General features: G+C 35.3%; 2 protein-coding genes across 7 annotated transcripts; both read left to right on the top strand.

Annotated features, from left to right (window-relative positions):
• Positions 1-30,264: 30,264 nt before the first annotated feature.
• On the top strand, positions 30,265-213,073 carry LOC128982858 (carboxypeptidase M). Of its 6 annotated transcripts, none has more exons than XM_054401898.1 (16): positions 30,265-30,314; positions 117,041-117,143; positions 117,955-118,128; positions 118,633-118,736; positions 131,571-131,725; positions 136,598-136,731; positions 137,072-137,183; positions 150,036-150,115; positions 153,103-153,235; positions 154,108-154,137; positions 159,416-159,592; positions 162,300-162,418; positions 179,009-179,185; positions 179,516-179,608; positions 201,642-201,840; positions 212,297-212,529. In XM_054401898.1, exons 2-15 carry the CDS (start codon positions 117,054-117,056, stop codon positions 201,834-201,836), a joined length of 1,773 nt encoding a protein of 590 aa, XP_054257873.1. In that variant the 5' UTR covers positions 30,265-30,314; positions 117,041-117,053; the 3' UTR covers positions 201,837-201,840; positions 212,297-212,529. The 6 variants fall into 6 exon arrangements, with proteins under 6 accessions (XP_054257873.1, XP_054257872.1, XP_054257876.1 ...); XM_054401897.1 differs by lacking the exon at positions 30,265-30,314 and adding an exon at positions 36,109-36,214; XM_054401901.1 differs by lacking the exons at positions 30,265-30,314; positions 201,642-201,840 and adding an exon at positions 36,109-36,214 and having other exon boundaries at positions 212,297-213,073.
• Positions 126,303-128,494, top strand: LOC128982857 (uncharacterized protein K02A2.6-like). The gene has a single exon (XM_054401895.1). It carries the CDS (start codon positions 126,562-126,564, stop codon positions 128,485-128,487), a length of 1,926 nt encoding a protein of 641 aa, XP_054257870.1. The 5' UTR covers positions 126,303-126,561; the 3' UTR covers positions 128,488-128,494.
• Positions 213,074-218,626: the final 5,553 nt, after the last annotated feature.

The following is a 218,626-nucleotide window of genomic DNA, read 5'->3' as shown; positions in this document are numbered from 1 at the left end:
AAAAACAAACAAGTCTTTTCTACAATTTATTGTTCCAATACATATATGTTAAACTGGTTCAATCTGTCGAGGAATTTGGATCATTTGTCAGATTAATTGGATCATTTGGATCAGTTGGTATTTAAACCAGTTAATTTTTGATCAGGGATACAAAGGCATAAATTAACCAAAGATATGTTCAATCCCCTTTAGCTTTGGGGTAAACATTTCCTTTTTGAATTGCCTCGTATTTGCATGGAAAATTAGCAGTACTTGAACAGCTTCATTTTGATAATGGGATTCAGATGGCGAAACTAAAGCTAGGCGCCCACCGGGCAACTCAGCGGGTGACGCGGCGCGGCGCGGCGCGGCGCGACGCCGTGGAAAAAAGTTGCCACGTATCCGTGCCATGTTATCTTATGGACTGACGCCCACCTAGCAACCCAGCGGGTGGCGCAACGCGGCGCGGAAAAAAAACTTCTTCTCGAATCCGGCAGTGAGAATTCGGTGGAGAATTTCTTCCTCTCGTGTTGCGGCGCCTCCGTTGAGTTGCCTGGTGGGCGCGGGGTAGAGGAACGGAAACGGCGTCTGCCCCTCGTCTGCCGCTCATTCGGGTGTTTTCGGAAAGTATCGTGAGCCCTTCGGGAGTGTTCGGGTCCGAATCGAAGTGCACTGTGCATCCCCTCCAAAAGAATAATTCTCAGCGCTGCCCCGCGCTTCCGCCAGAGTTGCTTGGTGGGCGCGAACCCTGGAGAAGCGGACGGAAGTTTTTCTCCGCGTCGCGCCGTGCCGCGCCGCGCCGCGTCACCCGCTGAGTTGCCCGGTGGGCGCCTAGCTTTACAAACAAACATTATACATTGCTAGTGCACCTGTTGCTCAGACTCGAACAATTGCAAAGTATTACAGGCGTTATTTCAAAACGAATAACATTCATAATTTCTGAGGACTTAAAAAAGTCAACTCAAAGAAAATATAATAAATCACACCTCGTTTGTAAAAATCTATCCATTATTAACGAAGGAGTTTTGTTTCGTCGAAATCGCCTTTACGTATATATAAGGATAATTTCAAATAAGAATTCGTAAAGTAGGCTATTACGCAGAATTGTTTGTACCTTTTTTTGTTCAATCCAGGTCTACATCACAGAATATGAAGCCATTGTCTATAATTTTTATTTAAAAAAGACTCAAAACCTACCATTTTATTTTATGTCATACTACATGTTTATTTTTTTAAACAAAAATGAAAAATGTATAAGAACCCATCTAGGCAACATAATGTCGGTACGAAAGACCAGTAAGACTATTACAATACTCTGACTACTTCAAGGATGCCGTCTCCCGAGCGCCGAGTCTCCCGAGCGCCGCCGCGTCTCCCCAGCGCCGAGCAGGCTATCTGGCATAATCTGACAGTTTTAATAGCCGAATTGGAATTCACAAAAGCAACGAACTGCGGTAAAGGCGTGTGCCCAATTGAGCATTGTAGACAATCAGCACTGGAATGACGTTAATTGGTTAATTTTACATACATTTCATTGCAGACATGATACGTTTCGAATTCTAAATTAAAGTTTAATGAATATTTTTGATTCAGCTTAGGCCTACCGACTCTCGTACTTAATCTAGAATGACCTAACCTAACTTAACCTAACTTTTACTGCTTCACGGTTTAAACTCATTGATACAATTTTAAAATAGAAGGTATTAACCCTCGTCACTTCTGAATCACTGAGCAGAACCTTTGGTAATTTATGGCCTCGGCGCTGGGGATACTCATTTGCCCTCGGCGCTCGGGAGACGCAACTGGACGCAACGTACTTCAACAACCCCATTGTGTAAATCTAGTCTACTGGACTGGCACCAGGAACGCTAGTAATCGATAAGTCGGCAATGCAGATCAGCGTGCCGAGTCCCGAGAGTGAATGGCTATAATAAACATTTTGTTACCGCACTTCACTTGTATAATATCACAGATGAATGAAATATTTCGCAAATAACTGTTAATTTTTATCACAAATTTCAAGTAAAAATATCAAATATTAGTAATTTTTAACCACCCTTTAACATACCAAAACTTCCCTATACAACAATGTGCAAATGAAATGACTACCTACGTATTGGATGGTATCGAGGCAAATGTGTGTGATGTCATTCATATGATTTGTAGGCCCATGAGATTCTGCCACTTTGACTGAGGAAACCATAAACCATGTTTTTAATCAATTGTTTAAGTATATATTTAACAGATTCACTATTGAGAATAGAATTCAAGTTAACATGGAATTTGATGTGTGTGGAACTAGACCAGATGATATTTATTACTAGGTGAAACCCGTCGAAATCGACGGTTACTTTCAAGGCGTAAGCTAATTATTCATCTGCTGCGATAAATTGAGTGAAATTATACATATTTTGAGCATTTAGCATTGTTTAAAGATTAATAAGTGTAAAAACAATAATGATATCAATTGCCTAAGTTACCAAAATATGGTTGATCATTCAATGAATAAAATATTCCCCATACTGTACGTCATCGGAGTTATTATATTGGTATGTTATCTGGTATCTCTTCCTTTGGAAGAACCATTAAACAGTATTCAAATCGTATTGGTGGATCTTTTGAAGTTAAACACTTCCGTGATTCCATCAGTGCAGATTAATCTGAGATTTTATTTGACTAAAATATCAGTTTGTTGGGAAGACACGTTATAACTTCAAACGGAGGTATATCCGTTACAGTGTAAGTTTGAGTTTTCCTTCGTCACGTGGTCACTTCATTTCATATCATACTTCTGTGCCAATGAATAACCCTCTAGCAATGTTTTGAGAAATTTGTTGTGGGGTTACTGTTAAAGCTGGAATTCCTTGACATGGGGGATGTCAGTTAAGTCATAAGTCATAAGTCGTTTATTCAGCAAAATTAACATAAAATGCATTAGCTACGTCAGTTAGTTGTCTCAGCCCTATCAATTACATAAATTTGTCAATATAATCTCTCTACAGAATGTTAGGTGTAGTGGAATATACTTGAAGTGAAGTTGGATTTTATTCTTGAACTGTAAGGGGCCTCCTCATTTATATGGTCGTGCGGCTTCATTGGCAACAAATAATGCAAATGACATGATACTGAAGAAAATCAATTTTAAAATCAGAAAATGACATTAAAAATACTTCTTTTGGACAATTCTAACTTCCAATAAATGTGTGTTGTTTAAAATATAATTTTAAAATTAACAGCTGTTTCATTAAAAAGTATTATCCACATGGCCAAAACGAAAACAAATCTGTGGATGGACCTTTAAAGGCTTCTGGAGCAGAGCCCTAAGCGAGTTTACTTCGTTTTTCTTTTGATAACTCATCTACAGACCAAGACCTTTCTTTGGACACCTCTACCAAGTTTCTACGCCCAGTCGTTCTCTCAAATGAGTGGAGACAAAGTTTCCAATTAAATATTCAGATTCCCCCATGTTAATCTTATGGGAGAAAACCCAACTTTTATGGAAGATCCTGCCCAAACTAATAAAGATATCAAAAAACTAAAAACACTTTGCAAAACTACAGATCAGGGCCATTTGTTTGACACTTTAATCATCAAAATCGGTCCAAAAATGAGGGAGGAGTTCTGTTTACAAAAATCGGCTTAGCGTATTATATATACAGGGTGTTTTTTTTAAAACTTGCATCTTTATTTATGTAAAAACCGCAATAGATAGAAATATGCAGTTTGCGGGAATCATCTATTGACGTAGGGGGACCAATTGTTTTGAATTCAACGTTACATTCACATTCCCCCCCTTTCCCCCCTGCCCCCAACTTAATTTTTTTAAATAGCAAGGTACCCCTTGTGACATATCAAATAAAAGAGCATGAAAAAATAAAATCTTTGATGAAAAAAAATTGAAAATCGGTTCATAAATTTGTGAGATATTTCCCCCCTCACCCCCCCCGGAACTTAATTTTTTTTTTAATAGCAAAGTACCCCTTGTGACATATGAAATGAAAGAGCATGAAAAAAGAAAAATTTTGGCGAAATTTATTTTTCATTTGATATGTCACATGGGCGGGTACCTTGCTATTATAAAACAAGTTATGGGTAGGGGAAAAGGGGGGGTGATTATCTCACAAATTCATGAGCCGATTTTAAATTTTTTTCACAAAAAATTTTCTTTTTTCATGCTCTTTCATTTGATATGTCACAAGGGGTACTTTGCTATGAAAAAAAAATTAAGTTCCGGGGGGTGAGGGGGGAATATCTCACAAATTTGTGAACCGATTTTCAATTTTTTTTTCATCAAACATTTTCTTTTTTTATGCTCTTTTATTTGATATGTCACAAGGGGTACCTTGCTATTTAAAAAAATTAAGTTGGGGGCAGGGGGGAAAAGGGGGGGAATGTGAATGTAACGTTGAATTCAAAACAATTGGCCCCCCTACGTCAATAGATGATTCCCGCAAACTGCATATTTCTATCTATTGCGGTTTTTACATAAATAAAGATGCAAGTTTTTAAAAAAACACCCTGTATAGATTGGACTTTTCAGTGACCTTCACAAAACAATCAACTGGTTTAATCATTATCGAAGCACGCGAATCTTCCTATAACTCACCCCACATCGACATCCTTATCATTGATATACATACTCCCTTAGTAGATTTATCATCCTTATGGAACAGGTCATGCCAATTAGCGAATTTACCCTATAGGGAATAAGCTGTTATCGTAGTACTCATAGTACTCATGGTAAAACCTGGACCCAGGACCGATTTACTATTTCGTTTTGAGGTCCATAAAGGCCAAAAACACCATCCGTTCAAATTCATATATATGTGTATACAGTGTGTAAATTAAGTATTGAAACAAAACTGAATTTTTAAAACCGAAATAGATAGAAATATTCTGTTTGTGGCAATAATTGTTAACAAAGGTTCCCCCGAAACCTACAAAAACAACACTAGGGTTCGTAATGTATGACCACTTTTCTCCATTTAAACAATGCAAAACAACGTAAAAGGAGTATTAGCATTGTTTAAATGGAGAAAAGTGGTCATACATTACGAAAACAACACGTTTCTCTGTTATTATTTATCCAATCTTAACAAATAAGGTATCATTAAAAACTACATAAAATTTACAAACTTTTTTTGTCTCTTGCAATTTTTTGTAAAGTTAACGGTTTTTGTGAAATTTGGCATCAAATATTTTAAATGGCCGCCATTTTGAAACGGTTAATGAGTTTTTAGTATAATTTCTAACAATAATGGGTCTTAATAAGATTAACATTTTTGCAAAATATCAAAGCTGTATCTTAAACCGTTTAGGATTTATTAATGTTTATGTAAAAAATACATAAATGCCGACAGTCGGTAAACTAGACACCACAGACCCATGTTCCTATGGTGAAATGTGTTTGTCTTGACCTAAGGAATAACGCTATGTACAAGTGTCCAGAGAGTTACGGTTACCTGTATATTTATATATGTGTCCGTTAGCGCGATAACTCGAGCAAAAATCATCCGATTTTGATGAAATTTGCTATAAACGTGTAAACCTACGTTTATTCGAACGAGTTCGCGAACCAGCATGATCGGACTATGGGAACACGGGTTTATGGGGTAAAAATTGGGTTTTCCCATTTTTGACCCTAAAATCTGAAAATTTAAAATTTTCTTTCCAAACTATTTTGTAGAGCCTAAAAAAACAAATAATTTGGTATGTTGAAGCGTAGTTATGCGCCTACGGAGAAAATTAAAAAAAACTGTAAATTTAAAATTCCCATGTTTTTCTTATGGAGAATAAGTAAACTGTTGTAGTTTTCTTATTATGAACATATTTTGATCAAATTTGGAAAGTGCATTCATTTCATACTAAACTATTGACATTTTGCAAAAAAACACCCCTTTTTACCCTCCCTGTTGCAGCAAACCTAAGTACTCATTAAACTAATCTTATATATTAAAACGTGACAGGGGTTTTTTCACGATTCTAAATCAACCACTTGACGGATTTTCATGATTTTGTGTTGAAAGAAACATAATTTTAAGAACTAGGGAATGTCGAAGCCATAATTTTAGTTTAGGGTTTCAGTTTTTTAGAAAATAAGTTTAAAATTTTAAAAAGTCTAGCAGCTGACTAGCATTTTTACCTGCTGACTAGTCATTCTACACTAGCTTTTGGTATAATGCCATTTGCTTAACGTAACAGCTGTAAACATTTAGCGTGTGTGACACAAATTCAGTATTTGGATAATAATGACATGCATAGTGTTGACTTATTTATACTATGTGTAATGCTATACTCATTGATACGTTCATTTATTTCGTAAGAGGATGACAGACTATTTTAATATAGCCCACATAGTAAAATGCTAGATGTTCTAATTTATTTTTTAAAGCAGTCTTTAACATTTTTAGTTTGTTATAGTACAATAAAATTTGTTTTAACTAACACCTGCTTGAATATAAAAATAGTCTATAGAACTATCAGGTTAGTTTATTATTCTGTGATTTTGCCATTGATTATAGGAAATAACGAAATAAGCAAGATTCTTTACAATAAATGTTTTTGTTTAAAATAAATGTTTAACCGCTTAAACTTTCCTTGGATTAGAAATGGAAATATGGACATAGCTTCAGTTTTAGTTGACTACTTAATTCCCGTACGTAGGGTGGGCCAACAGCTCGTGTTATTTAAATAGGGAATAGATGTGATATTTTTAAGGAAACATTTTAGTGTAAATCCAATCAGGCAAATGGAAATTCGCTTAGTCTGCAGGTTTGCTGCGGTGGGGGTATTTTATGGTTAGTTTTGTCCAGTGCACTGTAGGGATCATCTTTTATTTACGATTTGTTGTTTGTTATTTCAGTCATTTAAAACCTCGTTTTAACCAAAGAAAACGATCAAATCATAAACAATAACTCGTCCCCTAGTTATATATTTTCTTATAGAACACTCTGTATTTTATTATCTATTCCGGTAGAAAATATAATTCGAAGACGATTTTATTCTTGTAATTTTGTTCATTAACCTAACCATTTCAAAGATAATAATAGTTTAAGTTGTGAAATTTACAATGGGATGAGAAAGTATACTTTTGTTGATCCTCATCTACATTAAAATTCAGTGTAAAATACATAACCACATGATGCTGATTTTCTTTAATTTGAAACACTAATATACATAAGACCTGCTTTATGCACTACTAGCAACAGAGACCGTTGTGGTTAAATACAACGGTATCTGGAAAAATAATAGTTATGAAAGCCATACACCAGTATACTCACTAATAATTATTGGTACAGATTAAGAACATAACTTTAGATAATAGAAACGCACTTTATTTAGCCACAAAATGCAAATTGCGAACAACATCATGTAAACTACGAAAAATAATTGAAATGACAATGCAAAGATCAGCTGTTAAATTATTAACACACTAGCAACATAGTAAAATAATGGTTATGAAATCCATACACCACTTTACTCACTAATATTAATGGCACAGATTATACACATAACATTAGAATCACACACTTAACATTAGGAACACACTTTAAACACAAATGCAAATTGTTGACAACAACATTTAATCAAAGAAAAATCAATTAAATAACAATATAATAATAAGCTGTTAAATTACTAACACGTGTTTCATAAATTATTAGATTATGCATACTGGTAATCCAATTATTACCAATTATTACTTGTACCTACGACTACTTGTACCTACGACTAGTTGTACCTACGCCTACTTGTACCTACGTCTAGTTGTACCTGCGGCTAGTTGTATCTCCCCTTCAACTTGTCACCAGTTTAAGGGATTTATTTAATTTCTTTAAAAATCATACAATCTTACAACAATTTATTATAAACAACTTGCTACAAAAGCCAGGAAAATTTGGCTTGTCTGCAGCTCATTGAGAAACCCCTGTTCTTGACAACAACGTACTTGTGTCCCTTGGTCAGTCCTTATCCATATTACACTTTGGTTTTCCTTATTTCTTGTCAAGATCTGCTATCATTGTTTTTTCCACTTAAACTCTACCTTTCTATAGACAACTAACATTAACTAGCTTAAACAACAACTTTAAACAATTATCTTAAATAAATAAATTCAGAGTTTACAAAAACAAGTAATTGAGTATAATGAAGTGTTTTTGTACGGTATTAGTCACGGAGAATATTACAACAAGTTCAAATTAAAAATGTATATGTTATTCTTATGGATATTACGTAAACTGGCGTAGTTTGGTAGTTGATGCATACTTTGACAAATTAGTTTATTTCACACTTAACTACTAACTTTTCTCAAAAAAACATCTTAATTACCTTCTACGCAAACGTAATTAAAGCTCAGTATTGAAATACCATTGAAAAAATAACCCAGATATGACTTTTTTGCGCGCGCTTATTAGTTCTTAGTAAAACTAATCTTGGTTTAGTTGCAGACTACATAGCCAGTGTACACATACCTAGCTCAGTATAAAATTTAGTTGATATACCTCCCTTTGAATATGTCTTCCCAAAAAAAGTTTTCTTTTCAAATAAAATCATATTACGGAAGTGCTTAACTACAAAAGATCGACCAATACGATTTTAATACTATTTAAAGGTTCTTCCAATGGAAGAGATACCAGATAACATACTAATAATAACTCCGATGACGTACGGTAAGGGGAATATTTTATTCATTGAATGATCAACCGAATTTGGTGACTAACGCAATTAATATCAATATTGTTTTTACACTTATTATTCTTTAAACAATGCTAAATGCTCAAAATATCTAGCCTATATTTCATCCAATTTATCGCAGTTAGGTGAATTAACGTACTCCTTGAAAGTAACCGTCGATTTCGACGGGTTTCACCTAGTTACTATTAAATAGTATTAGTTAATATAGCGATGTTCACATGACCGGATGAGTCATCAGCTCTATCCCTAGTCCGTCGGTCTTTACCCCTCGAGGCACCGGCCGATGGACCAGGGAACAGCTATGATTTACACTATCACCCTCTACTACGACATTTTTTTTAGGTAAACATTCCAACGCTCATGATGACATCGAACACTCATGCATATTTGTATATAGGCCTAGCCAGTCCAAAACCTGAATACACTGTAGGTATGAATCAGACCGCTTATATCATAAACAACTAAATATTAAGGCTAGTTTCCTAACCAGAGAACACACAAGAATGGCACTTTACAAGACTTTTTATACCAAGCCTTCATAAACTAAGAGTATTTCATAAGTTACGTTGCCTGTGTAGATTTAGACTTAAAATCAGTATAAAATCAGTAATGGATTGAAAATCTAAGTGTTATTTACGTTTTGTTTGCATTATAATGTAGTGTACCTGTTTCTCGAAATCGACTAATTTTTAAGCTATGTGTATTACCAGGAATTATTTCAAAACTAATAAATAAATAACGTCTTTGTTGGGCAGCGTACATCAGATTATAGATCTGTTTTACATTAAAACTTTTGTCATTCAAGGAGTTTAAAATACTCAACTAAAAGCTTATGTTATTAATAAAAAAATCACACTGTTCATAACAGTTTGATATAATCAACATTTTTTTGAAAATGTTTAATACTGTGAGTGAAAGAGTTTTTTTTTTTTAGCAACTACCACAGTACTACGTAAAATCAAAACAATATTTAGGTTGATTGGAGGTCAATCACTTTCTCGCAACTACGCGATGGGGGCTGACCCAACACCCCAATAACTGGAATGGATTGTTGTGAAAGGAAACTCTAAGAATTTGCAAATGAAGTCCATTCTGAGTAACGTGTGGGGATTAACGGGACATTCTGTACGCTGTTTACAAAATATTTCCTTTGCCTTTCCAAGTACTGAATCTATATGGTTTTGCTTATATTAAACAATAAGTCAAATACGTTGTAGCAGATGTCTTTAGCTGCATTTTACAACAGGTATTTCGTTAACCTTTCTCAGAAATAGATGTTCATCGTGTAGCAGATGTGTTTAGCTGCATTTTACAACAGGTATTTCGTTCACCTTTCTCAGAAATAGCTGTTCATGGCGTGTTCCTCCTGAATCAACAATATGGTATATTGTGTTATTGTCCTAATAACTACATGAGACATTCGCCTATCTTTATGCTCGTATTATACAGGGTGTCCCGGAACTCTCTACCAATATTTTAGGGCATTGCTCCTGGGTAAGAAACATACCTAAATATCATATTTAAATTGTCCGGAAGTCCTTAGTTACTCACACAGCCGCCATTTTGTTTTTTTTCAGTTATTAAATTTTTTCTAAAGAATGGTTAAACATACGAAATGGAAACTTTGCACAAACATTAATGACAACTAGACAAAGCTACAAAAAAATTATGACGATTTTTCAAATTCATAAAACAAAATGGCGGTCATTTAAAATTTTTATAAAATCAACGGTTTTTGAGCTATTTAAGAAACAACCAGCTATTTAAATGGTCGCCATTTAGTTTTATGAATTTGAAAAATCTTCATAATTTTTTTGTAGCTTTGTCTAGTTGTCATTAATGTTTGTGCAAAGTTTCCATTTCGTATGTTTAACCATTCTTTAGAAAAAAATTAATAACTGGAAAAAACAAAATGGCGGCTGTGTGAGTAACTAAGGACTTCCGGACAGTTTAAATATGATATTTAGGTATGTTTCTTACCCAGGAGCAACGTCCTAAAATATTGGTAGGGAGTTCTGGGACACCCTGTATAAATAACATTGAACTGATTAATTTAACAAATGATCATTGTTAATTTATTGTAACAATTAGGCTATTTATGTACTGTACATTTATGTTTTATGTTTTACATTTATGTTTTATATGTTTGTTTTGTGCTGTATTTGTGTTTTAGTATATATATATACTGTTTAAATATTTATTTATTCAATCAATATCCTGACTAATCAATACACAACCTAAACGATATTAACTAGAGATTTGATCATATTGTCATAGCATCTCTTTATAAGAAATCTGTCCAGAGTATGTGCAATTTTGGTTTATTAAACTTATTGGTAAATTGGTGTAAGATTGTTTTATGTTTATTCGTAATCCGGACGCATAATATCTACACGAAGTTGAAGCTTTTGCTTTGGTATTAACAGTCAAGTAAAATAAATAAATAATTAAAATAAATAAATAATAAATAATCTTATAAATTTAAGAAAATGGGTTATTCGTTTGGCTCTGCTACCCGACCATTTTTATTATTGAGGTCTCAAATTAAAGGTATGCACGCACAAATTTGCCATCAAGCATCGGCGAATATTTTTTTATTATCTCACTCGGCTTATACGTAAACGAAATTGCTCCCCATGTTTTTCTTATGGGAGTTAAATTTGGTTTTCATGATTTTCTTCGTTAGGCTAAACAAATCATGTTAACAATTTAATTTTTGAGTTGTTCTAATTCTTATAACGTAGTTTTCTAAAGTTATCTGTTGTGGCTGCCTAGAAATAATCGGACGTTTGTTTCTCCTTAGAAAATGTATTGATAATTATAATAGTGGTAGTTAATTATGTTACAAGACTATGACAAATTGCCAATTATTGAGTCAACTTGGTCCCCACGCACAGGCTTCGCATATGTGGGCCCTGTCGATTTTTAGAAATTACGTTCATTCTGTTTCTATTATTCTTTTGTTATGAATTGCTTTTGATTTTATTTATTTGATTTAATTTTACTATGGTATTTTTCCGGACAAACTCCATTATACATATAGCACGGGTCGATGTTAATTTAACAACCTAAAACTAATTCATTCAACAATAGTTTGCCTGAAAACTATTTTACTAATATTTGTTTAAAGTTTTACAGAATACACTTACACATTATGCTATTGTATGTTTTTATTTATACACTAGCTGGCCCGACAGACGTAGTCCTGTCCTATTGTGGTTTTATGTCACATGCTCGTACATTTACAAGATGAGCTCGTTCGCATGGCTTAATCACGTCCTGGTTGAAGTTCGTTCGCTACGATAGTTTAAGAGTATATTTCGTACCAAGGGCCGAAAATGACTTTTTTCAGCTCGGGATCATTTTTCAGTTCGAGACGAAGATGAAATCGGTCCGTGGTACGATTGCTGTTTTTCACCAAACTATACAAAACTGAGAACATATATCAATAATGTAGGCAAGCATGTTTCTTTACAACCTTTTTATCAGCTCGTGAACATCACAGAGAAAATATCCGCATATCGGTGGAAATGTATTTTCCTGTCGATCTACAGAATGCCTTTATAAATTAAAATAGGCTAAAAAGACATAAAAAAAGAATTACAAATGTTTAAAACTAACATGGGTTTAACGGGTTGCTATGCTGGTGACGAAATAACAACTAATTATGAAAATAAAATCAAAACAAATGGAACATATTCCAATCACATTTATTATTTACAGCGTATGTTAAATGGAGAAGTATGTGTAGTATATTGCATAGTTTTTGTCGAGTTTTCAACCGCTGGACCTCAACTTCATTGTACACTTCATTGTTCATTGATCACTGGGAAATCCATTGTAAACTTTAAGATATGCACACTAATCAATGCAAATACTTTAAGGTTATGTGAAAAAATATTTAAATGAATCAGCAAAAATAGTAATACATAATTGCTGGGCAGCGGTCTATTGCAATTCATTAGGGATATACTGCTTGTATATTTAATGATATATATAAATGTTTTAATTAAATAAGCGATTTTCGGTACTAGGGCTGGAAAATTTTAATCACAACTATAGCTGCCATTTCGACCCTGGACAGCAATGCGTAGCTTTCAGCCTCCAATTAACGTCTGTAAAACTACTAAAACATCGTAGTGCGGGGGAAAATATTTGCCAATCATACTCAATCGACTCGGAACACTGCAGTTCCTGATTTAATTAAGGGTATTATTAAAAAGTACTCGTGCAGTAATCAATTAAACAGGGTAACGAATTGAAGGGTAGATACAACTAGACTATAAGGACGCAAAATACGCGTAGGTACAACTAGACGTAGGGACTACTAGACGGAGGGACCACTAGTCGTAGGGACTACTAGTCGTAGGGACAACTGGTCGCATCCGTACAAGCTAGGTGATACTACTTGTCGGTGGGATACACGTCTAGTTGTACCTACGTCTACTTGTACCTACGTCTAGTTGTACCTCCTAAAAATCTGCAGGTACAACTAGTCGGGTGAGCCACCGTCTACTTGTACCTACGTCTAGTTGTACCTACGACTAGTTGTCCCTAGGCCTCGAGGTACAAGTAGACGGAGGGACAACGAGACGGAGGGACAACGAGACGCGGTCCCCCTGGGGGGATGCAGTAGTAGACATACGTAAAAAGGTGTTTGCATCAATCTACTCACTGAAGAAGTTACAGAATTATTTACCTTTACACATAAAGTTACACCTAGTAAAATCAATTGTCTTCCCTCACTTCACTTACTGTAACTCTGTGATCAATGACATGACTGTAAATCTCGCTGATGCTCTCCAACGCACTCAGAACTACTGTTTAAGATTTGTTTATGATCTGAGACGTAATGAGCGCATCACTCCTTTTTATGTTGATTCTAAATTACTAAAACTATGTGACCTAAGATCAATAAAAATTCTTATGATAACCTACTCAATATTAAAAACAAATTTTCCAAAATATTTTTTAAACGACTTCAAATTTGTAGCTGAAGAAAGTGTAAGAAACTCACGTTCTGCTTCAGTAACTTTGCGTATGCCTCATCATAGAACGGCAGTTTATGACAGAGCGTTTGTTGTTTCTGCTTGTCGCCTTTGGAATGATCTCCCTCTAGCCATAAAAACCCTTGATAGCCGTCCCCGGTTTGTGACAGCACTAAAAAATCTGTTTTCTGGACGTATGGCCATGGTTGGTATGTCCTAGGCGTTCGCTTGGTTGTAACTGACAGGTGTGCGTGTGTGTGTGCTAGTTCTTGCAAGTGTGTGTTGTGTGTGTGCGTGTACGTGTGTGGATGGGTGTGTGTTTGTATTCACCGAATAGTGGCATCCTTCACAGGCACACGGCCGTGCTGTGGCACCTTCAAAAATTGTGGCACCTTTTTCAGGGTGCCACAGCTAATTCGATCATTTTTTAGGTTTTCCAGCATTATTACGTCGTTTAAACATCACATGCCACAATTGAGTATTTTTGAACTCGTTGATGTGAGTTTAAGTAGCGCAGGTACACACCGAATTGTGGAACACGAAACCATACAGGTAGCTAGCGCGCCTCGCGCCGTCCGCCGGAACTATAACTTTCCTAATGCTATGTTGCCAATTCTCGCGCCAGCCTACACTCGAAATAGTGGCACCATGCCACAATTCAGTATATATCAACAGTGTGTGGACAGGATGCCACTATTAATGAGTTGTAGAGCTTGAGCAGTGTGTAGAACAGTGCAACAAGCAACTAATAAACTAATAATACTATACTGCCACGTACTATAAAACAATTTAAGTACCATAAATAATATACTTTTGCTCCGAGTGGTGAACAATGTTTTACATTACAAATAATTTGTGTAGTAAATAATAATTTAAATTAATTTTACGCAACCATTAAAAAATTGATTTTTGTTTACAAACATAAATTGGTAACGTAGTTATTTTGTATCAGTTGAATTTGTACACTGAAACAATAACAATGTTTGAGGTTAGAACGCTATATAAGTTGTCCTAGACTGCTTTTTTTTATCTTACAAACTATTTCGTGCTGATACATCTATTTTTTTTTTTACATTTTAGTCATGTTGACAAAATATTTTGCAATTACATTTCTGAAATCAGTCAGTAAAGGTAGATTTCGATGCATCATTGCTGAAAGTTATGTTTTGCTTCTCACTCTCAGAGTATTCCAAAGACATCTAATGTTTCAATCCATGTTCAAATGTTATATGAGCTAAACATATAACCGAATCAATTAAAGAACTTAAATTAAAATACATATTATTATCAACACGCATAATCTAGTTCAGATTATAATATCATCTCACAATCATATTTGTAAAACCTACTGTGGTGTTTTAACCAGTCCCCACTAACAAAAGCATAAAATTAAAGGTCCTAAAGAGGTTAACATTGAGTCATAACAAAAGTAGTTTAAAAGTTGTAACCGTGATACAGTAAATAATTTGATATTGTTAGATATTATACGATCATTTTACAATTTTGTCAATCTATCTGTTACTTTCATACAAATGTATTTTTATTATTCAATGTTTTGTTTTGTAGAACCTTTAGTATTCTCAACTGTATTAATAACTAGTAGAATACCCGTCCTTCGTACGGGGTTGGCATATAAGTAGAACATGATCATTGCAGTGATGGGAGAGGAAACGGTTTAAGAAAATATGGTCTTTTAATTTATACGGTATCCTATAGTGTAGCACACATATACCTATAATAAAAGAAGGTGTTTAATGGTTTGCACTGTAAACGAAAACCTATCACAATAGTTCCAAACATGTTAATTGGGCAATTTTCTAACATATTTTAGTGAAATTATAATCAGGCAAACGGGAATTCGCTTAGTCTATAGGTTGGCTGGGGCAGGGGGATTATATTACTGTTTACAAACAAATAAATCAAAAGAATATACCTCATAACTCAGGATAAGGGCCTAGGTTGATAAGGCAATATAGAATGTAGATTATTTCCTATATCCATCGAATGATTTCTTTTACAATGAATTATTATAAAAATAAATAAATATTATTACAACATTTCACAAAATTAAGTATATTTAAGTATAATTAACAAACAGACTCAGTATAGTTAGATCATAAACAAATGAAGTACTGTTACCGAAACAATCCTATAATAATGAAATTACATTTACATATGGTTTGGCAGCTTCTTTAGGTAATGTTAAATAATGTTTACATTCAGGCTAGTGACATCATTATTTTAAATTTATAATCCTTACCCTCTCTGTTCTAATATTCGTGCAGTATTTAATAAGGTTTGAACCAGCTGTGTTGAATTGTGAAATCAAAATCAACTAGTGTACCTGTTGCTCGAATTCGAGCAATTGCGAAGCATTACAGGCGACTCAAAGATTATGGAAATACTCACGATCTACACAACAGTTAGATATAATCAAAATCTTTTGTAAATATCTTATCTTTTTTCAAAAAGCCGATCTTGTTTTTTAGTGTAAAAAAAACATTATTTCTATTTCTTCTACTTGGTTGTGTTCTATACCTTTCTCTATGCTTCCATTGTTTGCAAATCGGTTATTTCAATGATTGCTCAAGAAATGTAGCACAGTGTTAGTTCAGTTTTATTTTTAGCCTATATCAAACTGTCCAGGATTTCTCGCTCTTTTCCATTGTAATAATTACACCAACCCAAGTTTCGTCTACAGATGCAATATGCCAAAAAATATCACCTACATACAATCTCCAAAAAGTGGTAAAAAAGGCAGAAACCAACCCATACAATAGATATAAGTTAACTCCATAAGAAATAATTTTAAGAGTTACTGTGATATTAGGATTTTCCACTGATTAGGCAATAGAACATTATATTGCAAAACATGACACGATGCAGAAGAAAATCAATTTTAAAATCAGAAAAGTCCATTGCAAATACTGTACTTCATTTTGACAAATTCAATAAATCACAATTTAAATATTAACAGCTGTTGCATTAAAAAGTAGTGTAGATTATTATTTATTTTGAAAACTGAGTTTATTAATAAACTTTGCCTATTAGACACAGTAAAAAAAACTTAAATTTACGATATAAATAACATGTAACATAGATTAATAACGTTGTCCATATAAATGATTTTGAATGATTTTACATGATTCTTTTAACACTTTTATGACTATTTCATTTTTTAATTTTGATGGAAGATTATATTTTTTTAAAAATTCGTCAAAAAATTTTGTAATAGTCCCTCTTGCACCAATCATTATGCCAATTACTGATATAGAATTTAGATTATATTTGTTTCTTAAATAAGTTTCACATTTACTATAAATTTTCCTCTTTTCTTCATCTACTTCTAGGGGTTGATTTGTTGATGTTTCGAACCTTATTGTTGGATCAATTACAATTCCACTTTTAGATTTTGTATCATAAATTAAAATGTCCAATCTTCTGTTCGATCCACCATCTTCAGTGCAATGTATTTCTTCTACTACTTGCCAGCCTTTTTTTCGTAGTTCTTCTGCAATCATTGCTCTTACAGCATGGTGTCTTGCATTACGCAGTAAGGCACCAAAGGGACAAGAGCCAAGGACATGCGGAAGGGTTTCAGGCTCCTTGCAATGTCTGCAAAGGGTTCCGTCCTGGCTTCGCCCTGGTACGCTGCGTACTGGTACAACACCAGATATCATTTTTAATGAAGTGATCCATTCTCCTGTAGTAAGGCCATTTTTTAAATATATCCATGCGTTGCTACTAGGCACTTCTTTGAATAATTCTATTCCTCTACCTTTACATGGTAATTTAGACCAAAGTTCAAATTCTTTCAACTGTAATTTTGATCTCAAATTTAAACCAATTCTTTTTTTCTCTTTAAATTCAAAATCATGTGTAAAAATATCATCAATTTCTATTTGAAGTTTTTGAAGTGACATGGTAATTCTTTGGGGGATGTTTATTAGCTCGTTTACATGGCTATTTTGTACGTTTTTTAGAATTACACACATATTTATATGCTGTATAGAACTTTCCCATTTTGCTCGAATTATTCCCAGACCTTTGAATCTTTTAGGGGAATATAAGAAAGAATTGGGTGTGTCACTTGGTAGAGTGAGAATTTCTTTTACTGCACTTCTAATAATTTTATCGATGTCCTCAAGAAATGTAATACTTATTAATTCGTTTGGTGTTACTTGCAAAATATATGTTAGTCTAGGCCAGAGGTACTGATTTATGATATTCAATTTCTGATTTGGTCCTAAAACACTAGTTCCAACTAATCTTTCTAACATGATTCTTTTAACACTTTTATGACTATTTCATTTTTTAATTTTGATGGAAGATTATATTTTTTTAAAAATTCGTCAAAAAATTTTGTAATAGTCCCTCTTGCACCAATCATTATGCCAATTACTGATATAGAATTTAGATTATATTTGTTTCTTAAATAAGTTTCACATTTACTATAAATTTTCCTCTTTTCTTCATCTACTTCTAGGGGTTGATTTGTTGATGTTTCGAACCTTATTGTTGGATCAATTACAATTGAAGTTTTTGAAGTGACATGGTAATTCTTTGGGGGATGTTATATGACTGTATAATTAAAAGACATTCAATTCATACCAATATGCACATGGTATTTCATTTGTATAAGGCAAAAAGTTCAAATCATATCAACTTATGATTGCCAATAGATTTTGGGTTTCCTTAAAACAATTATATAAAACTGTCTGCAAATGTCAATAAAACTAAATTTATAAGAAATCTGCATACGAGAGGTCGTCCAGTGGTCGAAACTCGACCAAAAATATGTAATGTACTCACTTCTCTATTTTCACCCCACGCTGTAAATAAAACATGTGATTGGAGTTTCTTCCATTTGTTTTGATTTTCTGTTTATATTTCGTTGTTATTTCGTCACCAGCATGGCAACGCATAATATCCATGTTAATTTTTTCAAATTTTTAAACTCATTTTTTGTGCTTATCTTTGAGCCTATTTAAATTTATAAAGGGATTCTGCACACCTACAGGAAAATTGCTTTCTAACGGTATGCGCAGATTTGCCCCACGATGCACACAAGCTGAGAAAAAAGGTTTTAAAGAAACATGCTTGCCTATTAATATATAGATAGATGGTCGAAATGTAAACAAATCTGAAGAGGCAACTTTAAAGGCTTCTGGGACAGAGCCCCAGGGGAATTTACTTCTTTCCTCTTTTGATGGCTCATCTACAGACCAAGACCTTTCTTTAGAGACCCCTACCAAGTTTCTACGCCCAGCCGTTCTCTCAAATTAGCTGGGACAAAACCCCAGTTTTTCCTCCATAAGAATAACATGGGATGGGAATTCAAAGGCCACTGGGGCAGAGCCCCAAGGGAATTTACCACGTTTCTCTTTTGATGGCTCATCTACAGACCAAGACCTTTCTTTAGACACCTCTACCGAGTTTCTACGCCCAACCGTTCTCTCAATTTAGCTATGACAAAGAAAAACAGTTTCAAATTAATATATAGATTTGACAGTTAGTTAGTTCTGCTTGTTTACATTTTTAAACTTACTAGGTTTGTTCTTTGTTACCATGGATACCATCAATCAATATTTACTTTTAAATCTCTCATCTCAGATTTTTGAAAGCCCACGGGGCAAAGCCCTAGGTGAATATCGAAGCGGCAATAGTTCTATATTATGTATCCTCGGAGCTGTAGCTTCATTTGTGTGCAATTTAAGCATAGTCGGAGCAGTATTTTTTTTAGATTGGCTCATACAAACACACACACAGACACCCCCTCTTCTTTATAATAGTGTAGAATATAGAATAGAATAGATAGATAGATAAACCTATTTCAACGTACAATATCAGTTTTAGGAAATTCCTAGTAAGGTTGATAGAAGTATATTGGCATCCGTGAAGTTTGTGTAATGTTTTTTAAAATCACTGTGGGACATATTTAACTTCACTTATTATTTATTTAATATGTTTCTACTTCTTGAAATTCTAAGTTAACTGGGAGGCGGAGCAAACAGTTTGTTCTAAAATGAACTTGAAAATTTTAAAGAATCTTTTTCTGTTGGTTTACTTAAAGTATATAATGTTCTACTATGAATGCAAATCTTTAATATAGTCTAAATTTCCAGTCCCACCCTCAAAAACTATGATATTTAACAGTTGAATCTTTATAACGTATAAACACATTATTTTTAATCGGTCATCAAACTGATTCTTGAATTAGTAGTTGCAAGAGTACACAAAACTGCAGAGAGTCCTTGAAAATGCTTGTGCAATGGTGTAGTTTTAAATTATAAAAGAAACCCTTCAAAAAATTGTATTAACAGGACCAGAGGACCAATATGCACATGGTATTTCATTTGTATAAGGCAAAAAGTTCAAATCATATCAACTTATGATTGCCAATAGATTTTGGGTTTCCTTAAAACAATTATATAAAACTGTCTGCAAATGTCAATAAAACTAATTTTATAAGAAATTGTAGATTCTTCTGTTGCTCTGTAGGCGACCATTTTGGTCACACAAGGAAGTCCAAACTTATATCTTAGTTTGAACAACGTCATCTTGATTTTACATTGCTCAAGATACATAATCGACACATAGGCTTTCAAAAAAAATAAGTAAAGAAAGTAACTAGTGATGGACCGTGCAGACATAGGAACAGTCTAGACTTGCCTCTTACTGACGTTTTCCAAACGAATATAGAAGTTAGATCTACATTCTTCATTTTAGGCTTGAAATAAATTTGTTTGTGGGTAAGAGCGAATGAGTAAGCATGAACAATAATTTTACCCTTCTCCCCGACACGCCACCATACCACAGCATCTTACTAGCAGAGCTCAAGGTCATTGACGTAATTGTAATGAACTAAATTTAGACTTCCACCCCCAAAGTCACCAATGGGCCCTAAAGGTTGGTATGTAACAATTCATGACGGTTGAACAATGGCCTTTAAAATACGCTTTTAATTTGTTTTCTAGCGTTTACCGTATCTTAGAAAAAGTTAGTTTACAATAATTACAAAAACTTGTTGGGCGAAAGAAAAATTCTAAAAAGCTACAAATTAATTAATAATATATGTATCTATATCGTATTAAAGTGTGTTAAAGGTTTAGCGTTTGGTTTACAATGTAAAAATTTTCAAAGTCACAAGATGGTTTCTGAAACTCTTTATACAACTCTCCTTTATAAAAATTAAAAAAAAATATTATCCAAGATATTGAGCTCTTAAGCCACAAAATCCACCGTTTTTTTTCTTACCTGAAGAAGAAATAAAAACAGTAGCAGCCGACGAACTTTGTTATGTCATATTTAAAAACTCATTTAAAAGTACCGACTTTATTTCAAGATTTAAAATAGAAAATATAAACTTTTGAGCTTTTAATTAGAACCAATAGTGTCCTAGACTAATTGACATCTTTCACACGAAGTGTCAACGATTTACCTTTAGTCTAAATGTCAAGTTATTCTGAAGCTGGACATTGAGTTTTGGTGCCGTTTTCATTGGCATCTACCACTTCTAACCTGCACTAAGATGGCGGACCTGAACTGCTTGTATGTTAGTTATATAGATGTGCTCCATCTATTGGTCTTATGTGATCGTTGATTTAAACTAACGGAATTCTGATGAAAATTTGATCATGAATTATTAGCAGTTTTGCAGGGATGATTAACAATAGTTTTTTGTAATTTAAATTGCTTGTTAGTTGGCAACAAATCTTAGAGATGTGTATACATTTTTAGGACAAAATTGAATTGGCAGATGCCATGGTAAAGAAGCGTACTAGAAAAAGTTACTGTCGCCTCATCCAATTTTTACAGCAGTCAGCTGTTGACATGATAGGCGAGCAACCGCGACAGTGAAGACGGGGAACAGCTGATTTCATGTACTAGTTGGCAAATGTTCCTAGTTGGCAAATTGTCTGCTAGCTACTAAGGGCCGGCGCGCACTATCCCGACCACGACCACGACCACGACTCCGACTGGTCGGACACGACCAGTTTTATAATAGGAATAAATGGAACAGCGCGCACTGGTCGACTGGTCGGACCCTGGTCGGGCCCTGGTCGCACGACCAAAATTTTTCAGTTTGGTCGGGCCCGACCCGCTGGTCGTTGCAGCCAAAAATAGCACACAATGTAATGGGACGACGCGCACTACCCCCGACTTGCCTCCGACCCGACCAGTACACCACTCAACCCCCAGTATTCCTTGACCAATCAAACGGTGAGCACTAGTTTTTTTGCGCCGGTCTGTGAAGTGACCCATTAGGTAAAATGTTGCAGGATTTTGACACTTTTGAAACCTGTCTTCATATTGACGTAGATCTTCATAAAATGTTGTAAAATGCCCTTTCAGACCTGACAGTTAACATTGGATATACCCAGTATAGTTTCTTCTTCCGCTTAACGTACTTACAATACAAATGCACCATAACAACTAACTTACTTCTTCAACAATCATCTTGACACTGAAGTTTGTAAATCATTCGTTGCCTTGGTCGGGTCGTGGTCGGGTCGTGCTCTGGTCGCATGGTGAATGACAACCACTGGTCGGGCGTTTGGTCGTGGTCGTGGTCGTGGTCGGGATAGTGCGCGCCCGGCCTAACGTACACATGCATAAGCCATCAGCGGTAGCACCAGTAGCCTCAATGAATATATAAACACTTGTGTTAAGGTTTAAATACAGTAGTCAATGTTATTACTGAATTTGATACTATATATTGTTACTAATATATGAAATGGAGAAAAACGTTACCTTAAAAATACAAAATTTCCCAATTTATATCCAGACCTTTTTAAATAGCTTAGAAAACAAATAATTTAGTATATCAAAGTGTTTTTGTACGGTTATTGGTAACAGGACAAATTCAAAAATTGTAAATTTAAAATTCCCTTGTTATTCATATAAAGAATATTGTAAAATGTTGTAGTTTGCTTGTTTATGGATATATTTTGATCAAACTTGGCAAATTTATTCAAACAATTACAAAACTATTTGGATCATGAACGGTACTCTAGTTTTCCCAAGGTAGGACACGTGAATTGGAATTTTGGCGTTACAGGCACAATGACAGTAACAATCAAACAAACGTACAGATATTGACACAAGATTCGTTTCGGCTATCTTATTATATACAACGTAGAAATAACCAAACACTTCATGAGTCTACGCAATGTACAGACAAAACAGTAAAGACTTCATAATCTTATAACTAACTATCTGCCCATGCTTCGCAACGGGGTGAGAATCTTTGGGTCTCTAAATCCACCGTAAAAAACATTATATTTCATACCTAGGGCCTACAGTGAGGGTTTGCCGACTCGATATCGGGTTTTAAGTTCGGGACGAAGTCGAGTACGTGAAACGATCGAGAGCTGCAAACCCATTTTGGCTCGTGGTACGAGCGCTATTTTTCACCCAAGTATGTTTTGCAATATAACGTCCCTCTTATTTATGTGAAATATTTTGAGGGATCAGCAAAATCAAAAATAACAATAAATAGTTGTCTAGGCAGCTGTGACAAAAAACAAGTCTATTGCAATGCCATGGATACAGCTTGTGCATTTAATATACATTAATGTTTTAAGTAAATAGGCGAACAAGTGATTTTGCGGCCCTAGGGATGTAAACCCCTGCTCGGTCCCCATATGACGATGACAGCTGGCATGGCCAGCAAAACGTAACTTTCAGCCACCAATATAAACCAGCTAAATGTATGTAAAACAGCTAAAAACATCATAGTGAGGTGAAAAATTCGTTACGCATACTTTTACATTACCATGAATTAATTATATGCATACAGAAAAAACGGAGTCATACTTATTGCGTATTTTAATGTAAACTAGTGGCTTGTAGGGACATGGTCCCTAAAAAGCTACGGAAAAGGAATTATTGTTGGAATATTTAAACAAACTCAGAATCAAATTATCTATATGTCAGGATAGGCCTAGATATCCCACTACAACATATCTTTTGTGCAAAAAAAAAAACAAACACAAAACAGTTTGTTGTTTGTCTTTGTTTGCTTTTGTTGATAACGTTATGTTCAACCAGAGGTTTAACTGCTAAAGGCAGCAAACATGTTTATGAATAAATATTGGTTTATTAAGGTAGCTTTGGTTTTTTGGTTAATGCTGATAACAAGGCTTCCCCGATTGAAATACAGTATTGGAAATTGACTTCGTCAAATAAGAAAAGGCAAAAAATGGTGTGTTGAGATACCCTACCCAGTTATTATTTCTAAGTCTATGCTCATTTTGTAAAGGTTTAACAAAATTATTCTTAAGTAAAGGCATCCCATTGACTGAACTTGGACCTAAATTTGTTTGTGATCAACATTAAAAAACCACTATTAGCCTAGTGTAAGTATGTGGTGTTAATCCTCCTAAAGGTGCGATTGATTTACATACTACCAAAAAAGGGCCTAGTCAACGTCTAATTACTAACTATTTTGCGGCTAGTTAGGGTTCCATTACCCAGTTATTGAAACTAATCTCGACATAAATATTTTTGGTTCGTTTAAATACCTGTACGAACCTACTTCATCTCTATTCCCAAATTGTTTTCTAAGAGTAACCGTTGAGGTTATTCCACTTCATACAAAATATTGATTAAGCACTACAATAAATTTCAAATATAAATGTTAGTAAATTAAAAAAAGGGAATAAATCTTTTACATATGTTTTGAAATAAAAACAAAGAAGATCTTCTTTTAATCTTGAATCGTTTCTTAAATCTTGAAAACAATTTATTTCAACTTTGACATAACTAAAAAGTCTTGATTATTAAAGGTAACGTTATCCCTTTACATAGTTGGTTTTATATAGTATACATTACGTTGCAGAATTGACTGGTAAATGAGTAATCCAAATGTAAGCTTACTTGCTAATGATAAAATCACGATCAGCTAGATTGAAGTAAACAAAAATCAGCAGTAAATGCCTTCTAATGCTATTCTTATGGAGAACATTGTACGTTATATCTAATTTTGTGTTAAGATTTTGGGAATTTCACTATTTTTCCCGCCGTCACGGGATAAAGACCTTTAATTTGAGCCCTCTCACGTCGTTCTACGACTTCCCAGTCGCCCACAATTTTGACGCAAAGAATCGGCTTACGTAATTAATATATAGATAGAATAAATTTCTTGTATATTCCCATGAAACTGATAATTTACCCAGCACATTAAGGCCTTTATTCCTAGTATCTCAGTTCGTAAACCATACATACAATGTGACGATAAAATATCAACAAAATAGCATGTAGTTTTATGTAATCCTCACGACATTTCATTTGGTCCATTGACTTTAAATCCATTAATTGTAAAAATTATTGGAGCTTTGAAAAAAACTTCATATAAAATCCTTACACTAATAAAAGACGACGTCATGAGCGCGGGAAATGAGCTACAGTGGCTAGGGCATAGCCCCATGAATACAGAACGGAATGAAGGAACTAGAACGGAGAACTGGCAACAGCGCACGCGAGAAGTAGGGGGGGCGCACACACCGCTCAAGCACTACAACGCATTAGTGGCATCCTGTCCACACACTGTTGATATATACCGATTTGTGGCATGGTGCCACAATTTAAAAACTGGAATGTTAGATGTTAAAATGGAGTGTTCATTAAAAATATCGATGCAGACATGTTTCTACCACCTTCCTTCATCCACTGGTGGCCGCAGGTTGAAAGATGCCACAATTAGGTGTTTGCGAGTATTCGGTAAAACCCCGTAGGTGTGTGTGTGTGGGTGTTTATGTAAGGTGGTATGTTTTAAAAGTGTATTGTTTCTTTTTACATTAAATATTGTAAATAGATTATAGTATTTTATTTGTATTGTACATAGTTTTGTTTATTTGTATGTTTAGATTTGTATAAACAGGTTAAGTGTAAGAGAGGGCCATGTGGCCCTAACTTTGCCTGACTAAATAAATCATTTTTCATTTCATTTTCATTTCATTTCAAGCATCGGCGTTGATTTTGACGTATATTTTGATTTATGCACAAAATGCGTCCCTGTACATTTCTCATGGGAGTTAAATTTGGTGTTTTTCAAGTTTGTTTGGCTCTTCTATCCACCCGATTATCATAATTTTTGTCTTAAAATAAAGCTATGCAAGCACATATTTGTCATCAAGCATCGTCATTCTTTAATGTAAAATTTAACGAAAAAATATAAATTTGTGTTTTTTTTACTTTAATTAAAGATGTATTCCAGCAGTTCTAATTACATTACCCTACATGTTTTGGCCTAAAAACCTTTAGTGAAATACCAGCTTACATTTGAGCTATTGATTATTAATATTCCGATCTTAATAATCCTACCTAAAGCACACTGCTGAATCACGAATCAACAATAATTATAATCGTTTTAGTACTTATCTGCAATCAATAATACGTAACTCTATTTTTATTTAAGTTATTATATGTCTTGATCTTAAAATACTTCTAAGGCTTTCACTTGAGATATTGATAGTTTTAATCAGTTAAGTCAGTTTTACTCAGTTTAGTTAATAAAAACTTGAAAACCCCGTTTTAGCTAATTTCCCATATAGGGAATAAGCTATTACCGTAGGTCTCATGGTAATACCTGGACCGTTTTACTTTTTCGTTTTGATGTCCCCAGATCCAAACACACCATCCGTTCAAATTCATATATATATATATATCTATCTATATATATAATTCTGTAAGACAAAATTTTTACCAGAAAATTGTGGATGTCTGGTAAGTCGCAGAAAAGTGGGAGAGGTCTTAAATTAAAGGTCTTGACCCCAGGGACTCGGGAAAAATAGCAGAATTCCCATAAAGTTACCAGAAAACGAGATATAACGTAAAATATCCACCATAAGAAATGCATGGGGACTGAAAAACGTCTGCAGTCTATCAGCTGTTACTTATTTATTTGCAATGTTGACATTTATTCCGAAAGTCAATGTTGGTAAATAATGTTCCAAAATGAATTGTATTTGTTTATTTTTTTGTTTTCCGTTTTTATAATGAGTGAAGTAAATAGACAGGGTAGGGGAAGACTTGCAAGACGTGGAAGAGTGTCCAGGAATTCAACAGATTTAAGAAATGCTGAAAGAGAATGTCATGTAGGGCCTAACCGTGAAAGAAATCCAGAAGCTTTTTTACAACCTGTCTTTAGAAGAACGCTGGAAAATGAGTTGAGTGTTGTTACTCACAATCTAGGTCCTCTTCAGCACTTGCATGTATTGTGGCGCATTTCACTTCGCAGAGGAGGCCACAAATAGACATTTCAACGCATGTTGCCACAATGGACATGCCACAACCACAAGTAAATGACGAACTAAAAGAACCGTTTTTACATGATTCGAACTTCATAAAAAACATAAGACAATACAACAGTGCAATGGCTTTTGCATTGCTTTCCGCAACGCAAATTATGAAAATTTGTTTAAAATTAAGGTACAAATTCATAGATATATTTCTGAGTTAGTTAATAATTAATAATAATTTTAACCTTTACATTTGGTTCTCAAAATGGAAACTATAGCAGAATTCGTAAGATTACAAAACAAATCTTCAAATTTAAACTAGAAAAGATGTGCTGTATGATTTCAGCTCTGATTCGTCGTTCTCCGGGCTCAGGCCAAACCGTGATGTGCACGTTTCCATTTGTTAATATGTTTTTATATATGGTTTTTATTTTAGTCTAAATTAGGGGCTATGGCCCCTACAGGCCACTAGTATATATATATACCGGTATATAATAAATATGATTGTGATTAGGGCTACAACTATGTAAATAAAAAACATTATAACATTATAACGAAAACATTATAAAAACATGAGTACCCTTTTAAATTCATTTTAATTAACAAACGACATGTTTCAACACTGAGGTCATGTTTACATTTATACAAATACAATAACAAAAATAATGAAAGGGATAAATATAGTCATATGTTAAGCTAACTTAGAATTTTTTTTACCTTTATTTTATTTACAATCTGTTCAAGTTGAACAATAAGCAAATGATATAAATACTGATACAACATTTATTGACCACTGTCAACACTAGCTAACAAAGAGAATTTTGATAACACTTGGCCGAATCTGAATGGTAGGTCCAATATCGTATGTCGCTTCAGTCTGTAAATGGTGTTGTGATTGTCCAATAAATTAAGTGCAAGATGATTTGAATGATTTTCCAATTTGATAATGCATTTTTCACTTGATTTTGTAATTTCTTCTTTGACTGTTCGAATTTGAAGATCATTATGGAGTGTTCTGTTGGTAACAAACCAAGGTGCGTTGACAATTTTACGTAATAATTTTGATTGGTAACGTTGAATAATTTCAATGTTTGAGGTACTTGCTGATCCCCAAAGCTGAATACCATAAGTCCAAATTGGTTTTAGAACTGTTTTGTACAGTAACTTAGAGGATCTTGATTTATTCTTTGTTTAATTTTGCGTATATTATATAATGTTTCTGTTTTATTGCAACTGTAGGATTTTTTTCAAATTTTGGATTTTTTTGTTGATGTTCATGGTATTCAGTAAATTTTGAGGAAATCTTTTGTAATTTGTGTATATATGAAAATCTTCTTTGACATTTTATTTTATTTTATTTCTTCCATATTCTAGAATTTCTTAATTTTCATTTATATTTTTGTATTCATGTCGAGTTTCGATTAGGTGCTCTGCAAAATTTGGTTTCATTGTCGTTTTGTTACCTGATTTTAACGCTTGTATATGTTCCTGGAACCTTTTCTTAAAGCTACGACTTGTTTGGCCAATGTAGGATTTATTACAGTCTGAACATTTAATTTGATAAATGCCAGATTTGTTTATATCTTTAACTTAGTTGTTATGTGCTTCATTAGAAATTTTGTTTTTTTATCATCTGAAAGGCATTATTTTTAGTTCTGTAACTTATTTTCAAATTTGAATTTTGGAAGGTTTTTCTTGTGGGTCGCCGGAATTTTATCCCCCTGGAATTTTTCCCCCTGGGCAAAGCTGACGTCACTATGACGTAGTAACCTGAGTGGCCAAACGTTTGTTCGCGGCCGGAATTTCACCCCCGCGGATTTGGAAGTCTAATGAAAATAGACAGAGCGTGATTAATTAGATTAGCAATAAAAGCAGGAATTTTACCCCCTGTCCATATAACTAGCGTTTAGACAGCTGAAGATGTACGGGCCGGATTTTTACCCCCGGAATTTCACCCCCGGATTTTTACCGCCCGGAATTTTACCCCCTGGCCCATTTTAGAAATTGAATGTTTGATTTTCTTATTTCTGTTTTTAATTAATTGTAAACATTTCATTATTTTTAGTAGCCTATCTTTATTTATTTATTTTGTAAAGAAATGATCGAAACAATTATCATTCAGTTGATTGTTTATACGTCATATTAACCAACTGTTAGCTTCAAAGATCGAATCCTAATCCTAGAATCTCAAAATTAAAATTAAAAACCTGTTCGGTTGGTTAATGTTACAAATAAATTAATATAGGCTACTTAATAATAAAATGTTTACTATTAAATTAAAACAGAATGAAGATAATTAATCATTCTCACTAAGTTATATATCTGGCCAGGGGGTAAAATTCCAGGGGTAAAAATCTGGGGGGTAAAAATCCGGGGGGTAAAATTCCGGGGGTAAAATTCCGGGGGTAAAAATCCGGGCCGTACACTCTAGGTTTTTATAATTTGATGTGTTCTGACCGTGAAAATATATGTTTAATTCCGCGTTTAATCCATCAAGCTGATGTCGCGAAACTCAAAAGATCGCGGCCGGAATTTTACCCCCTGGTTCGTGACGTCACGTTTGCCCAGGGGGTAAAATTCCAGGGGGATAAAAATCCGCTACCCCTTTCTTGTTGCTTTGTTTATTTTTGTACTATGGGATATGTAAATATATTCTTTTCTATTGTTTTCTTCAATTGAACTTTGTGTTTCAAATTTCTTCTTAATTTTCTTTTGAATCATTTTTTCAATTATAGAATATTTGTACCAATTTTTCAAGGCTAAATATAGGATGATGTTTTTCTCTTTTTCAAAATCTTTGCTTGCCATTGGTATATTTACTAATCCATGTGTCATTGAATGAAAAGTTGACAACTTGTGCTGCCACGGGTGGTTTGAATTTGATGGTATGATTATGTCTGTTATAGTTGATTTTCGGTATATTTTAAACTTATGCAAGTGGCTTTCTTTCGAAATTGTTATGTCTAGACAGTTGATTTGTGAATTTTGTATTTCTTTAGAGAATTTAATTTGCGATGAAAAAGAATTTATTTACAAATATTTTTAAACTGGATTATTATATACAGTATGTAGATTAGTTTTGTCTTGGTTCTAGCCTAACCTAGCATAGCCTTTACAGTTTTTGCAAATAGTTAATAGCATTTTTACAAGAGAAAAGTAGCAGTAGTTAATTAACGTTAAAATTGTTAAATATTACAATGTATTTCCTTCCAGGGCTATCACTCAGCATTTTAAAATTATCATCCTACGTAGTCTTTATAAAACATCCAGAAGGGAATTTAGTGCTGGAGGGAAGGGGTGTTGGCAGCACTGAGGGGTGCGGTGGGCGGTGGGTGAGAGATCAGTATCTCCTGGACCACTGAGGTGGCGACTTCGTCCACGGAGAGAGATGCCACCCCAGTCATACTCTGAGGTGAGAACTACAACCACTAGTCTCTAGTATCATTTTGTGTACCATTCAATTATCACCGAACTGCAAACTAATGTGAGAAATACATCCCAGTGATCCCAATACATTACGTTTTGTTTATTTGCCCTTCAACTCTTATTAGAACAAATAACTGTATTTTATTATTATTCGTATAAAAACTAGTAGTTTTACACACTATCGAGTTAAAAATATTTTATGGTCTAAAATGCTTGATAGTCTGAAGACAATGTTGCATATTAATGATACTACTTATTAATATGTTTCTGTTAAACCAAACCGAAATGAGACAAAAAGTGATCTTTTTTTCTAATCGACACTTCCAAAATCTATGTAAGCTCGTTTAATTATAAAGGTTATCATTAAAAGGTTTAGATTTGAAAATTTATACCTTAAGTACCTTTAACTTGCAATTTTTTTGATCACCATAAGAATCAACCCTTGACGGATTAACTGGGGATAATTTCGTATATCTCCAGAACATGTAATATGCAATACCATATGTAGGGTAGGCAATGCAACGTGCAATCACTACATGTTCTCATGATGCTCACTTGTGATAAGTTCGTATATATCCAGAACATGTAATATGCAATACTATATGTAGGGTAGGTAATGCAACGTGCAATCACTACATGTTCTCATGATGCTCACTTGTGATAAGTTCGTATATATCCAGAACATGTAATATGCAATACTATATGTAGGGCAGGCAATGCAACGTCCAATCACTACATGTTCTCATGATGCTCACTTGTGATAAGTTCGTATATATCCAGAACATGTAATATGCAATACTATATGTAGGGCAGGCAATGCAACGTCCAATCACTACATGTTCTCATGATGCTCACTTGTGATAAGTTCGTATATATCCAGAACATGTAATATGCAATACTATATGTAGGGTAGGCAATGCAACGTGCAATCACTACATTTTCTCATGATGCTCACTTGTGATAAGTTCGTATATCTCCAGAACATTTAATATGCAATACTATATGTAGTCTCGCATTAGCGTATTATATACAGGGTGTCCATAAAAAACGTTTCAGGACTTTGGGAAATGAATCCCCATACTAAAAGGAAGAAAAAAGTTAATGGGAAGGTATGTCGGAAAATGCATATTTACCCAGATATCCGCCATTTTGTTTTTTATACAAAAATATTTTTATCTGTGAAGTTTTTTATTCGATGATTGTGAAATTTGGTAAACATCTTAACATAGGTACACAAAACCTATAATAGAAATAAATAATAAAGTTGTTCCGATTGTAAATTTCAAAATTGCGGCCGTTTGAGTTTTTCTAGCTTAAATAACTCAAAACCGGCTAATACAATAAAAAAATGTCAAGTATACTTTTTTTAGCATTTTTAATTTCAAAAGACAAAAGATAACTAAAATATAAGGTTGTTTGTGTAAAAATAAGGCAAAAAAAAGGGTTCCCCGACAAACTTTGACTTATTTTTACACAAACAACGTTATATTTCAGTTATGTTTTGTCCGATCTTTTTGATCTTGGTATCGTTTGATAGGAAATTAAAAATGAAAAAAGTATCTTAGACATTGTTTCATAGAATTAGCCGTTTTTGAGTTATTTCAGTTGGAAAAATTCAAACGGCCGCAATTTTGAAATTATATTATATTACAAGTTTACTTGGGGTAAACTTAATTACAGATACCTTTTGCACACAACTTTCACTAAATGGGTTCTTGTTAATGAGTGCAGTTAATAAAAAAAAAAATTTATTTTATGTTTAACGCAATATATTTATCCCCTTAGGCTGACATTGCATGTCACATATTACATATAATTTTAAAGCTTAAAATGTGGAGATGTTTTTTATATTATTTGACATTTTTTAACACAACTTGAAAAAAAAATTCTTAAGGGAGTTGTAGCGCCCTTTTTAACGATTTTTAATCATTTGTTATTTAATTTGAATTTACAAACTTTTGAATGGGTTAAGCTGTACCATATTATATGTGTTCTGATAAAGAAAATTAATGAAGATTCTAAAAATGCAATTAAAAATATCATTATGTAGGCTAAAAGTTGAGAAATAAGAGATTTTATTAGGCAATGTCAAGAAATTTGGAAAAATGGCTGTTGCTGGAAGTAGGAGTGAGATATAACTATCCAAGTTGCGTATTTTTATCTCAATTTGCGTGCATAATAATGCCTTAAAATATTTAACACTGACTACCAAACACCCTGTATAATATAGATAATATAGATGTGCACCCGTTGTATAAACTATAAATACCTAATTGTTTATTTATAATTTCTTGCTTTATAGAATAATAATTGATGATATTACTCTATTTTACTGCTATAAATACAGTAATAATTTTGCAGTACTACATTGAAATTAATCGTAGCATATGAATATTCCTAATCCAAACATCGAATGATTAACAACACTACATACCTTTACGCTAAAGATAGATTGCAGTTCCTTCTAGCCAGATCATGTTGACACGACAACACTTCTATACAGACAATTAAGTCATCTAAATAAATTCTTTGCTATGAGATATTTTCATAGGGTTTTGATCATGACTCCAAGATTATCAGATAAAACGTTGATGTAATGCTATGATGTAATCAAGACTAATAAGATGTCAGCTTTAAGGCTTCCCCGAATCTTGAAAACTCAAGGCGTCTTAGCATTAAGCTTCGTGAGTCTAATAGCATTTTGTTTAAAACTGTTATCACGGTTTTTTTTATTAAAACTAAAAATTTTTGTCTTTCGTCAGTACATGGACGAAGTGATATTGGTAAGTTTAAATGTTGCAGATAATGTGGTTTGGCTGTTGTTGGTAAGTCAAGTTTTTAACGTCCAAATTATTTTACGAATATTACTCGTTTTAAATGTAAAATATGAGTTAACGTTGGTGCTATTGTTTAGTTTTACTGGTCCACAAAGCACTTCAATTCTGACTTTGAACTTTAATTTCTCTTTATTTGTCCATCAAAAAGAGTGAAACTCTTGTTGTTTAGAACATAAAAATGCGTATCTTCAGTAGCTCGGTGGAGTACACTACTATCGAACAATCGAACCATTTCACAACACCACGAAATAATAAGTGAAAAGGTTTTACTACAAATGACTTGATGTAGAAATTAGTTGACATATTTCCTAAGAATAGCCTATATCTTTTCGGTCCTGACGGATTTTGATTTTTGTGGGTTTTGATTGTTCAAACACGTATCCAGATTTCCGTTAAGAATTTAGTTAATGATTATACACCCTGTGATAACGACGGGGTACAGACGTTCCAATCTACAACGAAAAAATCTGTTGTTAACTCGAATTAAAATTGTCTAAGCCCGTTTTTGTGGCTATGGAATACAACTCAGATTAGATAGAACCTGTAAAACAATAGCAGTGTTGGTTTATTGTCTTGATCAAGTATGCGATGTAAATCTATTATAAGTATATGGAGTTGAACAATGATTATTTTCTGAATTAAAGTCGATCTCGATAACAGTTAAATCGGACACTTCAAATTACATTAAGAAGCAAACCCTTTAAATTCCAAATTCGCTGCTAAATCCCGTATGTTTTCTTAATGTTGATTCGATTTAGATAATGTAATTTGCAAAATCAAAATGATGTTTCCTATATTAACGTGTAGGGTTTAATTCTATATATACTGTATTCCGAAAATTATACATTATTAGAAATACAGTAATGCCTATACCTACTTGAAATTCATTAATATAACTGAAACTTGCAATTTCTCTTATAGGACATAAAAAAGTAAAGTGAATAATAAAGGTACGGTATACCGTATGAGAACCAACCACGGTCGAGTTAATTTCTAATCATGCTTCACTTCTCTAATTCGATCTTTTACAATTGAGATTCTATAAACCAGTTTGATATCAAGTGTTTTTATGTAGGATGCATTTTTACAAGAATTTGTCTCAAGGTTGCTGATGTAATTGTAGTAATCAAGTGAGAATCGCACGACAATTGAGGAAAATTGCTTGTTTAGGCGTTTAGTTAGTCGTTACTTCTCCGTCTAGAAATGGTCGTTATTGAACTATGAAAATATTTTCCAGTATAAAGCGTGGTCCATAAATAACGGATATTTTTACTTGTAAGATTTAAAACGAAAAACGTGGGGTGCATGCAATAGATAATATAAAATTACCTTCACCTATTGAAATAATGTATTATTATCAATTGCATGCACCCCACGTTTTTAGTTTTAAATCTTACAAGTATTTATACTCTCCACATATTTATAAATTATTTTCTACTTTTTAGTGCGTTTAAAAATGTTTTGTTTTAAAAAAGTGTTTTTATTTATCAATTATTTTCTACTTTTTATGTATTCGATTGAATGTATGGCCTACCTACTAACTATATATATATCAATCTATTTAATTTATTGTTTACTTTATAGAATACTAAATAAATAACAATTGACATTATTAACAAACACCTTTATATCTGCAATCAGATTGTTTATCTTTATTTTGAAATGTTTGTTCGTATAAAGAATCTCTTGGGAGCATAACCTGTACCTCTTAACCTCTGCTCTTCAAACTATCAAATTTGAGTATTTACAGCTGACTTCAATTAATTGATATATTTACATTCTTTCAAAATGTAAACCATGAAAATTGGGAAGCCCATGGTACGTAGCCCATGGGAATTATGAAAATTAAATGATATAATATTGCATTGTCATCCATTTGTGAGCTATGTTTCAAATTTCAAGTCTCTAACTCATCGGGAACTTCGATTAAAATTGATATCAAAATTTGTAGGAAAGCGAGCTAATAAAAACAAGCCCATGGGGCGTAGCCCAAGGGGAATATGAAAATTAAATTCATAATTTTGCATTGTCATCCATTTGTGAGCTATGTTTCAAGTTTCAAGTCTCTAGCTCATCGGAAAGTTAGTATAAAATTTATTGTAAAATTTGTACCGGACAAGAAAGCGACCTAATAAAAACGTTTTAAAATAGGTGATGAAAATCAGTTGCTATAACCAACTTGCAATAAGGTTTGATCATTGAAATTGAAAAATTCGAAAGATTGAGTAGCTTAAAATCGTATAGATGTATCACTTTGAAGACTACATCAATTTTAATTATGTATCAAGTTACATACTGTTTAGTAACAATTTTGTTGATGTTATTAATAAAAAGAACAACGTTACGTACAATAAAATCGTGACACTAAACTGGCAGAATTGTATAATAATGTAAATAAAAATGACACGCAATAATATAATCATTAGGCGATTTTTATACTAAATAACTACCCAAATTTAATGGCTACTTTAAAATATAAGAATGGTGACGATAGTTTACAGAAAAAATTTAGAGAAATCTCTCCACTTAAAACGTTTCCTTTTCTTCCAGATCCAGTAATAAACACTTAAAACCTAAATACAAAACACGACCTGTATGAGCCCCAACAGAATAGTTGTGATAATAGAGCAAAAGTTTGAGACATCATTTTAAAATGTCCATCTCCAAGATCCATGGCTAGAGGTTTCCAGTAGCCAACGAGACATATAAAAACAAAACAATACATCAAAAACCTCTCTTGAAAAATCGATGTCATGTTGATTTTGGAGCACAAAACAGCTTTTGAGACGTCGGGGCTAGGCTGGGTAGATAGTGATAGTGAGGGCCAGATTTCGGAGGTGGTGAGATTGAGAACCGTTAGAAGTTCACGGCCTCTTTTGAGGGGGAGGGAGGGAGGAAGGGGAAAAGAGGTGCAAAACGCTCGACCGACCACAATACACTATACTGTACTACACACAGTACAGTCACAGTCTGAGAGAGTCTACAGTCGGTGCTGCGCCTCTGTCCCGGGTACACTGTCAAGGACTGCTCTCTAGAGGTGTCGAACAAGGTACGATCTCTTTCATTTATTTATAACGTCTTGTTAAAAAATTTTTGTTTGTTCTCTGAACCTGTATTTGTTTATTGTTTTTTTACTGATAGATGATAAACATATTGACAATTATCGCCTTTAAGTTGCTGATCTTTATCAGATAACTATCGGTGGTTAACGAAGTTTGCATCTTACGTTCATACATCGTTTTGGTCATTTCCATTTGCTAAGTTATTGAAATGCAGTTAATTTTATTCTAAAATCGTGCCACACCAAGCCAATATTCTGCCTAGCTATTTGTCGAATAAGCTAGTCTGTAAATACAATTAAATCCGGTGCACATATTATTTTATACGGGGGTCACAAAAGAGTTTATTTTCTGTATTCATTACTCATTGATAAATTATAGGCAAATTAGTAATAATTATCATCTGAATGTTGCTGGTTTTAATCTATCAATTTGTCAAACAAAGAGTACGTTTACTAGCTATTGGAGTTAGTAGCTATATATTTCTAACACAAATATTAGAACGTGATTTAAATAAGCTTTTATATATTCCAATATTCAAACAATTATTTTAGACATTTTATAAACTATTAAATTCTATCATACAAGTTGGCCATACCAAACTAACTGTTGGCATTAGTATTTGTTGAACAAGTAGGTCCGTATACACATTTAAATCTGGGGCACATAATAATATGTAGGGCATACGAATACGACTTAAATTGTGTAAACATAACGGCTTCCTCCAACTAGTTTTTTAAATTTACTTAGATAAACGAAGAAAAGTTTCTGAATACATTAGACAAAAATAATTTTACAAAAGCAAATATAATATGGATGCAAGAATAGTGGGTGAAATAAAGTTTACAAATTTACGAACAGATACCACATTTTATACATAACCCTAGCAGAATCTTTTGATCCCTCGCGGACTTGTTGCTATGTGCTACTGTATGTGTAACCAACTTGACTGCGGATAATTTATCATTTAACATTTCGTTTTCATCGATATTGTAATATATAATGAGTTAACTTGTTTAACATTCAATGGCTACACTATTGAGCTGTTTTGTCCTCGTGGAAACGAATGTAAATATGACCTTGATTGATACTTATCTTTTCCCCACACAGGGAAGAACCTCCGGTATCTGTGTTACTTGTATATTCGTTATTTACGTTGTTCAGGTCTACATACCAACGCATTTTGTTGGTTGAAATTTTGACCGGAAAAATTAGTTTGCTATATTATTGTAAACATTTTTTAGCTACGTTAGACCTTATTCTTATAAAACTAACGCCATTACCAAAATAAGCGAATACAATCTGAATATAGCAATATTTCCTCTAGCATTAAGTAAACGTTTTAGTTTATGTTTATCAAGATATCGACGTATAAGAAACAAATCAGTAGCCTAAAACCCATCATAAAATATCAAAGTGTGACTTTAAATATCAGTTACTTTTCCTCCTTATATAAGTTAAAGTAAGTCATGTCTGACCGGAAAAATTAGTTTGCTATATTATTGTAAACATTTTTTAGCTACGTTAGACCTTATTCTTATAAAACTAACGCCATTACCAAAATAAGCGAATACAATCTGAATATAGCAATATTTCCTCTAGCATTAAGTAAACGTTTTAGTTTATGTTTATCAAGATATCGACGTATAAGAAACAAATCAGTAGCCTAAAACCCATCATAAAATATCAAAGTGTGACTTTAAATATCAGTTACTTTTCCTCCTTATATAAGTTAAAGTAAGTCATGTCAAATCCAAAGATATAAGTGGCTTACCTACTGTACTGTAACTGTATTGATGCTACATGATAGTGGCACTGAAGTCCATAAAAATTAATTACCATTTAAAAGTATTAACAAAATGAACTGAAAAATTGCATAAGAATGTTCACACATTTTATTAAAACGTTTTTATTAGCTCGCTTTCTTGTCCGGTACAAATTTTGAAATCAATTTTATACTAACTTCCCGATGAGCTAGAGACTTGAAACTTGAAACATGGCTCACAAATGGAAGACATTGCTATATTATATAATTTAATTTTCATATTTCCCTTGAGCTACGCCCCATGGGCTTGTTTTTATTAGCTCGATTTCCTACAAATTTTGATATCAATTTTAAACGAAGTTTCCGATGAGCTAGAGACTTGAAACTTGAAACATAGCTCACAAATGGATGACAATGCAATATTATATAATTTAATTTTCATATTTCCCTTGGGCTACGCCCCTTTGGCTTCCAAATTTTCCATGTTTACATTTTAAAAGAATGTAAACATATAAATTAATTTAAGTCAGCTGTAAATACTTAAGTTTGACAGTTCGAAGAGCAGAGGTTAAGAGGTACAGGTTCTGCTCCCGAGATATTCTAAAAATATAAAACAATCATTTCAAAGTAAAGATAAAACATCTGATTACAGATAATAAGGTTTTGGTTATGCATTAAGAGGCTATATAAAATATATTTAACATATTTACACATTAAAGACTAAAAACTAGATAGTTATTTATAAATAAAAATACTTAAAAAACACGTTTTTAAACGCACTAAAAAGTATAAAATAATTTATAAAATGTTGAGAGAATAAATACTTGTAAGATTTAAAACGAAAAACGTGGGGCGCATGCAATATATCATAATAGTTCAATAGGTGAAGTTAATTGTAAATCAGCATGCGCCCCACGTTTTTCGTTCTAAATCTTGCAAGTATTTATTCTCTCAACATTTTATAAATTATTTTATACTTTTTAGTGCGTTTAAAAACGTGTTTTTTTTAGTATTTTTATTTATAAATAATTTACAAGCTAACAGAAACGGTCTGCCGGATCCCATTGCACCTATCGACCTACCAGAAGAAACCACTGAATGTTCAATCTCCAAGTGTCAAATATTTAGAGCCTAGCTATGGAAGACGTTTTGTATATTATACACTACTGTATTTACGCGAGAAGCCACTTCGATCCGTTGTATACTTTGGCTTGTATAGCGAAACTTTTGTATCGTTGCAGATTCTATTACGATCTGTAATGTTCCACTAAAACAATATTAAAAAATATTATTAGTTTCGAATTAAATTTTACCTCAATAAATCTAAAGCATTTGTATCTTTGAAACATTAAACTGCATTACTTGTATAACATGCAATGTACAGAGCTTCCAGCGTGATTTCAAACACTACGAGACCTCCCTAGACAATGGTATTTCACGTTTATAACTAACTCGTCAACTTGCCAAGTGTTAGATAGCGTTATCTACAGTAAGACTGTTCGTCTATAAATAATAAGTTCCGCTAATTCGCAAGGTTCCTCTTGGGCTTCCCGTTACAATAACTAGGCCAATCTTGTCGTTGCTTTCTATCAACTTCGACCACGCTATAGAGATACAGGTCTGCAGTTGTAAAAATTACGTTTAGATTTGGTTTGTTCTTTTATAAATTGTGTATAAATGAAAGATAGCTATGAGATTGATCTACTTAGTTAGACGTGAAATATATTTTATACAAAAACAAGAAACAAAACAAAACAGGCAACTGATTATAGTCGCAGATACAACTTTAAACAAAATTATAAAAAGTGTTAGTTCTACAACGAGAGGCAACGAAGAGAGTCATGAATGCGTTGGTAATACACTACTGTAGTAGCCAACAGGCTATGTAGGCCTAATCAATGGTTTTGTTTAGCAGTAGGCCAGTAGGAGAGGCAACGAAGAGAGTCATGAATGCGTTGGTAATACACTACTGTAGTAGCCAACAGGCTATGTAGGCCCAATCAATGGTTTTGTTTAGCAGTAGGCCAGTAGGAGAGGCAACGAAGAGAGTCATGAATGCGTTGGTAATACACTACTGTAGTAGCCAACAGGCTATGTAAGCCTAATCAATGGTTTTGTTTAGCAGTAGTAGGCCAGTAGGAGAGGCAACGAAGAGAGCCATGAATGCGTTGGTAATACACTACTGTAGTAGCCAACAGGCTATGTAAGCCTAATCAATGGTTTTGTTTAGCAGTAGTAGGCCAGTAGGAGAGGCAACGAAGAGAGTCATGAATGCGTTGGTAATACACTACTGTAGTAGCCAACAGGCTATGTAAGCCTAATCAATGGTTTTGTTTAGCAGTAGTAGGCCAGTAGGAGAGGCAACGAAGAGAGTCATGAATGCGTTGGTAATACACTACTGTAGTAGCCAACAGGCTATGTAAGCCCAATCAATGGTTTTGTTTAGCAGTAGTAGGCCAGTAGGAGAGACAACGAAGAGAGTCATGAATGCGTTGGTAATACACTACTGTAGTAGCCAACAGGCTATGTAAGCCTAATCAATGGTTTTGTTTAGCAGTAGTAGGCCAGTAGGAGAGGCAACGAAGAGAGTCATGAATGCGTTGGTAATACACTACTGTAGTAGCCAACAGGCTATGTAAGCCTAATCAATGGTTTTGTTTAGCAGTAGTAGGCCAGTAGGAGAGGCAACGAAGAGAGTCATGAATGCGTTGGTAATACACTACTGTAGTAGCCAACAGGCTATGTAAGCCCAATCAATGGTTTTGTTTAGCAGTAGTAGGCCAGTAGGAGAGGCAACGAAGAGAGTCATGAATGCGTTGGTAATACACTACTGTAGTAGCCAACAGGCTATGTAAGCCTAATCAATGGTTTTGTTTAGCAGTAGTAGGCCAGTAGGAGAGGCAACGAAGAGAGTCATGAATGCGTTGGTAATACACTACTGTAGTAGCCAACAGGCTATGTAAGCCCAATCAATGGTTTTGTTTAGCAGTAGTAGGCCAGTAGGAGAGGCAACGAAGAGAGTCATGAATGCGTTGGTAATACACTACTGTAGTAGCCAACAGGCTATGTAAGCCCAATCAATGGTTTTGTTTAGCAGTAGTAGGCCAGTAGGAGAGGCAACGAAGAGAGTCATGAATGCGTTGGTAATACACTACTGTAGTAGCCAACAGGCTATGTAAGCCCAATCAATGGTTTTGTTTAGCAGTAGTAGGCCAGTAGGAGAGGCAACGAAGAGAGTCATGAATGCGTTGGTAATACACTACTGTAGTAGCCAACAGGCTATGTAAGCCTAATCAATGGTTTTGTTTAGCAGTAGTAGGCCAGTAGGAGAGGCAACGAAGAGAGTCATGAATGCGTTGGTAATACACTACTGTAGTAGCCAACAGGCTATGTAAGCCCAATCAATGGTTTTGTTTAGCAGTAGTAGGCCAGTAGGAGAGGCAACGAAGAGAGTCATGAATGCGTTGGTAATACACTACTGTAGTAGCCAACAGGCTATGTAAGCCTAATCAATGGTTTTGTTTAGCAGTAGTAGGCCAGTAGGAGAGGCAACGAAGAGAGTCATGAATGCGTTGGTAATACACTACTGTAGTAGCCAACAGGCTATGTAAGCCTAATCAATGGTTTTGTTTAGCAGTAGTAGGCCAGTAGGAGAGGCAACGAAGAGAGTCATGAATGCGTTGGTAATACACTACTGTAGTAGCCAACAGGCTATGTAGGCCCAATCAATGGTTTTGTTTAGCAGTAGGCCAGTAGGAGAGGCAACGAAGATAGTCATGAATGCGTTGGTAATACACTACTGTAGTAGCCAACAGGCTATGTAGGACTAATCAATGGTATTGTTTAGCAGTTGGCCAGTAGGTTTTTCGATTAGAAATGCAGGGGAAATTACTACTTTACTAGACGCTTGAGCAAATGCATGCGTTAAAAACTTTCTTTTAAAATGCGCTGTTTTTCATCCTCTACTCACTTCAAACTCTGCCCTAATGAATGTTTTTGTTGGTTCCCTTAATACATTTACCGTACCTCATCCTCCGAGTTGCATCTCTGATAGATACTCCACTTATTTAAATATACAAGCATTAGGTTATTTGAATAATTAACCTCTTACATATAGATGATAATACGCGTACTTCTCAACTTGGACTCCTCTGTATACCTGGACTGGACCACACATTTTATATGCACGTTGTATAATTATATCAATTATTATATTGTAAGTCGTTTATGTGACATTAAAATATGTTGCAGTTTACAATAATTTGACCTAGGCCTATGTTTAAAGTGGTTAAAACAATAAATGTATTCGGTAGAAATTACATCAGTGAAATCTGTTGGTGGCTCCAGATTCAACTACGTTGATTAGTAGCTACAGCTTAGCCTTCAAAATGGGCATGGAATGTCAGTCGAAGGTTTGACTTATTACTTGAACACTGGCTAGACTATTGTAAAGTGTGTTATGCAACGTTCACGACCTAATGTCTGCGGAAGTGACACGATGTAGCGGTACTGAGGTTGGTCGGTCACCCATCGTCAGTCGCCACCTCGCACCTACACATCGACACATCCTCCATACAATAAACCCCGCGTATCGAGTTTATCTTTTTATATAAAAAAAAATTGTTTTTTCTTTTCCGAGTTCGTTTGGCTCTTCTACCCGACCGATTTTCATGATTGAGGTCTCAAATTTAAGGCATGCACGCAAAGATTTCACATCAAGCATTGGCATATATTTATCTATACCGTACATAAAAATACCACTACATAGTTTAAGATACAAAAAGTATGCATTGAGTAATAGGTATTACTCCACGAAAAACATAATTTGATTAATTTTCAAATGCTTACTTCATTTTCAGATGTACCTATATAACCAGTTATAATTACATATTCCTATATATTTTTGTATAAGAACCTTCAGTGAATAGCGGCTTTCATTTAAGCTATTAGTTATTCAAATCGGTCCTTTTTTTAATAAGGTTATTGTATGATTAAAAATCTCTAGTATTGTTTATATTTTTTATATGATTTAGTCTCAAAATAACCAGTAAATTATTGGTTTTAATTTGAGCTATTGATCGTTTGAATAAGTTAAGCTCAAGATACTGGATTACTCGATCAAAAATCATAAATTTGATTATTTTTCGGATACTATATTTATTTTAACGCTGCGGAGCAGCATTGGTCCTCTAGTTTGTTATTATTTGTATTTACGCCACTAGCATATGTTTCCGGTCCAGCCCTGATATTTGAACTTCGGTTAGATAGTGTCATATTGGGAGTTCAATGACAAATGCATGTAGGTCCGTAATCGATATCACTTTGGATCGAGCCAGCGACCTGTAGATTGAAGGTCCAATCTACCTGTAGCCAATAGAACCACCGAGTGCCAACTATAGAGCAGCTTGGTGACGGTAATTATTAAGATGTGTTACATTGATTCTATTATGTGTTTCATATTGTCATTCGGTTATTTTATTATATAGTTTTCAATTAATTAATGAAAGAACATTTCCCTTCTCTACTACATTGGATAGTGAACAAAAACTCCCTGTTTAATATAGTATTGCAGAGGAATTAAAGATACAGTATGTTTTTGTCTTTAATCTGTATACTGAAAATATTGAAAAAATTTGCCAGTTAAATTAGTCTCTTTGTTGTCAAAGTGATACAGTCTAAGTTACAATGTGAATTATAAGGCTAAAGGCATTTAATCTATGAGTATTCCAATACAACTGAGAAATGCAGAAACTGTCGAAAGCACAAACCGGGGAAACAAAGAGAGTTATGAAAACTTGATCATCCTAAGTAGGAGTGAGGAGAGAATGTGTGCGGGGGATGTGCCTGTAGCATCACGATTTCATGGCCACGAGCTGGGATAAGAGGTGATTCGTCGAGCAGTTTACATTTATTTCAATATGTATCTCGTTCAAATAAAGGATAAAAAGTATCCACTTTAATTGTTGAGCATTACAATGTTTACGCTTTTTAATTCCTTTTCTTTTAAACACTTGAAAAGGAAACTAAACGCCTCAAAACTAAGTTTAACAGAAAACCTTTCAAAGTATAAATATGAAAAAAAACTTTAGAAAGTGTGGGAATTTTGTTGTTGCTTGAACAGATTAAACCAATAAGTAAACAGATTTTTGTCAACCACTGAAATTCAAATCATGTTTAGTTAGTTTATTCGCCCAAAATTGTTAATTTACCTTTAAAACAAGCCCAATTCATAGAAACGATGTTGATATCTAAATATATTCTAAGGCACGTTTAAGTGCGATTTAGTTTTTGCTGCAACACGGGACACATCCCTTGAACACAAACCCCCTCGTCCTCAATCGACCATTACATTTCATGTTCCGCCCAATGAATGTCATTCTAAATCAAATCTCTCTCCCAATGTGTACACTCGGCTTTTACAATAAACAACCAACCAATATTGCGTGTTACACTCTTCATCTTCAGAAAAAATAGTTACACACTACAAAAAACTGAACACTACTTAGATTAACAACTACACTCTAAGGTTGAAATTCACTGATACATACATTTTGCATACCTATAAAATTTGGTAAATTAACTTAAGTCGGCAGTGCTTTTAATACCAATATATACAAATGACGCAAGATCCAAGAAAGTAGGAAAAAAGGTATAATCATGATAGCCCCTCAAAACATATTATTATTCATACATATTGACGTATATATTATTCTTAAAATTAATTACTAAGCATATTCCTTTGACATATTTATCTTTTACAATTCACTTACAAAGAACGTTGTACTCTGGAATGTACATTCTGGAAGTACCAATCAACAATTAATTGGTATTAACAACGTAATTTTGAAATTAAATTAATGTATTTGTTCACAGTTGACTTCCCTGTTTCACTCGTAACTCTCTTATGTACACTCATTAAATCACAGTTACTATTCTACAAACTTTCTAATTTCTCTGACCCTCGTTCTCGTAAGGAAATCCGAATTTGGTTTCACAACTGCAAAATGATAAACTTTCTCCATCGGTTTATCCAGGTACTCGGTAACCACGTGATCATTGTTATTGGTACCCAACCTGATTGTCGATGCAACTAAGTGAAACTGTACAGATGTGTGAGCGATGTACAGCATAGTGAAACTTACAAGCGGTAATTTAATGTTTCTACACCAATAACAGCCACGGATCCGGTACGTTGGTAATCAACCGAAAAGCAAATAACATAACCTTAAAAAAAGTTAACATAACCTATGTTACATACAGGTTGTCCCACGAAGATATTTAAACGTTTTATTTAATATTTCTTGCCCATTTATGAACCGAATAATTGTATACTTTTCAATATGCCACTATTGTAATTTTGTTTCTTCAAGGCTTAGAAGGTCCTGAAATATTCCTAGAATATTTGTAAAACCAACCTAGTTTATAAATTGTGTAATGTTTCAAAATGTTCGGTGCATAAATGGGTAAGGAATATACTGTAAAATCAAACCTCTTTAAACCTCGTCGAGGGACACCCTGTACATCTATGAAAATTTAATCTGTGTGTAAAGCCGTAAAGTAACTGGTTTTGGACGTGTGGGAAATTGCTAATACCAGCGACCAAGGTCGTTCGGCGTCAGCACGCAACTGGAACTGACCTCTTCCTGAACCCAACCCATCAACACTATCCATCTTTACCCAGCTGAAGCAGTAACTGTAGCAAGATACGTTGCTGAAACTACGGCTTCTTGATCAGTTGTAATATAATATTCTACAAACAGCTAAAGGTGCATTGTTGTCTACTACAAGTCTATGTAATTTAAACTACTGTACTAGGATTCCGAGAAGTCAGAAACCTTTTGATGGTTCGGAACTGGGCCCAGCTGTCCTTGGTCGTTAGGTGCCTTATAAATTGTAACCGGCTAAGACAGTAACAAATCTATCCTTCAATTATATTATGATTAAAATACATCCAGTTGCGACCATATCTCAATTGTAATGAATACCGAATGATGCATGTAATGTATGAATGTATGTAATGCATGAAATGTAATGATACATTGCAGTTAAGTAGTTAGCACAGAGAAGTAAGAAAGTTATAGCGTTATAGGCACTGTACTCGTGTACTTGCATCTGCAAAGAGTAGCGACTTCTTGCAATCAATGAATCATAAGTATTGTAACAGTCATGATGAGTAAATCATTAAGCCATACATGCTTGTCATTGAGACCATACTGTCGATCATTTAAGATAGGATTTTCGCTGAATTTGTTTAGGCTACATGGCTTTTTGTCAGAATTCTGTGAACAAGTTATGGATTTATAAAGGGAAACTGAACTCAAACCCAGGCGCATCGTTGTACTGCTAAAAACCTTGTACTTTCCTAAACCGGTCTTTTATTTTCCATATCTTAATTGTACAAATATATCTTTGGATTTGTTATCCCAGATGTTGTAAGTAGTGTTGGTAACTCTTGGTATTAGGTTGATGAGATATTCAAACTGATGCAGCATAATTTGCCAGGAAATTAATTTACTTCTGTAAGTCGTCCTAATCCTAAATGTGATAAGGAAGGAACAAAATACTGTTCACATAGAACGGACTCTTTATGATGCCGATAGGGAAAGATTTCACAAAATTTTAATTCCTAGTTTTAAAAGTTTAACAACACTTGCTGTTTCGATACTATAATATACCTTCATTTACTTAAACGCACGCGTTATTACTGCTAGTGCTACTATTAAACTTCGTAAACGAGTCAGCTTTGAAGTATGCACCCACTCGCACTTCAAAAACCATCCTTGTTTATGAATTCAATTTTTGTTGTTAGCTTGGTAATTCAACAATTTACACTTAAGAGTAATTAATTGTAGACACTATTAGTTAGTATTTGGAATAGTATATTTCATTACAAGATTAGAAAGTGAGTCATTACATAGTTGAGACCATGTTTGAAGTGGGAGATTTTGCGAGCACTATAAATATAGTCTAGAATATGTAGCCTGATGATCCACTTTCACTCATGTTATGAACGTTATTTTACAGTTAGGAACATTTCAAAACTAATAGAATTTTTTAGGTTAGGCCTAATTTATTTATTTATTCCAACGGTTTCTCCATGAATACAATTTTGTCTACAACTAGATTTACAAGATGACAGAGGCTGAAAGTTGTAAATAAGTAATTAATGTCAATTGGAACTATGAACTATAACTAAATAAATAAGTAGTAAATAATCAGTTTATGTCAGTGGAAACAGAAATCGTGCAATAATAATAAAACAATGAAGCTGACAATAAATATAGAATGGGACCTAAGCACTACAATAAATAACAACAAAGTAGACTATGCCTACTAATAATGGTAACAAGTACCAAGCAGTAATGATGGTAACTTAACAACAAGAAATAATAACAATAAAATAAGACCAACAAAAATAGACTACGGTAACAATGATAACAAATTATAACCTGTGTAAAAAATAATAAGAGACATCAAAAGATTAACAAGAGTATTACCTACCAAAAGTATGATCAGAAATTTGTAGGAGTGTGTGTGTGCATGCATGACATGGAAAGGACACTGTGGTAACACCATACACCATGCTAAAGCACAAACTTTCACGAGGCCTTCTATTAAAAGTTTAAATTTACATTGATTTTACAGTTTCGACTGTCGCAAATTGAAACAGTTGCTGAAACAATAACAAATGTTTGTTTGTTTACGTCAGCAAAATCCAAAAAGATAGTAAACATTAATTTCCCACAGCCACCTGACAAAGTAGTCTTCCTTGCACTGATTATAGCGCAGAAAGTTGCTAACTGCTGCATCTACTTACTTTTGCCTTACACTTTTTACTTAGCCGCACAGTTTTTTTTTACCGCACAACAAAATTCCAACCAAACAACATTAGGCACGTAATACGCGTATACTTGAAAATAAGTTAGCAAAAATTAAAGATATTATGACTACGATCAGCTGGTGCAGTGTTTCCCATTATTTCTTCAGTGTTTGAATTTAACCTAACCTAAAAACGTATTGTACAGTGTTTGAAAGACTAATAATTTATATGCTTTATAGTAACTGTAGGAAAAATATAATGTGTATCGCTAGTGCAAACTGACTTTGCTGCACTCGAAAAACTTTCCACACTCGCCTACGGCTCGTGCGCAAACATTTCTCTCTAGTGCAGCGCCCACTAGTTACACAAATAACTAATCACATCATAAACATTTTTTTGCGTAGTGAACAATGTAATGATGAATTTTCGCAGGTGATAAACATATAACGAACGGTTGATTCCACAGTAGTGAAGCGAAAAGGATAGTTTCATTTCATATAGGTTAAGATTTCGAACTCCATCAAACCCCTTTTCCCATCAAGTCTCGTTGTTCTCGTTCCATGGTGGAAGGAAATAACATAGGTGTGATATTCCCGTCATTTTTCATGCTGACGTCACCCAGATTGCAAACATAAAATCACCTGATTGTAATTGTCACAGAGGCATATATTAGTTTTGATTTAATTTTTATCATTTTTATTATTTTTTTTAAATAGTGAAATGGTCTCATAACTTCACTCTCTCAGTTGGTGTGATAAGGTATGTCAATTCTTTGTTTGATCAAGCAGATGCACTGTACAATAGCTTAGATTAATAATATATGACAATAGTATGCATGTTGATCATGTTGATGCTCGGCCCCCTGCTCAGCCCGCTACACTTCACACTTTACTGAGCGCTTCAGAGCATTCATAAAAGCGTAACATCGACATCCGCTACTGTGGCTGTGGCCGAGAGTGAAAATATTGATGGAAGATGGAAAATAGTTACCTATTTGTGTAACTAGTGCGGAATAGTTTATCGAGTGGTGCAAAGACGCTTTACGCACGAGTTGCTCAATAAATGTTTCCTACAGTTTACATATTCTAGTAGTTTTTTTTTATCTTTCTCAATCAAGATGAACCTTGCGTTGGTTTCATATTTATTTTGGATGACGTTTTGACGTGTGAGTTCTTGTATATTCCTTACAGATCTTTTTTTGTATAAATATAATTTGTTGGTAGTTATTACCATTTGCTTATATTTTCTGAAATATAAAAATCTCTCGGCCACTCAACGAGTAAATAATGGATTATAGTTATTACTAGGGGACCTCTGCGATTCCCGACTGGGAAGTTTTAGGACAAACTCAGTGATACCTCGACGTTGAAACCCCAATTGAATATAACCGAGCTATGACATTTTTGTGGTGCTCGCCTATCAGTGTATTCCATGCTCGCTGCCTCTCGTCTGCAACAATGTAACAATCACTGGATAAACACTAACAAGTGTGCACTACAAAAAATTATACCACTCTTGACTGATGTGAAACAATGTGTTCTCGGTTGTTTTTGGTGCATTTTCATTGTTGAGGTGTCATTGCGTAATTTGCGTTTGTCTTAGAAATAAAATATCCAATAAAATAGTATTCATGTGTTTTTTTATAAGATTCATAGTTTGCGGTTTTATAGTTATTCTTGTTAAAAAAAATTTAAATGGACACCATTTTTAATTTTTACATTGGACAATTTAATATTTGGATATTTGTCATACGGTCATGGTGAGAGTGGTATTAAGATACGTGCAACATTTCAAAGATCTAAGTATCACCATTGACTATACACCTAGGTAAGCAAAAAGTCTATTGAGCAAAAAAGAATTTGTTCGAAAATACAAAATGGCGGCTATGTGAGTAACTATTGAATAACAGACGATTTAAATGTGATATTTATATTTTTAATGAGCTTATAAATAATATCTTTAAAGGTTAGTAGAAGGTGACGAAACCCCCTGGATAAGTGAAACTCCAACTAGGTAAATGGAATTCGCTTAGTCAGAAATTTTGCTGCGGCGGGTGTATTTTTATGCTACCTCTGTTTTTAATAGGTTGAACATCTTGAGTGCGGCAAAGTGGAAGAGTGCAGGGTACAGCTATTTTATTTTTCTTGTTTTAATAAGTGCAAAATAGTTATTTGTGTAACTAGTGGTGAAAGTGGCACTTTGCTGCACACGAGAGCAATGTTTACGCACGAGCCGCAGGCGAGTGTGGAATGATCTCGAGTGCAGCAAAGGCCTTTTTCACTCGTGTTACACATTATATTTTTCCTACAGTCACTATAAAGCATATAAATAATTAGTCTTTCAAACACTATGCAACACGTTTTTAGGTTCAGCTGGCAACACAAATGGTGCCTTAGAGAAAGTAGTACCCGCGGTCCATATCACTCCGCTATTTTTCCTCGGCAAGAAATGTGCTCCGCGTTTTGAGAATATAGTTCCGTATGTTTTTGTAATTTGAAGTGGTTTCCGCGCCTAAAAAAAATGCTTAAAAGGTATTTTCTTGTTTATTAAGATCGTAGGAAGGTTTTAAAAACGTTTAAAAGAAAAGTCCAGAAAGTTCAGAAATACCGAAACTATAAACACGAAATGACAGGTTAAATCGTAGTTATAATAGTCAATCAGCTGCTCATAGTATAATTATCTTTAAGTGTTGCCAACCTATTTCCAAGCGTACACGGATTACGTGCATAATGGAACCACGCTGTTTTGTGTTGTTTCGTTGGAATCCTGATGTGCGGCAAAGTATAAACCGTACGGCAAAGTATAAACCGTACGGCAAAGTATAAACCGTACGGCAAAGTATAAATATGCAGCAATTAGCAGCTTTCTGTACTATAAACAGTACAAGGAAGCCAACTTTGTCGGGTGACTGTAGGAAAAGGCAGTTTTTAAAGTAACTGTAAGAAAGGAAATATTTGCTTTTAGAAGCTATTGTGGGAACTGAAAACAGTACGTGACTGTTGGCATTGTACACATTATAGTCAATGCTGCATTGCTGCCTGCCGACGATTTGACTGTACAGTATATGATTTACTTGATATGTCAATGTCCTCGTCAACATTTAGGTAGTCCATGGCTCTTGCGGGTGTGTAAGTAGTCTATGTAACTATTCAAGTTTTTATTCCATCCCAGCCATTAAGTGTAACCTTTGAATTGGGTATGTAAAAAAAATTGTACATAAAGCTTTTAACATTTATTTAAGTATTTGATATCGAGCAAAATATACCTTATTAAACCAAATAATGAATTTATTATAACAATGTTAACTTACAAGTTGACTTTCTTGTTTCAACCTAGGACTTGACCATTAAGATGACTCGGTATAAAGGGCTTGGTGTTACTGGGTGTTTAACATTTCATTAGCCTCAACCCTGGGAGGTCACTAAATGTCAAACTCCCCTCAACCTCCTGCTCTTCATCCCACAACAAAGTATCGGCTTATCCCGATCACGCTCAAAACATCCTTCTGTATCTGATTCTCTTATAATACCTACGTTCTACTCTTACTGTTTTGTTAAAACGTTAAATACAGTACCGTGATGTGTCTAGTTGGTAATATTATATTACTTAAAAAAAAATTTTTAATATAATGGGATTCAAATTAATGAATTGGGTTTGGTTCAACGCCAAAAAACCTATTTTGCTCGCATGATGTTTTAAATGATTTGTCATGAAATTGCATATATTGTGGACCAGCAACCAGCAGAAATTAAAACAACAGGCGTTCCAGGTTAAGATAATTCAATGTTTTAGAAAGAAATCCTTACAATGTAATTAATTACAAGTAATTAACAATGTATTAACAATGTAATGCATTAACAATGTGGCTTTGGTGAAAAGGTGATCCTGTGCTTAATTTTTGGTGGATTAAATTTAATCTTTCCTTGTTAGTGTTTCCTTTTAGCCGGAAAAGTCTTAGCCCTTATCATGATGACTTTGTATTTTCAAATAAAACATGGATGTTTGTATACGCTATAACTAATTGCGTGTGCTCTTTCATGATTCTTGGGGAAAATTAACCATTTTAATGGTGGTTGTGTTGTTCTACCATATTCACTATATTCACTTCTCCAAACCTCCATGATTGTACTGTTTTCACATCCTGTCGAAAGCAGCGGAAGGTTACGTTTACATACGCTTGTCCGGCGTCGTATCTTCTTTGTGTCGTGCGATGAAAGCGAAATTTCTCCCTGAAACACGATTTGATCATTTAACCGATAATCTGCTGTGGAAAGCTGTAGTTGTTGAGAGACAGTTCCTCCCTTCGTACTTTCCATATACAGAACGTAGTACACTAGAACGAAACATATACTCGCTTAGTAAGAAAGTACCTGGGGACCAAGCCATGGCTCGGTGTAGTTTATTTCGATTTTAAAAGCAATATAAAGGAAACGCACGATTATTTACAACTAATTTTGGCTTTTATAATTTAAGTTTCAGTGGAATTTCAATTTTTTATTTAGGAAATTTCAACCTGGCAATATACGACACATTAATTTATTTTACAGTCGATGAAAGATCGCCTTTGCTTTGCATAAACATTGTATTGATATTTTGCTTAAATTAAAACAGCTGATTACTTTGCGGATTAACTTTTGGTAGGAGAGAGCCAAATTAAATAATCAGTATTTCATCGGAACTATTTTTACTTATATTGAGTTATCTTCAGTGTTTGCTCAATAGTAACAACTGATGTTTTTCCCTTTCTACCGTATTTTGTCATTTGCTAGTAGACTGTGGACGGTTTGTTATAAGCACATGTTACAAGTCGTTTGTTTACTTTTCCTTGTTATTTTGTTCAGCCAACATGGCAACATGGTTACATGGCAACCAAAATAAGCCAATGTTGATTCTTTTTTACTTTCAATTTCATTTTTTTACGTAATTAGATTTGTTGCAAGTTTGTTGGCAGTTTTAACTGCATTAAACACGTGTTTAGGCCAGAAATAAACAATCAACAACATTTGAAGGAAATCGTCAAAGCCGTTCTCGAAATCTTTGTGCAAGCAGGCAAGCAGGCATTAAAGCATGCATACTGTTGCGAGCTTAACGGGTTCTTTACAATAAAAACTTGGCGATTTTATAATAGCTATTTTATTTACACTAATTGCTCTCTATTTACAGATATTAGAATTACCTAACACCTAACTAACCCTATCTAAACCTAGCTAAAGCCTATTATAATTTACAATGTTTCTACTTACAGCTAGCCTCTACAGGATTTATCACTTCTGTTACAACACTGTCACTACACTGTCACTAGAGTCACTACACTGTTACTCTCACTGTCACTACACTGTCACTGCCACTAGCACTAGCACTGGTCACTAACACCGACGGGAACCTGCTGTGACGATTCTCGGAAGACTCAACTCAACTGAACTGCCGTGTGCCGTAAGACGGTCCCTTATATAAGTTTTGCCGTAGAACATTCTAGAGTGGAGAGGTCGAGTATCCGTTGTTTACAAACCGGCGTAGAACTGTAGAAGGTTCTGGAGGGCCTATTCACGTAGTCCGTTGACATAGGTCTATTGTCTATCACTGGTGCGTTCGGAGAAATCCCGTTTTGACAAACTACCCTTTTGAGACGGCGCCTGGCTATTGTTGTGCGGGGCTCCTGACTTGTAACACTACCCCCTCCTTAAGACTGTTCTGCCCCAGAACAGATTTCTCTTGAAGCTTGAGATCTTCTGGACCAATAATGTCTCCGGTTCCCCACGGGTTGTATACACAGACCACAATGTCGATGCCAGTGTCCTCAAAAAGTTCCTGCACCATATTCCTCACGATCCTCCACTCCAATCCGTCATAACCACATCCCAGCCTGGGAATAGCAAGCTTTTTTATTCCAATCCGAAGGAGCTTGTCACGTAGGTCTTGCAGGCTTTTCTTCAACGATTCGTAGGAAGGCTTATTGTTTGACGTTTCCTTTGTTACGAGGTAGAACAAATGCTGTCCGTTGCGCTTCAGGTGAAGGGTCGTGCCAATGGTGGGGCTCTGACGCTCAAGATCTTCGGTCCCTCCAAACTTTTTTCTGAAGACTGTGGCTATACCTCGCGACGCTCTCAGGTCTTCTGCTACGCAGTGTGCCAAGGCATATTCCACTGGCAAGGTGAAGAGGTCCTTGTATAACAGCCTCGGTCCTTCGTTCCCACGTCTCTCAGGCACGGCGTATTTTGGCTCGGTCGACAGGTTCCGAACTTGTTGTTCCTCTCGTTGGCCATGATCACCTTTGTAGCGTGCAAGCCTGTTGAAATGGACTATCTTGGGTTTGCCGTTTGGTTGCCTCTTAATCCGGTAGATGACGTCATTTAAACGGGAAATAACTTCGTAGGGTCCTTCCCACGAGTTCTGGAGTTTTGGCGAATATCCACGACGCCTTCTGGGATTGTGTAGCCACACGAGGTCTCCAGGTGTGAACCCTCCTTTCTCGGCCTTCACGTCGTACCTCTCCTTCATCCTGTCGCTTGCTCCAGATATGTTGCGACGGACTTTCTCGTGTATCTCGTCCATTCTCTTCCGAAGATTGGATACGTAATCCTCACCGACGACACATTCATCTGGTTTCAAACCATACTGCAGGTCACACGGAAGACGGAGCTCTCGGCCGAAAACTACGTTGGCTGGAGTCTGGCTGGTGGTTTCGTTAACCGAACTCCTATACGCAAGTAGGAACAGGTGCAGGTATTGGTCCCAGTCCCGCTGATGTTCGGAGACAACTTTTGACAGATATCTTCCCATCGTCCTGTTCATGCGTTCAACCATGCCATCTGACTGTGGATGAAGAGGTGTTGTTCGAGTCTTCCGGATACCAAGAACTTCACACATTCTAGAAAATACCGCTGACTCAAAATTTCTTCCTTGGTCAGAATGAAGTTCGAGCGGGACTCCAAATCTGCTCACCAATTCTTTGATTAATATATCTGCAACAGTTACCGCTTCCTGGTTAGGCAGTGCATAGGCCTCTACCCATTTGCTGAAGTAGTCCATTGCAACCAAAATAAATCTATTTCCAGCATCGGACATGGGGAACGGTCCTGCTATGTCAATGGCGATGCGCTCAAACGGGGCACCTACGTTGTATTTCCTCATTTTGGCTTTTCGTTTGTTGACAGGGCCATTTGATGCTGCGCAGGTCGCACACCTTCTGCACCAGTCTATGACGTCATCTTTTTGATTAGCCCAGTAGAAGCGCTCCCTTACTTTCACCAGTGTACGATGTACCCCTAGATGGCCTCCAGAAATTCCATCGTGCACTTCCATTAACACTTCAGGAACCCTCTTCCTTGGGATTATTAGTTGGAGTTTTCGGTGCCCCCCTTCCTCCGATTCGACGACTCGCTTCAAAACTCCTTCTTCCATTAAAATCGAGTTCCACTGCGCCCAGTAGGTCTTCACGTTCTTAGACAATGGTGCAACATCCTGCCACGATGGTCTTCCTTTATTGTCACTCTTCCACTGCATAACGTGCATTAGGTCTGGGTCTTCTTTCTGGTCCTCTGACAGCTTCTTCTTGTCCCATTCATCGTCAACGGCGGTCACGCGATGAACCGATGCACTCTTGTCTTCCTTGCGTGTGCAGTGCATGCAGGTGTCTCCACACGGCCTTCTTGATAGTGCATCTGCATTCCTGTGGCTCGGCCCTGCACGATGTATTGATTCGAAGTCGTACTCCTGTAACCTTTCTAACCATCTCGCAACCTGTCCTTCAGGAGACTTGAATCTTAGCAACCACATCAGTGCGGCATGGTCCGTTCTCAAGAGAAACCTTCTTCCATACAGATACTTATGAAAGTGTTCTATTGACTTAACCACTGCGAGAAGCTCCCTCCTGGTGACACAGTAATTACGCTCAGGCACTGACAAGACCTTACTGAAGTATCCGATCACATGTTCTTCTCCATCCTGAAGCTGAGATAGGACTCCTCCGATGGCTGTATTGCTAGCGTCCGTGTCAAGTATGAACTTTCCATCTGATCGTGGGTAGCTCAATATGGGTGCGCTGCACAATTTGGTCTTCAGCTCTTCAAAAGCTTTCTCGCAGTCGTTATCCCAAACAAAGGTCCTCTTGTCTTCGGTCAACTTGGTTAGTGGTTTTGCAATATTAGCAAATCCCTTAACAAATTTCCTGTAGTAAGCGCACAGCCCAAGGAAGCTTCTAACCTGGTGCTTATCCTGAGGTATTGGCCAATCGGTGATAGCTCTGATCTTCTCCGGATCCACAGACACTCCTTTGTCTGATACGACATGGCCGAGGTAATTGACCTGTTTGCGGAACAAGTTGCACTTCTTGGGGTTCAACTTCAGATTAGCCATCCGCAGTCGCATGAAGACATTCTCCAGGTTCTTCAGGTGGTCGTCGAAGGATTTGCCTAGGACGATAATGTCATCCAAGTAAACCAGGCATGTCTCCCATGACAATCCCCTGAGGACGTTCTCCATAAGCCTTTCAAAAGTAGCAGGGGCATTACAAAGTCCAAAAGGCAGCACGGTGAATTGTCAAAGTCCTGTCCCAATAGAGAACGCCGTCTTCTCCTTGTCTTCAGAAGCAAGCCCGACCTGCCAGTAGCCACTTCTAAGATCTAAAGTAGAGAATATTTGACATCCTCCCAGAGTGTCGAGTGTGTCATCAATCCTGGGGAGAGGGTAACTGTCTTTCTTGGTGACATTGTTGAGTAGGCGGTAGTCTACGCAAAATCTGGTTGAGCCGTCCTTCTTCTTCACTAGTACCACAGGTGACACCCAAGGGCTGCTAGAAGGCTCGATGACACCATCCGCTTCCATCTCCTTTATGATTTTCTCGGCTTCGTCACGTTTGGCCAGTGGGAGTCGTCTAGGGGCCTGACGTATGGGTTTTGCATCTCCAGTGTCTATTTTGTGTTGTACTATATTCGTTCTTCCTCTAGGGCCACTTCCGTACTCAAAGACATCTTGCCATCTGGTAATAAAGTCCTTTATTTTTGCACTTTGTTGATGCGTCAGCTCCTGACAGGTGCTCTCCACGAAATCTTCCAGCTCCTTCGGCAATCCATCTGGGGATGGCGGACATGATTTTAGTTGACGTACCACCGAATTAACAGCCACGCAAGTTCCGATTGTTACTCCTCTTTTTATTGTCACAGGAAAACCATTCAGGTTCATCAGTCGCACCGGATTTTCGTGTCCTAGGTTAAATAAGGATCTGGCGACAACGACACCACGTCCAAGCTGGGATTCACTGTCACTTCCTGGCTCCAGAAGAACACTTTGCCCACTAGTCCAATCTCCTTCAACAGTAGTTCGAACGATGACTTGGCTGCGTGCTGGTAGCGTTGTGTCTTCCAGTAGAAGGACGCGTGCGGAGATATCCTTTCCGCGCCGAAGTATGACATCTTCATCTCCGAGAGTTACTAATCCTCTTGACATGTCCAACTTCAATCCGAACTTCACCATTATATCGGTTCCCAAAATCACGTCCTCATCTATGTCGGCAACTAGTGCGCAGTGTTGGAATACGCAGCCGCCAATGTGGAAGGTAGCAACCGTCTGCCCATAGACCTGAGCCAGCTGACCTGTAGCTGTACGTAGGGACCATGATGATGGTGAAATATCTTCAGTTGACACAGTGTTTGGATTCAGGATTGTCATAGTCGCCCCAGTGTCCAGAAGACAACTTTGGAGACGCCCGTTCACCTTTCCGTCGACGTAGAAACTGCTCGACTGACTTCCCAGTGAAGCAACTTTAACACTTTTCCTCGGGGCTTTCCAATCACGGGCTGACGGTTGCCCCTTTCCATCAACCCTCCTCAGTTTTCCTGCTTCTGTTCTGATGTGGTCGAAGGGCATTTACTTCGGGGATGTCCCATCTGTCCGCAGCTCCAACAGCGTATCTGCCGGCGACGAGTTTTTAGTGCCTCCAGCACTCTCTTCACTAGCTCCTCGATGTCCAGTGGAGTTGTAGGTTCTGCGTCTGCCACGCGGACTCGAGCCTGGCCCCTCACCGACTGTCGCACAGCCTCGAACTCCAGTGCCTGTGTCAGTGCGTCACTCAGGGTCTTTGGTCTGGCGAGCTTCACTGCCTGTTGAGTCTCAGGTTCACGTAGACCGTCTAGGAATTTATCCACCGCCAAACTCTCGTAGACATCATCCGTGACCGATGGATAGGCGTTTCTCACCAGGCGAGCAATGTCGGCTTCAAACTCCTGGAGTGACTCACTGGACTTCTGGATCCGGTTCCGCAGCTGTGATCGGTAGAGCTGGTCCATGTGTCGATGCCCAAAGCGCATGTCCAATCTCCTCACTAGTTCTGGGAAATTCTTCCGCTCCGCCATTGGCATAGCATGCAGAACAGCTAATGCATCGCCCCGTAGTGCAAGGCACAGTGCTGAAGCCTTTGTCTCCTCGGTCCACCCATGGACCATAGCCGCTGTCTCGAAGAGAAGCATGTAGTCCTCCCAGGGGGTTTTGCCATCGAAGTGAGGAACGATGTTCTGAGGGGCAACGGCAGCAATGGTGGGCGCTGGCTTGGAGATCGTATCTAGGGCGTTATCCTGCTGAAGTTCGCCAGTGCTAGCCGATGACGCAGGTGTGAAGCTCCCCGATGCAGCCATCTTCTGCCTAAGCTTATCAACTAACCTATCTTCTAGATTCTTTTCTATACAGTTAACTTTCTCATCGATTTCATTTATTCTACTTTCTAAACTATCAACTTTGCTAGAATATTCACCTAATTTGTTCAGCATTTTTGATTCTACATTTGACATTTTTGTCTCAATGCTAGCTTCTAAGTTTTTGTTATTTTCTGACATTTTTGACTCAATACTAGCTTCTAAGTTTTTGTTATTTTCTGACATTTTTGACTCAATGCTAGCTTCCAGGTTTTTGCTATTTTCTGACATTTTAGACTCGATATTAGCTTCTAGGTTTTCTAACGTTTTACTAGTTTCCGACATTTTTGACTCTAGGTTTTTAAGCATTTTATTCATATCAGATGTTTCAAATAAAAAGTTATCTGGATCTTCACCTGCATCAGTCAAAGCTTGTTTAAGGCGTGCCTGAAGGGCTGATTTAGTTCCATTGGTATCTAGATCACGTTCTTCTAATTCTCTTCTAAGATCAGCTACTTTTAATTCATCAAGTTTTACACCTTTAAAAGCCATTTTTCTACCAAACAATTACAATTATTTTTACAATAAATTGTTATTTTTCAGATGGTACAAGTTCAACAATAGAAATAGATTAATTTTTCTGTACACAAATTTACGACACAAACTACTAATATGTAAAAAAAATACCCTGATTCTTTACTAATATCTAATACAACTAAAATAAAACCGAATATTTGACAATTAAAATCGCCAAAATAATGCCGCTTTCTGACACCAATTGTTGCGAGCTTAACGGGTTCTTTACAATAAAAACTTGGCGATTTTATAATAGCTATTTTATTTACACTAATTGCTCTCTATTTACAGATATTAGAATTACCTAACACCTAACTAACCCTATCTAAACCTAGCTAAAGCCTATTATAATTTACAATGTTTCTACTTACAGCTAGCCTCTACAGGATTTATCACTTCTGTTACAACACTGTCACTACACTGTCACTAGAGTCACTACACTGTTACTCTCACTGTCACTACACTGTCACTGCCACTAGCACTAGCACTGGTCACTAACACCGACGGGAACCTGCTGTGACGATTCTCGGAAGACTCAACTCAACTGAACTGCCGTGTGCCGTAAGACGGTCCCTTATATAAGTTTTGCCGTAGAACATTCTAGAGTGGAGAGGTCGAGTATCCGTTGTTTACAAACCGGCGTAGAACTGTAGAAGGTTCTGGAGGGCCTATTCACGTAGTCCGTTGACATAGGTCTATTGTCTATCACTGGTGCGTTCGGAGAAATCCCGTTTTGACAAACTACCCTTTTGAGACGGCGCCTGGCTATTGTTGTGCGGGGCTCCTGACTTGTAACAATACATACAAGCAAACATTGCTCATATAAGAGTATAGGAAATAGTTCTATTGCAGATTGTGTTGGTGGATTTTAAAGGTAAAGAGACTGAAATTTTCATTGAGGTTTCTTTACTCCTGCAAAGCTAGACCTAAGTAATTTTTTGTTTTGATATTTAAAATTGTTTGCATTTCACTAACGGCATTGGAGTGACTTGCTGTGTTCATGACAATAATTCCTCTTTGATTTTAGCCAAAGGTGAACAATGCTCCGCCAGCTGATAAGACATGTACATCAACATACATCGAATTGTTTATGGCCTAGGATGTTAATACAGTACTTTAGTAGGGTTGAACATTTTTGGCACCTGAGACGCAATACGCGATTTTAAGTCTTTAAATCACGTTCCGAATACTACACATCTGATTAAGATTAAATCACTTTCTAAACACATTATACCTGAATACCTGCTAAAGCATGTAATGATATTATCAATTATCAACCATTGAGTTGGGGACGCCACCTAGGTGCGTACTTTAACCCAAATATGAGTGAAGGATGAGTGTAGAATGGTGTGTGATGATCTGTGTAGCTTTGTTACTGACTAAGATTAGCGGTTTCATTAAACATTAACCAACATAATTATTATGGAGGACATGAGACATGATATTCTGCATGAAGTCTTCTTCCTGACAAAATGTTTGTTATAAGTATTATTTAATGTTGTCTATTAACCTATGTACAAGTTCCATTCTATGAAGGATCAAGGTATACACAATACGCTTACTGCATCAAATCAAGAGAGTTAATCAAATAATGTGAATTAAAAACTCTATCACATGAAATGTTAATGACAGTTAAAGTAACAATTTTGTTATCTTTTACAGGTACGTTACTTGTATTGGCCACTTTACTTCTTCCGATTTGATTGTGAGTATTTAATAATTACTTTGTAACACTTTTGAGGTGGACAGTAAATAATTTAGTCTAATGAAAGCTGTGCACTTCTGTAAAATTCATATTTAATTAGTTAGGATTTACTTTAGGGAAAGTACTATCTCAATACCCGGTATTACTTAGGTTTGTTTTAATTACTAGACAAGTAAAAAAACATCAAAATTACTTAGGTAGTTAACAAGACAAATGTATAAATATAATCGCAAAGTAGCACCTATATTATCACTATCAGGCATTCTATAGAAAAGCTAGGCGTTCTATACATTGCCTGAATAGAATCAGGCAAAGTATAAAATAAAGCTCACTACTGTACATACTTTGCATAGTCATTTTGTAGAATGTCCGTTCGCTCTACAGGTAAAGTATAAACTACGCTGCTGTTGGGACTTTTTCGACTTTTGTTTCATTGTTTGGCATTAACTGAAAAAATAAATAAAAAATAGAATATAAATTAAAATGTGAAAATATAAATGAAAAACTCAGCTAACTAACCATATGTACAAAATATCTCATTACCGTACTCCAGAGTCCAAAGGTTTTTGACTTATGATTCCTTTTTTGCATCAGGCAATCTAATGTAAAACAAACTAACCTAACCAAATCAAAATCAAATCAAATCAAATGACCCTTTATTCATTTAGTACACAATATACATGAATAGCGTCCATACAATAATCGTGATAAAACAAATATCTTAAAACTAATGTACATGAGTCAGTGGGGAAAAATCTGTTACCTTATAACAGCATTTATTACATAAAAACTTAAATAACTGCTTTTTAAAATACTTAAGGGAAGCTGCAAATTTAATCGAATCAGGCAGGTTATTATAAAACATAACACCAGAGTAGAGGGGAGAAGATTCTAAAGTGTAGGATTTGTGTTTAGGGTATAAAAGGCAGCTTTTGTGTATGGTATAATAATTATGATTGTCGAATTAACAGAAAATTTAGAAATATTTTGTTTCATAAAAATTAATAAATTGTAGATATACAGACTGGGAAAAGTAAGAATATTATTGCTTTTAAATGTATTTTTACAAGAACCCCTAGCTAGCTTTGATAGAATAAACTGTTCTAATTATTCTTTTTTGCAATTTAAAAACTTTTTTCTTTTTGTCGGAATTTCCCCAAAAAATAATTCCGTAATTGAGAATAGGATAAACATATCCATAGTATACCATCATAAGAGTGGAAATATCAACTGATCTAGAAAGAATGAGAGTTACAAAACATGCTTTATTTAACTTTTTGATGACGTCTGTTATATGAGTTTTCCAGGTTAATTTATGATCTACTGTTATTCCTAAAACTTTGGTGGAGTTAGCACGGTTGCAAGATAGAGTGGTGTTTTCGTGCGAAAATTTGTTATTAAAATATTTTTTTTTAAAGTTCATTAAAAGAGACTTGGATTGATTTAATAAAAGTCCATTAGCCTGAAACCAACTTTCCAGCTTTTGGAAATCTTGTTTTATAAGCTGTGGAAACATTGATTTATGTGGATGGGTGAAGATAGCAGAAGTATCGTCAGCAAACATAACCAATTTAGAATTTAAGGTCATGGGCAAGTCATTGACATAAACCAGGAAGAGTAAGGGTCCATGAATAGACCCTTGAGGTACACCATCTGTGATTAATCTATAATCAGATTTAATTCCCAGTGACTGCAAATTTATACACTGTTTTCTGTTGGATAGAAATTAAACCAACCATTTAATGGTCCTGCCCGATATACCATAAAACAGCAACTTCCGAATCAGTATATTATGGTTTACACAGTCGAACGCTCTTGAAAGGTCACAGAAGAGACCAGATACATTCTGCGACCTGTCAAGAGCATCCGCAACCTCAGATACAAAGCTGAATATGGCATCTACAGTGCTTTTACCCCTTCTAAACCCATACTGATTCATGTTGAAGAGTTGACATTTATCAAGGTCATACAACCTAATCATACAACCTATTAAAAATAATCTTTTCAAAAGTTTTAGAGAATGTCGGCAGTAATGAAATGGGCCTATAATTAGTTAGTTCTTTTGGATTGCCTTTTTTTATAACTGGTATCACGTTTGAGAGCTTTATTACATCCGGAAACACACCTGTATAAAGTGAAGTGTTGATTAAATGCGCAAGTGGGATTGAAATAAAAGATGAACATTGTTTTAAGATGAAGGGTTATATTTCATCCCATCCATGCGATTTGGAAGGTTTTAATTCGTTAATTATTTGCTTAATTTCTTGAGGATCTGTAGTTTTGAAAGATATTAACATGGAATTAGGTCGGACCCCTTGTTGTAAAAAATTTATTGAGCTTTCAGGATCAGAATTTACATTTAGAAGTTTGCAAGTGTCTGTAAAGAATTTGTTAACATAATTTAACTGATTTTTCATGTTTACGGATTTGGATAAAACTGGAAATTTATCTATTTTACTGGCAGAAGTATTTGTTTCTGTTTTTACAATTTGCCAAGCAGTTTTAGTCTTGTTGAACGATTGTTTAATTTTATTTTTATTATGTAATATTTTAGCAGTTCTTATACATTTACTGAGCACTGTGCTGTACTTTTTAACATAGTTTTAAAAATGCAGATTTGTGGATTGTTTGCTGAGCTCAAAAAGTTTCCATTTATGTTTTCTAGATCATTTTATCCCACTGGTAAGCCAACCTTTAACTTCCGGTTAAGACTATTTTTAGCCTTAACTAATGGAAAAGACGCATTAAAGTGTAGTTTGAAAACATGTTAAAACACCTATAAATAGTATTTAAATCAGATGTTACATTCAATTTCTGAAAGAAGTAAGACCAATCCCTTGATTTTAAAGAATTGACAAAATTGGAAATATTAACCTTAGAAAAATGTCTTACGTATATTGTTTTTTTGTTAACCACAGGTTCTATATGTTTCTTAGTAATAGAATCACAATTCACTTGAAGATATTGAGTTAAGTGATCAGATAAACCATTTTGTACAACAGAAGGCAAACATAAATTAGGTTTTAAATTAGTTATAATATTATCGATACATGTACTAGAAACATTTGAAACCCGAGTGGGTACCTTTATAGTTGTAAAAAGATTGAAAGAATTTAATATTGAAAGAAACTCTTCAGATTGGAACTATTTTTCAAAATATTAATGTTAAAATCTCCTGTAAGTATAAAAAGGATTTAGGATTCTTAAGAATAGAATATTGTAAAAGAGAACACAAGCTAGAAAACAATTTATCACATGCAATTTTGGTATACACGGTAGGTCTGTAGACACAAAGCACAATTAAATCAAGAGGGTGCGTGATCTGAGCACCACAACACTCAAAATAAGAGTCAACCGTAAAGTTTCCAAGATCCGGTCTTAGTTTAATACTGTAATTATTATTAACCAATACACAAACCCCACCTCTTTTTTGTTTCTCTCTGCAATATGAACCGGCTAATTGATACCCATCGAATTGAAAAAGTGGAATTTGGCATGTAGATGGAACCCAGTGTTCAGAGAAAGAAACAATATCAGGTTTTGTTCTAAATGAATCTATGTAAAGATTTATTTCATCGATTTTATTGCCCTGGGTTATCCCTTGAATATTGCAATGTAAAATGCTTAGTAATTTAAGTGCTTGTGTGTCAGCAGTGCCCCCATTAGAGGAATTGGTCTTAGATTGTAGTCTTATGCTTTCTTTTGCATGACCTTTCTGTTCCTTAACAAATATTTCACGTTAGTCTGCCTAGTATTTATATCAGTAAAACTGTTATCAATTATAATTTCTTCACTTTCTACAGAAATCAAACTCTTGGGTATTTCAGCTTCTTTTTGATTTGGTGTGTTGAAGAATATTTAAATTTTTGTGTACCATACACAAACATTTAAATATTCTTAAGTGAATAGTTTTTTTAACAAATATATCTTTATTTTTTTATTCATCCTAACACGCCTGAAGGCATTCTATAACATTTCTAGGCACTATACAAAACGACTAGTAAACTCTATTGGTCATTACTGTACTGAACCTGGTTTCATACATTGCCTTAAGTGTTCAGGCAATGTATGCTTGCATTATCTACCTTGTCGGTAACATGATATAAAATATCGTATTGCCTATATGGGAAAATCGCACAAAAATGTGCCTCTCAAAATGTCGATTTAACCTCATAAATTCTAGTCCTACATGTCTGAGGTCTAACACAAATCATACAAACGGTATTACACTAACTATCCGGGATTCATAGAAACACTACAAAATTAGTCCCCAATCCTGGAGCCCCGGGCGTCTAGCACGTGTTTAGCCTCTGGACCAAGACGAAGGATAGGAGGATGGAAGAGGAAGGATAAAGGAGAAGGAATGCCGGTACCGTTGAAGACGTAACGGCACGGTGTGCGACACCTACCGGCGCCGTGCCTAACAAACTAACCTACTTCCGCGCCTTTCTCCTTCCAAGGTCGTGGCTTCCGGCACAGATACACAGAGTTATCAATTTGGCGAGCTGAGTGTGTGATACATAGGTTATTATACAACTCGCCACCACACGAAGCAGCCTCAACAATGCGGTAAACGGCAAACATGTTGCTCAGAAGACTGGTCAACTACAGCCTGTAAGGTCTAACGCGTGTAAATGCCGGCACATCAATGACATAAGCAAGAACCATCGTCAGGCATAACCTCTTGTCATCGCAACCAATTGAGTGATTAGTCTTAGAGGTGTAAATATGCCAGCGCTTCAATGACATAAGCAAGGAACCACCGTGAGGTATACCCTCTCGTCATTGCAACCAATTGGGTGATCAGTCTTAGAGGTGTAAATATGCCAGCGCTTCAATGACATAAGCAAAAACCACCGTGAGGTATACCCTCTCGTCATTGCAACCAATTGAGTGATCAATCTTAGATGTGTAAATATGCCAGCGCTTCAATGACATAAGCAAGGAACCACCGTGAGGTATACCCTCTCGTCATTGCAACCAATTGAGTGATCAGTCTTAGAGGTGTAAATATGCCAGCGCTTCAATGACATAAGCAAGGAACCACCGTGAGGTATACCCTCTCGTCATTGCAACCAATTGAGTGATCAGTCTTAGAGGTGTAAATATGCCAGCGCTTCAATGACATAAGCAAGGAACCACCGTGAGGTATACCCTCTCGTCATTGCAACCAATTGAGTGATCAGTCTTAGAGGTGTAAATATGCCAGCGCTTCAATGACATAAGCAAGGAACCACCGTGAGGTATACCCTCTCGTCATTGCAACCAATTGAGTGATCAGTCTTAGAGGTGTAAATATGCCAGCGCTTCAATGACATAAGCAAGGAACCACCGTGAGGTATACCCTCTCGTCATTGCAACCAATTGAGTGATCAGTCTTAGAGGTGTAAATATGCCAGCGCTTCAATGACATAAGCAAGGAACCACTGTGAGGTATACCCTCTCGTCATTGCAACCAATTGAGTGATCAGTCTTAGAGGGGTAAATATGCCAGCGCTTCAATGACATAAGGAAGAACCACCGTCAGGTAGACCCCTAGATTAAGGGGAAAATATCTTTTACTCTGTTGAGCATCAAGAACGTAATCATGTTAAACTAAAAGGGCATTTAAAAACAAACTATATGAAATATTCATATATCCAATTTCCATCATTCAAAGTCAATGGTTGTTTCAGAGTGAGGGTTAGGTGGAGAAATACATATGTTACCAATTTAAATATTTGCCAAATCTCTAACGGTTATTGGGAAAACTGAAATTAATATTTTAAAACCCATTAATTTGGTTTGATGTTTGTTTGAAAATTATTGAACACATTTTATGATTGAATAAATAAATAAACCATACAACTTAAAAGCTTGGGTGTTGTTTCATTAAATAGAAAATTTTAAACAGTTTTATAAATTGTATACGGTGAGGACCATTTAGCCTATATATTGGACACTTCTCAGTAGTTCAAACTGCCTTTGGCACCATTTAATAGGATTTTTACATGGAGAATTAATTACAGCCGTGTGCGTATACGGTAAGTGTTCGGAAGGCTAAACGAAGCCTTTCTTCGAAGAGTTATGACAGATTTGCTCTCCTGAAACTAAAGACTTCGCTTTTTATTGCACACTGGCAATAAGGTTTGATTCACAAAATGTCGCACACAACTGGTGTAGAAAGGTCAATTTTTGCCCAGCTGACTATTCCACAAGACAAGTCATTGAGAAAAATACCCCCGCCGCAGCAAACCTGCAGACTAAGCGAATTCTATTTACCCGGCTGTATTTCTACTAAAATATTCCCTAATTATTGTCAGATTTATTTCCTATTTAAATAACATTAATTTTAGTGAGTACTAAGGTTTGCTGCTACGAAGAAGATATTGAGGTGTGTTTTTTTTAATTTTTATTTAAATGTTGATAACTTAGTATAAACTAAACAAAATTGCCAAATTTGATTAAAATGTATCCATAAACAAGCAAACTACAAAAGTCAATTTATTCTCCAAAAGAATAACATGGTAATTGTAAATTTAGATTTTTTTTACTATCTCCGTAACCGTTGGGCATACAACTCTTCAATATACAAAATTATTTCTTTTTTAAGCTCTAAAAAAAAAAAAAAAAATTGGAAAGAAATTATGAAATTTTGTGTTTTTAGGGCCAAAAATGGGAAAAATCCAATTTTACCCCATAACCCCCCCCCCCTTATAAAGCCCCGTTCCCATAGTCCGATTATGCTGGTTTACGAACTCGTTCGGATAAACGTTGGTTTACAAGTTTGTACCAAATTTCATCAAAATCGGATCATTTTTGCTCGAGTTATCGCGCTAACGGGCATACACACACACACAAATATATATATATATATAAATTTGAACGGATAGTGTTTTTAGCCTATGGGGACCGCAAATTAAATTGAAAACAAGCTAGAAGTAGTTTTATGAGGCTATCTTATGAAAACTGTTTTAGTGTTGTAACATAGTTTGTTCAATAATTTAATTATCATTGTGCAATATGGCGAAAAATATAGTTCATCACTCGGCCAAAAAAATTTCCTTTCAAACCTTACCTTCCTTGAGCTCCGGTCGAAAAGAGTAACTTTACGCCCTAGAGATGAAAATACTTCAAAGTTTAAATGGTAATGCTTTCACAAATGATTTTATATTGAAGTTTGTTTATTGTAAGTTGCTCGAGGTCGAACTCATTTTAATGATTTTTCGTGAACGCTTCTATTTGCTCTTAGAGTAGAGATTTAATACCTTTAGTACCAGTTTTTGTAGTTTTTTTATATAAATTTACTAATAATGTTACACTTGTCAATTAATATGATTTGAACCATGCAGAAGTGTAAACAGATATTGTTAAAATATTAAATGACATTTTTTAATTACGGATTCAATGCGAAGACAGAGACCTTGGGTTGAATGGAAGCCAGACGTTTTGTGTCAGGGAGCTCATTTTGGCAGCAGACTTTTTATGCGCCATGAGCCACTTTGTTGAGTTTTAATTAAAGTTGACCCTTTAATGCAATGTTTAGGGCGGAAGATTATTTTAACCCACATGAAACTTGCATGAAAGTGTTTTTTAGGCTAAATTAAATCCGTTAGGGAATATATAAAATTTATGTAAGCATTTATTCAAATTTATTGGGGACTTATTTTATATAACTTTAAAAATACCCCCGCCGCAGCAAACCTGCCGACTAAGGGAATTTCCAATTGTCTGAATTGATTTGCAATTAAATATATTTAAATAACATTATGTTTGACGAGTACCTAGGTTTGCTGCTACAAGGAAACAGATAAAGTGTGTTTTTAGTAAGATTTTAATAGCTTAGAATAAAATAAATCAATTTGTCAAGTTTGGTCAAAATACAGGGTGGTTGGTACTCAGTGTGACAAATGTTTTTGGTGTAGTGTAAGTACAAAGTAAATGAAGTGTGTCCAGCACTGTGATAATGCATATAAGAAGTTCCAAGTCTAAAAATTGGCTTCCCAGAGAATAATTTTAAGTTTTTTTTTCAAAAGTAACAATTTTTTAACTTAATACAGTTATTTCTCAATTAACTGTAAAAGGATTTGAGTAGATAATGTCATTTTCGTGTTCTACATTAAGTTTTGAATAAGAATAATAGAAAACGATGGAGGATCAATAGTAAAAACTCCATTGTAAATAGATCCTAAGGAAAAATTAAGGTGTTTGATTAAAATTTTTTAAAAAACATTGGTCTATTTCATTTTTTAACACCCTGTATACAAGAAGGGGGCCAAATATGTAAAAAAAAAACTGCGCCATTTTATAAGCTTAACAACCATATGCTATAGTAGGCTATTGAGCTTTAGGTCTGCTAGTGTACGCTTTAGTGAAGACTACAAAACATGGTGTCTTTAACATTTAAAACATAGAAAGTCGGCATGTATTAAGCAAACTTGTATTTTTGTTTCAGTCTCAACAGTAAAAACAGTAAAAAAGTTCCCTGTTTTCTAGTATTCAAAGCAGTAAAACAAACAAAAGCATATCTAAACCTCAATAGTGTAGCATATGGTTGCAAAGCTTATAAAATGGCACAGTTTTTATAACATACATGGCCACCTTCTTGTATACAGGGTGTCGAAAAATGCAATAGCCCAATGTTTTTAAAATGTTTATCAAACACCTTAATTTTTATCTTTGAATCTATTTACAAAGGAGTTTTTACTAGGTACTGATCCTCCGTCATTTTCTATTATTCTCATTTAAAATGTAATGTAGAACACGAAAATTACATTATCCACTCAAACTCATTTACAGATTGTTATTTTTGAAAAACTTAAAGTAATTCTTTGGGAAGCTAATTTATAGACTTGGAACATCTTATATGCATAATCACACTTCATTTACTTTGTACTTACACCAAAAATGTTTGTCACACTGAGTACCAATCACCCTGTATGTACAGTATATCCATAAACAAGCAAAATACAACATTTTACAATATTCTCCATAAGAATAACATGGGAATTTTAAATTTACAATTGTTTGTATTTTCTCCGTTGATAACCGTACAAAAACACTTTGATTTACTAAATTATTTTTAGTTTTTTTAAGCCATTTAAAAAGGTCTAGAGAGAAATTGTGGAATTTTGCGTTTTGAGGGTCAAAAATGAGAAAAACCAATTCTTACCCTATAAAACCCCCCGTAAAGTCCTGTTCCTATGGTCCGATCATGCTGGTTCACGAACTCATTCAAAATTCATCCCGCCTTACACCTTTTAACTAAATTTCATCAAAATCGGACAAAAAATACTTAAGTTATCGCGTTCACGGACATATATATACATATATAAAAATTTGAACGAAAGGTGTTTCTTGGGACATCAAAACGAAAAAGTAAATCGGTTCCGGGCCTAGTTCTTACCGTGCTACTGTACCTACGGTAATAGCTACTACACTATATGGAAATTCGCTAAAACAGTCAATGGTATGAGATCTTAAAATTTAAGTTAGACGAGTTTCGAAATAATCCATATGGAGAGGAGATGCACCCCCCCCCCCCTCTCTGAACTACTACTTTATTAACTTGCCAATACGTATGGGTATCTCAATCCGGTGCATTCTCCTTACAGCTATGTCATAGCTGTACTGATATTGATAGTTTAAATCAACCCTCATGTAGCATAATTGATTCTTAAAATGTAAAATTAAAATATTTACTTACTCTGTTGTTACTATAAGGTGTGTAAACTGCTGAGAAGTAGTGGGGGGTGGTTGGGGGTGACGGTGTGGAGACTTCTTTGTTCTCATCTCTTGTGAGGAGACGAGTATAATGAGACTGCAAGTCGCGTTACTCGACCAACTCATCGCAACGTCCAACCTACAGTGGACCCGATTACATTAGGCGGGTCGCCGGAATGGTCGCCCCCGGAAACATCACCCCCCAGGCTAAACGTGACGTCATGAAACCAGACAACCAGCTGGTATAAAATCTATGTCCGCGACCGCAATCGTACCCCCCAAGGGCTTGACAAGTAATTTATCAAAGTCTAGTTGATATGAACTAATTATGTTATTAATTTTAATTCAAGCTAGTAGAAACGGATAGGTCTCCCCCGGCAAGACATCCCCTATGTACACCCCGGAATCGTCCCCCCCTGAAACGCTACCCCTAGTATGGCTGGGCTGCTCGGCAGCCTACCTGCTGCCCGTCCTCCCCAGCCCATTGTTCTGAGGGTCGGCCGCTAGTTCATTATTACTGTCGCTTGGACAACCACTTTTCCACAGAAAAAATAACAAACGTTGTGGTGGAATATCAATCAGTAGATTTAGATGTGTATAAACTTCTAAGACAACTAAATAATAAGAGCATGGTTTGACTTAAAAAAAAATTATTATTTTATACTCAATTCATAAAAAAACTACCAGCGATAATGCGTATACATTTTCTGTTGCATTAAATAGTAGTTATACTTATCAACATCAGTAAACTCACCTTACACCCTATGGTAATTGTTAAGCAACATATTTGTTTAAAATATAATAATTTCTAAATGTATTAAAAATAAATCGCATTCATTTAGGTTTGGCCACGATTTAATTAATAATTCAAAAATTAGAAACAGATTATTATATAAGAGTAAACATATTAATATCTTTTAGAGGATTAATCCCTTAAATTTAACGAAATAATTAATTGTTAGTAATTACAAATATGTAAATTATACTATTCTAAAGGTTATGCCAAAAAGTATCTTAATCCAGAAACAGCCTAGGCTAGATTCATATCACTGGAATAGAGTCAAAATATAATGAAATTATAATAAAAATATCAGAATCACTTTAAATCGAGAAGATTACTTGCAATCAGTGTTGAAATACCAATAAATTAGTTTTGTTATAAGATGTATATGTTTAGAAAACCTTTTTGCTACTGAAGTTTGCAAAATTATGTTTCATTATTACTAAGGGGAATATAGGCCTATACGTGAGTTCAAATTTTTAATATGTAACAGTGTACAGGAAGTGTCAATAATCCTTTCGTACGTTACTCCAAACTCCAATGTCCTTTTGTTTAAAGAATCTCATTCCAAAAATGGCCATTCCAGTTGTAGGTATAGAGATTTGTGAAAAAGATTAATTTTTATAAATTATATGCGTATTATATGCGTAGTAAAAAGCTTTAATATTCAATCATTCAAGGTTTTTAGTGAATTTCCCTATAGGAAAGTAGCTGTTGCCGTAGGTGGGACGGTAAGACCTAGGCCCGGGACCGATTTACTTTTTCATTTTGATGTCCCCAGAGCCCAAAAACACCATTCGTTCAAATTTTTATATATGTATATATATTCAACCAGATTTACATAATTTGATGCTTTGGTTATTTCAACAGTAATACATAAAATATTTACAAAATTCCTTATAGGCCTACTACAAGCACAACTTCACGTTACATTCTTTTCAATGACACCAAAAACATGACAATCGGTTCAGTAGTTTCGGAGGAGTAATTGTCACAAAAAATCACAATGGGACACAAAAAAGATTTTACAATTTCTTTTCACACCATTTTATAGAGCATAAAAAACAAATAATTTAGTATATTGAAGCGTTATTGTGCGCCTAATGGTTTCGGAGAAAATTCCAAAAAACTGTAAATTTAAAATCCCCATGTTATTCTTATGGAGAAAAAGTCATCTGTTGTAGTTTGCTTGTTTATGAACATATTTTGATTGAATTTGGAAAATACATTAATTTCTTACTAACCTATTAGCATATAAAATACCCCCGCCGCAGCAAACCTGCAGGCTATGCGAATTTCAACTTGTCTGATTAAATTTTTACTAAAATATTTCCATAAGACATATTTATTCTAAATTTAAATAACATTAGATTTAACGAGTACTTAGATTTGCTGCTACGGGGAAGTAAAACGTGTTTTTTTACGATACTTCAATAGTATTGGATAAAATTTGCCAAATTTTATCAACATATATCCATAAACAAGTAAATTACAACAGTTTTCATTTTCTCCATAAGAATAAAATAGGAATTAAAAAATTACACTTTTTTTTAATTTTCTCCGCGACCGTTAGGCATACAACGGTGCTTCAATATACTAAATTATTTCTTTTTTTAACCTCTACAAAATGGTTTAGGAAGAAATTGCAGAATTGTTTGTTTTTTGGGTCAAAAATGGTAAAAACCATTTTTACCCCATAAACCCCCTTACCCATGGTCCGATTATGCTGGTTTGCGAACTCGTTCGAATAAACGTAGGTTTACACGTTTGTACCAAATCTCATCAAAATCGGATCATTTTTGCTCGAGTTATCGCGCTAACGGACATATATACAGTAGACCCCCTCTTAACCGACCTCGTATTAACCGATAATCGGATTATCCGCCTTCGATCGTAAAATAATACAGTTTGTTTTAACCGACCTTGCTTTGAGAGCAGCTCGGTTTAACCGCCGCTTTCTAGGAATCTCGGCATTTCCGCTCCCACGCTGGGCGATGGGAACTGAACCATATGCTTATCTTCACAGGATATGACTAACAATAAGTTATTTTGTGTTGATCACGAAAAATATTGCATAGCCTATTGTCAGTTTGTCATCATCGTTCGTAGCTCGAGCACATCTGATCTGATTTGTTATCTGTGCGGCAAATTTATAACATCATAAAATGCGTTACGATTTAGAGAACTGATTACTGATTATCTTATCGCCGGAGTAAACAAACAACACAACTTGTAGGGAAGGCAGGGAAGGGGGGTTACTAACTCCAAGGTCAAGATAGTTTTTGTGCCTCGAGCCTCCAATGAGAGGCTATAAATAAACGTCCTGTTTTGTAACAAATGGTCGCTTGTATCTTTAATGTCGACAAAAGGTTCTGTACTGTATTACGATGTTTTTGGAAAGCATCCATTAATACATTACAGTACTAAAGTTATTTAAATAGGAATTTTATTGACTCTTGTCTAGTATTATAATATATTCCACTGAAAGTAGGCCTATTTGACTTAACCGTGTTTTGTGTTTATTTGTGAATTTTCTATAAATATGAAAAAGGAGATAAGAGTAGTTTATTTTATAAATAATACAAGTATGACTTCAAAATAATGATTATATAATTCTAAATGAATAGCGCTTCATTATGTTATGATTTTAGGGATTGCCCGTTTTATCCGACCTTTTGAGTTATCCGACCTAGGTCCGGTCCCATTAGGGTCGGATAAGAGGGGGTCTACTGTATATGAATTTGAACGGATTGTGTTTTTGACCTCTGGGGACCTCAAAACGAAAAAGAAAATCGGTCCCGGGTCCAGGTCTTACCATGAGACCTACGGTAATAGCTTATTCCCTATATGGGAAATTCGCTAAAAACACCTTTTTACCCTCCCTGTTGCAGCAAACCTAAGTACTTGTTTAACTAATTCTATTAGATTAAATAGGGAATAAAATATGATATTTTTAAGGAGGCATTTTAGTGTAAATCCTATCAGGCTAATGGAAATTCGCTTAGTCTGCAGGTTTGCTGCAGCGGGGGTATTTTCCATTGTAATATTTACGAAAACCCAAATCCAAATAGTAAACATTTCACTTCAATCAAGTCTTTTGAAACACAGTGACTTTTCCTTAAATTGCAACAAAAATATTAACAGCTTATTTAATTATTCAGCTGATCATAATGTAAACAAATATGTTCTTCATAAAAGATAACCTGGGTACTTTAAAAGCCACAGGGGCAGAGTACAAGGGACTTTTTAAAAATTAAGTTCAGTTTGCAAATCTACGCCCCTAAACAAACATTTTGGTATATAACATGGGGATTAAATCTTAAACTAAAAAGCATTATTGTTCACACATTTTCACGTAGGTAGCGTATTAATAATATAGATATATGCTATCTGACATTTGATACTATTTGATTTTTAGTGTATACTGAAAATCCTTATGTTGACCAAAGGATAATTCAAGATTCGATCCTAAACCCTCCATTTTTGGAACACCCTGTGATTGGATCTTACTTTTTACAAATTGCATTAACATTTTCAAAATCTGTTTAACTCTATGAGGGGTTCTGTTCACAAATTAACCCCTTCCAAATTAATTATGTACATAGGCTAAATAACACTGATAATTATGAATTATATGTACGAATTATAGTAAAAAGATGAAACTGACTAGCTATTGGCAAGCTACATTTTAGTTGGATTTAATATTTAGTAAATAGCCTAACTATAACTACATTTATAACTAAACTTTTCCTTAACTATGTAAACACACGTATTTGGTTCTGGTATTTTTGGGAGGGATACCTGAAGTGGGGAAGTCTAAGCTATTTTACAAAAAAAAGCGCGCGTACAGATTGGCCAATGGTTTAAGGGTCGTTTCTAACATACAGATTGACCAAAGGTCTTAATGAGCAGTGACAAAAAATGGGGGAGGAGCTTACAGCAGCGATGTCCCGTTTGGGGGAGGAGCTTGTCCATTCAAGTAAAATGTTTGTCAACATATAGCAACAATAGCGTATTCCTTCGCTCATACATTTAATTAAAACTGAACATTGTGTGCGGAATACTAAAGACAGACATTTCAAGGTAATTTTCAAACAAGGGACCTACACCTACAAACGAGAATGCGTATCCTTTGAATCTTGAAAGAAAACTCCAGGACTTTTAAATTGTAACATTATCTTAACCAGCTGTAACCCACAGCCTTCAACCCGTTTGACTTCATCTAACAGTATAACAGTATATTTAATACGCTAGGCATATTTTTGTCATAATTGTTTTGGAGCGGTGGTGCTACCGATCACCATGTCCAAGGTGTCGTTAGAAAGGTCTTAGCATGTAGTTTTGCCATCAAAAAAATTCTTTGGAATTCCATCAGGGCTCTGTCCCAGGGGCCTTCAAAGTTCCTATGTTATTCTTTTAGGGAAAATGTTTGTTTACAGTTGATCAGATGAATACTTTGAAATTGACACTAATATTTGAAACAGCTGGTTGTACTAAATTGGAGACATGTGCTATAATAATTATTAGATTAGTTGAAAAAATTAATGTTTCATTGTGTTTAAACCACTTTTTATTTGTACAAAAAAATCAGAACATAACCAAAAAACGTTCGACATAATTGGAGACTATAAGACAGTAAGTTGAGCTCGAATAAACAAAACAGAATACAGTAATATAAACAAATAATCACACCTGATTTTAATCATACAGTACTAATATTATAAATGTAAAAAGTTTGTGTGTTTGTTTGTTTATTTGTTTGTTTGTTTGTTTGTTTGTTTGTTTGTTTGTTTGAAGTTCAATCACGCATTAACTACTGGTCGGATTGTGTTGAAATTTGGTATGATGATAGCTCACATTCCCGATTAACATATAGACATATTCTTACCTCAAAAATCCTTTCGGGCTCCGCCCCAACGGCCCTAGAGTTTCCCATGTTAACCTTATGAGTATTCAAATAAAATATAATAATAATATAAAATAATATAAAAGGAATTAAATAATTTTTCCAGCTGTTTCAACTATACAATTTGTTTCTATGATATTCAATAGTACTAAAAGGTTATACGGTTTACCAACAGGGTGCAGCACCATTAGTTCTTTATACATTTATGACAACAGCTAATTTGAACCAAGCAGCAACAGAAACCTGAGTGTTGGAACTTTACTTCTTTCTATTGTTTAGGTGAAGTGGTAGAACATTATGGCTATGGTAGATGTTCTATATACTATAGTATACCGTAGATTTTAGTAAGTTAAACCAAATTTTCTCAAAACGTGTCCTCCATCATTAAAAATGCAAAGCACGAGTATTTAACTACAATAAGTATTGTATACCAACCCCGTACGAAGGACGGGTACTCAGCTAGTAAGGTAATAAATTGAAAGAGTAACATACTAATAAGTACAGCTGAGGTATTTTTAACATTAGGTATATGGAAAGTAAAGCAATTACGACCTTAAAGGGCAATTTATGAAATAATTGGATAGTTTTGCGCAAGGTTTCTCATCATGATGAACATTTTAAGTAAATGGTTTATGGGGGTGTGACTTAGCGTTTTCTCAAAAGTTCATGGATACTTTGGGCTTTATATATGGATTATTGCTATAAGTAGGTAAACAAATTAACAATTTTGTAACAAACTCAAAATACCTAAAGATGTACTTTGTGCACTTTACAAGATGTTGATGGTGAGTTTATCCGTAATTAGTTATATTTTATAACCTATTATTTGCCTCAGAATACCACACTGTTTTATTTAAGCTGTAGTCGAGTGTAAGAACCTTATTTGTTTACTAAACAGCTTATATAAAACCTAATGTTTTATAAAATTAAATGCGTCTCTTGAGTTCGGCCACCTATTTGACTGTTAAGATTAGAAAGCGTTGACAAACACTTCACGTGAATAGACAAGCTCCTCCTCCACACGGGACATCACGGCTGTAAGCTCCTCCCTCATTTTTTGTCACTGCTCATTAGGACCTTTGGTCAATCTGTATGTTAGAAACGACCCTTAAACCATTGGCCAATCTGTATGTGGCCAAAAAAAATTAATCAATACTCTGAGAATAGTGGATACTATACTTAGAATTATTATGTTCTCTTGCAAACTTTTAAGTTCTACGTATTAAATATTCTGCGAACGACAGGTAGATTTAAATGTGTAACTTTTCAAAACAATGGGTGACCTTTCATTGAATAACTGTACTACTTCAACGTCAATTTAGTTATGTAAAATCAGCAGTGTGAAATCATGAAATAAAGTGAATGTGACAATGTTGATCGTTTCCCGTCAACGCAAACGTAAACAGTGTGAACTATTTTCCGTTTATTTCTGAAGAAACTAACCAATATTTACTTTCTAAACTATTTTTACGCGAAAGAGTCATTCCCCAATATCAAATCAGGAATATTCTCGATGCGTTTATTTTATCCATAAAATCCAGATAATCTTTTTAAATGGATATTATATAGGCCTACAACATTTATTGGTCAATGTTTACAATTTAAGAATTAGGAAATGTGAAAATATGTTTGTCAAGTGTGTATTGTATTATGATGTTGCGTGGTTAAAGCATGCTCATATTATTACGAGTTGATTCCTTACTTAATAGTTTACTTATATTACTATAAACATTTGATCTCATTTCCACGTGTTTCAAATACATTTTGTACGTTGACGAAAAAAAACGATATGTAACTAGCAGAGTATCCGTCCTTCGTACGGGGTTGGCATATAAGTATAAAATGCTTATTGCAGTAAAGTAAAGTTATACTCGAGCTTGTAACAGCTGACTAAATTCTTTAATTCCCTTTAAATATGAATACTCATAAGGTTAACATGGGGAACTACAGAGCCACTGGGGCGGAGCCCGAAAGGGTTTTCGAAATAAGAATGTGCATATATGTTATTCGGGAATGTGAGCTATTATCATGTCAATTTCAGCCCAATCCGTCCAGTAGCTAATGCGTGATTGAACTTCAAACAAACAAACAAACACACAAACTTTCACATTTATAATATTAGTAAGATTTATACATTTGATGTATAAAATTAACGGGAAATGTCTAGAGAAAGCACAATATCGAAGTGTTCATTTGTATTTCTCTTAATATCGACAAAATTTGCGTAATAATACTAAATCCTTACCATTCATGCAAGTTAAAATCCTTCACATTCACGAGAGTTCAGTCGAGCGGTGGTAATATGGGACAGTCTCCACCCTTGTGAACAATAGCTGGCTCGAGTCACGAGCCCAAGCCCTACAGCAGGTATACCGGGGGTGATCATGGCAGGGGGGGACCTTTCCGGGGTGTGCATTTTGAAAACGATCGGGGGTAACGTATCCGGTTAACATAAATTGTAATTAGAAAATCTGGTAATTGTATATGGTAAGTGGATATAATTATCTAATTAATACGCAAACTCTAAAACAACTCGTCATATCGACGAGTGCATGCTGCAACTGAAATTGAGTGTCCGCGGCCGGAAACATCACCCCCCGGTCTCTGACGTCAATATGACGTAGGGGGGTGATGTTTCCGGGGGCGACCTTTCCGCGTCCCCATGTAATCATCGCCATCGTAATCCGTAATGCGAGTGTTAATACTCTAACTACATTGTACCTCTCCTCCTTAACCTCTTGTTTGTATGGAAAATAACGTGGATCTGTAACAGACTCGTTCTACGTCACACCTGCTACTTGATCAATTGTAACTTTCTCATACTACAGATAATAATCCATTATAGAGCGGAGGCTGGCGTTTACCCCCCCTCCCCCCCCGGTGGGAATTTTCGACATATACATTTTTTGGTTTGTATTGACATGTACTTTAAGGTTTTAGGGGTTTGCCACTTGTGAATTACAGCATGTTCTGGAAAACACGAAAATATCATGAATATATATATTTAAAAAAAATGGTTTTTCTTTAGCGAGTTCGTTTGGCTCTACAACCCGACCGATTTTCATGATTGAGGTCTCAAATTGAAGGTATTAACGCACAGATTTCACATCAAGCATCGGCATATAGTTGCCTACAGTCCCACTCGGCTTATACGTAAACGACATTTTCTCCTCATGTATTTCTTATGGGAGTTAAATTTGGTTTTTCTTTTCCGAGTTCGTTTGGCGCTTCTACCCACCCGATTTTCATTATTGAGGTCTCAAATTGAAGGTATGCACGCACAGATTTCAAATCAAGCATCAGTATATATTTATCGACAGTCCCACTTGGCTTATACGTAAATTAAATTTACCCCCCATGTATTTCTAAAGGGAGTTAAATTTGTTTTTTTTCTTTTCCGAGTTTCTTTGGCTCTTCTACACGTCCGATCTTCATGATTGAGGTCTTAAATTGGTAGTATGTACACATATATTTCACATCAAGCATCATCGTATATTTATCTACTTTATTACTCGACCAAAAAACATAGGTTTGATATATTTTTTAATTCGTATTTCAATTTAAATTGTACAGCATTTTACCATTTGTAATTATATAACCCTATATATTTTGGTCTTAGAACCTTCAGTGAAATATCGGCTTGCATTTAAGATATTAGTTATTCAAATCGGACGGTTTTCAAGCAAACGCAAGGTGAACATCCAACATAAAAAAAATTATAAGGTTTTTCTATGATTGAATATCAATAGCTCCAGTATTGTTTACGTTTTTTTATATGTTTTAGACTCAAAATAATCAGTCAATTATAGGCTTTAATTTGAGCTATTGGTCGTTCGAATCAGTTAAGTTTAAGATACTGTATTACACAATCAAAAATAATCAATTTGATTATTTCTCGGATATGATATTTATTTTAACGCCGCAGTGCAGCATGGGTCCTTTAGTATAGATTTTTTAGTTTGATTTGATTTGATTAGTTGATTCCTGTGCGTAGGACGGGCCCACAGCAAGTTAGAATTTTAAAATGCAAGTATGGTGAAGTCATCAGATTGTTCTCAGTGACATGCAAGCAAATGAAATGAAACGAAGCGAGCAAAGTATTTTGCAAGTACTGTACTTGATGGTTTTGAACAATGCATTATTCTGCTTGAAGTTGAAAACCGTGATCAGAATTCCTAGATGGTCTGTTTATAAGACCTGTACCCGAATCGGTGGAAGACAATTTACTCAATGTAGATAATCTAGAGAAAGCTGCATGCAAACAGATTAGTTGAGATAAGAGCAATAAGAAATATTTTTCTGGAGTTTTACTGCTGTCCTAGGAACGTGATATTAACCTTGAGAAGCTGATGACATACCCATTAGATCCAGTACCATGGGCATCAGCCACTGTCGATGGATGCCCAACCAAAACAGAAATGGCCAAACTGCTCCATGCTTTGGAGAACAAGGGTATATAGTAGGCGAACCTTCCAAGATTGAATAATGTATGTATGTAATTGACGGTATGGCTTACTTTTAGGTTCTTACTAATAAGCAAAATTTCCAGAAACCTCTGGTGAACTAGCACAGATTGCCTTCAGCCGTTTTCCGAAATTCAGCAGGATATACTTTATTACGGATACCAATTTAGATGTATCTATTAAAAACATTGAAAGAGAGAAGGGGATTTGGAGAAACGTTTTTAATGAGAGGTCCAAAATCAAGATCCCACGGGATTGGAAAAAATCCTAGCTAATGGTAAAAATAAGGAACAACGGGTTAACCTGCTAAATAATGAATGGTCTCAGCACAAATATGCATAAATTCAAACAAGCTTCAATACACGTTTCTAGGGTAATGTAAGGTTCTTTTTGGTGATATTTTGAAATTCACCCCCCACCCACAAACAGGGTTGCTAAGAGTAACTTAATTTTTTTTAAAGGCAACCCATATCAATCAGCACATTATTTTAAAGAGATTTAAACAAGAAAATTACATCGCAAATCCGATTTTGATATGAGGAAAACGAAGTTTTAGACGTTAATTTTACTGGAACCTTACATTCCAGTAAAAATTACGTCTAAAATTTCTCAATAAAATTTAATTAATTTAAATAGAATCTCTTAAAATCTCTTTCCTAGATGTACTCGTTAAATCTAATGTTATTTAAATAGATTTAATTGAAAATCAATTCAGGCCAATTTGAAATCCGCATTGCCTGCAGGTTTGCTGCAGCGGGGGTGTTTTATTAACTTTTTTTATTTTCATTTAAAGCCTTTGAATACATACTAAAGAAGTCCATAAAAAATATTGCACCAGTAATTAACGCAGGCTACCCTTTTGTAATTTAAATAAAACAGTTTTTAAATTTAACAGTTTTTAAATTTAACAGTTATTCTTTATTTTCCGGAATACACTGTAATTTAAAAGAGGCAAACAACTGAATTCTTAATCTGGTAGGTAATACCAACAAAAAAAGTATAAGTCATAAATTCCCACGGGGGGGGGGAGGGTTTCATATTGGTGGCTCATGGTCTATTATATTCGTTGGTGCCCTAGTTCAGAATATTCGATGACGACGGAAACCCAATCTGATCCTTGTGAATTGTTCTCAATTGAGGAAGCTTCCCATTCTGTAGGTGGGTCGACTCATATCTTCATTAATCTCCTGTCTGTCAACTTTGACGATTTTCCGATATACACAATACATTTTTATCCAATACACCATACAATATAATAGTGTCTCGTTATATGCATATCAAAAGTCATGTTGAGGATGTCAGTCCCCGATCTTCACTTATTGCATTGCTACGAGGCATGTTTTTTAAGTAAGTACCGATTTTAAACTTCTCCGTTCAAGCGCTGCGATTAACATTTTGGACATTTGCGCTGTATATGTGCATCTATTGGCAAGCCCTAGCCGGAAATTCGACAACAATCGGCCGTGTTCACATCCGTTATCGAGCATTCAAAATGGTGCCGCCAATTGAGACTGCCGCCGACTGTGAAGTGCGCGCTGTAATTAGATTTTTATTTCCTAAGGTGTGAAAGCCATTGAAATTTGTCAACAGCTTAGTGAGGTGTATGGCGAGAACATTTATGAGTGACGGAATGGTACACAAGTGGGTAAAGGCATCTAAAGACGGCCCCACCAACGTTCATGATGAGCAACGCACTGGGTACTGGGGACAGTGACGCTGCCCAGTGCGTTGCTCATGATGGACGTTGGTGGGGCCGTCTTTAGATGCCCTTCTGTGTTCACTGGCCCTTACCCACTTGCATACCATTCCGTCACTCATAAATGTTCTCGCCATACACCTCACTAAGCTGTTGACAAATTTCAATGGCTTTCACACCTTTAGCACTTAAAACTCTAATTACAGTGCGCACTTCACAGTCGGCGGCAGTCTCAATTGGCGGCACCATTTTGAATGCTCAATACCGGATGTAAACACGGCCGATTGTTGTCGAATTTCCGGCTAGAGCTTGCCAATAGATGCACATAATACAGCGCAAATGTCCAAAATGCCAATCGCAGCGCTGGAACGGAGAAGTTTAAAAACGGTACTTACTTAAAAAACATGCCTTATTTTGAATCTCTGCATATTCTGTGTATATTAAACAGAAAAAAATCTATTTATTTCGTTATACTGCAGCGAAAATATAATATGCTGGATTACTTGATCGTGTCATTTCTGTAGATCTCGTGTCACATGGTATATGTCATTATGTGATTCACAATTAATTAGCAAATTTTAAATGTAAACAACTTTTTAAACATGAATACAGTGTTGTGTTATAGGAGTTATGCACGTCACATCTAAATAACTGTAACCGCTAGAAGCATATAATACTTAGCAAACTAGTTTCAAATCATTTCGGGAGTCAATTCATCAAATTGAATATTGTTACGATTTGTAAATTAGTTTGCTTAAAGAATGGAACAGTATGGCGATAATTACCGGTATTTGTAGTTAATCGGTCGAGTTTATGTCCTTTCGACTCTCGATCATCTTCCGATGTCAGCTATTAGTGTCGAAAAGAGGTCCTAGGTCCTAGTGATGAAATGCACTATTTTCAGTGTACACAACACCACCAGATCGTGAGGTTTAATACTTTTCATTGAAATGGCGACCATACAAAGTACGTATTTTAAGCCAAGTTAGTCGGTGATGACTTTGTCCTCCTGCACTAAACTTTGAACTGTTGTACAGTATATGGTTGTATTCCTTCGTAGCAAGTAAATCAACATCACTGTTTCTAACGTTTAAGCACAATTAGTTGACTGACTTGGGATGAAATGTTGGTTTTCTGTAGTTGGTTGGGTGAAATTGCCACTCGGGACAATGTAGGTACTTCCAGTGCCAAGCAAGCTATACAGTGTGTGTACCGAGTTGTTTGTGTATGGTTAATGTGACAGCCGGTTTTCATTTATTTAGAATCCCACGAGGGGACCCGGTGCTGTGCGCAAATTGCGCATTTATAGAGTTTAATACTTGTTCCAGAGGCAAACCTAACAATGCATTAATGCAATACTAATACACGTTTTCCTTTCAATGATTATGTTTCTTTAGGACAGTTATTAGGTAAATAAACTACTAATTTACAATAAATTAAGTTTTTTGATTGTATATATAGTGTCATAAATACCATAAAGAGTAATTTACCTACCTCAATAATTATTTTACAGTTAGATAAAAATATAATATTTAAAAACAATTTTCATAAATTTATCGTTTTGTCTCATGATTACAATCTGACTGTGGTTAAACATTGAACTGAAAGATAGGCTGTTCGCATTTAAATGCACATTAAAGTGGTTAGTTATGATTAACTGGTAATGACTAACTGGTAAGTTAGTCAGCTTTACTGAATCTTTAGGAGCAAAAAAAAAACCAACGCTTGGGGGGCGGGAGCCTAGTAGGAAATTACTATTTTAGCGAATTTCCCTATATGGAATATACTACATTCTGCACGTCAAATACCTATACTACATTCTGGCTGTTGTAGCTATTACCGTAGGTGGTTGGTGGCAAGGTAAGACCTAGGCTTAGTCTGCAAGTTTGCTGCGGCGGGAGTATTTAGTTACATTCGTCACCGCTGGATCATAAGCTTTACAAAGACACATCATTAGTTAAAAACTGTTAAGTTTCATGGCTTAAAAAAGGATGTAAGAGAAACCCCTTATTGTACTAAGTGTATAGATGCGTGGAAATGAGAAACTAAACCGTAAACCAAAGTTTTGGTTTTACTGTACCTACTCATATTTAGTTTAAATCCTTATTTTTTTATATTTGAGTACATACATCTTATCCCATTGAGCCTACCGTGTCAAATAAACTTTGAAGTTCGGAACGTTATAGTCGCATAGAAATAAATATTTAACGAGGTAGTTTCCCTCTTCTAAATAATTTAAAAGTACAATGGTTAATTTATGAAGTTAGTAAACTCGACTTAGCGTCATTAATAACTAATTAACGAGTTCTGGCTGTTGCTCTTGATAAGATACACTATATTATTAGTAACGCCAATATCTAGTAATAACTACAATACAAGCATAACCTCACAAATCACTCGGACCATCAACCATGGCTTTTGTATTTTACTTAGTTACAAAGAGACTACACATTTTAACCTAATAAATATTTAATTATTTTATTATTTGCAATCAATAATTAATTATATTCTTAGCTTCGTAAACCACTGTAGATGAGAAGTTATTAAACAAATCATTGAAGTTTTAAGACATGGTTTAATTACAGTTCAAAGTACAAGCTGAGTAGAAGTTTGTTTCCTTGAATAATCTGATCAAACACCTTTTTCCATTACTAAGATAAAGGCATTACCTAAATCCCCCTTTCCCCCAAATCTAACTAAATATAGGTTATAAAGTATAGTGTTTGTATTTCTAATATACTTTATTAGTTTTGGACAGTTTTCGCACCATGACAATTTGTCAACGCAGTTTGCCGATCCAAGTACTGTAGAGTGATAAAGTACGATGACAAACATTACTACAACACAACTCAGTAATGTGTTACAAGCAACGTAGTTTGCCGATCCAAGTACTGTATAGTGATGGAGTACGATGACAAACATTACTACAACTCAGTAATGTGTTACAAGCAACGTAGTTTGCCGATCCAAGTACTGTATAGTGATGGAGTACGATGACAAACATTACTACAACTCAGTAATGCGTTACAAGCAACGTAGTTTGCCGATCCAAGTACTGTAGAGTGATGGAGTACGATGACAAACATTACTACAACTCAGTAATGCGTTACAAGCAACGTAGTTTGCCGATCCAAGTACTGTATAGTGATGGAGTACGATGACAAACATTACTACAACTCAGTAATGCGTTACAAGCAACGCAGTTTGCCGATCCAAGTACTGTATAGTGATGGAGTACGATGACAAACATTACTGCAACTCAGTAATGCGTTACAAGCAACGTAGTTTGCCGATCCAAGTACTGTAGAGTGATGGAGTACGATGACAAACATTACTACAACTCAGTAATGCGTTACAAGGAACGTAGTTTGCCGATCCAAGTACTGTAGAGGGATGGAGTACGATGACAAACATTACTACAACTCAGTAATGCGTTACAAGCAACGCAGTTTGCCGATCCAAGTACTGTATAGTGATGGAGTACGATGACAAACATTACTACAACTCAGTAATGCGTTACAAGCAACGTAGTTTGCCGATCCAAGTACTGTATAGTGATGGAGTACGATGACAAACATTACTACAACTCAGTAATGCGTTACAAGGAACGTAGTTTGCCGATCCAAGTACTGTAGAGTGATGGAGTACGATGACAAACATTACTACAACTCAGTAATGCGTTACAAGCAGCGTAGTTTGCCGATCCAAGTACTGTATAGTGATGGAGTACGATGACAAACATTACTGCAACTCAGTAATGTGTTACAGGCAACGTAGTTTGCCGATCCAAGTACTGTAGAGTGATGGAGTACGATGACAAACATTACTGCAACTCAGTAATGCGTTACAAGCAACGCAGTTTGCCGATCCAAGTACTTTAGAGTGATGGAGTACGATGACAAACATTACTACAACTCAGTAATGCGTTACAAGCAACGCAGTTTGCCGATCCAAGTACTTTAGAGTGGTGGAGTACGATGACAAACATTACTGCAACTCGGTAATGCGTGACAAGCAACTCAGTTTGCCGATCCAAGTACTTTAGAGTGATGGAGTACGATGACAAACATTACTGCAACTCAGTAATGCGTTACAGGCAACGCAGTTTGCCGATCCAAGTACTGTAGAGTGATGGAGTACGCTGACATTGCTGCAACTCAGTGATGTGTTACAGGCAACGCAGTTTGCCGATCCAAGTACTGTAGAGTGATGGAGTACGATGACAAACATTACTGCAACTCAGTAATGTGTTACAGGCAACGCAGTTTGCCGATCCAAGTACTGTAGAGTGATGGAGTACGTTGACATTGCTGCAACTCAGTGATGTGTTACAGGCAACGCAGTTTGCCGATCCAAGTACTGTAGAGTGATGGAGTACGATGACAAACATTACTGCAACTCAGTAATGTGTTACAGGCAACGCAGTTTGCCGATCCAAGTACTGTAGAGTGATGGAGTACGTTGACATTGCTGCAACTCGGTAATTTGTTACAAGCAACGCATTGTTAGTTGCATCTTCGTGAAGCTTAAATCAACATCTGCCAAGTTGCTCCTATGAAACCTATATCATAGCTTAAACCATCAAGGTCGATGATGATCGACGAGAGCGTTGGTATTGACTGTTAATCCCCCCCCCCTTCACAATAATTCAGGCCAACCACAAATTATCCGCTACTTGCAGTTGGGAGCTAACCCAAACTTTTTGAAATCTGATTAAATTGAGGTTTACTACATCATCGTCGAGACTTCTGCGCAGGTGCATTCAAGTTTAAGTGTGGAGAATGTGATTATTACAATAAGATACTAGTAAGTGTTTTGAAACCAGATATAAAGAGCACATAAGCGCCATAAAGAAACTAAATGTATTCATGTAATACCGTGTATACCTAGTATAAGTAAATAACCCCGCCGCAGCAAACCTGCCGACTAAGCGAATTTTCCTGGTAATTTCCCTGGCTGATTGGATTTACACTAAAATGTCTACTTAAAAAATAGAACATTTATTTCCTATTTAAATAGAATTAGTTTAACAAGTACTTAGGTTTGCTGCATCAGGGAGGATAAAAACAGTTTTTTTTTATTTTAATAGTTAGTAAGAAATAAAAACATTTTCCAAATTTGATCAAAATATGTTCATAAACAAGCAAACTACAAAAGTTTACTTGTTCTCCATAAGAATAACATGGGAGTATTAAATTTACATTTTTTAAATTTTCTCCGTAACCATTAGGCGCATAATAACGCTTCAATATACTAAATTATTTGTTTTTTCAAGCTCTACAAAATGGTTTGGAAAGAAATTGCTAAATTTTATGTTGTTTTTTTTTTGTCAAAAATGGGAAACCCCTATTTTTAACCCATAAAACCCCCGTTCCTATAGTCCGATCATGCTGGTTCGCGAACTCGTTCGAATAAATGTAGTTTTACACGTTCATACCAAATTTCATCAATATCGGATCATTTTTGCTCGAGTTATCGTGCCAATGGACACACACACACACACACATATATATAAATTTGAACGGATGGTGTTTTTGACCTCTAGGGACCTCAAAACAAAAGCAAAAATAGGTCCCGTGTCCAGGTCTTACCATGAGTACTGCGGTAATGGGCGTAGTGAAACTGCCCCGACGTTTTGGGTACTTTTGAAACGATGAAACTGCCCCGCTCATTAAAAAGGATTAGCAAGGGTCGCCTCGCAAGACTAGAAATGCTGAAATTGCCCCGAGCACCCGGCCAGGTAGTAGCTGCAGGATTGGGGATAAAAGGGAATTATTTTTGTCCCTGAGCCCTATCAGTGACTGCAGTCTTCTAAAGCTGCCGTCGACTGCTTTTCCTGCCAAGCCACAATTGTTTCTGTACCAATACCTAACCCAACCTAACCTAACCCAACCTAACCTAACCCAACCTAACCTAACCCAACCTAACCTAACCTAACCTAACCTAACCTAACCTGAAAAAAGCTAGAAATTCCTGATATTGGTGGTAGTTATTAGAAGACTGCAGTCACTGACAGAACGCAGGAACAACAATAATTCCCTCTTTTTGTTTCTGTAGTACCAATACCTAACCTAAAATAAGCTAGTAATTCCTGATATTTTGTGGTAGTTATTATAAGACTGCAGTCACTGACAGAACGCAGGGACAACAACAATTCCCTTTCCCCCAGACCCGTAGCGGCTACCTGGCCGGGCGCTCGGGGCAAATTCAGCATTTTTGGTATGGCGAGGCGACCCTTCTTGATGCTCTGTAATGAGCGGGGCAGTTTCAGCATTTAAAACTTACCTAAAATATCGGGGCAGTTCCATCGTCCCCGCGTTAATAGCTGATTCCCTATACGGGAAATTCGCTAAAAACAAAACTTTAGTTAGTTTACTACTACCATAGATATTACAATATTGTGTTGCAATATGTAGAGATCTATGACTACCAAGCACCCGACGATATAGTAATCCCCAAAATGGCCGCAGTGCTAATATGTCTGATTGCGAAGACAGTAAGGATTATATATACAATCTGCCACACCCAAGAATCATATTGTCAACTTAATAATTGAAAGGATTTATTAACTGATCGTAACTTTTTTCTGTGTCTCAAAGATCTAATGAGCACAAACGTCAACTCTGGGTACATAACTTAGGGCAGAAAGACGAGCTCGAACATTATTATCACTGGATAACATAATTATGAACGTTAGCTGAGTACCTACCTACCTAATAATTATTGTGAACACAATCGTCAAAGCCCGCTCTATTATGATTTAGTTATAGCTCAGTTTAATAATACATTATGTATTACTGTATTACTCTTAGGTTATAGTAATGAAAATCAATGTCGGTATCATAAATAACGCCCACTTGGCCACTGTCCGATGTAGTTTTCGTGCCCATCAGACGTATGAGACTTGACTAGGTCACCGACCCTCGGAGAAAGTTTTCTCCACTCTTCCGACTCTTTTCTTGGAAACTTTAGAAAACTACTCCTTTATTCTTTGAACGCATAGGCCTATGTTCCTGGAATCTATCGATGATAATTGTTTAGACCTCGGCCAGTATTATGTCTCACCACTTAGTTCAAGTTTTGTGACACTTGTCAAAACAAAATGTACATAATATATCCAAGTTCATTAAAATTGTTTATAACAGTTTTATTTATCAAATAACTTGGTTGGCGTGAACCCTAATAATTCAAGTGGTGACAGGCCCTGGATCAACTCATGTCATTTACAATCGTGGTTAAGAGGTAGGTTCCTTGAATTAGATTCAGCTTTCTGCGAAATGACCATTGTTTCTACAAACCTTCATCTGTAGGTACCGTATATTATATGTGTATATGCATATCAACAATTTTAAAATTGGCAAAACTGTCTACAAATATATTTCATTGTATAACGGGTGGTGACCCTAGTGTCTTATTTTGTCGATTTCATGTGGCGCTCAGTGGCAACACTGGTAAGCGGTAGCACTTGGACCTTACCAGCTTCATCGTCACGCGTCACAACTACATTAAAATGCAATGTCCCAAAATAAACATACAGTATTCTGAATCAAATATATCTGTCTACATAATCAGTACAGAAAGGATTTCCCTGTTCCCTTTTCCAGCCGTTCTACATAACCAATTTTCATTTCACGATTGGCGTGTTATTTTATAGCCTATGACCTTGCGCACATGCGAATGGTAGTTAAAAAGGTAATTTCCTTAAAGTGTTGCCAACTTACTTTCAAGCATACACGTATTAGTCTAATAAAAGCACACTGTTTTGTGTTGTTTGGTTGGAATACTGGAGTGCAGCAAAAAATAAGTGCGGCAAAATTGAGTGTAGGAGTTTTGCCAACGGGTATCAGGTAGCAAGGGTCCCCATGCGCGAATTCCTTATACTGCGGAGTTTTGCCAACGCTTGGAGGTTGGCGCGAGAGGGGGAGGGAGAGAGATAGAGATTACACGTGACCGTGAGGATGGCTTCCGCTAGGGGTGGACAAACCAGGCAGGATGCTGATGCTGACTGTGTTGAAAGGAATGCAGTTATGCACCTCTGACTGTGAAAGGAAATGTATTGAATTTTTAACTTAACCTAACCTATCCTAACCTAACCTAACCTAACCTAACCCACTGCGACAAGCGCATAACTCAAATCAAAAATCACTTTTTCAGCTTTATAAATACAGGAACACATTATTAGTGGTAAGAATAGTATTCCCCCGAATGGACTGCAAGTCCCTGCTCGAGGGAAGAGCTCTTAAGCAGGAAATATGTTTTGGTTATTGTCCATAGGTCAAAAAAATGTGCACGCTGTTTATAAATAATGTGTACATCTATACACAGAAAAATTACGTATCAGGAGCTCTTAAAAAAAAATATATATATATATGCTATATAAATAAATTGTATACTAGAATTATTTAACAATAACTGCAGTCAACCCCAAACGTAGACAACCCGAGACAACCCTGACAATCACTCTCTCTCTCTCCCTCCCTCACACTCTCTTTCTCCCGCCCAACCGTTGGCAAATCTCCGCACCAAGAGGTGGCCGACGGCATCCCCCCATCTACCTGACACTCGTTGGCAAAACTCCGGTTCCCGGCAAAATTAAGTAAATGCAGCGATTAGCTAATTGGCGTAGGCTACTATATCCAGTGCAAGGAAGCCCACTTTATCAGGTAACTGTAGGAAAGATGTTTTTTAAATAGTATACTTTTTTATTACTGTTGCCTAATTGAGGTAGATTAATCACTCTTTATTGATATTATACTTCAAACATAGTGTTCAGAGAGGTAAACATGTAAAAACGTAAATAACTTAACATTTTATTTTGAAAAGGTTAATTATCTTAAATGTATACCCACATCTATTCCTGAAGTAAGGACCCATAAATCAACGATGCACTGAGTGTATATTTACAGTATTAACTGATTTGAGAAGGAATCAGTGGGAATGCTTCGCACGGGTCGGCTATAATAGTAGGTAGGCTATTCGGGGTAGCGGATTTTTATCCCCGTGGAATTTTACCCCCTGGGCAAACGTGACGTCACAAACCAGGGGGTAAAATTCTGGCCGCGAACTTTTGAGTTTCGCGACATCAGCTCGATGGATTAAACACGGAATTAAACATATATTTTTACGGTTATGAATTTTATCAGAACACATCAAATTATAAAAACCTAGAATGTACGGCCCGCATTTTTACCCCCGGAATTTTTACCCCCGGATCCTTTACCCACGGAATTTTACCCCTGGCCAGATATATAAATTAGTGAGAATGATTAATTATCTTCATTCAGTTTTAATTTAATAGTAAACATTTTATTATTAAGTAGCCTATCTTAATTTATTTGTAACATCAACTAATCGAGCAGGTTTTTGATTTTAATTTTGGGATTCGAGTATCAGGATTCGCGATCTTTGAAGCCAACTGTTAGTTAATTTGATCAAAATAAAACAGCAAATTCTGTTTACTTAGTTGAGACTACAAAATAAATAAATAAAGATAGGCTACTAAATAAAAAAATGTTTACAATTAATTAAAAACAGAAATCAGAAATATGAAAGTAAATAATTCAATTTATAAAATCGGTCAGGGGGTAAAATTCCGGGGGGTAAAAATTCGAGGGTAAAATTCCGGGGGTAAAAATCCGGCCCGTACATTTTCAGTTGTCTAAACACTAGTTATATGGACAGGGGGTTATCCGGCTTTTATCGCTAATCTAATTAATCATGCTCTGAATATTTTCATTAGACTTCCAAATCCGCGGGGGTAAAATTCCGGCCGCGAACAAACTTTTGGCCACTCAGGTTACTACGTCATAGTGACGTCAGTTTTGCCCAGGGGGTAAAATTCCAGGGGGATAAAATTCCGGCGACCCGGCTATTCTATGTCCAGCAGAAGAGAAAATTTTGGTTCTCCAAATGAAATAGTTAGGTACACATCGAGGATAAACATTTGCAAAACCATAACAGAACTAAAGACATAGACCTCAATAAAAAGATAAAGTAAACAAAAATTTGGAAACTTTCAAGTATCCAGTATTTATCCAGTTGTGTCACCTGTTTTGATTTAGATTGTAATACTCTGTTACATCAATTAGATTTCTTATGCTGATCGTTATATCACCGCAGGCGAAGCCCCGGGTACAAGCTGGTATTTAAATAAATCCCAGCACAAAACACATATTTTTCTGTCGTGATGTAAACGATTTAATAATGAGGTCTTATTTGTTGTATTTGTTGTATATGATACGATTTCAGAAGTTACCCTGGAACTGCTTTATTACTTCCTGTTCTGTGTACAGTATCTCCTAAATATGTTGGAAATTCTAACAAAAAAATAAATAGTGCTGCACTAGTTTAGCGAATTTCCCATATAGGGAATAAGCTATTACCGTAGTACTCACGGTAAGACCTGGACCCGGGACCGATTTTTTTTCGTTTTGAGGTCCCTAGAGGTCAAAAACACCATCCGTTCAAATTAATATATATATATATATATATATATATATATATATATATATATATATATATATATATATATATATATATATATATATATATATATATATATATATATATATATATATATATATATTTATATATACAGGGTTAGTAAAAAGTGTGGAGACCCCCCGTTATTTTTTTTAAGGGCCATACTAGAAAAACTGAACTCGGTACACCTTTATGACATGCTATGAAGTACTTTTTGGGCATAACCGTCACTTGGTGTACATCCCCAAAATTAGGGATTTTTGGGGAAACTCAAAAATTTCAAATACAAAGACCCATCGAGTCACCCCTCATTTTGAAGGTCCTGGTAAAAGAAACCCAACAACGTAAACTAGAGGTCTTTATCTCAACCCAGTAAAAAATGGCAGCCAATTGAAATTCTCAGAAGTTGAATTTAACTTACAGCTTTCCAAGTCTGGAGACCCCCTGTAAATTTTGTAGCGGCTCACACTAGGAAAACTAAACTCTACACAACTTTTTGGCATGTTATGAAGTACTTTTTAAGCCTAATAGCCACTTGCTTACCAAACCCAAAATGGGGGATTTTGGGGAAAATTCAAAAGTTTTAAATGATAAGCCCCATCGAGTGACCCCTCATTTTGAAGGTCCTGGTAATAAAAAACTAACAACGCAAACTAGAGGTTTCTATCTTAATCCAGTAAAAAATGAAGCTAATTAAAATCCTTAGAAATCAGAAATAACTCGCAATTTTATATTCAATTGGCTGCCATATTTTACTGTGTTAAGATAAAGACCAATAGTTTGCGTTGTTAGTTTTCTTTTATTATGACCTTCAAAATGAGGGGTCACTCGATGGGGCTTATCGATTAAAATTTTTGAGTTTCCCCCAAAATCCCCGTTTTTGGGTTTGGGAACTTATGATAATTTCAATTAGCTGCCATTTTGTTCTGAACTGAGATAGAGGCCTCTAGTTTGTGTTGTTGGTTTTCTTTTACCAGTACCTTCAAAATTAGGGGTCACATGATGGGTCTTTGTATTTGAAATATTTTAGTTTCCCCCAAAATCCCCCATTTTGGGGATGAACACCAAGTGGCGGTTATGCCCAAAAAGTACTTCATAACATGCCATAATGTTGTGCCGAGTTTAGTTTTTCTAGTATGGGCCGTTAAAAAAATAACAGGGGGTCTCCACACTTTTTACTAACCCTGGATATATTTATATATATATATGTGTCCGTTAGCGCGATAACTCGAGCAAAAATGATCCGATTTTGATGAAATTTGGTACAAACGTGTAAACCTACGTTTGAACGAGTTCGCGAACCAGCATGATCGGACCATGGGAACGGGGGTTTATGGGGGCTTTTATGGGGTAAAAATGGGTTTTTCCCATTTTTGACCCAAAAAACATAAAATTTTGCAATTTCTTTCGAAACTATTTTGTAGAGCTTAAAAAAACAAATAATTTAGTATATTGAAGCATTATAATGCGCCTAATGGTTACGGAGAAAATTCCAAAAAATTGTAAATTTAAAATTCCCATGTTATTCTTATGGAGAATAAGTAAACTGTTGTAGTTTGCTTGTTTATAAACATATTTTGCCCTAATTTGGAAAATGTTTTTATTTCTTACTAACTATTAACATTTTACATAAAAAACACTTTTACCCTCCCTGTTGCAGCAAACCTAAGTATGTTTTAAACTGATTCTATTTAAATTGGGAATAAATGGGATATTTTTAAGGAGACATTTTAGTGTAAATCTATTCAGGGAAATGGAAATTCGCTTAGTCTGCAGGTTTGCTGCGGCGGGGGTATTTTTTAAACCTTGTAAACTGTTAATGGTATTGAACATCAACTCAACTTAATTGTTTAGTTGAAACAGCTGTCAAAATTCTTTGATTCTTTTTCAATATGAATACCGATACAAGGTAAACACGGGAAACTCCAGAGCCCATAAGATTTTGGAGATAAGAATAGGCCTATATGTTAATCGGAAATGGAAATGAGAGCTATAGTTCGGCCGCTTAGAAAACGACCTGCGCGCTAATGCTAAACCAATGCTGGAGGAGGTCGTTTTCTAAGCGGCCGACCTATATCATCACTCCACACCAATTTCACCTGTTAATGCGTGGTTTAGCCCCAAACAAACACACATACTTTCAGCTTTATGCTTTATTATATTAGTATGATTTTCTTATTGTTGTGTAAATAATTACGTTGTACCGGTACTTATATCGAGGGCCCTTTATACCCTCATATATACAACATAGGGAAGTTTATTTAGGAATTGTCAGATAAGCTTATGATGCTATGTGCTAAGGCGGAGTTGAAACCTCCCCTAATACAATCCTCCTAGCCTAATACAGAGTCATTTACAGTTTCACCCCTCCCCCAGCCATCACAGTAGTGCCGGAATATCGGAGAAACAGTAATGCACCCCAAGCCTTGCAGTTGAACCTCATAATACAATCCTCCTAGCCTAATACAGAGTCATTTACAGTTTCACCCCTCCCCCAGCCATCACAGTAGTGCCGGAATATCGGAGAAACAGTAATGCACCCCAAGCCTTGCAGTTGAACCTCATAATACAATCCTCCTAGCCTAATACAGAGTCATTTACAGGTTCACCCCTCCCCCAGCCATCACAGTAGTGCCGGAGTTGAAACCTCCCCTAATACAATCCTCCTAGCCTAATACAGAGTCATTTACAGGTTCACCCCTCCCCCAGCCATCACAGTAGTGCCGGAATATCGGAGAAACAGTAATGCACCCCAAGCCTTGCAGTTGAACCTCATAATACAATCCTACTAGCCTAATACAGAGTCATTTACAGTTTCACCCCTCCCCCAGCCATCACAGTAATGCCGGAATATCGGAGAAACAGTAATGCACCCCAAGCATTGCAGTTGAACCTCATAATACAATCCTACTAGCCTAATACAGAGTCATTTATAGTTTCACCCCTCCCCCAGCCATCACAGTAATGCCGGAATATCGGAGAAACAGTAATGCACCCCAAGCCTTGCAGTTGAACCTCATAATACAATCCTACTAGCCTAATACAGAGTCATTTATAGTTTCGCCCCTCCCCCAGCCATCACAGTAATGCCGGAATATCGGAGAAACAGTAATGCACCCCAAGCCTTGCAGTTGAACCTCATAATACAATCCTACTAGCCTAATACAGAGTCATTTATAGTTTCACCCCTCCCCCAGCCATCACAGTAATGCCGGAATATCGGAGAAACAGTAATGCACCCCAAGCCTTGCAGTTGAACCTCATAATACAATCCTCCTAGCCTAATACAGAGTCATTTACAGTTTCACCCCTCCCCCAGCCATCACAGTAGTGCCGGAATATCGGAGAAACAGTAATGCACCCCAAGCCTTGCAGTTGAACCTCATAAAAGTTGCAAACATCCTCCTTCGACAACATAAGTTATTTATATAATTCTATATTTTTTTCTTCGTGCAATTTTAGATTCGCATCCTCAAAAGAATTTTGTAACCGCGAAAACGATAATAGCTGTATATTGTACTAGCTGTGTGCCCGTTCTACGCACGGGGATCTTATAGTAGTCAGTTGAAACCTTCTTATATTAAGATTAAGAGCAGCAATTAGTTTGCATATTTGCAGATATGCTGGCAAAACTATTATATATAAACCTTCGCAAATACAGTATCTGACAGTTCAAGCCAAAATAAATGCTTCGCAATTAAATGTCGCCCGGATCGTGTTGGTCCATATGTCCAATGATTAAACTTAAAAATGTTTTATAGATCCATGAAGCGTAGCCCTAAAGTAGGCCTATAATTGAAAGTTACTTTCCACATCGGTTAACTTAAACGTATTTAAAGTACTACCTCAACCTCACCATTTAACACTTTATTCCGGTTGACATTTTCAGTATCAAAGGTGCTCTTGTCCATTCCGTGAAGCACTGAGAAATAAGGACATTAATGCGTTACCAACATACAACAAAACAACACAATACAACAATCCAACAAAGGCCACGAACTATTGATACATAAACAATATAAAGGCGTAAACAATTCATGATGGTTTGCCCAACAAATGTTTTACTCAAATAGGTTATCATTTTCTTAGCATACCGGGTAAGCTAAGATTTGGAATCCAGGCAGAAAAAGCAAAACTTATACAGAGTTAAGACATCACTTAAATTGAATACGGACGGCTCTAATAAATAAGGTGCAACACCAACGATATCTAATTTGTAAACTACCGGTTCTAAGGAAAAGAACCAGTACCTACGTAAGAACCTACCTAAGAATTACAGTAAATTGGACCAATTAAATACATTAATATCTAGCTTCGAGGTTATTGATCTCTTGCTTTTGGATTTTCTCGTAAAAAGTTATAGCGTAAACTTATCGGTGTCAGTTTGAAAAAAAAGCAACCTTACCCAAACAACTTTTTGTTATTTAATAGATTACGCATTCTCTAAACAATGATTAGTATATCTATTAACATTAGAAGGAAATGTGACGAAAATCACACAATGTTGGGGTTTTGGTCATTTGTAATTTTATTTTTTAAGTAGGTAGGCCATGTATTCTATGGAAAAGTACCGGTATCAAGGATCGTCGTCAAAAAGGTTGTTATGAATAAATATGTAGGCTTACGTACCCAAGATATGAGCTATGGGCCTATTGGCTGTATGGTCCAGCGATTGCATCACACGGTGAGTAGAAACAGAAAGTGACACATTGGAAAAGCGAGTTTAGCACTTCCTCTGTAAAACCTCTGTTACAATCACCCACTGCAGTTGTGATTTTTTACTTTACACTTTGCACAATCGCCATTGAAGCGCCGTCAATGAGTGGAAACCTTTTTTGTAAGCTATTGGCGACGATCATTTCAGTGTCACAGCCCTATACAACACTGATTCAAGGTCTTCTTCTTTCTGGTTGTCAAAACTCAAAAAACATTTTATACTCAAAGAATTTCTGGTTCCGATTTGGACGATGTCTAGTTATTTAATTTCATTTACGGTTACACTATTAGACTATATTATTGCACTTGCGATTAATTAAATCCGTTATGTAAGAAAAACGTTTTTAATCTCACTTGGTTGGGATTTGCTTTCAAAACGTGATTCGAAATAGTTGCGGTATTTGTAAACAGCATTTGTAAACATGTCATTGACAGCTAGAAAAAATAATCTTGATCCGAACAGCTGTTCGTTATTTCATAGACGATTCTGTGATAAAAATTGAACGAAAATTTGACAAAAATCGCACAAAACTGCATTTTTGAACGTCCGTAATTTTATTTACAAAGTAGTGAGGCTATATTTAAATCACTAAAGACACTCTCGCCAATCCAGTGAATACATTAAAATGACTTGGATCTTGATATGTACTCTGGTTTTCACGGAGAAGATTGCGTAAAATGCCATCTTGAGTGTTACAGACAAAGGGACAGACAGACAGACAGACAGACAGAAATTGAGATAAGACTCGTTTCTGCTTCTTTAATGTATAAAACGTAAAAATAACCTAAAAGTATATAATTCTGAGCAATGTACAGACAAAACTCTAATTTTATTTATATAGATAACCACAGACAATATAATACTTTAATGCGGCTTATGTTGTCTGTGGTATAACCTCTAAACAGTTAGTTGACCAAGTCTTTGTTAAAAATGCAGTTCGCATTTCCTCCTTATAAAGGTCCTGTCCTACTTATTTACTCATTTACTTACTCTCTAAGAAAGGAATCTTTGTTAATGTAACCAACATTTTGTCCTAATATTTTAATTATATTTTGTATGCAGGGTGTCCCAAGTAAGTAGAACAGGCCCATAATTATAAAATCCCTCTCTATAAAGTGCAAGAAGCATTTCATGTAACAATTGGGGAAACAGCGTTTTTAGGGTATTTCGACCCCGCTGAGTACGAATCTGCCTGTTGCCAACGCAAAATTTGAACCGGAAGTGCGGTATCCAAGATGGCGGCCAAAACTCTTTTTGCCTCTTATCTCCCTTGTTAGTTGGCCTAAAATAATGGTTTAAACTTGTATATAGGGGTTGTTCAGATGCTAAACACATTACAACACTCAAAATTTACTTAAATTAAGTTTTGATGGCATATCTTCCAAAATGGCACCTAATATGGCCACCGAAAACTCTAATTTCCGCATATCTCCCTTGTTTTTTGGCTTAAAATAATTATTTAGACGTTAGCATAGGGGTTTTCTCGGATGCCAAACACATTGCAACACCCAAAATTTACTTGCATTAAGTTTTGGGGGCATATATTTCAAGATGGCACTCGAGATGGCCGCCAAAAACTCTTATTTCCGTATATATGTATCCCTTGTTTGTTTGTTTAAATTAATTATTTAAATGTCTACAAAGGTATTTTCTAGGATGTTAATCGCATTGCAACACTCATTATTTACTTCCTTTGAGTTTAGAGGACATATGTTTTCGAGTTGGTAATAACAATTTTGTTATGCTTACGTGAGCTCCGTGCGCATTAATGCATTTAGTGTTTAAAACCAGTCAAATATCTATTAGTGGCTGAATATGTACTACTATTTTTGAAATACCAATTGAAATTTAGCAATGTTAAAGTAGAAGGCAAATTGTTTAATGTACTCTGGTGGCACCGTAGATAACGCGTAGTCCAACAGAACCTGTAAAAATTATATTTTTAGACGACACCTAAAATCCGCAAGAGGGGCGCATGTAAATTAAATTAAACAAAGGTACTTTAAAACATATCAATAAAAAATAATAACCAATTTGGTTATAATATTAACAATGATATTGTACTGTTATATTGTATTGATCTTGTGGTACCACCCATCAATGGAGGTTTGTTTACCATGAGTCTCAAAGGATAAAATATATTTTTAAAGGATTTTTTATGGCAGCATTGTGTTTGCTTCACTGATTAACATTAATCAGCTAACAACTCTTATTCTTTTTAATATCTTCTGTTGGCCAACCGTCTATAAAAGTTTGTTTATGAAGAGAAAGTAAAAAATTGTATTCATGTGTACAAACTAATTGTTAATAAGGTAGGCCTAACATCTTTTGTTTTCCAACCGACTATAAAAGTTTATGAAGATAAAGTAAACAATCGTATACATGTGTACAAAATAATTGTTAACAAGGTAATATCTTTTGTTTTCCAACCGTCTATAAAAGTTTGTTTTATGATGAGAAGGTAAACATTTGTATGCATTTCAACGAAATAATTACCAATTTGTTTATTATTATTTATTGATATGTTTTAAAGTACTTTTGTTTAATTTAATTTACATGCGCCCCTCTTGCGGATTTTAGGTGTCGTCTAAAATATAATTTTTACAGGTTCTGTTGGACTACGCGTTATCTACGGTGCCACCAGAGTACATTAAACAATTTGCCTTCTACTTTAACATTGCTAAATTTCAATTGGTATTTCAAAAATAGTAGTACATATTCAGCCACTAATAGATATTTGACTGGTTTTAAACACTAAATGCATTAATGCGCACGGAGCTCACGTAAGCATATCAAAATTGTTATTACCAACTCGGAAACATATGTCCTCTAAACTCAAAGGAAGTAAATAATGAGTGTTGCAATGCGATTAACATCCTAGAAAATACCTTTGTAGACATTTAAATAATTAAATTAAACAAACAAAACAAGGGATAAATATATACGAAAATAAGAGTTTTTGGTGGCCATCTCGGGTGCCATCTTGAAATATATGCCCCCAAAACTTAATGTAAGTAAATTTTGGGTGTTGCAATGTGTTTGGCATCCGAGAAAACCCCTATGCTGACGTCTAAATAATTATTTTAAGCCAAAAAAAAACAAGGGAGATATGCGAAAATTAGAGTTTTTGGTGGCCATCTTAGGTGCCATTTTGGAAGAAATGCCCTCAAAACTTAATTTAAGTAAATTTTGAGTGTTGTAATGTGTTTAGCATCTGAAAACCCCCTATATACACATTTAAACCATTATTTTAGGCCAACTATTATAACTATATTATTGTGAGTCGGTGGCTCAGTCGGTAGCGTCGCGGACTTCGGGCCCAAGGCAGTAGTGTCGTGGATTCGAATCCTGGTCACTGCCACTAACTTTTATCAGTACAGTTCACCTTTGTACTGTACCGGCTCACCCCTTGCTTTGCTGGATACGTTCCACGCACAGATCTGTAGTCTATGTGGACGGGCAAATGCAAGGCTAAAAGAGGCCGCCAACCTCTTAAAAAAAAAAAAAAAAACTTACAAGGGAGATATGGGGCAAAAAGAGTTTTGGCCGCCATCTTGGATACCGCACTTCCGGTTAAAATTTCGCGTTGGCAACAGGCAGATTCGTACTCAGCAGGGTTGAAATACCCTAAAAACGCTGTTTCCTCAATTGTTACATGAAATGCTTCTTGCATTGCTTTTTTTTTAAAACGGGCCTAGTCTAAAGGTGTCTTAAATGGATTACGGAAAAACGGCTTAACGTACAAGGATGAATTAAATTATTTCCCACTTAATTGACCCCAAGGAATAACTTGAAAATATTTTTAAAAACTGAGGGTTACTAGTTCGAATCTCGGAATTTTCAAATGTAAACATATGTCATGGTATACACCATTTTAAAGGAATTTAGTAGACAAACATTTTGGTGAAAAAATAAATTAATTAACTTTTCCGTTTCAAAATGGTTGCAGTTTTTTTAATTTTTTTATTTTAATCAATATTTTTGTAATAATATGTGCTTCCTATACCAATGCACTTAGCCCTTCTCCGGGTGATTTGTTTACTCGTTATGAAATTTGCTTTACTGTGATGTGCTACAAGTAACGTATTTAAAAAAAATATAAAAAAAATCTATTTAAAAAAATTGTAAATGCCCATTGTTCAAAATTTTTAAATAGCAACATATATCAAGTGACACATCATGTCTAGGATCTTTAATTCTAAACAACTTTGTAACTTACACATACTTCGTATCTCTTTTAGTTTATGTGTAAAAGACAAAAAACTTAATATTCTTATATCAAATGCATGTCATTTGGGTTTAACGCTAAATGAAATGGGCCATTGTTTTTCCGCCCATTGGAACTTGTCATAGTACTAACATAATGAACAAATACCTGTACGAACCTATTTCATATTTACTCCCAGGTTGTTGTCTAAGAGCCGTTCAGGTTATTCCACTTCATACAAAATCTATTCTATATAATTAATTAACTAGCAGAGCACCGGTCCTTCGTACAGGGTTGGCATATAAGTATAAAATGCTTATAGCAGTTATACTCAAGCTTTGCGTTTGCAATGGGGGAGGACACAGTTTGATAACATTTGGTTCAAAAATTTACGGTATGATATAGTATAACACATCTACCATTGGCATAATGTTCTACCATTGCACCTAAACAATAGAAAAAATAAATTATCAAACATTCGCACAATATCACAAATTACTCATTAAATTAAAAACTCAAACTTAACTGTAAACAATCCTACTTTGACAGTTCTCATCGTGTATCACAGCTTTTTGTTGCTGCTTAGTTCAAATTAGCTGTTGTCATAAATGCACAAAAAAAATAATAATAGTGCTGCACCCTGTTGGGAAACCTTATAACTTTTTAATGTTATTGCATATTATAGAACCAACTTGTAAAGTTGAAACAGCTGACTAAATTCTTTAATTCCCTTTATGAATACTCATAAGGTTAACATGGGTAACTACAGACCCACTGGGGTGGAGCCCGAAAGGATTTTTGAGATAAGAATATGCCTAAATGTTAATAGGGAATGTGAGCTATCATCTTGCCAAATTTCAGCCCAATCCGTCCAGTAGTTTATGCGTGATTGAGCAACACACAAACTCACAAACTTTCAGATTTATAATATTAGTAAGATACGCCAACACGACATTTGTTGGTTGAACTCCTCCGCCATTTCTTAACCGATTTTATCCATTGACGTCTCATTTGAAAGAGCGTGTCGCGTAGATTTGCAAAATTTTTTTTAAAAGTCCCTTGGGCTCTGCCCCAGTGGCTTTTAAAGTTCCCATGTTATCTCTATGAAGAACATACAGGGTGATTGGTACTCAGTGTAACAAAAACTTTTTGGTGTAAGTTCAAAGTAAATGCAGTGTGATGATGCATATAAAAGGTTCCAAGTCTAAAAATTAGCTTCCCAAAGAATTATTTTATGTTTTTCAAAAATAAATATATTTTTAAACTTAATACAACTATTTCTCAATTACCTGTAAATGGATTTGAGTAGATAATGTAATTTTCGTGTTCTACATTAAATTTTGAATAAGAATAGTGGAAAATGACGGGGATCAGTTGTAAAAACTCCATTGTAAATAGATTCAAAGATAAAAATTAAGATGTTTGATGAAATTTAAAAAAAAAAACTTTGGTCTATTGCATTTGTTCACACCCTGTATACAAGAAAGTGTCGGAATATGTTAAAAAATGCGCCGTTTTATAAGCTTTCCAACCATATGCTACACCATTGAGCTTTATGTCTGCTTATGCACGCTTTAGTGGTTTGAAGACTACAAAGCATGGTGTCTTTAACATTTAAAACATAGAAAGTCGGCATGTATTAAGCAAAAGTTGTATTTTTGTTTCAGCTTGAACAGTATAAACAGTAAAAAAGTTCCCTGTTTTCTGGTATTCAACCCACTAAAACAAAAAAAAAAATATCTAAACCTCAATAGTGTAGCATAAAAGCTTATAAAATGGCGCAGTTTTTAACATATTCCGACGCTTTCTTGTATACAGGGTGTGAAAAATTCAATAGACCATTGTTTTTTCATTTTTAACAAACATCTTAATTTTTATCTTTGAATCTATTTACAATGGAGTTTTTACAACTGATCCTCCGTCATTTTCTATGAACCTTATTCAAAATTTAATGTAGAACACGAAAATGACATTATCTACTCAAATCCATATACAGGTAATTGAGAAATCGCTGTGTTAATTTTAAAAGCATGGTTATTTTTGAAAAACATAAAATAATTTTTTGGGAAGCTAATTTTTAGACTTGGAACATTTTATATGCATCATCACACTTCATTTACTTTGTACTTACACCAACAAATTTTTGTCACACTGAGTACCAATCACCCTGTATTTGTTTACATTATGATCAGCTGGATATTTAATTGCTGTTAATATTTAAGCTGCAATTCAAAGAAATGCGTCCTACAAAAATTAAATCATCGAAAGAACCCATTTGAAAATTATGGAAACATAAAAAGTCATAGAACGCCACCGAGTAGAAGAAATAGATATACTATTTTTTTACGAATTTACTATCGTTATTAGCCTATATAATGAAGAACACCTACAAGATTCAGATTCAACGAGGAACAAACTATGAACGAGGATCTTAGCCGAAGTGCTACAATTGTTAGTAGGAAACATGAACTTAACTTTGTGATCATTGCAGAGGAAAGCCCTCTAAGGCCAAAAATATGGTAAATCAATGACATTAATCTATGTTTCCATAAAAGTCAAGTGATTTTAGAATAATAGCCTATGAAAATATCCAAGAAACCCTTACTAACCTTTTTATTGAAGGCATTTAATTATTATTCATATATAGCTAAGGGAAAGAAAAACCAACTTAACAACATCAGGGCTTTAACTCTGCATTTTCTCAGGTAAATATAATTAACGTTATTGCAACTAAACAAAAATACGCCAATTGGACAAATAAAATTGTGACAGACAACAGGAAGTCCTTAAGGTGATGAAAAAAGTGTTTATCTTTATTTAAGAATGACTGAAATTTGTAAACTTACTGCTGGCGAAAGGGTGGTACCATGCATAGGTTTATCAATAACGAAGATAAACATGGACAACCTTATGCGGCTATAAGTCAGGAAATGTTTGTAGAAAACATAAAAAAGCAATACCTGGGACCCATTTCATAATAAACTACAAGTTACAACTCTTAATTATTATAGGTAACGTTATCCCTGGTTTTATATAATATACAGTACATTGCGGAATTGACTGGCAAAAGAGTAATCCAAATGTAATATTACCTACTTGCTTAATGATAAATCACGATCAGCTGTACTGAAGTAAACAAAAATCAGCAGTAAATGGTCTACGTTATTTCTAATTTTGTGTAAAAATTTTGGGAATTTCACTATTTTTCCCACCTTCACGGGATCGAGACCTTTAATTTGAGCCCTCTCCCGTCATTCTACGACTTCCCAGTCGCCCACAATTTTGAAGCAAAGAATCGGCTTACGTAATTAATATATAGACTAGGGGCATTTAGGGACATAAGTCCCTAAAAAGCTCAAAATGTAAAACAACTTATTTTCATACTCAAACAAACCAAGAATTAAATTATTTATTTGTCAAGATGGATATGCCTGAACACTATATCTTTGTCTAAAAAAGTCTCTGCTTTGGTCGTTGTTATCTATACTTCTATGAAATCCAAAGATCGTCCTTTATGCGTTACTAAACGACCATCCGATCGTGATTGAACTTTAGGGAACTATATGATTGTACATTATGATTGTAAATAAGTACTATACAAAATGAACAGTGTTTTATTATTCACATTGAGTAATATTTTATGGTTTTAGGGTTCCATTTCCTAGTTGTCGAAGCCAATATTGACAGTTGACACGAAAAATCTTTGGTTTTGTTTTTGTATTTCAAAAAGTCTCAAATATAGATGACGTTATCCCTGTTCCGCAGAGTTAACTGGCTAAGAAGAAAACCAACTGCCCCATCGTTCTATGACTTCCCAGTCGCCCACAATTTTGACGCAAAGAATCGGCTTACGCAATTAATATATAGATGTTAACCTACTTATCTATTTATTGGATTGTTGCACTTTTCATGGAATCAGCATGTCAATATTAGTCTTTTGAGATATTTTACATTTAGGTAAACCATCTTTTTGTTTGTACTAGCGCAATTGTAGTAACTTCCTTTGCTTCATATACTACACCTTTTCCAATTTTATTTGAGAAACAGTTATGTTTTTTGAGAACATATCATTTGTATTTGATTTGAGATTAGTCTAATATATTTTAGAAAACATCAAATGAAGCTGAGAACAGTCAGTTGTATTTGAGAAGGCATCAAATTAATTTAAGAGTAATAAATTATATCATTGACTATTGTAGTCAAAGATTATATTTAAGAAATGGTTAAATTGAGAAACTCAAAATTCAGCTGATTAATAACCAACTTTTCAAATTAAAATCCCTAATTCTGAAATGAAATTAACGATTTCTCATTTCCATATAATAATTTCTCAAATACAATTGACTAATATTATCAAATACATTTGTCGTTTTATACAATTCAACTGACTAATCTCATTTACATTTGATATTTTCTCAAATACAATTAATTTATAACTTCTCAAATAAATGTGGAAAAGGTGTAGTAAATCCCATTTAATCTTACCAGCAATATATTTGTCACCATTACCTATTAAATTTAGTCATTTACCTTATAAAAGTACAAGTGCACAATAATCAAGGAGGGATGGAAAGCACGGTAGGTTTTATATTCCACTAGCTGTGTGTGTACCCATGGGCTTAGCCCCGTTTAACTTTATAAGTGAGCTCGTTCGCATGGCTCAATCACGTCCTGGTTGAAGTTCGTTCGCTACGCTCACTCACTTTTAGGTTGGAGCTCGTTCGCTGCACTCACTTGCCTTCAGGTTAGCTCTTTCGCTACGCTAACTCGCCTCCAGGTTGAAGTTCGTTCGCTGCACTCACTTGCCTTCAGGTTAGCTCTTTCGCTACGCTAACTCGCCTCCAGGTTGAAGTTCGTTCGCTACTCTCACTCAACTTTTGGTTGCAAATTAGCTGTTGTCATAAATGTAAAAGAAATAATAGTGCTGCACCCTGTTGGTAATCCTTGTAACTTTAATGCTATTGAACATCATAGAACAGATCCAACTTGTTTGATTGAAACAGCTGTTAAGATTCATTAATTCCATTTAAATATGAGTACTCAGTCTGAGACACTTATCGGTTCAGTATACAATACCTAACAATAATTATACACAAGTACACCAAACAATATTTAGCGTACATATATCAGTAACTGCAACTCCACTCACTCGACTACCTTTTATTTAGCATTAACTGTCCCTGTAGCTGTCTCATAGCTTAGTTGTAAATAGTATTTTGATTAATTTAGTTTTAATTTTTAAGAATATTTCTAATTTGTAATAGAGCTCGTCCCGCGCACAGGTCTTACACGGCCTATGCGGGACTATTGTTCGTATTTTGTATATGTATATATTGTAAAATTTTTTGGAATTAAAGCAGATTTTGATTTTGATTTTTTCATAAGGTTAACATGGGAAACTCCAGAGCCACTGGGGCGGAGCCCGAGGGGTGCCGGATTTCTACCCCCGGATATTTACCCCCATGAAAAAACGCCTACGTCATTTTGACGTCACGAGGGGTGGGGCTTATACACGGTCGTGAAACAGCCCGCGACTGGAAATCTACCCCCGGACATCTACCCCCAGATATCTACCCCCGGACATCTACCCCCGGAAATCTACCCCCCGTGGTCAGCTCTGCCGCGTATCGGCCAATATTCATTGTTGTAATTGATTTTATTAATTGCTTTATGTAAATCAACGGCTCTTCGGTCAATCATTACCCTTTAATATCTGGTATTAAGCATGTGATATGTCATTGCCTTGTTTAACATGATCTATCTTCCTAATAAAATAAGCTGTAACAGCCCTTTTTCACCCGAAATACTTCACTGATATTTATGATTGAGGTGTAATTTTAAATCTTAAGATCCAGCTCAACGCAAAATGGCATTTAAAACTATATGTTGATAAAGGGCTTCAAAAGTGTGACCCTTAAGCATTTGATTCATTTCCAGACAGTGATTTAAATGGTTGACCAACTTTCACATACAGTAACAGCTAACAACGCATGCATGAGCGCGGATCGGAAGTGTTTATCACAAAAGATTGACCAATACGATTTTAATACTATTTAAAGGTTCTTCCAAAAGAAGAGAAACCAGTTAACATTGTAATAATAATAAGAGTACGGAATGGGAAATATTTTATATATATATGTCATTTTATATGTATATATATTTTATATATATCTCAAAACACCTATATTTTCATATTTATTTGACGAAGACGATTTCTAAAATTCCAATCAGGGAAGCTTTTATTTATCCTAATTACCCATGAGAACAAAGCTACCTTAGTAAACCAGCATCACAAAAAATTATGTGTTTTCTGGTGTGATTCAAATCATTTATTGAAAATAACATCAACAAATAAATCAAACATAGACGGGCAACAAACTGTTTTTTACACAAAAGATAATGTCATTCTGAGTTTGTTCAAATACCGGAATTGCGATATGGATAATGTTAAAACAGACATCGACATATCGCATGTTTACTACTGGATATAAGAAGGTAAAGCAATTTATAAAATCAATTACAAAAATGAATATTGGCCGATACGTGGCAGAGCTGACCACGGGGGGGGGTAGATTTCCGGGGGTAGATGCCCGGGGGTAGATGTCCGGGGGTAGATGTCTGGGGGTAGATGTCCGGGGGTAGATTTCCAGTCGCGGGCTGTTTCTCGAACGTGTATAAGCCCCGCCCCTCGTGACGTCAAAATGACGTAGGCGTTTTTTCATGGGGGTAAATATCCGGGGGTAGAAATCCGCTACCCCAGCCCGAGAGTCCGATCAGAATAAAAACAGCTTAGTTTTCCTATGCCTAAAGAATCAGTGTACCAAATTTCAGCCTCCTAGGTAATTGGGAAGTAAGAGAATTAGTGATGAGTGAGTGAGTCAGTCAGTGAGGGCTTTGCCTTATATATATATATATATATATATATATATATTTTCCATAAGTCTGTTAGTAATAAAAAATCATTCATCAAGAACATAATATGTAATACTTTGAACACATGATAGAAAACATATCGCATCTTTAAATAAATAAATGTTGGCTGCAAAACGCAGTTTCGTACTGACTATTCTTGATGTCACAAACTCCGCCATATGCCTACCCTGTGTGTTGTGGGACCATGTGTGGCAACTTTCCACAGCCATTGTTCGTGTCTATCAGAGCATTGTTGCCAACCCCACAACAATGGTGACAACATTTGAACATCCTTTCCCTCTTGTCTTGTCTTCGTTTGACCCGTTCCTCGAGGCTTTCTCTTTCGCTCATCCCAGAAAGCACGACGACGACGTCTGTCGACCGCGGCACACGGGCCTGTTGCTGTACCATTACAGCGCGACGACGACGTCTGTCGATCCACGGCCCGTGGGCCTGTTGCTGTACCACTACAGCGCGACGACGACGTCTGTCGATCCGCGGCCCGCGGGCCTGTTGCTGTACCACTACAGCGCGACGACGACGTCTGTCGATCCGCGGCCCGCGGGCCTGTTGCTGTACCACTACAGCGCGACGACGACGTCTGTCGATCCGCGGCCCGTGGGTCTGTTGCTGTACCACTACAGCGAGACGACGACGTCTGTCGATCCACGGCCCGTGGGCCTGTTGCTGTACCATTACAGCGCGACGACGACGTCTGTCGATCCACGGCCCGTGGGCCTGTTGCTGTACCACTACAGCGCGACGACGACGTCTGTCGATCCACGGCCCGTGGGCCTGTTGCTGTACCACTACAGCGCGACGACGACGTCTGTCGATCCACGGCCCGTGGGCCTGTTGCTGTACCACTACAGCGCGACGACGACGTCGTCTGTCGATCCACGGCCCGTGGGCCTGTTGCTGTACCACTACAGCGCGACGACGACGTCTGTCGATCCACGGCCCGCGGGCCTGTTGCTGTACCACTACAGCGCGACGACGACGTCGTCTGTCGATCCACGGCCCGCGGGCCTGTTGCTGTACCACTACAGCGCGACGACGACGTCTGTCGATCCACGGCCCGTGGGCCTGTTGCTGTACCTCTACAGCGCGACGACGACGTCTGTCGATCCGCGGCACACGGGCCTGTTGCTGTACCACTACAGCGCGACGACGACGTCTGTCGATCCACGGCCCGCGGGCCTGTTGCTGTACCTCTACAGCGCGACGACGACGTCTGTCGATCCACGGCCCGTGGGCCTGTTGCTGTACCACTACAGCGCGACGACGACGTCTGTCGATCCACGGCCCGCGGGCCTGTTGCTGTACCACTACAGCGCGACGACGACGTCTGTCGACCGCGGCACACGGGCCTGTTGCTGTACCACTACAGCGCGACGACGACGTCTGTCGATCCGCGGCCTGTGGGCCTGTTGCTGTACCACTACAGTGCGACGACGACGTCTGTCGATCCGTTAAGATTATAAAGCATTTTATCATTATTTGGTCTGGTCATTATAATCTAGAAAACCGGCTTTTCCATTCATTGAATAATTTTATACAACTGGTGATTTTATAGAACTCTTTTATTAGAACTTTCACTGCTATTTTAATTCAATTCGTTTTGGCCATAATATTGTTTATGTCTCACTTTGGAGTCCCACGAGCCTCTCATTTACTTTACTGTCTAACACTATCTATCGACGTAACAGGAGGTTAAGGAGAAAATCGTTTAAGAATTACATGGCTCTTCCTTCAATGTGGGTTTTTGGTTAACCCTATCACTTTTAGCATAGATGAAGTAATATAAATACTTTAAATAAATACATAAGATGGTGTTTATTTATTCTATGCTTTTAGTATTGGTTAAGTAACATAACGGGAAATTCATACCAATATTTTAGAAGAATAATCCTTATATTGGGATGAAAATATTATTATGTACAAAGAGTAACTATGAAGAAAGTTGCCTTTATTAATTTCTTCCCCCTATCCAATGGCAGATGATGGACTAAAATCCTATCCTTCATCCAGATTTATAATAAATCTCATTGAAAACTGTTACCTTGGACTTGGATTTATAAGGGAATTAGTTATTTCTCTGACAATCAATTAGCTATAACAGTCTCTCTTGGGAATGAATCAGATGAATATTTCACCATTTTATACTCTTGATTTTATAATGTGATGGATCTATTTCTCGTTTGGATATTTGCCAGATATTAGTTTTGCACTTTGATACACTTCCTAGTTCCTATGCCATGTTTTAAACCCAGATAAAAACACTCAAAACACGTGCATTTGATCCAAATTTGATCAAAATATGTTCATAAACAAGCAAACTACGACAGTTTACTTGTTCTCTATTAGAATAACATGGGAATTTTAAATTTACATTTTTTGGAATTTTCTCCGTAACAATATTAGGCGCATAATAACGCTTGGTACTTACGTATTATACGGAGGCCACTTATTTTACAGCGCGCTGCGGCGGTTAGGTTAGGTTGGTCTATTATAAATATGTTTGTAGGACTTTCCTACTTTCGTTATGAATCGAACCAGACAAGTCATAAAAGCTTCATGATGACCAAACCTAACCGCCGCAGCGCGTTGTGTAAGGGTGGCCTCCGTATAATACGTAAGTACCTAACGCTTCAATATACCAAATTATTTGTTTTTTAAGCTCTACAAAATGGTTTGGAAAGAAATTGCTAAATTTTATGTTTTTTTGGGTCAAAAATGGGAAAACCCTATTTTTACCCCATAAAACCCCCGTAAACCCCCGTTACCATAGTCCGATCATTCTGGTTCGCGAACTCGTTTGAATAAATGTAGGTTTAAACGTTTATACCAAATTTCATCAAAAGCGGATCATTTTTGCTCGAGTTATTGTGCTAACAGACATATATATACATATATACATATATATACATATATACATATATATATATATATATATACATATGAATTTGAACGGATGGTGTTTTTGGCCTCTAGGGACCTCAAAAGGAAAAAAAAAATTGGTCCCGCCTCCAGGTCTTACTATGAGTACTACGGTAATAGCTTATTCCCTATATGGGATAGTTATTTCTCTGACAATCAATTAGCTATAACAGTCTCTCTTGGGAATGAATCAGATGAATATTTCACCATTTTATACTCTTGATTTTATAATGTGATGGATCTATTTCTCGTTTGGATATTTGCCAGATATTAGTTTTGCACTTTGATACACTTCCTAGTTCCTATGCCATGTTTTAAACCCAGATAAAAACACTCAAAACACGTGCAGGTCATTATGGTAAATACCGCCGCCGCAGCAAACCTGCAGACTAAGCGAATTTCCATTTGCCTGATTGGATTTACAATACAATAGTTGACTGGGACGGGTGGCGTCGTCCTGTAATCCAGCTACTAGAAGGTCACGAATTGTGAATATTTATAGGCATGCACTGTGGATGCGATACTCCCTGGTGTGGATTAACGTCCGCACGGGTGAGTACTACGACTATCCGCAGTACTATCCTGATAATTAGACCAATTCGTATATACCAAGGAAAAAAAGTGGTTCGGATTCCCCTATAAACTGTAGGTCCCTTAGTCGCCATTAGCTGTATGGGCTATTAATCAACAGTTGTGTCTAAGGAATGTCGACCTTAGTCACTAACAAGACTACAAGAGCGCGCCACTCATCATACACTCATCTCCATTCATACTTGGCTTAAAATACCTACTTTGTATGGTCGCCATTTCAAAGAAAAGTATAAAGTATACACTAAAATGTCTACTTAAAAATATAACATTTATTTCCTATTTAAATAGAATTAGTTTAACAAGTACTTAGGTTTGCTGAATCAGGGAGGGTAAAAGAGTTTTTTTTTTTTTGTAAATGTTAATATTTAGTAAGAAATAAAAACATTTTCCAAATTTGATCAAAATATGTTCATAAACAAGCAAACTACAACAGTTTACTTGTTCTCTATAAGAATAACATGGGAATTTTAAATTTACATTTTTTGGAATTTTCTCCGTAACCATTAGGCGCATAATAACGCTTCAATATACCAAATTATTTGTTTTTTAAGCTCTACAAAATGGTTTGGAAAGAAATTGCTAAATTTTATGTTTTTTTGGGTCAAAAATGGGAAAACCCTATTTTTACCCCATAAAACCCCCGTAAACCCCCGTTACCATAGTCCGATCATTCTGGTTCGCGAACTCGTTTGAATAAATGTAGGTTTAAACGTTTATACCAAATTTCATCAAAAGCGGATCATTTTTGCTCGAGTTATCGTGCTAACAGACATTTATATACATATATATATATATACATATGAATTTGAACGGATGGTGTTTTAGGCCTCTAGGGACCTCAAAACGAAAAAAAAAATTGGTCCCGCCTCCAGGTCTTACTATGAGTACTACGGTAATAGCTTATTCCCTATATGGGAAATTCGCTAAAACATGATGTGATGTTTTCTGTACACACACTGTTGTAGTTGATTTACAGTAATAGGAGGTCAAAAGTTTCCCTGTTCAGAAGAGAGGGTTTTTGGAGAACAGATGTACTGTTATGAAAACTTTACATTGTTATTTCCCATATACTGTACACAACAAACTGTACCATTATACTCTTATAACACTTTTTCTCACCTAGTTATCAATTTATGATCTCGTACCTGAGGACCGAGCTTTGGATTCAGTGTATTCTATGTTTATTTCCATTTTAAAAGCAATATGAAGGAAACTCATGTTTTAATTACAACAAATTTTGGCCTTTATAAAGCGTTTATAGCTTTTTGGCGTTAAAGCTTCAGTGGGATTTAAATTTATTATGATGGGAATTTTAACCTGGCAATTTCCTTGGTAACCTACACATTAATTTATTTTACAGTCTATGGTAAAAATCACTAGTTTATATAGCTTTAATAGGCTACCCATACTATTATATAAAAATCTAGTGGTGTCTGTCTGTATGTTTGTTACTAATAGGCGCATAAACTACTGAACTGACTGGGCTTAAATTATACAAAAATATAGCTACCATACCAAGGACCTTTATAGGGCTATTCACACTTTGATACTGACCGTGGGCTTTGCCCCTTTGGCTTAAAAAATTGTGAGGTGAGGATTTTAAAAGTAAATATTGATTGGCCTCCATGGCTGCCATGAGGACACATACAATGTTTGCTTCTCTACAATCATGTGACATGTTTATTTTATTCTTATATTTGATGGTTCATTGATTATTGATTTTACGAAATAAGTGAGATTGTGTATATGTTGCTGTATCTAACCCTAATTAATGATTTAAAATTTCGTTAATGTGAATAATTGTATTGAAAGATTTTGGTGTAAAAAGTAGTGAAATTATAAAGTTCACATTTACTTAAATCATTTTAACATTTTTGAACAATTAACATGTGTTTAGAGTAGGGCACACACCTTAAAAATTGAAACTTTTTCTCAAGGAGATAATTAGTTGTATATTTTTGCCATTTTGAGAGAAATATTGTTCACACCATTTGCCTTTTCTCAATTTTTTAAATAATAATTTAATATTACTACCCATAGATTAGTTATGATGTTTTCTAATCCAGAGGTAGCTACTACCTATCTATAGTATAACTTTTGACACTTCCTGTAGATTTCACATTCTATTCTAATAATGAATAGCTTTTTACGAGCGTTTCATGGTCATTACATGTATATTTTCAACAAAGTTCCTCTTAACTTAACCTACCCTCGACATAAAAATTGTTTGAATGACGTTAAATTTCCTAATTTTAAGCTGATATATAAATATTTCATTTTAAAAACAACAATAAAAAACTAAGTTGTATATGCACTTGCCTTTGGTGCATGAATAGTAGGAGCTATAAATAGTAGGGCTAAGTACATTTCTGTTTGTTTTAGTAGTAAGAGTGTTAATGTTTTTGTTTGTTCACATAGTATATAATGAGATATTTTTATAATCAATGCTAAGTGAGCAATGCTTTTTAGAAGCAAGATCACATGTTTCTTTTCATTCAAACCGTAATATTAACCAGATGTTGTAAATTATTGTTTGTCAATGTTTGATTTTATCATTTAAAAGTAAGTACAGTAGAACCTTGATAACAAGACTCTCATGGGGATTGTAAAATAAGACTTGTTATCAAGGTTGACTTCTTATCGAGGTTTGTTATAACATGTGATTAGGGGTTAAATAATTTTAAGGGTATTTGAAAATGAAACTTATTATCGAGGGCGACTTGTTATCGAGGGTCTTCTTATCAAGGTTCCACTGTAAAAGCTTCGAGTTTTTAGCGAATTTCCCATATAGAGAATAAGCTATTACCGTAGTACTCATGGTAAGACCTGGATGTGGGACCGATTTTTTTTTTCGTTTTGAGGTCCCTAGAGGTCAAAAACACCATCCGTTCAAATTCATATATATATATATATATATTTATATATATATGTGTGTGTGTCCGTCAGCATGATAACTCGAGCAAAAATGATCCGATTTTAATGAAATTTGGTACAAACGTGTAAACCTACGTTTATTCGAACGAGTTCGCGATCCAGCATGATCGGATCATGGGAACAGGGGTTTACGGGAGGTTTTATGGGGTAAAAATAGGTTTTTTCAATTTTTGACCCAAAAAACATAAAATTTAGCAATTTCTTTCCAAACCATTTTGTAGAGCTTAAAAAAAACAAATAATTTAGTATATTGAAGCTTTATTATGCGCCTAATGGTTACGGAGAAAATTCCAAAAAAATTGTAAATTTAAAATTCCCATGTTATTCTTATGGAGAATAAGTAGACTGTTGTAGTTTGCTTGTTTATGAACATTTTGATCAAATTTGGAAAATGTTTTTATTTCTGCGTACAGTATAAAAGTCAATGCTAAATCTAGTTCACGAAAATGGGATGTCTCCTTTAATTGCCGAATCCTAAGTCAATGGTACATATAGTTCACATAAATAATGGGATGTCTACTTACAGTATCCAAAGACAATGGTTCATAATCCTAATTGGTTATTCATGTTGTTGCAAATAATGCTCAACGGTATCAATCCGATTGTTCTTTCCTTTTGTTTTCTATTTGATAAATAGTTACAAGTTTTGTTTACCCTTTTGTTGTTATTTTCCAAATACTGTCATGGCAACCAATTAACCCATAAGGCCCACGTTAAATTTCTAAAAGTTTAAATTCGTGTAGGGAAAAGCGTTGTCTGATTTGTACCATTTTCTGATGTATACCTTCCCATGGTTAGTTACTATGTACAGTATTTACTAAATTTTGTGCTGATTACTTCAACCGTTTAGGAGGAGTATTTGTAAAACAAAAGCAGCAGTGTAGTAAAAGAGCTTCGCTCACTTTCCTCAATTATTTACAACATTTAAAGGAAATCGTCGAAGCATTTACGAGATCTTTGTGCAAGTATACATACATACCCGGATGTGCTGTACGGATATGATGAACATAGGTACAAGCAAACATTGCTCTTAAGAGTATAGGATACATAACATGATAACACACCTGTTTTCAATCATCTATTCCAAATTGTATGTGTCCAAACACTATTATACTTCATAACAAGAGTAGAAAGTGAGTCATTACATATATTTGAGACCACGGAAGTGTGACATTTATTTAGCACTTTAAATGGTGTTTTGAACGTTAATTTTCGCTAAACTACAAATACAAAGACTAATTACTTTCTTAATTTAAACAGACTTTGGATATTTCTTTATTACAGTTTGAAATTAAAAAAAAACTCATAGCATATTTTAGGTCATTCCTTCAATTTATAGTTAATATTTTTTACTTTTGTTTTTGTTGTACATTTTTGGTTGTTGAAAATTCAAACAGTTGACAAAACAATAACAAATCTTTATTTGTTTACGTCGGCAAAATCCAAAAAAGACAGTAAACATTAACTTCCCATGGTAAACATTCTTTTTCCGTAGTAAACAATGTAATAAAAAAATTTTGCAGGTGATAAATACATAGCATTGGTTCAAAGTAGTGTAGCGAAAAACTTTTTTGTGTCATACTGCAGCAAAAACAGCCGTTTCAATGCATGCATTGCGGGTCTAAAGCGTAGTAATAGAGATCGTTGGTCTAAAGTAGTATTTTTATTCTCTAGGGAGTAAAAATCATTTTTAGTCTCTAGGGAGTGAAAATCATTTTTAGTCTCTAGGGAGTGAAAATCAGCTGTTGTAAACAGTTATAAATTTATATTGTGGCAATCGTATCGACCAAAACTATTTATCGATTGATTTATTATGTAAGGTCTTAGCCTATTTGTCGATTGCTCGACATATCGATAGTATAATGTAGGCCTACTGTAACACAATCTTAATAGATGAAATTATTGAATTACTTATGAAACAGCTGCTTATTTGCATTAGCAGAATTGAAAACAACCTGGAAGTTGTTGTGTAATGTGACGTTTTGTTGTTACAGGTCAAAGGTAGCCATGAAGCCAGCCGTGTGGCGAGCTTCTGCCACGTTCATCATCATCATCTATCTCTACGTTCTGGCTGTGCAGGAGATCCTAGGAGCCGAGGTGAACATTACAATATTTTTGAAACCTTAGCTAAACCAAACCTACTGAATCTGAATCTTCTTGTATATTATACATGTTGATAAAGAAGAGTCTATATTCTGTGTATTTGTAATGCATATGAGTGTTTCAACCTATCCTTGTTACTTGTTATGTATTGCAAGCAAAGTTTTTCTAGAAAGCATTTACCATGGAGAGAGCCACCAACTTGTCTTACAAGGACATAACGTGGAGAATAACAGGATTCCATATTGCAAAGAAAACAAGTTTCCATCCTTTCTTCATCCCACAGGGCCGGTTCTAGACATTTGTCTATTGTAAGTGAAAAATACACCCGCCGCAGCAAACCTGCCGACTAAGCGAATTTACATTTGCCTGAATTGATTTTCAATTAAATATGTGTTTAATTAACATTATGTTATATGAGTACCTAGTCTTCCTGCTACAGGGAGGCTAAAAAGTGTGTTATTTAGTAAAATCTCAATAACTAGGTATAAAATAAATTAATATACCCAGTTTAATCAAAATATATCCATAAATAAGCAAACTACAACATTTGACAATATTCTCCATAAAATGATTTTTTGAACAAAAATTAAACTTTGCAAAGATCAAGATGTCTCGGGATTGTGGGACGTTCTTGATTTTGCCACGATCACGGTTAATTTGTCCTACACTGGTGTTAGTATAAGGATTTTGTCTCTGGATACATGAAAAAAATGAGTAAATAAAAATACTTAAGAACGTAAAAATGTGTGAACGTCTGCCGGACGAGTCCAAATAGATGACCCATCTACAGTCTGTCATTTTGCAGGTGGTACAGGGAACACATGTAGTGGTAGCCAGTAATCAAGACACGAGTCAACATGTAGTTTCGTCGACAATCCACCACGGCCAAGATGATTATGTCCGAACTCACCACAAGTTGGATGACAAACAAGACGAAGCTCCTCTACAGTATGTTAGAGGAACTGCCTTTGAGGCATCTGTAAGTGGAAGTCTTGATATTTGTATAAGCTTTTGGGGAGAAATGTAAATCTTTATAAATTCAAAAATTTGTTACTCATACAAATTTTTGGATGTCAACATTTTCCTTATTTTTAAAACTGGACACAAGAAATCTCTAGTAGTTTAGTCACAGAAAACAATCTATATCATGTGAAAGACTTTGAATGATACAATTTTAACAAGATGTACCACCCTAAGCGACATAGGTGTGTGTTAATCCTAAGCGAGTCCTAAGTCAACTGCAAACCAGCCATTCTCAATCCTTCTTCAGAAGTATTAGGATGGCAAAACATGTGAATGTTGTATGGTTGTATGTAGCAATTATTAATTTACACTCAACGGTTCTGACACTTAAAACTTGTTGCAACCACTCATTTTTAATCAGAAAATTTCAACACATTTTATTAACTTTGCACAAAAAAACTTAAGTTTTTTCCTCTATAATGCCTAACCACTGATAATTCAATGTTTTCATCAATTCTAGGTGGATGATCCTGATGTACCAGCCACGAGGGCTGTTGGAAGTTCAGGTTATCGTCCTGGCTACAGCGTTGACCCAAGCTATCAGAACCAGAACATCCACTATAGGTACTTTTGTAAAAACTTACCTTTACATAATATACATTAGCAGTTTGAAAAATCTATATTTCTTAATCTCTTAATAGTCTAGTAAATAGAGACAAAAATGGGGGGGGTGGGGGGTTAACTTACAAACGGTCTGGTAGTTCTGTTCTAATTTTTTTATGATTTAATTGTCTAGTATGGTAATTAGGTGTTTAAATGCAAAATACACAATTTTTCCCCCTCTGTGCCCGCCGCCATATTGGAAAAATCTGAAAAAAATCACACACACAAATACCCCCGCCGCAGCAAACCTGCAGACTAAGCGAATTTCCATTTGACTGATTGGATTTACACTGAATTATCTACTTAAAAATATAACATTTATTCTTGATTTAAATAGAATTAGTTTAACAAGTACTTAGGTTTGCTGCATCAGGGAGGGTAACACTTTTTTTTTGTAAAATGTGAATAGGTAGTGAGAAATAAAAACATTTTCCGAATTTGATCAAAATATGTTCACAAACAAGCAAACTACAACAGTTTACTTATTCTCCATAAGAATAACATGGGAATTTTAAATTTACAATTTTTTGGAATTTTCTCCGTAACTATTAGGCGCATAATAACGCTTCAATATACTAAATTATTTGTTTTTTTAAGCTCTACAAAATGGTTTGTAAAGAAATTGCTAAATTTTATGTTTTTGGGTCAAAAATAGGAAAAACCTATTTTTACCCCATAAAAACCCCCGTAAACCCCCGTTCCCATGGTCCGATCATGCTGGATCGCGAACTCGTTCGAATAAACGTACGTTTACACGTTTGTACCAAATTTCATCCAAATCGGATCATTTTTGCTCGAGTTATCGTGCTGACGGACACATATATATATATCTATAAATATATATATATATATATGAATTTGAACGGATGGTGTTTTTGGCCTCTAGGGACCTCAAAACGAAAAAAAAAATCGGTCCCGTGTCCAGGTCTTACCATGAGTACTACGGTAATAGCTTATTCCCTATATGGGAAATTTGCTAAAATGCAGTTTTGGTGCGCTTTAATGGAAAAGAAGACATAATCAATGTTGTAGACAATTAAAATTCCTATAATTACGTTTAATATTTTGTTTCTACAATTTATGGCTAAGAAAATATTCAAAAAAGGGGTAGAACAAATTTTTCAGAAATTTGCCAAAATTCTAACCTTAGATTCCTATAATTCAGCAATGGCCTATTCTAGGAAAACAAGTTGCACAATCAAATTTGTAGAGAATTTAATTACCTACAAAATGCATATATTTTTCTTTGCAAACTGTTTGAAGTGAGGCTTAAGAAATAAATAATATATAAATAAAAAAACTTTTTTAAAACAAAACGTTTTTAAACCCACTAAAAAGTAGAAAATAATTTATAAATATGTTAAGAGTATAAATACTTGTAAGATTTAAAACGAAAAACGTGGGGTGCATGCAATAGATAATTTACAATTACCTTCACCTATTAAACTAATGTATTATTATCAATTAATTGCATGCACCCAACGTTTTTCATTTTAAATCTTACAAGTATTTATACTCTTAACATATTTATAAATTATTTTCTACTTTTTAGTGCGTTTAAAAACGTTTTGTTTTTAAAAAGTTTTTTATTTATATATTATTTTCAACTTTTTAGTCTTTAATGTGTAAATATGTTAAATATATTTTTTATGGCCTGTTAATATTTTGACTATTAATACAACAAACCAAACCCTTATTATCTCTAATCAGATGTTTTATCTTTACTCTAAAATGCTTGTTTTATATTTTTAGAATATATCTGGAGCAGAACCTGTACGGAAATCCCGTGGGAAATATGAAAATTAAATGATATAATATTGCATTGTCATCCATTTGTGAGCTATGTTTCAAATTTCAAGTCTCTAGCTCATCGAGATCTTCGTTTAAGATTGATATCAAAATTTGTAGGAAAGCGACTAGCGAGCTAATAAAAACAAGCCCATGGGGCGTAGGCATAGCCCAATTAAAGGTCCTTAATTAAAGGTATGCACTCACAGATTTGCCATCATCACCATCATTCATTTATCTACTGTATTTCTCGACCAAAAAAAAATTAATTTGATTTTTTCCAGAATCCTTACTTTAATCAAAGATGTATTTCACCAGTTCTAACTACATTATCCTATGTTTTGGTTTAAGAACCGTCAGTGAAATGCCAGCTTTCATTTTAGCTGTTGATTATTAAGATCGGACGTATTATTCAGCACGCTGCTGAATCACAAACAACCCAAACTTTTCCAAAAATGGAGTTATTTATCTTCAATTGTACAACAGTAACCGTCAATTTTGACGGGTTTCACATAGTTTGATCTTATTTTGTTTAACTAAATGAATTTTTTTTTAATGTACAGGGTGGGGCAATGAAAGCGCCTCAATTTGTAAGCAGTACAAACTCGATAATATTCACGCTATGGATATAAATAGCACATCAAAACACAGCTTATCTTTTGCCATTTTAACTTAACAAAGTCATTTTTCCATTTCTTGAGAACAAAATCCTGCAAGTGACGTCCTTGTCCTACTTGACATTAGGCACTAAAAAACTCCATCAAATACTCCTCCAGCATTTCTTCAGGAATCACTTTAGTTTTTGGACAATTCTTAGCTTCGGTTCAAGCAAATCTGTGGGAGTGGGGTGACTTTGAAAAACCTTGAACTTCAAGTAACTTATTAGAAACCCCCCCTTCCAAAAAAAAGGAGCCAACGTAAAGCTTTCAACAACAACAGCTTCCTGGCAAATCTCTTTGGACTTTGAGTTACTGCGACTCGCACTCTTTCAACATTTGCTGGTGTACAGAGTTTTGCGGCACCCACCGATTATTTTTAAGGTTTAAGTGTTTATCGTAAATAATTTTACCCAGTTCACCATTGTTTTCCAATCTGGAACAGTGCCATGTTGACCAAGGATGGAATGTGGTCCAAACAATCTCTGGGTTTTTGCACAAAAACCACTATTTTAAAAATAGGTTTGCACATCAAAATCTCAGTGTTAATAGCCTCGGGCATAATATTTACTAAAATAACATAGTTTAATTGATGTTTTAAGCACAGCTGATCATTCGTTGTTGCAAAAATTAACATGTGACGGCTAAAACAAATTGTGGCGTTCTCATTTGCCCCACCCTGTACTTGCTGTGTATCAGGCCATTGCTGAATTACAGCGATCTAAAGTTAAAATTTTGGCAAATTTCGGAAAAACTGGATTTCCCCCTTCCTATTAAGTGAATAATTTCTTAGCCATAAGTCGTAGAAACAACATATTAAATGTAATTATAGGAAATTTAATTGTCTACAACATTGACTAAATCTTCTTTTTCACTAAAACGCACCAACACTGAGATATATAGGCGAAAATCTCAAGAAAGTGCCGATTTTTTGTTATTTTTCCAATGTGGTGGCAGGCGCAGAGAGGGAAAATTGTGCATTTTGCATTTTTAACTCCTACTTACCATCCTAGGCAACATATAAAAAATTTTGATCTACCGGACCGTTTGTAAGTTAACATACCTTTATTCACTGGATTATAATCTCCCTTAACACATTGAAAGCATTAAAAATATCAGTGGGTGCTTCCCCAGGGCCTGAAATTTTATTTTACATATAAGATCCTGTACCTTTTGTTCCTAGAAGTGAGGATCCACTTCAGAAATGGTGTTTTGAGCAGTTTTTCCCAATAAAAATGGTCATTGGTGACCGGCCAGCCCGCGCACTGAAGTTTGTAGCACATGAAGCAACTGAAGTTTGTTCACATGTTAATTTTTGCAACAACGAATGATCAGCTGTGCTTAACTTGAAGTTTGTAGGCACCGTGACGAAAATACTCCATTTTTGGTCTCACAAACACTGTTTTTCACACTAAAAATGTTAAAGCAAAAATGTTAGCACTATAACTAATATTTACAATTATATAAAGCCCCTTTCTCCCTCCCAACCATTGGTTTTTTCAATCACAGTGAATCTTGGAACTGCTGAAAACAATTTGGTATTGGGGAGTCCATCTTTATTTAAAGGCACATAAACTAACATAAAAATAATAAGGTACTTTCCTGTTAAAGGGAACATTCATTATTATCGAAGATTTTTTCTCGATATATCGATGTTTTTGTTTTCCGATCCATTACAAATTGACAACAAGAAATGAAACTGTTCTAAGCTAACCTAACATAACCAACCATACTTGCTGTACCATTTAAAAATCCCCTTTGGGTTTGAATATAAAAGGCAAGTTTTAAACGCGGAATTTTTAAATGTTACAGCAAGTTTGGTTAGTTATGTTAGGTTATTTATTTTAGAACAGTTTCATTTCATTAATGTTTGTTGATACTGAACAATATTTTTTGTCATTGTCAGCTGATATGTTTCAATTTGTTAATATCCATATATCGAGAAAAAAAATCATCGATAATAATGAATGTTCCCTTTAACAGGAAAGTACCAATAATAAAATATCATGTTGTGTTGTATGAAAAAAAAAACACAAAAGATATAAGTCAATAAATTGTTCAAGTGGGAATCTACTGGTCTCAGGCGAGTGGTCATTGGTGACCGGCCAGCCCGCGCACTGAAGTTTGTAGCACATGAAGCAACTGAAGTTTGTTCACATGTTAATTTTTGCAACAACGTGTTACCGGTCCGCAGGAACAACGGGCAAAACACACACAATATAGGTAATGTAACGCTACCATCGCACACCAGAGCATATTTTAAAAGGGATTTCCACTGGGCGACAGTGGCGCCGGACTTACCGGAGGGTGTGGGGGGTCCCATTAAAAAGGGGATTTCGAGGGTTCACGCCCGAACATTTTTGCATAGATTTAAGTGAAAATCACAGATTTATAAGTATCTTTTAATTAATTTTTCAATTTTATTTGTTTGTAAATAGTCCATAATCTCATTTAATTACGTATTCTAGAACGTTGTAAAAGGCCAAGGCTCCCTTTACAACCTCTTGGGCCATACAATCATAGCTCAATACTTTAAAATGTTTACATAGTGTTATTTTTTTAATTCTGATACATTTAAAATGTGAATCATCAAAAAAAAAAAAAATGCCGGCACCACCCATAGTCACTGGGCGACAAAATCACAGCGCTTTTTCTTGTCCGGTACAAATTTTGCAATAAAATTAAACTAACTTCCTGATGAGCTAGAGACTTGAAACTTAAAACATATCTCACAAATGGATGACAATACAATATTATATAATCGAATTTTCATATTTCTCTTGGGCTACCCCCATGGGCTTGTTTTTTTATTAGCTCGCTGTTATGTATCAAGAAATAAGTCCATATGTTTTATTTATAACATCTGTCAGATGACTGTTTACATTATTATGTTTTGTTTACTTTTTAGTTTAGTCTGATTTGTGAGTTCAATAAATTCGGTTGTGTTAATTATGTTTTAATTTACTAAACTGGCGACGAGGATAATTGGATAATGGATCTCAATAAGCCTGATCGTTTTGACCCCCATACAAATCCTGCAAGTGTCGCACAGCGTTGGGGTACATGGATTAAGCAATTTGAGAGGTATGCTTTAGCTGCAGACATTACCAGTGATGTAAGGAAAACTGCACTAGTACTTAATCTAGCTGGTGAGGAAGTGGCTTACATTTTTGACAGTTTACCACAACCTAATGAAATAACGTACAAAAATGTTATAAAACTATTAACTGACTATTTCGCTCCTACCAAAAATGTCCTTTTTGAAATATTTAATTTTAGGAAGTGTCATCAAGCAGAATCAGAGTCGTTTAACTCTTTCTATTCTCGACTAAGAACATTAGCTGTGAACTGTGAATTCAAAGACTTGGATAGGGAATTAATTATGCAAATTTTGATTGGATCTAGAAGTGATGAGTTAAGGAATAAAATTTTGAAAGAACCTACTATTAAACTTCAGGATGTTGTTATTGCAGCTAAGTCAAATGAATTATTTCAAACTCAAAGCAAGGAACTTTCTTTCAGTAGCTCAAGTTTTGCTAATGCACATAAAATTGACCATTCAAACAGGAAATTTGTTGCATTTAACAACAATCCAGCTCACTCTGTTACACCTAATGTTTGTCTTGGTTGTGGACTAAGACATTTTAGAAGGGATTGTCCCCATCTTCAGACTACTTGTAATATTTGCAAGAAAATTGGGCATCTAGCACGAGAGTGTAAAGGAGGGAAACCACGCCCCAAAGAATATTTTAGCCAAAAACACGGATCAAAGGGACAGCGGGCTCATGAAGTTTTGTCAGAGGAAACCAATTATGAACAAGAAGAAACTTTTCCACCTCAATCAAATAACGAAACAACTCAATACGTCCAGGAAGTTAACTGCACTAAAGTACCGGAACTGTATACCACTGTCAACATAAATAATCACAAAGTTCTAATGGAAGTTGATACTGGTGCAGGTGTTTCTATCATAGGAGGAGAACTATGGAATACAATTTCTCATAAAAACTGTAAACTACAACCTTCTCCTTGGAAACTCAAGGATTACAGTGGTAAACCTGTAAGTGTTTTAGGTCAGACTAATGTTTATGTGAAATACGGTAAGTTCAATGGTTTCCTTCCGTTAGTCATAACTGAAGGTAATAGAAATAGTTTATTGGGGCGTAATTGGCTAAAAAGTCTTAACATTGAAGTAAACGGAGTACTTTCAATCAACTGTCATGAATCTGAAGTTCTTAATAAAGCTCAGCTGGATGTTCAACATCTGAAAAGTGAATTTTCCGATGTATTTTCAAATTCTTTAGGGTGCTATAAAGGACCTCCGATCGAACTGAAAATTGACCAGAATTATAACCCAATTCACTTAAGAGCGCGCCCTTTACCTTATGCATTGCAGGCCCCAGTAGAAGAAGAGCTGAATAAGTTAGTTAATCAGGGAGTGTTAGAACCTGTTCAGGTATCGGATTGGGCCACACCAATTGTTGTTTCCGTAAAAAGCAATGGTAAAATACGAATTTGCGGTGGTTATAAGGCAACGTTAAACAAAGCTATCCAAGATCATCTGTACCCTATTCCACCAATCTCTCAGCTCTTAGCAAACTTAAACCAAGGGAAATATTTTGCTAAGTTAGATTTAGCCCAAGCTTATCAACAACTGGTTGTTGATGAGAAGTCGGCGCTAGCTCAGACACTAATTACACACAAGGGTGCTTTTAAACCAAAAAGACTACAATTCGGTATTAGCTCAGCTCCATCTATATTTCAACTTTTTATTGAGGGTTTGCTTTCGGGCTTGGACAATGTAATCCCTTACTTTGATGATATTTTGGTTAAAGCAGGAACAATACACGAATTGATTACCACATTAAGACAAGTATTCACTCGTTTTAGAGATGCAGGGATTACACTCCAAAGCGAAAAGTGTTCTTTGTTATCTACATCAGTTGACTTCTTTGGGATTTGTTGTGAGCTCTGACGGAATTCGTCCTAACCCGGACAAAGTCAAATCCATTCAAGATGCTCCTGAGCCGACTAACAAGGAACAACTGCAGGCATTTTTAGGTTTACTTAATTTCTATCACTGTTTTTTACCCAACAAAGCCAATGTTGCAGAACCTTTACATCGCTTATTGGACAAAAATGTTAAATGGCGGTGGGAGGAAAAACATAAACTTGCTTTCAATGCTTCAAAGAAGCTCCTTTCTTCCGATAGTATACTGGCTCATTACAATCCCTCCAGCCATCTTATACTAACTTGTGATGCATCTCCTTATGGTATTGGTTGTGTGCTTAGTCAGGTTCGAGGGGAAAAGGAAGTTCCAATTGCGTTTTATTCCAGGACAATGAGTCAGTCAGAACGAAGATATGCTCAAGTAGATAGGGAAGCACTTTCCATCATTGGAGGGGTTAAAAAATTCCACAATTACTTATATGGGAGGCATTTTGAAATTAGAACAGATCATAAGCCACTTCTGGGTCTTTTCACTGTGGATAAACAAACACCAAACACACTGTCACCTCGAATGATTCGCTGGAGTATCCTTTTAAATGGATATGACTTTGATCTTGTATACAAACCGGGGATTTCTATTCCGAATGCTGATGGTTTGAGTCGTCTTCCATGTTCCTCCAATGTTGTTGATCAAGAGATAAATGAAGTCTTGAATGACGTGCTATACATTGAATCCGATGAGGTTAAACCAATCACCGCTAATATAATAGCAAAAGAAACAGAAAAGGATCCACTTCTATCTAAAGTACTATTATGGACTCAACGTGGTTGGCCAACTCATAACTCAGATATCAACCTTACGCCTTTCATTTCTCGTCAAAATTCAATTTCTCAATACAAACAATGTTTACTTTGGGGAACTAGGGTGATCATTCCATCCACTCTCAGGCAACAAGCTCTGAAGCTTCTACACATGGGACATGAGGGCATTGTTCGAACAAAGGCGTTGGCTCGAAGCTATTTCTGGTGGCCAAAACTTGATCAAGACATAGAAAACATAGTGAATTCTTGTCAAGCATGTCAACAAAGTCGTCACAACCCTCCAAGAGCAACAGTTCTTCCCTGGGAGAAAACGAAACAACCCTGGTCTCGTCTCCACATAGATTTCGCTGGGCCCTTCCAAAACAAGTTGTTTTTGATTGTTGTCGATTCTTTCAGCAAATGGTTAGAAGTAGTTTTGGTGCCTTCTACAGATTCAAGATCAACTATAAAGGTCCTCAGAAGCCTTTTCGCAACACATGGTGTTCCAGACACAATAGTATCTGATAACGGGTCGGCTTTCACTTCACAAGAATTTCGATCGTTTAATGAAAGCAATGGCATCCGCCACGTCGTGGTTGCACCATACCATCCGTCATCGAATGGTCAGGCAGAAAGGATGGTCCAAACGACAAAAAATTCTTTGCGACGAATACTTCAAGGAGATTGGCAAAAAAGATTGGCTCAGTTCCTAATATCATCTCATATAACGCCAAATTGTTCTACTAATATGTCACCGAGTGAACTGCTGTTCGGAAGGCGTATTAGAACCATCTTAGACAGAGTTCACCCAGATTATTCTTCAAGTGACAAAGAAGAGAAAATCTTGGATAAAGCGCTTCACGATTACCAACAGTCACCTCAGAGGAAATTTAAAGAAAATGACTCCGTATTTGCAAGAAACTATAATCAGCGAGGACCAAAGTGGATTCCTGCTAAAGTCACTAGAATAACCGGGCCACTGAGCTACCATTTGATAACAAAAGAAGGCATTGAAATACGACGTCATATTGACCAATTGAGACCTCGCTCAGAAACATCAAAAGCATCTACTAACTCACACTTGGATAATCCTGAATCTCCAGTAAACCCACCATTCCACCCACTACTCCAGAATCCTATTCAAATGAGAACACCAGAAGCACATCATATCACTCCAGTGCAACCACCATCAATGGTTCGCAATCCTATTATGATGAGAACACCAGACGTACAACCAATGCGACCATCAGTGATGCAACAATCTCGCAATTCCTTTAGTGGTATAGAAGGTTCAATTAACCCTCATCAAGAAGATGCTGGTTTCAACGTTTCTGGTTTAATTCAAGACTCCACTAGCATGAGCACGAGTCCACAACCTGTTCGGTCACGTGTCTCTAGATCAAACTCCCAAAACACTTCAATGAGCATGAGTCCTCGACCTGTTCGTATCCGTCGACCACCGGCATATCTGAAGGACTACCTAACGGGGGGAGGAGTGTTATGTATCAAGAAATAAGTCCATATGTTTTATTTATAACATCTGTCAGATGACTGTTTACATTATTATGTTTTGTTTACTTTTTAGTTTAGTCTGATTTGTGAGTTCAATAAATTCGGTTGTGTTAATTATGTTTTAATTTACTAAACTCGCTTTCTTGCTTGGTACAAATTTGGCAATCAATTTTAAACCAACTTCCCGATGAGCTAGACACTTGAAACCTGAAACATAGCTCACAAATGGATGAAAATGCAATATTATATCATTTTATTTTCATATTTCCCTTGGGCTAAGGCCCATGGGCTTCCATATCTTTCATGTTTACATTTTGAAAAGATGTAAATATATCAATTGAAGTCAGCTGTAAATACTTAAATTTGACAGTTCGAAGAGCAGAGGTTAAGAGGTACAGGTTCTGCTCCCGAGATTTTCTAAAATATAAAACAAGCATTTAAAAGTAAAGATAAACATCTGATTACAGATAATAAGGTTTTGGTTATGTAATAACGGGCCATGTAATAGCTATTTACCTTACAAGAGGAGTAAGAGCGTTTTTACATGCAGGTGAATGTTGTGCAACGAGTGGAAGCGAGTTGCATAATTTACCTAAGTGATGTAAACACGCTCTTGCGTAACGTGTAACGTACAAGATTTTACCTGACCCGACAATATATAGGGGGTTACGTACAATATTTCTCATTATCCATTTCACTCATCTTCTAACAGTAACGTTCTATTACAAACAAAAGCTAGGTTAGGAAAATACTTCAAAGCATAACAATAAAATTCAAGCGCACAGCTGATTTCTAGCGTTGAACGTAGTTGGCTCCATAGAGGTATATTTTTTAAGTTGAGCACTCAATGTTATTTAAATGGGTTTCATTACTTCACCGAGTGAGTTTTTGAAACTTTACTTCACTTGTGAAGTAAAGAAGCTGTATACATCACGCTTGGGATAGGGAAGTTTAACATGGCGGGCTAGGTAAAATAGGTTTAAGATATTTACACATTAAAGACTAAAAAGAAGAAAATAATTTATAAATAAAAATACTTTTAAAAAATGCCACGTTTTTAAACGAACTAAAAAGTAGAAAATAATTTATAAATATGTGGAGGGAATAAATACTTGTAGGATTTAAAACGAAAAACGTGGGGCGCATGCACTGGATAATAATAGTTCAATAGGTGAAGATATAGCGCGCCCCACGTTTTTTGTTTTAAATCTTACAAGTATTTATTCCCTCCACATATTTTTAAATTATTTTCTACTTTTTAGTGCGTTTATAAACGTGGTATTTTAAAAAACCCTTCAATTTACTAATTTTACAATTAGTAAATTGTACTAAAGCTTTTCACATTTTGACGATATTCTGTGCTCTAAGGTCACCAGATTTTATCTTGTGTTAATATTTATTGGTCTTTTCCAAAAATTTTGCATCACCATTCACAAACCTCAATTTATGGTGGATCTTAAAAACACAATTGAATCCGGAATGGTAACTGGGAAATGCTGGGACGTGTAATGGAAGAATTTAAATGATTGAACGTGAATGAAAATGATTGAATCATGAATTAATGAAAGTGGACACCATTTGACTTACATTATTTTCCACAAGTAAAGAGGTCTGACAAGTGTATCCAACTGTGGTTAGTAAATAAGGAATTTCTTAAATGGCAAGAGTTTACGAAGATTTTAAAGTCATAATTGATACAAAATCAACTGAGTAATGCTTATTTTGAAAATGGTGTTTTTTTGCCTCTGGGGACTTTAAAACAAACAAAAAAACTGGTCCCGGGCCTGGGCCTTACCATGAGACCTCGGGTCTTAGCTGATATTCCTAATAGGAGAAATTCACTAATACCTACTCAGTAAAAATGTAAAAAATTACTATAATAACGATAATATAGCCAAAACAAAACTGGGGTTAGTGATGTGCACTTTTCTTAATTCAATTGATAATCTAACTTGTCTTGGAGATTGAAGTTGTATTAGGTATATAAACATCCCACACAATTTTTTATCTATACTATATGTTTTTTTTAACATGTTTAACTTCATTATTTTGAATTTTAGCCTCCTGATCGCATTTAAATACTATAAATTGGTGTAAAACACCTGCATTTATGCGATCTTGTTTGTAGCTGAGTTGCTACCGGTTTCAACTCACATTGGAGTCATCTTCAGGCAGTTATAAGATGTCTTCTCGCTTCATTCGAAGTTCGTCAATGGATAATAAATAAATAAACAAAACACAAACACGTACACGGACATAAAAAAGAACATTTAAAGCTGTAAAATACTGAAAACGGTAGGCCTACGGGACACGACACGACGTGATCGGGAGAAAGTTATGTCTAGACTCCTTCTCCGTTTTCAGTATTTTACAGCTTTAAATATTCTTTTTTATGTCCGTGTACGTGTTTGTGTTTTGTTTATTTATTTATTATCCATTGACGACCTTTGAATGAAGCGAGAAGACATCTTATAACTGCCTGAAGATGACTCCAATGTGAGTTGAAACCGGTAGCAACTCAGCTACAAACAAGATCCCATAAATGCAGGTATTTTACACCAATTTATAGTAACATGTTTAGCCTCTGAATCACGTAATTTACTAATAAAAAGGTTAAATACCTGTAGTACTTGTCCGTGATCCTGTTTTTTGGTCAGCGACCCAGGTTTCGAACCTAAAGGTTCATTTTCAAGCTGATACCATGGTTAAACTCCTTCTAAGCACACAAATCCTCTTCATAACTGTGAAGAGTCGTTGAACACACGAACACGAACACGAAAACACAAACATTAAACAAAATTGGCCAATTAATATAATACTGGTACGGTAGCGTGCGTGGTGTAGCCTGCAAAAGATGAGTGATGACTCATCATGGTATCATGATATCAGCTTGAAAATGAATCTTTACGTTCGAAACCTGGGTCGCTGACCTAAAAAACGGGATCACGGACAAGTACTACAGATATTTAACCTTTTTATTAATACTATATTATGTGTTTTAAGTTTTGATCATGTGCATTACGGTATTTTTAATGTTTTGTATGACATACAAGAATAGAAAATAAGTTTTTTTTTTGCTATTCACAGCAATGCACACAGCACTGGCACAGCACTCTTTGATGATGGCTATGGACTCGAGTTCAAATATCACAATTATGACCAGATGACTAAGTTTCTTAGAACTACTTCCTCTCGCTATCCTAACCTCACAGCTCTCTACTCTATTGGGAAGTCTGTTCAAGGTATGTATACAACTTTAAATATGATTATATCTACAAATCCTTATATCAATCAGCTATAGTTAGGAGTGCAACAAACATTATTATAACTGTTGGTATTTCTTTCTACATCATACTTCTATGACTAAACTTAAGCTCAATGAAGCACATCAATTAGAGACATATACAAGGGATGTATAAAATAATCTGGATATAGACTTGTCTCACAAGGGATTTCGTTCTGACGTTGCTAGGTGCGCGCTGATCTCGTAAATTTAAACTCAGTCGCCAGACGGTGCCCAGCGTGACAACGAGAGCATTCTCGCGCTGTCCGTTTTTTTCACAATTTAAAAATCCCGTATCAAGGAACGCTGCGTTTAAAAATCCTGCCAGTTAAGAGGTATTTATCATGATATATCTCAAAATCTAGCGGAAGGATTGATGAAATTTTGGAATTAGGGACTTATAGCCCTAAAATCCTGATTGACAACAGCCACTACCTCAGGAAAATTCACATTTCGCTACACAACTCATTTGAAAATTTAAAAATTGTAGGTTGCCAAGAAAGTAACTATGTTGATTGGAATTTTATATTGTAACATAAAATAGGATGATATTTCTGTGGATATTTCTGTAGGATGATATTTAAAGGAGAAAACACACAGGGTCTCCACCGACCAGGAAAACCAGAAAAACCGGGAATCATGCTTAATTTTTTGAAACCCGGAATTATGCGTGAATTTTATATTTTACCGGGAATATTCAATGACGTTTCCGTGATCGCGGGAGACGACGATGACGTTTCCATGACGGCGGGAGACGACAGTGACATTTCCATGATCGCTGGAGACGACGATGATGTCAAAACAGCCACGTGATTTGTTGGTGATTTTGCCGCGATCCCGCATGATGATGATGACGTAACCCGAAGAAATAATGTAAAAATATTTTCAACTTTTTTCCGATACAGTGTATGCAAAAACTGAGGGACACTATAGTTTGAATCTCGGAATTTTCAAATGCAAACATATGTCATGTTATACATCATTTAAAGGTTTTTAAAGACAAACATTTTGGCGAAAACAGAAATGAATTATCATTTTCCGTTTCAAAATGGCAGCAGTTTATTTGAAAAAAAAAACCAATATGTTTTTAATACTCTGTGTTTCCTATACCAATGCACTTAGCCCTTCTCCTGTTGAATTTTCTTACTCGTTATGAAATTAGTTTTACCGTGATATGCTAAAAGTAAAGTTTTTTTTTAATAATAAAAATTCCAAAAAAATAGATTTTTAAAAATTTGCAAATGCCCATTGCTCAAAATTTTTAATCAGCAACATATGTCAAAAGGAACATTATTTTATAGGTTTTTATTCCTTAACAACTTTGTAATTAAGACCTTATTTGCTTTTGTATCTCTTTTAGTTTTTGTGTAAATAACAAAAATTGTTATTTGTGCAACTAGTGAGCAAAGTGAGCAATTGCACTTTACACTTGAGTTGCACATTATATTTTTCCTACAGTTACCATAAAACAAATAAATGGGTAAAGAAACGTGCCTTCACGTTGCAAATCTGGAGTGAGACAATGTTAACATTAATTGTCTCACTGATGAGCGAATTGGCCACTTTGCTTTCTCAAATCAGTGAGAGAACATGTACATTGTTAGGTAACTGTAGGAAAACCTAATTTTCCTATATAAAATGCATGTTATTTGGGTTTAACCCTAAATTAAATGGGGGATTTAGTCTAAACCTTCAGTATCCAATAGTCAATGGTCTAAACCCAAATAAAATGCATTTGATATAGGAAAATTAGGTTGTTTAAACTACACAAGTTGGTTCTATGAATTCATTTGCATTAAAAGGTTATAAGGTTTACCAAAAGTGTGCAGCACTCTTTTTGCATTTATGACAACAGCTAATTTGAACCAAGCAGTAACAAAAAGCTGTGAGAACTTTACTTTTTTCTATTGTTTCGGTGCAGTGGTAGAACATTATGGCTATGGTAGATTTGCTATAGTATAGTATACAGTAGACAATATTTCATTATTTACATAATTCATGTCAACAAATTGTTGATGGTTAACTTAAAACTATTTACAACATTGTAGGGTTGAGGGGAAGATCCACTGGTGCTGTTTTTTTTTTTTCAGGAATTCGGCTTCTGTGTAAAATGGTCTGTCCTGTAGCCATGATGTCAATTTGTTCTTGAAGTGTGGCAGTGGTAGTGTCTTGAGCTGCTCAGGTAGATGGTTGTAATACAAAGCTCCTTTGTACGCTGGTTTCCTTTCAAATAGGCTGAGATGGTGTGGTGGCAAGGCAAAGTTTGAGGCATGCCTTGTGTTGAATTGGTGCATGTCCTGGTGTCTTGTTTGTTGTGAGCTTATTGCGTGCAGGATTGTTTCACGTATGTAGAGTGATATTACTGTGAGGATTTTGAATTGTTTGAAGTGTTCTCGGCAGCTTTCCTGATATTGTATGCCTGCCAGGCATCTGATTGCTCTTTTCTGTCGTTTGAGGACCCTTTCTATGTTTGTGTTGGCTGTTCCTCCCCATTTAGTTATGGTATACCTCAGATGTGATTCAAAAAGGGCAAAGTAAGCTACTTTAGCCACGTCCAGGCCACTTATTTGCTTCATTCTGCGAATCACGTAGATGCCTGAAGAAAGCTTCATGCAAAGTTGATCTACATGTGGTTTCCAAGTTAGTTTTGAATCAATCATAACACCTAGGTGCTTCGTTGTTTCTTTTAATTCTACTTGAGGCAGTGGTTTTAGTCGTGTGTTCTTGTTTTTGGTCGCAAAAGCCATTTGTACTGTTTTTGTTTCATTTAGGACTAGATAATTTTCTGAGCAGTATTGTTTAGTTTGGTTGAAATAGGTAATTGTGTTTCTTTCTAGCATTACTGCTTGTTTATCAGTAATTGTGAGGACTGTATCGTCTGCATACATGACTGTATGACAGTCGCTTTGAAGCCAGTCTGGCATGTCATTTGTGTGATGGAGGAATAATACTGGGCCGAGCACAGAGCCTTGAGGTACCCCTCTTATTACATTAGCAGTTTTTGAGTGGACTTTTTGAGTGGTGTTGTTGTTGGTGAGTTGATTTTAACAAGTTGTTTTCTATCTTTTAGATAGCTTTCAAACCAATCTGCTTCTTTTCCTGTTATGCCCAAGGTTCTTAGTTTTTGGAGTAGCTGGGCATGGTTTAGGCAGTAAAACGCCTTGCTGAAGTCTAAAAATAGACTAGTGACCATGCAGCCCTCATGTTCTATAAGTTGTATCAGGGCTGTTGCTGTTGATCTCTCTTTCAAAAATCCATGCTGTTGGTTTATAAGAAGGTTGTGGTGTTCAAGGTGGGTCAGTAGTCTCTGAAGAACAATTTTTTCAATTATTTTTGAGAATGTGGGAATGAGTAAGATTGGTCTGTAGCTTCCAGTGTCAGTTTGTGGTCCTTGTTTATACTTTGGATATATTTTAGCTATCTTCATTTTGTTGGCAAAACTCCTTGGTTCAGGGAATTGTTTTGATTTTGTTTGTGAGCGGGCTGGTAAGTGCTTCTTTACATTCTTTAGTAATTTTTGCTGATATTTCATTGATGCCTGAGGAAGTTTTTGGTTTTAAGGAGACTATAGCTTTCATTACTTCTGCATGTGTTGTTGGGTGAAACTACAGGTTGTGGTCTGTTATGGGTGGTATGACTTGGGGGATGCTGTTTGGGTTTGTGTTGTTGTTGGCTTCTTGGAGTGTCCTTTCTGCTACTGTGGCAAAGAAAGTGTTGAAGTGGTTTGCTACTTCATGAGGGTCACTTTTTTGTTCTCCATTTAATTGAAGCATTAGTTGGTTTTCTGTGCTTCTTGCTGCTTTTCTTTTATTGTATTACCTGCCACAGAGCTTTTGATTTATTTTTTGCCTGGTTGATGTGTGCTGCAGTGTTTTCTTTCTTGAGGGTTTTCAGTCCTAGGTCATATTCTTTTTTCTTGGCTGCTGTCTCTGCTTTGTCTTCCGCTTGCCCTGTACGTTGTTCTTTTTCCAAGGCATTAATGTAGTTGTTTTTTGGCCTTGTGCATTCATTGTCCCAATACTGCCTTTTTTTGTGCTGTCGCCTTCTTACAGTTCTAAGGGGGCAGGTTTCATTGAGAGCTGTTTGTATGGTGTTGTGTTAATTGTTGTAGGCTTGATTTACATCTTCTGTCAGCAGAATGTTATTCCAATTCTGTGTTATAGTCCTCGCCACCCTAAGTTGAGGCAGCCCAAGGCCGCACGGCGTATATCTAGTGCGGCCTTTGGCTGCCTCAACTTAGGGTGGCGAGGACTATAGCAGGTTTTCTTTGAGAAGTATCATCCCTCTTTTGGTGTATATTCTCTTTTTTTCATTTGTTGTGCTTTGGCCAGGCTTGGGCATGTTAATTGTAGCAAACTATGTGCTGAGTGGTCAGAGAGTCCTGACATGACAACAGAAGTTTGTATTAGCTCTGGGTTTATATTTGTAATGTTGAGGAATCTTTTGAGACTCTTGTGGGTGGTAGTATCATCCTGACTATGCCATAGCTAGTTAGAAGCTCCTCTAGTTTTGCATTATCACTATTTTCTGTTAGGTTGTCTACATTGTAGTAAGGTTGTAGTCAGGTTGTAGTAAATTATAGTAAACCAAATTTTCTTATATAACGTACATGTCCTCTCCCATTGCAAAAGCAAAGCACGAGTATGACTGCAATAAGCATTTTATACTTATACGCCAACCCCGTACGAAGGACGGGTTCTCTGATAGTGTTTAATAAATATAACTGTAGAGCTAAAAAAATGTATGTTATACACAGTTTCTGTTATAAGAGTGTTGTGTGAATTAAATGCTTATTTTCCATATAGATAATAATTTTAAATTTGACTTTCAGGAAGAGACTTATGGGTGATGGTAGTTTCTGCCTCCCCATATGAGCACATGATTGGGAAGCCTGATGTCAAGTATGTAGCTAACATGCATGGCAACGAAGCAGTGGGAAGGGAGCTCATGCTTCACTTGATACAGGTACATAGGTCAATAAATGTTTAGCAAAGATTGTATTATTCTTGAAAACCACTTTTGTTAGAGCCTTATCTTGGATTCTCTCTACAAATACGACTTTTTTTGTGACTGTAGGTATTTGATGAAAAATGGCATCTGGGTCTAGAATAGACCCTGCATGGTGTCCAACCAGCGACCATTGTATTAGAAGCCAAGGACTGTAACCACTTGGCTACCAACTAAGAGAAATAAGTTTTAGGTCTACTGCTGTGATGGACTTTTACCAATATTTTAACTTGTAAGTTATTATTGAGGGTTCAGATAGTTACCATCCTGGTAAATCTGTATGTTTCCTATGTTACAGTATTTGGTAAACAGCTACAACACTGACAACTACATTAAATGGCTACTAGACAACACTCGAATCCACATCTTACCTTCCATGAATCCTGATGGATTTGAAGTTGCTCGAGAGGGTAAGAAAAAGAGTTATAACATAAGAACTAGAAAATCTATAAATAATAGTAAAGAAAAGGTAACAAAATTATTATAGAAAATCTACCTACCTTATCTATACAAATATACATACATACATTTCATTTAACACATTAAGTGCCACACGTACTACTGTACTGTAATGAGTTTTACCGGACACCAATCAGCTGATTACACTGTATTTGGGTGACAATGAGTGGTTATAAACAAAAACATAACCTCTCTTAAAGGTTATGACTAGTGATTTTTAGTCCTTTAGTTGGTGGTAATATGTAAGGATTTGTACAGATTTAGTAGTATGGCGTAAACTATCGTACGTAACTTGTCCAAAATGTGTTAACCGGACTTGTATGGTAATCCCGTACTCGACTGTCTCGCACAGCAACGACCACACTCGTCCGGTAAACACTTATTTTCAGGACTAGTAACGTAATATACTATTACAGGATAACTTTGATATGATAAAAGCCTATTACAATGAAAAACAGGTGTAGATAGATGACAAGAGAGGAATTTTTAATTGAACACATTAAACATGAAGAAAACATGAAAACCCAAATTTATTACCTTGACAAAAAGAATACAAAATTATCAATTTTAACAGTTCAAAAGCTCTTAGCAGTTAAAAATTAATTTTCCTAGCTTTGATCTTGGCAAATTCTTTAATTGCAGAGTTGGTATCAATCTCGTTCAGAACATCAGAATGTGGTTCAGAACATGAGTCATGAAATGAAACCCACAGGCGCCGCGCTGTAGTACGCTGTCGACTGCCGAGCGTCAGAGCTCACTACAAATCGAAACTACAAATGGCATTAAGTCCTTATGAGTTGTAGTGCTGTAAAAATATACACATTTTTCATATGCTTTTGGTACAAACATAATAAATGCCTTTATTGTGGTGCTTTGAATACTTGAACTCTGAGCAAAAATAAACAAAATTACGTTGTTCACTAAAAAAAAAAATTTTCCGTTTGGCGCCAATTTTTCGTGGCGCCATATGCGGCCGCTTAGTTTGCGTATGGGTTAAACCGGCCTTGGGTATACATCAATTCACATTTTCTTGTTCTCCATTAAACTCTACAACTTTTGGTTAACTTGCAAGCCAAAAGCTTCAATGGTTACAGTACCACATGAAGAGCTGTCCAAAACAAAAAATAATTTTTAATAAAGATTTTTTTGAAAATATTTTATTTTTAAACTTATTTTTATCAGTCACAACCAACATGATTGCACAAAATAGTAATGCAATCTCTTTGAAATTTAATATTCTATCTATCAATGCAAGTTTTATCAAAATATCTTGTAAATTTTTTAATCTAGAGGGCAAAATCATAGATTAAACATACTCCCTTAGTAGATTCTCCGCGGGATAGGGGTCGGTATGTTCGAGCACTTGTACGGCGAAGTTGCGTGCTGCCCACGTAGTTCAGTACGGTCAGGCTAGGAGCGCTAGAGGTCTCGCCGTACAGCCACACACACAAACACACTCTTACCGCGTTATAGCTCTCACACGCGCGTCCACAAGCCCCGCGCGCCCCGCCGCGCGCCAGCACTGAGCACCAGCGAGCAAGGAATACCACCTTGGCACATAGGCCTACACACGACCACGACACTCACACCCAGCTTGATTCCATACAGCGTCATTTGTACGTGCAGAGCCTCGGCTAACTGTATTTCAGTATTTGTAACACTAGTGTTTTATTGCGATTGTTCTAGTTTAGTTAATGTGATGTTGATAATTAAATTAATTGTTCTTTTATTTGAATAGCCATCTATTGTATTTGTTACTTGTGAGTATTTTTAACCGAATACCCCACTACCAACAAAAGAATGAGGTTCTCAATTCGTTTGTGCCAATGTATTTTTTTCTATAGATGTTCATCAATTTCTCTGGGATTTTTATACCGATCAGCATGGTTCCACTCCCAAAATAACCATGGTTTCCCTTTGGTACCATATATAACATTATGTTTAAGTGTAGGCCTAAATATTGGTTCCAGTGAAAAAATGCTGAAAACCTTTATAACATATTTATTTTGTTAATATGTTTACAGAGAAAGCAATAAATAATAATAATATTCTCACAACTGTTAGTTGAAACGATGAAGGTACAGAGACAGATCTTCATGAAAAAGTTGCTTAATATATTTCATGCCATGGAGCCTAAATAACTGACTTTGAGTTTACTAGGCGTTTTGTTTTGGTTACTATGAAAAAGGTATTTCAACATTTGACCTGCATTTTGTATAACTCCGTTTTGAGTATTGAAATTGTATTCTGGTATCAACACCATAAAATAAACATCATAACAATAAAATTATAGTATATCATTGGAAACATTATTCCAATCAAACAATACACTTATTTCCTATTGATTTTTAAGACATAAAACTTTTAGGCTACGTCGGTTTACAAAAAACATGTTTGGCTGCAAAAGGTAGGTAATAGGGTATAGTGTGGTAAAAAATAGAGTTCGTACCACGGACCGAAATGTTTTTGCAGCTCTCGATCGATTTAATTTCTGGCAATCCCAATTCATCACCTGGTTTACCAAAATTTTTATAACCAGGAATTATGTAACCAGAACAGGTGACTCAAGCAGTTTTAAAATAATAACTGTTCAGTAACTTTCTTGATCGGTCCAAACAATTTTGCTTTTAAAAACCCTTTAAGTAATAAATATGTTACAAATTAGAATTAAGTCACTAATAAGATGAAATAATTTATCTTTGTAAAAAAACAACCGATTTCAAACCCTCTAAAATAATAAAAACAATAAAATCATAACAGGATAGGTAACATAAATATATATATATAACAAACATAAGCACTGTTTTTTATACCAAGGAAGTATTTACTTGTATTTTATATTTACTTCTGAATGAATGCAATATGCAACTATGACACACTAATTGATATGAATAAGAAACAAATTATGTTGATATTATGTTAGGGAAAAGAGGCTAGGTCAATATTAAAACGTTACTTATCCAAATTAAAAATATTTAAATGCATTATCATTAAAAGATACTAGTTAATATCACTATAGGATTACAATTTATTATCTTATAAAAAAAAACTTTAAAAAGGCATCTGCCAATGATGGGTTACAATAATAAAATAACTCCAAATGCAAATCTCTGAAAAAACATGAAGATTAACATCATTAGTTAGATAACCGCCTGCAATGTGGACATCCTCTTTAAATTTTCAGTATGTTGTGTCAAACATCATCATAGACTTCAAATACGTGAACTTGAACATTACAAAAGTTTACTTTGAAAGATTTATTTAATTATTTTTAGAGTGTTTAAAGTAGGTTAATTTTTTTTACATAACTGTTAGTTAAGGAATTTATTATTGTGATATATATAGGTCTATACAAAATTCTTAGGTTTTCTCTTCTTAGTTATACGAGTCGGTTCGGCTCTTTTAACAGACCGAATTTCATAATTTTGGTCTAAAATTCAAGGTATACACGCACAGATTTGCCATCAAGCATCGGCATTCGTTTATCTAGAGTCCAATTCAAGTTATGCACAAACGAAACTTCCTCCATGTACATTTCTTTTAGGAGTTAAATTTGGTATTTCTTTTCCGATTTTCTTCTCCTCCATGCAGGATCTCAAAACAGTCCGGACTCTCAGTGGTTAGGAAATAGTGCTCAAAAAGCGATTGTGAACTGTGATGAGTCGTGCACGGAATCAGGGAGGTTAGTTATCCTAGTCTACGCCACAAATAGGTTATACAATAACCATGTAATCAATACCCTGCAGCCCAACATGTTAAAACATTCTTGAAACTATTTCCGAACATATGCGAATTTCCCATATAGGGAATAAGCTATTACCGTAGTACTCATGGTAAAACCTGGACCCGGGGCCGATTTAATTATTTTGCTGTGAAGTCCCTAGAGGCCGCAAAACACCATCCGTTGAAATTCATCGCGCAAATCGCGTGTATATATATATGTGTGTCTGTTAGCGCGATAACTCGAGCAAAAATGGTCCGATTTTTATGAAATTTAGTACAATATTTCTATGTAAAAAACGTTATAAACTAAAGAAAACAGTGAGTGTAAATGCACGTGTTAACAATGGCAGTGTCTGGCGGTAGCTTCCGATGCAACGTCACATGGTGGCGGGGTTGGAAGGGCAGCATCAGGCGGCACGCGTTCACTTCAAAGGAGTGGGCTAACCCAAGGCCACACTATAGTGTACGCACCCGCGCACCACCGTCACCGCGGACCAGGTGAAGAATACTATTCCTAATTCGATTATTTTTTTACATTTAGTTTTGCATTGCAGTTGTTTTTTTATTATTTCAATTTAAAAATTGACAAACAACTTATTTTATTAACACTCTAAGCATTGCCTTACAATATTATATTACAAAACCGTACACCTACTTTAAACCGAACCTGCTTGAGGCTGTTTAATTGCGCGGACTGCAGGAGGGACTTGATGAAGCCACTATGGACTTCTGACACTAGCGGAGTTCAGTTTTGATGCCGTTTTAAAGAAAAGCATCCATGTTTTTATGCTCAAAAACACGGTACTGTTAAGGATGCGCTCTGCCTCAGCTCAGAAATCTCAACTCGGGCCAGTAGATATGTTGCGCCATTGAACAGCGCCACGAGAAGCGCTTGTAGACGTTTTAAGTCCTCTTAAATAACTCACTTAGCTTTTGAAATATTTTTCATCTGAAGATTGTTCCTTACTCCTTAGATTAAAATTTATGACTCTAGCTTTTTTGATTTTCTTCAAAAAATGTATTTGTATGTGTAAGATGCGTTAGAAAAACGCTTATATAGAAGTATTTATTTACCAGTTATTTCGCACTAAAAATTCTACTACAGTAGTAGCAAAAAATTAAAAAAGATCAAGCCTACAGATATAAGAAAGGAATACATTAACATAAATTTATTTTCAATTGGTTAAGTACCAAGCTGACATTAACGGAGAGCCAAAGCCATTGCATTAACGTGCGGCGGACAGGCAGAGCGGACGCCTTAACCCTAGATTTGGCGCTGCAAAGCGACGTGTTTTCCGGATGCATCCAATTTGGATGAAATGTTACACCAACTGTTACAAACACCAATACTGTATTTCATCCTGAACAAGGTTCTAGTAGCAAAAATTAAAAGAAGCCTGCAGGCTATGTCCGAGGATCTGCGTCAGCCCGGTGGTAAATATGGTGAAAAGTGGGAAAAAGTTATGAAACTAACAAAACAAGTAAATGTCAATCAATCAACCAAATCAATTCAAATTGACAGTAATTTAGAAAACTTTTAGATTAGTAAAACAGTAAACAGTAAAACGTCATCAAACACACGAATACTAAAACAGAACCAGTGTGGATTATAAAAAACACACAAACGTGTATACTGCATATGTTAAGTCTATCCTAATTAATACACTCACAGTGATTTACCTTGAGTTTTGTTTATAGTTATCGCAGATGAGACGTGCAGGAAACTGTAAACGTTTGAATTCAGAGGGAATATTGGTAGGGATCGTTAGAATATGTCATTTGGATTAAATAAACTAACCTACTACAGTATACTCCCGACTATCCGCGGGATTGACTGGCGAGAAAACTGAGTTCGTGGATAAGCCGCAAAATTGCTAGTAATGGCTAAACAAAGGTCGAAGGCACTAAAAAACAACACACAAGTGCTTTAAATAAGTTCATTATACAATGCACTCTACGAAAAATTGTACTTAAATTTTTTAGTTTATTTGTTATAAAATTGTTTAAATGTAAACAATTTGTTTTTAATTGTTGGTTATGTTATATATGGTTATGTTAGGATGCATGATATAAATATATTGCTGTGATTAAGTTGTTTGGGTGTAAGTAGATTAAGTAACCTAAAATGCTGTACGATGATTAATGTTATTAAAACATAGTATTACAATGTTATTATGTAAACATTAGAGTCAAGTGATTAAATACAAAACGTCAAATTAAATACATTAAACATTTCATAATTATTTCCTTTGGATCCTTAAATTTAAATTGTTTATAAATACTTACCTAATGTTTCGCAATTACTTTCTAATACAAATAATAATTAATTGTATTTCCAGTTCATAAAGCGTTTCAAAATTAAATTCTCAAATCACATACATTACTTTATGCATTCTTCTTATGCATTATTTTAAACAAAACTTTGCGATGTTTTTTGCCAGTAACAGTCGTACACTACTCTCGAATACGGATTTTTGAGTGTCCATGAGGATTTCATCTCCGCCCGACAAAATTAAAAGAAAAACATGTAATTTGGGAAAAGTATGAATTATGTAGGAAATAAGGGTTTATTTTTTATTATTTATTTAAAAATGATTCGTTGGTAATGACTAATGAATGAATGATCGGTTATTTATAGTAGGCCTACACTATACACCTTGTATTCCATGACTATGAGCTTCTTTTGTACTTAGTAAAAATAACAGAAAAACTATATTCGCGTATGATTGTAAAATGTAATGGATTAGCTGCTAGTGCTTCGCTGTGCTGGCTGATTAGCTGTACGGCAACAACGGCGCCGGCCGTGTGTTGGGCTCTGGCTTGGGCCATTCTCGCAGACAAATGCTGTCGTTGCGTTGTTCCTCTCATCGCCACGAGGTTGCGCCATTGCACTGATACCGCCTAGAGCGCTAGTACTAGAAATCCCGGATAGAGCGCACTGAAGTTTGCCCCGTTTTAGCCGTCCTCACCTTATAACATGCCGGCGGGGAATCTACTAAGGGAGTATGTTTAATCTATGGCAAAATGTTCTACAGATAGACTAAAAATCTAAAAAAACCAATTTGTACGTATAACTAGAAAACGAGCGAGCTTAGGACATATGCTTCAAGGACATTTTTTCAGTTTTGACCCCAGGAACCATTTCCTGAAGTTTGTCAGGGTTCCGGTGAAACAATCTGTATAATGAAATGAACTATATGAGAGGCCTCCTGCGAAAAAAGCTAAAATTAGGAATTAGTAAAGAACTAGTCTACATTGTGAACTTATTCTGTGCGTGCTATGTTAGGTTTACATACTGTATTAGAAGTATTCATGCTGTAATTTATGATTAACCTGTTTTATGACTTTTTTATTGAATTAGTCATTCATTGAATTAGTAAGAAAGAATAAAATTTCTTTTCCAGATTTTTAAAATTATTTTATAATTATTTTAATTTAACCAGCAGATCAGCAAATCAGCACACACCATCAATGGGGAACTTTCTGTATTTGCTTTTTATACCTAATAGAAGGTAACAATGGAATCAAAAATCTGGCTTTAACCCTCCGAATGTCACTCGTCGAAAAATCAAGCGCAACACACTTTGTGTAGTGTCACGCGTAGATTTTTCGACGCGCGAACATCGTTTACGGCGAAGGCTCTATGACTGACCTAATCGGATTGAACTGGATCGAGTAAGGTATCGTTCTTCTCGTTATATTCTAAGCTTTCTCCAGAGGTCTGTCTCAGCGCTGTATGTTCTCCGAGCCGATCGTAATTGTAGCAGACAGCTGACGTGCGTATTTGTAAATAGCTAGGTTACCCTCGGACCGATTACTGATGTGTTTTATTACATTTATCATTGTTTTAGTGTTAAAAATCAAAAGTAGTGATATACGTGGTGCATTATAAGAATATTTAAGTGATTTTGAAGGGCTGGTTGATGATCCTGAAGAAGTAGGTAGTGATATTGATGTAAATTATCAGCCAGATTCCTAGCTATGGTTAGGCTATGCATTCTTAGCTAAACGCTATGTACTGAAATCTGTTTTTTGCCCATAACTTATTTATTTACAAATCTACTTCCTTATATTATTATATATTTGTAATCCTCATAAAATTTAGAACAAAGTGGCTATTTGCAAATATTTATAGGCCTATAATTTATCCAATTTCATTGAGCGCGAACTTATTTATTTTTTTTTTCCAAAATATTTTTTTTTACCTAAAAAAGTTTTTTGAAACAAATGTTCCTTATGTTTTATGTATAATATTGAAGCCCATGATTTTCCAAACAAAATGGTATATAGAACAGTAGAATTAACATTGTTTTAAGCTTCTCAGATCGGTTTTAATGAAACCTTGCAAATGTGCCAAAAATAGGCGGACATTAAGGCCTAAACTATGGACACTCGGAGGGTTAATTATTTCCTAATTTGATGATATTGTTAGCTTTATTTCCTGGACTATATAAGGAGTGGGGGGAGCGATGAGTCATCCTAGTTACGCGCGTATCCTATAGTAGCCTCCGTCTAACAAAGTTTGTAACATTTTTAGGGCAGTAAAAGCAGTTTTGTGTACACACAGCTTTATGTACAGTATTTTTTTTCAAGTGTTTTGTGTTCAAACTATTATTGTCAAGACAATGTAATGTACCGTAAAAAATCTGTGTTTTTGTAATGTGTAATTGAGTTAAAAATTGTTATTTAAAAGATTTGTTGTTGTTTGAGCAAAGTAAAACTTACATAAAAGGATAAATTCGTTTTAATATCCTTATTAAAAGTTTATAAACAGGCTTCAATGCATTGTTTCATATAGAGCCGATTTGGTCGTCATTTAGTTATTAATTACACAAAATAATAATACAATTAATGTGAATAGCAATTTCATGTATACGAATGTTACCGTACTCGACTTATAATTACAATAAATATTGTGCATCAATCACTGTGTGTGTATGTGGTTGCTAGAGAGGTGTAGTCGAAAGGCAGCGGTCAAGCGTCACGTCGGCGGGACACAAATTTTGCTTCCTCTTCTACCTGATTCATTTCCAAAAGTATTCTTAAAAACAACTTTTTGTTAAATGTATATCATGATACAACTCAAGCTTTCAAACTTTGCCGCTGACAAAACTTTCCTGACCAAAAAATAAAAAAAAATCCAGATCACTTACTTTTTCATGTTCTAATTCTCAATTTTAAAATTTCTTTGAGTTTTAAAGGTTGTTAAAATTTAAAAAAAAATATTATTTTTAATTACAGCCTTACTATTAGCGAGAAGCACTAATTTATAGTAGCTGTACCAAATTTGGTAATTTTAAGTCGACTCTAAGTGTGTCAAATCATTGTACATTTGAAAAAGGTGATCTACCGCTATATGTAGCAGTTGCCGTCCCAAACTCCATTCCCGTGCCAGCAACTGTAAGACGAATATCACTCCGCTGCTAGTTTCGACCGGTAGAGTGCAGTCGGACTTGTTGATATTTTGGAGTAAGAAACTCGCTGCAACACTCTCGTTTGGCCCCAAATTTTTTTGGTTATTTTTTATCCATCCGATTTTAATATATATTTTTTTATATTAATCTTAATGAAACTTGTAATGCTTTTTGTTTTTTTTAAATTATACATAATTGCCTTAAACATTACCAAAAATATTGTAAACTTATCCATGTTTACTAGTTTATTTTTAAAAACATAAATTACTATTTCTAAAATTTGGTCCACGAGTTGCATTTAGGATTATATTACCTTTCAAACGACACCACATTTGTAATTTTACGTTGAAAAATAACGATAAAATTAGGGTATATTTGTTAGCATTGGTCTTATGGAGGATCAATCCAATATGGCCGACGGGGGAGCGTGGCTTAATAAAAACTCACTTTATTAATCTCCCTGTAGCAGCAAACCTAGGTACTCATGAAACCTAATGTTATTGAAATTGATTTAATTGAAAATTAAATCTGGGGAATAGAAACTCACTTAATCAGCAGATTTGCTGTGATGGGGGTATTTTTGCCTATTCCATGAAATGCAGAGACGGTAGTGCAATATCCTTGATTAAAAGGAAAGTGAATAGCAGGGGCGGTTCCAGGGCTGAGTTTCGGGCTATTACATTGGGGGTTACCGGGGGGTCTGGGGGGTATGGAATACCCCCTTGGCAGACAGAAATTTTGAAAATTATGTGCTGAAATTAGCGTTTTCAAAGCTATTTTGAGACCCTAGCTTTAAGATTTAAAAAAATGTAACATTTGAGGTTGTTGCCTTATTAAGAATAATTGTGGAATTTCATGAACATTTCTTCAGCAACAAAGTGCAAACAGTCAAACTCAAACCTAGTTTTAGAAGTCTAATAGTTTTATACAATGTAAAGTCGTGTAATTAATTGGTTTGTGTCATTGAGCAAATCAACGTGTTCAAGAGATTTTGGGCTTTATGAAAAACTATACAAGTTGGCCTTTATAATCTATTCCTCTTTATCTACCTCTAACTTTGCACATAGTTGTCCTAGACTAGGACGACTATGTGCGGTCCTAGTTAATTTTTTGAGGTTATGTACACAGATTTAATAGGCTACTTTTAAAATATCATTAAATGCATATGGGAGCTCAATAATTACAATTGTATTGCGTTGAAAACAAACCTCTGCAAAATGCTTGTAAGGTATCAGCTTGAAACATTTTTTTCAGGCTCGGCTAATTTAGGAAATTGAAATTGTAGGTTCAATAAGGCGCCCATGGTCCATTGAATTTACCAACAGAGACCTATAATCTATTAAAGTTGTGCTTACAATTACTGCATTATTACTACTTAAATACTGACGAAGAACGCATAAATAACCAATCACAATGCAAGGGTATAAATCAACTAGTGACAACGTAGCATAAATTCCACAGATGTTCAGTTCACTCTCACTGCTGCTCTACTCAGTGTCTACTCGCTAGTCGCAGTGTTGTAGTCGGCTGGTCGCTACTACTACAACAGCAGTGCTGCTACCACTGCACTGCGGCTATTGGCTACTCGTCACATGGCGTGATGGTGATGAGTCATCGATGTGTACTACGCGCCGGCCTAAAAACATTACCCGTTTAACTACGAGCTGGCAGCACCGCGCACCTGTGGCGAATGTGTGTGGCCCAGGCTAGTACAACTTGAGTACGACGATGACTATCGCGCTCTCACTCCCATACTATTTTCCGCGTAATCGCCAGCTCCGCCTTACCTGTGCTACCTATTCTTGTCCTAATGAATACATCTGTACTTGATAGCCTACTCACATTAAAAACTTTAAAAATAAATAAATTATTATGGTTGGAGTTTAAGTTTGTTTATCTACATTCTCTCTGGAACCGCCCTTCCTTGGTGAATTGGTTGCTGCAGATCTCTGAAGGGAGTTGAGAACACTGAAAGATTATTTTTAATTTTAGCTTTTAAGGGCTGCCATTTTTAAACGACTTGATCAAACTCGACCATTGGTATACCTAGGCTGAGATAATGTATTCAAGCACTTGTGTGCCAAATTTAATGAAAATCGGTTCAGGCATTCGGTCATTATAGCCAATTCATGGCGACCCAGCATCCTCTAACGACCGCCATCTTGATGACGTAATTACGGACGACCGAGGTCCTTAAAAATTGGGGTCTGGGCGGTTTTAGGTTCAGAAACTTGTATTCTATAACCACCTAAAATTGCAGCCTCCCCGCCAGAACTGAAATATTCTGCCACTATATGCAACTATACAACCCCACTAATTTTTTTGTATGAAAACTTTATAACTATAAGGCCCCTATTACACGAGGTAGCCTGGCGACGTCGCCAGCGACCAAACTGGCTACTCAGCTTGTCAAGGGTCATTGATTCTTATGGATGTTATTACACGAGGGTAGCCAGCGACGCAGCCACACTTTGGCGACCGACTGGCTACCGAGCCCCGTCGCCACTGTGGTAGTCACTGGCTACCCATATTGACGACGCTGCGTTGTAGCATATGGAGCTTATTACACTAGGTCGCCAGTATTACGTCGCCACTCGGTTAGTTCATATCGCGGGGGTACTTGCACACTGTTGTGTTGCGTTCTGTTGTGTTGTGAGTGTGTGAATTGTTCACTTCAGTTGATAAAATGTCTATATAATCCTTTATGACTCGAAGAAACTGGATTGTGACATACGAAAATAATTGAAACATTTTTTATTGTCCGCACAGAGCTCATCAAAAAGGGTGTAATATAACCCTTTTGATTCTCTTGCACTAAGCATTGGATGAACGTACATTTTTCTCTTCCTTTGCCTCCTTTTCTTCAGAAGTAACAGAAGGAGAAGATACTTATAATCACTCATTATTCACTGTAAACACCGCTCATAACAAGTACAAGTGCAAGACAAGCACTCACAACAACGGCGCCACGGCGGTAAAATTCTGGCTACTCAACTGGCTACTCAACTGGTTATAGGTTTGGTGGCCAGTGCGTCGCCAGCTACTGCCGCTGGCGACGTCGCCAGGCTACCTCGTGTAATAGGGGCCTAAGATAAACATGTATAATATAAAAAACATCATATGACTGAAAACAGAACTGCATTATTAAATTTCTGTTTCACACTGTGGTAATAAAACCGAAAACTGGTATGGCTTAATGTGTTAAGCTAAGATGTATTTTTAGATAATTAAGTAGAGATTTCTTTGTTGTACATTATTTCTGAAGATAAATTTCCATTGATTGTGATTTTTTGCAACAGTTAACATGCTATAGCATATTTGTGAATCCCAAAATACAAGATTGAAGTATAAGCACCAGCAGAGTGACCAGTGGGGGCCATAGCCCCTTAAAAAAAAAAAAAAAACTTAACTCGCTATCTCGACACTACATTTTATCTATCACTATCTCACTCAGTATCTCACTATACTCTGCGAATTTCTAAACAGATTGTTGAGACAAAAAAGTATGTGTTTTAAAAGATAGTTTTGGCCTTTTTGACAGCCATTAAAAGCATTTTACATCAATGGGAGGTGGGCCTATTCCTGAAACCGCAGATACGGGTACCCCAGACATTTTGAATTTTATTGATGAACATGTAGATTGTACAGTAACTCCTTTGTTTACAGGGCAGTGTGATGGAGGCCAGGGACGCTACAATGCTCGTGGCTTTGACCTCAACAGGAACTTCCCAGACTATTTCAAACAGGTATTTTATTAATGTAATAGCTTTACTCGTGCCTTTATACTGTGGAAATTACAAATCTATTAATACCTGAAGGCAATTTCTACAATAAAACACTACTCCTCCCAGGGCCGGTTCTAGGAATTTTTCAGAGTTAAGCGAACACCCGAATCAGCGCCACTTAGAATTCCCCCACCCCACCCACTACCCCCACAACCCATGAACATTACTTAACTCTATTTGTGAATTTTTTCCCAAAGATTTTGGGAAGAACTTTTTTATAAGTTTAGGTTAGAAGAATACTGCAATAAAAGACTGTTTATTATTCCCAGAAATTTAACATTTTTACACTTTTACTCATCATATAAACTTGAGCAAAACCAAGGCCACGCTAAAAAAAAAAAAACAGGCCGTCGTAATGCTCGTCAAGCATGACGTCTCGATAGAAGACGGAAATGACGTAATGTTTGCCGTTTGTGATCAGCTGCTTGTTTTAATCTTTCCTTGGAAAATAAATAAATGAATACCTACGTCATTTCCGTCTACTATCGTGACGTCATGCTTGACGAGCATTACGACGGCCTAAAGTTAACAATTTATTTCTAAATATGAAAACAGTTTTTACAGGATAACTTGGATACGATATAAGTTTTTATAAAGCCTATTAATCAAAAACAGGTGTAGGTGGATGACAAGAGAGGAATTTTTAATTGAACACATTAAACATGTAGAAAACATGAAAAACCAAATGTATTACCTTGACAAAAAGAATAAAAAATTTTCAATTTGAATAGATTTGAATCTTGGCAAATTCTTTAATTGCTGAGTCGGTATCAATCTGGTTTAGAACATCATTGTTTTATTGCCATAAGTGATAAGCCAACAAAAAAAAAAAAACATACAACTAAAAAAAACAAAAACTTAAAGAGTGCAATACAACGTAATGCTCAGCTCTAGGAGGCTAGAGTTATCAGAGGTGGAAGGGAGGAAGGGAGGGTTGTTGTGACCAGGGTTGTGACAGTGGCGCTGCGCGCTTGCTTATCTCGAGCATGAGTCATGAAATGAAACCCACAGGCGCCGCGCTGTATGCTGCCGACTGCCGAACGTCAGCTCACTACAAATCGAAACTGCAAATGGCATTAAGTCCTTGAGTTGTAGTGCTGTACAAATATAGGCCCTACGCATTTTTCAAGTGCTGTTGGTACAAACAGAATAAATGCCTTTTTTGTGGTGCTTTGAATGCTTGAACTCTGAGCAAAAATAAACAAAATTACGTTGTTCACTTTAAAAAAAAAAAATTGTTCCGTTGGCGCCACTTTTTTGTGGCGCCATATGCGGCCGCGTAGTTTGCGTATGGGTTAAACCGGCCCTGACTCCTCCGTTAATAGTGGATGGATTTTTAGAAATAACATATCAAAGTGAAGTGGTTTTATGTAGACTTCCCTTTTCACCATTTCATCTTATGAATATCTTTGGGCTTTGCCCCTCAGGCCTACAAAGTTATATTTTATTCCTGAAGCAGTGTTTACATTAAACTAGTTAGCGGGCAGGTTATCTATCTGCCTCAGGTATAACTTGAAATAAACCAGAGGCAGGTAACTTGCCCCATAATCTGCCGCCTACTGGCAAGTTCATCATAGATCAGAAATAAACCAAGACCACACAAATAGCCAAAATGACCAAATTTCTTTTGATGACACTAGACACAGGGCCGATTTACCGAATAGGCACAGTAGTGGCACGTGCCTAGGGCGTGAGGCAATTGGCTTTTTTAGGGGAGGGGGGGTGCCAAAAAATTGGAAAATAAAAAGATGTTGGTGGTTGTATTTCCATGATATCGCGGCAAACTACTGATCATCCCTCACGGCCGTGTAGAAATCGTAATCGTCTCCCGCGATTGCGGCAAAATTCTGACTGTTTCCCGTGGTTGTGTAGACATCGTCTTCCATAATCACTGCAATATCATGAACATATCTCGCGGTCGTGTGGATATAATCATCATCACCATCGTCTTGCTCGATCGCGGTAAAATTGTGATCATCTTTTGCGGTGTAGTTATCGTCTCCCGCGGTCATGTAGACATAGTAATCGTCTCCCACGAATGCGGCGAAATGGTAATCATCTCTAAGTCTTCCGGTTGGCCAACCAACCAGTTTTTAACATAGGACCAACCATCCCATGTGGCCTAAATATAAAAACACAAAATAATAAAGATTTAGTTTTAAAAGCATATTTATCATTTCAGTGTATTGATTAAATACCGGTAGTTAATAAAATCAAATTTTGAAAAAAATTAGGAAAAAAATATCTTGCCCAGATGAGTCTCAAACCTGATACCTTCGATTTATGAGCCTCTTACCTTACCTCTGAACCATTTGTAATTGTTGATATTATGTGTTTTCAAGCAGTAAAAGAGGTGACAATTGCAATGGTCGCAATACTTAAATATTTTTGATACTATGATTCTGTTTAGGCTTCAAGTAGTTGAATATTTTTTCTGGGAGTTGGAGAGGATACTGGTATTTGAATATAGATTAATTAATTACCATTAGTAATGTTATTATCATTTTATTAATTTATTGTTATAAGATTAATTAACCTTCCCCTTAAATTGTTCAACTATTAAAAATTTTCTCAAATATGTTAAAGAATATAAAATTAAAAAAATATTTGCATTATTATTATATGTTAAGCAGGTGTTCCACCACTGTATCTAGTATCGCAACTATCACAACATCATCTGATTACATTTATTATGATCCAATTTTCTCAAAAATTGTTTTATATTCTGCTGCTATAGCATTTATTTTCTTATTAAATCAATCAATTTGTTATAGAATGTTTTATACTTAAATCCAACAAATGCCCAACGATTCTTTCCTTTGTAGGGCCAACGAATACAAGTTCCTGTTGGGTCAACGTTGGCAAGGCGTTAAAATTTCCATTTCCAACGTTGTGCCAACAATTTGTGCTACTTGGGTAAGATGTTTCTAATGTGTTAATGTAATTAGAACAACAAGCGTGGGCAGCCAGAAACTGATGCTGTTAAGGAATGGACCTCCAAGATACAGTTTGTACTATCAGGAGGTCTGCATGGCGGAGCCCTCGTAGCGAGCTACCCCTTCGATAACACACCCAACTCCAGTGAGTTATACGACATCTTTCAGTCCGGTAAATCACACAAATACCAAAATCAACTTCAGCTGGAGCGTGATTTTGGATTTGGTGAAAGCTTTTTGATAATTTTTGTTGAATCTATTGATAAACAAAATGAGGCAACATTTTACTCAACTTTTTATATAGCCAAAAATAGTCAAAATATACGTAAAATAATCTCCAACTTTTAAAGAGTCATAACAAAGTAAAAACGATTAAGTATATGACTGAAAACTCAAAAACATGTATATAAAAAAAAATTTTAATGACTACTATAGGCTATACTTAGAAAATTAATAGCTATCTCATGTAAAAATGAAATTATATGAAATTTAGCATAACCTAACAGTTTGTAACATGATTTGATGTCAGGAGGCCTAACCTTTTTATTTTTAATGTTTGTATGTCTTAGAGAAGGGGGGGGGGGTTAATAAGTGTGGTCTGATCTATATTCAGGAGTCTCACACCTAATTTATTTAGGCTGGCTACCTGTGTGCGTATTTTACCTCCTCATAAAAAAATGAATAAAAAATATAGTATATTTCTGTCTACTTAAATTTATTGTTTGGAACATTTTGGACGAAATGAAGATATTCTTCTTACACGCATAATAATTAGTTAACAAACAAAACAACAAACGTAAAATCAGTTGCTTCATTGTTGTCTACTTTTGAGAAAACCATTATCCCATCTTTTTCTTAGGAATGTTATGTGGTTCTCATTTTAAACAAATTATAAAAATAACTGTTATTAAAAAGGACAATAATAATCTGCCAAAATAATTAACGTATGTACTGATTTTAATTCTAATTCAACTTTCCTTCTAATACTATTCTAAACTGTTATTTGCTGCACTAAAGGAATATGCAGATCTTCACCATTATGTTCAGGTAATGATTGAGTGTGTTGCTTTAAACTGTATTATAAATATTTGTTGATTAAATTGCTAAAGCCTTGATGGTTTAGACTTCTCAAAATAGCAAGAGTAGTTTATTGTCAGTACCTTATTGTTACTGACATTTGAAATGCTTTCTACTGTTTTTGCTTTGTAACATAGTGCTTGGACAATGAAGTGAGGTGCTTGTGTTATTTTATTTTTAAAAGAAAAAACTTTAAAATCTTCTTTGTTAATTGATTGATGTGTACATATATTTTATTTGAAACAATTCAGTTTGTCTTTAGTTTATTTTATTAACTTATACTAGGCAACACCGAGGGTTTTCTTTAAAGAAACCACATTAAGGAGGAAGGGCCGTAGGCTACCAGAAGTTCAAAAATAAATAAATAAATAAAACATTACAGATAAAAATATGTTCATTCAAGGATAGCATGTTTGATTTTTATACTGGGTTTTGTTACGTTTGATTTTACCCAACATTTTTATTTTAATAAAAATGCCAAACAAACTGTTTACACTGAGGTTATGCATGAAGTAGAAAAGCTTCTGAGAAGCGTTTGGCCCTTTAAATTATGTTATCCTACTAATATTATAAATGTGAAAGTATGGATGGTTGTATGTACTCTGAAGTTCCATCATGTGAAAACTACTGGACCGATTGAGCTGACATTTTGCAGAAAGGTACTTGATAGTCTTGAGAAACACATAGGCAAATTACAGTTGTGAAAATCCTATATGGCTATGCCCCATAGGGCTCAAAGTTACCATGTTATTCTTATGAGTATCTATCTATAATATTAAAACGAAACAGTGTTTTTTTTTATTTCACAATTCTGAATCAACCACTCGACGGATTTTCATGATTTTTGTGTTGAAAGGAAGATAATTTTGAGAACTAGGGAATGTCGAAGCCATAAATTTAGTTTAGGGTCCCAGTTTTTTAGAAATTAAGATATAATTTTTAAAAAGTCTAGCAGCCGACGCTAAGATTCTAAACTAGCTTTTGGCATAAAATAATTTGCTTAACATAACAGCTGTAAACATTCAGCTTTTGTGTCACAAATTCAGCATTTGGATAAAAATGTAAAGACATACTTAGGGTTGACTTATTTATACTATGTGTAATGCAAATCATTGATACGTTTAATTCTTCTGTAAGAGGATGACGGATTAATTAAATTATACATAGTAAAATACTAGGATGTTCAAATTATTTTTTTAAAGCAATCTTTGTAGTCTTTGATTTGTTTTAGAGCAATATAATTTGTTTTAACTAACAGCTGGTTAAATATAAACTATGGAACTATGAGGTTATTTTATTTACTCTTATTTTGTCATTGATTATAGGAAATAAGTAAGATTAGTAGAGATAATTAGACCACAGTTTAAAATAGTATAGACCAAAATTAATTAAACCACAGTACAAATCGAGGCTCTGTACACGAGTCTTAATAAGAAAGGATAAATGCAAATTATTTTACTATTCCACTTTTCGAGGAAAGAATAGAAAAGAAGAAGAATTTACATGTTTTAATTCTTCATGGTAGCTTTTTTGTTTACAATTAATGTTTGTCTGCTTTAACTTTGTTTGGATTATATTGGTCATAAAAAGAAGATCAAGAATAATCAGGAATCACGATTTTAAATTACCACCACAACCTCAGCCGAGTTTTATACAAAGATTGAACACAACGTCAACATTGACCTAGGATACTGCAATTAGACAAACCATCCTTTTATGAAATCGTGTTCAGTGTGGTTATTTTTGAAAATATCACTTTTATTTCAACTATGAATATATTGTAGTTTAAATTAACTAATATGGGAAATTACGATGTACACTTATTCAATGAGGGTGGGTAATTATTAAGGTATGGGAAATTACGATGTACACTTATTCAATGAGGGTGGGTAATTATTAAGGATAGAACTGATAACGGTATGGATAATAAACATTGACAATTACGTCATTAGCTTTACTAGCGTGTTTACTTTTTATATTCCTGCTACATGTGACCAGTTCTTTTAGTAGGTAATCGTGAGTTCTTTTTTTTTCAAATGAATGTTATTTGAACCAAACAGCTGTTTCAAAACAAACTGTTATTGTTTTTAATTTTCTTTGTTTACACTTATTTATTTAGCAATTAATGCAGTGAAATTGTTAAAAGGATATGTGGGACAATTCATGTGTACTGTGAATTTTATTGGATATTATCGTTTTATTTTAGGTCGTTTCTATTCAGACCTACTGGAAATTGTGTATAGTAGTTGTATTGTGGTGATAATAATTATGGAAGAGGCAGGTATGCTATGGAAGGTGGTATCGTTGACTATAAGTCTATACACTTCTCAATTGACTATTACCTATTACTCTCCCTACTGTAGGCTACTTATGTGCGTCTGTGCGAATCGGCTGCAAATCTCACTTCAACGCTTTTCACATCGCAAAAATTGCAGAATTGCTGTTTTATTGTAAAATTATCGGATTTAAAATGCATATCGTATAGGCCTATGATGGAATAAAAACATATTTGGTCACACAACATTTGTTTACAAGATGATTTTTCACATTAAAACTGCAAGAAACTTTGTCTTTATATGTGTATACTAGCTGATCTGAATTGTACACGGTTTTAACTGACTACTGAATTCCCGTACGTAGGACGGGCTAACACACTCGTTCATATTTAAAAGGAATTAAAGAATTTTGCCAGGTGTTCAACTAAACAAGTTGGTGCTTTGACATTTAATAGCACTAAAAAGTTACAATGTTTACCAACAGGGTGCAGCACTATTATTTTTTTTGTGCATTTATGACAACTAACAGCTTATTTAAACTAAGCAGCAAAAAAAGCTGTAATACACAATGAGAACCTGTCAAAGTAGGATTGTTTACAGTTAAGTTTATGTTGAAATAATTTGTGATATTGTACGAATGTTTGATAATTTACATTTTTCTATTGTTTAGGTGCATTGGTAGAACATTATGTCTATGGTAGATGTATTATACTATAGCATAATTTAAATTTAAAGATCCAAATTTTCTCAAGCCGTGCCCTCTCCCATTGCAAACGCAGAGCACGAGCATTACTGCAATAAGCATTTTATACTTATACGCCAACCCCGTATGAAGGATGGTACACTACGCTAGTATATACCTCTGGGAAAGCTTTTTGAGATTGGTAGGGAATGTATAGAAAATAACATCTTCATAAAAGAAGAGAGGGATCAGTTCCATTGCATCTCTACATGACTAGTCTAAACGTCTAGTTGTCAGCTTTGCAATTTGAATCCTTAGAGGACTGTTTCAGCTTTACAAGCATTAAAACTTATACTAACACTGAAGAAAGTTAAATACATACATAAGAAAAGTAAAAAAAATCAAAAACATGTGTGGAACCGCTGCTAGATTAAATGATTACTGGAGTCGATTCAAAGATTATGAAAATAGTCACGATGTACATAACAGATCAATATAATCAAAATTTCTTGTAATTATCTTATCATTTTTCAAAAGCTGATCTTGTTTTTTAGTGTTTCTACAAATATTTCCCACTCATAGCCACATTAGGTTGTCCATAATAACGATTATAAATTTTAAAAATATGTATTATTTCTATTTCTTCTACTTGGTGGTTGTTCTATGACTTTCCTATGTTTCCATAGTTTGCGAATCGGCTCTTTCAATGATTGCTCAAGAAATTCATCACAGTGTTAATTCAGTTTTCTTTTTAGTATATCAAATTGTCCAGGCTTTCTCGCTTTTTTCCATTGTAATATTTACGCCAACCCAAATTAAAATAGTAAATATTTCATTTCAAACAAGTCAGTAAATAATTGTAGCACAAGTTTCCTTAAATTGCAACTAAAATATTTACAGCAGTTAAATTATCCAGCTTATCATAATGTAAACAAATAAAATGTTCTTCACAAGGATAACATGGGAACTTTAAAAGCCACTAGGACAGAGTCCATGGGACTTTTTTAATGTAAGGTCAGTTTAAAATCTTCACACCTAGACGAACATTTTGGTATATAATATGTGGGGTTAAATCTTAAAACAAAAGAGCCTTATTTATTGTTCACAAAGATTAATGTAGCATATTAAATAATACTAGCTGTGTGGGTTCTACGCACGGGGATCTTATAGTAGTCAGTTGAATGTGACAAAAATCACACAATGTTGGGTTTTTGGACATTTATAATTTTATTTCTTAAGTAGGTAGACCATGTATTCTATGAAAAAGTACCGGTATCAAGGATCGTCGTCGAAAAGGTTGTTATGAATAAGTAGGTAGGCGTACGTACCCAAGAGATGGGCTATGGGGCTATTGGGCTATTGGCTGTATGGTCCAGCGATTGGATCACACAGTGAGTAGAAACAGAAAGTGACACATTGGAAAAGCGAGTTTAGCATCATCCGTAAACCTCTGTTACAATCACCCACTGCAGTTGTGATTTTTTTACTTTACACTTCACATAATCGCCATTGAAGCGCCGTCAATAAGTGGAAACCTTGTTTGTAATCTACTCTATTGGCGACGATCTTTAAGTGTCCCAGAGCCCTATACAACACAGATTCAAGGTATTTTTTCTGGTTATCAAAACTCAAGAACAATTTTATACACAAAGAATTTCTGGTTCCTGACCTGCATGATGCCTAGTTATTTAATTTCATTTACGGTTACACAATAATATTGCACTTGTGCGAATAATGAATTCCTTATGTAAGAAAAACATTTTTAATCTCACTTAATTGGGATTTGCTTTCAAAACGTGATCGGAAATGGTTTGTAAACAACATTTGTAAACATATCAGTGACAGCTAAAAAAAAAAATCTTGATCCGAACAGCTTTTCGTTATTTCAGAGACGATTATGTGATAAAAATTGTACAAAAATTTGACAAAAATCGCACAAAACTGCATTTTTGAACGTCCGTAATTTTATTTACAAAGTAGTGAGGCCATATTTTAATGGCTAAAGACACTCTCGCCAATCCAGTGAATACATTAAAATGACTTGGATCTTGATAGGTACCATCGTTTTCATGGAGAAGATTGCGTAAAATGCTATCTTGAGTGTTACAGACAGACAGAAATAGAGATAAGACTTGTTTCTGCTTCTTTAACGTATAAAACGTAAAAATAACCTAAAAATTTATGATTCTGAGCAATGTACAGACAAAACTCTAATTTAATTTATATATATATATATATATATATAGATATGGAAAAGGTTATTATTTATGTACCATTTTACCTTTTTCAGTGTTTCAAAGCTACGCCTCCACACCTTCTGTTACTCCTGACGACGATGTTTTCCGCCACCTCGCACTCACATACTCTCGCAACCATCCCACAATGCACCTTGGTCAGGCCTGTAAGCAAGGCATGCCATCATTCAAGAATGGAATCACCAATGGTGCTGCTTGGTACCCACTTACAGGTGAGGTTCTTAGTCTTATACAAACGGAGGTTAGGTAAAATAGAAATAACCCATTTGTTTATTAATCGAGAAAAAATGGCAAAAGCCTAAAATATCTAAATGTAGAAGAAGATTTGATTGATCTTTCCAGTATGTATGACATGAGGTGCTTTTATTTAAAAGTTAATATCAGCTTACAAAAATAGGCCTACTACTCAATTTCTGCTCAGTATTGTTGTGATGGAGGTCTCATTTTCCATTAAGTACTGTTGGTTCATCTCTACAACACAAAGTATCTACTATTGGGTGCCAAAAATAACAATATAAAAATATTAAATTAAAATTAGTTTACAAATTTACGCTTAGTGCCAATAACCAAAGCCTGGTCACATTTTGCAAGTTTTTGGTTAACTCCAAATAAATGGTTAAACACTATTGTAATATGACATTCTGTGCATTGTGGTATTTAATTGTTTAGATTGCACCACTGGTGCTGAATTTATCGGCTCTTATTTTTTTTAATATTTGTCTGACTAATTAACCTCAATCTCTGTTGACTAACAAGTCGAGTTTTGGTGTGATTTTACTTAATCAGTTTGCATCATGATTAGTAGTGGTAAATTTGTAAATGTTTAGTTTGAATATTATTTATTGTGCCTTGACTGAAATGTGACATTACTTTTAGAAACTTGAGACACTATTTTTAGTCGGTTTTGTGAACTTTATTGACTGTTTACCAACAACAAATATCGGTGGTGTGACTGTGACTTTATCACTTTGAATCATATTTATTAGTAGTAAATATGTACATATAGTTTAAACTGTTTCTTGTGCACAAAGTTACTAAATTTGAGCCCAAGAAGCACACATCGTTGGCCCAACGTTGGGAAATGGTCGGCACGGTTGGGAAATGGTTGGCAGAAATTTTAACGATTTGCCAACGTTGGCCCAACGGAAACTTGTATTCGTTGGCCCTACAAAGGAAAGAATCGTTGGGTTTAAGTATAAAACATTCTAAAACGCATTTTAACGAATTGAGTTATTTAAAAGAACATAAATGTTATGGCAGCAGAATATAGGACAAATATTGTAAAAATTTGGATCTATAATAAATGTAGTCAGATGAAGTTGTGATACTAGATACAGTGGGGAACACCTGCTTAACATATAATAATTAATTAGGCCTATAATAATTCTATTTTTTGCAATATTCTTTAACTTATTTGAGCAAATTTTTAATAGTTATAGGGGAAAGATTAATTAATTATATAACAATCAATTATAACAGTACTAATCTACTAATAGTAATTAAATAATCTATATTCAAATACTAGTATCCTCTCCAACCACCAGAAAAACAATTCAACTACTTGAGGCCTTAACAGATTAACAGAATAATATTATACTGTAGTATCAAAAAAATTTTAAGTATTGTGACCATTGCAACTGTCGGCTACTCTTTGACCACTTGAAAACACTCATAATCAACAAGCACAGATAGCTCAGAGGTAAGGAGTGAGGCTAAGGTACCGGGTTCGAGACCCATTGGGGCCAAACTATTTTATCTAGTTTTTTTTTCAAAATTAGTTTTTATGAACTATTTAATCAATTTACTCAACTCATAATTATGTTTTTCATACTAAATCTTTATTATTTTGTGTTTTTTATGTTTAGGCCCAATGGGATGGTTGGCCCTTCCGCAAAAATTGGTTGGTTGGCCAACCGTAAGACTTATCGCCAAAACATACCGTTGGCCAACGATCGACAGAAACGTTGGGCCAACGATTTTTGCTACTTGGGAGGTTTGAACTTCAATTCATTTTGAACAATTCAAGTATACGTTTTAAAAGGTTTGCTCTGTTGGTTTAGTTTATATAAATTTTTGAAAATATGACTGCAAAATCACCAAAAATTTCTTACCACTACAGAGTTTGCCCATTGCCAGTTGGAGAGTTAAAAATATAAATGTACACTGTTTGTTAAATTATATAACTTAACATGTTTGCTACCGATCGGCACATATATGCACAATCAAAATAGGATATGGGCGATCAAAATAGACCGACCCTAATATTGAATGTCACCGATAGACTGGAGGTATTAAATTGGTCAGTAGCTCAGACCGAAAATAAAAACCTGTTATAATCAATTGATATGCAATATTCTTGCTTCCAACAACTGTTACATCTACCTACTAAATTACTTTTATATCCATAGTTTTGATAAATTAAAAAAATTACGCAAATGTGAGCCGTCGGTCTATAGCCAAATGTATAATGCAATTATACTATTGACCGCTTGTCCCATATTTGCGCCGAAAACCCAAAGCCACAAAAAACCAACTGAAACACAACTGCTGAGAAAAAACATACGCACAGTATAACCTCAACTTCACTGAGAAATACGTGGTACAGCTATGATTCGAATAAGAACGTGGTAGCAAATACAATAAAAACGAAAACAGGTGTACCCCGTATATGGTGTTGTACTAAATACACCAATCGTTAAATCCAGGGACTAAAAGCATCCCATATATGTGTCATAAATCCCCAAAGACCAATATAAAATATCAAGGCATTAAAATGGACCGATACAATCTGAAACATATTTAAATAGTCGGGGACAATGGCGCACATTTGTCTGCAGATGTGCTGAGGCTGGGGTATCAAATATCTCTCATGAAACATAATGTCATTATAGTTTACTGAGTACTGTATTTGTTGAACAGGGGGTATGCAGGATTTCAACTATGTCTGGTATGGCTGCATGGAGGTGACGTTGGAGCTGTCCTGTTGCAAATACCCTCCACCCAGTGAACTGCCCAAGTTCTGGGAGGAAAACAAACTGGTAGGTACAATTATACTGTAACTTTGATGTTCCATGACCCGATCTTGCTGGTTCGCAAGCACATTCAAGTCTATCCAGCTCTACACATTCATGCCAAATTTCATCAACATCGGACTGAAATTATTTGAGTTATCTTGGTCACAGACACACACTCACACACACACACACACACACACACATATGTATATCAAACATTGAACAAATTGTGTTTTTGGCTTCTGGGGACATCAAGATGAAAAAGTAAATCGGTCCTGGGTCTAGGTCTTTCTGTGCCACCTACGGTACTAGCTTCTTTCCTATAGGGACATTCGCTAAAACAAATATTATTATTATAAAATGTTAAATAGCTGTCATAGAGTTATACCCTACCATGATTGCCAATTAGGTAGTATACTTTAATTTGAAATAAACCCTATTAAGCTGGGGGATAAAATAATATATATTATTCAAATCTCCCAAAAATGATACAAGCCCCTCTCAAGCAAAGTAAATAAGATTACTATTATTTCACTTGATTTTCTTACTAAATTAAAATTATAAATTGGTTGGATCTTACTTTAAGTTACTGGCTCAACGGGACTCTGACATAACTAGGACGTACTAGAAGGTACCAGAAGTGGTTGATATATGTCTGAAAACACCAAACAAATGCAATATTAACTATTATTGACAATTTCTAATAATTAAATGTGGATTGAAGCATTGAAGATCCTTACAATCATTTGTGGAAATGTGCTTCTCAAGAACAAAAATCTACAGGTTTGTCTGAACTTTGCAAGTTTTCTACTCTTGTTAAACAAATTAAAAATTATTTTAAAATTATACACTTCTTTACTTTACATTCAAAATATGACTCCTACAAGTACTACCTACAGTAAATTCTCTGAAATGTTACTCTAAAACAATTTAAAATTTACTTACAATTTTCTACAGCAACCACTATTTTCCAGTCCTTAATCTCTAGTGAACTTAACTGACAATCTGCTTTAAAAACTGGTTATCATCTAGGTCTACCAACCTACAAAGTAATCTACTATGTTTCTTGCTCTTACCAATGATTATTGAGCGGAGCGAGCGAAGCTCTTTTACGTTGACTCTTATGCATTTCGTAATACGCAAACTCCTCCTAGACGGCTGAATCAATCGTTTTCAAATTTTGCATGGTGATAAAGACCATATCGGTGAGTGCCAACATCTATATGGCGTTAAAAAAGTCTCTCAGGAATCTGCCCCACTGGGTCTCAAAGTTTCAATATAATCCTTATGGAAGCAGTATTTGACACATAAACAAAGACATATGATTAGCTGTTGACTTTTGAATGCAATAGATAAAGAAATAGCTGATAGGATTATTCCACAGATATTAGAACAGAAACGGTATGGATCATAAATATAATCAAATGACGACACTAGCTTGAGGTCTGTGACGTAGGAAGTGGTGAAGTAAGTAGTAAAGGTGAGCAGTCTGGAGTGTGGAAACTGTTAATGACGATTAGATTTAGGTATCTGCATTCCTAAAATTCTATGGGAAGGGAGGAAAACAGGTCCACGACGTAGGAAGTAGACAAGGCGAGCTGTCCGGAGTGTGGGAACTGTTTATGACGATTAGATTAAGGTATCTGCAACCCTAAAATGCTATTGGAAGGGAAGGAAACAGGTCCGCGGACGTAGGAAGTGGTGAAGGAAGTAGTAAATGCGAGCTGTTCGGGGTATGGGTTCTGTTTATGACCATTAGATTAAGGTATCTGCAATCCTAAAATCCTATGGGAAGGGAGGGAAACAGGTCCGCGAAGTAGGAAGTGCGGTGAAGGAAGTAGTCAAGGCGAGCTGTTCGGAGTGTGGGAACTGTTAATGACGATTAGATTAAGGTATCTGCAATCCTAAAATGCTATGGGAAGGGAGGGAAACTGGTCCACGACGTAGGGGGTGGTGAAGGAAGTAGTAAAGGTGAGCAGTGTTGAGTGTGGGAATTGATTAATGTATCTGAAATGCTAAAATGCTATGGGAAGAGACTGTAGACTGCAGGTTAAAATTATTACGAAGCACGAATCGATACATGCAATCGTTTACAATAGAAATTTACAACTGAGTTGACAACAGCTGATTTTTACTCCATAGAGGCTAAAAACGATTTTTACTCCCTAAAGAGAAAAAATGCTACTTTAGACCCGCAACGCATACATTAAAAACTACTGCTTTTACTGCAGTATGACAAAAACAATATAATATGAACCCTTGATGACTCCGCTCAATTTTGTGGATGCCTCTGGGAAAGCCACCTAGTAAATATAGTTTTGTTTTTGTCATTTCAAAACTGTTAATATTATTTTATTTGGTACAGAGTATAGTCATATTTTTGTCAACATGGCGCTCGCTGCCATCTAGGCACATGCAAGAAATGAAATGGTAGGTTATTATCTCCTGGGGTTTCACTTGTCCAATAAACTACGTGTTTAGAGGCGGTTCACAAGCTCCAGATTTTATGGTACTCTTTTATCGATGCCTCTAACAGCGTAGTTATGGGGACAAATGAAACCCCAGTAGGTGATACGATAAGCGCATAATATAAAAGCAGGGTCGCCCCATGCGGATGATAAAAAATAATAGCCTGTCTGAACTATATGTTATAAGGTTGATGTTTAATTAGTAACGAGGGTTTTTAAATAAGCTCATATATTATAACTGAACCTATTTAAATGGTACAATTAATTGGAATATCCATGTATTAAACTAAAATGTACAGTAAGATGATCAATGGAGGATGAAGGGTTCAGATTTCTGTATTTGGAGGGATTTTGGATGTATAAATAGTATGTAGGTTCTGAGATTTACTCAGGGAAATTCATGATTATAAAGTTTAAAAACATCAGTTTAAAAGCATCCCATTCATTGACCAAACAATGCATTTCTTTCTCTAGATTTCCTTCTGATCAACGTAAAAATAAAAATTACTCTAAGTGTAAGTTTATGTGCTGAACTTCCTCCTAATTCTATCAAAGTAGGACTATTTAAACATTTGGTCGGTTCATAGTTGAGACCATATTAAAGTGTTTATTTGCTTCTTTGTCCTCATTTTTACGTATTTAATTGTGAAAAGTATGATATATTTTTTAATTCTATATGGATACATTATAATTTTGTTTGGAAAACATTTTAATGTTTATATTTAAAAGCTTATCATCGACTGATTCCTAATTTAATATCCACTGGTTCCATTACCCCGTTATCGAAACAATCACATAATTACTTTACATAAGCATTGACATGCATTTTTTTTTTTGAAACGTAATGAAACGGAAACTACCTCTATGTTTTACTTCTTTTACTGTTGTATATATCTTTCCTATCTATACTATACATGCATAGCTATATTAAATAAACCTTTTTCCCTTGGAGAAACAAACAGTAACAAATTTCCTTCCAACAATATTACTTTTCCGCCCATTTGAACTTGTCATAGTATAATTACTAGTGAAAAAATATATTGCTTGTGGCCTGTACGAACATATTTCACCTTTCTTCCCAGGTTATTTTCTAAGAGTAACAGTTGGGATTATTCCACTTCATAAAATTATTGATTAAACATTACAATAAGCGTCAAATTAAAACACATCAATAACCTATACAATTTGAAGAAATGTAAACATAGTAAAATAATTTTTACCTACGACCGTTTTTTAAAGTAGCCATTTCAGTCCAGTTCTTAGAATTGAAAAGTTTCACTTTACAGCTGTTTACTTTTATATCAGCATAGTTTCATTTCATATCAGCATAGTTTTTCTCATATCAACAAGGGTAACGGACCAATGAGATTCAAGTATTGAGAGAAAAGAATTAAAATATTAATGCTTCGAACGTCAACTAATCAGCTGATCAGCTGATCAGTTGACCAATTTAATTGTTGATCCGACTTGTTCATGTTGATACTCGCGTATTCTTAATTAAGTTGGTGGAAGTCCAAAAATAAATGAAATATTTGCCGAATTGTACCTGATACAATATTATTTATAGTAAGATTGCTGCTAGCAATGTAATATTTAACGAAGTTTAACAAACACGTAATTACAGGAAATCAGCTGATTATACAACAAGTTGTTGCATCACTTTCCGTGGCAATGACAATACATGAAAACATAACCTCTCTAAAAAGTCATCAGTAGTGATTGTTAGTAATTATATCCAGATTGATAGTAATTAAAAAACGGTCGTAGGTAAAGTAGTGTACGCAACTCGCGTTAATAGTCTTTACGACACTCGTAGAAGTTTTTAAGGCACTCGCCAATGCTCGTGCCTTAAATTTTCTACTTGTGTCGTAAAGACTCACTTAACGCAATCGTTGCGTAAACTGCTATTTAACTTTGTGAACATATGGTTTAAGGGTGTTTGGTCAAAAAATTAAAATTCCGATTTTTATGTTGGAATGTGTTTGTTGCAATGTATTAAAACTAAAACGAGGTTTAGAAAAAATAAAAAAAATTTTGTTTGATAATTACAAGGGGTTAAAGTGCTGATATTTAGGTATTTTTGTACTGACAATAAAAAAAAACCATTGGGAATTTCGAAATAAAAAAAAACATTTTCATATTAAACATTTCTTCATGTAAGCAATGAATAAAATTATTTAAAAAAATTTTTTTTTCTTTAATTTTTTTATTTTACAACTTGATTATTAGTTGAGTGTAATTCTAAAACTTAATGCTAGTGGTTTTAATATATCTGGGTTTAATCAGTTAGAGTAAAGACATTTTAAAATTGTTTCTATGTGCAACAGTTCCGTCTCAATATTGGTACATGTAACACCATGTCAAGTCGACGCGCGGCACTGCAAGTGTAGTGGTGATCATCTACAGTGCCCGCACGCGCCGTCAACGCCAAGTGCGCACGGCCGCAGGCTGCCTTGGTCTTCGCTCTCTCTCCCACCTTTCCTCTCTCCACCTCGCACACCTGTGGCCCTTCCCACACTGTCTTGTTTGGCGCGAAATCTTCACAATTTGACAGCCGCAGCGAATATTTACAGTTTTGAGTTTTGACGTTTCTAGTTACCATGGCGTTGACCGCTTATTGAGTGTTGCGGTTGCTATGTTCTTTCAAATTGTTGTTCTAGTAGGTGTGCTGTAGGCCTATATTATTTTAGACTAGCTGTGTGCCCGTCAGTGGCGGCTCTAGGACCTGGTCAAGGTGGGGGCTCCGGGGGGTTTGGGGGGTGTGGAACATTGACATTTTTAAAGCCGTTTGGTGACTTTCTAAAGCAATTTTTAACGCCTAAAACTGTGTCCAATAATAGCCCAAAAACTCCCATTTCACCTGTTGTTTGTCATGAGCAAGTATACATAAGTAGGCCTAGAGTAGAGTAAAGTATATTTTTTAAATAGTTTTTACCAATTTATTTAATAGATCAGATTTATTATCCTAATAGAACTAGGCCTATATTAAATATGAATAGATATTGCAAAGCATAACAATGAATCCTCTATTGTGGTTTCTATTTCATAATTTAACTTGCAATTTTTAAAGCTAGTTTTAATTTTTACTGCTCAATTTCGGAATTTTGGGAGAGGATTTTGACCCTCTAAACTCTAAAATCAATTGGCATGTATAAACAAGAGAAATTGGCTCCCTCTTGTTTTGAAGGTTTTTGGCCGCTGCGCGTGCGCAAGTCTGCAGTTGCGTCATTAGTAGTGGTGTGTTTACGTTGTTCTCAGAATGGCGCGCATTTTACCCCGCATTACCCGTATATCTATAGCTCTGGCGCTACCCGCCCGTCCATACAACCTTCTCCCCCCATACCCTCCAAAACGTAACTACCCTGCGGGCTGTGAACAATCTTAATAATTGGTGACTCATATTATTAAAGCTAACACTAACTACTAACACTCTAAATACATAGGCCTACCTTAATTTAATTGTTTGAAACAGAAGTTCATCCGTCGGTCCTTCTGCTCCGAGAAATGTTGGATGACAAGCTCGTTGAAATTGTGGGTTTTTAAAAGTCCCTTCTCAATTGAGCACATTGCTAGTGCATTCAGCCGGTCTTCTCTCATGGTGTTTCTTGTAAATGTTTTTATGCGTTTAAGCGTTGAAAAACATCTCTCACTTTCAGCATTGGACATGGGAATTGTGCAAATAATTTTTAGAAGCTTAACAGACTCAGCAAGGACGCCCGTTAAATTATTTTCATAAATGAAGTTTAATAACATCAGCGATCCTTTGGCACTTTTAAAGTTATCCCTGCTATAAATTACAGATAGCTCTTGTCTTAGCTCCAATTTATTAAGGAGTGAAAATTTAAAAACGTTTGTTTTCATGTCCTTGGCCTTTTACTTCGTAGATACTGGATTTGTAGTTTATTATTATGTGTTTTAATATTTTTTGGGACGGGGCCCGGCAACATGTTACACACATTTATTTGGTTTTAAATAGGTTCTAGGTATTTTTTTTGTATTTTTAAAGTCTCGAAATTCACGACCATGACGTTTCCCCAGGGTACATTTTCCAACTTTCACGCTGTTTTTAGACTAATTATTCATGTCGAAATATATAAAGCCATATTTTTATGTCATCAATGGTTATTAAACTTACAAAAAAGGAGCATATTATAATTTTATTGTCATTGCAGACTGACTACCATGACAAAATAAGTCTGTCCCTCGATTTGGCGTCACGACCATTTGGGAAAAATTTTCAACTTAGGAGCACGACAGTGGCAAGCCTGGCGTCGATGGAGTCAGTTGGTTTTAGAGACTAGTTCGGGGTGTACGTCAGGATTGTAGTGCCGGTCGTTTTGAGTTGAAAGGATGAATTACAAGATTAATAAAGGAAAGATTGTGTTTTTTGTAATTTTGGTGTGTCCATGACCGTACGTAGTAGTTTCCATTCGATGAAGTAGCCATGGTGTTAATTTTTATTTATAAGATATTTCAATTGCTAGATTAACCTAGAAGTCCACTTTGTATCCTTGAACATGAGGTGCAGGGCTACCGCCAGAACAGAGCCAAATAACACGTAATTTCACGACCAAAGTTTCACGACCATCGCGGTTTATTTCACGACCAATCCTGCCTTATGGATTATAGTGTGTTTGGTCGTGACAATAACTTTAATATAATTGTAAATTGAACAGTTTAGTTCAATTGAAACACATAGTTTTATTATAACTAACAGTATAATTGAAGGATTGTTTAGAAAGATTTAGATTATTCCAAACAATTCACGACCGTACCGCTTGTCCCTGACCATCACGTTTATGATTTCTATCATAAAAATTTCAAAAATTAAAATATCGTCATATTTCAATGTTTTATACACAAAAGAAGCACACCTCTACACAAATATAACGATTTTTCGGGTCTAAGGTAAGTTTTTTCAGAGTTAAAAAAATTTAAAAGGCTTTTTTCTATTTTTTGAGTTTTTTTTATTTTTTTCTAGAAATACCAAATATACCAAAAGCTCAGTGACCTTTTTATTGTATAATGGTCATAAAAGTAAATTAGTTTATAGCAAAACATAGTTATAAAAATAATATTAACTATTTTTAATATTCATTTAAACGTCCGTTATGGTCGTGACAGGATTTTGTGTTTTTCTACTAAAGATGCTCTTTAAAAAGAAAACTACCAAAGATATTGCGTTACCATGGACATTTTATGCAACTTCAAATGTTAATGAAATTAAAAAAATAATAAAAGTTTTGAAAAAAGGGGGAAAAAATTTGCAAAGTGCTTTTCCTGAAAACGTACGTTTTTAAATTTTCACTCTAAGACCAAATATATTTACAGCAGCTTCCAGCTCATTTTCGGGAAATGTATCTTTATATTTGGAAAATAATGTAGGCTCAAAAAGCACACCAACTGACAGATGGTCTAGGAAGCTAAAACGATCGTTAATTCCGGTAGTTATGACATCGCACACTTCCTTAGCAACAATGTCTTTTCTATCACTAAAGCGAGCGCGCTTTGTTTTGGGTTCGAGTTCGGTTTGTGATGACTCATCATGTAGTGATTCATTGTCTCGACTACATCCAGCTGCACTTGCAGTGTGTGTATCAGGTTTGGGAGAATTCCTTATCTCTGAGATAGCCTTTTTAAAATCGTCTACGTATTTCCGTGCTTTTATGCAATCAATACTGCGATGCTGAATTTCATTGTAGAGAATATCTACATGAGGCATAATTTTGTTAAAAAATCTAAGCCAATAAATAATGTCCTCACTTTGGAGGATGTGTTGTAGGCCAATAGCTTGGTTTATGGTTTTGTAGTCATTACTGTTGTCGTCAACAATTTTCCCAAGACATTCATAAATTTCGTGGTTGTAATTTTGTACTGTAGAAACGATCCTTGATTTGTAGTTCCATCTAGTTGCTGGATTTTTCGGCATGCGTTTTTTAACGATGTCGTCAAGAACTTTGTTTTGTTTTGTTGACTGAGAAAAAAAAGCTGAAAATCCTTCAATATTGCTGAAAAATATCTTAATCTGTTTGTTTTGAGTAGAACACCTCTCTACAATTAAATTTAATTGATGTGCATAACAATGAACGTAGTGGGCGTTTTTATAAACTTATTTCACCCTAGCCTGTATGCCAGTATGTTGCCCACTCATCGTAGCCTACTCATAGCTCTGGGCTATTACTTTGTCGGGGGTTTTATCCAGTCCTAGCTTCTGCAATTCACAAAATATAGCCTCACTAATTCCCTCAGCATTCAAACTCTTGGGGTTGACATAAGTGATAAATCTCTCTTTAATTTGACCATTCAATTCATACCTAACAATAAAAACCAATTGAGATAGTGTAGCTACGTCTGTGGTTTCATCTGCTTGAATTGCTACATAACTGCTTTGGCGAATTTCCTCGGAAATCAGTCGATGGCAAACTGAATAAATCGAGTCAAGCAAATCGTTTTGAATTGTTTTCGAAAGGCCAACAAATACTCGATTGTTTGCCTTTTCAATGTGCTGTTTCAGTGTAACATCTATGTCAGCCATTAGATTAATCAAACCTCGAAAAATTCCAGGATTGTCTGATGAATCACGTTCATTGTGACCCCTTAGAGCTAATTCAAATATACCACCAAATTTAACTGCATCGATAAGTTTGTTTAAAATATATCTGTTATTAGCAACTTCTTCATTGTGTTTTTGAATATTTAACCTGTAGGCATTGTCCAGCTGGCTTGCTATATTAACTTTACCTAAAACTGCATATTCGATACTAGCATTTATGTGTTTCTCACTAATTTTGTGTTTTTTTTACTTTTTCCGCCAAGTCTTTTAAATCTGTCACACCATTAACAGTCCAAACAGAGTCACTAGCATTCATAACCAAACAGTAATAACAGAAGAAAGCATTCTTTTCGTTACAGCCACACAACCACTCAGCATTGTTGTACATAGATTTGTTAAAATTTCTAGAAAATCCTTTTCTACTCTTGCAAGATTTTTGAGATTGCGTTATAACTAAATCAGGTTTTGGCGGGCCTAGCAGCTTTAACTCAACTCTCTGTTCAAAACTTACCACCTCGCCACTGGCATACTTCGTTGAAATGTTCATTGTTCATTAATTCGCACTACACACTACTACACTACACTTAAAACGAAAAGAAACAGAGGTACAGGTACAACTGTATATTAATTAATTAATTAACTACTATAGTATACCGGCGGCACGGCACGATAACATAACCTCACAAAACTAAAATTTGACTGATCTCTACATAATTGCGTTGACAGATCGAGATCGCTCGCTGCACCCAGCGCTTGTTGTGGCAATAGTTTGAACTACTGTTTGGACGGAGTCCCAAACGCCCTATATCTGTTGCATTAGAGCCTGATGCAGCGCTGTGATTGGTCGAATATTTCCATGCAGTTTATATGGGAGTTTGGACTCATACCTACTGCGTCCCGGCGTACTACCTGTTGCAAAAACATGTAGCGTCCTCTACTACCCGTCCTAAGAACATTGACCCTACTGACGTTTATGTACATTGAATGTAGGATTGTAAATTATTATTAAGTATGTTATTATTTTTTTTTTACTATTTTGTTGAAAAAGGGAGGACTCCGTCCCAGAGTCCTTATGGACCAGCCGCCACTGGCTGCCCGTTCTACGCACGGGGATATTATCGTAGTCAGTTGAAACCTTCTTATATTAAGAACAGCAGTTGGTTTGCATATTTCCAGATACGCTGGCAAAACTACATAAACCTTCGCAAATAAAATAAATACAGTATCTGACAGTATCAAGCCAAAACAAATGCTTCGCAATTAAATGTCACCCGGATCGTGTTGGTCCATATGTTAAATCCAATGATTAAACTAAAAAATACTTTATAGATCTATGAGGCATAGCCCTAAGGTAGGCCTATAATTGAAAGTTACTTTCCACAATGGTTAAATGTATTTAAGGTACTACCTCAACCTCACAATTTAACACTTTATTCGGGTTGACATTTTCATTATCAAGGTGCTCTTGTCCTTTCCGTGAAACACTGATAAATAATGCGTTACCAACAAACATAAAAACACAAAAATACAGAACTTAATTAGGGAATTTGCTACGCTTTAAGCATAACAAAGTACATATAGAATTAGTATTTGAAATCTTTGTTAATGTCATCAAATTTTATCATAACAATTTAGATTAGCTTGGACCGAAGATGACGCGAAACGCTGTTGAAATGACGGCTTACTATATGAAATGAAGTACTATAGACGATTTAGATTGGTAATTTATAATAAAAATTACCAAAATATGCCTTGAACTATTGATACATAAACAACGTAAAGCGTTTAAACAATTCATGATGGTTTGCTGAATAAATGTTTTACTAAAATGCGTTATCGTATTCTTAGCATAAACTAACATTTTGGAATCCAGACAGAAAAAGCGAAACTTATACAGTTAAGACGTCAATTAAATTGAATACGCCTGTAATAAATAAGGTGCAACACCAACGATAACTAAGGCGTTCTTTTGAGCTTGAATTTACGGCATTGTAATCTACTAGTGAAGACCTTTAATTTGATGTGCATATCGACCTATGCTTACGTTAACAATTTTCTTCCGATTCCTAGGGCTGTGCCCCCTGAGGAGTAAGCGTATAATAGCAATGCAAATTAAACTAATTTTTCCTAAAGTCTCCCGACAAAGTTGGCTTCCTTGTACTGTTTATAGTACAGAAAGCTGCTAATTGCTGCATATTTATACTTTGCCGTACGGTTTATACTTTGTCGTACGGTTTATACTTTGGCGCACATCAGGATTCCAACGAAACAACACAAATTAGCTTGGTTCTATTATGCACGCAAGGAAGTATGCGTATGCGCGACGTAGGAAGTGGTGAAGGAAGTAGTCAAGGCGAGTAGTCCGGAGTGTGGGAACTGTTTATGACGATTAGATTAAGGTGTCTGCAATTCTGAAATGCTATGGGAAGGGAGGGAAACAGGTCCATGACGTAAGAAATGGTGTAGGACGTAGTAAAGGCGAGCTGTCCGGAGTGTGGGAACTGTTAATAACGATTAGGTCATTAATTAATAATGGCTAGAAAACCACGTCCACGCAAGCGATGTAAACGGAAAAAATTATCACTGTTCTTATTGTTTGTTTTTGATGAAATACATTTCTCTTGTGAATCCTAAATGTGCCATATTTTATTGTAAACCTTAATTAAAAATTTGCAAATACAGTAGTTTTTTCTAGGTTGAACTCATTGGTTTTGTTTAAAATTAATGAAAATTATTTACTGTTTTCATTACTGCATTCAGTTACAATGTTTAGTAACACCTTTATTCATTCTTATAGTGTTTAATTGTTATAAAGAAGAGAACATCTTATTTACTTTTAAAAATTAACATAGGCCTAACTTAAAACCATAAGGCATATTCTTCAAGCTGATAATATAAATAATGACCAATTGGAAAAATGTCTGTACAGAGTTTACGTTGGCTGCCAATTTTAACTTTTATCTCGCTTGGCTAATGGTGCTGCATGTGCCGCGAGAGCCTTGCGTAGTTGAGAGCACTCAGGTACAAGGGACGGACTGAGTGAGTGGCGTGGTGTGGTGTGGTTGTGGCGTTGGTGCGGGAGGTGAGGCTGTCCCTCCCTAACACCCCCCTGCCAACCTCCCCCAGCTAACACACACAGTTCCAGCAGCCTCCGAACGGTACCCCCAGCGCGCCGCGTTGCGACTTGGGGAACTACGGCATCTCACCGCGAGTGTCTGCTCGCGTCCAAACACCCTTAAAAAACAAAACTGAAGTGTTTCATCGGGATATAAATTATTTTACCTTTTACCACATTTTCTGTTAAAATGTTGTAACTCTATTTATTTTTTATGTTATTATAAATAGCTCAATTACTTTGATTTGATCCATCTCACATGATTCAACTACAGTAATTATCATACGCTAACTAATTTACATAAAAATACACAAATTTGCAAATTGCACAATAAAATAATTTTATTTCAACATTCTATTATAACGGAAAACTCTCAATCATGGGTTACATTACTTCTGATGGTTTTATACAGTATACACTACATTGCAGAATTGACTGGCAAATGAGTAATCTAAATGTAATATTGCTTACTGGCTTAATAATAAATCACGATCAGCTGTATTGAAGTAAACAAAAATCAAGCAGTAAATGGCTTCTAATGCTATTCTTATGGAGATAATTTTACGTTATATCTAATTTTGTGTTAAAATTTGGGATTTCACTATATTTTTCACGCCGTTACGGGATCGAGACCTTTAATTTGAGCCCTCCCCCGTCATTCTACGACTTCCGAGTCGCCCACAATTTTGACGCAAAGAATTGGTTTACTTAATTAATATATAGATTCTACATAGCCACCGTAAAAAGATCCTGAAAACATACTCAATACAATGCAAATCCAAAAAGAAAACCTAATATGCTAAAAAATCTTATATAATAAATCAAAAGAAAACAACGCCTGAGCCAACCGATGTTGTTACAAGACAAAATTCCAAAATCATATGATAATTTACCTATTATTATTTACATTTCTGTTTATTTACTATTTGTTCATAACTGTGATCATGGCCTAAAGCGGCCCACACACTAGCCCGCATGTGTCTTGCGTGGCTCGTGGTGAAGTGACTGTGAGCGGCTCGAGGAACATGTGCGGCTTAAATGGTGACCACACTCACACTTGCGCGCACCACTGTCTTGACAATGCAAATAGTGGGCTACAACAGCAAATACAATAGTTATACTGAAATCATTATAACTAGCAGTGAAAGCCAGTTGAGCGGAGCAATCATGTTTCATGGTTTTTAATAAAGCAATAAATGAAAAACTGTTTATAGGTATAATACAAAATACAAATGTTCCCACACTCTGCAGTGCTAGCCTTTACTTCTTCCTTTACCACTTCCTACGCCGTGGACCTGTTTCCCTCCTTCCCTAGAGCATTTTAAGATTGTAGATACATTAATCTAACTGACACTGTCAGTTCCCACACACCACAATGCTGGCCTTTCCTACTTCCTTCATTGCTTCCTAAGTCGTGGACCTGTTTCCCTTTCATCCCATAGTTATTTTAGTATTTTAGATACGTTAATTTAACTGCCCCAAAGTATTCCCACACTCCGCACTGTACCTTTACTACTTCCTTCACCACGTCCTACGTCGTGGACCTGTTCCCCTTTCTTCCCATAGCATTTTAGAATTTTTAATGCGTTAATCTAATTGCCCCAAAGGGTTCCCACACTCCGCACTGCTAGTCTTTACTGCTTCCTTCACCACTTTCTACGTCGTGGACCTGTTTCCCTTACCATAGGATTTTAATATTTTAGATACATTGATATAACTGTCCGAAAGCATTCCCACACTTTGCACTGCTAGCCTTTACTACTTCATTTACCACTTCCTAAGTTGTGGGCCTGTTTCCCTCCCTTCCCATCGCATTGTAGGATTGCAGATACATTAATCAAACTGCCACAGACGGTTCCCGCATACCGGAGCATTCAATTTTACTACTTCCTTCACCACTTCCTACGTCTTGGACCTGTTTCCTTCCCTTCCAGCGGTATAGCATTTTAAGATTGCAGATACATTAATAACTGCCACAGACATTTCCCACCCTCCGGACTGTTTGCATTTACTACTTCCTTCAGTACTTCCTACGTCTTGGACCTGTTACCCTCCCTTCCTCTAACATTTTAGTATTGCAGATACATTAATGTAACTGCCAAAAACGGTTCCCACACTCCGCACTGCCAGCCTTTACTACTTCCCTCACAACTTCCTACGTTGTGGACTTGTTTCCACCCTTCCAATAGCATTTTTGTATTTTAGATATTTATTTAACTGCCACAAACGTTTCTCACACTCCGCACTTCTCGCTATTAGGCCTAGTACTTCCTACGTCGTGCACCTGTTTAAGTTTGCCATTTATATGAGATTGATCCATGAATGTGGTTCAACCTACGAATTGTTTAAGATAAAATGTTATTTGTTATAACCTTTTAGCTACGTAAATCAAATCTGTTAAATACTGTACCAATTAAAGTATATGTTTTATCTATTCGATCAGTGGTACTTTCCAAATTGTGACTTAAATGTGAACCTAAGACTTTCTCTGTATTATTTGATCAGTTGTTATCATCCAAATTTTTTCCCTTTGTACTGTGTTTAGGTCGTGGCTTGATTTGAACATATGCTATGATTCTTTGTTTTGTTTACATTTAGGCTACGTTGTTATTTTCTAACCATCATGGCAACCCATAAGACCAATGTTAAAATTTTGAGTTACTTTAGAACTATATAGGTATTATCAAAATTTGAAATTGGTGACGTCTAAACCATCCAAATATTTGACAAAGCAATCTTGGTAAGTTTCGCTAAAATATGTTCAGCCGTTATTGAGATGAAGTGTTATAAAGATTGCATTGAAGTTGATCCCAAAGAGCTTCGCTACGCTCTGCTAAATAAACACAATTGAACTGTCACCTTAGTATTTTTTTTTTTAATATTTTATTTCATTTTGTATTATTTTAGTAAGGACTATTTTTAAAGCTGTAAGCAAAGTCACTAAAGATTAAAATTAGCCTTCAAATAAGGCATCAGACGTGATTTTACTTCAATAATGGCTGAGTTATTAGATAAATGTACCTATTATATTTTTCGGGTTTACAATACACTTAAAGGCCCAAAAAGAGCGAGAACTAAGTAATTTTAAGTATAATTAGAATATAAGGTATGTAGACTTAGATTTAATAGGCTTATTAATTCACGTCGATATGAAGCTCTCAAAGAATGAATTTTAGTCTTCACAAACTCATTCTAAATGTCAGGAAACACTTCCTTGCATTTTGACATCAATAGCTCCATATATTTTTTTCGCATGTATTTTTTTTTTTTTTTTTAAGTTTACACTTTTTACATCCCACAAACACGTCTCTGATCTATAAAGCTCGATAAACTCAGACCAAAACTTTCTTTGGTCATTGATGGACATCTTAACCGCACAAAAAAGAAATTAATAGCCAAACAAACAAGGACAAATAAAATACAACAAATGGGGCAGTAAATGTTGAACAACCACTGTGAACCACGCATGCGGAGACCTAGTAGTTCTCGATTTATAAGCAGTGACAGTGCAGCTTGTTCGCGAACATATGCTGAGGTTACCCACAGACTGGCGCGCATCATAACAAGCTCGCGCACTTGTGACGATGTTCGAAGGTCCGGTGGCAGGCACCAGGTGCCTCTCATGCACGTCGTGAGCATGGGCACATTTACCCACACATAGGAGCACATGCTCCTCAAGCTGTTCGTACGTCACATGTGTGCCCACAAGTGCCCCCCTGTGTGGGCCGCTTAAAAGAGCCGAAACATGTTAGTTATTCAATAAATTAATAGCTTAAAGGGTAATAAATGTTTAATTATTTATTTCATTTACAAATGTATATAAATATTTATTTATATATGTGCCTTTTAGATAACTCGAGCAAAAATGATCTGATTTTAATGAAATTTGGTATAAACGTGTAAACCTGCATTTATTTTAACGAGTCCGCAAACTAGCATGATCAGACTATGGGAACGAGGGTTTATTGGATGTTTATACTAAATTTCATCAAAATCGGATCATTTTTGCTCAAGTTATTGTGCTAACCGACACACGTAGGTATATTAAATTGAGCGGACGGTTTTTTTGGCTTCTGGGAACCTCAAAATGAAAAAGTAAATCGGTCCTGTGTCCAGGGCCTACCATGAGACCTAAAGTAATAGCTAATTTTCTATATCGGAAATTCCCTAATATTCCCTAGATGGGATATTCGCTAAAAGTACCTTATGAGGCCTTCAAAAACATATAATGCTCACAAAAGTAAACAATCAAGCTTAGGTTATTTAAATAATCCTTAATGATTTGATTTTCCAATTTATGGTTTTCAACCTTTCTTTTTGAATACCCTGACAATTTCATGAATTGAATACCCTGAATTATGATTACATCCCCCTACATAATAACAAATAAAGCTGAGCATTCCAACCCTCGCTAATGTATCCAACATGAATAATTCATTATTTACATACTCTAATGGTTAAAAATATGATTTTTTTAGTCGCTGGTGAAGTTCTTAGCTGAAGCTCATAGAGGTGTTCATGGTTTTGTCATGGACGAAAATGGAAACCCAATAGAGAAAGCTTCACTCAAAGTAAAAGGAAGGGATGTTGGCTTCCAGACTACAAAATATGGAGAATTCTGGAGAATACTATTACCAGGCGTCTATAAACTTGAGGTAATAGGCTACAAGACTTTCAAAAATCAGTATATAGCAGTCGTAAAGAAACCCAACAATCATGACCAGAGTTTATTTGCTGGGTCTAAATTTTGTGTTTTTGTCCCTTTTGCTGTACTAAACTGGTTATCCAAGATTTTTACTGAACAGGTGATGTTTAACCAGCCTGTAACTTAAATTCTGGAAAACTCTGATACTTTTTTTAAAAATCTATGTCCTTTACTACCTATTTAAACAACCAGAGATTGTTTCAGGATCCATGTAAATTGACTAAATTGATCCTTTAAATTATGTTCTTTACCATATTCTAACTTGTATTTTCTGCGCCAGGTGTACGCAGATGGTTTTGCACCTCGTGAGATGGACTTGATGGTCGTCGGAGAACACCCGACACTACTCAACGTGACGTTGTTTCCGTCCAAGGTAGGTGTCGGCATGTCACCTGCTCGCCGCCCATGGCAGCCCCCCTGGCTCGCTGCCCCCCGCCCCCGCCCAGACTTGGCAGAGGTGGTGGGGGGCACAGGTGAGCGGGGGGACCGACCGTCTTATGGCTACTCTCCTAATGACAGATACCACACCAGAGTTAGCACTGCAACTGCTTCTGTGACTAACATGACACTTCTTCTCTTGTCTTTGTCTGTTTGGTCTTTTTGTTAACATTTAGTGTACAGTTAAAGAGGTGGTGGTGCAGATGACATAACTTGTTGGGAATGATACACCCTTGGTGCTTGCACGTTCTAGTATGTGGTGGTGAAGAGAAATATATGTTTTTTTACAGTTTGTTTATAAAAATGTGTTATGTAGATGTTTCAAACTTAAAATAAAGTTGTTAATCCTTTTTTGTGAATTAAATCATATTGAACAATATACAAACACGGATTCCTAATTGTACTTGCATATTCACTAAGATCTCGTCATTGTAAATCAAATTTTGGGACAAAATAATACAAAACCAATATTCTGCTTTTCGGCCATCCAGGAAAACTATGGCCCACTTGAGACCCTGGTAAACTGAACCAATAAAACTAAAGCTCTAAATACTGTAATGATTACATACTGGAAATGTATAAAATTAATGTTCTTTTTTATATTTTCGAACTTTAATTTTTATTCTTTCAGAGATATTATCCTTGATCCCCATTGTTATATTAAAAATAGGTAAATCTGAGCGAGTGAGGAATTATTGATTTCTTTAAACCGTGTAAGAGCCATAATCTCAGTCACTCAAAAACATATACTGTCTCCTACAGCTTTTTGCAACATTTCCAAGCAGGATATGCCCATAATTGTAGTATCAATCAAGTCAAAAAGTACACTTATGGTAAAAAATAATATTCTTAACAATATATTTGCTGTCACAAACAAGAAATCACTTTTTATTTATGTTTATCAGATAACAGTGCATACACATTACATTATTTCAATGTACACAGGAAATACTCACTTCAACAATTTAACTTACATAACATAATAATATTATTAAATGGTAGCTCAGTCAATATTTTGATCTAAAAACTAAACTTTAAATGTAAATTTAAATCAATGCTCCATTGAAAAAAGTTTTAAACACTCTATGATGTCACTAAAACTACATTTTTGTGCCAAATGATACTGTTATTCATTTTCATATTTTATCCAGTTAAATAGGTACGGTAGTTAACATTTTATATTTTGAGATTTAACACAATTACTTTTTTAATAATGGAAATTAATTGGAATTATTGATGTCAGTTCAGGGTAATGATTCAATGACAATTTTGAACAGTAACCAACAATTATAAATAATCGATAGTATGAAAATAATAGTAGCCACTGAATCTACATCCACATGTTTTGATTGTAATCATCGCGGCATAATGTGAAACAGAGAAATGCATTGTTTTGATTGGCTGTGCAGTATGGTCACAAGTGTGTTATGATGAACAGTAGCAATCTACTGTGCTTGTTATTATATAACTTATTGTAATCATCGCGGCATAATGTGAAACAGAGAAATGCATTGTTTTGATTGGCTGTGCAGTATGGTCACAAGTGTGTTATGATGAACAGTAGCAATCTACTGTGCTTGTTATTATATAACTTATTGTAATCATCGCGGCATAATGTGAAACAGAGAAATGCATTGTTTTGATTGGCTGTGCAGTATGGTCACAAGTGTGTTATGATGAACAGTAGCAATCTACTGTGCTTGTTATTATATCACTTATTGTAATCATCGCGGCATAATGTGAAACAGAGAAATGCATTGTTTTGATTGGCTGTGCAGTATGGTCACAAGTGTGTTATGATGAACAGTAGCAATCTACTGTGCTTGTTATTATATCACTTATTGTAATCATCGCGGCATAATGTGAAACAGAGAAATGCATTGTTTTGATTGGCTGTGCAGTATGGTCACAAGTGTGTTATGATGAACAGTAGCAATCTACTGTGCTTGTTATTATATCACTTATTGTAATCATCGCGGCATAATGTGAAACAGAGAAATGCATTGTTTTGATTGGCTGTGCAGTATGGTCACAAGTGTGTTATGATGAACAGTAGCAATCTACTGTGCTTGTTATTATATCACTTAATTATGTGCTAGTGCTAGGAAAAACAAGTTATAAAATTTTTTTTATACCGGTACGGTAATGTAATTGAAAAAATTCAAATTAATATTTTGTACAGTATAACATCAAATTGAGTTCATTAACCAGCACAAATTTTAATCTTGTACTCCTTATTCATTTCCCAAGCCTAAGCCATAAAACAAAATTTCATATTAACAAATTGTTTTGGTCCCAGATTTGGAATAAACAGATATGCTATGTAGCATGTATATATATTTAAAGTAGTTTTATCTGACAAATCTTCAAAGGGTGTGTGAATAAATAAAAAAAAATATAATCAACTTCTAAAACTTAAGTGTATATTTTATTTGGAATCATAAAACAACAAAAGAGATTCAAACTTATAAAATACGGTTTTATTATTTTTTTAATAGTAGGCATAAATAATCTCAAATCATATTCAATTTTTTTGTTAACTACATTTATACCTTAAAACACCCACTTAATCATTAAATAATAATTTTAAATCCTTAAAGGTATACTGTATAAACTTATTCTTCACAGTAGACTAAGCAGCTGATGTCAGGCACAAGTTTAGCAAACACTGTTTAGAATAATTAAAACTAATTAAGGTGATATATAAAAATACATATTTATTAATGAGTGTGCTTTGTACATAGAAGAGTCCATACATGTATGATAATAATTTCCTACAACCGGTACTTATAAGATAAAATAATATGTCTATTTAACTTGTATATCTAGATCTAAGCTCTAGCCACATTGTAGTTGGCCATTATATCTGAAAGGAAGAAAATTCAAAAAGCTTTGTAACGTAAAAATTACAATATTTTTTTAAAAATAAAACTAGCTGTGTACCCGTTCTATCCTTGGGTTGAATAAAAAATAGAGAACAAACAATACAATACAAATAATTCTTATTATATCAAGAATAAATTGAATGATTTAATTTACAGTTATAATAAAAAGATACCCTCGCCTCAGCAAACCTGCAGACTAAGCGAATAATTTCCAATTGCCTAATGGGATTTATACTAAAATGTCTCCTTAAAAATATCACAATTATTACCTATTTAAATAGCATTAGTTTAACGAGTACTCTAGGTTTGCTGCAACAGGGAGGGTAAAAAGCTTTTTTTGTAAAATGTTAATAGTTTAGTATTAAATAAATGCATTTTCCAAATGTGATAAAAATATGCTCATAAACAAAGCAAACAACAACAGTTTACTTATTCTACATAAGAATAACATGGGAATTTTAATTTTACATTTTTTTTTAATTTCTCCGTAACCATTCGGCACAGAGTAACGCTTCAATATACTAAATTATTTGTTTTTTAAGCTCTACAAAATGGTTTGGAAAGAAATTGCAAAATTTTATGTTTTAAGGGTAAAAAAATTAGAAAAACCAATTTTTACCCCATAAAATCCCCCATAAATATGAAAATAATGTCAGAATCAGAATCCATTTATTGTCATTTGCCAACATTACATTGCTATAGACAACGTCAAAGAACATAAGAAATACAGTAATATGCAGTATAAAAAGAAATAGTACAATTTGTCAGACTAACAGATATAACAGAACTAGCAGCTATACCTGTGCCTTGCAACGGGGTCAGTATGCAAAAAAGTCATTGTCTGTTCTTTAAAAATGGCTTAAAAATTGTTTCACTACAGTACTACCATTTAATTTAGAAACGAAATTGAACTGTACCATTGACTATACACCTCTAAAGCAGTGTAGAGGTGTATATAGTCAATGGTATTACTTTACTTGATAATAGTACGTTTTTGTTAACCCATTGGCGCCGACTTACGAGCGTTACTCGTACGGCCGCTGCAGGCCCGGAGGCCGACTTACGAGAGCCGTTCGTGTCACCGCTAGGCAGCGCCATTTTTTATTTAGTTATTATTATTTTTCGCCATTTTTGTTTCTTCTTACTATTATAATGTTTATAAATATCTTGCTTCTTGATTTGCGTATTTACTCATTTATTTTAGCGAATAACAAACAATTTTGTGTTGCCATGGAAACCACATATCACCAAAAATCAGCTGCGGTAAGGTAAACAAACAATTTTTTTTAAATGTTATTACTTATAAAAGTACACAACTTTTGATTTTTCTACGTAGGGAATCGATCGACCTTTATAATAGTAGTGTTATTTGGTGTCTGGATTAATCTTGGAATTTGTATATCAAGTTTACTTTCAAAATATTGTTTTTAAAATTTTTATTTTTATAATCTTTATATATATATTTTTTTAGTTTAGAACTTTGACTATCCAATTAACACTTTTCTGTAGACAATTTTACTGTGAACAAAATGGTGAAAGAATTATTAATTTATTACCTAAGGTTTTCTTTCTATAGCAGTTAGAGTAAAAGTCTACAAATTCGGTAAAATTAATTGCCGCCAGAGGGTGCTGCAGGTAGCGGATTAATTCCTTCCCCAATGGGTTAACTCAGACTGTTAACACTTAGTTAGACTACCTAAGATACAAAAATCAATGATAGATTTTAAAATATAACCAAATAACATGTTGAATGGTTTATACTATAAACGAAAAGCTATCAAAAATAGTTCCAAACCTGTCAATAGTGTATTTTTCAAACTTATTTTTGTGAAATCATAATCAGACAAATGGAAAATTTGCTTAGTCTGCAGGTTTGCTGCGGCAGGGGTATCTTATCACTATTTACACAAAATTTGTTTTTAATATTTCTCATAAAACTCAGGATAAGAGTCTGACTTATTCCCTGTAAATTATTATTACAGCATTTAAAAAATATCAGTATAGACTCAGTAGGCTATAGATCATAAACATAAACAAAAGACCTAACTGAAGGAATCCTACATTATGGTTTGACAGATCCATGTAATGTTAAATAATGTTTACATTCGGACTAGTAGTGAAATCATTTTTTTATGTTTATGATCCATACCCTTTCTGTTCTAATATCTGTGCAGTATTTAATATGTTTGAACCAGCTGTGTGTGGAAATGTGAAATCAAAATTTATTCATTTGACAGTCTGCTTGTTTACTTTTAAACTTTGTGAGATTGTACTTTGTTGGTATTTACTCAGGGGAGGTATAGATGAGGTTACGATGACAGCTGTGGGCTTCTCATTAGCAGAGGGATACCATTACCGTAACAATACGCTGTTCAGCCATCGGTCTCGGTGGTCTAGTGGTTAGCGTGCCGGGCTGTATGCTGAGAGTCCCGGGTTCAAATCCCGCTGGTGGCACTAACTTTTTGACTAAGATTTTTTCATTAGCAGCAAGTTTGGTTGGTTTGGTTCGGTTATGACAGTTTAATTTTATTATTAAGTCATTATAAAATTTTAATTGAGCAATTTCTAGTTTTATTTAATGAACATAATTATTTTTTCTATTAATAAACTTTTTTTATATTATTTCATTATCAGCAAGTTTGGTAAGTTCGGTTAGGTTATGATAGTAATTTTATAATAAAAAAATTATAAAATTGAATTTGAGGCATTTATAATTTTATTTTATGAACAGAACTATTTTTGCGATTAGTAAACCTTTATTGCCAAAATGCTCTCTACTACAGCGCTGTTCACGGAGGAATTTTTAACTAATGCCTCAATCTTACCTCCCCTAAGTTAGACCCTACTTTGTTACGATGAAGACCAATCAATATGAATTTACTTTTAAATCTCTCACCTCAGAATTTTTAAAACCTGTGGGGCAGAGTCCTAGTTTAATATCGAAGAGGGAATAGTTCTATATGCATCCTCGGAGTGGTAGCTTTATATTTGTCCAATTTAAGTCCGATCGGTTCAGTAGTTTTTGAGTTTATCTCATACAAACACACAGACACACAGACTCACAGACACCACCTCTTCTTTATAATACAACTAGCAGAGTACCCGTCCTTCGTACGGGGTTGGCATATAAGAATAAATGCTTATTGCAGTTATGGGAGAGGACACGGTTTTAGAAAATTTGGTCTTTTAATTTATACGGTATCCTATAGTGTAAGCACACATCTACCATAGCCCTAATGTTCTACGACCTAAACCATGGAAAAAAGTAAAGTTCTCATTGTGTACCACAAATTTTCGTTGCTCGTTGGTTCAAATTAGCTGTGGTAATAAATGCAAAAAACATAATAGTGCTACACCCTGTTGGTAAGCCTTATAACCTTTTAATGCTATTTAATATCATAGAACCAACTTGTGCAGTTGAAACGGCTGACAAATTCTTCAACTTCTTTCATCTAAAAAAGTTTTATAAAATACTATTTTAAATGAACTAATAATTTTCACTATAACTGCCAACTACAATGTAAAATATTACTCCTTTAAATGCAATTTTGTCTTAAAGTCAAAGTCAAATCGTTTATTTCCAGAAATTTAACAATACAATACACAGATACATATTAATAAGGAAATCAGTAGGTCTATTCAGTATAGGTTTTTTTTCATTAGGTACAGAACATAGTTAACAAAAACTCAGGATACTGTTGTTTATTTGTAAAAATTGTGTAGTAAAAAGATAAAATAATTTCAAATACAGTAATTTATCTAAGAGATTTTGTATTTCAAACTTATGAGCTCCTAATTTTTCTTTGTAGCCATGTTATAAATATATTTTTCTTGCAAACTATAGCTATACACACACACACACACACATATATATATATATATATATATACATTTATTTATTTAAATTATACCAGTAAGTCTAAGAAAAAGCTTAAACTAATTTACCCACTTTTATGGCAAGAAAAACAATTATGTGTAGCATAGCTGTTGTCCTTAAAAAAAATCTTGAAAACAATTTAGAGAACTGAAATCAATTATTTATTATGAATTTATCATACATTTTATTATGGGTTTTTCTTGATACTTCAAATTCTACACCTATAAGTAGGATATGAAGTTTCTTCTAAGTGTGACATTTACCATAGCATAAGTTTATTGTCTTTCATGCTTAGCTTTAGGTGTAATAGACACATTGTTGTAATTAATTGTGTACTGGATTTAAGTTTGTGGTTATCTAATGTAGGTACTGTATACTTATACTAGGCGAGGTGCTAGGTGCAGTTGAGTATGCATGAAAAGAGTTAGAGATTTTGACTTTTGATTTTGGTAATGGGGGCCTAGGTGAGTGTAAAAACCCATGTCGTCACCCCCAGGGGTGGTCGACAACTTAGGGGTGGGGGCGCAAAGTTGCGAAAAACGTTAATCGACAAATCACTTTTAACTCCCCTTGTTATCTATATATATAAAGCTCAAATCAATGATGTAAGTAAAAGATTCTTTTAAATTGACTTTTTATTTTGGTAATGGGGGCCTAGGTCAGTTTAAAAAACATTGTTGTCACCTCCATGGGTGGTCGACAAATTTCGGGTGGGGGCGCAAAGTTGCATGTGCTTATACTATACACCCGCATATGTAACTGCCTCAGGTATACAAATGTTTGAGCACTTCTAGGGAGTTGAAATTCGGCACGCTTTTTGGTCTTGGGCCTAAAACCCCAAGGAAATTCTGAAAAGTGACATTTTCATATTTTAACTCCCCCGAAATCTCGAATTTCCCCTCCATGTCATTCTTATAGGGAATAGCATTTGAAAGTGGTCGACTTCGTGTGCTCATCACTGAACCGTTTATAAAGGTGCTAGAGCCTTAAAATTTTGTAGCATTGTAGTATGGGGTCTTAAATTATCAGTAAAATTTTCAAAAGTCCCATTTTCAAATTTCAACCCCCCCAAAAATCCAAAATGGCTGACACCTAAAACTAAAAAAACACCGTTTTTTAAACGGCTATAGCTCTAAAACGGTAAGAGCTAGAAAAGATTTTAAAGAATTTTCATGGTCAGGAATTACATTTTCTACAAAACACTAATGAAAGTTTTTTGAGAATCGAACTCCTTCAACTTCAAAAAACGCCCTACTTTCAAAATTTGGTAAATTTCTTTCAAATATGTTACAAATTTCGCTATTTTTTTCTACCTAAGAAATTTTTGTGTGGAAATATTATTAATGCTTTGTATTAAGCTTAGTTTACTTTAAATCCTACTCCTACTAATAATATTATAAATGAGAAATTTTGGATGTATGGATGTATGTTTGTGACAAGTGAACGCATTAACCACTGGACGGATTTTGCTGAAATTTGGCATGATGATAGCTCACATTCCCGATTAACATATAGGCATATTCTTATCTCAAAAATCCTTTCGGGCTCCGCCCCAGTGGCTCTATAGTTCCCCATGTTAACCTTATGAGTATTCATATTAAAAGGGAATTAAATAATTTAGTCAGCTGTTTCAACTAAAAAGTTGATTCTATGATATGCAAAAGCATTAAAAACTTACAAGGATTACCAACAGGGTGCAGCACTATTATTTTTTTTTTCTATCTATGACAACAGCTAATTTGCAACCAAAAGGTGAGTGAGCGTAGCGAACGAACGTCATCCTGGAGGCTAGGTAGCGTAGCGAACGAGCTAACCTGAAGGCAAGTGAGCGCAGCGAACGAGCTCCAACCTAAAGGTGAGTGAGCGTAGCGAACGAACTTCAACCAGGACGAGATTGAGCCATGCGAACAAGCTCACTTATGAAGTAAAACGGGGCAAAGCCCGCGGGTACAGCTGATTGAGCGTAGCGAACAAACTTCAACCTGGGGGCGAGTTAGCGTAGCGAACGAGCTAACCTGAAGGCAAGTGAGCGCAGCGAACGAGCTCACTTATGAAGTAAAACGGGGCAAAGCCCGCGAACAGCTAGTTCAGCTAGTTCTACATATTACATGTTTTTTCATAACTTTACTCCTTGATCCCCAAAACTGAGGTTTAAAGTCAAAATATGAAAGGTTTTTACCACTTTTACGAGCCCATGTATTAATCTTAATCTTTATGTGCCCAGTATTATTCTTATGAAGTATAACTATGAAATTTAAAGACTTTGGTATGCTCATCTGATTCGTTTAGAAACGTGCTAGAAACTAGAAATTTGGTAGTATTGTAGTATTTGATCTTAAATTAACGGTGAAATTCCCAAAATTCCCATTTAAAAATTGTAACCCACCCAAAAATCCAAAATGGCGGACATCTAAAAACTAAAAAACACGTTTTTTTAAACGGCTATAACTAAAAAACGGTATGAGCTAGAAACGATTTTAAAGAATTTTCATGGGCAGGAATTAAATTTTCTACCAAACCCTACTTGGTGTTCTCCGAAAATCACACCCCTTCACCCCTAAAAAAAAATGCCCTACTTTCAAAAATTTGTAAATTTTTTTCAATTTTTTTAATGGGTTTTCTCTACTTTTTCCTAACTAATCAATTTTATTTTTTTATATTAATGCTTTGTACTCTCCTCTTTAAAATTTACTCTTTACTTTACATGGTTTTTAGTAGCTGCTTTCTTTCACCCCTAAAATGTAAGATTAATGTCAAAATTTGAAATATTCTAACACTGTTACGAGGCTATAACAGTTTCCCATGTTATTCTTATGAAGAATAAGCTTGAAAGTGACTTACTTCGGCGTAAGTTTCTTAACCATTTAGAAAAGTGATACAGACCTGAAACTTTAACCCCTGGAAACTACGACATGGGTATTTACACTCACCTAGGCCCTCATTACCAAAATAAAAAGTTTAAAAGAATCTTTTACTTATATTCAATATCAAGGGAGTTAAAAGTGGTTTGCCGATTTAAGTTTTTCGCAACTTTGCGCCCCCACCCCTATGTTGTCGACCATCCCTGAAGGCGACGACATGGGTTTTTACACTCACCTATAATAGGCCCCCATTAATAAAACAAACAGTCAATTTAAATTAATCTTTTACTTACGTTTAATAGCAAGGGAGTTAAAATCGGTTTGCCGATTAACGTTTTTGGCAACTTTGCGCCCCCACCCCAAAGTTGTCGACCACCCCTTGAGGCGACGACATGGGTTTTTACACTCCCCTCGGCCCCCATTACCAAAATCAAAAGTCAATTTAAATGAATCTTTTACTCACGTTCAAATAACAAGGGAGTTAAAAGCGGTTTGCCGATTTACGTTTTTCGCAACTTTGCGCCCCCACTCCTAAGTTGTCGACCACCCCTGGAGGCGACGACATGGGTTTTTACACTCACCTAGGCCCCCAATACTAAAATCAAAAGTCAAAATCTCTGACTCTTTTCATGCATACTCAACTGCACCTAGCGCCTGTCTGTACTATACTCTCTACACCACAATACCAGTAGAGAGTAGAATAACTTTGACATGAGAAAGGCAGAGGGTGGCAAAGTGCATTTGATAGCAATATTGACCAAATAGAATATAGATATGATACTTTTAAAGATTGTATGTTAAGAAACTGGTTTTTGGCATTTACTAATGAAAGTGATTAAAGTTATTCATATATTTTCTATCAACCTAAATTACTCAATTAATTTCCAGTGTTGTACTTTACAGTACAGTAATTTACAGTGTGTAATTTATTGTGTTTCATAAAAAGCAAGTAGGCCTATTGGATTTTATTTAACAAATTACACCTGAATGTCTCATAGTGTGTTTTCAAACAGTTTTTATGATATTTTTCTGTCAGCTACATATAGTCCAGGCAACGAATGCTCAAAAAAGGGTATAGAGGGAAATGTTTGGAACACAATTCCTGACTTCGTAACTTTGTTTACTATAGTTAGGAGGTTAACATAACAAAAGTCCCCACCTGTATAGCCCTTGTGCTGTGGGGGAGGAGGGCTTGAATGTACCATTTTTTCGGTTTTTGCTGAAATCTTGCAAATCATGCGTCCAAGCGAAATTATGGTCAAATATAAAACAAAAGCTTATTCAATTGCCAGCAAGTTATTTTTAATATTTTTCGATATCGTGTATGTTTTTGTGTTATTTAATATCAAAAGTTTGTAAATGTAGGGAAAAAAAATTTTCTCGTGTTTTTTTTCTTTTTTACAAGTTAACTCTTAAACCATGCACCCTAAAAACTAATGCTAGGTCGTAGAAAATCAAATTCCCTTCAATAATATAACTTACTAGGTGTAACCCGTCGAAATCGACGGCTACTTTCAAGGCTTACGCTAATTCATCTAACTGTGATAAATTGGGTGAAATATACATATTTTGAGTATTTAGCATTGTTTAAAGGGTAATAAGTGTAAAAACAATAATGATATTAATTGTATTAGTTATCAAATATGGTTGATCATTCAATGAATAACATATTTCCCATACCGTATGTCATCGGAGTTATTATTAGTATGTTAACTGGTATCTCTTCTTTTGGAAGAACCTTTAAATAGTATTAAAATCGTATTGGTGGATCTTTTGTAGTCAAACACTTCTGTGATTCCATCAGTGTAGTATGATTTTATTTGAAAAAAATTTTTTTTGGGAAGACATTCTAATTTCAAAGGGAGGTATATCTGTTACAGTGTAAGTTTGAAAAATTCCTTCGTCACGTCGCGTCAGTTCATATCGTACTTGTGTGCCAATGAATGAACCCTCTAGTATAGTTTTGAGAAATTGAATGTGGGGTTACTGTTAAAGCTGGAATTCCTTGACATGGGGGATGTAAGTTAGTTGTCTCAGCCTTATCAATAACATAAAGTTGTCAATATAATCTCTCTACGGAATGTTAGGTGTAGTGGAATATATGAAGTGAAGTTGGCTTTTATTCTTGAACTGTTAGGGGGCTCCTAGTTCATATGGTCTTGCGACTTCATTGGCAACAAATAATACAAATGACATAGCAATGGGACATTTCCAAAAAGCAAAAATACCGTAAATTGGCTGTTTTGTATATATTGAGGTTTACATATTGTTAATCAACGTATCTTGTAAAGTATTATGTGATCTAGTTTAAAAGGAATATGACCTTTCTGTCATGACAGTAGCTGCTTAAATAGTTTTTTCTCTTTGTACCATATTTTACAGCCAAAATGTTGTGTTATTTTCAATAATGTTAGCAACCCAGTGCGCTAAAGTCCGTAATATAGGCAGGTGCAAATAATTTGTCAAGATGGGTACCATTTTAGGCGAGGTTTCTATGTTTGAATTTTATTAGACACGATAAGAGCAGATATTTCTACATAAATATTTGATATGTGTAGAATAATATGATAAAATGTAGACAAAAGTGGTGAAAAAGGCAGACACCAACCCATACAATAGATATAAGATAGTTCAATAAGAAATAATTTAAGAATTGCTTTGATAAAAGGATTTTCCATGATTTCGTAATTTAACGTTATATTGCAAAACATGACATGATAAAGAAGAAAATCAATTTTAAAATCAGAAAATAACATTGCAAATACTTATTTGGTAGAATTCAGTAACTCTCAATAAATGTGTGTTGTTTGAACAGCTGTTTTATTAAAAAGTATTATTCATATGGCCAAAATGTAAACAAATCTGTGGAGGGATATTTAAAGGATTCTGGGGCAGAGTCCTAAGGGATTTTGCTTAGTTTTCTTTTGATAACTCATCTACAGACCTAGACCTTTCTTTGGACACCTCTACCAAGCTTCTACGCCCAGCCGTTCTCTCAAATTAGTGGGGACAAAGTTTCCAATTAAATATTTAGATTCCCCCATGTTAATCTTATGGGAGAAACTCCAACTTTGATGGCCTGTGGGGCAAAGCCCGAGGATTTTTATTACAGGAATTGGTGAAAGGGGGCGTCTACAAAAAAAAATACTTTATTTTGACACGTCGTTTGTAAAAATCCGTCCATTATTAACGGAGGAGTAGTGTTTTGTAGAAATCGCCTTCACGTATTATATATAAGGATATGATTTTACTAGTGTACCTTCTTCTGTTCATATTTTAAAGCAATTAACCATCAATATTAAAAAATAAAAATTAAATTTTAATTTTAAACAAATCTAGTGTTTAGCAAGGAATTTGAAGTCTTGGGACAGCTGTTGACTACTGAATATTTCAATTTATCACCTTACCCAACCCAGTCAAATAAATGGTTTAAACATTCACCATTAAGATAGATAAAGTGAGTACTGGGCGTCTAAAATAGCACAGATAGCCTACCCATTATAGAAAATATACTTGCCTAACCAGCTTCCTCACACTTGTTGATCTATCTAGACTATTTTAATGGGGAAATATGTTGTTATAATCATGTTTATGTATATAAGAATGTCTATATGGCACTAGAAACAAATCACAACCATTAAGTTGAAACAAAGATAAATGACATATTTAAGTGAATTAACATAAAACATTACTTCAGTGAGTAGCCTATTGAGTCAATCCTTACCTATCTTAGTTTGGAAAGGACTACTATCCTCATACTCGTTTTCATCCTCTTTTTCTGAAAGAAAGAAGGTAAGGGACTTCTTTTTCTCGCACCATAAACTATCTCAACAAGGATTAGAGGCTATTTTTGTATGCCTCTACAGGATACGACAAAATATCTTCAGCATTTGACAAAATCTGATTGCTTATGCAAAGTTGTATCAGAGGCCCAAAATGCATCAAGGTCTTTCATACCCCCTCTCCAACACCACCCAAAAACAAAGGGTAGAGATAATCTGCATCTTCATTTGGTATGTGTACAGTACGTCGACATCGTACTGTACGTCGGGAGTCAGGGATGCGGTGTTGTAAGTAAATACACTGGTTACATTTTAAAAGGCTCAGAGGGCCGCAAAGGGTATATGGTGTTGACTGGTCTAAGACATGGTGTGGACTGACGTGAGGAGAGGGGATTTAGGCTGTGTTCGGAAAGGTGGTGTGATGGTGGCGTGATATGTCATGGGAAATAGCCATGAGCTGCTTTATTAGAAATATCACCTGATTTTACATATTGCCAACCTAAGTGGTAACATGGTGGTACGAGTGTCAAACTATGGTAACATTATGGTATGAATTATCAGAATGGTACAGTATGGGCTCCAGCGAGAGAGGTGTCCCTCATCCTCAATCTATACAGGTACAAGTCAATTTTTAAGTCGATGTTTACCATCAAGCTTGATATCTCTTGCCTTATCCGACCGATAGAGCTTTAAAACATCATTTCCTATGGACATTCCAAAAGGTTCAGCTGAGGCTGGGAAATAACCTGCCTTCTCTGATGTATGAGTGAAAAGAACGATAAAACCCCTTTGGTCCCAGAGCACAGTCAGTATGAAACTACACTGGAGGATAATTTGAAAATTATTTTCTTCCTATATACATTAAACTGTGCTAGTGCAAAATCCGATGGCAAAAAAGCAAGCCTACAATAAGTATGCCAAAAATACCAGGATTTTAACACTGGGAAAGATGACTTCGAATATGAAGAAGAACAGTACTGTATACTCTTACCTATTTCCAAAAGAGATCCCATGGAGAAAAAGAGAATGAAAACGAGTATGAGGGTGGTAGTCCTTTCCAAACTAAGATAGAGCAAGGGATTGTCTCAGTAGGCTACTCACTGAAGTAATGTTTTATGTTAATTCATTTAAATATGTCATTTAACTTTGTTTCAATTTAATGGTTGTGATTTGTGACATAGAGACACTCTAATATGCATAAACCTGATTATAGCATCATAGTTTCCTATTACAATAGTCTAAATAGATCATCAAGTGTAAGGAATCTGGTAAGGCAGCCCACAATTATACATATATTTTCTATAATGGGTATCTGTGCTATTTTTAGACGCCCAGTACTTACTTTATTTACTTAAATGGTAAATGTTTCAACCACGAATGCTAGAAAATTACCGGTCTGGATCATAAACATTTAAACAAATTACGTTTTTGGCCTGAAAGTAAACAAAACCCCTATACTAATATAGCATTAATTAACATATGGTTTTGTTTACTTTTGGGCCAATAACGTCATATGTTTATGTTTATGATCCATACCGAGTCTTTTCTAGTATTCGTGGTTTCAACCAATTAGTTGACTGGGTAAGGTGATAAATTGAAATTTTCAGTTTTCAACAGCTGTCCCAAGACTTCAAATTCCTTGCTCAACACTAGATTCTAATACTTTTTAATTTTAGTTTTATGGTTTTAGCGAATTTCCCATATAGGGAATAAGCTAATACCGTAGTAGGCTACTCATGGCAAGACCTGGACCCGGGACGGATTTACTATTTCGTTTTGAGGTCCCTAGAGGCCAAAAACACCATCCGTTCAAATATATATATATATATTTATATATGTGTCCGTTAGCGCAATAAGTTAACTCTAGCAAAAATCATTCGATTTTGATGAAATTTGGTACAAACGTGTAAACCTACGTTTATTCGAACGAGTTCGCAAACCAGCATGATCGGACTATGGGAACAGGGGTTTATGGGGGGTTTTATGGGCTAAAAATTGGTTAATTTTTTTTAGAAAATTTATCATTTTCTTTCCAAACCATTTTGTAGAGCTTAAAAAAACAAATAATTTAGTATATTGAAGCATTATTATGTGCCTAATGGTTACGGAGAAAATTCCAAAAACTGTAAATTTAAAATTCTCATGTTATTCTTAAGGAGAATAAGTCAACTGTTGTAGTTTGCTTGTTTATGAACATATTTTGATCAAATTTGGAAAATGCATTTATTTCATACTAAACTATTAACATTTTACAAAAAAACACCTTTTTACCCTCCCTGTTGCAGCAACCTAAATACTCGTTAAACTAATGTTATTTAAATAGGGAATAAATGTGATATTTTTAAGGAGACATTTTAGTGGAAATCCAATCAAGCAAATAGAAATTCGTTTAGTCTGCAGGTTTGCTGCGGCGGGGGTATTATTTTATTTAGTTTTTTATACTAATGGCTAATTTGCTTTAAAATCTGAACGGAAGAAGGTAAACTAATATAAAGTCATATACTGTATATTATTGAAGAAAATTTGATTTTGTACAACCCTATGTCCAGCGATTATTTTTAGGGTGCATACTTTAAGAGTTAACTTGTCAAAAAGAAGAAAAAAATGAAAAAGAAATGTATTTTTATAAATTTATAAACTTTTGATGCTAAATGACGTGAAAATCATACAAGATATCAAAAATTGTAAATTACAAACTTACTGGCAATTTAATAAGTTTTTATTTTGTATGTGATCATAATTTTGCTTGGACGCATGGTTTCGGAGATTTCAGCAAAAAACCGAAAAATGTCACAGGGCTATGGTAATAATGGTACAGCACAGTGGCTAGAGGTGGGACTTTTGGTATGTTAACCTCCTAACTATACTAAACAAAGTTACAAAGTCATAAATTGTGTTCCAAACATTTCCCTCTTTTCCTTTCAGTTGCTTGGACTTAAAGGTTATCCCCCAGTAGGAAACATTAAGCATTTTAATGTTTCTCTGCTGATATTATTAATTATTATTGTTGTTAAATTCCAAACAGGAAATTGGTAACAATTCAGGCTGATTGAAAAACTATATGAAGTACTTTTTGTCATGCTCCAAAACATAAAAATACATAAAATATGGATAACAATAGTTAATTGGATACCCTAACTAGTGGGTAAAGGCAGTTTGCACTCGTGTTACAAATTATATTTTTCCTACAGTCACCCAACAAAGTGCATGGTGGAAGGAAAAAACATAGGTGTGCTATTCCCACATATTCTGACGTCACTCGGATTGCAAACAAAAGATCATCTGATTAAAACTGTCAAATCAGTATATGTATTTGTTTTGATTATTATAAAAACAATAACAATCAAATAAAAACAAATACATACTAAATTTGACAGTTACAATCAGATGATCTTTTGTTTGCAATCCGAGTGACGTCAGAATATGTGGGAATAGCACACCTATGTTTTTTCCTTCCACCATGAACAAAGTGGGCTTCCTTGCACTGATTATAGTACAGAAAGTCTTACTTTGGCACACAGTTTTTACTTTGGCCCACACCAGTATTTCAACCAAACAACAAAAAATAACAGCGTGCTTTTATTATGCATGTACGCTTGAAAATAAGCTAATTTTAATAATGTAATAAATTTAAAGAATAACAAACAAATAAGTACAGCTGAGGTATTTTTAACATTAGTTATATGGAAAGTTCCCTTTAGAAAGGAATTACGACCTTAACGGCAGTTTATGAAATAATGGATAGTTTTGCGCAACGTTTCTCGTCATGACCAACATTTTAAGTGCTGTATATGGTTTATGGGGGTGTGGCTTCTAGTTTTCTCAAAAGTTCATGGGTAGCCTACTTTGGGATTTATATATGGATGATTTATAGTAACAGTAGGAAAAATAATATAATATGTAACAGTAACACGGGTGCAAACTGCCACTTTAACCCACTAGTTACACAAATAACTATTTCCTACAGTTACTATAAATGAAATCATATAAATAATTAGTCTTTCAAACACTGTACAACGTGTTTTTAGGTTAGGTTAAATCCAAACATTGAACGAAATGGGAAACGTTGCACCAGCTGATCGTAGTTGTAGTATCTTTAAGTGTTGCCAACCTATTTCCAAGCGTACACGGATTATGTGGATAATAAAAGCACGCTGTTTTGTGTTGTTTGGTTGGAATACTGGTGTGTGACAAAATTAAAATGTGTTTGCGGCAAAGTAAGTAAATGCAGCAATTAGCAGCTTTCTGTACTACAATTAGTGAAATGAAGCCCACTTTGTCAGGGTACTGTAGGAAAAATAACTATAATAGACTGTAGATTAAACAAACAAAATATTAAATTACATGATTAGCTAAATTACAATAATCATACCGGTACTTACTTTTACTGTTATTTAAGATTTCCTGTATTGGGGCATTAACTACTTTCAAAACAATACATTTTAAACAATCTATGGTGTTAACTTATCCCCCGAGTGTTGCCACAAATGATAATATTTGACTTTTTAAAACTATTTACTATTGCCCATGTTCAGGGGAAGGTGGAGGGAAGCATATTAAACTATGCAGTTTTTAATCATAAAAACATTAGGTATAGAATAATCATATTTTGAATGGGTACCAAGTACTTTGTTCTATGATCTTAACAGAAGCATTCTACATATTTTAACATTGGCTCTGAAACTGAAAATAATTATATTAATAAACAAAGTCATACGACACTAGTATAGTAATCAATAAAAGTGATAGTAAGAAATCTGCACACTTGCATTTTGCCTCTTCTCACGGATAGACCAATGATAGACTAATTCTAAAGAGAGTGCCTCCCTTCCTTAACACCAATAAAGGTTCAATTCGTTTTCAAAAGCTGGTTGTTTCATTTGATCCAAAATAATTATACTTTACTAGATGATTGTGAATGAGTAGCAATAAACAATATATTTAGTGTAACTATCCTAAACTATGCTATGCCAAAAAGTAGGGAAGGAGGAGAAGAAGAAACTATAAAACCTATTACAAATACGATAACGGTGTTGATTGATCTTTTATCATAGTATAGCAGAGTACCCGTCCTTCGTACAGGGTTGGCGTATAAGTATAAAATGCTTATTGCAGTCTAAATAACTTCTTGATCAGCACTGTGCGTGTTATTAAATTTATGGAAAGTAAATAAAAGAAACGTATTATAACACTTAAAACATATATTTACGCTTATACTGTTACTCACAAGACGGTATATATACAAAAAAGATAGTAAGTGGTGATCGATTTCGATTGGACACTCCAATCATCATTAAGACCCAGTAGGTGAATGACCTGGGTAGTTGGGTGTTGACCCAATGTCAACACACATTTATTGATTACATTGATGTAAGACGTTTAATAAGATGTTTAATAAGACGTTTCTTTTATTTACTTTCCGTATTGCAGTCTATATTTCAAATATGTTAATCGGGAACGTGAGCTATCATCATACCAAATTTTAGCCCAATCCGACCAGTATTTTTCGTGTTTACTTGTCACAAACATCCATACATACATCAAAACTTTCTCACTTATAATATTAGTAGGATAACAGCATTTTCCAATAAAACTAATTTGTAAAATTCCAATATTTAAACCTCTCTGTATTATTATTAGGGGTCGGATTTATATTTTTGTTATTAATACTTTTTAAACAGTTTTTTTGTCATAGTGAAACGTTTATGTTGTAACCTTTCAAGCTAGGCTGTTTTGATACAATGGCAAGAGTTATTGTGAGAAAAAATAATTCACAGTTAAATTTTCTTCAATTGCCAATTTAGAGTAGGCCTACTGTAATAAGCTTCTCTGATGTATAAGTGTTTATTTCCTTTCCTCCAAAATCTAGATTGAACAAATTTATGGAAATATAACAAAACAATAGCCAGCCCACGGCCCCCCCCCCCGCAAGTTTGTTCGCCCGGCCCCCCTCTCCCAATAATCTTAAAAACATTATCACATGTATTACCGCCTAAACTTGCACTTTAGTTTGGCACGGCGTCTCCTGAGGCACCGTCACCGACCGAGGCGTCATCATCGTCTTCCATGATCGTGGCTAAATCATGAATACCTCCCGTAGTCATGGAAGAATGGAAACATTATCATAGTCTACCGTGGTTGCAACCAAACCTATGACATCATCAGATAACAACATCATCGTCTCCCACGTTCACGGCCGAATCCCTAATATCTCCCGCGACCCATGGTGACGGTGAAATCATTTTTTTTTTTGCAATTGCGACAAAATTGTAAATATATCGTCATCGTCACCTGCGGAGAAATGTTCTCGTCGATATCCGCGATCACAGCAAAAGTGTATGCCCAATCTTTCAATTTCGTGAGCATGATCCTGGAGGACATAAAGCTTTTACTTTTAATCCGGCATTATTGTATTTAGGACTGAGAAAATCGGCTAGAGCTTGATATTCTGACTTTGTGATTGAACTCTCAAGCGTGTAGGCCAGGCAATGCTCGGCTTGAAAATCGACATTATATAAAAATCTACAGTTTCCAAAGCAACCTGATTTTGAACCGATCTGATTTGGCCCGAGGCCTATAGGTAAGTAACATTTTTTACCTGACTCGAAGTAAACAAATGTAATGTGAGAAGTAAACAAATCTATAAAGTGCAGCCTCCTATTAGTAAGAAATGTAATTAAATGAGAATCCTTCTTTAGCATCAATGAAAGAATGGAATTATTTATTAGCTAGTGCCCTAACCACCTAGATTATTAATTCGCCGATTTGATCGTAAAAAAATGTTCATTTAGTTAAATCAGCATAGAGGGCCCTCTCTGGTGTGACTCACCGGGGCTAGGAGGATTAACATTAATGTTTTATCGTTTTATCCTCCTAGGCCGGGGCCACATTGGTTCTAAATGCGGCCCTATATAGCGCCTTCACACAGTCCACGAGGACAGTTGGATGCAAACTGCATGACTGATGAAAATTCTCTTACTTAGGTTGGTAGAGAATTTATATCAATCAGCCAAGTAATACAGTAATGTCAGTTAAGCTACTCATCAATTCCACGTTCACCGTGCAGTACAGATCGCCCACATGCCATGTATTTCAAATGGGAGTTTCCGCGCTACTAGCCGTCCTCAAAACATCAACACCCGTGAACCGCTACTGCGCTACTTCATACTGCTGCATAAACCCTTTTAATTTAGTTTAGGTTTTTATTTGAGAATTGAGTTATAACTAAAAACTTTGTGTTATAACTTATAACACAAATATAACACAAGTTATATGTTATAACTTGTTATAACGTTGTAACTTTGTGTTATAACTATAAAAAATTACTATAATAATTTCTGCACTAATAAAAAACGTGTTAGAAAATATTTTAGAAACAAAATTCAAACTACAGTATCACATATTTTAATTATTTTTACACAATAGCATACGTATATTTATTTTGCTGATTAGATTTATTATCCTTGTTTGGTCAAATTAACTCACCTTGATTGCCTTCTGTGATTCATTGCAACGGAAGTACACGTCCAAATAGACACACTTACAATTCTTCCACCAAACTGATTTTATCCAGCTTTAGCTTGAAAGCTTGGGTTTGTTTGAAGATTTTTTGTCATTTTGCTTGTTACTAACCACATATCATATATTTTAACTGCTTTTGCATATCAAATTAAGTTGTTAACATTTCTAAAAGAAAATAGAAGATTTGTTTAGCAAAACGGAATTAAATTCTCAATAACGTTACCACAGGCGTAACGGTTTGTAATGGTTTTCTAACCAAAAGAATGGTTAGAAAATTAATTATTTAACTTTAAAGTTTCGGTTTTCCTTATACCTTATTATTTTTCTCTTTTACCCATCAACTTACCAAACTATGAGGTTTCCGATGTCAAAGCCATGTTACTGTAAAAACGTAGGGTTAGTTTGAATTGTACACAATAATTTTACAAAAGAATGTAGTGTGTATAAGTCTAAACAGTAATAAATTAAATGTATGTATTGCCAAAGAATTAACATTTTAAATTTTTTTGTAAGGCCTATAGGTCCAACTTGATTAGCTTGCATCTAAATTACCTTATCAAGGGTTATAAAACTTACAGTACAATATATCACTCTTATTGCAATGGGAATGCAAATAAAGTACATTTTAACTCAACTATGGATGGAAGATGAGTTGGGATGAGTGATGTTGTCTGAATTTAAAACATTGATAACTAAACCAACAGCCAAAGTGTAGGTTTTACTACTTGCCACTCCTGCTTTCAAATCTAAAACTCAGTTGCATCTATACAGTAGCCTAAATGCGGGAGTATGTCTATACTATACCTTTTCAAAAAGGGACATTGAACTAAAAACATTTATACTGTATAGTCTGAACAAACCAAAGTATACTGTAAATTGATAAATAATTGGTATCAATATTGACAGTTTGTTAGTACTGGTACTTTATAGAGTAAAACAACTTGGTGTTTTGGTATTTAACAATCCTAATAATTTGATTTAAGAGTGTATATATATGTATAAATTTGGTGAAGGTGTGTTTTAACTTCCTTACTTTTTACAGAATGATAAACAAAATTCACATAAAATCCAGCCATCTTTCCTGATACCAGTACCCTCTTTGATGACTGACATTCCTATGGTAGATATGAATAACTCCCCCAAAATGTTTTTAAATGATCATGAGAAGAAATCCTCTTTGGCCTCCTCAAGATCAACTACTAGAGACCCACCTGCTATCGCGTTTCCTTCTTCTTAGTGGAGTAAGTATGATGAGTCATGGCATGAGATTTGGGTGTTTTGTCACCACATTGAAATCAAAAGAGGCATATTTTACTGTTTGTGTATACTTTCTTACTTCATAACCAAAGTATACTGTTGTAAATTGTTTTAAGAGATGCAATTAATTCATGGTCCCATTTTACAACAAAATTTATTCTAGTTATGGATTTATTTATTTTCAAGTAGGCCTGTTGATATCTGTTAAAAAATAAGTTGATGTATAACACTTTTTGATGCATTCAAATTAATTTCCAGGGTTGTCCACGAATTGAGGTTTTCTATATGCAACTGTCATGACAAGAGTGCCCTAGTTCAAATCTAACACTAAACACTAGCACCATGTTTTTACTTCTCCACCTCTTCTACCACTCATTCTAGCCAGTACCTAACCACTTTTTAGTGTTTGGTATCATTAAAGTAGCTGTGAAGAAGAATGAAGAAAAGAAAGATTACACCACTGCCAAGTATCAATTGCGGTTTGTGATTGATATGTTTTGGTTTAGGAAGTCAACCCCTTAATTGGGGTATTGAAATATATCAATGGTTGACCTCCTTACTTTGTCTATGATACCTGTCATAGAAACATTCTCTATCACTTGAGCACATTTCACAGGCAAGACCTCCTTACTTTTGTCTTTGGTACCTGTCATAGAGACGTTCTCTATCACTTGAGCACATTTCACAGGCAAGACCTCCTTACTTTTGTCTATGATACCTCTGTCATAGAAACGTTCTCTATCACTTGAGCACATTTCACAGGCAAGACCTCCTTACTTTTGTCTATGATACCTCTGTCATAGAAACTTTCTCTATCACTTGAGCACATTTCACAGGCAAGACCTCCTTACTTTTGTCGATGATACTTCTGTCGTAGAAACGTTCGCTATCACTTGAGCACTTTTCACAGGCAAGACCTCCTTACTTTTGTCTATGATACCTCTGTCATAGAAACGTTCTCTATCACTTGAACACATTTCACAGGCAAGGCCTTCTTGCTTTTGTCTAGATGATACCTCTGTCATTCTGTCTGCGGAAGACCTCCTTACTATTGTCTATGTCTCATACAAAACTCTAAGACATACACAGCTGACCTTATTCCATATTTCCACATCCACTTGAGTACATTTGATCACATCCATACACTTTTCTCCAGAGACATCTGTCATCTGGCGATAGATTTAAACAGGGGTTGACACCTTTAAATCACAAAAGTTTATTACTTATGCAATGTTTATCTCCTTATATATATATATGTATATATATATATATATATATATAAGGAGATAAACATTGCATAAGTAATACAATTTTGTGATTATACATAAGGAGATAAATATTGCATATATATAGTATTTATATATATATATATAACTTTACCTTGTATAGTGTATTATAATGGTAATGGTTATGGTAACTGTAGGCCTACATTGAACAACATTGATGTTTATTAGGTGTTTATACCTAGTAATTCATTTTATTCTTTTATAACACGAGGACTATCCAGAAAATTACAGTTCCTACACTCAGTAGCAACCAGCCATGGTAGCTAGAGTATCGTGACTTCTGTACTTTGTATGCACTGGAGTTTTGAAATGAGCGCTACAATTATTGTAAATCCCGCTAATTGTGAAGTGCGTGGTGTGATAAGGTTTGTGATAGCAAAAAATTACAAACCTATTGAAATTTATCGCCAGATTTTTGATGTGTACGACCAAGGAATAATGAGAGAAAGCCGAGTGAGGTAGTGGTGCATTGATTTAAAAAATGGCCGAACCAATGTTCATGATGAGCATCATACCGGTAGGTCTTGTGACTGATGAATTGCTAGCGAAAATCAATAAAAAAATACATGAAAATCGTTGTTCACAATCACGGAATTCTCAGAACATTTTCCTAAATTTTCACAAGTTTAGTCCATGAATTAGTCGTTAGTAAACTTAGATACCACAGATTTTGTTGCTGCAGCACTGACATTATTCTGGAGAGTATGACAAAAGTGGAAACCATGTAATTGATCGTATCGTAACTGGTGACGAGATTTGGCTAAAGCACGTCAACTGTGAAACAAAATGGCAGTCTGTGGAATGGGGTCACACGCATTCCCCCAAGAAACCGATAGTGTTTGAAGACGATTTTGGTAGACTTTCTTGAACGTAGCTAAACAATTAACTCAGAGAGGTATTGCAAAACACTCTGAAAAATAAGACGTGTTATCCAAAACAAGTATTATGGAAAACTAAGCGAAAAAGTTTAGATTTTTCATGACATCGCCTGTCCACACACGGCCAATTGTACCCTAGAGTTATTGGATGGGAAGTTTTCAATCATTCGCTGTACAGTTCGGATTTGGCTCCGAATGACTACCATCTGTTCCCAGCAATGAAGACGGTGCTCTCTCCGCAATTGTTTGACACTGGCGCTGAACTCGATGCCGGTGTAAACCAGTGGTTAAACTCACAGGCGGTAGAGTTCTTTAAAGAGGGCATTGAAAAGCTATGATAAATGCCTCAATTTAAATGGCGATTATGTAGAAAAATTGCCTAAAGGTTTGGCTTCAAAATGTATATAATATTTTTTTTTTTCATTTTGTATGTGGTTTATTTTAAAATGTCTGCAACTTTCTGGATAGCCCTCGTAGTTGTAGTTTGTAATTTAGTTAGAAAACCAAGTTGTCTATGGGAAAGCCACTACTGCTCTTGGGGGACTCACATAATATGGAGAATTAAATAAAATGCATGGCCACACAACTAATTTACAACACGGCGGCGGGTACAGGGTGTAGGTCTAGACTGACGCCGTGTCTTCCTCTCCCCACCTTCCCCCTCGAGTTATCAGCTGTTGATAATATTTCGTCGATGTTTAAAACTGTCTCATAAATTATATTGGATTCAAATGAGGATTTATCATTTAGGATGTGTTGGGGGTGTTTTTTGCCGGCCTTGTAAATTTTGTATTCCTCAATAGTATCTTAAAATCTTCCTCTTCCTTTATGGGATTGTAGAACTTCTAGATTGGTGTTGATATCTGTATATTCATGGTTGTTATTAATCTGATGTTCAGCAAAAGCAGAGTTAGGTTGGTTAACAGATGGTTTCGGGAGATGTTCTTTAAAACGTGTTTTAAATGGGCGTGAAGTCTGACCAATATAAAAGCTTTGGACAACTGTCACAATTCAGTTTGTAAACACCTGAATTTTCTGTTTGATCGTCACGGTTTGTTTTCTTATCTTTTAATACTGATGAAAGTTTATTCAAAGTTTTAAATGAAACGATAACTTGGTTTTTAGACATTTCTCTGCTTAATGTATGGTTGAGATAGCTGCCAAATTCGGTAGAAATGTATTTCGGTCTGTCTAAGGTTGTTTTTATGCGGCTACAGTAGACCCCCTCTTAACCAACCTCGTATTAACCGATAATCGGATTATCCGCCTTTGATCGTAAAATAATACAGTTTTTTTTAACCGACCTTGCTTTGAGAGCAGCTCGTTTTAACCGCCGCTTTCTAGGAATCTCGGCATTTCCGCTCCCACGCTCGGCGATGAGAACTGAACCATACCCTTATCTCCACAGGATATGACTAACAATAAGTTATTTTGTGATGATCACAAAAAATATAGCATAGCCTATTGTCAGTTTGTCATCATCGTTTGTAGCTCGAGCACATCTGATCTGATTTGTTATCTGTGCGGCAAATTTATAACATCATAAAGTGTGTTACGATTTTGAGAACTGATTATCTTATCGCATGAGTAAACAAACAATGCAACTTGTAGGGAGGGCAGGGAAGGGGTGTTAACAACTCCAAGGTCAAGATAGTTTTTGTGCCCCGAGCCTCCACTCCAGTGAGTGGCTATAAATAAAACAAAATGGTCGCTTGTATCTTTAATGAGGACAAAAGGTTCTTTACTCTATTACGATGTATTTGGAAAGCATTAATTAATACATTACAGTAGTTAAGTTATTAAAATAGGAATTTTATTGACTCTTGCCTAGTATTATAATATATTCACTGAAAGTAGGTCTATTTGACTTAACCGTGTTATGTGTTTATTTGTGACATTTCTATCAATATGAAAAAGGAGAGTAGTTTATTTTATAAATAATGCAAGTATGACTTCAAAATAATGATTATATAATTCCAGATGAATAGCACTTCATTATGTTATGATTTTAGGGATTGCCCGTTTTATCCGACCTTTTGAATCATCCGACCTAGGTCCGGTCCCATTAGGGTCGGTTAAGAGGGGGTCTACTGTATTTTTGTTCTTATGTTTCAAGATTAGTTTGTCGATGATATTGCTCCTGTAACCGTTAGCTATTGCAATATATTTAATGGTATTGACCTCTAGATTGATAGTAATCTATTAACAAAACTGTGATAAGCTGCCAATTTCTGGTTTTGTGGATGATGTGAACTATTATGGATGGTTTGGTGTGTGGTTGTAGGTTTTCTATAGATTTTAAAAACAAGTTTATTTTTGTCAGAACATCTTGAGATACTAAGGTCTAGAAAATTCAGTGTTTTATTGCTTTCGGTTTTGAGAGTAAACTTTATGTTTTTATGTAAGCTGTTCAAGTAAGTTAGTAGCATTCCCAACTGTCTCTTTGTGCCATTGAACAGAACAATAGTGTCATCTACATAACGATGATAAAATACCATTTTTTCTCTCAGGCGGTTTTTATCAGACCATAAATGTTTAATCTCAAGGTCGTTGAAATATATCTCTGCTAATATGGATGATAACGGAGAACCCATCGCCAACCCTTCTTTTTGTAAAAATATTTTGTCTTCAAACTGGAAATAAAATAAAAACTGGAAATTCTTTTACAAAATACAAAATACAAAATACATTGTTGGCGATGGGTTCTCCGTTATCATCCATATTAGCAGAGATATACGAGAAACGACCTTGAGAATAAACATTTATGGTCTGATGAAAACCGCCTGAGAGAAAAAATGGTATTTTATCATCGTTATGTAGATGACACTATTGTTCTGTTCAATGGCACAAAGAGACAGTTGGGAATGCTCCTAACTTAGTTGAACAGCTTATTTTAACAGGTATATTTTAGTGCATTAAATTCCGCGTCAATTGATATTAAATAAGTTGAAATCGGCTGAGCCGTTCAGCCGCTGTAGCTTTTCAAAATTGGGATATTTTCCTCAACATAGCAAAAAAGTTGAATATTTGATCGGTTTTCGGCTTACAACTCCTAAAGGACGCATGCTATACAAAAATGCACCTGTGGTTAGTTTGGAAAACACAAAATTATGTGTGAAATGTTTTTTTAATCAATACTGGTAATTGATTGTTAAAGTTGGAAAATTTTACTAAATTTGGTAACAACATAGATCCTGTCCTTTAAATGGATTATAAATGATTACATAGTGGTTTATTCCATGGCGATCATCCAGAGGTGTATCAAATAAGCTGTGAAAAGAGTAAGACCAAATCTGTAATTTTAAGTCTAATATTGTTGTCTGAGGTGATGTATACAGAGCTACAGACCACACTTGTAGACCGATTTTGATGAAATTTGGTATGTAGGTGGTACTATAATCTGGCTGAAATATTTAGGCGGTTTAAGGGGAATTTTACATATATCCCCCTCTCCACTTATTTGTCTAATAGCCTCTCCAGCTGATAACGCTTTGTTAGCAAATGTCAAAACAAATGAGTAATCATTTGTTGATGTTTTTGTTTACTATGTGGTTTGCTTTCTGTATACTTAAGTAATACAGTGTGATTTGAAATGGCAACTAAAGCTCCAGATATTTCAGTACAGACTAAAAAAATAGTGTTTAGTGTTTATCAAAACCTAAAGGATATAGTTAAGACCCATCCAAATGTTACAGTATTGGAATTATTCTCAAACACACAACAAGCTACTGCAGATGCATGCTCATTATCACTTCGAAGTATTCAAAGAATTACCGCAGAAGGAAACAAAAATCCTATACATAATAATTGTAGGAACCAATTTCTATCATCTACAAAAAAGAAGCCTCATAAAAAGTGGATTACAGGCCTTGACGGCTTTGACAGAGATGTCGTGCGACGTACTGTATTAGAGTTCTATGATCGAGGAGAATATGTGACCTGTGATAAACTGAAGAATGTTTTAAGAGATAAAATCGGGTTTAGAGGGGGGCGAGACTCTATGCGGAAGGTTTTAAAAAAATGTGGGTTCACATTTAAGAAGTGTAATGATGGTAGGCGTTTTTTAATGGAAAGAGACGACATAGTAACAGCAAGATTAGAATTCCTCCGAAAAATGCATGACTTAAGAGAAGATCCACTACAGCGGCCTATAGTTTACCTGGATGAAACCTGGATTAACCAAAATCATTCAAAGAAATACATTTGGCAACATTCGTCAAACGAAGGTGGTTTGCGTGTCCCAATCGGTAAAGGTTCGAGATTAATCATTGTTCACACCGGATCAGCAAAGCACGGTTTCATTGAAGGAGCTGAGCTGGTGTTTCAGTCCAAATGTACAGGTGACTACCACAAGGAAATGAACCACGAAGTTTTCACAGAATGGTTTGTAGATATGTTGAAACTCTTAGATGAGGGGTGTATTGTTGTTATGGACAATGCCAGCTATCACTCAAAACTGAAAGAAAAAATTCTCTCTTCAAAGACTAAAAAAAAGGACATTACAGAATGGCTAACCAGCAAAGGGATACCTCACAACCCGAGACACACTGTCAGAGAATTATTAAACATCGTCAGAAGTCACAGAAAGGAATATAAAAGATTCGAAATCGATGACATTGCTCTGTGGATGGGGCATGAAGTGGTGAGACTTCCCCCGTACCATTGTCAGTACAACCCTATAGAATTCATTTGGTCACAGGTGAAAGGGGAGGTGGCAGAGCAAAACAAAACTTTTAAGATTAAAGATGTGAGAAATTTACTGGAAGAGTCTATTAAACGTGTTACCGTTGAAGATTGGAAAAACTGCGTGCGACACAGTGAGAATATTCAGAAAGAGGACTTTTTAAAGGAAATAGGCATCCGTGATGACAACTTCCAGCGTATCGTAGTTGATCTCCAGAACGACACAACTGACAGCGACAGTACCGATGACATTGATATGGAGAGCACAGACGGATTCGAATTCTAACAATATTGAAAACCGTGGCAATCAAAGGGTTAATATTGATTGTAGAATAATAATGTAAATGTTGTTATAATATACCAACATCAACGACTTTAATGACTAATAATGTTATATTAGAAATTAATTATTTTGTTTAGTTACTATTTTAATTAAATTATTTTTAATACTGCTAATGAAAATATTATTCTAATTTAGCTTTGATAGCTTTTAAATTTGAGCTGTAACCTTTTGATCTTTTAATTTTATTTTTTTAATATTGCTCAAATTGAGCAGTTTACAACGCCGAAAAAATGTCACCGCGAGTCCACAGACTCGCTGTAACAAATCTGCGGGATCGCTTTCAAAGCGATCTTTTGAAAACGTAACACTGATTCGCTCACTTATAAATACGTAAGTCCACGGGCTCACTTTTCCAATCCATGAGCAGAAATGAACCTTTGAGATCGTTATTGGTTGTATAGTGGTGTTTATAGGTGATTATAGCTCGATTGAAAATAGAAAAGTGGATATATATCCACTTTTCTGTCGAGCAGGTAAAAAGAATAAATAACAACTTTTTTTAATGGTGATGGATCTCTATAAGTCTTTAGTTACTCAGTGATCTAGTCACTGGGAGAAAAATGCTCCGTCAGAAACCTAGTACGTCACGGACTCCTTTTGCGTACTGGACGTTTGTGATAGGCGTCATTGCGTCCATTTATTTGTTTGTTAAATTCAAGTTCAGGTTATTTATCTGTATATTTAACCTATATTTTGTTATAAAAAGAGCTATATTTTTTAAGTGTTACAGTAATTTAGTTAGTTTTTTTTATGGTTTTCTTAACTGTGTATGCTATACTAAACAAACTTTTAAATCAAGACGAATTTGATAACATTTTTCGCGTCACATATAATAGCTACAAACACAGATTTCAGTGCCTAAATTTAGAAATTTTAGTATGGAATACCCCCTAGGCCCCCAGGATATAATTTGAAAATCAGCCTTTTCCAATCAAAAAACGTCTAATTCCAACCATGTATAAGGCCTGTATGAATTAGGTAAAAATGAAAAATAGAAGTGGTTTGTTTACGTCTTATACATAACAGCAAACAGCTGTCTTGGTCAGTTCCAGTGGAGGGGATAAGAGTTCTTCCCCTTAAACCGCCTAAATATTTCAGCCAGATTATAATCCATGGTATATCCAGGTTTTTTCATTTTTTTTGAAATTTTGATTTTTAATGGGGATTTTTCCATAAAGCCCATCAAAACGGAAAAATCAGATTTTTTTAAAAATGGCCGGAATGATTTTAATAAACATTTAGTATGTTATAGTCCTTCAAATTCTGAACAAAATGGTACAAATCCCAGTACTCAAAAAATTAAGCTTCAAAAGTTATTGTAACTTATGTTATTTTCCCATAAAAATCCCATAAAATTACTAAAAATCAGGTTAAAAAACTGTTTTGATAAAAATAATTTTTTATAGTCCTTATAATTCGAAACAAAATAATGCAACCCCCATTACTGTAACAATTACAGTTCAAAAGTTGTTACAACTTTTGTGATTTTTTCCTACAAAATTATCATAGTTACTCCCATTGCTTAATGCTTACCCATGATAAAAGTGGTTGGCAAGCTTATGGGAGAAAGTATGTGTCAGATTGCTTATACCGTTTATTTGTATAGCATGCGTCATTTAGGAGTTGTAAGCTGAAAACCGATCAAATAATTAACTTTTTTGCTATGTTGAGGAAAATATCCCAATTTTGAAAAGCTACAGCGGCTGAACGGCTCAGCCGATTTCAACTTATTTAATATCAATCGACGCGGAATTTAATGCACTAAAATATACCTGTGAACAACATTTTCCGTAGGATTCGTCATTTAGGACTTATAAGTGAAAAACTGAAAAAAGTGCAAAATTTTCATAGTTTTTCAACTCCCAAAACTTAAGCAGACGTCAGAATCCGTCGCAAACTCACAGGACTCTTATTTGGGACCCCCAAAAGGTAAACACTTTCCAGCTTTAGACGATTTTTTGGGGAGCATATGTCTAATTTGCCTGGGCTACATATAAAGATAACCCCTCAAAACTTGACTTGTTTTATATTTTGCAAATGCAAACAAGCCACTGTTTAGTGATTCAATTATTTGATCTATTACAATTTTGTATTAGCATACATTATACTATCGATATATCAAACTATTGACCAGAATGCAACAATAAGCAGTTACTGATTGAAACAATCAATACATACCGTACTTTCAATACATGCGGTTGTTTACAATCAAAGTTCACTACAGCTAATTTTTACCCTGTGTATATTTAAAACAGCTGTTTTTGCTGCAGTATGAAAAAGTTTTTTTGTCTCAGTATATTTGTATCAACACAATAATTAATCACCTTTCTAACAAAATCATGGTCCTCTTTTTGAAGTTAAAATCATACATGAGTTTTTTTCTTGTCAGTGAGGAGGCAAGTGGAAAATTTGACTGAACATTTTATCTCATGAGCATATCTTAAGATAAAACTCCACTGAACTGAGCTTCATCATATTCCTGACATATCACAGAGCTGGCCTATAGCACAGTGATGGTCTTCATGAATGACAGCATTCAAGGCAACCTGAACAGGCTTGCTTGATCTTTGACTTTTCTCAATTTTATGAATGTGGTTTAAATTGAAATAGCATCTACATTAGCAGTTTAAGCTAGTTTACATGGCCATTTTTCTAGCATTAAACACAGTTTTATATCCGATGCCCTTAATTATCTACCGTCGTGTTTCTCCAGCTAACAGATGTACCCACATCAACACAACAACTCAGGTGGTGTGACTCTATGGAACATCCATCCTCAACTCAGCCTCCGTTACTTTTGTGCCGCCTTTAAAATATGCTATTAACACATTACTTACTTGTTTAATTAAAAAAATTAAAACTGGTTTCTTACATTTTTACTAAAAACTACTTCTTATTACTCTTCCTATATTGTTTTTTGTATTCATTGATGATCTTAAGAAAAACTAATAAGAAACACCAATACGGACTTTGGATCAAGGTATCTGAGACTACATTTGATCAAAACAGGCTATCCTTGTACTGTACCGGCTCAAGCATTCCTGTGCTTTATATGTTCCACACCACATACAGGCCCGAGGCCTATGTGGATGGGCAAATGCAAAGTTAAAAGAGGCAGCCAACCTCTTAAAAAAAGGTTAAAATTAAGAATATACTAATTAGTTATGATTTAATTTTAAGCCTTATAGGAAAAGTAATGAAATTAATTACAATTGATAGCAATATTTTACAACCATTGATTACTTTTCAGAGGCAAGAAAACTTCTACCGGCCACCACAGCACTTCTATCATCACCATCCGCCTCCTCTCGCACCCAAACCTGCATCTGACAATGGCATTTTTGGTTCCATTACTTCAGGGTTTAACAGTCTTGTGTCGAACCTTTTTGGCTGAACAGATAAATACGAGAATAAAATATGAATCAAATTGTCTATAACCACAAAACCTACCAGAACCAATGTAAATAAAAAAGCTTTACTCAATCTAGTTTTAAGATTGACCTAATATTACTGAAATGTAAAATGATATAGCTTTGGAAAAATTGAAACAAAGGAACATAAAAAAGCGTATTGCTTTTCTTGCAGTTTCACCCAATAACCATTATTTATTTACAAGATCTCAACAATTGTATTTTAATTTAAAATTGTTTTATTAACTTTTAACCCTTTGTCATTTTTACAGCAAGTTGTTTATGATCACAGTGTAAATTCCTGTATTGTTTATATATTAAAATCTCAATGATTTTATGTGGTGTTTTGTTTACAATACATGACATCTTGTGTTAATTTATTACTTTATTATTTATTTAACAAAATGTACCTAGTTAATTAGATTTGCACAAATGTATGAAAGACTGCTATGTATATAAAGTATGGCGATGATTTTAAATGTCTTTCAGGTTTTATTATTTAATTACTTATGTTGTAATTTTGAGATGGAATGAATCCAGTATGAATGATGTCTAGGTTATTTTATTAAGTAAAGTTATTTTTTTCTAAATGTATGTCATAAAATGTTTATATTTTTCTTACAGTTATTTCATTTCCCTAAATTGCCATTGTGTTTCCTGAATTAAAATTGTTTGACTTACTAAACACTCTATACTTTACGTGGGTGGGCATCACAGCATTTTATAAGAGGTGAATGCACAGTGAGTGAGAGCTAGTATTTGGGTTGGTGGCCTTGTACCTTGCCTTATACTTAGTCCTACCCAGTCTAATGATTCTGCTTCCCAGGGACACCTTGGCTGAGCCAGGACAAAAGTGTGTTCACCAGTCCCTCAGTGGCGTAGTCCTAAAATTTCTAGTATGATAACGCTCTACATTGCCTTGTCACCTAATATATAGGATTTTTTGAAGAAGCAAGAGTGAGAACCATTGAGGCCGGGCACTACACCACTGTTGCTAAATGTTCTGAAACAGTATGCCTTGCCTACTGTGAAACTGAGAAAACCAGAAATGTAATACAGTAGAACCTCTTTAATCCGAACCCCCGTAATCCGAACGTCCACTAATCCGAACCCCTCATTGCTGTACTCTATACACAGTACAGCAGTTCTTTATTGTATACTGTATTTAATTTACAGTATGTTTTATTCACCATGTTTAACTACTGTATTAAATAAACACTGTATTTTACTTTATAAAACATTTTTTCACTTTCCCAAAAATAATGTTGATCAATTTTAGCCATGTTTTAGCTATTGTTATGTAAAAACAACAATATGTTCTGTAATCCGAACTATTCAATAGTCCGAACTACCCCTGGTCCCAATTAGTTCGGATTAAAGAGGTTCTACTGTATGTGGATTAAGATGAATGCTAAACAAGTGTAATATTAATTGTTAAATAAATAAATAAATAAATAAAAAGGCCTTTATTTACAAGCGAGTTTCATATACATGATTTTCAAACTTACTCAAGTCAAACTAAAACTAAACTAACCTAATATATACAGAAATATAATATACAAAATAACTACAAAAAAAAACATTTACAATTTAAAAATAATAGCATAAATAATATACATTTATTAATTTATTATTTAATTAATTATTAATTAATTTATTTATTTATTATATTAATTAATTAATTTAAAATTTTTTAAATTAATTTATTTGAATTTTAATTCATTAATTTTAATTAATTAATTAATTAAATTATTAATTATTATTTATTTTATTAATTATTTATTTATTATTTTTAAAAATAATTTACATTTGTTTTTCTGCATTGCGGCCCTGAATGATCCATACGATTTGGAGCTCTTTATGTCCTGAGGGAGGCCATTATACAACTGCGGGCCAAAATAAGAAAATGACTTTCTTCCAACCTCAAGCCTCACTTTAGGAAAGTGGAGCCTGCGGTCGGAACGAGTATCACGCAGGCAGATCTCCCCCCTGTACTTAAGCCTCTCCCAGCGTGAGCACTTTGTGGACCAGGCAGCAGGTCAGCCTCCTGCACATTTCATCCGTTGGGATGAGCTTTGCAGCATCTCGGAAGGAGGACACGTGGTCAAAGCGGTTAAGGCCAAAAATGAACCTTATAGCAGAATTTTGAATTCTTTGAACTCTTGCCATATCCTCCTTAGAGATGCTGTTTCTGTTTAGTTTTTATTAAAGGAGAATCATTTGACAAGTTTCTAGCTAACTTAAGGCATCGTGCAAAGATTTGTGATTTCAAAGATCAAGAGTCTAAACTAATGAAAGCACAGATAGCACTTGGAATTTTTTCCAGAGAAACCCAGGAACGTTTGTTAAGGGATGATGCACCAATAGACAAAATTATTGAATATTGCAAGAGTATTGAGCTTGCTGAAAATAATCTGAAGATTATAAATAAAGAAAACGACCGGGTTCCTTTTTTCAGTACTGACCAGATAAAGCAAAAATCATATAACATTTCCGAACACCAATGTAAGAAATGTGGAAGGAATCACGACTATAACCAGACCTGTCCTGCATTAGGCAAATTTTGTAATTGGTGCAAGAAGCCAAACCATTTCAGCAACGTCTGTTTGAAGAAATGTGCTCCAGCAACAAGGCAGAACAAAGACAAACCTCAACCTTTGTATAATATTGATGAAAAACAACAAGAGGCTGAAGAAAACGAGGCTGATTTGATTGACTCTGTACACTTGGTAAACGCCGTCAAACAAAAGGTATGGTTCAAAAACTTACTGATAGACAATACCTTACGTGTCAATTTCAAACTTGATACGGGTGCTGAGGTAAATGTAATACCTTATGATATCATTAAGAACTCTGGCTTATCATATAAACTAAGAAAAAGTAAGGTACGACTAGAAGCATATGGTGGCTTTAAGATAATACCTTTGGAAGAGATTACTGTTCAAGTAGAAACGAATGAGAAATTAGATATAATGGATTGTATTGTAGTAAAAGGCAGTTCCACACCTATCTTAGGGCTTGAAGCATGCACTAGATTAGGGTTGATACAAAGAATCGATGACCTAGGTAAAGTAAACTTGAATACGAGTGCTTGTAATGGCAAACAAAACTTATGTGATATTTACAAAGATGTATTTAGTGGTTTGGGCTGTTTTCCTGACCAATGTTCTATTAAGTTGACAAATAATGCGGTACCTCAAGCCAATTCAGCTAGGCGTATCCCATTGCAAATCACCAAAAAATTTAAAGACAAGCTTGATGATCTCATAAATAGAGGTATAATTGAACAAGTCAATGAGCCTGTAGAATGGGTGTCAAATGTAGTGATAGTTGAAAAACCTGATGGCTCATTGAGAATATGCATTGACCCACAAAATTTGAATAAGTACATCGTTAGAGAGAGATACACGATTCCCACTATTGATGAGTTATTTCCAAAATTGGGTAATAAACAATTTTATAGCATCTTAGATATAAAAGATGGCTTCTATCACATCAAACTAGACGAAAAATCTAGTCAACTTTGTAACTTCAGCACAATATATGGAACTTATAGATTTTTACGTTGCCCATTTGGTTTAAGTAATTTGCCTGAACTATTTCATAAGTGTGTAGCAAGATATTTTGAGGATATTCCAGGAGTAACGGTCTACTTTTAGTGCGTGGAACAAGCAACATATTACCTAGTTATCTTTCACTTCCGGAGACCAGCAACATACTTTGGGAATCGACTAAATACATGTAAAAGAGTGAAAATCAGCCGGGAGGCAAGCTTTAAAATAATTAGGTCACGGGCAGTGACGTCATCAAAATGGCCGCTCAGCCAATAATAATAATATCGCATATCTCGGAAACCACGTAACCGATTTTGACGTATGACATCTTATTTGAAAGGTCTAATCATTATCTATAAAAAAGGTTATTACACCTTTAGCGGTTAAACCAACGGTTTCTTTGTATTTTAGAAAATATTAATTTTTTACTCCCCACAAAATTGGTTTTTGCATTTATCATTTAGAAAAATTTAAATAATCAAAATTTTTCTTTTCACCGTTGAATCCAGCTTTAAAAGATGAACAATTTAGTATTTTGAATCATCACTCTATGTATATTGGTTACTGAGATATTGAAAGTAGGAAACTCAGAACACTCTGTCCCCCATGTTATTCTTATGGGAAAAATAACATTCTATATCTCAGTTATTTTTTAACGTATCTTAATACAACTTGGCATGTGGTTTAACCTAGTTGAGCTACTTGATAATGACTATAAAATATTTATATTTTACATTAACATGGCAGCAAACCTACATACTCATTTCCCATGTTATTCGTATCGCGAAGTTTTATGCATGATTATTTATGAACATGTGTTGACAAAACTTGACGTTGAGCTTAATTTTAATTAATTGAGTATGCAGGTCTACTGCAACGGGGTTTTTATAAATATTAGTAATTTTATTTTGTGAAATATTTTTTTCCTGGGTTGGTCAGACTGATAACCGACAAGAGATATGATGGCAATTTGTCGCATTTGTTGAATAAGAAACGTGATAAAATCCTTATTAACGTGTTGTTTTTGTTTCTTTTGAGTTTACATTTTTCTAGTAATTTTCATCTAGGGTTTGACGTCTTTTGTGCTTCTTAAAACATAGTTATTGATCGTTTAGTTTTTTAAAGTGGTTACCTGAAGAATATAATTTTCGTAGTAATTTTATTTTTGGGTAAACATCTTTTGGGCTTTTCAAAACATAGTTATGGATTGTTTTTTTGTGGCTACCCTACTTGAAGAATAGTATGCATTTCAGGCTTTGGACTGTGGATTCCTCACTTAAACATATTATTACATAGCATTAGACTGTTTATTTAATCTTTGTATTTAACTGAAGAATCGTATGAAATACGGCTTGCGTCTCTGTTATTTCCCTTTAACAAATAAAAAAATTGTATTATATATTTATTGTATATAATACGTGAAGCCGTTTTTGTTAACACTACTCCTCCCTTATTTGTGGGCAATTTTAACGTTTGAGGTGTCAAAAGATTCGTCTCAATTTCTAAGAAAAAAAACCACGCCTTGATATTATATGCTTGGATGAGAATCTCCCCCAGACAAATTCCGAAAATAATTCAGACGGAGGCACGAACTATTTCAAGACAAGATTAAGTTGCACTCCATTTGATATAAAATCCACCTGCAAAATACGAAAAACTTGTACACTCAGGGAATTTCAAATACTTCGATAATTAATTAAAATGACGCTTAACGTCAAGTTTTGACAGCATATGTTGTAATGGAGTGTTTAAGAAGGCCAAGGTTGGGTAATGTAAAACACCATGGGCTAAAACACCAAAGTACCGAGGCATGGTGCTTAGTGACCCGAGGGAAAAGTACTGAGGGAAAGTGAATAGGGAAAAGTGTCCAGTACTTTCGGCCGGGGGCGGATACTGGGTACTTACCCCCACTCTCCAAGCATCTTACGAGTTACGACCTCAATCTATTCTTGGGGGACTTCGACATGTTGGGCCTCCGGGCCCGACCCCGTCGGTAGGCGCCACCGGTGGGGTATGCACTAGAAGTGTGTTGAGCCCTGACACCCCAGTACTAGAGGCGTGCTGAGTCCTGACAACCTAGTACTAGAGGCGTGCTAAGACCCGGTACACCCCAGTACTAGAGGCGTGCTGAGCCCGATACACCTCGCACTAGATGCGTCTTGAGCCCGGTGCAACTGTTTGGCGTGTTGAGCCCCGGCATCCGGCCGTTTTATTTCAGTTTAAGTCCCCGGTGGCCAAAAAAGCTGCCACCCGGGACCATGGATCCGTCTGGAGGGGGATGAAGAGGCCCACCTCCACTATTTAAGAAGAGAAAGAGTTGTCTGGGAGAGACGGCAGTCTGCATCTGCCAACGGAACGGGCAACACCGACGGTAGCTGCTGCGTTTGGGATAGTAACCCACTCAGCATTTTCCGAGACGGAGCCAGTTGGAGGACTGCAGGAGCCGTGTCGATAGGACTTCTGTGAGTCGCTACGACGGGACAGCGTCAGGAAGGAGAACCAACGTGGGGAACCCAGGACAGCAAAACGGGACAGAGGGGTCTTGAGCCGATCGACCAAGACGTCAAGGGACCGCCTAATAGATTGCCCTGGTCTATGGGGTTTTGAAGTAGAAGT

Source organism: Macrosteles quadrilineatus, unplaced genomic scaffold (genome assembly GCF_028750875.1).
Source record: "Macrosteles quadrilineatus isolate MER2022 unplaced genomic scaffold, UCM_ALF_1.0 Scaffold_1__1_contigs__length_201487025, whole genome shotgun sequence".
Taxonomy (NCBI): domain Eukaryota; kingdom Metazoa; phylum Arthropoda; class Insecta; order Hemiptera; family Cicadellidae; genus Macrosteles; species Macrosteles quadrilineatus.
The sequence above is the reverse complement of the archived record's forward strand: the minus strand, read 5'-3'. Positions and strand labels throughout refer to the sequence as shown.

Bases quoted from the DNA above. Each gene is read 5' to 3' on its own strand.
- LOC128982858 (XM_054401898.1), top strand. From the start codon at position 117,054: ATGAAGCCAGCCGTGTGGCGAGCTTCTGCCACGTTCATCATCATCATC. The intron at 150,116-153,102 runs GTATTTTATTAA...TAATGTAATTAG, and splicing joins TCCCAGACTATTTCAAACAG to AACAACAAGCGTGGGCAGCC. The intron at 162,419-179,008 runs GTAGGTACAATT...TGATTTTTTTAG, and splicing joins TCTGGGAGGAAAACAAACTG to TCGCTGGTGAAGTTCTTAGC.
- LOC128982857 (XM_054401895.1), top strand. From the start codon at position 126,562: ATGAGTCAGTCAGAACGAAGATATGCTCAAGTAGATAGGGAAGCACTT.